We start from the raw sequence: 288,358 nt of genomic DNA, 5'->3' as shown, positions 1-288,358 counted from the left end.
GGTGTTGAACTACAGCTATCACGGCATGGAACTCACAAAAGATGGAAAAATGGATGCCTGCCTGCAGTTCCTGCTGGTCCACTGAGTGCTCAGCTAACTACATGGGAAATATTGTGCAAACAAACAACACATAAAGAAATACAATAATGTTAAAAGATGTACGTGTAACAAAGACAATATTGCCAAAGCATCAAGTAATAATGACACTAAAAAGAAAAATGTACAATTCATAAAATCAAAAGAATAGCAGAAAACAATGGACACTTGCTCTGTGTGTGTGTTTGTGAAAGACTGGGGAAGAGTGTGTTGAAGTTGTTAGCGTGTGTGTGTGTGTGTATGTGTATCAATACATGGACAGCGGAGGGTCTGGGTGGTTGTGTTGCTCCTACATTAGATCCTCCATCACCCAGCTAGTATCAGTATCAGTGGTTGCAAGGAATTATTCAAAATTATCAAATAAATAAAATCTTTACAGGATTATATTAACAAAGTTATGTATAGCAACATCTCATATATAACCAGGTTACGATCGCAAAATGTAATCATTAACTTATTTGCAAATCAAATGTACATATATTAGTCAGGTTTTAATAAACCAGATAAATTATAGGCCTACCAACCACGTTGACTGACATATACAAAAAATAAATAAATAATTAAAAATTGAACAGTTAAAGGAAGTCAATAAAGAGTTTTGTTTCTCAGGTTCCACTGGCTGTCCTCAGGTTATGGCTTGAGGTGATAAATTATGCTGCAGTCATCTCACATTTGCGCATTTCCCCAAGTAAATATGGGAGTTTCTCTATGTCTGTTATGTATTCAAATTCAGGGTGTATTTTTATTATATTGGGAAAATGTTCATTTCTCAGAGCCTGGTATTTGGGGCATGAGGTGAGGAAGTATAGTTCTGACTCTACCGCTTGTCTGTTACACTGGGAGCAGAGTCTCTCCTCCTCTGGCAGCCAGCTCCGTCTATGCCCTTCTCTATAGCTACGCTGTGCTCACTGAGTCTGTATTTAGTCAAGGCTTTTCTTAATTTATGATTTTTTAATGTGGTCCGATAATTTGCTAATGTGAGGTCTCATTTTAGGGTCAGATAACATTTTAATTTACTCTGTTTTAGTTGTTTCCTTCCAATATGTGATATAGTTTCTTTTTGTTGGTTGATAATTTAGTTTGGGCTGATTGGGTTGGTGATGTGGTCTGGTCTGTGTCTGGGGCATGTTAAGCTGTCTGGACCGAGCCTCAGGACCAGCTAGCTGAGGGGACTCTTTTCCTGCTTTAGCTCTTGGCAGGTTTGGACTGTGTGATGGTGATGATGTGTGATTAACACCAACATTGTTATGTTTCTTTTGTTGACAGTTTCAGCTAAGGGCAAATACAAAGACAGGAGAGTTCATTACTTACTCCACTGTGGCATGGATCCAAAAGCTTGGGCAAAAAGATACATGCAGTAAGTGTAATAAGTGTCCAATGGAGTATAATCTGAAACTGCATATGTGTAATTTCAGTGGTGGAAACTCAAACAATGGCATGACAAGAATGTCATAACACACAGATTTTCATTGTGGTGTGCAGGTGTACTGTTTGATTTTATACATGTAATGTAGATACCGTACAACAATCTGTCAAGGAATATGTATATTTATTCACCAACTCAAATATGTAAGCTGATGGTCATTAAATTAAAATTTAATTAAAATTTAATGTCAAGGAGAACTACAGAACGTACTCAACATTGTAGTGGAGGCTACAACAGTACAGTTGTGGCCTCCATTACAATGTTGAGTACGTTCAGTAGTTCTCCTTGACATTAAAATTTAATTTAATGACATTACATTTCTTGGTACTCTTAATACCACAGTCTAGTCTGGCACATCCAGAAATACTGAAAGCTAATGGTTTTGTTTTGAATAGAATTTCTGTCTGGTAAACAGACTATCCACACTATAGCTACATGTGTTCTGTTGCATTTGCAGCAGAAAGCCTGCACAATGATCTATGAGTGGAACAAAGGAATTTGCAATCACTTCTGGTACTGCTGCAAGATGGCTGATGACTATGACGCATTTTTTGTAAGTATTTTGTAACCGCTGTAAATGTGTACTGTAAATGTCAACAATAATATTTACAGATTTTAGTGCATATTGTAACTACTGTCCAAACTATGTGCTGTAACCAACATTGTTTTTAAGGTGCATTGCCTGTACAGACAAAGCAGACACCATAAGTTACTGTCATTTTTAAAAAGTGACTGCTCAATTACCATTATTTCCGTTATAGTGATGTATGTGGCCGATGAAGCTCATTCACCATTCAAAAATGGTTCTCTGGAAATGGGTAATATCCTTTATTGTGCTTTTTGTGATATTGCCTGTGTTGTGTGTTATCCTGAATTTTGGTTACTGTTTATCCTGCAGGATATTTGGACTGAAGTCTTGCACCATGTGGTGGTAGAACACAGCCCCTTGACAGTCAACAGAGACAAGCCCTGGATGCAGAAGTACTCCGTAGCTCATCTGAAACTGGCAGAAGTTCTCCCGAATGAACACTGGCTCAAGTCTGTCCACATGTACTTGACCTTCAGGTCAGTCTGTCTGTGTGGGTGCTATTATTTTGGTATCTACTGGTATATAATAACTTTAGCTACTGACTACATGGACACTGTAGTACCATGAAAAGAAATGGGTAAAAATATTTGACCGCCTGCATTTCAGAGTTACAGTTCAACTGCAGAGCAGGAGTCTATTCACAATTATATTCTGACGTATGCTGGCAAGCACTTTGGATTCTCCCCTTGTGTATGGAGCTTGGGTCCTGCTGGCTGCCCTGGACTACAACCACCGTCTTGGCAGATTACCCAAGTGAATGGATCATTTGAGTGAGTCCAAGATGAAGCCATCTTGTGCTTTAGACATGTAGTCAACATTCAGGTAGGAATTTAATAAGTCTGATCAATAATTAATAATAATTATTCATATTGTTTATCAAAACTAGAAAAATGTTTCTTAAGTTCAAATGCTTAAGCTAAATGTAAGGACCCTTACCATCCAATAAGGTACTGCAAGCTTTACAACATGAAATCAAGGAAGTGGACACTGCAGACATTGAAGGCAGTGAAGAACTACAGCTACATTCCAGCACTTCAAAGAGCTGTCCTGCAGAAAAGGCTGTCGTCCAGTGCAGGTATGCCATCAGTGAGGTAAAGGAGACCTGATGAACCCAGACTTCAAGCAGTTCTGTGTGGTATTCCAGCACTACCCACGGAAGAGTTGTTGCAGACATAAGCCATCAGAGAAATAGGTGAGTCATACAACCTACTTTAGGTAAAACTGAAGTGAAATGTGTAGTGGAATATTGCTGTTGGAATATTACTTGAAACTGGGAAAAATGACCTTTGACATGGAAAAGTGCAATGGAATTGTAATTCAAGTCAGAATTCCAAGTCGGAAACTCGGGCAAGATCTATTTAGCCCAGGTTCACTGACAGAAACACACCTGACATCACAGCAATATGGCAGCGCAGACAGTGAACCGTAAAGCAGAATTACCTTTTCATCAATTTTTACTTTATGTAGTGTTTGTGTTGTGGAATGTGCTGTAACAACTTTGTAGTTGCCATTTCCATTCAGTTGGTTTGTGTCTCTTTTAAAGTGTGCTAATCTGAAGGTCCTCAGTAGATGCTTGTGAAGTTCAGAGACTTGCCATACAAATATCATTGCTGTGGGCGTCCGTGTTTTCCCGAGCAGATACGCTGGATAAACTTATTGCCAAAGATAAATGACATTATTGAATAATTAGGTTTTACAAAAGTAAAAAAGATAATTAAAAACATGTACAACAATTTATTTAAGTCAAAGTAATTTGCTTTGCTGTCTATTTGGTTTGACAGACCTCTCCATTCATACCTTGTGTATGCTTGTCCAACAGAAGTCATTTGTCAGTGACCCTTGGCTTATTACATAACTCTTGTCAATCACAGCTGTGTGTCCCAGACTGACACATTAACTCTTAATCCCTCTCACTTGATCTGCTTTTCTCTTTTCACCAAAACACTTATCAGGAACCTGTCCTGCCAGGATAGATCCCAGGCCATTTTTGCTCTGTGCTGCACGCCTGATATGCAGCAGCGCTTCATTAACCCAGGAGATTTCAGACCTGATACTAACTTTCAGCCTCTCTGACGGATGAGTCACAGAGCCAGTGCTGGACACAGTGTCAGCCTAGTTATGTAGTGTCAAAATTAAGATCAACTGATGTGGGTTTTTGAGGTCAGATAAGAGTCTTCACATTTCATCATTTTCAAGCTATCAGCTGAGAAGACTTCAGTGTTTCCCCAGGCGCTTTTCTTCTTGTTAGAGTTGAGTATAGCTTCAGAATCCAGATGGCTTTGTGAGATGGTCACACTGTGAGAAACATTTCTCTCAGTATTATTAAATGCTCAAACTAATCACAACAAGTATTGAGGCACAGACATAATTTGTTGCTGCTGGAAAGCAATGTTACATAGCCTAGAACATAACAGTTATTTGTTATTTGTTATTTGTTCAATGGTTGATATCTAAGACGGATATTTACTGAGAATTTGTGGCTCTTTTTTGGGCACTAAACAGTCAAATTGATGACCCTCACTTTGCACATCCCAGCAGTTCCTAGAGAGCATCCCATATCGTTTCTCTTCAGCTGAGACACACTATGTTTGTGGACAAGTGTGCCAGTTCTACCTACCTAATTTTCATATGTAATCTAATCACAATGGCTGGGCTTCTTTACATCTATAGTTTTAGTAAATACCACTGTAAACTGAAAAATTGCAGTGATTCAAAATATTTTACAGAAGCCATGAATGGCCGTGCTTGCAATTATTTTTTTTAATGCCGTTATCTCAAGATCACAGGTTAATTAATATGTTATCTTGAGATAACAGAGCTCGTCTTCTTGTGTTAACAGGCCACAAAAGGCCATTTTCTCGAGAAAACGAGATAATGGAATTATGGAGAACTTGAAAATGAGTGTCTGGTTCATTTGATCACATCTGATTTCAGCCTTCAAGATCACTTTCATGTCAGGGGAGGATAACTGGACAGCAAGTCAAAGCATATGTGTAGTTTTGTTTGCTGCAGTTACATCATTAGAGCAGACAATCTTGTTTTATAGTAACTTAGCCAAAGATGAGAGCTTCACATAGCCTACAGACACCTGTTGACTGTGACCCCGGACTTTTATCAACAAATTTATGGCGTAGCTAATTTAGCAGGACGTCATGTGTAATCTGAAAATGGATCACACCCACACCCACTGAAGAGGTGAAAGATTAAGATTGATGATGTAAGTTATGACACCAAATCATTTCAGTACATTAACTTCTGCCAACATGTTAGCTAGCTGACCCTGAAACAGGAGGCTTTGGAAATCTTTAATTTTATAGTTAGTTGTTTTCTGTCAAAGCGTCCTCCTTCTCCCAACTTGTTGTCATTACAACATGGGCCTGTGCACAAGCTGCGGAGAAGTAGATTGATATGTAACCTAACAGGCAAAAATGAGTGGAATTTACTGACTGGCAGCAACTAACATTAGTTTGCTAATGTGTTTTCCACACAGTGTATATGTTTGGACAAGTTCTGGTTTGGTAACAGTAGTCTTGCCCTTGCAACAGCTCAGCCTCCTCTTAAATGCCACAGCTGTCGGTCTGCCGTTCACTCTAAGGGCAGCCTCTTTTTGTGTTTCATATTTGTGTTGTATTGGTGTTCACCAAGAAACACTGATGCTACCATTCGGTTTAAATTCATAACAAAATATATCTGATTCTTTTCACGAACTTTTTCCTGGCTGCTGGCTCATTTTGGTCAGTATGTCACAGCTGGTGCAAGCAGGGTAACAGGAATACAGGGGGAGGACCCAAACGCAGACGTCTTACAGGATGGTGAGGCAGGCAAGGGTCAAAACCAGAGAAGACAGTCCAAACAGGCAAACAAATCCAACAAGGAACAGGCAAGAATCAGAAGTCCAATAGACGGCAAGGTCCAAACAGACTGGTAACAGGTCTCAGGTACAACAGACACAGATACAGAGGCTAGAGAGCAAGATACAAAGCACATGACAACTAAACAACGTGGCAAAGAACAAAAGAAATGGGTTGATACAAGTAGTGAGTGTATGATGAGAGAATGAGTTGCAGGTGAGGAGTGGGCGGAGTAGGCCAGGTAACTGCAGGACTGATGAAAAGTGGGAATAGGTGTGCAGATGGGGAAAGGAGGGAAAGTCCGAGGGCATCTGGTGGACAGTTTGAGGATGGCAGGTCTGTGGAGTCAGAGAAAAGTGCATAGCCTGGGAGAAGTGAGCAGAGGGTACATCCATAGGGTGCATCCCAAGTCTCTTAAATTGCATCCACGTTTCCCTCACTTGTGTCTTTTCCTTGCGTCTTAGTCCCTCCTACCGGATGGATGCAAGGAGAGACGCAAGGAAACCAAGCGAGGAGAGAGAAAACGAGGAAATTTGTTTTAAGAGACATGAGACATCCTCTCCTCTGAAGCGTCATGTGAAGCAACGTCCGTTTCTGATGACGGCAACAGCTGATCACAGCTGGATCAGCTGTCAGTCGGCTTTAACAGCTGTAGAAACTTCTGATGGAGTTTGTGTCTGTACACATGTGCACTGTGCTGATACTAATAAAGGTGCACAGTTATCACCGCTAGAGCAGCTGTTTCCTTTCTGCAGCCTGTTACCTGTTTAACAAACACCTAAATAAAAACCTGCATTCTGCATTTATACTGTGCCCTGCTCAGAGGCACATGAACCATTTCTACTCGCAGAATGCATTTATACTATTTATTGATTATTTGCATCTGTATTTTTTGATAATCCTGATAGTGAATTCATCATTCAATAATCCAGAATATGATCATTTCTCCTGAACACTGGAAAATATGTATTTGGCTAAATGTTTCAGGGCAAATGGAAATTATGTAACTCATATCAAACCCGACGCTCAGGAATTTTCAGCCTCACATATGACTGAATGGAAATGACGATAAATGATGTAAAATATAAATGTGTTTAACTGTTATTATGGATAAAATTAAAGTCAGGAAGAGTCTATCTGTCAGCAAGAAACAGTTTAATGGAGGAAATAACATCATGAAAAAAAATCTTTCTAATAAATGAAGAAAGTCGTTTATGGTCCTTTTGTTGATCAGACCGACAATTAACAGATTTTTAACTATATGATGAATCAGAAAACAAATAAAGCATAAAACTTGGGAGTGATACATTTAAATTTAATCTGTAATCTGTCTCCACTTCGCTATGAAACTGCAGTGATGTTGTGATGTATCAGATCAGTCTGATCAGCTGCAGCATCCAATCAATAACTGATATCCAATAAGGGGGCGTGTCGGCCGGTAAAAGACTTTGGTGAAGGCTGCTCTTGTGTTTCCTCACTCCTCGCTCCTCAGAGATCCCTCCGCGCTCCTCGGAGCAGAATAAGAGACTTGGGACACCTGTCAAAATGGCGCATCAGGAACAACTTCCGGTTCAGGCGAGGAGCAAGGAGCGAGAAGACATAAATTAAAAGACTTGAGATGTACCCCTAGTCTCTTATTTGATATTTCCTAGCTCCTCCATCCTCGCTTGACCCGGAAGTTGTCCTGATCCGCCACTTTGAAGGCCATCCCAAGTCTCTTATTTCTGCTCTGAGGATTGAGGAGCGAGGAGCGATCTCTGAGGAGCTATGAGCGAGGATACACAAGAGCAGGCTTCACGGAAGTCTTTTACCGGCCGACACGCCTCCTTATTGGATATCAGTTATTGATTGGATGCTGCAGCTGATCAGACTGATCTGATACATCACAACATCACTGCAGTTTCATACCAGAGTGAAGTCAGATAACAGATTAAACTCAAATTTATCACTCCCAAGCTTCATATTTTATTTGTTTTCTGATTCATCAACTAGTTAAAACTCTGTTAATTCAGTCAGTCTGATCAACAAAAGAACCATAAACAACTTCAACTTCATTTATTAGAAAAATTTTTCTTTTCATGATCTGTTATTTCCCCCGTTAACTGTTATTATGGATAAAATTAAAGTCAAGAAGAGTCTGTCTGACAGCAAGAAACACAGAAACACATTTATATTTTACATCATTTATCATCATTTCCATTCAGTCACATGAGACTGAAAATTCCTGAGCTTTGGGTTTGATTTGTGTTACATAATTTCCATTTTCCCTGAAAAATTTAGCCTAATAAATAATTTTAAAAGACACTCTGATCATATTCTGAGTTATTAAATAATGAATTCACAATCAGAATATCAATATATACAAGACTCAAACAATTAATAAATGATATAAACACACTCTGCCAGTAGAAATGTTCCTGTGCCTCTGAGCAGGACACAGCACACAGTATAAATACTGAATGCAGGTTTTTATTCATGTGCAGGTGTTTGTTGAACAGGTAAGATGCTGCAGAGAGAAAACAGCTGCTCTGGCAGTGATAACTGTGCACCTTTATCAGTATTATCACGGTGCACGTGTGCAGACACAAACTCCATCAAAAGTCGCTACAGCTGTTAAAGCCAACTGACAGCTGATCCAGCTGTGATCAGCTGCTGCCGTCATCAGAAACAGACATTGCTTCACGTGATGCTTCAGAGGAAAGGACGTCTCATTTCTCTAAAAACACATTTCCTCGTTTCTTCTCCTCACTTGGTTTCCTTGTGTCTCTCCATGTATCCACAGTGGGAAGAACTAAGACGCAAGGAAAAGACGCAAGTGAGGGAAATGTGGATGCAATTTAAGACACTTGGGATGCACCCTGAGACAGAACAATGCAGAGGACTGGGGATGAGAGAGCACGGCTGCAGAGAGGGATGAGGAGAAGATTGTGACACAGTATGAAAATGAATACTAACTGGCACATTGCATATCATTCCTCCATGCACTGTCCATTATGTTGAACCAATGCTACAATAGTGCACTCATAATAGTTATCACAAAATTGCTGTCACAAAAGAGCACTCAAGGAAGAAGTTTCAAGAGATATGCACTCAGCGGTGGCACATCTCACTAACTACACTGTGCTATAGCCTGATCAACAAGGACCAGTTTCTCTCAGCCTTGAGAGAAAGGGGTGTTCCTGAGGAGAACTACACTGCACACACAAGACATAAAGCTAATAGCTTTTAGGCTAATGGTAATAGGAAAGGTAGGACATACCCTTGCTGTTAAAAAACGTAACAAACAAACAAAAAAAAAAAAAAACTCCAGCTTAGACCAGGTTGAGAGGTTTTATGATCTTAGTTGGTTTCAAGCTGGTTGAACTGGTGGGCCAACTGGTGTCCAGCTTAAACCAGCTAATAATAGTCATTCTGAAGGTTTGATGATGACCATCTTAAGGCAGGAAATTTGTCACCCTTGGGGTGGCTTTGTGTAGCTGACAAATGAAACACAGCTGGTTGAAAGTTAGATCCAGCTGACCAACCAGGTTAACCTGCTTAAACCAGTTAAGACCATCAACTCTCTTAAAGCACTATGCTGGCGTAATCTTGACATTTCACCATTATTTTAGACGGTTCCTATTTTTAGCAAAATTTATGAGCATAGTCGTGCACAATTAAGGCTTCTGGAGAAAATTAACTTATTTCCATGTCCAATTAATGTTGTTATTCATAACCTCGACACATTTTCTCAGGTAAATATTGCAATGTTTTAATGAATATGGTGAAAATATAAGCATGTATGAGACTGAATAAATAAAACAATTCAGGAAAATTGTCTAGACGTGGCAGATGTTGTGAATGAGTAATAACGTGTTGTTACACCGGTAGGAACCCTTTTGGAACTCTCTTTTCTGAGAGTGTAGTGACCAATGACATTATGATCATTATCATTAATGACATTATATTTGCCTTTGTGTTTTAGGTTGATCAAGATGTTGTAAGGCTCCTTGGAGAAGAGAAACTCTCAATTTATATTCCTTGACATGGAGACTGCACCTTTGCCAAGAACTGGAGGGACTTATCCTCAAATGAAATGGAGGATACAGAGCAAAGAAAAAACAAGTTAATAAATCGCCTAAGACAGAAGATGAAACTTCCATTCACAGCCTCAGCCACAGCAACCAGCAACAGCCACTCTAAAATTGAACTTGGCTGGATGAACTACCAAGACTATGTACAAACAATAAGACGGCCTATAGAAGGTGGAACAAAAGAGATAATTGTAAGGTAAAATGACATGGTAGCTTGAAAAAGGGAACAACTTTTTTCCCCCCACAGGAGATCAAAGAAAGGCAAATTATAGGACTTTGAGTTCATGCTTTGTGTTCTGGGTTCTGAGGATCCCCTTGAGGCCAATGTCACAATTGGAACTTTGTACGCGCAAACTAATCACAAGATCAAGAGATTGTAGTGATTTTGAGCTTAATGATGCAACAGATAAGCTCCTTTCACCTGACATATTCAACACACCTGAGTCAGCTACACATGCATCCTCATCCTCATCCAGCCTACATTCACCCAGCTCATCACTGGTCTCCTCCAGTCCTGTCAAAAGATCTTAGTCCAGCACTAGGTCTTTCACTTGGAGCAGCCCCACGACTACCTCAACACTCCAAGCTATTCTTGCTTCTCAAACATCAAGACAGCCTCAGTCAATAAATCTGTCCTTTGATGATGAAGTTGTCATATTTGGATATGACAAACATTCCTTTTTGATGATCTTGCTGACACACTGATTTACTCATCTCTACAAGTCAATGCTGATCCGCCAACAACGGTTGTGGTGACTACAGTGAATCCAGATTCACCCAAGCCAGTGACCGGTAACAGCCAACTGTCAGGCAGGGCAAACACAGAATTTGAAAATCAAACAGAGGCAGCAGTGGTAGCTGAGATGGAAGAACATCTTATTCCCATAATGGATTCTGACCATATTCCACCAGCACAATGGCAAGTGATTTCTTTGGAAATCCAGAGAATATAGTTGAGAAGCAAATCATTGTGATCCACCAAGTACACTGTGTTAATGACATGCTTGAAGCATTTACAGACAAGAACATACTGGATGCTAATATTTCATTCAAATTTCTGGAATATGTTTTATGCAACGAAGACCTGTGGAACAACCTACAAGATCCCCAGTTTGCACCACACATTCCAAGAGAGAAAGTGGCTCATATCTTGGCCTTTGGATGGCAGCAATTTCAGTACTTCCCAGTCCAGCTTGCCCCTCCATTCCTCACAGAGGCTCTATCACTCTGCTGTTCAGACAGCAGTCTAATGGAGGCTTTCTTCAACTACATCAGCGCAACTGAGAAGGATGTGCTTACCGAGGCAGTTAACAACTTCAAAGGGGCTGATATAGAAGAACTCGTCAGCATACTCAGCAGTCACAACTGCACTGTGCTCCCAACTGAAGAAAATCTGTCAAAACTGGTGGAGGAAATAGCCCACAAAGAGATGGTGCAAGAACCAGCATTTATTTATTTATTTTAAGTGTTGGAAGCCAATTCTTAGGTCTATTGGGGAATCCATGAGTGGCAACGGACTGAACGAGATTCTGGATGATCTGAAACCCAAGGCAAGAAACATTACCAAAATGCATTCACTTCCCAGGATCTATGTCAAATGTCAGACAATTACCTCCAATCAACTCTTGAGATTTGTAAGAGAAAGAGATGAGAAGGAGCTTGGCCTGCTCCTCAGGTACTGTACAGGGTCTAACTTGTTCTTATCTAACACCATTAAAATCACATTCACAGACCTCTCTGAGTTCACAAGACAGCCTTTGGCTCACACCTCTACTTATTCTTTGGAACTGGCGTGTAACTAAAACAGCTATGTAGAATTTAGATCAGAATTTGAGGAGTGGAGTGTGGGTGATGGATATGTCCTAAAATGGATTTGTTTGCTTGAACAGCAAATGAAAAATCATCTTATTTTATTCTGTTATCCAGTTTGTGTAATCCAGTGGATGATGTTAAATATTTGAGGACACATGCACCATAGTGGGAGATGATCTTTTGTCAATGTTTTGAAATTCAAATTAACAACTTAAGGTACTGTGTAAAAAAGTCACACACAAAAAGTCGCATTTTGTTCTTACAAGAGATAGAAGTGAAACACTCTGTATTCTTGGCAAACTTGTGCGTAAAAACTGGCTAACTATTTGTGTGTGGTTGCTGTTTTCATTGTTTAAATTCTAGTATTAGGAATTTCTAATCTTCAAGATCTTCAAGTTAAGGCTGATTTAAGGTAGGTCACTACACTTGATAAGTGTCACTTGACACTTTGCTTTCATGTCGCACACCTGGAGAATCTTGTTATGTTGCAGACAGTCATATTTTGTTGCGCAATGTGATTGGGTAGCGTTACTAACATCGCCATGGGGATTGTAGTTATCAGTGAACTTCCTTATTGATATTTTGGTCTATAACTTTAGATAACTTGTAACATCCTTTTTTAATTATTTTAATTAGTTTAGCTAGCTTGCCGAAGCATATATTGAAAATGTTGTGCGACTCTGTATGTTCTGTCGAAACATGCAACTTATAAAGTTGAGCAACCTTCGATAAATCAGCCTTTAACATTGCCTGGAGTTCAAAGAGCTCTAGATAACATTTTTTCTTACCACACTTGAAATATATGTATATATACATTTAAATTTTTATGCCAATTTTGAAAAAAATGTATTTGTTTTGCTTAATTTGATTTAGATCACTGAATGATTTCTTTGGCTTTTGAGTTTGTAATGTTTGAAACAGAAAACAAATGAGTTTCAACAATTAAAGGATTTAATTGCAACAATTAAAGGATTTAAGTGCAACAATTAAAGAATTTAAGTGCACATTACACTGAAATCATATATTATCTAAATAAACACTATTTCAACACAGCTTCAACTGATGTAAAGGCCTAGGATATTTGACATGGACATTGCGGTTCTGTTTATGAATCTATATGCTACATAGGACATACCTGATCAGGGTGTGGCAGGAGTGCTCTTATTGAAGGTCTGAGGTCTCTGTTAAATCTTATGGCCACCAGAGCGTTATGACACTGTGCTATATTGTTTTCCTTCATCACCAGCATACAAAACTCATAGAGGTCAAGGTCGCAGGGAATGGCTGTTTTCCACTGACAGACGTTCTCTTGCAGAATGATGTCCACTCTGTCACACCCTACTGAATGATAATCTTGTGCAAGATAGAGCTCAGGCACACTGTACATCAGAAATGGTTTTCCATGATACAAATCATGCCCGTTTCCACCTGTTGAATGCAATGGTTGTCCCATGAGCAAACATGAACATTTCAATGTAGCATTTCAAAACTTATAATAACTTTGAAAATGAGTGTTACTTTACGTGGGCATTTGATCAAAGCTACTGAGTCCCCAAAGGGTCACCATGGGGTTTTTAATACTTTTACCTTCCCCTTATTAATTCCATTTTTTTCTTGTTAATGCAACATGTCATGCTAAATATCATTATTTCTATCATAAATTGCCTGTATAAGGACTACATGCAAAACCAGTACAGAGTATGTCTAAAGAAATTATTACATACATATACCAATAAAGGCAAGCCCAATAACAACTGTTGCAAGCAATCATTTCAACAGCTGAATGATCACAGGGCACCAGGTGAGGTGATGTGAAGATATAAGGAATAGCACATTGAGACGATGTATTGCAATGTGTAGGCTATTAGAAATTATGATTGTTTTGTTGTTGTGTTGTTTTCAGAAACAGAAATTAAAGGAATGAAAACAGAATAGTGACTTAATTTTCATTTCAAAATCCACCAAAGGAAAGGCATTTTTCATTTTCCTGGTCAGAAATGGCAGATACAACATTTATAAAGGAATAGTAATGTATTAACTGTAGCACTCAGGAATATGAAGGTCTACTTGTTCCCACAGGAGGGAGGATTAGTAAAATGGTCTTTGAATATATTTTCTATCAGCAATTAATTGTACTGTTATTACTGAAATAAACACCGTCTCTCTCTTTGCTGCTCTCTACGCCTCTCTAGTGCTGAAGGAAGCACAGCAGTGGCTACTTCCCCCCAAAAGGACATTTTTCACATGCTATTCTTATTATTCATATTCTTAATAATAATAATAATAATGATGCATAAAAGCTAAATCATGTGGGGGAGACCAGGGACAGTTGTAACACTTTTTGTGATTTTCCCGATAAATCAAGAACTATTTACACTGGAATAGTCCATTCCATCCACTCCACTGTTACAACTGTCCCAGTGTACAGGGACAGTTGTAACATGTCTAAAATATACATAATTAATCAATCAAATACTCAAAATGAAAAAGATTATTTATCATTCACGTTACTGTGGCTATTCATTAATTTTTGAAATAATTCATACATTTTTTCACAGTACATGACAAAAAAGATTGGAAGCCATCAAATTTTAATGCAAGAAAGTTATTTAATTAGTAGAATGCACATCCTCAAAAAAGTTAATTCATGAAATCAAAATGGATTCGTTTGAGGACAACATTCCCAACAACAGAGAGGGGCAGCACTCGGGAGTCCACATTGATGGAATCACTCCCAGTCACAGTTATGGCAAGTGCAAAAGTCACTTCCATCTGTGCAGTCCTTGTGTGCCCAGGCTTTACAGGACCAGCACTGGAGCCAGACCTCCCTTGACCTAGAGTAGCTCTCCAGGCACACAATGCAGTATTCATCTTAATCAGATTTGTTTCCACTGACTATTAGCATGCAACTGATTATCATTGACTTAGCATGTAATTTAATAACATTTTACATTTGATCTATCTTTCTATCTATCTATCTATCTAATGTAGGCCTTTCGGTTTGTAAAATATAAATAAAACTTGGTTCAGGGATGGTTGTAACAAGGCGTTACAACCGTCTCATTATCACCAGCCATGTTTTCACTTTATGTGAACTAGCTTGACTGCTAGTTTGACACATTAGCCACTTCTGTTTTTAGCTTACAAATCACTGATTCTAATGATACTTGTTCGGATTCCTTGACATTTGATCTCAGGACAGTATCCAAAAAATTCATCTGATGGAAAAGTTCAATTTTTACCTAAAAAAACAACAACAACAAAAACCCAAAACACTTTTACTGGTAACTTTCTCTGGGAGTTTCAAATGTGGCTCCTTTTTTGTAAGCAAGAAGACAATCTAACTGAGCATGTGCAAAGTGAGTGATATCACTATAGCTTGTTTCTGATTGGAGGAATTCTAGGTGTTACAGCTGTCCGATGTTACAACTCTCCCTGGTCTCCCCTGCTTTATAAATGTTGTATCTCCTGTTTATGATCACCAAAACGAAAAATACCTTCTATTTATGTTTTTCTTTTTTTTCCAAGGTGCCCCCCAACAGGGCAAATTGGCCTGGTGCATCGGGGCAATCGCCGATGCCATATAAGGATAATCCGGCGCCAAGACTCCAAGTAGTCATTATAGTTGGATGTGAAGGGAAAGGAAAACAAGCTGCTGCGTGTGAACAGTCTAATCAGCACCACAGGGGCTTGGACAGCGCCACTTCAGGCTAACCAGGGTTGAAGGCCCCATGGAACAGGAGTCAGAGCGTCTTTAGCTTCTGTACTGTAATGTATTACCCAGTGAAACAGAATATTTGAGCAGTGTACAGTTACAAGAGGGATTTAAATCAAATCCTTTGCATTTGATTGGACCGCTAAAAAGTGGACGGGGCTTAGCGTGATACAGAGCTGCAGAGAGAAACAGAGCTACAGAGGACTGTTGGCTCCAAACACACCCAAATCTGTTGTTAGATCAGGAGGACAAGGAAGGGATGTATGAATTAGACCTCAGCCACATTGTTTTGGAAATGAAAACAAAGTTTTTACAGGTTACAGTGTCAAACATGTAAGGATAAGAAATGATACGAAAGACACGGACATCCCAATAGCCAGTTAGATGGGTGCTGGATCCAAAAATACTTTGTAGAATTGAACAGAGAGATCCGCGCACCAAATAGCTCCAAAGGACTTCTATTTATTGTTGTGACGTTTTGAGCACAAGGCTCTTTCTCAGACGGAGGAAGAAACATGTAGGTTAACTCAGAATACAGTTAGCCCTAGGTAAAAAAATATTAATTATTAATTATAATGAAAACACAATTTTTATGTGGTTGGATTAGTTATGCTGAACAGAATAGCCCTATTCCACAAAGACTGAATCTCTATTATATTGAAGTGGACGAGACTGCACAGGTGCCGGCTTTACAATACACATCATCACGCCATCGAGGAACAACAGTGGCAGGCCCAACATAATCTATGCAGCCTACTGCTGCAGCTCTAGTTTATATGATTGTAGGAGAATGCAAACCTTTTGTGCTTAAAAAGGTTTTTCCATGATCATGTAGGGGCTCAGAAATAGGTTATAAAAGGAAAGTCAAACATTTAATTAGTTTGGGGATCCTGTAATCATTTGCAGCATTTAAATTGATAAGAGAGGTAGGCCTACTGTCTGTTAATCAGGATTTCTTATAATTACTATTACTTTCTGTATGAGAGATTTTACGGTTAGAAATAATCCAATATATAGTCTATACCAGTCACATATATTTTTAAAACAACACAAAACACTAGCCCTGAGACATGGTAAGATAGGTTAGAAAATAAAAACCTGAAGATGTGGAGGACTTACTCAATAATTTTAAGAAAGCAGAATTGAATGAGACCCTTGTCTATAAAATCCCCACCGTAGTCCCCAGTTGCCTGGAACTCCTGGAACACATACCTTCAGTAGTCCATGTTCTGACTCCTGTAGATCCCCACCAGATCCTTTGGTTTGTTGTACTTTCTTAACACGTAACACACAAGATCCATGGACAGCATCAGTGTCATCCTCTCAGAGGAAGTGTTGCAGCCTGATCTAAGTATCTTTGGACATCCCCCAAGTTCAGTGACTGTGCTTATGAAGTAGGCTGTGGTGACTTTGGGGGATACTATTTGAAGAGTTTGCTTGCATCCAGATTATATGACGTGAAAACCTATCTATGCACCCATTTACTCCAATCCAAAAGTGGTGAGCTTATCATAAAAGTCCATATGCCACATATAATTGGGCCCTGGGACACTATAAGATCTTCTCCGAAGTCTTGCGCCTCTTTGTTGCTGTACGCCCTCTGGGTCATGATATGATTGAACCTCGTAAATCAAGTCTTGAGTAAGACGCAAGCCAACTAATCTGCACCTCTCGTGCATCATCAGACCTGGTCCTTTATCTGGTTACGAATGAAGTTAACAGTCTCAGAGGGATCACTGAAGTGCACTCGCCTGTGAGGTTGCAGCCATGAAAGTCTTCTCCTTAAATGATGAGGACTGATTTGAATGTTATCTCTAACAGAGAGACACAGTGCAATTACTGCCTGTGTAAGACCTTGATTGAAGTACAGTCTGATGCGTTGATCAATAATGGTTACTCCTTGATCTGACATTTTTCAGCGTAAATCAATTGTTACAGCTGTCAAGACACTATCTATGCACGCTGGCATGGCACTCCTGATCTCTGATGAACATAAGTAATAAGAGGAAACAACCTTTTGTTTTCTCGTGATAACGGTATTTCGTTATCTTGAGATAACGAAGCTTGTTTCTCGAGAAAAACCACATAAATCAACCCGTTGTCACAAGAAAACAAGCTTGGTTATCTTGCGATAACAAGATAATTAACTTGTGATCTTGAAATAATAGCATTAAAAAAGTAATTGCAAGCACAGCCATTCTCAGATTCCTTAATATTGTGGTGCTGACAGCAATTTATACTTGTTAAATAAATATCCCCCAAAAATTGTATATTCTGATCAACCAGTACAACCAATGAAGATGCTACTGTGTCTTTGCCAGTCTGTACATCATCTCCAATCATTTCAGAGGCTCATAATCATGTCATGTCTATTTTTGTCATTATGATAATAAAACAACATAATACAATATAGAGTCAAGACAAAAAATCTACGACTAAAATGTACATATAGAGAAGGTAGAGGTATCAGAAACAACAACTTATCTTTGGAACATAGAGAAGATCATGATGAAATTATGTTCAGAAAAACCTTCCAGTAACAGCAAAATGGACTGTTGTCTTAAAATCTGGAAACATCAGTCATTTATTGGAAAAACTGGATACCTTCTAAAAAGATCTCAAAAGGGGTTAGGAATCTATCCAAAGAGAAAGTTCATAAAAACATGGGACTGTAAGAGGCCTTCATATTTCATATCCACTGAAGATCCTACACCTAAAGTTTAAAAATCCTGCTGTATATCACCTCAAATGTCCTACATAGGCAAAACTGAATGCTGCAAGACTGAATGCTACATAAAAGGACCCAACAGTATTGTGTATGAACATTTAACAGCATGAAAAAATTCCAACATCGAACAGATATCATGAAACTTCCAGATAAATTGGACTTGATATCTGGAACAAATCTGTGGATGTCCTAGTTTCAAATCCACGTATGCATATATTCAGTTTAAAGCTGCCTTGTTAAGAACTAGAAAATTTCCAACCTTGGCGCCCCCTAGTGGCAGCATCAAAAATTGTGTTTTCTTGGGATGAATGTTCTGAAATCGACACAAGGCATTGCATATTTTCTCTAGAATTTAAGAAATGTTTCTACTACACTGACTTTGCTGTCAGAAAATTTTTAAAGATGCTACATAAATTTTACACACAGAGGCTTTAACATTAAATTGTTTTGCTCCTCTGATCTGCTGTCTCTATAAAATGTTTTAGAGCTGAGTACAACTGGGACACAGTTTTATATAGTAACTGTATATCTTTAACTCTCTTGGCAACAGATTTAAAGCCTTGAATCCTGACATAAAATAAATAAATCAGTCAGAGAATAACTTAAAACAATGCTAGAAAAATAAATCACTTGTGTCATTTTTTGCATCACATTTAATCAGATGAACAACATAGGAAGGAATGTCTGCTTTCCTGGCTGTCAGTATGGTCTTATTTCACAGTGAGATCCTTCTATTTAGCTTGGTTACTTGACAGCTATTGCATCTTGGCTATGGGTACAGTGTCTTATCAGTGTCAAAAACACTTTTTCATGCCAGCTCCAGTCAAAATTCTCATCATATTTCTCCTGAGCCCTTGTTAAAATCTTTTAGCCTCCATGCACGTTTCTGATTGCACCACATTCATATCAGCCTGTCCTCTGAGACAAATCAGTGCCATCTTCATTATGGTGATATTTTCAGAGCTTAAGAGGAGCTTAGCTGCTGATGAGTTGCCCTGTCACAATTCAACAAGGTGTCCCCTCCTTTCACAGCTCACTGTTACTGTCTTCACTTATCTCTTCCTGCAGTCTACGAATCTATCGCTTCATCACTCAAGTGTCTCCTTCAGTTGCCATCATTTGCTCACTTCTCTTTCTTAAGAATCCAGACAACCAACCATTACTTTTACTTAGATTTCAGCCTTTTCTTCCATTTACATAGCATTTTTTGTTTTCTCCTTTAAGCCCGGTCACAGCCTACACTATCAGACTCTTTTATCAATCTGACTTCTCTGTTGTCCTCTGCAACACAATATCTCATCCACCTTTTGTAATTCAGGGTGACTTACAACCTGACGTATTATCTTTCCTGAAAGCCGTCTGCTGCCACTTTATTTATTTCCAGGTGAGACATGGTGTCTTTGTGAGAAATGAGGACTGAGACACACTTCTTCACTGTCCTTGTTTGACAATGTGCAGACAGTGTCCGGAAATCTGGGAGTAATTAGGAACAGACACAATGAAAGACATATTCAGGAGGAGAGTTATTGAGCTTTAGTCTGGAGGTGGAGAGAAGCAGTCTCAGTTTCATTTGTATCGAATGGTTGCAATCAAATTATATCCAAAGACTCCTATTTAAAGGGGTATTTTAATGATTTTACACATCAGGATTAGTTTATTTGTCATGGTTAGTACTACTCAGCATGTGAAAACAGTTGCATAATGTCTTCTGTGGCTCTGGAGGAGCTTCATTAATTTTGAATATGTCATCATGGAGACTACAAATTTATACCAGAGAGGGAGGGTCTAAGAAAGATGTGATAAAGGTGCATTATGGGAAATGTAGGATCCAATGTTTTTGGAGCTTAACCCATACCCATACAGGCAGTACACACATTGCAGTTAACTACCAGCATGTAACAGTATCTCAAAATCATGTTATATCTGCCTTACCGACTTGTAGATCAACTTCACCTTTTCTGAATATTGGCCAGATGAATGTTGCTGGTAAATTCAAAGCATCTTTCAGCTGAACTTGTCAACAGTTTGTACAGATGATCTCAATGCTCTTTAAGAGTTTCAGAGGAAGGTTGGAGGTTTTCAATTGTTGTCACAACCACGTCATAATGTTTCCACAGTACAATGGCATTCCCCGAATCATTTGGGATTTTAAGAACCTTTTGTAAATGTTTGCTTTATTTCATCCATTACTAACTGCTAGCTTGCCAGACAAGTCATTGGCTATGCTCTGTACCTCTCCCTGATTGCAACACATGACACGCACTGATGCAGACTATTGGCAGAGTCAGTGAGAGAAAGAAAAAGAGAAAGAGAATTTCCTTTTTCAGCTGTGTTTGGAAATAATATACATAAATAGCCCGAAAAAAGCTCCGGGTCAGGTTGCTGAACCATATATCAGAGAATGAAACCCAGCATATCAGGATACAGGTTTTGAAACTGACTAACATAAGTGGAGTCACTCCAGTGTTAACACTTATCCTATATCTCCTCGTTTCTCTCAAAATGTTTGTAAAACACACTCCAAAGGCATTCTTATTCTCCACATAATAAGTTATCTATATTTGTGGTAGTGCTGACACATGTATATTGTTTTTTTGGAGTTTCATTCTCCCCACAGTGAGACAGTAATGACCTAAATTATGTGAGTTTAAAGAATTCAAATCAAATGCTTTCAGCACTGCAAGGCACTTTGGCATCTGGACTTTCCACAGCATCTTTGAAATATGCATCTTTTAACTGTCCTTGTTGGAACAGTAAAATATAGTAACAGCTGACTTCGCTGCACAACCATTTTATTGACAGTAAACATACTGAAATGATCACCTCGACAGTATCAGTGCTGAATTGCTGCCATAGGAGCTGGAGTATTAAAGCAGGACCTCCTTATACTTCGGGGCTTCCGTGACTTAATGTGCTGACGGCTGCTTTTCACTGCTGGGAGCAAGCAAAGTGTTGACTGCCACACAGCTAATGCTGCTAGCACAGAGAGGCAGCGATAGATCTGTCACATAAATAGCAATAACACCTAAACATGAAAGCATTGTCGAGTATCTCTCCACTCACTCCTCAGGGAAAATGTAAAGCAGAGAAGGATGCAAAAGTAGGAAACTGATGACCTGTGGAGGAAAGTAACTTACAAAGAATCAGCTTTCTATATTTCTGTGTGGCTCCTATCTGTCTATAAAGGCACAGTGGAGACAGGGTGGCAGCCTGGTTATCTCTGTCAAAGAGCCAGGGTCGAGTGAACTGATGGCCAGATTGGCAAGAACTTGACTGTGCACATACTCACATTACCCGAGGAGACCTATTTATTTTGACCTTATGACCTTTCCCTGTGACCTTTCCTCCAGTGCCATCATTTCAGTTCACACTTTTAGTTTTCAAATGAGCATTCCTCTTGGTCTGTACTCTTTCAGACAACACCACCAACGCACTCAGAGCAAACTTTATAGTAGTTTAGTTTCAGTTTTGTTTGTGTGTTGGGAGAATTGGGGGAGTTGGGGTGGGAGGGTGTTTGTGGGGGGATTTTGGTAAATACAGTACTCATATTTGCTTATTTTGTGAGAGTGAGATAAGAAGATCAATATCAATCTCATGTCGGTGTGTGAGGACCCGGAGGAGGTTGTGTTTAGCCTAGCTTAGCATAAAGGCATGGGGGAAAAGCACCAAAAAATGCCCCCAAAGCTCAGAAATTAACAGGTTTTGTGATTGTTTGAATCCACACATGAATAGAAATGTAAAACCAACTATTTGTGGTGTTTGGGGGAATTGCGTGATGGCATTATTTTTCTTGACAAACCACATTTTATCCCTCTGCCAAGTGCTTCTATGCAGCGTCTCTTTTTGTTTGCCTGATAGAGTCAATAATCAGTGGTTTTGGTTTAGGTCTCTGTACAGGCACCGTGATGGCACACCTGGCAACAGCACTGTGACAACAAGACTTAGGGATGCTGTGCACATCAACTACACCTGGCTGTTGTTCACCAAAAAGTAGTTACACCACGCGACTCCTTCTACAATGAGTTTGGGTACAAATTAAACAAATAAGATACAACTTGATAATTAGTGCACCTTAGAGCAGTTGATAGGTGTACTTCTTTAACTTTTGACAGAGCCAGGCTAGCTGTTTTCCCCTGCTTTCAGTCCTTATGCTAAGCTAGACTAATTTCTTCCTGACTCCAACTGAACAACCTGAACATAACATACAGACAAGAGTGGTATCAATCTAGGCAAGAAGCCGAATAAGCATATAGCCCTCAAATATCTAACTATTCCTTTAATGTGACAATGAGACAACTTTAGCCAGTGTATTATAATTTTTCTGTCATCTACCTTGGACAGTTCCGACTGTCAGTTTAACAGTGAGTCCCTTTGTCTGACACTTCCTAGAATAGGGGTTTAATTTCTGCTGAGAATACCTACGAAAATATATGTATTCATTAGTTTTTATGCTCTTTTTTCTGATTTGATTAATTTGATTTTCTTTTAGTTATTTCTGATTGTTCAAGAAATAATCTTTTACCCATCACTAAATAACTCAAAATATTCAGTAAAACATTATTAGTTGATTACCTAGCTGCATGGAAATATTCATCACCCTGCTCTAATGTCCTTTGAGGCTGATTGAATCTCGCTGAATTTCCACCCAGAACAATCACACAATGAAGCCAAGTGCTCCGCTTTCAAACAGAAATACCACTATTTGCAATTCCAATCGAGTTAAAGCATTCATTATTTTCATCCACTTCATACTCCCCAAAGGGGAAATGCAGCAGGCTCGGTTTAATTGAATTAGCCGAGCACCAACCAGCAGTAAGATTGATACAGCAGACCCCATGTTACTTGGTCATACATCTCAGGCCGGTGCCAAGGTCTAAGTGAACCGTAACTAAAAGCTTATTGACCCTCCACAGCTGCCATATTGGCTAATATCTCATCTGCTACATGAAGGCAACTAAAACTGTGAAGTATGAAGCATATAAAAGGGTCATGTGATCCACCCATAAAAGCAGCTATATAACACTGAGAAACACTACAGAACACACGGCAGCTATCATATTTGTCCCAGCTGCTGTTATATTCCCTCTGCAGCCCTTCAAAGGCCCCCAACACAAGTTAAACATTTCCTTATTTAGTCAGAACTTGACTTACTTACTTTACTGAATCTTGGAACTATGTCCCAAATGCAGCCAGCTATCCGAACCCAAGCCTACTAGCCACAGAGATTCCCTCTCTGAGGTTTCTGCCACAACATCTATACAATGGAAGTGAATAGAATTTTAAGTTTAAATTTAAAAAGCCTAACAGTGTCATCTCTTTCAAGAAACAATGTGCCTGTAACTCTGGATTAAATCAGGAGACCTCAAAGGATTCTGGAAAGATATGTTACTGTTGAATTTTAAATATCATGTGAGCGCTACAAACAAAATTCCAATAACCTCCATTGTATGAGGCTGATGGCAGATATCTCAAAATCTGATAAAAACTACCTGCATGGCTGGGTACCATGAGAGATAAGAGAGAACATGGTTTTTTGTAATTTGAGTGAACCGACCCTTTAAATTTCCAGTATTTTTGGCCTGAAGCCTATTACCCATATCATTTTTTGTGCTATTAGCCTGTCATGTCAAAAAGTTAGAGCTTCCTTGATCTAAATTAACAACCAAAGCTGTGCCGCTCTAATAGCCTGTGACACAATCATTTATTACATTGTCTGACATTTGACTCTCAATAACTTGACTGCCATTTCCATTAAGCAGCCTACCAGGTGTTCCAATCTCGTAAGAAATCCATCTGCTGAGACTGCGGATCACCATTTACATCCTATCAATATCCTCTCCAGTGGTAGGCTGTTATTTTGCAGATGTATATTTCTGGTAAAAACAGGGTCTCAGAGGCATAATCCCTGTCTGTTCCATCTGGCTTTGGCCTCGCTACCCTGTAACAGCCTGGCTTTGAATTTTCCTTCCAGCCCTATAACTGTCCTTGCTTTCCTGTTACACTCCTATCTGCTGTGTAATTTGCGAGTGTGCCCCGCCACCTGAGACCCCCTTTAACCTTCCAAAAAAACAAGAGAAGAGTGAAAGGAGGGGGATTAGATTCTTTCTCCACAAAATCAGCCTGTTGAAAAGTAGGCCACTGAGCTGCCTGGCACTTTTGTGATGGTGTCTGGAATGCCACACAACATTTATGTATATCACGTATTATATACTGCACTTTTTTAAATGAAGACTATGAATTTTAAAACAATCTAATGCCAAACAGCCATTCATTTACAATCCTGTCTCTTAGAAATTATGTTAGTATACTAATAATTTGCAACCGCAAGTAAGAGCAACACCTCTTAAATTATGTTTTTTTAATATAATGAAGAAATGTAATTTTTTCTTGGAGACATGCTGATTCAGAGTGGTGTGTATTAGCCAGCAAGGGAAGGACCCAAATGCAGACCATAGAGGCAGGCAGGGACAGTTGGGTGGGTGGCAAGTCCAAACAGCAGTAGTATTAAATCCACAGAGTTGCAGGGATGAAACAGGGAAGAGTCCAGACAGACAGGCAAAGGTCCAGGTAAGAGGAGACAGAAAAAAGAAGCTCAAAAGCACTGACAAAGAACAACATGACAACTATAAAGATCTGAGAAGGTACCAAAGGGGCCGGTATGTGAAATATGAGGTGCAGGTGGGGAAATGGGTGGGGAAGCTCAGGTGAGGGGAATAAGGTGATTGCAGTGATTGTAGGGCAGATGGGAGTGGCAAGATCTAGAAAGCAAGGACAAAAGTCTGAGGGCATCTGGTGGACTGGTGGAGTATGGCAACTGAGGGAACTGGGGAAGTGGGCATGTAGCTGGAGGAAGGGACATAGAGCCAGACTGCTGCTGGATCTTGATCTATACTACACAGAGGATTCAGCGAGCTGAGTGTACAGGATTAGGATGGACTGATATGTTGGGCTGCTGTTGACATTTAACTGAAAAATAACTGGAGGTCAGAATATATGATCTGCCTTATTTTATTACATATTGATCGACAATACTACACCGGTTTTCTTCTGGAAGACCACACACCAAAACCGCCTCCTAGACATTACTTTGTATATAAAAAATTTACAAGTGCAAATTTGTTTTCAGAGAAACATAATACCACCCGAATCATGTTTTTAGCAACATAATGTGGAAATGTTTTTGATACACTGCCATGTTGTTAAATTCTGATACAGGACACGTCTGCAAAATGTTCACTGTCTACATATTTCATGTGTACTCATATGAAAAATATGTCTAAGTGCTTCAAATGACTGTGGACTTTTTGTATTTTGCCAAGGCCATTGTTTTTCCCTAACCTTAACAAAGTGCTGAGAGTGCCTAAACATAACCCTAAAAAGTTTAATCACACTTTAATCTCTGCAAATGAAATGTTGTCAGTGAACATTTCACTGATATGATCAGTATCAACATTTTGTGACTTGCCAGATATGTCAATTAACAGCATTTCCTTATTATTATTATTATTATTATTATTATTATTATTATTATTATCATTATTATTATTATTATTTCTAACAGATACTTGGCATTACATTTCCTCCAAAACATATTTGCTGTTTCAAATTAGTACTATATAAACATAATTTCTAGGAGAGTAAGCCTAACCTTAACTCATGTGATAATAAAGGATGAATTCCTGTACACTGTCAGCACTGACTTTATCACAGCCAATAATGGTTTTCTATTAAACTTATAAAATATATTTTTTGTATTCCATGGATTTTGATATATATTGTTTATCTTATTTTAAAGATGTGCTGATACATATCAGAAAACCAATTACTCAGAGATTCAGCTACATCAGCGCATAAGATTTGTCCCAAATCATAGCATTTTGTAAAAAAAAAAAAAAAAAAAAGGCAATTTGGTAAAAAATCAACACAGCTGTTAAAAATCTTCATAATAAAACAATATACAGGTGACACCTCAAACCTCACTGCTCATTTAAGAAGGTGACATGCGATAAAATTACAGATAGAAGCAGTAAACACTAGGCACGTCATGTTAGCATTAGCAGCTAATGTCATTTCTAACAGGCCCCAACTCCTCCCAGTTACTGAGCTGTTGTATTTACACTGGCACGTCTATACAGAGTTATGAAAATGCCAAACTCAGAAGAATGACACTGATCCAGGAACTGAGGTAAACACCCAGTCAGCAGCATTTTAATGGAAAATAGTCTGTAGTGACTTGCAAAAAAGTTATTCTGTGTATCTTGACCTTTGTTTACTATTGTTTGTGTGGCAGAAGACATCACTTTCTGGGGTATCTCTGATTCAGGATTTGAAATTAAAACTGAGAGAATGATTGATTTATCTTACTTTCTCACTTTTATTTCTAAAAAAAAAGACACAAAACACAATCTCCACTGTCAGAGTTCTGTGCTTTGTAGGTGCTACATTGTCATGCGACAGAAGAAAATAGCATTTCCTTCACCTGAAAAAATGTAATATATGCAGAAATTGCATTTTCAGTCAAGTCATACAAACACAATTAATTACATTTTTGGCAAAACAAATGAGTAGAATAATAACATAATTTCTAATTACTTTTACTTTTTTTCCAGGCGTGAAGCCAGTAATGGGCCTGGGCGGCACTGGCCCACTCAGCCAAAATATATAAGGAAATTTATAATTAATATATTGTTGACTTGTTTTGTGTGTGTCTGTGTGTGTACGTGTATGTGTGAAGAAACCCCACTGCCTCCATCGTCTGAGTCCATAAGACTCATTAGCACACAAGTTTAGCCCAGCTGCTTCCTCCCTGGCGGTATAGCGCTTTCTCCCAGTCAGCCTGACCCAGGTTCATCCGCCAATTCATGTGCAATTTATGAACCACCTTCACAGCCAAATTTTTATGTATTTGTCAAGAATGTAAAATCAAGATACTTCTCATCAAAGTGGTATGGACAGTCTTCTTGATTGGAGAATGGAATGTAAGGACACATATTTCTGTAAAATGTGGTTGTGGTTGATTATTTGTGAGCTGACTGTGGTGCTGGAGCAACAATGACTGTAGGCTATAATGAATGCATGAGGAATATGTTACATGTGCGTTAATACCTTCTCTGCTGTCTGGGTTTATGTTTAGTTGACACTTTGTGCAATAAAATAGTTAATTAACAGTACCGTGCACTGTAGAGCCATATTTTATACTGTATTCTAGGCTTGGTAGGCTATAAAAGACCGCTCTTTTCTATACTGGTGTGTACTGCCTTTATAAACTGATGCTCTGTTGGTTGAGCATGTTGGATAGGCAGTGTTTGTTTACTGTTACTTGTGATGCAGGATGCTGCAAGGTAAAGTGGTTGCTGGTTTTTCAGTTTGTCTGTTTTTTCTTCTTTCTTCTTCTAACTTTTTTTAAGTCAGTTTTTCTGGGAAAAGATGGCCCACTCAAAATACAATTTCTGCCTATGCCACTGCTTTTTTCACATTATTCCTGTAAATATTTAAATTGTGGAGACTGGATATTAGTTTGCCCTAAAGGAACAATTATAGGTGTGATTTCTAAAGCCAATAAACTCATCAAACGGGTGCTGATTTTTTCACCCATACCCCAGCCCTCTGACAGCCTGCTGGAACAGTGAATACAGCATGTTTAGGATTGATTAATGATTTGTGTTGAACTGGAGCTATAAGAGCCTGAGCTGGGGCAAAAGAAGTAATGACTCCCACAAACTGGCTCAGAAGAAGACCGTAGCAAGCGTCTCCATTAGCCAGGGAGGTAACGAGTCAGTGATGCACTTTGAACATTATTGTCAGCCGTAAATCACATTTAAGGGGGATGAGTTTCTACCTCGGGTGAGATTAGTTTATTAGGAAGAGAAGGTCTGACATTCAGCAATGACAGAGTGAGAGACTGACACGCAGTGAGGGATGCTCCCCGTTACAAGTCGTACACTCATGTTGAGTACACTCATGTTGACATTTATTGAGCATAGACACACATACACACAAACACACTCGTACACGCTCATACCTCTGACACTCACAAACAAGCCTTCGCTGAAAATGCACTTCCTCAACCTTGAAAATGATTGTCCATTTCACCAAATGAGATGCATTAGAGCTGTGAGTCATTACTAGGTGCTCATAATCAGCCAGAGTGAGCGCACATCATCAGCCGTGGGAAACATGGAGGAGATGAGATAACGAGGGTCTGGAGGGAAGCGATGATAAAAGGACGGCCACAGCGGTAGTGGTCAACCTAAAAGTCGCATGGTAGAGAGCTGGATTTGATGAGTCCTCTTCAGTGAGCAGAGGTCTACTGTGTGTGTGTGTGTGTGTGTGTGTGTGTGCGTGTGGGGAACAGTAGGTTCATAGTATGTCAACAAACCAGATAATTGAGGCAGCAGGTTGGTGGAACACGCAGGTCAAAGAGTGGACTCTCTGAGTAGATTTAGTCATGAACTCTACTGTATGTTTTGTAAAAGAAGAAAGCAAATTAAACCTAAAGTCAAACAATAATTAAATAATGGAATAAATAACTTTTTTTGTCATGATATGCACTTTCATGACACTAACTGCTATTTTGTGGCATGAAATGTGTGGCATTTAAATTGAATTTTGAGTGTGTTTTACGTATGCTACGCTAGCTAAATATCACAACATTCAACTCAGATTTCACACAAGTGATATGTTAGAAATATGTATGCTAATTACATTGTAAATGTAATTATTGTAGCTTGAGTTTTTTCACTTTGTGATAATTATTCCTTTATGATCTTTATTTTGTGTGGGTAATACATATTGCATAGCATTAAAACTGACAATCCGCAAGCAATGATGCATTTTGTGCTCATACAGTAATGCATTTCATCCCTTATTAACATACTTCCATGACAAAATGCAGTTCATGCATTTCCTATGGAAAATCAACTGGAACAAAGGAATTTATGAATTGTTTAAGCCCTTATGTGCACAATCTTTCTCTGACTGTAGTGTTTTTCAAATTACTCATGTTTTTAGAATAATGAGACATTGCTTTTCTGTGTTGCCTCTAGCCAGCTCATTCCTCAGTATCCCAGGGTTTGGATCTAAAGTAGGGATGTATTGGTGTCCAGTGTTGTCTGCCACTGTGTTTTTATTCAACCACTAGCAATCACCAAAGTCAGAAATTTTCAAAACTTACACACAGCTCTGTCTTTTTTGAAAAAAAATATAAGAACAAATAAATCATTGGCCATAATTAGGGGCTTGATGGACCTGAACTGAGCCTTCTTCATAGTTCTTCCCACTCTGGACCTCCATTAAAATGTTCTACTAGTCAAATGCATTAGGTTACAGGTAGTTGCAGTTGAGCCAAAGTTAGGGTCTGCCTAGTATCCCTAATAATATTCATATTGAATAATTGCACAATGCCAGTGTTCAATGACAATTTCAGAAGTAATGGAGCCTTTATGTAGGAGGGAAGGGAAGGGTGATGAGGTTAAGGGTGGTGGACAGGTGTGTAGCATGATCATCATGCAGGAGACAGAAGTTCACATCCTGTCACACACATGCAATTAGTGATGCAGCCTACATGTTGCTTTTGGTGTGTTTTTTACTACCAGTAGTTGCTTAAGTCAGAAATCTTCTAATTCTACATATGAACGTTAAATTTATTTCTCTTTAATATAAGAATAAATGAGTAGTATTTAGCCATGAGTAAATGCCTGGACACACCAGTATTTTAACAGCAAGCTTAAAATGAGTTTGTGGGGGCATGGTAAATCTGCACCGATTTTTTGCGTCAAATTCAATTTTAATTTTAGTTTGAGCTATTGACCGACAGCAAGCAGTCTCGACAGTGCTGACCTTTGAGGAGACAGAGAATCACATTTTGTAGCTTATTAGTTATGTTGCACAACTGTCTTTTATTAAACCTCCTCTATTGCAGTAAAAACTGTTCCTCAAAAGAACAATGGACAGAAACAGGAGTCAAAAGTACAAATGTGACTTTGGAATAAACTGTGTGACGTTATTGCCCCGTTAGCGACCAAGCCAAGCTAACAAGTATGCTAACTGACTGTTAGCAAGCTTGTTAACTTGTAAAGCTTTACTTTTTCCTCCTCAATAACTTTTTAGTGAAAGAGATGGTGTGCAATGGTGAACAAAACGCTAGGGGGTAGTAAACAGAACAGTTGAGAGAAAGTAGAGAGAAGCTGTGGGAGTAGTTGTGAGCGCTAACGTGACCAGGCCAGCTAACGAGTTCATGGTTAGATGGTTAGCCAGATACAGCAGTTCACCAACTAGCCCTGCGAGTAGTCACTACTTCACAAAGTTTCTATACTCACCTATTTCACGTGGACCAGTGAATGTCACTTTGTTGTGCGACTGCTCCTTGAGGGCTTGAGTGTTTGTGTGCTGTGTGCGCATATATGTATTTAATATGTGAGTATATGGCCACTGTCAATGGCAAGAGAGTAATTATGTAAATGAATGCACTTGAGGAGGGAGGAGAATGAGTCAGCTGCCAGCATCTGTCACAGTGTGTCTGTTAGTTACAGCTCAGACTCAGACGCAGAGACATGAATCAACAGAGACAGAGAAGAAAGGGAGAGGAAGGAAGGACGGAAAGCGAGTGACTCACCTGTAAATTTGTTCGCTTGCGTATGCACTCAGAAGCACGTTTCACTGCCTGTGGAGGCCTGTCAGGCAGTTTTAATCAAACAAAAGCAACACAACACGTCTTTATAGTTATAGTAGAAATCAGATTTGCAAATCACACCACAGTATGCAAATACATGAATAATGAATCTAAAATTCAATCAGCCAAATGAACCTAAAGGTATTTCACTCACATAAACTGCGCATCTCTATTCAAATGAGCCTGTTAGATAATTGAAGGAAAATGTGTCCAGAATACTGCCGTGGCCCAAACTATAAAATGTTATTACTTTCACTGTTATTATCTTCATTATGTAAATCTGTCTCATTCAATTATTAAGTGTGTTAAAATTAGACACTCGGGCACTATAATAAAATTGGTCTGTAAAACTGCAATTAATCAAGAATAAAATGTAACTGTTCTCGTTATATAATAATTTACATTCCGCGTTTTAAAGAGCAAGGTTAGAGGTTGCAAGTTGGAGACCCCAATGAATCAATGTGTAGGAAAGTGATGTAGGAACTAAATGTTCATGACAATATACTTATATATACAATACAGTGACTTCTGGAATTGTTTTTGTGAGAGAATTTTACTTCCGCATTACTTCCGGAAGTGACGTAACAAAAGGGAGAGCAGTCAAGAAGAAGTGAGTGATAAGAAATGAATGGATCTCTAGTCTAGTTTTGACACTTAAGAGGTTGTAAATGTTTATTCATATGCATATGACGGACGACAGCCTTATAATTATGAGCCTGCTAGGCGTCCAAGAGACCAGGAACAGACTAGGGTTAGAAGGAATAACAGTCAGAGGAGAGAAATTGAGTTGTGTGAGGAGAACCAGTGGAAGACTGGGCAGGTGTCTTGGTGAGTGACCGGGGTTAGCTTATAGATATGTATATACACGTACATATCTTTAGCTAATGTTAGCTAACGATATCTACTGCTGTGTTCACATCACAACATTGTAAAGTTTCATGTCTGTCTGCTGTCATGTATCAGGCTTTAACAAAACTAGTATTAGTTGCCTAATACCGGCAGGAGTATTGATACTTACCCATAACAGAAACTAATGTGCAAGTATCAGCTTGTATCAGTCGTATCTTGCACTGCGTAACATCTCCACACTACGTTTTACAGTGTTCCACTGTTACATCAGGAGGGAGAGGCAGATAAAGAGAGAGATATGTTTCTAATTTAGACTTTTAATAGGACAACAGAGGACATTACAGAGGGTTTCAATGGCCTCATTTAGGTGACAATTAATGAAAATTATAACAATGACAACCAATTGTTTGGATGTATTAAAACGTTTTATGCTGTTAAGAGCAGCTTCATAATTATCAGATACTATCAGTTGGCATGCAGACATCAGCAGCCAATACTAATAAACCTATATAAATAAAACTATTAGTGCGTTCTAATATTCTCCAACTGCATTGAGTACAATAAAGCATATTATATAATACAAATGTAAACCAAGATTTAATCCCACCACCAAAATTCAGAACACTAACTTAAAAGTAACTATCACCATCAAACTGATCAATAAGTGTTTTTAACACATAGAGTAACAGTAGACAACCACTGACCTATAGATTGACAGATTGAAAGACTGGTATAAAATATATATATATATTTAACTAGAATCAGGTAAGACATGCACACAAAAATGCTGAACGTAAGTTTGTAAGTGATGTATCTCAGACATATATGGTCAAACTAATTTACCCTTTCAAAACAACTAGAAAGCACAGAGTAGATCTGCCAAAACTGCACAATGTTTAATTAGCTATTTCAAAATGTTTCAATCTGTGTCTGGCTCTACATCAGATACACTCACAGATAGACAATCATGAGACAGATTTTTTTATTTAATAACCATGAGTAAATGGTGAAAATGTTCAAAAATACCCGATCACTCAATCATTCATGATCTAAATTTTTTTTTTCTCAGGTTTCAAATATAAATAAATAAACAAAGCCTGTCTGAAACTGAAAATGTAGCCTCTTGGTAAATATGAGTATGAATTATAGAATTAATCTGACTTGTAATCATGTCAAACTGCAAACTGAGAACCACAACATTCGTGCTGCATTTCAACACTGAAGTTCTGTGTTAAACCGTCAAGGCTGTGCAGGTTTCAGGCTGACTTACTGGTGTTTGGTGATCTGTTGGCAGGATCTGGAGAGGGACCCCAGACCAGGGGAGGACAGAGAGGGAGTAGTCCTCCCTCAGGGCTGATGGAGTCTCTGGGGGAGATAAAAATATTTAGATCACATTCAGTGATATAATATTTAATATATGCACTGACCCAAATAATAAATTATATTATATGACTGACTGAATTTGCTAACTGGTTGATGATGGCTGGCCTCCACAGCTTCAGGTCCTCCACTCTCTCTTCTTCATGTCTGCACCCAAAGCCTCCCTGGACCTGTTTCAGAACAGAAACAATATGGTGAAAAGAAAATGTGAAAAACAGCCAACTTAAACCAGTCATTAATGCAGCATTTCCCAAAACCTTATATCACAACTACATTACATCACCTGAGAAGAAAAATTACAAATGTTTTAACTGAACAAACAAAGTGACCAACTTATGTAACTAGACACCAGGATCCTGCATTAGATAACCTAAGTTAATAATTAACGTCATAATGTTGTAGGTACCAGATTAGCTCGGCCTGCCAGATCAGTTCAGGGTCCTGCGTTTACAGACGACATCACACACATTAATGTACATTAATGAAAACAGTTAGCCATCTGTACACAAGATTTTTTACTTTTTTACCAGTCCTAACCATCACAGTACGGAACTTATGATTCAGTGCATACAGTCGTACGAAGAATACACTCGTGACCCAAACAATTAACTGTCAAAATAGTTTAATAATCCACTTGATATGTGGAACAATAATTTTAGAGCGCAAGTTCCACCCAGAATGTTTTGGCAGCCCACCACTTAGCTGTAGCATGTATGCTAGGACCCGCAAAATTAATTAATTCTCCAAAACAAGACATGCACTAACTCCACACAAACGAACATAACTCATGGCATTTTGTTAAGGACAATATTCTTAAATTAGATAAGTTAGCCAGTTAATGATAGCTATGTAGCTAACATTAGCTAACAAACGAAGACCACAAGGATGTCTGTCCTCATACAGCTAGGACCCCTAGCCAATCTGGTGTTAGCACTATCCCTCATCAGCTGGTGGTTTTACAGGTTAGTGACACTGCCTAACAACAATAAACATTCATCAGATGTTACTTCTCAATTCAGGCCAGCATGCTGACTGATTTGGAAGTTACAAACATTAGAAACAAGGATTTACCACAACAGTTCATGTCTTCGTGGAGTTGAATCTCTGATCTCCGGTTGGTGCAGTGCTGCTTCTGAAGCGGAGCTGATGAGGCAGCTGTGTTTACCGGAGGAAACTCACCAGCTATCAGCCTCACACAGTTCTGGCTTCGACATCCCATCCTGAACACAAATAACATAACCCTCCTGTCTACAGTGAGTCCCTCTCTTCATCTGCACTAAGACTAGCCGCTGCTTTTCCTGCAAGGAAAGTGGACTTCAGGTCCTGACAGACTGGAATTTGTGCTGTCTCACAAACACCATTATTCACGATGATGAAAAATGACAAATGCAGAACAAAACTAGCAAAAAAAAAAATACAAAGTCTCTAAATGATGACAGCTCAGACTCATTAGTAATTAGTACTGCACAGTGTACTGCAGCTGGGATGGGGAGAGGAACTCCCTACTGTGACGTAATATGACACATTGTTGAAAGGGCGCTGCTCAAAATGCTAACTTTTCCATCTTAATTTCTGCCTTTATATCTCGTTAAAGTAATAAAATCATACATTATCCTCTCACAGGATAATTTTCATGATACATAAACTGTAAATCCAGTAAAAAATTCAACCTGCAAGGTGCTCTTTAAAGACAGAACCTATGAAGTATAGGATCTGATGACACAGTCTAGCCTCAGACAGACCACAAATAAAAATGTATTTGGGAGCCCTTGGTCGGATCATAAAATCAAAAAGTTATAAGTGCATCATCAGGAAGTTGCTCATACATTGCCAAGATTTTTATGATACCCTGAGATTACAGTATGATCTGTGACATTTCATCTCCACACATTAGATAGAGATGATCAGAATGGGAATGAATGAATCTTTAATGCCAGGTCCTCAAGCTGAAGTTAGTATACTGGATTGTCACTATCACTGACTTAATTCATAGCTTTAAGCATCGGAGTTCTTCTCAGAGGTGAGGGAAGTGCCGTAGTCAGCTAAACTGTGATATACAATATGTTGCTTCCTGTTTAAAGCTGAAAGACCGAGAAGTCTGCATAAATAATCATGATGCAATAACTCTGTTGCAGAAAGGTGTCTGAGGTATTACCTTTATAAACTCTGCTTATATAGGCTCAGTCTTGTACTATGAATTAAATAGTTTCAAACTTGAAACAGACTGAACTCACATAAGCCCCATTCTGACTGACTGTAGCAAAAAACAAACAAACCCCCCCCAAAACCGCAGGGTTGTCTGATAAGATGTCATATGTCAAATTAGGCTTTTATAGAGTCATATATTCTTGCTCTGACTTGGCTGAGAGACATGATTGGTACCCAACCAATCATAGCCGCTGTCTTTCACAACCTGTGTGATGTCATTGCAGGGAGGTGCCAAGGAACAACTTCCAGGAACAAGATTGTAAACAAGCAATGGCGTCCAAAGTGGTGTATATGGTGTGTGTGTATAATGTGACTGTCTGGTTGCCTTAGTGCCACTAACTTCTCAGTTTCACAGGTCCATCTCACAGCATGAGCATCACCAACATCATTCCTCTTTCTCTTCAGCATGTTTACAGTTCTGCACAGAAGAGCGCTCTGTGCACCTATCGGTCAATGTCACGGAAGACGTTGTGGAAGTTGTCGTGCTTAGCAGAAGAAGGTAGAAAAATTCTGACATGCTAATCTTTTTGTCCGGACATCTTGAGGCGTCCCAGATGTGGCGTCGGTTGTCATCCACTATGACACGCTACACAGGATAAAACAATATATTGTCACACCAGATGCCCATTTTCTGTCCCGATGGACTACATCTGTCAGGTCTGGTTCTTATGGGGCTGATATTGTGTTTGCATTCCTCAAACTGGACTTGCTAGATCGTATTTCATCATCTATCCGGCACTTGAAACCAGGGCTGCAACTAAGTTATTTTCATTAGTGATTTATCTGTCGGTTATTTTCATGATTCATCTGTTAATCATTTGGTTTATAAAATGTCAGAAAATAGTTTTTTAAAAAATCATCATCCACCTAATGCCCAGTGTGACGTTTTTAAATGTCTTGTTTTGTTTGACAAACAGTCCAAAACCCAAAAATTACTTTTACTTTTTTTACTATTACATAAGAAAGCTGAACTCAGAAATGTTTTGACCTTTTTGCTTGCTTCAAAAGATTAATTGATTATCAAATGGCTGATTGACTAAATGATTAATTGACTAATTGATTAATCAACTAATTTCAGTTCTAATTGAAAAAACATGTCTTTTATTGCATGTTGTTAACACAGGAATGTCGTTCTAAACATCCACTTAGAATCAGACTGAACTGCAGACAGAAACAGCACCGTAACATCATCTCATTCTGAATGCTGATGCAATCGCTTACTGTAAAAAATAGGAAAACAACCTGACTGCACAACATAGCCAGTGGGTATGAATCTTAGAATGAACTGAAGGGAATGATTTGAACCAGGTGTGATTAATAGTGTACATTGTGTAGGTAAATATATCTGTATAACTTCTATTCATCTGAGTAACAACACATGCAGGCTGCTCGCAGGAATGAACGGTGGAGTTTATACCTGCTTCCATTATTTCCATGGTGTAGTGGCTTTTCTATTAGTCTAGTTCAAGCACATAGTAATGTAGTACACACTAGTGACTGATGACCACCTGAACACAAATTTGACATGGTGTGTGTGCTTTTTCCCAACTTAACGAGTTGAGGAGGATCACCTGAATGCTCCATTAAACAACTGACCTGCATGCAGGCTGTGATTTATGGGATATACCATATGAGTGCTGCAGAGAAGTCAGGCGGGAAAAAAGGATGTATCTCTCCTTGTCTAATTTTTTCCCTTTACACAGTTAAAGGACAGGTTCACAATTTTTCAAGGGTGTCTTAAAACAACAGCCAGGTGTCCAAATGAAATGAAACGTTTTTCTTGCTGTACTCATTGCTCCTGTTCGTACAGACCATTAGAAGATGCCTTCATAATGCACTTACAATGGAAGTGATGGGGGACAAAATCCACAGTCTTCTTCCTGTGCAAAAATGTATTTAAAAGTTTATCTGAAGCTAATATTAATCTTTTCAGTGCCAAAGTCCCTCTTTTTGTTACTATACTTCCACTGCAGCTCAACAGGGAAACACTGTCTGAGGAAACACAAAGAGAGAATTTGCTAAAACTAAAGACTAAAGACTGTAAATGTGGCAGATATCCATTGGATATGACTAACTCAGACTACTGAAGCCTCATATAAGCTTCAAAATGACTGTGTGGACACACTGTGGATTTTGGCCTCCATCATTTACATTGAAAGAACATTTGAAGGGGATCTTTTCAATAGCCAGCATGAACAGGAGGAATGATTACAGTGAGGAAAACCTCTTTCACTGTTCATATGGACACCTGAAAACTGTGAACCTGCCCTTTAAGCCCTCAGCTCCCTGCTATACCTCAAACTATTTCTTTTCAACAATGTCAAAATGTCAAAAATTTTGAAAGTTGCTGTTTTTCTCATTTTTTTTCACTAAGAAGTTTATAGAGTCAGCAGAGACTCCAGGTTTGCAATGGTGTCACATTTTTTCATTACCGGTATCCAGGTTGCTACTGATAACATATGATGTTGTGTTTTCCTGTTTGGCTTCATGGAGACATTGTTGTCTCACTGTAAAAAAAATAATCATTTGATTTTGTCATCTTTAAATGATGCAATATTATATTAATATGCAGCTCAATCTGTGAGGTATGTAAGAAAAAGTTTAAAGCATCCATGCATTTAAGCTTTAAAATGGAACAGGGCTCATCAGTCCGTTATGATTTTCAGTATTCGGCCAAGAAATGTGAACTTTAGAGGATCCAGCCCCTGAAATGTGACACAGCTTCAAATGTAAATGTGTTTCATGTAAAGCATGGTGTTGCTGGGAAATAACACAGCACTCTGTCAACTTCCCATTGATACATACAAATTTAAATGTATACAGATAAATCAAATATTAAAATGAGGAGACATGGAGCTTCTTTGCCCTCACGCAGGAGCAGCACCCTTTACTCCAACAGTCCATCATCTGAGCTGACTATGCAAACCACCGCTGCAGTATTTATCTCTGCGCCTCTATTGCTCACATATCCTCACATATTGATAAAAAAACAGCCAGCACACAAGACACCTGAGATCTTTTATCAGGCTCCCACAAGGTCATCACATGTGATGAGAATATATCACACCGCTCGTCCTTGGGAGTTTTTCTTCTCCTGGCTTCGGGGCAGAGAATGAGTCAAGCAGCGGCACTGGCCCTTGGCGAGATATTCCAGTCAAAGTGAGTCCAACCCCCCCCTCCCAACCACCCCCCTCTACAGCTACCGTATAGATCAACCTGAAGGTGACAGAGAGCCTGCCTCGAATCAGGATAACAGGCCTGGGGATGCTGGCTCAAACAGTGTATGTCAGATCCATGCAACCCACTATTGATTATCTCTCGTGCCCCATGGGAGTTGTATGCGCACGCACACACACACACACACACACACACACACACAGTGAGGATATGTTGGGTGTGACGGGAAGCAGAGGCAGTGCATACATCACTGATATTAATTATGATGATTACAGTTCGACGCCGGGAAGAGTGTGAAGGGGGTTGAAATTGAACGGCTGTATTGTATCGCTTCTGTGGGTACAGCAGCGTGAAACTGCTGCTGTGTGTGTGTGTGTGTGTGTAATGGGGTAGTGTAGGTCAGAAGAAAGGAGGGGGGGGGCAATGAGGAAAGAATGATGACTTTTAATCTCACGGGACAAGCGTTTGCAGTTCCTCGACAGCCTCCTTTTAACACACATTCCCCATGTCACACACACACACACACACACACACAGTTTTTCCCACTGTTATTCATATCTACAACACGTAAGACAGAGGAAATTACTGACTGACACCACGTTGTGCTGAATATCTGCAGACGAGCACATATACACACTCGTAAAAACCTGTCAGAGATATTAGGGACTCGGGACAAACCGGAGATATTGGCAGCTGGGTTTCACACCTCCAACTGTTTAACCAACCACCTTCATAGATTTCTCTGTGTCTCCTCTCCTGATTGAGAGCGGTCCTGCCCACACTGACCCAGCTCCAGCAGAGCTATTCCCCCGTTGGCAATTACGTGGCGGTGGTATCTGTCTGTTCGTAGAGTGATAAACTTTAGCTGTCAGCGGTTATTTTTTCTCTCCTTTCAAGGAGGGATCTGCTAGAGGTCCCAGATGTTCTGGCCCAAAAAAAAATGAAACATGTATTTATGCAGGATTTGCAGCTGCTCCACTGTTCGGGTTAAAGGGTTCACATTTCAAAAGAAAAAAAACAGTAGAGAGAGAGAGATTTTTAAATATACATTATATAACATTTTTTTTCATTGTTCTTTTGTTATTCAGGATGAGATTCTTTGTCATTCAAAAATCCCAAAATGTATCACATCATGCACCAGTGGTCCTCGCAGGTAGCCCCCAGGCAAAAATAAGCTCTTTGACCCCCTGTTTCACTCATTCTTTGAACATCATATATATTAGTTCATAATTACCAATATGTCTGTGTTGTCCTGATTAAACACAATTTTATTTATTAAATAAGAACATTGTACCTCAGTGTCCATCTACAGAGAGGGGCCTCCAGACTAGTTATAATAAAACTGTCACCTCAAGGCCCTTGACATTTCAGTTTATATTGCACATTTGTAGTGCATAAAGTATTAACAAACACATTTGCAATTCATTAAAATAACCACAAACTAATTGCCACACAGTGACCTTGAGCCAGCTACCTGCTTTGAAATTCAGCTTCTTACAATTTATGATATTTTGCAAATATTTGATACAGTCGATTACTTATACTCAACCAACTCTTCCATTTCTCAAACATGTCACCAGTAGAGGTCAGTTTTCAATATGATATTATTGTTATTTTTTAAGCCATAACCTATATACCTCTTTGACATTGTGAATACTGTTGTATATTATTTTGGCAAAGATGATGAACAAGTCGTTAAGGGGTTTTCTCCTCTCCTGTGCATTACTTTCCATTATCATTCCTGTGTAATTTTCTTGATTTTAACTGTTCAAATAAATGAAGTTTAAACATATACTGTACAGCGCCTATAGAAATAATGCAGTGCCTTTAAAGTCCTCTTATAACTGGTTGCACCAGTGATGATTTAGGTGTCATAATAAGGTTTGTGAAACGCCATCGTTTTTTTGTGCTTTATCTGTATTTTATTAAGATACATTTTGTTGTAAAACATAAAGGTCAATTTTACACATAAAAGCCAGTTTCCATAAGGAGTACAACTGTATCATGTCTTCCATGGCTCTGGAGGAGCTTTGTTGTTTGTCTGTTAATAAAAATTAGTCATTTGTGGGGGAAAAAAAGAGTCCAGTATGGATTTTGCATTTTTAAGAGGTTTGTCTGGAGGAGAATTGTCCAGTCTGATGATGTATCAGTGATGCCATCAGGTTAATCTCAGTTTGAACTGAGATTAAAGATGTGTAACATAACGTCTGTGTTACAAATTTAGGGCGTGAAAGATGTTTGAAAAATGTGAGTATTGACCAGGCAGACGGGGTCTTTAACAAAAAGAGGCCATTGGTCGCATTATGGGAAATGTAGGAACCAGTGTTTTGTGTGTGTCACAAAACACTGGTTCACACACAATGTGTCAAGAAATCAGCCTCTGCTGCTTCAAACTCTAATCTGAAACCTCAGAGAAGTGCTATACGAAATTGCTTGAATGGCCCTTTAAAAAGCCTAAATGTGGTTGAATACTTTTTTACAGGCGCTTTAAACGTGCTGGAGTGATAACATGATAACGAATCATGTCATATGTTCTATGGCAAAATATATACTTGAGCAAATTGCTCATATGACTGTTAAACAAGTTTTATTTAAATATTGCCAGTGGGATGCCACCTGTTTTCAGTACAGCCTGTTTCAGCGTATTAATTGCTTTGACGCACGTGAGATGCATCATCCTGCTTCGTGTCTAGATACCAAGGCAATAAAATTCCTGAAATATGTGCAGCAGCATATGAAATAAGTGGATTTACAGAGAGAAAAGCATCATTAAATTCTATGAAATGGTTTGTTGTACATGTGATGATTTTTAGGGAGAGAAATTCCATCAAGGACCCATGGAGGACCGTGTGTGTGTGTGTGTGTGTGTGTGTGTGTGTGTGTGTGTGTGTGTGTGCGTGCGTGCGTGCGTGCGTGTGTGTGTGTGCGTGTGTGTTTGTGTGTGTGTGTGTGTGTGTGTATCAGGTGGGTATGGGGGCAGCCTACAAAATGAGAGAGTGAGCTGCGCTGGAGGAGCAGATGTGAGAGCGCACGGTTGGGGCCAGGCGCGCCACGATAATTAGCCGCGGATATATTAAGGGGAATAACCGGATTATGAGGATTTGAAGAGAAATCGCCAGAATCCGGTGTCATACAAGGCGAGGGATTAAATTACGCGCCTTCACTTCTCCGGTCGCCGTTATGGGGATAGACCGGCGGCGGAGAGCGTCGCTGGCTCTCACCTTGAACTTCCTCGCCTTGTTCCTCGCCGTGTCGGCTCTCACCACCAGCTACTGGTGCGAGGGGACGCGGAAAGTGGTGAAGCCGTTCTGCACCGGCCCGGTTACCACCAAACAGTCGTTCTGCATCAGGTTCAACAGCTCCAACCTCAACGACACGCGGCTGGTGCAGTACATCTGGGAGACCGGGGAGGATAAGTACGTGATGAGGAAGTTTCACACCGGCATCTGGTTCTCCTGCGAGCAGAACATCAACATGACCGGTAAGTTTTTGAAAGAGGAGGCGCCGGGTTGATGCTGGGAGCGCGGGCGGTGCGCGCGGAGAGGCGCGTCGATCCAGCAAAAACCTGAAATGAAGCAAAGTCGTGCGTTCAATAGGATTTTCCTTCAGCACGTTTAAACCTACTCTAACACAGGCTACATTTAGTAATTAATCTCAGAAATTCATTTTAAACTTAAATGATAAATATCACAAAAAGAGTATTATCTCAAATCTTAACACCTCTAAACACACCTGAATATGAGCCGCCTTTTTGTGATCATCTAAAGGATATTAATGCAAGGTTTTAGTGAACTGAGGATCTTTTTTTCTTTAAAAGGCTTCAGATAATGACTATTTTAATTACTGATTCATCTGTTGATTGTTGTCTCCATTAATCTTGGCCCATTAAAATGGCAGAAAATATTCATCACTAGTTTACATATTCAAATTGCTTGTTTTGTCTGATCAAAAGTCTGAAAACCAAAGAGCATAAAATATTCTTAGTTGAAATCAGAGATGGTTTGACATTTCTTACTTAAAAATGGCTTAAACAATAATGTAGCACATACATTTTGACAGAACATGTATGTGCTACATTATTGTTCAAGTATTACTACACTATCAAGTATTCGTTGCAGCTATTTTTCAATGCCTCTGAAAAACATGGAGAAAAGCCAGATTAAAGGCTTAGTATATCCAATTCATAGCTGATGTTTTATTCTCTTACCTACAGTACAGCACTTACTGTTGTCTGTGGAAGCTGCTCAACTGATTCATGGGTCACGTCCAGATAAGCCATCTGAGAGCTGCATGGTCCTTCAACTGTGGATCTAGGAATACATGGCTATGTGTGTCTAGAACGTCATACAAGCATTTGTTCTGTAGACAGTGAAATCCCACACACTTGTGGCCAGAACACAGCTACAGGGTAGATCAGAGATTTTGAAATACTGGGGGAGGTGGCAGAGCTTGTTATTGCACAAACACAAAAAGGAAATCCCTTCATAGATTGGATCAAACGGTGATTGAAAATCACAGCTTTATCTATGTCACACAAAGTGAAACAGCCTGAATGTGACTCTCTGTAAATCTGGAAAATTGATGGAATACAGATGAAGCCCCTTGTCTCACTCATCAGCCTGTTGCAGTAGTGCTATTCTGTCAGTGAGTGTCAATGACGTGTCTCATTTGCAATCTTTTACAGGTGAAAATTGCAGAAGTTTCCTTTATGTTGCACCTTCCAATGAAAGAGGTAAGCATACAAGTTTATTAAATATTGTTGCATGAAACAAATGTAACAGTATCCATGTTTGTCCATCCATTGATTCAGTTTCATATGGACAGGTCATGCCATCTCACCGGTGAAAAAGGAACATGGGATGATTTGTCATTTTTGCAGAGATTAAATGTCAAGATGTTTGTAAAATATAGCAGTAAAGCAGCAAGACATCCTCCAGTTAATGAAAAAGTTTATTTTGCTGCTTTCATGGGTTTAAGAGAAGTTAAAAGACACAAACCTTCTTTTTCAGGTTTCAAATCGTCTTGCTGTATGAAATCTCATGATTTTGGCTGTTTCCTGATTGATCTGAGTAAGCTGCTTAGCTCTGTGGTGACCATTTTTGACTGAAGTGGACCTTTTTTGAAAAGAAATAGAAATTCCTTTGTTGTTGTGATGAAACGATGTCAAAGCCTTTCTCCCAATTGATTCCCTTTACCAAGCAGACAGTTGGTAGATCATAATTGGCCACCAAGAGCCACATGTATGCTGCTGTTCATCTTAAAAGTCTACACTGAATTTGAAGTCACCATCAGAAGACTTAATGCTGGTTTCTTGCAATTAACGGATGTCTATCATGGCACATTGAGGCAAACAGATAAATCTTACTTTTTCTGCATCTTCTGTGATGAAGTCAACAACAAGGCTGAATCATCAGTATTTTAGCAAAATCAATAGTTCCTGGAGGAGTGACACCACAGAAGTGTGGTTTAACTAATATGTTGCACTGTTAGGTAATAAGGAAAGTGTTTTTCTAGCAAATCAATCACTTCCATAGAGTCTCATCCCTTCTAATCAGTTCCCTCAGCCCTCCCCCTGTGCTGAAACCTGCCGGTCAGTGCATCTGCAATGTTTAGCCTGATAATCAGATTGAATTGCCTTTTTCTTTTCACGTCATTATTCACTCTGTTTTCTTTGTGAAAGGTTGTTTTGCCCTGGTCAGACACTAGCGAGTGACGCATCCATCCTGCTATCGTCATTTTCAATTGACATGGAAGCTGCAGTAGCGGCTGCCAGAAGCACTTAATTTTGTTATGTTTTATTATGTATGTTACATTAAAGAAATATAACCATTTTAAGAAATTGTTTGAAATTTTGGGAAAAAAAGTGAAGCTAAGCAGAAAAATAACAAGTCTTAAAAGTTAATTTTCACATTTTGGTAAAAATGCTCAGGGGTTAAAGTGGGATTTGGCAGGTGGGGGACCCTAAAATCGGGTGTAACGGTGCAGCAGGGATAAATGACTCGCCTCAAAATAACTCCCAAATTGATTTGCACTGTGAGCTCTGGTGGACTTGTTTTCTTTGTGGACAGGCTATGTGATCAGCTGACCCTCTCTTTAGCACCCATTTCTTGCTGTGGCTCTGGGCTGTGCAGCATTTGAATTAACCAGATAACTTCAACAACTCATCATAGACATATCCACTGTCTGATTAAAAAAAAAATCTAAAATGAATGACATTACCTATCCAAGCTTTAAATTTTATCATTATCACACATTAACATTAATAATGTACTTTCTAATTGGGAAATACTCATCCCAATTTGAGGACACTTTATGCTCATCATACAAGAAGCAGGACCAGTGTGGCGGAGCTAAAATCAACCCCCACCCCACCCGCGCTGACAGTGAGCTCAGACAGACCAGGGCCCTTGTAGGGGATTCCTGACATTGCCAGCACCGCTGGTCGGGGTGTAAGTGTGCCTGCCTATCTCCCTGGCCAGCGCTGCTTGCGATGTCAGTCAAGAACCCCCGTAGCAGCTTAGCTCAGCTTAGCTTAACAGCTTGTGTGTTTGGGGATATTTGTTGAGTTTGTTGAGTAAGTTTGAAACGTTGCATTTGAAATTACCTACCACTTCAGAAAAAAACAACTTTAGAATGGCTCCCCTTCTGTAGCTAGCTAGATGCTGCAGCCACAAGTTTTATCAGCATTTGCATGTATGAACCCACTGAGGGGAAGTGATGGAAAAGAAGGACGTGTGCTGAATGTAGGGCGGGGCCGTGGGATGACATTACTTTCTGATTTGTTGAGTGAGTGTCTCAATGGCATCAGCTGGAAGGAACACCAGGATGCAGCACACGAAAAATGAACTTGCTTTACATTATTTTGTATGAAACTGCCAATCCAATTTATTTTTGAAAATGCTAGAACGCTGTTCAGGCCCACTTTAATGCCTGAAAACGCTTATTCCCTGTCATGGTGATAGTCAGATGAGAAGATCGATACCACTCTCATGTTTGTGCACTAAGTACAGAGCTGGAGCCAAGAGGTGATTAGCTTAGCTTAGCATAAAGACCAGGAACAGCAGTAACAGCTAGCTTGGCTCTCTTGTATCACAATCATTTGGTCCGTAGAAAAATAGAAATGTAAAAATGACAATTTATGTTTTTAGGAGGAGTTATGTGCTGTAACTATCCGTTTATCCATCCGCTAAAACAGTACAGATACAATTGTGAACACAGGTTTGTTGTTCATCAGAAAAAGCTAAAACATATAATCCTGTAAAACCACAAAATGTTGTTTTAAAATTTGTGTTTTTTATACAGATTAAACAAATTAGATAAAACATGTTAATTAATCAGCTTTAGAGGTGCTTGAAGGTGTATTTTTTAACTTCGGACAGATCCAGGCTAGCTGTTTCGCCATGCTTCCAGTTTACTTGATAAGCTAAGCTAATTGTCTTCTATTGGACATGGAAGCTGCAGTACCTGTACTTCATGCGCAGACATGAGAGTGGTATTTCTCTTATCTACTGTAACTCTCAGCATGAAAGTAAATAAGCACATTTCCCAAAATGTCAAACTTAACACCATTTTCTGGAGTCAATTAACAGTGTAGTTTCATCAGTCTCATCCTAACTTGTTGCCATTTTTCTGCCTGTCTAGCACAGGAAAATTATGTTTTCCCATTCTTAATCCTGCCTAAAAAGCTGTGATGTGCTTGGCTGTTTTTCTAACTTTGTAAACAGCCATGAATGAACACAACACCAGAAAAATAGGATGATGTGGGCAGCGATTCAGAGGTCTGGCGCCAGACTGCTCTATGTTTGCCTCTCCTTAAAAAAGACCAGACACTGACCCTGAAACAAAGAGTACACTGAAACAGCAGCTTAGATGCTAGTGCATTTAGACATGATGGAGCTCTGTTATCACACAGCTCATTGGCTTTACATATATCCACATGAGAGCTTCAGTCTCTTTTGCTGAAATTTCAGCTGCTGATGCTGCTATGCTACATGCTGGTATCATATGATTAAAATATTAGATATATCAAAGCAAAACGAAAGCTCTGATGAAATGCATTTAATTGCAGCCACTTTTAGGGCTTTGAATGTCTTCTAATAACATTTTCCTTAATCCTCCCCACCCTGCTACTATAAATGTAAGTGGAGAAATCTTTTACTTTGGTGTGGAATTTAATTTAGAGCAGGTTAAAAGGTCTCTTTTAGCTGAAGGATTTAACTCTATTCATCATTCATACAGGGATATTTTGGGTAACAGGCATATTACTTTAGTCCACCTTGTGATTAATTAACCACACAACAACTACCTGCCCTTTGGTGTTATATGCAATTACACCACAGCTTAAATTTGCAGGTTTTTAAATCCGTTGATATTTCATCCTACCACGCACACTGACCTGAGCTCAGGATGTTGCGCGTCTCTTGGTAGATCATATATCCTTTCTCTGACTGTGAAGGTTAATGATATGGGTGACAGGGTCACTTGTCCACCTTTCCTGACTCATTCTCCTCCCCTTCCTTCTACTTCTTTTTTCCTCCCTGTATCTTCCTTTGCCCTTGCTTACCCATACTCTTTCTCAATTCCCCAACCCCCCATTTCTCATCTCTTTTCCTACACCTACACCCCCTCCATCATTCACTCAACCATGTCTACCCCCACCCCCACAACATGAATATCTATTTTTCTCTTCCTTTTTGCTATTCCTTTGCTATCACTCCAACTCTCTCCGCAGGAGTGCTGTGGCTGTGCATTGTTGCAGAGTGCCTGTATATCCTCCTGCTGTCCACTGGAGGCATCCTCATGTCAATAGAGGTGTGTCATTTTGGCAATGTCATCGACGGCCTCAAGCTCAACGCCTTCGCTGCCATATTCACTGTGCTCTCAGGTGAGTCACATCATGATTTCTTGCCATCAAACTGAGAATCAGATATATCTAATCAAATTATTGGGAGTGGATGGTTGCAGCTGTCAAACTCATCTCTAAATATCTGCTTCATGCTCCGAAACGCTGTCAGCTTCTGTGGTGCATTACTGACTGGCCTGTAACACCAATAAATGTTGATACAACAATTGTTACAATAATCCAACTTTTCATTGCCATAGACAAATATTGCACCAATCAAATTACAGTGCCAAGACTGTCTGTCAGAACTTATCACTGCAAGAAAATATATAAAATGTCAATTTCAATTTTGAACAACTAAGTACACAAGTCAAAAACATTAACAATACTGATTTATTGTTTAGTCCTTCTTTGTTTCCATGCTGGCATTTGTCCCACAACATATTCAGGCCAGTTGCAGCTACTCAGCCCCTGAGAAGATTTCCAGCCAGTTTGCAGTCTGCCTCCCTCTCTCGGCGGAGGAATTAACAATGACCTTCTCTCTAATCCACTCTGTGAAAATGAGCCTGACCACCACATCCTGGGCAGTGAATCAGCAGTGAAAGATACTCTGCTCAGTAGCAGTGACTTGCAGCGTTTTAGTCACTTGACAGGTCAGATTGAGAAAATGTCTAAAAGAGCCATAGGCTGAGGAATTGTACCCCCTGTACACCCTGGGTCCACACTTTGAACATGGTCACAGATATTTAACATTTGTAACATACAGTATATATTGTATCTATTTGGTCAGAAACACCTTGCTAGTACAAGTGAAGATGCCTTTTGACTCTAGAATAGCTTGACTTCTTGAGGGCCTAGATTCAATGAGATGCTGGAAAGAGAATAAAGGAATCTCAGTGTATTTGCCAACTTTGCGCCATAAAACTGAAGCCTCAACAGACAAAAACCAGGCTAGATAGGGGGATAATGTATGGAGCCTTGTGTTTATAGCAATCAAATTGTAACAACAAAGATTTTGATATGGACTGTATCTTGTTAAACTGAAGACACTTCTCAAGTTAAAATATTAGCCAAATTTAATTGTGTCCAAGACTAGCCATTCTTAACCCTCAGAGTGCCATCTAGTGGGCCGCCGAGGCAGTGGTATTGCCAAATGGTTAGCTTAAAATTGAGAAATTATTTTTTTTTTGGTAATTTATCTAAATGTGCTCAAAAATTCACATAAATGAAAAACGGCAGAAAACGCATAATTTCAATGACCAGTTACGTTTGAATATCACCACGCCAATCAGGACACATCATCAAGCATAAACGTTTTTGCCACTGTTAGCTAGCTAAAGTACCCTCGGATGCAGTGACACAAAATGGATTGTTTTTTGAAATGAGAAAGTAATGTGGGAGACAACCCTGCACCAGTAACAGCTCCAAAGCATGTGGGGAGGAAATATGACCCTGAATACATTAAATTTGGATTCACAATGGCAGGCAGTGATGCTGAGCCAAAAACACAGTGTGTTGAATGTGGTGAAATCCTGTCAAATGAGGCGCTAAAACCATCGAAGCTCCAGAGGCACTTAAACTCAAAGCACCCGGGATGTGTTGGGAAGCCAATAGAATATTTCCCAAGGAAAAGGGACGGGCTTCAGGCACAACAGAAAGTCATCACCACATTAAAAACCTAGTCAAAAGACACTTTGAGAGCTAGCTTTATGGTTGCTGCTTGTGTAGCTCCTAGAGCACTTGACTAGTGCTGTGGATATGTGCCGAGGGTTACTAGGGGAGGCAGCTGCAACCAAAATGCAGTCAGTACCACTCTCCAATGACACCATGAGTAGAGGAATTGTTGACATGAGTGATGACATCGAATGCTAACTTGTTGAAGGATAAAGGCAAGCCCATACTTTGCTATACAGCTGGACAAGTTGACTGACATTAGCAATGTCACTTTATTGTTAGTTTTTGTAAGATACTGCTGGGACTGTATCACGAGGATCTACTGTTTGTGAGCTTCCCACAAGAACAATGGCAGATAATGTACTGCGCTGCCTTGATGATTACTTTACCAGAAAAGATCTTGATTGGAAATACAGGTGTTTGCACTGCATCAAAGACAGGAATACGTTGTGGTGTTGTCAAACAGATCCAAGAGAGGGCGCCAGACGTCGAGTGGACGCACTGTTTCTTACATAGGGAAAGTCTACAACAAAGTGGATATCACCAGAACTGCATGAAATCATGAACGTGGCTGTGAAAACTGTTTACTATATTCAGAAAAATGCACTCAACTCAAGGTGTTTTGCTGCTCTGTATGAAAGACTTTATACTGATCATTTGCAGCTCTTGTACCACAGTGAAGTAAGGTGGCTTTAGAGAGGACATGTGCTTAATCACTTTTTTGAACTGAGAAAAGAAGTGCACCCATTGGTGGAAGAGCAGCACTTCTCTCTTGCTGCGTATTACACTGATGGTAACTTTTGTGGAAAACTGGTCTACTTATCAGATATATTTGACCAGTTAAATCAGCTCAATATATAAATGAAAGGCAGAAACAACAGTGTTTTTGGTTTCAGACAAAATTGAGGACTTCAAGAAAAAAGATGGGATGATTTGAGATGTTTTCACTCCTAAGTGAAACTTTGGAAGCCTCTCCTCATGTCAACATATCCAGTGCTATAACCCAGCATTTGACTCATTTGTCACAAAAGTTTGCAGACTACTTCCCAGAGGACCCACAACATGGAAACCTTAAGATTTTGGACCCTTTCTCTATGGATACTGAAGACAGAAGACATGGCTCTGTCCTTTTTGTTAGAAAATTAACTAATGGAACTATCAGCAGGCAGCAGCCTGAAGCTTCAACTCACACAAGTTGACCTTGCTTCATTCTGGATACTGGCTGCCAGTCAATATCCCTCTCTGTCAAAACAGGCAATAAATTCCTGTTGCCTTTCACCACCTCCTATTTATGTGAGTCAGGGTTTGCCATTGTGACTGTCACAAAATCAAAGGCAAGGAACAAACTGAAAGCAATTTGAATGCTACTCTGTATGTCAGCCTCTCACCCATCCCACCACGACTTGATCTCATTATTTCCCAGAAGCAAGCTCAAGTGTCTCACTGAGGGTAAGCAGAATATTTATTTTGGTCTTTACAGCTGACAGGGGCATAACACTGTCAGTTTAAGATCAAAAAGTATATGCCCTTGATCAGCAACAAAGTTGAGATAATCTTGTGTGCAACACTTCTGACTTCAATGACAAAGGTCTGAAGAAACTCTCCTCAGGAATGCGGGATATTTAGACCTCGCTGAGCCAAAGGCTGCATATTGATGGGCTTAGAATTTGAGATAGGATTCTCCTAGTCTGACTAATGCTTTGATTTTAGACAAAGTACAGAGTCTGGTAAGTCCTCTTTGATCTTGTTGGCATGTGAAGCAATGAAGAGGCTGTACCCTCACTGGTTGAATATCCCTCAAACTTTGTGTCACTTGCTTGGTGTCTCATTAGTGTCATTTGATGCTCATCTGTTCCTACAAATAACTGGGAAGGATATTTTTACTTCAGGAAACTCCATGGTAACACTTTACAGTATTGTACAGTACACAACATCCTTTTCAACAAATCTCATGAAAACACCAAAACCAACAATTAATTGCTACTAACAAATATTGTGCGTGGGTGTGTGTGTGTATCCAAGGCCCGATATATCTTATGCCTCAGTGATATAGACCTCCATTGTTGTCCTAAAACTATACAAAACACATCAATGACCCACACCGTTAAATTGGCTGGTGTGTTCCTTCACACACAATGTTATTAATTATTTTGTGTCAATTCCACATTCACCTTCCGACTGCTGGAAATACTCATAAGTTTACTAAATGTGTATTCATCCGCAGCTGAAAATAGTCCCCAGCAACTGTGCTATTTCCTCCTATTTGAGTAACATTTGCTAAAAACTACAGTGCCCAGCTGTATATAGTTGAAAAAAAAACAACTGTATACTTTATAAACTATTATACCAGTTTGTGACTATTTACATCTAAAACATTAACAAAAGCCTATTTTCCATCAGTAATTCATATTCATTTACTGTCTGATGTTGAAGTGTCCTTGAGGAAGACCCTGCTCCAGATGAGCAGCTCCGCAACCAACAGGGTATGAGTGTGTGTGCGTGGGTTATTTGTTCTGCAAAATGTTCCATATAAGCACAGTCCATTTACCATGTGTCATTTAGCAGCTGATTCAGAGTTAATCAGGAATGATTCATTTAGAAATTGTTCAGTATGCAGATTCACTGGTATCTAGTGTCATGGCTTTCAGTCAATCCTAATGAATACCTATAGGGACGGACTTCATTTCAACATGCTTCCATAATATGCGCAATATATACTGTAATCACTCACTTGCTGAGTTGGGTTGATTGAAGGTCTGGGTTTTGGTCAGGTTGCAGCAGGGCAAATGAGTGAATGAATAAGTGGGAGTGCATGGAAGTGTGCAGTGCATTATGCTTGCATAGTGCGCATAGTGGATCCAAAGTACTCAAAATAATTTTGTTCATGATCAAAAACTAAAGTGAAAACAAATGTAATATTTAAATGTATAGCTTGCTTGTAAGTGGTTGAAAAACAGTTTCTTCTCAGCATCCTCATGTCACACACCTGTGTCTTTTTCTGTTGAATGACAGACGTGCAGTGATTGCGTCATTTTAACTCAAACTGTGATGTCCTGTAGTTCTTTAACAAAACAAACAAAATGGCTCCTACATCTGGTACTGCCATTCTCAATCAGTGGGTCACAGCCCACAGGTGGGCCTCAGAGCGCCATCTAATGGGCCACCGAGGCAGTGGTACTGCCAAATGGGGATGTGGGGGTTGGAATTTACAAAGCTAGTTCTTTTTATATCTAAACTAGTGCAGTGCCCATTCAAAAGATGCTGAATGGGCCGACTACTCAATACTTAGAGAGAGTTGTGCCCGTCCCTTAAACGCCTCTCATGCAGTCTATCAGTAGATGCTACAATTTACAAATGCTCCCTAAACGCCTGTGATGCAGGCTATCGGTAGACACTACAAATATATAAACTTTTTTAATTCATTCTCTATGGTAGTTCTTATCACTACAGGTGTTATCCCACCTCCGACCACAATGTGGGTTGCAATGTCAAAGTGGCGCTGTCTGTATTTCCACTCATTCACTCATCCATGTGCAAAAGAAGAAGCAGAAGCAATATTGATACATCCAGCGCTAAGTCTTGAACATACATGCCAAGTTTCGTTCACAGCACACAGTTCAATAGTAGAGCTTAAGTCTCTTAAACTTTTTCAAGTCATTATCACTACAGATGTAATCCCACCTCTGACCACAATGTGGGTTGCAATGGCAGAGTGGTGCTCTCTGTATGTCCGCTCATTAACTTCACAGTCAGAGGAAGAAGCAAATCAACATTGTCGAAGCAACGTTGTTTATGAGGTATTTTTATATATTTCTGAGCATGCTTGAGACATTGAGTACTAAGTCTTGTACGTACATGCTGAGTTTCGTTCACAGTAACGTTACACAGTTCAATAGTAGAGCTTAAGTCTCTTAAACGTTTTCAAGTCATTAACACTGTGGATGTAATCCTACCTCCGACCACATTGTAGGTTGCAATGGCAGAGTGGTGCTGTCCATATCTCTGTTCGTTGACTTCACAGGCAGAAGAAGAAGCAAATCAACATTGTTTATGAGGTATTTTTTATATATTTCTCGAGAACTGCTAAACCAAACAACTTCATACATCGACATTGCACTTCCTTGTTTCCCCAGCAATCCACCTGCCAGGTATGAGGTAGATTAGATCAATGGTTCTCGAGATATGCGAGGGACAAACTTACATACATACAGACAGATAGACAGACAGACAGAGATTCCTTGCTTTATAGAGAGAGATGTGCTCAAGAATTCACATAAATAAAAAAGTCAAATTAAAATGGACAATTTCAATGACCAGTTACATTTCAATATCACCAATCATGACACATCATCACGTAGAGACAAACGTGTTTTGCCACTGTTGGCTAGCTGGCTAGTTTTCTCTGGGGATCCTGCTTCAGAAGACATGGCTCTGTCCACTGTGTTGGAAAATGAACTGATGGAACTATCAGCAGACAGCAGTCTGAAGCTTCAGCTCACACAAGTTGACCTTGCTTCACTCTGGATACTGGCTGCCAGTCAGTATCCCCCTCTGTCATAACGGGCAAATTTCTGTTACCTTTCACCACCTCCTATTTATGTGAGTCAGGGTTTTTCATTGTGACTGTCACAAAATCAAAGGCAAGGAACAAACTGAAAGCAACTTTGAATGCTACTCTGCATGTCAGCCTCTAACCCATCCCACGTCTTGATCTCATTATTTCCCAAAAGCAAGCTCAAGTGTCTCACTGAGGGTAAGCAGAATATTTATTTTGGTCATTACAGCTGACAGTGGCATAACACATATTTACAGCCCAGTTTATTTTTTTCTCATTTATATGGGAAGGTGACCTCTGAGGTTGTTTTTTTTTAACAATCAGAGGTGGGCCTTAAGTTACAAATGGTTTAGAACCCCTGATATAGTCTTCATTAGACACTGGTTCATAGACTTAGTACCAGTCTGTATTGAAGTGAGTTGCCATTATCTACTGTATAGTCTTTGATTTAGAGTCATTCCTAACGAGTGGATTTTAGCAACATTAGCATTCATCTGGACTCGTGTTTCTGGCAACTTGGTGAAGATAAGTTCAATATTCTCCTGTTTTTTAGCTCCACCCAAACAAAGATGGTAACATGGTGAAATGTATCCTAACTAGCTCCCACTTGACTCTGCCTTGGCAAACAATTCCTGGAAATCTTACAAGGTCTTATATCAACTTAATACAAAATCATAGCAGAAATCACCACTGGCTCCTCTTCCCAAACAGGTGAGACATGAAAGATTGATGGGAAATATTTGGGTTTAGGTACATTTGACACCAGGCAGGAAAAATCGATGACTTACGGACTTTACATATTCTGTATAAATATATCACAACAGAGAGAAATTGTTGACCATCTTTCAGTCATCCAGTCGTGGTGTCCTAATCTTTTCATTTTTGCTGACAGGAGTTGAACCCAGGATGCTCTCCCACTGCTGAAGCCTCTCAAACTCAAGCTTCACTGAGTTATGTTTTCATGACCTTGCCCTGGCATTTTGCCCATTCTAACTTTCAGTTGAACAGTAGCTGAACCTCTCAACCCCCGTCTGCATGTGCAATGTTTTATTTATGAGTGACTCGCTGTCTGGAGAAGTGTGCTGTTTGCATAAAAGGGGAGGTGAACCTTGTAAACTTCATATTGAGTGTAACCTTCTTGAAAAAAAAAGACGCTTTTTTGCAGCATAAGTCCCAGCATGCTGGCTTTTTAACAACCTCCCAAGCTTATCACAAAGTGTTTCGTCTGCTTGTAAAATTTCTGAATTAAGAAAGGCATTTAAAAGTTGTTTGTTTTTAATGGGGTGAATAGATTGAGGTTATGGTAATGAGGTCCAGAGGATAGAAGGGAGCAGATTAACCTTTATTATAGAGAGTATGAAGAGGTAGTGTGAGAGTATGTGACAGAAAAAAGGAGAGTGTGGAAGAAAGACTAAGAGATCCTTTTTTTGCTGTAGGAAATGAACTTACGGTGTGGGTGATTAACTTTACCGTCTCTGCAAAAACAGCAGTTTGTTCAGTTAAACTGATTGTGCTGCACATATGCAAAAGAAACACAGACTACTGTTTATAACCAACCAAACCATGTAAGAATGTAGGATTGACAATGTAGAGTAAGTAATGTAGATTCACTTGTATAGTCTACATTTTTCTTATTTCAACAAATCTCATGAAAAGAATAAAACCAACAATGTGTTGTCATCTCTCAATACTGACATCCCTACCCTGTCTGTAGTACTCAGCCCCAAGCCCATTGTTTCCTACTAAAGACATACATCTTTAAACACAGATCATAAATATATAACTTCAGTTTTTTAAAAAGATTAACCACAGCCACAGATTAACAGCAGCAGAGCAGTGTCTCTAAATTACAGTGTTCATGGTAATGAAGGATGTCATCCAGTGCAATGCTGTGACTCATTGTGTTTCAACAGTTTTTGGACAACAATGGAGCTCTATGGTACAAAGGAATATCAGGCTTTGACTTCACTAGCAACACTTGTTAGTAGGATCAGTTCATTGTTGGTTTTGGTATTTGGATTTGTTGATAATAACAGAAATATAGAATATCTCCAGATTTATTGTTAAGGTGCCTATACAGTATTTGATTCTGGGTGCTGATGAAAGTTGACAATCACAAAAGAAACATGATGAAATCTTTAGTCTGTCCAACATGGTGGTCCTAGATTGCACTGCAAGAACTACCACCAAAAGCTCATTTATAGCTTTGGTGACCCTAACGTCTCTGTTTGTTGCTTCTACCTTCATCTACAAACCAGCCAATCAGAATACAGCATAAAGTGATGCAGAAAACACCTGCCGACATGACATTGTTTGCTTCATTTCCAAAACATGAAAGCAGTGCAGATGTTTAATGTGAGCTGATGACATTTCTCAACTTGCATATATATTTTAATTTTTTTTTTTCTTTATTTTATAGTATGACAGTACAAAGAAACAGGAAACACAGGGAGAAAGGGGTGATGACATGCAATAAATATTAAGGTTATACGGTACGCGTCTTAACCACTCATACACCAGGATGCAGACTTGCATATAGCACAGTATGTTTTTTCTGACTGCATCGTAGCACGATGATTCACTGAGCATTCACAGCACATACTGACATGCCTAAGAATTTATTCTGTACAGTGTGACACAGATTGTCACAGTGTCACATGCAATGAACCGCTGAAAGATCACTGTTCTCGCAGTCTCTACATGTGACCCCTTGTCACTGGTTGCATGTTTAATAGTCGTGACTAATTCAGTGATTCTTTTTCTGATTTTAATATTTTTAAAGGGAAAAACTCCAATCATAATTTATGTAACATACATACATTTTTTCTGCTTTTTTAAAATCTTGTGAATCATTTCACTACAATTCAAGTTCATCTTGCAACCCTAGGTGGGGTTTAACCACCTTTTATACACATAGTTTATGTTCCAAATTATATTTTTTGTTCCAAAAATGAACCAAAATAAAATTAGGTTTTTCCAAACACCATAATAATGAGGACATAATATTTAAAACTTTCATTTAGGCTTGTACACAACATGTTTTTATGAGGGGATTTTGTGGCATGTCCTAATTAAGATGCAACATAAAAAAACTCATAAATCCATTAAGAACCTTCCTCTTACTTGTTTATTTATTCATTCATTCTTTGTTAAACTTGTTGCCCCCTAGTGGCAGTTGAAGGGTAAAGCCATGTTTACTAATGACACTGAATCAGGATCATTTACTCACTTTCTCTCTGTAATCAGAGGCGTCACATCCATGATGCTGCGTATCCTTGTTAAGTGCTTTGGTGCTAAATATAAACGACCTGGATTGACATTTATTGACTTCACACGGAGGAACCTGACCTTGAATGAGAAGAACACGCATAATTTCCACATCACAGAACGTGCCAAGACTTGGATCTCAGATTTGTTCTGCTCATCCTGACACAAAGCTGTCTCTGATCTGCATAGAATTATGATAATACTGCGGGTGTAAGATATCTTTAGGAATATACATGAGCATTGATAGGGATGAGATGGGAATTTAGGTGTTTGGTGCTGAATCTGGTGCGCTGTTGTTCAGTCCAGGGATTTGGGGGGGCTTATGTGGTAATCGGATTGGTCGGCTACACATGCTGGGGTTTTTTTTTTTTTTATTATTCCTGCTCTATTTTATAGGCAATGAGAAGTCCAGTGTGTGAGGAGGGCCTGCGCTTCATCTGACAAAATCTGGCACATAAAATGAGAGGGGAAAAAACCCAGACACAAAGGGAAAAAACAAAAAGAACGGGAACAGAGGAAAACAGAAGCTAGAGGAGAAGAAGAGAAGAGAGAAAAGAGACAATAAGAGGAGTGGAAGTATAAATGCACAGACAGAAGCAGTTGCAGCATTCTTAAATTAGCTAATCTGCACTTCTCTTACCAATTGACTCTCTTTCTCTTTATCTCACAAACAAAAACATGCAGTATATAGTACAACATCTTGTGGTTATTTGGCTGCACATAGTTTTGACACTTTGAATTTCTGTCCAGGCTTAGATATCAGGTTTTCACCCAATCAAGACATGTTGGCATTCTGCATGTGCATTGATATAGACATCTGATCATGGTCAGGTGATGTAATCAGTCCCAAACAGGCAGCCAAAAAAATACCAGCATCAGGTATGACTAACTATGAGCCTCAAAATCACCTGAATATTAGTATATAGAGAGATTCATTTGGACTCTTTGTTTTTGGACTGTATATAGGAGGAATTTATCTATGTGACACATTTCATTTGTTGATTAGTTTACTCATTCGTGCAGGTTTACATATACCGTTACAATGACTCCTCAGCCTCATACTATGTAATATTGCCACCAAGTGGTGATTGAAGAGAAGTGCATTCTTCCCTCAGATGAGGACGTCCGTATCATCTCTTGTTCTCTTGTGTGGCAGGTCTGTTGGGGATGGTAGCACACATGATGTTCACCACAGCCTTCCAGCTGACTGTCAGTCTGGGCCCGGAGGACTGGAAACCTCAGACATGGGACTACAGCTGGTCATACATGTGAGTTGGGGGTCTTGTAACAAGATAATTTTAATAACCTCTGTTTCTTTCAATAACTCTGGGTGGAGATTATGACTATCAAGATTTACTTCAGACCCCATGAATGATATCTGGGTTTTTTTCCTGTAAAATCTGAAGTTGACAGCTATATAGTTTATTTGTGTAATGCCTTAGTTTGTTTAAGAAGAGCTTTGATTTGCATGCAATGAATAATATAAAGTGATGCATGGAAGATAACGTACAGAAATAAATACATACTGTACACATATATGAACATATCACATTGCAACCAAAGAACGCAATCTCCCTCCAGCTTCAAAAAAGGTACTAAAAGGAGCAAACAACCCTACTAGACAAGTCAATGTTTATAATCATCCCATCAGAATAAGTCATCAAAGATGAAGGACATTATACTAAAAAGTGTAGCCCTTAAATCACCACAGAATAAGCAATAAAACATTAAACTGATTTCTTTTTTAGTCTCACCTAAATCACATAACAAACCAAACCTTTACTCTTCAGTTAGACCTTTAAACCGACTCATTTCTATAGTTAATAGTAATGTACTTGAACGCAACACATCTTTAACATTTGGTTGAATTCTTCTTTACATAGGGCTTTCTACACTGTAGTTATTTTATTTCAGACAATATGTTCATAATTTTTAACATATTTTGAACATTTTTCTATATAGATAAGAAACAATTTGCACTGAGCATCACTAATATTACTCTTTAACCTGTTTTGGAAAATAAAAAAATGAATGAATCACACAAAGTAAAAATTTTACCTCACTAGTCCAGGAATGTCCATGCAAAATGGCCCTTGTAAATAACCATATCTTATGTACAATAAGCATAAACAATATCTTTGTCACATTTAAGTCTGAAGTTTGAAGTTTCCCATCTTATATCACTACTGATGGCCAAAACTGGTGTAAACTCATGAACTCCCAGAAATGATTTCATAGCTCTGTAATGAACTGTGTTACAATTTTAATGTTCCTCAAACCAGAAAAACCAGATCAACAGGATACTGGTTGTGATCTGTATTTTGGAGAATCCTGGTTATATTCTGTACATGTAAACACCAGTTTTGACAAACCGGCACGTTAGCTGGGGTACTTTGATATAAACCAGGAGACTGTGGCATGTAAACGTAAGATTTTGTGGTTGGGTGGTAAACCTGCAATGACACAGACAATACAAACCCTGGATACTGCATAACTGTGTATACAGGGTGATGAATAACTAGATTCTCATATAAATGACCAGGTTAAGACTCCAATGTGAATATTAATGTGCTCATTTGTATGTTGTAGCATTAAATTTTCCTCTGGAACTATCTACAATGACAAACAGCCTCAGACCAAAACTACACTAATTATTTATGGTGTTTTTATGATTTAAATCAGTGTAATTTGGAATGTCGTCAAAAACAATCATGGAATTAATTTTTTAGGTTTTGTTTTGTCTCTCACTAATCATAATAAGTTTTGTTTCCCTGTCACATAATAATTAACAAAAATGGCTTTGACAGCTTGTTTTGTTGAGATGGAGTAATTGTTATGTCGGGATCATGAAATAATAAACTGTTTCTCTTTATTTGTGACATTAAGGAAACAGGCTTGTTTTGTCAAAATCATAAATAATTTTCAAATTTGTTTCCTTTTTCCTTCTTTTTCTTGCCCTTTTTCTTGGGAGATTTTATTACCTCTTGAACAATTAGACTCACACTTTTTATGTCTCTTTCCTTTAGTTTGGCGTGGAGCTCCTTCACAGCCTGTATGGCATCCTCAGTCACCACCATCAACCGCTACACCAAAACCATCCTGGAGTTCAAGCACAAGCGCAGAAACATTGAGAAGAACCTGAAGATCAAGCAGAAGCTGTTGGAGCTGGACTCTCCAGAGCAGGTGTGGGACATGTACATCAGTTCTGTGCCAAGCACTGCCGAGGAGCTGCTGGACCTGTCATCCAACGGCCGCAAACTCTCCAACACCTCCATCTTCCTGGACCTCAATGACCTGCCTGACCCACAGGGAGAAGAATACTGCTAGAGGAGCAACATGTAGCATTTTGAAACATCAGCATGCCATTGTCGTGTTTAATGTCATACAGTACTTACTGTAAACAAAATCAGACCATGGTTGAGAGCTCTAAGCTGCATTAATTTTTATTTATTTATTTATTTATTTTGGCCACTTATGAGCGACAAGAAATTCTTTCAAAGTTGACATGGCTAACATGTTAGCAAACAGCTGCCTATTTAACCAACCAGCAGACACAGCAACATCCACCCGAGTCATGATTCTGGACACCTGAAGGAATGTAAGTTAAATATTCACTCTCCATCTAGCTCTGTTTTGGTCTCCTCCTGAGGAATATAATTGTGTTTAGCCTCCTAAATGCGCCATTATAGTCACAAGCTCATTGCTAACTTTTTCTGTCAGCCATTTGATGCTGGGCAGGTAGTGTACAATGGATACATTTAATTAATAAAAGAAAATTAAAAGCGTGCAATATACTTCACTATCAACGTTGTCCTCTAAACAATCTCCAAAGGTCTTTGAAACTGTTGGGGGTTTTTTTGTTGTTTTTTTTACTCATGTTAGCTAGCTAGTTTAGGAACACTCACGTGCAGATAGACCATGGATGTATTATAAGAGCTGGATAGGGCTCCACCGCTCAGCCTTGCAGTCAAGTTTTCCCAGTGGTCACTCGCAGTATTGCAGTAAAAAATCCCCCTGCGGCCCAAAAAGCTTTTTCCCCATAGACCACCATTGTAAAAGAGACATCTGTAAAACTGCTGACAGGACACCTCGAACTCCAAACAAGGTCAATTATGACTCTTTTTACTATGAAATTTCGATCCATAGAGGTTTTATATTTGTAAAACTTTCCTTGAGCCGAGAAATGCGATTTAAAAATCCATGACGTCATCACAATGCAAATATGGGCTGAGTGGGAACTCATGGGTGGGGCAGCAGGGGAAACACTACTGCGCATATTCAGTGGGCCACACAAGGCGGAAGCAAACCCGGGAGCTAGAAATTTTTTTTGGTGTATGCGCCAGCTGAGCAGTTCTTATTGGACTGAATGGGTGCCATTTTTGGTTTGGTATCCAGCTCTTATAATACATCCACCAGATAGACTTGCTAAGGGAGTGATGACGTACCTTTGTGGAAAATTAGCATCCTGTTGTTGTTGGGCTGAGTGATGGGGAAAGACGTAGCACATATAGACAGTGCCAAAATTCAAGGTAATTACTGCAAAAATATCCATAAGGTATGAAAACAATGAGTTTTCAGCTTTTTTTTCTGAATCACATTGTTTCCTCGCAGCCCATCAGCTAATGTTTTGTGGCCAAGTATCATCATTAGCCAGGAGATTGGGAACTACTGTTTGGGGCATACTTTCTTTGCAAGCATGCATTTTTGTAGCATTTACATAAAAATAAGACTCAATAGTGGTCTTGTTTGTTTACAGTAACAATACTAATGTCTCAGAATTGATGTGGTAATGATGTATTGATGCTAAAATGCTACATGTAGCTCCTTTAAGGACCTGTGCTGAACCAAACAGCAAGTCTTTTAACCACTGAGCCCATCACATCAACCCTACAGTTGTGTTAGTAGGTGTAAACAGATACCTCTACTCAAGCAATACTGCTAAGAAAAACCCTGTGAGTTAAAGGGAGTTTGAAGCTGAGGACAGGACAAGAGTCTTCACTACCAAACCCACAGCCAGCTCAAGAGAAAACTCTGTGGAGAGGACAGTGGTCTGATCCAAGCCTTCTGATTGACGATATGCCTCAGCCAACTAGGGCTGTGACGGTATGGATTTTTTCTTACCGTGGGGAAAAAGCAACATGTCCCCTGCGGTTTGCCCTCCCTCCCCTCGCTTACGTACACTTGTTTTTGCTAATATAAACACACAGGCCACAGCCTCGGGTTTTACCTGACAATGAAGAAATCCTGTCCAACTGGAGAGCTTTTAGCCCGACTAGCTGGATAGCGAAGTCGGGGAGACTGTTATGCAGCCACATCTCAGTGAAGATGAGGGCACAGCAGTTTGTCATTTCTCTCCAGGAGGTCAAAAGCAGTCTTGTTTTATTGTCGATGGAGTGGATGTTGACGAGGAAGACTGATGGGAGAGCTGGTCGACTGGGGTCAGCCTTTAGCCTAGCCTAGATGCAAGCTTGCCGCACTTCCACTTCCTCGCACACTGCTTTCAGTGTCCCCTGGGCGGTTGTTCTTATGGGGCGATGCAGAGGTCTTGCGGCCTGGTGCCTGGAGCAAGCTGAGGCAACACAGATTCTCCAACATGTCACGTAGCCTCCTATGTCTCCACTGTATTACCGTATATCACACAGTATATACACAAGCACATTAGACTGCTGTATATGACAGTTGTGGTTGACATTTTTTTTTAAAAGTGCAGTGATGACAGTAATGAGCTTGACCCCGCGGTAGGCATCACATGACTGAGGTATTGCGGTAATGCAGTTATCGTCACAGCCCTACAGCCAACTCTCCTCCATCTAAAACTAGCACACTCTAATGACTCTCAAGCCTTTTGGCTTGTTGACTGTTGGATTTTATTCATTGTGGAAAATGTACAAAGTTGCTAAAGCTGTGTGTCCATGACTCACTCAGATGTAGATACACATTGCTGGACAGCCCATAAGGAGAGCAAGTTGCTCCACCTGCTGATTCTTGTACACATACTGTATATTGGAGTGATGGTACACTGCCTCCCACCCAACAACTGAACCAAATAGCATGAAGTAGTTTAAGGGTGTTTTCAAACCTGTGTTGCTTAGTCTGGTTGGATCTTGCTCTGGTTCATTTTCCTGGTACGATTCATTTGGGCAGATCTGAGACAAAGAATTTGTTTGTGACCAGAAGAAGTAGCCTCCTTCTGGTCACAAACAAATTCTGAAATGGTTCATTTATGTTGGAAATGTGATTTGACCTCGATCTGACCCAACTACAAGGCATACTCTGTGAGTTTGAGCAAAATGGCTCCAGTAGCTGGGTGCACTTTTGCATGCTGGGATGAGGATGAGTGACATCAACAGTTGCTAGCACATGGCCAGAGAATGAATCGACGTCTGACCTGTACTAGCAACAAAGTACACTGTCCTCTTGATATTTCTGCAGCTAGGACCTCTTCTTTTGTTTATGTCCTTGCTCCCACTCCAGACACATTTGACCAATCAGTGGAGTGATTGTTCTCATGTGGCATTCAGTGATGCATTTTGGTTAGTTTGAATTTATTTATGTGTGAAAAGAAACCAAACCAAAGGGAGAACGCAACAAGTTTACCAGCTCATCCACTGATTTGGACCAGAGAAAACAAATTACAGGTTTGAAAATGCCCTAAGACACACATCATCAGGTGTTATTCCTCATACTGAAATGCAGTTGCAGTATTCACCGAGTATTTGTGTCTCACCATGGAAGAAGTGTTTAGCAGAATTGCTGTCAGTGGACCAAGATGAGGAATTGTAGTAACAGAGGGTAACAGAGGGCCTGAGGATTATTGCTTCACCCATAGAGGAATACAAGTGTAACGTGTAAAGGATGCGAGGACTACATGGGTGAAGGAAGCCTACAGGCCATGCTGAGTGCCTTTACTTACAGCAGCATGCCTCTGATCAAACAGCATGCTCCGTGCTCACAACATTTTAATGGGGTCAATGCTGTTTCTCTGACTAATACTGCTTTAGAGGAAACGTGTAGCTGTCTGTGCAAACTGCCAAAACTCATCAGCGAGAGGAGCACGCCTCTTTTGAAGCTCTCTATGTAATATTTACTTGATAAATTGAGTACTTTTCTTATGTATCTGGCTGTTGAGTTAATTCAGAATTGTACTGTTTGAGAAACACTGACCAGGATTGTTGTTATTTAAGTGCATTTGAAAATGTATATTATATATTTGTGTACTTAATTCATTTGTTCAATTCAAAGTGAAATGTAATGTAGACAACTTTCAGATTTATTCTGGTTCTGTTTTAAATTCTATTTCTATTTCATCACCCTTGGTTGCAGTAAATACTGAAGCATGAATTGTGTCTTTTCGTGTGTGTCAGACTTATTTACAGTGGCACTTTTTGTGTAGTGTTCTTTAGTTATATTTTTGTGGAGAATTATTTGCAATCTAATATATTGATATTAATAAAGCTATACATTTCTATGAGAATACATAATTTAAAGGTAAATGAGGCGGGCACGTCATAATAAAGAAGCAGCTTGTTTTTACCATGTTTGCAGATGGAGTTTTTCACATTACTCAGAAAGGCGTCCTTCATTGTCCACAAGATGGCAGTGTGGTCTTACTCTGACAATAGCAGTGTTGTTGAATGTATTTTCTCTTAATCATCACATTTGAATTTGCTCATTCATTCAGTCATATATATTAAAACATAGGGACACATAGGATTGCAAATATCAGAATATGTTATTGTAATTTAATTACCATTTTAAACTAGAATCATCCATACAATCCAACAGAATAACTAAACTCAGAAATGTCATTAAATCAATTCCATTCACATTACGGCAGGGACTCCCAGAACCTTGGCAGCTCATCAAAATAAGGCTCTTAAGCGACAGTTTGTAGCCTTTGCATCTCTGATGTAAACAGATTTACATTTGCAAAGCAATTGCACTAATGTCTGCACTCACATTAAACATAAATCCAGCCCTTACAGGCTCAATGGGACCTTATAACAACAGCAGTTTGAGGAAAACAATGAGTGAAAAGGAAGAAATGTGAGAAAAATTAGCACCACAAATTGAAATGCAAGTTCTTTGCTTAAAATAGTTTTATTTTTTTATGCTTTCAAACTAGTGCAAATACATGCAAACTGAAAACAGACAACCCTGTAAGCAGGCCTTCTCACATTAACAAAGCCTGAAAGCTTCATACATCACATCCAAAGAAATGGCCGTTTATACACTAGGTCGAACTTCTCACATTGATTTGACCCGGTCTTGTTTTGGTTGTCCTCCAGTGGTCCCTTTACTTTACTCAAGGTACAGTAGGGTGGTTTTGCAGTCAGATGCTAACCTAAGCCTAGCACAGAAATGTGCCAATAGGCGAAGAGGCAAGTGATCCACACCAGTTCCCCTACATCCATTTATCCACATTCATTATTCAAGAATACAAAACCACTCAGTCAAATCTGAGCTCATATAAAGATTCTCTCGCTCACCCCTCTGCTGCTCGCCACATAAAAGATTCATCCCCCCCTTTTCGGGAACAATGCTTGGAGGACAATACTCAACATGTATGCATTGATTGCCCTTAAATTCTTAACCAGTGAGACTGAAGAACAAACAGGTAGTAAAAAAAGAAAGTTATGGAAATTCAGGAATGTTGAAATGCATCTGTTCTGGATTCACTGTGCCACTACAGCCTACCAACTAGAGCGTCAGGATTAAACTGCAGACCGGAGACACTAAAAGCTACACTGTGTATTTTACCACTCAACTAATACAGCCGTAACCTATAGCAACCACAGTTTCATGACTAAGTTTGCACACAAATGCTTTATTTAACCACCTTTGGTAGGAGTAAGTAGCCTACCAAACAAGAGAGGTGAGAGGGGACACCTTTGTTATGTACCACAAACTGCACCTTTTTTACTGAACATCTATGATATATAAAATGATGCTGTAGTCTTTCAAACACTTGAACAAGATGATTGATTGATAGAGGTGAATGTATTGACACTGGGTTTTTATTTTGTCTCTGAGATACCCTTCTGCTGGTCAGAGACAGATAATTGGCTCTGCTCTCTGGATCTTTTGTACTTTGAGTTTTTATATCTGTCTCAGTCAGTCGGCAGATTTGCACAGCCTTCTACCCAAAGCAGTTTAATGCTAAGAAAAGCCACTGGTTTCATTTAATCAGAAGGGTCACTGCCATCCAAAGTCCTGGCCCACCATCTGATAGAAGCGCTGGTTATGCGGCTTGTAGAAATCCCTCAGTTTCTGCATCACCTCCGGGTCGATGGAGGCGTGCGTCCTCCCTTTCGTCTTCCCCAGGCAATGTGGTTTACTGCTGCCCTCTGGCTTCTTCAGGCAGGGGAAGCCTTTTGTTTTGTTGAAGTAGAAGTGTTTGTCCGTGACAATTCTCTGGAGGCCCAGAAAGTCCTGGACTTTCCCCAGTTCTCCAGCCGGGTCAGAGATGAGCCTCTCACCACTGACCAGATGGATCTGATTCCTGGGGAACCAGGCCAGCCATCGCTCCAGGTGCTGGGCATAGAGGCCAATCCACAGCGGGCTCCACAGAGAGTCAATCTGACCTGGAGACAAAAGTGAGATACAGTACTCAAAATCATCATAGCTATTGGCATTTCAAACCTGCCTCTCTACTGGAGAGACAAACATGTATAAGAACTTAAAGAGAATGCAAAGGCCAAGCATTCAGTCAATTTCTCGTCCAGGGAACCTTGAAGATGGAAAAACAGGTTAGAAAGGAATGGAAACATTCTTTGGGCACTCATATGCAGAGAGGAGAGAAAGGAAAGTAGGTATTTGTATTATCTACCATCATAAATAACCTGTGAGGTTAAAATCAGTTGGCACTTCATTAAATATACTGTAGGCTTTTAATATACCATACCTTCTTCTTCCTCTGCTGAAGAGGGCTTGAAGAAGGCTCTTTTCCTTTGACCCTGACCAAGTAGAAGAACGTTTCTATCCCTTCTACCTCTCTGCTGATAATGAGTTGCCTCATACTGCTTTTTAAGCTGGATTTATAGTTCTGCTTAAAGGGTTGATGGCATGGCTACATAGCCTATGCACATGCCACATAAGCTCTGTAGCTGACATGCACCTCCTCAAAAATTACCTGTTGGTCAACAAGTTGTGGCTACAGCGGCTACGGAGATACCATGTGGAGACTGCAAGAACTGTGATTAATTGATTACTGTAAAGACAACATTGAAGAAGTTGAAGGAAAAGCAAAGCTAAGGCTAGCAAAGACTACCTGAACAAACTCAAACCCCAGAATTGTACCTGTGGTTCGGTTCTTGAAGGCGAGGCTCTCAAAGGGAGGGATGTCGGGGGTCTTGGAGATGATCTGTGTGTAGTCAGATATGGCTCTGGTCACGGGGTCACGGACAACTACAATCAGCTTCACATCCTGCGACATAGCGTGGACTCTTGCTGGCGTTTCCACGGTAACAAAGTAGCGAGGTGTCTTTTCCATTACAATCTGGCCATCCAGGGCTTTAGGCATCATACTTCTGGAAGTACAAAAGAAATATGTTAAGTACTAGGAGCAAATTACTGGCAAAATACCAATAGAGGAGCAGACCAATAACACTTGATTTGTCTATATCAGATAACATTTCTCTCTCGTCAGCCCTACAATCCTGGCTGGTCCTTTAGAACTGCTGACCATTTTAAGATTAGGACCTTTTTTGGTCAAGATCCCAAGGTTGTCCAATATTTCATATGTCCATATGTTATGGTGAATTATAAATAAATTGTCATAAAATGAAGGACAATGTGTCTAGAATATTTACATTTGAGTTACAACCAAGGTTTTCATGGGAAAACTATTCCATCAAATGAAAACATTCTTGATAAATTGTGTTTCAGTTGGCTGCTATGTAACATTGTAACACAGTATATGAAAAAAAGCTGATATTAAAGGAATAATGCAACATTTTCCAAAAATATGCTATTTTGCTTCCTAAATGAGAGTTAGATGAGATGATCTATAGCACTCTCATATCTGTCCATTGAATATGAAACCAGAATACAATAGCTTAGTGAGTGTTTTTACATAACTGTTTGTGTACAAATTAAACAAAATAATATGTGTTTGTTACATCCACTGACTTTCCTCTGGCCTCTTTTTGGAAGAGAGCTGTCTCTCTCACTGTGTTTCAGATCTGCCACACCCCTTTCTGAGTGCTTGGATCACCCACACGTGAACTTCATTTGGACTTCAGTGGAGCTGTATATCAACCCCCAGAACCAGTGCTCCTCGCCATTTGGCCACTGAGCTGTTGGACTGAAGCTGCTGTTGTTGAGCTTGCTGCTAATCGTTGAAACTCTGTTGTTTTTTCTTTTTATAGCACCTTGATGCAGCTCTATTTAGCTTATCTGTTGTCTCTGCTGACTAGTTGGTAGAAGTGCCTTGTTGAGCTAGTCTTGGTAACTTTAAGGAAGCCTTGTAGGGGTTTTCTGACATTTATTTTGTTTCCCCTGTTTTCTCCTTTTTGTTGTTAATTAGGGAGCTTAGTATTTTTCTGTAGACCAATTGAGCTTTTTATTTTCTAGTTAGTGTGGGTTTTTTTGCTTATTATTTTGGCCTTGGAGACCCTGATGCCTTTGATTGCTTCCATTTCTGCAATTTTGGCTGGTCTATATCTGTTATCATTTTCTGTAAATAAATGTTATTCATTGTTACACTTAAAGTGTTTGGACAGCCTTTTCTTACCATTTTGGTTCCATTTTTGCAAAGGTTTTGGGTAAACCTGTTATGTTACTCCCTGTGTTCCCCTTGAGGGGGCTTTTTTTTCAATGTCTAGTCTATGCTTAGCTAAGCTAACTGTTTCCTTGCTCTCAGCAATATATACAAAAAAGCATGAGTTGTATCAACCACACTCAGCAAGAAAGTGGATAAATGTTTTTCTCAAAATGTTGAACCTTTGTTAAATCTCTACAACTAATTACGTTGGGATTTAAAGGCAAATTGGTTTCAGAAGTGAAGCACGCAATCAAATGTTTGCTTGAAAGGTAAGTATGCTGTATTCAAGTGAGGTAACCCTTCATGATGCCATTGCATTGTATTTGGTGATCAAATCACATACCACTACAAAACACTCAAACCTCTATAAATCCCTCTGATGCACATCATATTCTGACAGACTGAACAGTGTGCATACAGTAGATCTCCAGACGCACAGGCAAGTGACAGCAGGCTACATAAACACAGGAGTCTTTCCTTGAATGTGCCTCACTCTGCTCACCTCTACACTAGGAGCCCAGCAGATGGGACTCATTTAGAGATAAATGACTCCAGAGGCCCCACAGGACCGGCTGGGGACTTGGGGACATCTGCCAACACACCTGCCACACACCTGACTGACCAAACACACAGCCTCAGCGGCATGGTCATACACAGCTCTGAATCAGCAACCCTTGTTTAAATAGAGCTTCAAGAGTCATACTAGTGTGTTTTATCTATTTAACTACACATAATGAGCATTTTTGAATACATGCCATACAGATTTTTGGATGTATTTTCCCCAACATTGTAGACACCCATTGGTTACCATACATTTATAATAAAATCAATAAGAAGGCTCTTGAAACTTTGAAATCCATCACAGTGACTATTAAGTGTGCATTTTTGTCAAAGTGACATTATCACTGTATAAAGGCAGTTTACATACAGACTGATTTGCATTTGAAGTCTGCACTGCATTATCTCAAAACAAAAATGTAATTGACAAAAACTAATGTAGATTTGATGTTCACATATATGGATTACATAACATGCAGGTTTCTAGAGTTTGCTAATGGAAACCAGTGGCTTCCATTGGCTTACTGGGATGTAACTTGTACAGGATTTGGAGTAACTGGACAAAAACAGGCAAAACCACTGATATGGTATTCTCTGGTTCTCTGATACAGGTTTATTCATCAGATTTGAATCCCCAAAACCTTTACTATTTCTATTATACTGTACCAAACTAAAGCTGGGGGTTCTTTTTGGCCACTTGGGGGGCGGCACTATTAGCTGTAAATAAAACACTGACATTATGGCAAACGTTAGCAAACAATTGCCAATTTACACATCCAGCAGACATGAAGTAACATTAATATTCATTTAGAGTTTATGTTTTGGACTCCACCAACTCCTGAGGGGAATATCTGGCTCTTTAGCTGCTAAATGCTTCACTATGTTCACAAGCTAGTTGCTAATTTTGTCTGTCTGTGTGGCGCAGGGCTGGTAATGTAGAATACAGCTGCCTGCTGTGGCTAGAGTCAGGATTGATGAGAGCTGTGAGACTGAACAAAAACAGTAAAATTGCGGGCTATAAAACCAAAACACTCCTTAGAGCTTAGGGGAGCAGAGTATGGTGATAATTCTCTCCTTGTTTGTCACTACAAACAACACCTTTCACATTATACATTGATATATATATTGTTAATATAAAATTATTTATTAATGCTGCTTTAAGTTGTTCACTGTTGCTACCACCATCTTAAATGAGGTTTCATAGTGCAATAATTTGTGTTTTTTGTTATTGCATTTTTAATTTGTTGTCCCTTTCTCATTATGAGAAAACTCATGAGTGACTGCTGAGGTGTCTTGTTTTTTCATGTATTTTCCTATCTTAGGGATGTATCACAAAGAGAGAGTCAATACATTTGTTCCCAAGGAGTTATACAGTAAATGAGACGTGAATGAAAGAAGGACGAACAGAAAGAGACCAGAGGGGACACAGGGCTGATACAGTGAGGACAGGATGCTCTGCCTGTCCTCTGGTATCGGCTAAGGTTTCAGATGCACCTGCAACACGACCTCCTGTCAATACATCCATCCCCCCAAAATGGCTTCACTTTTATGAATCTGACAAACACACACACACACACACACACAGAGTGATTTCATTTGATCTGATCGGTGTGAGGCAGTGCTTATCACCACTTAGCCTGAAGACTTCCCTTTTAACTCCAATACCCTGAACAGGAGGAGCCGCACAGTCTGTTAAACACACACACACACTCGCAGAAGGCACATGGATGCACATGCACATGGGCACATACACACACAGTACAAACACAAACACACACTGATTATTCAGTCGTTAGTCAAGCATTTGCTACCAAGCTTCTGGCCTCCCAAAGGACCCATTTCTCACAGTCTAACACACACACACAGATATATATACAAAGACACATTTTTTTAAAATCCAAAATTACACACACACACACTCTCTCTGAAGACATAAAGGGTGGGTGTGGTGGATTTTTACCAGACCTTTTACAGATTGATCCATCTGTGTGTGTATGTGTGTGTGTGTGTATCTCAGGGCATTTGCTAGAGTGTTTTAAATGAAAGGGCTGGGTGACTGATGAAGGAATGATGGGAGTGGATACAAACGCGCCTCCATTAGCAATCTGTCTGTGAATAGCCTTAGAGCCAAGAGCCCCATACCATTACCTAAGCACAAAGAGCTAATTACTGCCCCTAAGAGCACCATCAAAAGAGAAGATCTATTATAAATATGCTTCTGCTATGAGCTTTGCACAGACACACTAATTGACAGACAAAATAGCTGTTAGCTTTTCTAATAACTTATTATGGCCTTGTTCTAGTTCTGGCTTAGAAAACTTTGTGATCCTGAGGTGACATCTGTAACTTTATTTTCATTTTTATCACTTAATAAATGCTAGCCGCAAAAAATATAAAATAATTTAGGTTGCAATGACACATGATAAATTAATTCAGAAATTGAGGAACCCTCAAGCAAATGATTTAGCAATTATTAGAAATAATGTTTTTGTTTTTTACTTAAACAGGATATACTGTATAAACATACAGGATCCAGAATAAAATACATCTCTAAGGCTTAAAAGGACAATTGCTCTGTGGGTTAGTCAGCTGGTTTAGCCTGCTCATGAATACCAACGTTATGACGAATGAATGAACGCATGAACGCATTTTTTAAAATCTATAATAGAAAACTAATACATATACAATTATTATATAAATTATAAAGTATTATATGTCTTTATATATACTTTTTTGTCAGATCAATGTAAATCAAGATTCTGAGACATCTGAGTAAATTAAAATTCAAATTTATAAATTTCCTCCCATCTAGATTTTCGATTAGTTAATTTTAATTTTTAATTTTTCGATTTGATTAAAAATTTACTGATAAATTGTATTCTCTTGTCTTTTCATGCTGTGGGTGGACGGAGACAGTGTTAGAACAGACAACAGTGCTGCGTTTGCCCTCATTCATTTCAATGTGACCACCGTTGCCAACATGATGCAACTCAATGCAGCTTCATCTAGCGTGGCACTACTTTATCCAATCATATATGTGCAAGCGCACATTTCTTTGTATGCCTTTGTAACATGAATGCTGTTGTTCTACTGTGTACCTGACAATTGTTGCAACACGAGATAATATGATTTCCACTGCGATAACTTTCTGGAGTTGTAAAGACTTGCCTCATAAAACAGTAAACAGTGTACTACAGTGACAACAGTGCATCTGATAAAGTCAGTACCTTTCATTGCACACACTGCATTGTGCTTAACACTTACCATGCAAGTCAGACAAGAAAGAAAAAGGAAAAGGAAAACATCACTTTAATGGTTAAAGAAAGCAATGTTGACTGTTGGTTGGAGGTGGAACATGAACCACAGTCTCACAACCATGCTTTGTTGACCCAACCATGCACCCAAATCTCCTCACTAAGAGCAACTTCTACCTACTGTTACTCTGAATTACTCCATGCAAAGCATGAGCACAGGTCATCTTATGTGATTAAACAAAAGATTAGTGCTTCTGGTGAGAAGTGTGTCAGCAGATGTAGGGGTAAAGTTGCACATTTCCCCCTGGTGGGGTACAGATTCTGGCTGGAGTACTTCCGGCTTGATTGTGATTTCCAACAAACACAGTTGGCTGTGTTTATGAGTGAGGGTTCTTCGCCTTACTGCTGCAAAAGTGGTAGGTGTGGGTGCTTGCACAGTAGGGGAGGAGTATTAACTTCACAAAGCGTTAGAGCTCTTCACTGGCAGGTGAATAGAACCGGCTGGTGACACCATGTGTTACAGAGGAAATCCCTCCAAAAAAAAAAAAAAAAAAAAAAAATAGCTGCATTAATTGGCAGTTTAAAAACCCTGTTTTAGCAACATCCTTACACTGCTCATTTACTACTGAGTGTGAGATCAAACATCCAGTATGATGAACACAGGGATTATCCAGCAGCTTATCATAAGCCTCTGTTTGCCTTTGAGGAACCTCTCTTTTGTCGTCCATTTCCCAATATTTCAGCCGGCCTCCCTGGTGAATTAGCCCGGACCAGCCAAGGCCACTGGCTATTGATCCTGTGGGGGCTTAGGATAACTACCCGTAGGAAGGCGTGGATGGTGTGCAGCCAGGAAAAGTAGGCAGGAGTGTGTATTGGGATGACAGGGGTGTATGAAGCGAGGAGGTGTTGGTGTAAATGTAAGGGGACAGACTGAGAATAGTAATGCAGTACTGGGCCTCAGCTGGGACCAAGAGTGGCAGGTGGAGACTGGGGGAGCCAGGACCCTCTGGAGCCCCATCAGTAGCATGCTGTGTCATGTAGTGTGTGTATGTGTGTGTGTGTGTGTGTGTGTGTGTGTGTGTTAACAAATGTGAAGCAATTGCAATGTTCGTCAGATGTACAGCAGGAAATATGCAGAAAGGATTTGGCGATTGGAGGGTGTGCTAGATCAAATATATAAAATCTGGTCTGTTTATCTTTGATGTTTGATCCAAGGAGGAAACAATAACCAATCAAAGAACAGAGTATCGGCTGTGTTCATTATACACACCTGACCGGTTATTTACAAGTCAGATACCAGATTTGAGTGTGTATCTATATGTCTACATGCATGCATGAGTGTGTTATTGTGTGTGTTATTGGGGGACCGCTCATCCATTTCCCCTGTATGGGGGACCATTAAGGGGTCGGTCCATTGTCGCTGTGCCCTGTCCACTTCCAGGAGACATCCATCATCCATCATAGAGGGGCCCCGGACCCCCCCATCTTTGCTTTCCAAACCCCAGGGGAGGGCCTTAATGAGAGCCAGATCGCCCCACCCGTCTGGGCCTTATGGTGATCACCTCCAGTACAGTACAGGAACAGGACAGACCACACCTGAACCCCAGCTACTCACACAACAAACAAAACCACAGCATGACATCCAAATAAAATCTATCTGTTCTTATAGATTTAATTACTTCACACATCAGCACGATGGTTTGCAGTAAAAAACATGCTAAAATTACTAAAAAAAAATATAAAATATTCGATACCAATCACTTTCCCCTCCTGCAGATCAACAAATCCAATGCATCACAAAATCTGCCTTTCGTGTTTTGTCGTTAATTCCCGCCCCCTGAATCCTGCTGAACATCAAATGTTTTGGCAGCCATTCTTCTGTGATTTGCATGGCAATTATATTCCATTGTACAAACACAAAAACACAAGTAGCACCATGTGCTGTGTCATGGCAGGACAAAGGCGCCAATGTATGGGTATGAATTGAAAAGCCTCCCTTAACGAGTTCAATATGAATTGCAAATGAGTCCGTGCCATCGGAGCAGCTGACTCTGAAAAGACGGAGTAATTTAGGCCCTCCCCTCCTGTCAGTGGATGTCCTGAGAGGCATGGTGTCTAAAAAAATTCACCTGGACAAACTGAGGCCTCAGACATAGAATACAGAAAAGATTTTTCATTCCTTTGAAAAAGTTACTATTTCATAAAACCCACAAACTTCCAAAAATATTTCGAACTTGGAGACATCCACCTACACTTCTGCCAACTACTGCTGCCACAACAACTGCTGCCACAACTGCTGGCAACTACATTAAATGTCTCTTGAAATTGATCAAACTTGACAGATTTTTTTTCAAAGGAAAACAAAGAGTTGGGCTGTGTTGAAAGACAAAGTCATAAAAACCTCAAAAACAATAACAGCAAATAAAAAAACTACATCAGCCATAAGACTTCTCCAGCTAATCTCTGCCCCTTGGCTAACCCTAACCTTTAAAATGAAGGGGAGGGTGAAATGAATATCGACCATACCAATGGAAATCAAACATTTTTGAGTAGACAATAAACAATTCCATTAAGGAAGTGATAAATGTCACCAGAGAGAGACTGAAGGAAGCAGAAGAACATGTAACAAGCACTAAGGATTGGCTCCAATCAGTTGAGCATATTGCTAACGAACAAACAAGTCTTCAAAATGGAAGCATTACAACCCTCAACAGTGTCTCAAACTCACTCTGTACTATGTGACAAAGTGTAGCCTTCTTTAAGCAGTGTGCTCAGTGGCTTATCATAGCTACATGCCATCTCTGATGAGATTGTTCAGTACTACAAACCCGTATACTTGACTCAGCTGCTGCTGCTGATACCAGCTCTCATACAAACTCACTGCCGTCAACACTTCCTGTACATGCTGAACTGCTGCATGTATGTCACTTAATGTCACATGTTTAGAGGTTCAGACCCAACCTAACACTCAGGACATCATGACAGATTTTTAAAATTTTGATGGATTTTACAGTTTGCTGAGGACTGGTTTAAAGAGTTGTTGGAGACGTTATGAAAAAATTGTTGTCTGCTTCGCTTGAAAAGTGTTTTTTTTTTTTTCTAAAAAATGCTTCTTCACAGAAATGTGAGCAACAAACACTGAGTGCAATCTCTGGCTGAAGCTCTGCCAGTAACTCAGAGTCAATAATATATCGATAAATCTCGCTGTACCTCAAGAACAAAACACAACCAGCCCTGCTGTCTGGAGGACAGAGCGGTCTCTAGACTGTGGCAGAACCTGAAGAGGTCAGCCAAGCTCAGCCCAGCTCTGATGACAGTCTGAATGACAGTTGAAGCAAAGGTCAGCAGGGATGTGTGAGGTTGCGGTAACACTGTTCACCCTTTAACCTCCAGCTCACCCCAGCCTTATCTCTTCTCCCACTGTTTTGTCTCCCCCCCTCTCTTCCACCATTCATCCGTCTTCCCATCTTTCAGTGAGAAAGCATCATGAGTGAGATGTGAATTTTTCACCTAAATAATTTTAATGGATTCCTTCAGAGCTACAGAGAGAGAAAAGCTGCGTGTAACTTGACCCCTGTGTGCCTACGAGGGGGGATTATGCCAATGTAGGATAAAGCTTCCTGCTAATTGTAACAGAAGCCGAGCTGACCAACGTGAACCGCTCTAATGCTGGAGTCAACCCAAGGTCAGAGCGAGGAGATAGAGCTATCGATCCCAGACAGCACAGTAAGGAGGAAACTTCCAGTCCATCTCTGGGCTCATCGCAGCGCTGTTCCAGATCCAATCTCCGCTCCAAACGCCATTAGAGGATCTTTGTCAGGGACTCTGATCTCAATTGCCCTCATGAAGTGAAATGTTATTTTACTCTCAGAGAGCGGAGGAGTGATTCTGAGGAAGATGTAGTATATCTCATCATCCATTTGATTCCCCTTGATGGGGTTTGAGAGGAAAAAAACATCTGTACAGAAACGTAATGTCAAAACAGAAGGCACTACAGCTGACCCTCTGTTTGCTTTAGTGATATGAATGTGTACTGTTGGCCTGCACTGAAAGGATCCTTCTTGTTTATTACAACTTGAGTGTTATTTTTGAAGCTTTGGCCATCATTCTTAGCTGTATGACATTAAACTGGCATAAACACAGCAACATCACTAAAAAGAGGTCAGATGGGGGAATAAACATAAGCCGTCAGACGATCAGGTTTTAAACAAACCACCAAGTCAGCTCAACTTATTTGGAAGAAAAAACGAAGGTGAACTGTAAGAGTATTACCCAAACTGTGCTGTAACATCCATCACAGTTCCAACAAGTCCTTGAAATTTAACAACAAAATATCGTACATCCATGTCCATGTTCTCCAGAATGACACATTTAAATGTTTTCTCATCTGATGCGCCTTTTAGCAGGACAACCGTTCCAAAAATAAAACCATATTTTGAGTTTACACCAGTATGCTTAAGGTTTGGTAAGGTTTAGGCACAATTAAGGAAGGTTTAATGTTGAAATACTTGGTTAAAGTTAAGGAAACATCATGGTTTGGGTTCAAATTGCTACTTCCTTAAGACGAGGGGACCTTCAACGTCATGGTGGCAATAATACACTTAGTTAAAGTTAGGAAACGATCATGGTCACCATCCATCCACCACGACCTCCTCCCTCTGTCACTCTATAATACCGTCACACTACTTCCTCATTTGCTGCTGACGGACAAGAGTCATGGTTTTGAAAGACGTTCATTAAATAAAGACAAGCCAACCTATCACCAAAATATGACTGTATACCCTTCATGAATATTAATGCAAACATAACTTCTAGTTAGTAAGATTTTTTTAATATATGTAAAGATTACTCTGATATAAGTTACTTTCCAATTTCTGTATCACAGAATTTTCCCTTAGATATGATAGGTAACACTTAACAAAAAAATACAACAAATGTCACAAAAACGCTACTGAATTGTACCCATTATAACATCTTCAAAACATCAAAACCCACAGTCAGTGTAGAAGATAACATTGTAATAATGCTTCACACAGCCATTCAATTTTGACCTTTTCTCCTTTCCATACTTGTGTGCACAAAGTTTTCCTGTCCAATGACAGATTATTATTAACATTTTTGGTGCGCTCATGTTTGGCTTTTAGGTGGTTTATATAATCTGGCTGATCACTGATTTTTTGCTCCATCTGACTTTGTTGATTTTGCTCTGTTCACAGATCTCAACAGTAACTCTAGAGAGTATAATTGAATCATAACTGATAGAAGGGATGGATATGTACACAAAAATAAGACCCAAGCTGTAATAAACTGGAATTATCCTTTAAGAAACAAGTAAGAATTCAGAATTGTTTAAACACAAGCAATTTTTTTTGCATTTTTCTGTGTGAACAACCAAAAAAGAGTCTCACTTCCTTTATCTGTGTATGTATTCTGGGTGTGTGCTGTGTGTTATGAAGTGGTGTGAACACATCATTAACTCCCAGCGTAAAGTGACCTGGAGTCAGAGGTCAATTGACAGAGCCGACAGTGATGTCAAGTGGCTCGACATGCAACGAGCCCCATCTGGCCCGAGGGGAAGACGTGACAATCTGGTGTCACACTCACATCACCTGGTGTGACGAACACACACACACACACACAGCTGGCAGACCGGAGAGGCTACAGTGTCTCTTCCAGTGCTTCTATATTTTCTGAATTTTCCAGCTCTGTTTCCATCCCACAGCTTTGACACTGTGTTTCTGTGCATGTGTACGGTCACATCAACGTAAACTCCATCAAAGAAGCAGAGATTCATCCTCTCACTTTATCTCTGTTATAGGTTAAATAGTTGCTGATGTGCCAAAGAGGCACTGAGCCAATGCCACTACTGAGCCCCAGTAATATACTGTAAGCTGGTTAATGCTTTGCCACACAGTCCAGATTTGGATGCATTTTTAATCTGTCATATTTAGAGCATGTTTGTGGGTCTATAGGTGCATCTACTTACAGTAAGCACAGTTTTTAAAAAAACAGAATGCAGCCCTGACAACTGAAATCCTGGATCTGCTGAAAACTATTTTCCTGCCAGTTGAGAAAATATTTCCCGAAATGAAGATCAACTAGTTTTTGAGTGACTTGACTCTGGTCCCTTTGAACCTCATTCATGTGTATGTGTGTGTGTGTGTTCTGAGTATTTCCAAGTTTGCATGGAACAGGCTGAGAACAGAGCCACATGACAACAGTAACATCTGGCTCCGGCTCCAGAGATGATTACTCTGCAGCTCTGTGAGGACTCATCCTGCGAGGCCTCTCTCTCTCTCTCTCTCTCTCTACTGTACACACACAGACACACACGTACACAAGCACACATGCACAAACACACGGCAGGCACACACATGCACACATGCACAGATTGGCATAGCCAGATGGCAGAGTCTCTTTGTCACCTAAACCTCGGCGGAATAGCTGTGGATATGTTTGGGTATGCAAACAACACAAAGAGATTCAATTCTTCCAGTGGAAGCTGGAGGATCCTAATTGGCTCTCCGACTTATTTTTCAATGATATAAAACCTTTCTACTTGCACAAACAAACACAAAAAGCGGGACTCGAGTGAAAGTCCTTCATTTAAATAACAAAGAGAGTCAATCACTAAGTTTTAGTCGACTACTGGGTGCCAAATGGATGAGAAATGTTCTAAACAAAAATAAATTATGTAAAGTTAAAGTGTAGAAATTAAACTTAAAGAAAGTCAAGATAATGCCGAAATAAAGTGCAACTACTGCATACATACACTACTCAATAGTAGTTTCAGTAACTTTGCTGAGATGGATTCCCTGCGTAATGTGTGCGTACCTGTACCAGTCCAGTCCCCGTGCGTAATGCCGGTCAAAGAAGTGCGGCTCCGACCCAAGGGCGCGGATGTCCGGATGGAGCCGCAGAAACTCCAGCAGAGCCCTGGTGCCTCCCTTTTTAACCCCTATGATCAGAGCCTGGGGTAACCTCCGGGTGGCTGTCCATTCTTTCCCCGAGCTGTTCGCCTCCAGCGAACCGGTGACAGCGCCTTCGCCATCCGCGGTAGCACCGACTTTGGTACCGTTTCTCTCGTACGGCCATCCTGACACGAGGAACTCGCGAGTGAGTGGCTTGATCTCAGAGTTCTCCGTCAGCTCCGACTCGCAGCATCCAGTGAGGAGATAGACCAAGGAGAAGCAGAGGATGCTCAGAGAGGACGCGATGGTGAGCCGGTGGAAGAGCCGCCGCAGGTCCGCGCTCGGGTGGTGGTGATGATGATGGTGGTGGTGGTGAAAAGCTGCCATCCCTCAGAGATCCATGTGAGATAAGGGGCCATTCTACCGCAAGTTCAGCTCACATCCCGTCATACTCTATCTCTGTTAACACACCGCTTAAACTCTTGGAGAGTCTCTCTCAGTGCGCTCCGCTGCCCTCCTCCTCCTGCATGGTGCGCGTCCGCTGCGCATTGAGCCGCTCGCCCCCCCCAAAGGCAGCCAACCCGTCAGCCTCACTAAATCAGTGCAACCTGCTTGTTTTGCGTGACATCCAGGAAATGCGCCCACTTACTCAGCCACCCTGGCACCGTGGGGAGAAGAATAAAGCTTTAATATCCGAGCCGGGATGCGGGGATGTTCCTCACTTTCTACTCCGCGGGATTACTCTGGTCGCTCCAACACGGCTCATCTCACGGGGATTCTCTCTCTCTCTCTCTCTCTCTCTCTCTCTCTCTCTCTCTCTCTCTCTCTCTCTCTCTCTCTCTCTGTCTCTCTCACCCCCACCCCTCCCTACCCCCTCTCTCTAGATACCTTAGATTGGAGGGTCATGGCCTGAGGCGTTTAATTCCAGTATTATTTATTATAGGAACCTGGGATGAGATGGATCCAGTGCGCTGATAATGTCCCATACCTCATATGTACCATTATCACTCTCATCTAATATAATTGATTGATAGTGTGTTGTATTTTATCCAACTTTCTGTCATATAATAGTTTATCTGAGAATATATAATCAGTCACACAAACAAACTGACGTAGTCAGAGCGATTTATCAGTAAACAAGTGTGGGTCATTTGGAACTGGGTTTATCACTCTGCACTCTAAGACCGATCACATAATTGGCTTAGCAGTCAGACAGTATTAGACTATATGGTGCAGCTGCCAATAGTCAGCTGATCCTGACCCCGGAGGACAGTCTGTGTGGACCCATTTTCAGGTCTCATACAGAAATGTTTTAGAGTTTTAAGTTCAACTCGATTCCCTGATCAGAGTTTTCCCCAAAAACACCATAAGGTGGAAATAACTCTTTAAAAAAATGGCAAATGCTACTCAAGAAACGCACTGCTGATTTACTATTTTTGATCCATGTAGAGATTTGCACATCATAAGTGGATGTTTTATCACTTGCATTAGCAGAGGCGTGTGTTGTGTTGCAGTGGCCGGTTAGGGAGCTCTGCAATGTTGGCTTTTATTATTGCAGAGTGCGGAGCTAAGGTACGGATAATAGCTCATAGGAGACTCATTAGTTCCCCCCCTCCAACCACACGCGCGCACATATCCGCTCGCACACATATACTCACACGCACAAGTACGCACATACTTCATGTTCCATTTGGCTTACCCCTGTCATTATCCCATAGCAGATGTGACCCGTGCCGTAAAACCCCTGCATTGTCCTGCAGTGACAGACTGAAAAGATCTACCATCCATTTTCAACAAGATGGAACTTTGTGTTATTGGACTTTTCTGTCTTCCACTTGTTTCAGAGAGAAGAAATACTACAATCACCACATATGATAGGATTATACCTGTTAAAACAACATAGCAGGTATATTAAGATTATATATTCTATTTTATGACAGGAAATTCAGTTGCATGCCATTACTTTGTACTTTGCACTTTACATCTATAGGCTAAATGAAAAGGAAGGTAAAATCTAGTCTGATAAAAATGAACTACTATTAGTCCCTCTAAAACTAAGGTGTTTCCTGTCTCATTAACATTTTGATTGATCAGTTGACATCAGACTGGACAAATTAATTTTCTGAGAAAACTATGAGAGTAAAATCAAATTGTGTGAATGTCAAAAAACAGAAGTGCAGTAGAGGTCTCCACTTCTTTTTTCTTTCATTAAAACCATCATCATAATGGTCCTCTCAATTGTTTGGTAGAGCACATTCAAATAAGTCAACTCAGTCTGGATGAGCCTTCTTCAGAACTCATTTTAAGTATGTTATGCACCCAAAAGCCCTCAAGATTCACTGTGGATTTCAGTTCCCAAACATTTCCGGTGGCTTCCTACCAGAAAGTTACAGCAGCAGCAGAAAAAAATGCTCTTGACGTGTCAAGTTTTCACAGATAATCATATATTTTTTTATTTAGATTAGTTTCAAAGACTTTACTGAAGAGAAAGATGTGATTGAATATGTCACAAAAAAGTCTGATAAAATTGTAAAACAAAATTAAGTGAAAGATCTTCAAGACTTTTTGACCTAGAATTAGATTTTCCCTCATTGATAAACGTCCAAAATTCATCATTCTACAGTATCAGTGCAGTGAAAACTCTATGCAGTGCTCAACTGACCCTGAAGTAAGAAAATCATTAACTGCCCCAATTATTCAAGAACACTTAAAGCAAAATCACCCTAAACTATCCCTTTATTCCACCTTGACATTTATGAAGAGGTGCGGAACCAAATGTATACACTCCCATTACAAAAAGTGCTAAATTCATAACTCTTTCTTCTTATTTCATGTTTATTTTATCCTCCAACCTCTCTTCATGGATCATGAGGCAAGGTCATCAGGTGAGGTTGTGTGTCTTTTGTCTGCAGTCACCCAGCAGATTGTTCTGTGATGAAGTGGTCATCTATAAAAGCGTGACCTCGGGGTCAGGGCCGGAGCAGCAGCAGTGATTCATTATCCGATGCAGGGACGCAGCAACCTGATTAATGCAGCTCTCTGCATCCCAATGTATGAAATGAAGAGGTTTTAGAAGTGTTTTATTTTTAAAATGTGTACACGAGTCACTGTGTAATTCAATTGCTGTCAGTTCTGATGATGTTTTGGGTGTGTTTAACGTCACATTTCCAGTCTGTGTCATTATTCTTCAATTTTCATGTGTTTCTGATTTTCCGATCTTCCATAAAATCAACATATTTGTCATCAACTCTGCATATGCAATTCCCTTACATCCGTCATTCCCCCCCCTGAGTGACAATCTAATTAGAGTTAAAGTAATGGTGTATGTAATCAAGGCTAAATTACAGCCATAAGTCACTCAGCGGAGGGCCTTTACCTGCAAGCCAATCAAAGTCGCAAACTAATGAACCGCACTCACTGACCGCTGACCTCATCATCCATTTCCAACATAAGGACCCAGTATTAACTTCTCTCAGCATGACAGGCCATGCTGAAGTGGGGTTTTTGTGGTGTTCTTAAAGGGTCAGTTGAACCGAATTAGGAAAAAACATATTTTCCCACTTATCCCTATGTGGCATCGAGCCATGCAAGTAGATTGAGAGGAAATGTGGGGGTGTTTTTTGTGATTTGGGTGAACTGACCCTTTAAAACTGATTCTGCCACTAGTGCCATGTGTCAATCCAGTTTGCAATGACCTACTTTAAAATGCTGCTAATCTGTCTGTGAAACCAATAGAGTAGAAATTAGCAAAACAAACAAAAAAAGAAAAGACTAAGTAAAGAACCGTACAATCACATATTCTATTTATTCCACTTTAAAAATGGTGTCATGTCTTTTATTCTAATTTGTCACATCAACTTGTTTTATTCATTTTAGACAGTCAGTCTGTTGCTCATTTGGTTGGTCCAGACGGAAACATTTTAACAGCTATTGAATGATTTGCGATCAAATTATGTTCAGACATCAATGTTCCCCAGAGAATGAATCCTAATGACTGTGATACTCTGACTTTTCTTCACCACCATGAAGCACCACCATGAGGCTGACATTTTTTTAGTGATCTATTTTAACAACTATGGGATAGGTTAGCATGAAATTTGGTACAAATATCTTTTTGTCCAATTTGTCCAATACTTAGACCAAATATCTGCAAAAATAATGACATTCCCATCAGCCTCAGCTGTTCTTTCTGTTTAGTGCTAATCAAGCCCCCAGGAACAGTGCCGGGCTGTGAAGCCAATTTGACAAACTGTGTGATGACAACATCACATGACGCTATTTGGCCCAAAAAGACTTTTTCCTGTAGACTTACATTGTGAAAGAGACGTCTATAAATCAGCGGATAGTCTTTTTGGAGCATCACAACCCCTGAACCTCTGACTCATCTCACTATCAGAATTTGATCTGTCAGGTCTGATCACAATTCGAAAGTCTAGAAGAGCCACACGATTGAATCGTTTTATCCCCATTCAAGTTAGCCGGCGGGCTAAACCGGAAGTAGCTAACTCAGCAGGTGAAAATCACTAGTGTGCTTGCTCTGTTGGGCCCCAAAGATGCGGAAGAAGTTAAACTTTTTTGGCTTCATGTGCCACTGAGCAACTTTCACAGGAATGAACAGGGCCCGCCTGTATCCAGTTCTCTTTATACATCTATTAGCAAATGTTAGTATGCTAACACACTAAACAAAGATGGTGAGCATGGTAAACATACCTGCTAAACATCAGCATGTTAGCATTGTCACAGTGAGCATGTTAGCATGTTACCATTTAGCTCAAAACATTAACAATAGCATGACTGTTGATTGGAGTAGTAGTCTTTTTTGACAGACAGACAGCAAAGAGTTTTAGTGAATGATAGCAACAAAGAATCAACTGTGACACTTTAGCAAGTGAAATCTCATCATTGCCTTACAATTCTTCACAGTTCATTTTTTATGCTTTTGTGCTTTATGTGTTTTATAGATATTCCACATATTTTTAAGCGTATAGTTTTTGATTGTTTTTAAACTTTATCATTAAAATTGTTTTCTGTTACCTTCATTCTCCTGTTTATATTGATTTGTGGACCTTACAGAGATAGTTTATTATGAATTGAATTGAATTGAACAGAGGGGTTATGTAAAATATGTAAGAAAGATTATTTCTGTTTTCTTTGTTTCATTCACCCTTGAGCTAGTCATGCAATAATATTTCTAAGCTGCATCATAGCAACATATTCTGAAAGTGTTAGCCAGTATTGTTTGAAAATGGAAGATTTTAACACAGTTGTTCAGGGTGTTAAAGAGATAGTGAGGTCTTTTTATATGTAACTTCACTTACATTTCTGTTCAACTGGATCTAAAATGAATATGTGATGTAGTAGTGGCCTAATTACTGTCTGCAGTTCCCTTGAAGTCCTGCTTGTGTCCCTGGATCGGAGGCCTGTAGGGTCACTGAGTCTTGCCAAAGCCACACCCAGATCAGAGGCCTGCACCTCCTGCTCCCCCAGCACCTTCTCCACCTGTCATTGATCCACACACCGGCCAAGAAACCATGCAGTGCCCTGATGAAGAGTGAGTGTGTGTGTGCGTTTGACCCATAGGGTGAACAGGGATGAGAGGTTGGTGCCAGATCAGATCAGAGCACTCCAAGAAGGGATAAGCTCTACTTATGCTGCTTTGGGGAGGGTTTTTTGTATGAGTGTGCGCGTCTGTGTTTGTGTGAGTGTGTGTTTTTTGTGTGTCAGTGTATGTGTGTGTTTGTTTGAGCAATCCCTTTGTGTGAGCCCTCAGGCCTTTTTATGTGTATATGGTTTTGGCTTTAATGAGCAAAGGTGCTTCTTTGACCCCTCCATGTCGTGGCTGCAGTGAGGTTATTGTGTAGTTGTAAAATACAGGTCATGGTCCACTGATCCACTGAGCCATTTCAATTAAGTAAGTCTGTAGGCTATGGCCAGGTTTTATTTGTGAGCTTTTACAACCTATAGTGAATTATGACTTTCTCCCTCAGAATATTGAAAGTATATATGCTGCAAACATGGTAATTACTCAAATTTCGCCTTTTTATTGAATATCAGATTTCGGTCCATCAGTCCATCTCTGCAAAAGGTTCCTCTGACCACAGATAGGTCTGTTCTTACTCATTATTCCCATTTCTAATATTTGGGCTGTAATAATCCAATCACAGTAAAGTAGGCACGTGCAAATTCAAATCAGGGAAAAAAGCCCTCCTGTAATCAAAGGGATTGACATTCAAAGTCTAATTTTTTTTCTGATAATAACTAAAAATTTAAACTTTAGCATATTGTTGCCAAGTAGGAGGATTACAAAAGTACAGCTGTTCATTTACTGCACAGACAATATCGGTGACTGGCAGTTGGAGCATTTCTTAAAACGGCTTGAAACTCTGGTGGTTGAGTATAAAAAATGAGCAACTGTAAGTATGTGATTCTTTGGTTTAAAAAGAAAAAGTCAAAGGTACAAGCCTGTGGACATAAAAAGTCAAGGAGAGAAGTCAGAACTGTAACTCAAAGAGCATTTTAGTGAGAAACATCAAACACTGAGCTTAAAACTGTGTTGTGTATGCTGCTAACAGCTAGCTTAAGTTAGTAGAATGTGTTTTGTAGAAAACTGATGGAAACAATTAGCAGTTTAAATCATTTTTTATATTTGAATCAATGTTAAGGTGTTTTCAGACTGCATATGAAACAAATTTTCACCGTGCACAAATTTGACTTCTGGATTGTTTTTGCAGTTAGTGTTTATTCGCCCAAACAACCAATGTACCCGCTGTACAGACGTCAGCTTCAAGCTAGTTTGAAATGTACCAATGTGTGGACATTTGTCATGTTGACAGCTCAGACCTCTGACAGCTTTCAGAACTCACCAGGACTTCCAGTTCCTTCTGTTATCTGCCTGTTACTTTCCTTTTTTTTTCTTGTTGTCTCCATTAGTCTTCTTCTCAAGGTAACACATTTTCAACACCATAATTTTCACCCTGCAGGAAGAATTGCCTTTCACATTGACTGCATCTTGGCATTGACTTCATATGCAGGTGCACCAGCTCTAAAATTCACTGTGTTCAGTCTGAAAGCACCTTCAGATGACTGAGATGAGATGATTCACTATAGTGCTGATTTATTTTTTCCCCATTTTTTGAATTTGCTACATCTCTAATTTGTACCTTTAATTAGTTTTTAGTTTCTTTGTCTGAGGCTCATAGGTGTCTTAGCATTTAGAGCTATTTGCCATACCAAACTGACAGAAAAACAAAGATGAAATTATTAAAATATATAGTATTGTTAAATTATCCAGGAGAGTCTTGTTTTTCTATAATGAGGAGCACTGAGAAACATTCAAATAGAAATTTACAGTAGCAAAAATACTTCCAGAACAGCAACTCCTCCTACATTTTAACCTTATACATGAATTCCAGTAAACATGAATTACAACATAATTCCAGTACACCGGGATTTATGGAGGTTGGATCCAAGCTTGCTGATTTGTACCCTGACTTTGAATGAAGCTCAAAGAGTTCAGCAGGTGTCAGGTTTTCAGTTGCTGTCTTTACAGTCTTTACACTTCACCAAAGACCTATATTCTTTCACTCCAGTATTTCCTTTCAACCTGAAGGACTCAGTACGCTTCAAACCAAGTGCTTGTTGGATCATCTAACAGCTTCTTGAACCCCCTTTCCAATGGCAGAATCGGGGGAGGCTGTGTCTGTCAATTTTTTTTAACTTTCTAAAACAGACTATTGGACAATCATACCCACTTTACACAGCAACTGGCCAAGTGTTCAGAGGTCTGAAAGGAGAACTTCTCTCTCAGTCTCTCTTTTTACATTCTTCACACAACTTCTCCCATCTCAAAGGACACAGATTCTTGGAGACAGATCATGGAAGCAGTGGGATGTCACCACGACAAAGCTATGACAGCAGACTTTTTGATTTGTCTTCAAAATGTGGCTGGATGACACACTGTATCACCTTTTGATTGAAGCACACCAAGACCTTTAGATTGCCTTGTTTACCTTTCCAATGCCCTGATCAAGGGCACCTGGTTGACCTTTGTCCTGCTTGCTCTTGAGCTCTAGAGGAGACAAGGGGGTTTAATGGACTTCCTAGGCCGACCCTAATCTGCCCTAATGCCCTGCTGATGGTGCCAACGCCCCTATCAGTATGGCTACATCTCTACAGTGCAGCAGAGATGGGCTAATCAGCTGAGCCACACCCTCTAACCCCTTTAAATTACAAGATTAACACAGTTGAAGGGATAAAGGCTTTTCCATGGAAGGACAGACAATGTTTACAGTTTGCTGGAACAAGCCTGCAGGTGCTGCACGACTCGTTGTATCGACAGAACTGTTTCTCTATGGATCCTAATGGAATAATAATGAATTGTAATTGCAAAAAGCTTCTCCCCGGGTCTCAATGCATTTTTGGTATTGACCCGTCTGCAGTCAGCTGAAGCATGAACACCTTACATTCCATATTGATTTGGCTTTCACAAGAAGAATCAGCAGCATGATCTATTTTTCCGAATAGTTTTCTGCCATTAAAATGTATTATTACGCTCTGACAAGGGCGATCGTATACACATGCATGAGCGCTAACCAACACACACACACAGCTGATAGCAACCAACCTCACCGATGCTCACCACTGGGCTCTAATCACTAGAGACAACAGGTTAATGTCCCGGCACTCAGAAGCAGAGAGTGCAGAGAAAGACAAAGTGTGTGAGAGTGTGTCTGCGTAGGAGGGAGACAGATCAGGAAAAAAAGAGATTAAGACTACCTGCTGGAAAGCCTGCCCTCATTTCCGCAGGCTTCCGGACACATCTGCTAGCATTGTTTAACATCCCCGTCGTAAAGAGAGACGGATTATTGCTCCCCTTGGCCTCTGAGAGGAGGGGAGACTATGTAACAACATGGACGTTATCCCAGATAAATCTGTTATCCAGGGTCTGTACAGGGATACTCTGCAAGGGGATTAAAGACAGAAAGAGAGTATAGCAATATGGGAATAATCCCATCCAGTTTCCAGTTTCACCTTTTATAAAACCCAACTGTCATGAAAATAATGACTTCTCACAAAAGTGTGTGTTTGTGAAATTTACAGGCTCATTTAAAGGTTTATAGACATTCTCCACACCTACTGGATGTATCAGTGGAGCAAGTCCTGTTTAGTTTTCTCATTCCACGGCTTACAAAAAAGAAAAAATAATCCAAAGCACAGCTCCGATTCAAGATTCAAGATTTAGTTTGTCATTTTCTTGTGTATTTGCATACAAAAAAAAACGAAATGCTGTTCCTCCCAGCCCACAGCAGTGCAACAACGACAGAAAGGATAAAGATATATATCAAAAAATTCCCTTAAAAATGATAAAAACATATAAATCTCAGGAGAAAAAAACAAACAATAAAAGAACAGTTAGCAGTTAGTTAGAGAAAGTGCATGTTTCAGTTCAATGTTGACAACTGGTGCTTGTCAACAAGTGACCAGCACTGATGGGGGGGTCATATAATCCATTTTGCTGTCCAGAGAACAAACATTAGCCAGCATGATTGTTGGAACCGCTGGTTTGTATGGGTTAGCAGTTAGCCTATCTTGCACTCCTTCGCGCTTGCCCCGCTTCCGCTTTCAATGTTTCCTCTTTGGTGCAGCTCCGGGGAAGGCCGTGGTCTCCTTTGGGCCCACTGGGTGTAGCAGACCAAGCTCGCTCAGCTGATTTAGCTCCCAGCCAGTAATTCTTGTAGCAAAAGTCTTTGTTATGAATGTTGGAGTAATTATGCACTCTATCTACAGGCTTTCATTTGATTACAATGAAAAAGGACTTTGTTATGGATATAAAGTGATTTAACATGTTGGACTCAATATCTAAAACCCAGTCTTCACAGTGCCATTTCACACTGTTCAGATTTTCACAAATTTAAACAATAGGACTTTTGTTTGTGCTCATTATCATTCATGAATTTGTTTCAAGTGACCCGTTAGCTTCCCATCTGACAGTGTTTTTCTAACAAGAGAATAGAACACAATGCAAAACATACTGTATTTATTAGCTCATATTTACATGTCAGATCACGTAAGTGGGGTATGTTTAACCAAAATGTATCATGCATGGCTGAACTAGGGATTAAATTTTCCCTCTTGCATCTCCTGCCACTAGATTAGCGCCCCCTTTGACCTCTAATCTCACGCAGGATTATATCCCTAATGTATTTTCCTAGCTTTCATCAAATTTGGGCACCAGGAGCCTTCCTGCAAGTGCTGATGGAGTCTTTTTCCTCACGGAAACTTTGAAATCCACTCATATGAGGATATTAATTTAGTTTCAGGGCAAAGCAGGATTTCTGATTGTTCCCTAAATTTGGCTCAGATCTGGATCATTTTCTCTCCACTAGTTCTCATCAGTATCCTTAAATCAGCTTCCTGAGGTTATTGCTCTAGAGCTCCAATTTTATTAATAGCTCCAGGCGTTACTCAATACTCAATAGGCTTTGTATGCATTCAATGTCATCCCCTTGTCCACAGTTCAACCCAAATAATGTCCACAACCCCCAAATCACCATCCGGTCCCCCTGTTTTTCCCCCTGACTCTGGACCTGACAGCAGCAAGTAGCCGGAGACTGATGACCGTGTTAATTTAGCCAGTCCCTGGGGGCCTTCATCTCATTGGCCCTTAATGGGACACACACATATGGAGTCACAGAAATACACACGAGTGAACACACGGTGACACATTTGGACCCTATGGAGGTGTCTCTTATTCAGTAGTAATATTTAAAACACGGCATGGCTGTTTGTTCACTCTGAAGTAATGCTGTCAAATTCTACTGCTGTGTTTGGTTTTGAGTTCTTTATTGAGTTTTATTAAAGCCTTGTTGCACCAGCATATAAAGCAGCAACATTTGCTTCCAGTTGATTTACTGTGATCAGTAGATTGGCCATGGCACAAAGTGAATCCATTGAATTTTTCAGCTCAACTTTGACAAGTCGTCCTGACAGTGCTGACCTTTGAGGGAAAGAAGGGTCCAAACTGGAGCAAGCTATCGTAGCTTATTAGCTGTGTTACACCACACAGTTTTATTTAACTCCCCTCTGCTGCAGTATAGACTGCTCCACAAAAGAGGAGTGGGTTGCAGACAGTTATGAAACTCAATGTACAAATCAAGTCATTGAAATATGTCTTTTGAATAAACAGAGTGAAGTTATTGTCCCAAGCTACCAAGCTTGCTAACTGTAACTCACTAGCCTGAGGACCTTGTTTTCCCCATTCAATAACTCTTGAATGAACTGATTGAAGTGGTGTACAAAACACGAGAACAAAATGCCAGGGGGAAGTAAACAGGCCAGTACACAGAAAAAAGAAGGAAACTCAGAGCTGGCTAGCATATTAGCAGTTATCCTGCCAGCTATAGTAGTTCCCCATCTAGCCCTGCAAGTAGCCACTATGTCATCCAGAGCCAAGTTGAAGCAAATATTTTGCAAATGAATTTCACTGTGCCACTTTCTGGTGTAAACTTCCCCTTTAATGTAACAAATGTCTCTTATTTACAGCTGAATGAATGAAGCAAAAAAAGAACATTTTCTATAATCACTATTCATCAAAGTCTGTGTAAAGGAAAATGAGAGATTTCTTTTTAACACATTATACATGTTACAAAATACGTACTCATAGTTACTATTTTTATACTGGGTAGTTTTACAAACTTTCACCGGAGACAAGTAGGATTCAATGGGATAATCTGCTGTCACTGGTGAATGGGGCCATTTTCAGTCAATGTTAGGGCTCAAGTAGTTATTTTAAACCCAGCTGAAGTGTCTGTTGACGGGTGGCACCGCCAGCGGCTTTGGCTTCATCACCGGCTCTGCAGCTGGGAGGTCCACGGCCAGAGGGAGAGCGTTTGCCAGGCGGCACTTCACCAAAAAGCACAGCGTGAGAGCTTCAAGGGTGACAGCCACAATGAAGCCACCAAGGACTTTTCAGAAGAGAAGTTAGTAACTTTAAGTGCACTGAGCTCCATAACAACATAACATAATGATTATTGTGATGGTTTGCTTGTTAACTGGTCATTTAAGTTACATTTTTACTGAAACAAGTCCACATTTACAAAATATGTGCCAAATTATACAGTGGCTCCTAATATTACTTTATTTTTCAAAATATCATCCATGTTGCTTGCCTTATGACTACAAACAAGGCCACTTTTAAATTGTGTATTTTTATACATAATTATTTTAATAGTTTGGTACAAGCGTTGTTGACTCAGAGGCTGTTCAGTTGGGCTGTGCGTTCAGCACCTTCAGCAGACACACCTCCAACATTTCAGAGCAGAGAATTCTGCTTATTTTTCCACAATTTTGAAACCTAACTTTATATACTTGGCGACTTTTTTAATCATTCAAATTTGGCTGGGTGGTTAATTACACATTTGTCTGTGGTGTGACAAACTCAGAGCACGTCTTTATTACTGCTATACACAGACTTTAAAGTGCTTAGTCAGAGTTAAGTTGGCACTATTTGAACAGCACAAGACAACTCAAGAAAGTCCCTTGAACTATTTTTGTTGTTGCCAATGGCCCCAATTCCACCCAACACCCTACAACTCCTAATTATACAGTGAAAATAATCCTGTCTTGTAAAGAGGTTAAGCATGAAGGACAGCTTTAGACATCCTCTTCTTGTAGTTTCCATGTGTGGGTTTGTGTGTGTGTGTGTGTGTGTGTGTGTGTGTGTGTTCCCCTGTGGGGGCCAGCTGTAGGCATGTATTCCCAGTGAGACAGACGCCCATCTGACTGAGCTGTGACATATGCTACTCTGCTCTCACCTAATGGGCAAACACATACAGACACTGCTCACTTGTATCTACACAATAAACACATACACACACACACACATGCAGACTGGTAATCGGTCTTGGGACTATTTGCTCTTTCTATTGTCTTTATGAAGCGCCCTTTCCAATCAATGGCAGAAGGTTATTAAGGGCACCACAGTGAGTATGACTTCATTGTGTGAAACTACATTGTAGAAACAGAGACAAAGATTGCTTGTCACAGGTTAATCTCAATTCTTGGTCTTCCAAGTCCCAAATCCAAAAGTTTGGGTTTCGGGTTCCTAACAAATCATCATGGGTTGTTCATCAAATTTATTGCCGTTTCAACATGTTACCACACACAGTGTAATGACTGGTGGTATATAAAATATCAACATGAGGAATTCATGCTTTATAAAATGTACACATAAACTTCAGCAGCCTTGACAAAGTTAATACACCTTTCAGACAGTTTGACTTACAACAGGCATAGTAATGCACAAGTGCCTCCAATCACATAAACCATGGGTCTGTTCAGTTTATGTGTAGCAAGTCAGTCAGCCAGCATGTGCAGCAACGGGGCTCAACTAGAACACATGATATGCAGCCATAATCAATTATATTATTTACACCGGTGTTTCATAATTCAACACATTGGTATACATCAAACACCTACATAACCTGTAGTGCATGAAATTGGATGTAGATGTGAGGAGCAGCAGTGAACAGAGATTTATTATTTCAGGAGTGGCATGAAAGTCTCTGAAGGACCAGTGTGTAACTTTTAGTGGGATCTATTAGCAGAAATAAACTATAATATTCATAAGTATGTTTTAATTAGTGTATAATCATCTGAAAATAAGAAATGTTGTGTTTTCGTTACCTTAGAATGAGCCCTTTATATCTACATAGGGAGCGGGTCCTCTTCCACAGAGGTCGCCATGTTTCTACAGTAGCCCAGAACAGACAAACCAAACACTGACTCTAGAGAGGACCTTTCATGTTTTTTGTGAGTTTCATGGCCCCCGTAGGTTCTCCTACATGCTTGGAAGGGGTGTTTGAGTGGTTATCAGTTGGTTGCAATCTGCAACCTCACCGCTAGATGCCACTAAATCCTACACACTGGTCCTTTATTGGGCCTTTATCACAGCAGACATTTTGACTTGTCACAGCAGGAAAAGCGCAGGTGTTACTAATAACATTAACAATGGCTCTGTTCAATTCAAGTGTCCCAGTAAGTCATGACTTGCTCTTGTCATGAATCATGTGCAATACCAGGAGCCTGAACCTGAAGCAGCTAAAGGGAATTCAGCCATCATTCATTTTATCATTTACATCTGATACTGTTGCTGCTGTTTCATGTCAAAATGTCTGAGGTGAAAAAGGCCTGTGGACTAAGATGGAGACAGAGGCAGATGAGGTTCAGTTTGTTTATAATTCCCAGTATTATTGAGTGAACTGAAGCAGAACTCCCTTTCCATGGACAACACCAGAACTGTTGCTTCCTCTGTGATTTGCCAGTTAAGAACTAAATGGATGGGGCCAAAAACATTGCTCTTCTCTATTAGGGTCCAAATGCACATAATTACCAGTGTCTGACTTCTGACTTGTAAATGTCAACATCCAAGTTGTAATTATGACTAGGAAACAGTGATTTCTCTAAAAGCCGATATATCCAACTTATTAATGCAGAAATGCCTGAAAATGAAATAAATATGGATGCCTCATGTCAGCCAATGTCTAGTGTGATTGAACCTACATTTAAAGGATATCGTGATGTATTGTCAAACTGCAGTTTGTTGAATTGTCTGATGAGGTGAGCGATGGTAAGCCTTAAACACGGATATCTTGGGTCAATAAATGTAGATATGTCAGTATTTGCTATCTTGTGTTTTTTCCTGGGTGAGGTCCCTCCACCTTCCAAGGATGATCAGATCAAATCTGAAGATCAGCTGTATTCAGAGCATCTTGCAGCCACTTCACATTTCCTGTGGAAAACTGAGGAAAGCACACTACATGTGAACTCAGCTCAAAGCAGCTTGGTCCCAGAGAAATGTTTGTAGAGCTGAAATCCCAGTCTGCCAATATTTACCCCCATCCCTGTCGAGTAGAGGAGTAAATAGTATCATGGGATTCTTATCAAAACAATTTCTAATACATAATATGTGCAAAAGTTTATAAACTAATTGTATTATTGCATATTAAATACCCACATGTTAGATTCTTGTAGGAATATCAATGTTATAATATGTTTTTGTATAATTTTGTATAAAATATGGTCTCCATGATCTCTGTTTCTCTGTTTAAGGCACATCTAAGCTGCTCAAATCCAGCCTTGCCATTATCTACATACTCTAATACTCCCACAGAGACTAGAGTGGTTTGCCATTATTTCAGCTTAGCAGAGGAGATCACAGCCAGCAGTCCCTCCATCGATCCCTGAGTCCCCTGAGCCCAGCACAGCTTCTCCCAGCGTCCCTGTGGTGACCACTATAGCCAAGCCTCCATCAGGGCTGATAACAATCCCAAATTCATCAAATGGCAATGGGCTGATACAGTAACAAAATATTTCACACGTCATATGATGCCCTAGAAAGCCAACACATTAATTATATGTAACTACAAAATTAAGTTAGAGCTTTATCAAGGGAAAGCTAGCTGGTGAGATAACTACAGCTAGCCTTAGCTGAAGCTAAAACTTAATGTACTTATTGATTTTTACCTAGCTGTTATTTCTAATGGAAAAATACCAATTCTAATGAACTCACATCTTGGCAAATGTATTTGTTATTCCACACAACTAAATGAAGCAGTAGCTAAATCCAATTATAATGGAGAATAAAAACATATGAACTCCTGTTAAGTGTAATTAGCAGAATAGCAGTAACTGCAATTCATGTAATTCTGTGTGGTTAAGCTGTCTTTAAATGACAGGTTCACATTTTTTCAAATCTGTCTTAAAATAACAGTCAGGGGCCCAAATGAACATTGAAACATGTTTGTTTTTTTTGTTTTCTCGCTGTAATGATTCCTCCTGTTCATACTGACCATTAGAAGATCCCTTCATAATGTACTTACAATATAAGCGATGGAGGACAAAATCCGCAGTCCTCCTTCTGTGCAAAAATGTATTTAAAAGTTTATCTGAATCTAATATGAAGTTTCCATCCAAATGAATCAAATCAAGTAGATATCTTTCAACGTTACAGTCTTTTTAGTGCCAAAGTCTCTTTTTGTTACTATACTTCCACCGCAGCTCAACAGGGAAACACTGTCCGAGGAAACACAAAGAGGGAATTTGATGCTACAGAGACTGTGAATGTGGCAGATATCTATTTGACATGACTAACTCAGACTGCTGAAGCCTCATATAAGCTTCACTCAACTTTTAAATGTATTTTTGCACAAAATGACCCATGAATGTGAACGCACTGTGGATTTTGTCCTTGATCACTTACACCGAAAGCACATTTGAAGGGGATCTTTTAATAGCCAGTATGAACAGGACGAATGATTACAGTGAGGAAAACCTCTTTCACTGTTCATATGGACACCTGACTGTTGTTTTAAGACACACTTGAAAAACTGTGAACCCGTCCTTTAAATCCATCATTTAAATATATTTAAGTCTAACTGAAATCACATTTAGTCATCCCTCTGCAGTCAAAAATAATTTTAACATCTTTTTCAAATGTAATAAAATTTAATTAATAGTTTTGTATTAGAATGAAGAAAAAATATCAGAAATGCTTCTTGTTGTCTCAGGGCTGGAGGGGCGTGTCGGAGGCTTGTTTGATTTATGTCAGCTGGCAGGTTATCAGTGTTATGCTGTAAGAAACAAGAGACAAAGTAAACAAACTGCTGTAGCTACAAGTCATGGACAGACAGTTTGTCGATTTTGAAGAGCAATGACCAAAGCAGCATTTAATGGGACCAAAGTGACATTTGCAACTGATGTTAGCAGTGCAGGTTTATCTGGTGGCTCATTCAACAAGCTAAGGCTCAGAACAAGACGTGTATTCATGTTCATAAGTTAGATAAGAAGGAGACTTTAGCAGGAAAGCTAATGTGGGTTGTTTTTCAGAGTCTGTGGCTCTTGTGTTATGTAGCAGGATGCAAAACTAGGGGGGGACAATTTAAAATATAAATTTCTCAATTTTGGTATTTGAGATTTTTCTCCAAGGAGAACACAGGACAAGTGATTTATAGAACACATACTGTTTGTAGCTGTAGTAGACAAAAAATGCAGTTTAATTTCAGCTGGACTATTAGTTCCTTATATTGATTTCAATATTGATATTCATAATAGATGTACAGACACCTAGCAATACAGATTTTTATTCAATCCCTAGGAACTATTGGTTGTAAATAAAAATCAAAATAAAGTATTTGGTATTATGTAGGTTCTGTGTTTCTGGGGGCAAAACAATCAGCCTAAAAGGACATTTAATTAAAACATTTGTATCTGTTACGCAATTAGCCTGAACTTTCTACCTTTTTTTCTCAACTTCACTGCTTCTGTAGTTACTGCTCTCTGCCTTTGTTGGGCAGTTTATATTTCCATGCTTTGTAAACTGATATATGCCATTTGTCATAAACATAAGTCTGTAAAGTTTTTGATAATTGTTTTAATGTCTGTATTCATTGAAACTTACAAGATCATACTGCCCATGAACAAGAGTGGCTTGTCAATATTTAATCTTTATTGAAAACCCATGATCCATTGGTTTTCCCCTGGTTTATATAATTGCTACATAGTGTGAAAAACATATTAAATGTCTCTTTAAAATCCTTTAAACTTCTTCTCATACCACAAAGAAATCTGCTGAATAACAGCTTGGTAAATAGGAACACATGTACATAACAGAGGCCACGTTCTTTGGTCCATTATATTGTTGGGTCCCAGTAACTCTTCACAAAGATTACCCAACAGCCCACATGGCCTCCATTCACAAATCCAAAATAAACCTTCCTGCCTGCAGCGGCAACACAACTCCAGCCAGCCAATCAAAGGGCAGAGTTCCATCGGCAGAAACACAACGGTTACCAGCCGCTCTTTTCATAACCAGTGATCCGAGACCTGTTAGTGGTGGCCATGTAAAAGACACACACACACGCACACACACACACTGGACCTTTTAGCGAGTATATAAAGAAACATGCTGTCAGCCCTGTGCAAGAGAACAAAAGTCTTCCTAACAGACAATTAGGATTCCTGCTTCTGTCCTTGTCTACATCCATGCATGCCTTCCGTCTGTCTCCCATACTTTCCCATTCCCACCCTGATCCCCCTCTTCCATCCATGTCCCTCTCTGCATCGCCTGAACTGAGCCTCCTTCAGGACTATTTACAGCTCATACTAGGACCGAAGAGACAAGACACCAAAACAGTTTTAACACGGGCCACTTGGGAAATGTGAATGGGTGTGACAAAAGGCAACATTTAAGGCTAAAAATCTGCCTAAAAATCTATATATTAAGCAGTCTACAGTGGGTCGTTTCTGTTTGACAGGCAATTTTGTCGCCACAAAACCCATTGTACCTTCTGTTTTGATGAGGTGTACTAGTGAGGACATGTTTTACTGATGCAATTTTGCCTTAATGTTTCCCCTGGTGGCACTGATTTTATGTGTTTTACTCCACAAGGCACAAGGAGGACTATGGGTATTGACAGATTCTGACACTTATGTGTATTATATGCTTGGAAACAGTTTCTTGGGTCATTTTTGTTATTCTAGTATACAGTACATTAAAGTTAAACTAAAATTTTATCAAGTAAATGTACTACATTGGATAGTAATGTCACTGTCTGTTTGTCGGTCAGTCGGTTGGTCCAGACTAAAATATCTCAACAGCTAGAGGATGGATTGGCACATTTAGTACAGACTTTCATGGTTTCCAGATGATGAACCCTGATGACATTGCTGTTTCCTTGACTTTTCCTTCACTACCATCAGCAGGTTGACATTTGTGGTTTTCAGCTATTGGATGGATTACCATGAAATTTGAAACACACATTCTTGTCCCTTCAGGGATGTGTTGCAATCATTTCTGTGATCCTCTGACTTTTTAACTTGCGCCATCATCAGGGAAAATTTTCCACTTGTCACATAGATTTTAGGTTAAAATACCTGTAAAATGTATATTCCCATCAGCCTCAGTTGTGCTTTGTGTTTGGTGCCAATTAGCAAATGTTAGCATGCTAACATGCTAAACTAAGATAGTGAACATAATAAACATTATACCTACTTAATCATACATAATTATACATACTTCATCAGCATATAAGCATTGTCATTGTGAACATGTTAGCGTGCTGAAATTAGTAATTAGCACCACTGTGCCTAAGTCATCAGTTATTCATCTCTTCAGTAGAGGGAAAGCTTGAGTGAAAAATAGCTTGCTTGCTTTATATACGTCTTAATTTATTTGCTGAGTTTGTTGCCACTTCACTTTGTCACATTTTGCTTTTACCGATACACCAAACCTTTCCACCAAGCGCAAAAACCTTTCTTTTTTTTGAAATATCCAACTTTTTTGACTCAACTCACTCACTCAATTCCCCCCAAAAAATTATATACAGTATGTACCCCTTTAATTTTGTGTGTGTTGGTGCTGACATGCATCGGAAATGAGTCTAATGTTCAAAATGATCAAAACCAAGAGAGTATTAATTCATTTTTTCAATGTTGTTATGGAAACAGTGTCCCCCCCCCCCCCCCCCCCCCAGTGACTCAAGGGGATCAAAGCAGATCCATAGAATATGACTGAACACAACATATTTAAATTTAAGTGAGCATGTGTGTGCACAAGTGTGTTTTCTCCTCTAACACAGCTTATGTAAGGTTATTCTAGGCCATCCAAGGGTCACTCAGGCGTGATCCTCTAGAAGTTGATAGCTATGCTGACGCACACACGCAAGCTTCTTCGTCATTGTGAGGCAGGGCACTGAGAGGCACAGTGGGTTTTTTTCCCTTTCACAGAAAAATCCAATCAAGTCCTTTGAAAAGCTCCTGCCACTCCTCGAGCCTCCCTGGGTCAGAATATGGCAGCCCAAGGAGGCCAAGAAGGTGAGGAGCTGAGCTGGGGTCAAGGCATCCAGTGAAGGCAGGCTTTAGAAATCCCTATTCGCCTGGTGCCCCTTCTGTTTCATTAGCTACCCCCTCCTCCCATTATCACCCCCCTCTAATTTAGATGAGGAGAAGGGAGAGGGTGTGTGTTTGTGTGTATGGGGGTGGGGGGGTTTGAGGTGGGTAGATGAAGGCAGGATTGAGACTGTGTGTGTGTTCAAGTTTATTGGCTTGTGTGTGTTTTCTCCATCTCATAGCTAGGCAGGACTCCAGTGATGCAACTCCTGCTTTTCTTTCTCTAAAATAGCAGCAGACCTAATGACCCCACTCTAATTGCACAGTGTCAATATTGTTGCATTTAGATTCCCATAGCTCTCATATAATATGCACAAAGAGGGATGGCTCATCAGAACTCAATACGCTGGAGGTTTGCAACTAGGCCAGGGCACATAAACACTCATATCAGGTTGCAAACTGTCACCGTCTGTATTATTCTGCAATTTTCTTTAGATCTGTGCACGTGCAAAGTGTCACATTAAATTTCTTTCTTGGAGCATCTCTGCTTTTGTAGTTACTGCTTTGGTGTTTTTGTCCGTTATTTCTGTGATGTGTGCAATAGCCTCCATTTTTTTATGTAAATTAAATTATATTAATTAAATTAAAAGCTTTCTTTTAGCTAGTGATCGCAGAAAGAGATTACAGATTAGTACGATAAAATAAACCACAATGATTTGTGATAGCACACTTAAGTATATGATTAAGGATCTGTTATTATCCGTAGATTTTAGACATAAAGGTCAGTTTACTTGTCATACGGAGAACTACTCAACCTGAGAGAACAGTTGTGTAATGTCTTCTGTTAATCCTGTTTTGCTAATATGTCTTGAAAGAAATGCAATTGTTGTGTGGACTATGATCAATGTTTTTCCAGTCCACAAAGTGCTACCTCGGTCTTGTATAGAAGTCATTAGCAGGCAGTCTAAGAGGGTGGTGAGACAACAAAGCACAGGACTTTGAGGCCAGAAACCAGACACTTAAATTCAGGAAAGATTATTTTCTAAAAAGTGTAGAAAATATCCTGTTTGCTGTCACCATTCAATGTTTTCCATATTTAACCAAGACTAACTTTAACCAAGAGCTTTGAGTTGCTTAAACATAACCATAAAAAGGGTAATCATGATTTAATTGTGATGAGTGTAGCAAAACAAAAAAGACTTTGTCAGTGAATATTTTGCACATACGATCAGTGTGAACATTTTATGGAGTTAAGTTTCTTTCAAAACATATTTGTGGATGGAAATAAGTCACAAATAAATCAATATCAAAGTAATATTGTGTTCTGAGACAGGAAACCTTAGAAAAACACTCACATTTATAACAGAAAGCCTGTATTACAAACATGGACGCTGTTGGACCCTTTAAACAACATGAGCAGTGCTTTTTGCTTCTTGCTTCATCAAGCTCATGAAATGATAATGTGTTCCCAGGGCTCATGTTAGAGAGCACATCACCTCATGCACCAAGTAATGATGGAGCATAACATTTAAAACAGGACATACATCATCAATCTAACTTTATATAAGGAAACAATCAGCATGCTGAAGCAATACACAAAAAAATACAAGAAGAGTATAAATTAATTTAAAAAGAGGGGGAGGACAATCAATACTTTTTCAAAAAAAAGTTGAATAAAAATGCTCAGGTAACGTGACGACAACTGAGCCATCTTCATGACGACTGAAATGCAGTTGAAAGCTCAGGAAAAGGCGAGCAGACCTCGGGTTAATTTGTTATAGTCAAATGAAATGAAAATTGGATGTCGGTTATTAGCCTCCATATTCATTCGATCTGCGAGCTCACACGCTACATATCCACACAACTAACAATGGATCCTCAATAAACAAAAGTTCTCAGTGTGTCATTGTTACAGGCCCATATTATCAATTTCTTTTTCAGTGAATAGTGAAATAACACATCGAGTTCTTTGTTTGTGTGCCGGAGAACAAGTCTTGTATTACGTTATTTACAAGGATAGCAATAAAACCAAAACATCAGCCCAGCGCCTGACACTGAACATTGAGTTAACCCCCGATACATTGATAATAGGCAGACAATCAATAGAGAACTCGAACTTTATTAACATCTCCAGTTAGACCCAGTCAGATCAATAAGGGCTCTGACACCCTGACATTCTAACAAAGAGCTATTACTAATGGTCAAAATTAAACGAGAAACTATTAGCTCTGCGTTTATCAGATGAATCTAAATGTATTTTCAGTACAAAGACTCAGGCTTCGTGCTTCGCTTTGGCTTTTTGTTGCATTTGCACAGAGAGGATTTTGTCTGGCCAACTGTAATGCTTATTCCCTAAAGTTTGCACTGATTTAAATCTCTCTTCGACATCCGCTTGGTAACATAATTATATCTGTGGTCCCTCTTGATTTGAGGGTCATGAGAAACCTATAATGCTTTTCTGTCCAAAAGCAAGAAAATTGAAGGATTATCATAACCAACATTAAAAGTCTCTAATCTGTGACTGGCAGTGCAGTCTTATTCTTTGGAGACTGTTGTGTGTCTGTGAGAAACAGTTTCTAAAGTGAAGGGATATGAGAAGCAGAGCACGCTGGGATTTATAAGAGATTAAGGCAAACTTTCCCTTTAAGATTAAATATGTGTAATCTTTAAACTAAACAAGACTGAGGGATTAGAAAGACTTCACTGACAAAAAAAAGAAAAATCCCTTCTCAAGATGACATGTGATGCTAAGATTATACCTTGAAAGAATAGTTTAATCCGGTGTAGTGTGCTGGGTTGACAGGTTGGGTCTGCCCTAACACTTCTACTTCAATGTGCACACAGTTTCAGGCTTTGTGGAGATGGGATATTCAAGAATAACTGCACATACTGGATGTGATGCAGAAGACAGCAGCCAGTGTTGGACGACATAGCTGACTGTCTTCTTTAGTCAGCATTATAAAAGCAGCAGCAATTAAGTTTTTTGGCCACTTTGGGGCAGTGAAACACAACAGTAACATATAATAAATAGTTGTTGTAGCAAGCATGTTAGTTGCATATTTACAGAACCAGCAGACACAGAACAACATAAGCTTTCATTTAGAGTTGTGTTTCTGGCTACTGATTGAATGTAAGTCTAATATTCACTCTGCCATTATCTCTTTTTGGTTTCCATAAACTCCTGAAAATAATATCTGGTTCTTTAGCTGCTAAATTTTCCACCATGTTCACCAGCTACTTGCTAACTTTGGGTTGATGACAGTTGAGTGAGTCTGAAGTTGCAGGTTGTAAAACCAAAACAGAGAGCTAAAGGAAGCTAAAATGCTCCGGGAACTACAGTCTGGTCTGGTGATAATTCTCTGTGGGTGCATCACTAGGAGTGAATTATATGAAGTCATTTGATCCATTATTAATATCAAATGATTGATTAGTGCAGCTTTAAAACAACAATGAATCCTCTCAGCCAATAATTTGGGTGAGCTGCAAACAAATATACTGTACACATTGTTCCTCTGTGGTATTTCTGACAGAGTAGCGATGTCAAATCCAACAAAACATGAAACTGCAACTGTATTATTAAAACCAGTATTGGAGATTATAACTAACCTGTGTTTTTTTTTGTTTGTTTGTTTGTTTTGTAAATCAATTGGTTTACAAATTGAAAATGATTTTTGCAATGAGAAACTGTGTAGAACAACAAATTAAAAACATCAGCAAAATGACTCAGCACAGCACTGAATGAAATAAAATGAAATGAAAAAAAAACACATTGAGAACTATACACAGTAATAATAAAATAACTAAAATAAAATATTAAAGTCATTCATTTTCTCTGTTTTCAGCTCACTTGATGTTTTGGGGGATAAACTAACCATTTATTTCTCTTATGCCTCAGGCCAGCTATGTTTACAAGAACAATTTATTTGCTAAAAAATAAAGAAAATGATTATACGACATAGCATTTGATGTAATTTTTAAGCTATTTCTGGTGTAGTGGTGGTCAAGCAGGGAACCTCCATCATGTCAGTGGACATTGTGACTGTTCTCCATACAATATTTAGAATAATACAAGCCCAATATGGTCCAAACATACCCTAGGAGATACTTCAACAGTCTGCATCCTTACTGCTTGAGTCATTTTCGGACACACTTATGTCTATATGTCTCTTTACAGTCACCCCACAGGGCAGGATACAAATATCCAGTGCAACAACAGATGGACAAAGAGAACCCTACTGTGCCGACATTACCGTAATACTCATTGGAGCAATAACGTCTGCTATCAACCAATATTTTAAAGTAAGAGCTGGCCCCTCTGGTGCTGTATGTGAACGCTTAGGGAATCATTACCATGGCCTCTGCATAACCTCCATAAGTCAGGTTAGTGTCAATAACCCGGGCTTTAAAAATTGATAAGGGTGATCACCTCGCTCATGGAAAGACCATTTCTGAGCAGTAGACGTCCCTGCGAGGTGATTCTCATATATAAGTCATGCCTCGCATTCAGGATGCTTCACTCTGAATATCGCTTCAGGACAATCATCTTCACCATGTTTGGGCCTTATCAACATATTGCTCACCAGAGAGCTGGGACAGATGATTGAGAGAAACTATTAGGCTTAGGTCATTCAAAGATATGACTGCACACCTCAATGCATTTCTGTTTGATTTACCTTTAAGCAGAAATAAATCTGACAATTTTAATACAATGTGCTCATGATTTCCCCGGAAACTCTCTTGTTAAATAATTATTCATATGTGGGCTGACCTCCCTCGCATGCAATGAAACATACATGATCTGGCAGTTCTGTGTGACATATGTAAATGTGTCAGATCAAAATGCCAATTTGGAGAGTCCAGCTGAGTGCTCTAAAGAAATCCTTCCTGTTTGACACGTGGAAATGTCATAGAGCTGCATTTATTCATGTGAACATTAGAGGCACATTCCTGTCCGGCGGCCCTGGAGACAAAAGATGTTGAACTAGCCAGAGGAGAGTGACCTGGAGGACAGACTCACGCATACCAGCTGGACTTGACGCCATCATACATACACACACACACACACACACAAATACACACAATACTTGGTCCAGCCTCTTTCAATTTATTCCTCATTTACATCACAGTTCTTCTGTGACGTCCTGTGACATTTTATTTCTGATATAATTTAACATGAATCTTCTACAATGTGTCATTTTATACATTAAGTAATCGCCAAATAGAGTTTACGTCATATAGAAAAACACATGGACGAGCATCAATCCCACTGATCTAATCCTTGCAGCAGGATAATACCAGGCAGCAGCTCCTGAAGTGATGAGTACAATAAATCTATGAGTGACATGTAATGGGACTGGTATTGCATCTGTGTAAACGTCATAGCTGCCTGAGGTCTTTGGCAGACTGCGAACATACAGAATTTGTTGCAGTGAAACACTTTTTTATTCAAGAACTAAATCCAAAGATTATTTTTTTAATTGTTTTTTATTTCTTATTGCAAAGCAAAAGCAATTATTGCAACATCAGAGGAAAAGTGCCATTGTGAAACAAGTAAAACACAAAAGTTCAGAAAAAATGGGTCAAAGTTGATCATTTAATGTCTATTCATCAGTCATTTCATAGTCAACAAAATAGAGGAGATCATTAATATTCGGACAGAGTAAACACTGGAACATTTGACCCCAAATAAACAATGGACTAAAGGACGAGGTTGATCTCAGCAGCGTAAGCCACACGGCATCATTAATACTGGTAACTATGTGTTGCTGCCACCTAGAGGGCACACTGAGAAAGACATTCACAGATGAAATCATTATATGGCTTTAAAAATAGAATACTGGTCAGTGTGTTCAGTCAAACCTTTGCCCTCTGATGATATGGAAAATAAAAATGGATAAACAATTTCTGTAGTTCATTTTGTTCTCTGCATCTTGTACATTTTAGTAGAGGTGGGAGTAGCAATGTGATTCTTTGTTTGTTAAAGGTAAAAGTAGTAATAGCACAATGAAAGAAATACAAATAAAAGTCCCGATTTGACACAAATAAAAGTACAGACATCATCATGTATTATTACTGCTGTAATAACAAGTAAAGTAATGTTGTAGCTGGATGAGATGGAGCTAAATTAACTATTCTACATATTGTATATTCTATAGACTGATTACATGTAAAACTATTGCTGTCAGAACAGTGTATTGGCGTGAAAGGTACAAGTTGTGAATTTTTTTTCTCTAGATCTGTTCAAGTGAATAATTAACAATGCACACATGGTAACGTTAGTTTGGTTTGTTTGTTTGTTCTGTAATTATCCCCAGCATTTAATTCCCCTGTTCTTAATCAGAGTATATTCTTCTCTTGCTGTAATAACTCACATTCTCCACAGGCATCTTTACAGTTTCACCAATCTAGCCTGTTCTAATATACAAAACATAATTAAACTCAAGTGCAATAAGAAGGTAGACAACAAGTTTGATTCTTTTTACATCAAATAGTGAAACAGCAGAGTCAAATAATTATGATTAAAGGTTTTCAATATCAGTAAAATGTGTCCCCTACTCTCCTATTCTCTAGTCATTGTGTTTGTGTTAGTTACTAATAACTCATTTGTTTGTGGTAATTTGATGAAACACAAGTTTTGATGGTTATATAAACCACAGAAGCACAAGAGTAACATTTTATTTTACAGGTCCCTAATTTCTGAATAATTTCTGACATTTCCTGGAAAGAACCTTATGATTAAACCATGTCTACAGGCAAGAATACAGTACAACATTCATGGAGAATACAATTTCCAATAAAGTGTAACATATATTTGGATTTAAATGGAATGAAATTCCATAAAACTTCCTTGGAAATTATTTGGAGATTAAGTAATAATATAGGTTTTGAATCATGGCCCCTATCATTTCAGTTTATAATGTGCTTGGTGGTAATAAATTAACAATCATTGTCCAGTATTAAAAACTTTTTTGATTATTAAAGTCCCCCTCCACTCAAAAATGTGTTTTGCTTATTGTCTTCTCTTCTCTTGCATGTTTTAGCTTCACTGTGCAGTTTGACACTACAAAGCTGTTCTCTGTGCTATAATCTGAATTTGATGTGTGAACTTACAAACATGATTTGTGACAATACACTTTACACGTGTGATGTGGAAACTTCCTGCACAAACACTGAGAATAAACTTTTCAGTGAAGTAGGAGACACCTTGTGTCCAGCAGTTAAACCATTGAAATGAAAAATATTTGCATATTCAAATGAATATTTACCTAGATAATTAAACTTTTTTGTTAAAAAAAACAGTCATAACATCAGTCAGATTACTATTCCAAGCAAAGTATGTTTATATGTCATATTGTCTATACTATGATCACAGATTAATTGCTGTATGGTAAACCTGAAGCCTTTGGGAACCCTGAGAGCTTGGGGCCACAAGGCAGTTACCCATTTTACCCAGTTGGTGATCCAGCTTTATATCAAGCACATACCCTTAAATATCAGACATTTCCAAACATGCTTCATTTACATCTCTTTCTCTCTCTAACTCTTAGCATTTCTGTCTTTCTCCTATTGCATCTGTTCAGCCAAGGCTGAGTCCTTCACTCCAGCGGCCAGCACAGCAAAGAGGAAGGGGGGGAAGAGGGAGCGGAGGTAGAGGGCCACCCTGGGGATGGGGTGGGCCAGCACAACCTCCTTCCTCTTCCTGTTCACTGTTTGCATTATTTCATTGGCCAGGACTGACGGGCGCACGCCATGGTTCAACTGGCTGGTAATAACTGTGGAGGAACAAATAGATTTGTTACTGCAAATCTTACTGCAAGAAAAGGGACATTCCAAACATTTGAAAATAGTTATGTACTATATTTGCTCTGTTGCAAAAAGCAAACAACCCATCAGCTAAGAAACACGCATAATATGAAACACCTTTGTGATGTTTTGTCATATATCATTAACTATTCAATCACTTCCACACAGCATACCAGTTCTTTTACTCACATGCAGCCAGGCTGTTTTGTTTAGGGGCCGGTTGTTCAGCTGACAGCGTGTTGGAGGCATTTATGAAGGTATGACTGATTGTGCTGACAGCTATCCCATACTCCTCCACCTCAGCGCGCAGACAGTCGAAGAAGGCCTGTGCTGCATGCTTAGACGCCGCATCTAACAGGTGACGACACAAACACACTCATTCTAGTGCGCAAATACAACAGAGGTGTGTCTCATTCCACACATTGCAGAGGATTTACTATGTCTAATTGTTTTCTGTGTTGTCACAAGAAGCATTCCTGTCTGTGACACCATGACGTGGGAACAGATACCTGTTTGAAACCTTAGTGTTAGTATTTCATTTCTAGTCTAAGTGCCAGAGGGAACAATGAGCATGATTTTCACATACAACACATCATAAAGGTTCAGTTCACCCAAATCATAAAAGAAAATATATTTTATTCACCTACCTCTATGGTACACTATCTAGTCATGCAGTGTTTTGCCCTTACGCAACACAATGGAGATGAATGTAATTTCAAGGGTGGTGGTCACAGCTTTGAAAAACTACATTTAAATTAGACTAAGCTACTACTACATAGCAGCTCTATAAGGCTGCACTTTGACCTAAATGCTGACATCAACATGCTAACATGCTGATTTAGCAAGTATAATGTTTACTATGATCACCATCTTAATTTAGCGTGTTAGCATGGTAATGTGCTACAGCTGAGGCTCATGGGAATGTGATTAGTTTTACAGGTATTAGGCCATAAACCAAAGTATAGGACAATTTCAAATTTTGACTTGATTAAGGCGCTAGATGGAAAGTTAAGTGATCACCAGAGTTATAACAATTCATCCTGAGGGGGGAGATGAATGTGGCTACTGAATTTTTATAGCAATCGATTCAATAGTTGTTGAGACATTTTAACTCAAAACTATAAATATCACCTACCAACCGGTTCTGGGTTTGCCATCCAAAGAGCTACACCGCTAGCATGGCTAAAAAGAATAAAATGGTTAAGAATGGTGCAAAACAGTAGAATAAACAAATGAGAAAAAACAATAAAAGCCAGCAAGCAAAAGCACACTGAATAAAAACAGTAAAACAAACAAGCAAATAAGGAAGGAATAAACATAGGGTTTGATAATTGATAATTGATAAACTGTGTTGGATACACCTTGTTATCTCCATCTCTAATCAGGACAGGGATTTTCGATATACACATGATTGGAATATTCAATATCATATGAACTTTAAGCTTTAAATTTATACAAAATGTGCTGCATAGAAACTGAGCGCTTCTTCTCCATGTTTAGTTTTGACTCTGGGGACAGACCTGTCCCAGTCGATCTGAGAGCTTTAAACCATTCAGTGTTTTGGATGAACCAACCCTTTAAATTTGAATGGTACTATTGTGACAACTCACAGGAACTTCTGAAGGGGACAGCCAGTCTGCCCTGGATGCTGTTGACCAATACGATGTGCCCAGATCTTCTTGAGATCATTGTTGGAAGAACACCTGCAACATTAATTGGACATATTGGTAATTAGAAGAGAAAGATCAATAAGTACAGACTACTGTTGGTACCCTATTTGGTGATAGTTTTATCAGGAATGTCCAGCCTACCTTTGGCCAAAGTGCTGGGACCAAAGTAGTTAATGTCCATGATGTTTCTGTCGAGTTCCAGGGAGACGCTCTGCACCGGAGCCTTCAGCTTCGAGCTGCTGTTGAAGATCAGCACGTCCACACAGCCGTAACACTCCACCACCTCAGTCACCACCTCCTCCATGCTGTCCATGTCACTAAAGTCCAGGATCACCAGTTTTGGGGCAAACGTCTTGGGAGACACAGGATTTTATTACTTTACCATGTGTGGACAATATCTAGAGTTCATCAAGCATCAATCTGGCTGGTTTGGCAGTGTATTGCTACCAGCATGACAAAAAATTTTTGCTCAGTTTGTTGTTATAATGAGAGCATTTTCTCATTATTACAGTGTTGTTTTCAGGTAGTACCAAGATATTTTCACTTTATAATAACATATTTTTCTAATTATTACCACAGTACATACAAAATTAAACATTTTTAAAACATTTTGGTGAATGGTCTTTCTTGCCAAGAGTTAGATGAGAAGATCGATATCACAGTCAAACTGGAGAGTGGTATCGATCTTCTCATCTAACATCAAACTTTTCCTTTAACAGGAAACAAATTCTTTCTCTTTTTTTTCTTCTTTTCCAGTTGTAACATGATACATTGGTAAATAAAAAAGTTCCACAATTTATGATTTCCCTGGTGTTGTGGACTCACTTGGCACTTGACCCCATTTATGCTTTCTCCATTTTATGGTTTAATGTGTGGCTACATAGCTACATTAGCTACAGCTACAGCGGCAAATTTCCATTTTTTCAATGATTTTTTCATCAATACTAAAAAACTGTGATACAACTACTTATTTTTTCCAGCAACAGCACATGACATGATAAATCAGTAACAAAGTAAGGTTTTGGTTATCATTAATATGCTTTTGTCCAATTTAAAAACTATATGTAACACTATAAATAATGGAAATTAACTTAATCAAGAGCACCCAATGTCCATATTATCAACATATTTTATGTGTTTGTTTAGATTTTGATAGAGCCTTCACATTTTGACTTTAATGGTACTTTCACAATGTCTCATCCTAAGAATAAAATAAAACTTTATCAATCATTAGAGGTCATGACAATGACAAAGATGTCATCGTAAATTTGTGTGGCCAATGTGGGCTATATTGTCTCATAGGCATTGGAGCTTTTTTTGTTATAACAACATATGAAAGTACTACCAACGTATTGTGTTATAATGTTAGAAAAGTTTCTTTTTTTTGGCCCCGACCATGAACCCCAACATTCCCAGTTCATGTCTGGCAGGGGACCTTTGTTGCATTCCCTGTATCCCTCTGTCCTCATTTCCTGTCATCTCTCTACTGTCAACTTTCTAATAACAAAACCATATTGTTTTTGTTTCTTGTCGTAACAAGATACATGGGTATTGTATAATTACATGAAAGTTTTTTTGTATTACAAGATAAAGTGATACGTTATAAAAACAAAGATTTCTTGTCAAATATAAATCATTTGGTATGTAGCAATAACAAGACATATACAGTAGATGCAGCAGTGGACAACAAAGGTAAGTCAGCTATGACCTCCAGTCAGTGACGTCCGGTCAGAGAAAACAACCTCAGTGGTGAGCAGAACTTGATTTGATTTGTGTCATCAACAGCTATAACATCAATGGCAACATATAACGTTATACAGTATAATAACATCAATATTGTATTTATATCTATACCTATTTGCTTTCCCCCATATGGACACATCTGCTCTAGCCTGTGTATAGAAGATACACAGAGGACAGTGTGCTGTCACAGAGGATATCCTGCTATTGTGTTGAACAGAGAAGGAAGTGGGGATCTGGGAGGTGGTGACAGAACAGAGGATTATGATAAAATGAAGGACACAACCTGCTTTACTCCTAATTTAAAAACCACTATATCATGTCAGTGTCATGTGATAATTCCTAATGGCTGTTTGAGGGATTTTTCTGGTACAGTAATGGCTTTGCTCTCTGATATCCTTATTGAGAACTGTCACTGTACTCCCAAAGTTTCCAGTGGATATGAATAGATATGAGATAGTAGTGTTTACTGTAGCAGCCATAGTGAATGATTTGTTTCTCAGCTGGGTAGTTTGCCAAAAAGATGACTCAGCTCCACAAATAAGAGTTATGGGGTTTTTTTAAGGGTTGACTCAAAGTTTGGCGTGTTTATGATTAAATTTCAATGAAAACTAATGCCAACATTATGATTTATTTCATTTCCTCACCTCTCTAGGGTTAGCGTCATTAGTCAAAGAGTCATACAGGGACTCCAGTTTATCCCAGCTAGTCCCACACAGGATCAGTCTGGCACCGCCCTTATGGAAGAGATGGGCACATTCTGAACAGATGAACAGAGGAGAGAAAACATGTAGAATAACTTTGTCCTGTCATATGAAGAAATAGTTTGACAGTTTGAGAAATGTGCTTATGTTTTGTTGCTGAGAGTTACCAATATATCCTTCTGTTGAATATGAGGCTACAGCCAGCAGCTGATAAGCATAGCTTAGCACAGACTTAAAGTAGAGAAACAACTAGCAGCAGCTGGCTCTGTCCAAAGGTTAGGAAAAGTCTGCCTACCAGCACCTCTAAAGCTCACTAATTAACACGTTATGTGGCCTATGTACTGGACAATTTCTTTTCCAGGAATAATGACGTCCTGGAGTCTTCCAGTCATGAAGTTGCTAGGAAATCAGCTGAGACTCCAAGAAGTTAATACTCCCAGCCAAAAAGTAAACCAGCACATAACTCACTGTAAAACTTTTCTTTTTTTCTTCAGTTTTTGTTTTTGCATTTTTTGGGGGGATGAAAAAGCAAAGAGTTAGATGAGAAGACTGATACGACTTTTATGTGTGTATGCTAAATACAAACCTGGAGCCAACAGGCATTTAGCTTAGTTTAGGAAACAGCTAGCCTGGTTTTGGCTTAAGAAATCAGCCTTTCTACCCCTGTAAAGCTAACTCATTAACATGTTATATCTTGTTTAATTTGTGAATGATGCATTATTTAATGAACAGGTATGATCTTCTCATCTAACTCCTCACAAGAAAGCGAATACACTTATGTCCCAAAGTGTCAAACTATTTCCTTATACATGCATTGCAAAACAACATTCTTTTAGACTTTTGTGTCTGTCTCCATTCATTTTAGTCATGGCCACAATACAATAATCATCCAATGGCACAAATTCCAGATCTGGATCACCACATAAATCAATTGTTCCTTGTTGTCAAAGGCTTACAAGCCTGGTAAATTTCATGCACTGTGGCTTTCAGACAGTCATAGAAACTAAGAAATAAAGGTGAAAACAAAACCTCCATGGCAATGAAAGCAAGGTTAAATTGAAAAAGAAAACAAGAAGTTGGATCATTTACCAGTTCCCACCCCTGACACAGCATCAGTGATCACCACCACTTTGTTTCGCACTAAGGACTTGGACATGAACCGCATGACCTCATTGTAGATGTAATACACCCCCGCTGCCACGACTATCAGCAGGGGCAACACAATCGCAGAGGACAGGGACATGATCTGTAGAGGAGAGAGCAGAGGATCAGTTTGGGGAACCACAGACCTACTGACCTGCATTATAAGAGCCAGCAGACGGTGCTGTCAGGACAGTTTGGGTCAGATTTAGCTCTTGCAAGGTGTGGCTTGTTTTTGGTATAAACTAATACAGAGTCAATGACAAAAAATACACCAACTGAAAAGTAAATGTAGAACATATCTCAGTTATCTGAAAGCTGAAATCTCTTCTCTAAATTCTATTCTTTATCTATACCTCTTCCTTTGTGTTTGGTATTGATTCAATCATGGAAACCAACAATGGGTGATGGGTTTTATCAAGAGTCACCTTATCACTGTATTTCAGGGAAACAGTAAGTGTCCTTACTGTTTTGTAAATTCAGTGAATATCAGCATGATCTGTCAGAAGCAGTCACGTGTGAGACAATAACCTTCCTGGATGTGTTTCTGCAACAGTGAAGGAGTAAACCTCAGGCTATTTACAATATAACAATGCAGTTCTCTGTATCATGTTTCTCTTCCTGTATGCACTGGAAGGGATGAAATCAGAGGAACATATACTGTAGGTCAAATTTCAACCTATAGACGTACTGAATTTGTGTTTTAAAGCAATAGTTCCATACTTTAGGAAACATGCTTATTCCCTTTCTTGCTGAGGGTTAGATGAGAAGATTGATACCACTCTTAATTTTGTACAGCAAATATGAAGCTAGAGCCAGCAACCAGTTAGCTTAGCTTAGCAAAAGAGTGGACACAGCTAGCCTGACTCTGTCCAACAGTAACAAAATCTGCCCATCAGCACCTCTAAAGCTCACTAATTAGTAATTAGTTATTTCTCATTTGTTTGCTCCGTAGGACAAAACAAATTGTAAAAACGACAATTCCCTGTTTTTATGGGGGCTCTGTTCCAGACTATTTCTTGGCCAGGACTGCTAACTTCATGGAGTCCCAGCTGGTTGCCTGGTAACTGGTCTCATCCAAGAAATAGTGTGACATATAAACCCCCATACAAGCACAACGTGTCATTTTTTCACTTACTTTGCTTTTTCATATAAAAAAAAGCAGACTACTATGTGTTAATTAGTGAGCTTTAAAGATGATGGTAGGTGTAGCTATTTTGTTACCTATGTACAGAGCCAGGCTAGCTGTTTACCCCTGCTTTCAGTCTTTGTGCTAAGCTAAGCTAACCAGCTGCTGACTCATCTTCATGTTTACTTTGCAAACATGAGGGGTATCAATCTCCTCATCTAAGTCTCAGCAAGACTGAAGAATGATTGCTTTAAAGCCTGATAAGTGTAAATTAATTCCTATCATGGAGTCATTTGTCGGTTACTGTCAATATATCTAAAGATACTTGCAGAGAAATAAACAGATCTATATGTGTACCATGTATTTTCTTTGGTTGTGACAAACAGTGGTTTTCTGCTCCAAATGTGTGAAGCACTTAGTGGTCTTGCTAGCACAGTTACCATTTAAAGTGATTTTGAGGAGAACAGCTAAATATATTCTGGCCATGCTGCCGCCACAGAATGCCTTGCACTATGTCACCTCCAGGATATTGTCACTGGATACCCCAAGGGGAGCAACCAGGGTGGCTCACATTTATAAGCAATGGGTGACCTTACTTGTCCTGCTTTACTTGGGAAAACACATTGAGATAATCCCTAATCCACATTAAAACTATAGTATCCATGATGACTCCAGAGACCCACTTCCAAACTCAGCCCTATATTTGGGCTGACACATGATTGGATCCCAGTGGGTTAGTCAGCTTGTGAGTGCACATCTATAGCAACCAAACAACAAACACACAGAGAGACACACACACACACCTGTAATCTGTGTTATTCTTGGTTCACTTACAGCACGGACAAGGAGCTAATCCTTCAGCAGAACTGGCTGTTGTTTTTCCGGGTTTAGTTAGATAACACAGGCCCTTCCTCTCCCTCTGTGTCCCTCGACCATACACACAGCTCTGTTCGTCTGTCTGTCTGTCTGTCTGTCTGGCCTGCTGCTGTCCACCGGAACCTGCTTCTTATAATAGCCTCTGCTTGAGTCAGCCATTCATACACATATGTGGAGCCCAGCATCCGAGGCATGTTCTCTTGTTGCCAGCATGAAGGGATGGATGACAAGTGAGGGTCTCAGTTCCACATTGTATTAAGCGCGAGTGATTGCATTGTACTGCTGGTTTAAAGTCAGTCAGTTAGTAGTGTTTTCCAGCTATTATTTTAAATTAATTATTAAATTATTATAACTCTTATGAATAACCTTGAATACAGACACACATTGATAAAGAGAGACAGTGGGATTGCCCTACACTTCCCTAGGTAAGGATACAGTTTAAAGTCCCCTTCCACTCAAAAAGTTTTTCTTCTTGTTCCCACAGTGTGATGTTTGAGCTTCACTGTACAGAATGATGTTTGTGCAGAGTTTGTTTTCACATTCATCTGCTGAAAGTGGAAAGTTTCTCTGTGCTCATTAAAAATCTAATTTTAAGGTGGCAGGCCTACGAGCATGATTTGTGACATCACAACTAGTTTGGAGCCAAAAAAGTCTGATATAAAAACTTGAAGCCTCCAGTGTACAAGAATGGACTTTACAGTGAAGTAGGAGACATCTTGTGTGCAGCAGTTGACTTTTGAAATGAAATATATTTGCATAATTATAGACTCTGTAATTTTTAATGAAGGAGAGGTAGTAGATGTAATTTTAAGGATTTTAACAAGATAATTTCACGTTTTTGATATATCAGACACAAATTCTTATCCAAAGTAGACTTAAATCAGGTCTGTAGGGGATCTTTAAAAACTGCAAAAAATTTTTTTACCTCACCCTGATACATTACCATATTAAAATTGCATCAGTAATAAGAAAACATAATATAATAGACATCATATGTTGTTGGTAGGCTGAATGTGAAATGGATTTCACCTTTTCTCTGCTACTCTGATTCTATTTATTCGATTTATTTATTCCCATGAATCTGACATAGTGTGTCAAAATATGTTTTAATTAGCGACTAATTATAACAAGGTTATCTACTCTTTTATTTTAAACTTTATTTACACAATGGAACTTACAACAGGTGCATGGATCATAATACATCAGTAAAGAAATAAAAAGAAAAAGCAAACATGAACAAAACTGAATAAAATAAATTACAAATCAAATTCATTACTTAAGGCTCTAGTTTTCAAGGCTTCACAGTTTGTGCAGTATTTTAGTGTGTCCAGGTAGGATTTTAAGTAGAACATGAAGACAGTAAGGTTGGGTTTCTGTTTTGCAAATTTGCTGGCATGTATATGGAGTTTTGCAAACAAAGAAATAAGATTAATAACATACATTTTCCTGACAGGCATTTCATCAGCAAAAAACAAATAAGATAAATTCAATGTTGATTTTGAGCTGAGTATCTAATTTTCTGTTTAAAAAAAGATTTAGTTTGGTTATCCACAGTAGTTATAGTGATAATGTGCTGTATTAAACAGCTCAGTAACTGTGTTCTCTCTCTGGGCGGCGACGTTGAGCAGTTATCGCGAGACCCGGTGGTATTCCAGGCTGTTGTGTGAGCTCGCTCTTCTCCCCCCTCTCTCGCTCCGCTGGGAAAGAAGAAAATAAACCTCTTGCTGCTAACCAAGCTAGTTATGGAACCAAACCTTTAAACACTCATTTTGCCACCAGTGACTGGCCGGGAGGTGCTCTCTCTCCCTGGGAGAAAGGCACATGAACAGTTCGGGTTTCGGACCGTCTCTTCTTCTGTAAAAGTCAAGTTGAAGACGGCAGGAGAGGATTTCATTAGCGAGCCTATCTGCGAGCTAACTGGGCTAACCGGAGCTGAGCAGGGGAGCACTGGATGAACTTCGCCTGGACTGACTGCTGCGACTGGGATAATAGCTGGCTGTCTGGCTGCAAGCTTTCTTTTCTGGCTGGTTCCTTCACATGGGAGTCTGATGTTACTTAATGGACTCTATCGCCTCGGAGCTTGAAGGCGATACCTGTGTGCAAATGTTGTTTTGGGGGGCTTACGCCATCACGTTATTGATTTGGAAGCCCACTGGCAAGCTAACAGGATATTAGCCACCTCTCTCACTCCGCTTTGTGGTTGCAGGCCACGGACAGAAAAGCATTCATCACTGACTGAGTGATGGGAAGGCTGGCTTGATGGCAGCTAATTATTTATTGGGAAGCAATAATTGGATACGACTAAACAGACAAAGGGAGCGTTTGATTTGATTTGATTTTGTCCTCAAGTAATTCAACCCCCCGTTTTTTTTTACATTTGAAAATGTGTCGGAGTGTTGGAGCTTTTTCGAAGTTGGGATAGAAGAGACGCACAAGAGAACAGCGGGATTACAACTCCACTGTTGACAAAAGTCCTCCAGAAAAGAGTTTAAACAGAGGTGAAAGACCATGTCTGCCGCAAAAGAAAACTCCTGTAGGAAATTCCAGGCTAACTTCTTCAATAAAAGTAAATGTCAGAACTGCTTCAAGCCAAGGGAGCTGCATCTCCTGACGGATCAGGATTTGACCCAGGTACGCAAAATGTTACATGTAACAGTCATGGTAATAATATGAATAACATTTAGATTCTCCAGTGCCATTTTAATAGTTTAACGTTAATTGACTGCCAGCTAAGATAACCCTCTCAAGAGCTGACCTTTCTGCCAAACTATGGAAAAGTGAAAAATAATTATTTTCTGCAGCAGCTCATGGGAATGTTGGCTGACAGCTACGCGCTTGTAGCTGGAAAACGCCTCGTTTCCTTTGATATCTATTATGTATAAGTTTTGTAAGTTAAAAGCAGCTCCCCTAATGGGTTAGATATCACAGTTGAGTTGTATTATCCAACAGGATGTCCATTAGAGAGACAGACATATCTGTATGCGGTTGAATCATTCAGTGCAGTTTTATCTGTGGTGAAGAGAAAGTTGAGATGGAGTGATTATTTTGACTGAAACACAAGACATCTCTGTTTCTTCACTTCTTCCATTCTCTTTCCATGTGACAGCCACTGTGGTGCAAGTGAATTCCTGTGGATTTCTCCTAAGTATGGCTACATTTGCCTGCCAGTTTGGTGTCTGTGATTGATTGTGTTATAACCTTCAGCTGTTGTTTATTTGAAGTTGTTTGTCTTTAGTGTGTACCCGAGGCGGACTAGTGATCATTAAGTGGGAGCTAATGGGCGACCGAAGATGAGTGGAGCAAAGATAAAGTGAAGCTCCAGTCAGCTGCAGCGATCGCATTATAGGCATGTTTTCTGAGTCGCTCTTTCTCTCTCAGATCATTAGTTTAGTCTCTGTTGTATCCTGTAATTGATCCCAGACGATGAGGCCCAGATGGGCCCTTGAACATGGCTTAAGAGCCAAACAGCAACGTCAGCATCCTCTTCACCTCTGCGAGTGTGTGGGGGCACACTTGCTTTCTTTTCAAAAGTGTGTCTCGCTTGCTGCGCTGACTTTATTGCAGGTTAACCCTTCATATGCAAGACTCCTGAGTCAGGATATGCAGCTTAGGGTTACATCACTTCCTTTTAATCTTCCCCCTATGACCTGGCTCACACTCTCTCCAGCAGCCTGTATGACGACACCCGGCCACAGAACCAGAGAGGCTTACAGCCCCTGGTCCTCGCTCATCACTGTTGTCCCAGTCACCCACAGCCTTTTGAGAATGTCTCCAGTCTGTCAGCTATCCAAAGAGTTAGCAGGGAGCTTAGTTGCACAAGCAGGTTTTGTAAGGATTCTATCTGGACAGTCCTCAAACCATTTAGTGCTACGCACCAGGCCATTACTGGCCTAAAGCTGCATTATGTAATGCCATATAAACAGTGTTAAACTTCTGAGCCTTGTTCAACAGGCCCAAGGTGAGGGTTAGGCTTTGTAAACTGTTCCCAGTGTTCAGAAATGGATACGGCCTGACTTAGAGGAGATAAACTCAATAACCTAGTGAAAAGAAAGCTCCAGCAGGGCTGTGTAATGCTGTTAAAACACCATGAATAGATGATTTAGCTAAGTGAATTTGAACCCTAAATTAAATGCAAGTTGATCAGAACTTAAAGAGAGCTGGAGAATGCTACTTTGAAACAGATAGCCCACATGGAAAAGTTATGCAATGGGAAGAGAGCTGAACGTCGGAAGGACAGTATCCAATATAAACAATCTCTTTGTTCAACACAGCTAGAATAAAAGGTGGGCTGGGGGAGGGGCTGCTGCTGGAGCCCGAGTGCATTCTTTTATTTCAGTCAATGTAGTCCAAAAGGAGTTTTTTTATTTCCCCACAATTCCAACTCTGTTGTCACGGTTCTCACTCTATCACATGAACTGTTTTTCATGTCCCTCCTCGTGTACTGTCGGACTTAAGTGATCACACTGTCCGGTTGAGGCGGTGGGAGGCAGGACAGTGATGGAGGATGCAGGCAGGCTAAGGTTTACATGTACGTGGGAGGGACGGAGAAAGACAGGCAGGGATGCGATGGGACTTAAGGAGTGGGAGCATGAGTCACAGGGAGAGAAAGGAAGTGCTGGATTGGGAAACGAGAGCAGAGGTTCCCAGAGTCGGCTGTTCGCCATCCCACCACGCGAGGTTATAAGCAGCAGATACAGAGCGGAGTCAAACTTTACAGAGCCTATAGCTTTAACACATACCAAATGTTTCAAGGCAGTTACTGACTGCAGGCTGTTCTCAAAGTTCATCACAGAAGGATAGACGCTACACTGCGTGCCAGATAGACTATAGCTCATATCTATAGCTCTGTTCCAGCTAGATACAGTGTTTATGCGAGGGCCTTTTGTATTTAGGATCACTGCTGTGATAATGGGATGACTTTCACATGGGTCCCCTGGTGTCACACCCAGCTGTGTTTGTTTTTGTCACCCACCAGCCTGGTCAGTGACAACAGCCCCCCTGCTAGAATGAACCTGCTCTTCTGAGTTGCAGTTAGAACCACGATCATGTTCGCGTTAATGTGGACACATTTAAAGACACATCCTTTTCTCTCTTTGTTTTGGCCTTTGATCCACACAAAGCTGGTGTTTTCCTCCTCTCGCAAACAGCTTTAAAACCGCGCTTCTCAGTGGATTTGAGAACACTGGTCTTACATTGTGTTGAGCGGAAAAAGCTTTTTAAAGACACTGATGTGGGAATGCTAGCCTTCAAAGACATCGTTGAGTACTTCCGTGTAGCAGCAAAGCCAACTTTCTGTCATCTGTGTCCATGATTGCGTATTTAATTTGTCTGTTTACTGTAACTTATCAAACAATACTATGTCGTCATTGATAAAATTATTATTTATGCTGTCAAGTCCCAGAACAACTGTAGAGTTGATTGAACATTTGCCCAGCCAGGAAGTACTTTTAGCCTTTTGTTAGACTGCATTTATGAGCTCAATTAATAGTTTTGCAGTGATGTGGCAACAGAAAGATATGTCAGTGAGAATACTTGTGTTATGTGTATGCTTAGTTGTATTAAAAGTTTTGATTTATGGGTCAGTGTGGGTTTCTCCAGGCGATATCACCACTGCAACACTAGACGGATGTATTATACGTGATCAGGCTATATATAGTGCTTTATTTATATTCCTCACAGTGACTATGTTTAGATGATTTCATTCACTTTGCGGCACGATCGACGGTGGGAAAGTCTGCTTTGTTCCATTACTGAATATGAGGCTATTCCACACAGTCGCAGCATTTACGTTGTTTTCGTTCAATATGACTGAGTGGTGGTTGCAGTGAGCAGAGGGTTTGCAGTGGAGATATTTTGTGAGGGCATTTCTTTTGCTTCCTTAGTGTTGTTTTCACTATCAACAATCTCAAATGGCATCAGAAGTTTGTAGGAGAAAACAAAAGGAAGCCCAAACTGATAAATCACAGTTCTCGCCACGTCCTCGTGGTATCTCCGTAGCCTCTATAACCCTGACACGTCACCTACGACGTAACAATGGCAGTCACATGTGAAGGCTACATGCTTAGGTAATCTATTAACGCACAGCTATAAATCAACCTGTATGCTTTCCATATCTATGTGGCCATGAGGATCTGCATGACTAATAAATTTCATCATCTACTCATGAAAGTGTGAACTATGTGTGAAGGTGTCCGCGTATCACGCTGACAACAGCACCGTATCAGAAACACACCCTCTTCATTCATTTCAGTTCGACTACTGCAGGTGTGCCAGCGCAGAGAGCAGTGTACCGTGCAGTGTACAAATCCTACTGGTTACCTTGCAGTTGTCAAGACAGATGAGAGAGTAAATGGTGCTGTGATTACTTTTATAATTTTCCACATTAGTTTGGATGTGGCCTTAAGTTGACAGGTTCTCTGAAGATAGCAGTGTAGGTTGGAGGGGTTCAGTGGAGAAGACGTAAGGTCCATAGTGTTATTGTAAGTGTGAGCATGAGCAGGGATGTGTTATTGCTCCTCCTAAAAAGTTTCTGTAACAGCTGCTCCCTTTTTTTTCTTCTTTTCCCACAGTGGTTGTTTCATCAGTTGGTACCTTTCTCAGGCTGTCTGTCTCTGTGCAGGACACGAGTGAAATTGTTTGTCATTCTTAGCCTAATTACCAGACTGATGTGATTTACCCGGGGTGCAACACACACACACGATGCACCACCAAAATTACCCTTTTTAATGGTTTCAGCTCATTAAAACTGCCTTCATAGGCGCGTCCATACAGGTTCAAACAAGGCATGTATAGATTTATGGCAGGCATGCAGTGACAAGGAGCGGTAACAAGGCCAGTATCAGAGTAGTCGGCTAATAATCAGATCCTTTTACCTTCCAGTAGAGACAGAGGTCAAGTCTGTGGAAGAGCTCGGGGAGTATGACGGCTGCTCGCTAATGGTTAACGCTTAAAGCAGAGAGACCGTGTGGTGACGGAGAGCAAAGAGCAACCGTTTCTGTGTTTATATGTTTCCACATCTTCTGAACTCTTCGGTGTCCATTGGACCGAGGTAGTTTTTGGTCAAACCAGTCCAATAGGTGAATCATGAGTGTGCGTGTGTGTGTGTGTTTAGATTTATTATTGTTTGTTTTGAGTATGCCACCATTGAGTCAGTCAGTCAGTCCGTCCGAGTTCGTCATACTGGTCTCATCTGCTTTGGGGAAACAGGAGATAAAGTCACTCAAGCATGTCATCAAACAAGACCCCAAAAGGCTCACTAACTGGTTTTGTGTGGCTGCGAAATGTACTGTGAGAACAGAGGCAACATCTGGACCCCAAAAGGCTTCTCTCTCCCTCTCTCTCTCTCTCTCATATTTACACCATCTCTCCCTCTCTATTTCTCCCATCCCCCTCAGCTCACACTCTCTCCCAGTTTTAATGATTACCTAAATTGCTCTTTTTCTCCGCCCTCTCTCTCTTTTACAGGCTAAACCTATTTATGGCGGATGGCTGTGCTTGGCCCCTGAGGGAACTGACTTTGACAATCCTATGCAGAGATCCCGGGTAAGAGCATGCATATGGGCCTGCATGTTTGTTCATGAAAGAGATATACAACCACAGTACTCTACATATGCATGTATTGGCTTTTCTTTCCCCTTAATTCATGGAATACTTCACAAGCTCCATGAAAAGTGAGGTGAAACCTCTCAGCCTTAATCTATTCTCAAATAAGTCAAACTTTTCATTGGTTGTATTCAAAGAACACTTTTAAACGCACCCTCTCTGGCCTGCTTTTACACTGTATTTTTCTTCTGACAGAAATGGCAACGGAGATTCTTTGTGCTGTACGAACATGGCTGTCTACGCTTTGCCTTGGACGAATCGGTAAGTACTGCACCTCTCGTTTCCATAGCAGCGAGGTTGTGAAACCGAGCCTAAAGGGATATGCTCTGTGGCTTTCAGGGCGGTTGTAGCAACAATTCTGTTCATTTTCAAAACTGGATCAAGTTGGCACAAGTTTTGGTCGGTCAGGGTGGATGGTTGATGTGTCCCTTGATGAGCCTGTAGTGAGGAGGTTACACACTTCAATATTTTGTGTTCTAATGCAGCTGTGATCATTCTGACTGTTTCAAAAGTGTTTCCTTTTTCTTCCTTATAAAACATTTGTAAAACCAAATTTTGAACCCTGCAGTGTAGGGATGCCACGGTGTGAAGTTTTTCCCACTGGTTAATAAACTCTTGACAACATTTTACAAGATAAGATATGCATCTGATGTCATCCATAGAACTCTTACTTTGATTGTTAACGTTAGCGTTTAATAAAAACGTTAATCTTACTTAAGAGTTAGTGATAGCGGGCTTCAGGCTGCTGTGCAGCTGGTCTGCGGTGCACACAGATGCAGGGATGAGCCAGAGGACGACCGCCGCTTAGAACCAGAACCAGAGCTACCTGCCTGCCATCTGGAGAGAGACACACAGAGCAGGCTGAGCTGGCAGAGAGCAGCAGAGTTTCAGTCAAAAACAAGCACAGAGACATGAGAGCAGCTGCTCGCTAACAGCTAGCGTTACGTTTGTTTGCAGCAGAGGGCAGACCGAGGACAGACGTCTCAGTCCGCTACTTTTTGCTGCGACTCCGCCGCTGCTGCAGACTCACAGAGCAGACACTAGTTTATAATTGTAGCGTCTGTCGTCCGACTAAGTATTGATAACACACTTAATACTTTACAAAATAGAGTTTTTTTTATTTGATGACCGTGGGCGCTGATACGTGAAAATGAACTAAATACGTTTTATTTATGTAAAAATAAGCAAAACGACAGTATGAGTGGACGGCAAGTAATTTAATCGGTTTATTCCCCAAAACTGTGTAACGTTGGTCCCACCTACTACCGCGGCAAGCCCACTGCAGTGTTTGCATCCACGATTACTAGCTGGCAGTCGTCTTCTTCCCTCCATTTTGTTGCCACATTGTTCTGTTTTTTCACACATTCTTGCCATTTACTGTTGATCAGTGGAATAGCCTGAACGCACACACTGCATCTGTGTGTGGGTGCACAAGATACTAATGAATCAGAGACACACCCCGGTACAAGCATATGGTGGTGTTGGTGGTCAAAAACTCTTCAGGGTATCTTTACTACTAGTAGTCAGATTTTGCCTCTTCCTACCATGAGAAGATGTGATCTTGACATCTCTGGTGTCATCGGGGTGTTTTGGAGACATGGTTAGATTATTGCCATGTGTCCCGCATGCATCAGTGGTCAATAACACTCAATAACAGCCATTTACAGTCTGTCATTGTCTGTATACTGCGGGTACCAGTGACATAGTTTAGAAAGTAGTTTTATGTTAAAAGTCTTAATGTTACTTCTGGTTACATCCAGTGTTACTGATCTCTCAGCCACAGCTTCAGCCACATCTTTTTATCTTCCTCTGGTGCTTAGTGTGCACAGCACAAGCTGCTGCTTGGTCTTCTTCTTGGTTTGTTTGTACTTAGGTACTCAAAACATGTGTTGTGGGCTTAATGAAACCCTTGTTATGTGTGATGTCCCCCAGATTTTGGAAAATCCGTCACAGCGTGTCTCCAGCTTTAAACCTCGTTGTTATGTCTGACCATTAAATGAAATCTGACAAGTGTGTTTGCTTCTGCAGGGCAAGATGGAAAATAATAAGTGTCATTTTATCAAACGTGTCATCTGTCTCTGCTGCTGCTCAGGTGTGTAGTGTGTCCTCATGTCTGCCTGGGAATGTGATGAGGATACTGCAGGCTTATCTGGAGGGGGGGCGGGGTGGGGGGGGTTGACAAAAACGTAAGGCTACAAAGTCAGCAGTGTTGAAAATGTGCTACATCACCAGAAACCTTCCCACTGGAAGGTCATAGCAGTGGTTCATAGAGGGGTAAATGGAGCAATAGAGATAAGCAGGGCTTTCCTTAAAGAAAGGAACAATGGTGCTGCAGAATTATACTTTTCTGTAGTGCCAATATTTCATATACAATTTGCAAAATATGCTGGTTGTACACATTTGAAACAGATAGCACCATGGTAGACATGTGTTTGTGCTTAGATTCCTGAATAAGCGTTGGGAAGTGCAGTGAAAAGAGTCTGAGAGAAAAGAGAGGCTGGGAAGTCACCTCTCGGTGCCCACTGTAAGCCTGTGTTTGTGGTGGTTGTGTGTCGCCAGGGGAATGTGACACGGGTGACCAAACCCATACCGGCTGATCAGGCTGGAGATTAGACTGCTTGTGTGTAAACACTGGGGGCCACACACTACCAGCTAGCCCGTCAGAAACACACAGACATTTACTTTCACATGCGTCGTAGAGATGAAACGCAGGTTTCTTACATTTCTGGAGTCAAGTTCTTCCAAACCAGCTCAACTCCAGGTTAGCAACAGTTTTCAAATACTAGGTTCACTTGACTTTATGTTTTTGCCAGTTTTTGAGAGACAGCAGGTGTGTCCCTATAAGTTAGTAGGACAGTCAGGAGAAAGGAGATGATCCCACTTTGTAATAGGCCAACTGTCCCTCTGTGTGTAAGCCAGACGTTTGAAGTCACATTCGGTGGATCTCTTTGTGTTGTCAGTGATGATAATGGGAGGAAACGTGGTGCGTTCGCATGAGTGCGTGTGCGCGTTTCCACTGTGTAATGTGTTTCCAGTGACACCCAGGCTGGTGTGCAGTTGTGTTTTCCTCTCATTGTAACAGTGATTCCAAAACTGTCTGCCTCATTGTCCTTTAGTCTTTTCATCTGCTCCACAAGACAGGAAAACTGGGTCAGGGAAATGGCCGCTTTGTGCTCAGGACCCCGAGGATAGCAACCCTCCAAACCCTCGGAGCTGATAACAACACGTTTAATGGTCTCCATCACATCATGCTCATCAGTGTTTACCCAATGGCTCAAGCCACAAGTGGAAGGCAGATATGATTGGTTTGAAGCAGTTCATATTCCCCGTTCCTCTCATGTGGCTGTTATAGACACCACACCCGCCCACTCTTTGTCTTATTACTCTTTTGATCACATTATCACTTTTCTGCTTTTTATCACTGTTCATTAACAGACCAGCATTCTCACACCAAAGCTGTTCATGCTTCACAGTTCATGCATGCACACATGTCGTTACTTCCAGCTCCACGTTTAATAGCGGCTATCTCAAGACACTTCAGCAGGGTTCGTGCTTACTTTGATGGGCTCTTGAAGTCATGTCTCCACCTACGTGTTTTGTGCTTACGCAAGAGTAAAACAATTCTTGAGACTTTGATTGTAGTCCGCAACCCTCTAACATATTCAAGATGTGATTAGAGAAGCATCTAGTGCAGTGAAATGTGTTTTTTTTCTTCAAGATAAGTATTTGTGATGACAAGATTGTACTTTTTTTTTTGGACATTTTCATTACTTTAGCACATTTTTCATGACTTTTAGCAGTTGAACATTTGTTCACATGGATAGCTGTTGCAGAGGTATCAGAGGAGAGATCAGCATATTTTCATTGTAGTTGATTCTCCATCCACTTAAATTGATGAGGGGAAAAAAAAACTGGACATTTTTTTAAACATTCTTATCTCACTTGACATGTTGTGTGTCAAGAAGAGATCTGGTTTTGTCCTTTTTGTTTCTCTAAAGTGTCTTTTAAACATGATCTTCCCTCGTTGAAACTAAACAGTTGCTTGAGCTTGATTCAATAATTCCTAATGAAAACAAATGCAATATCCAAATGTTCCTTCCGTGGGAGAAATGATCAGAGATTGAAGGGTACATTAAAGGACAGGTTCACATATTTTCAGGTCTGTCTTAAAACAACAGTCAGGTGCCAGATTTTGCTGGCTGTGATCATTCCTCCTGTTTATACTGACCCAAAAGAGATCTCTTTATAAAGCAATTTCACCATAAGAGATGGCAAACATAATTCACCGTCCTCCCTTCTGTGCAAACATATATCTTAAGCTGAAGCAAATACGAGGCTTCAGCAGTTTGATTTACACAGATCAAGTGGATATCTTCCAAAATTATAGTCTTTTTAGTACAAAATTCCCTTTTTGTTACTATCCTCCTACCACAGCTCAGCACAACACGCTGTTTAAAGACACTAAAAGAGGACATTTAGTTCTAAAAACACTGGAACTTTGGATAATACTCAGATGATTTATCAAATTCAAACTGTTGAAGCCTCATAATAACTTCAAATACACTTTGAAATATATTTTAACACAAAATGAAGACTGGATTTTGTCCCTCAGCACTTCCATTGGAATCAAGTATGGAAGAGATCTTTTAATGGCCAGTATAAACAGGAGGAATGATGACAGCAAGCTTAACCTGTTTCTATGTACATTTAAGCATCGAATTATTTAAAATTGTGAACATGTGTGTATCTTGTGTCTTTGTTAAGGTTTCCAGTATGTTTGATCTGAGATTGTAGATGTCCTTGACTGGACTGGAATAACTTTTATCAGCTTGTTATTGGGGTCATTGATAATAAGGTTATGTTATTCTCATTTTAGCATTAATTTCTTTTCTTATTTGTATGTTTTTTAGTCTAGTATCAGGGTATGTTTGCTTATGTATATGATTATGATAATGATACTGATTCAAAGGTCAGAGGACCACCATATTACTGGATCACATGAAGCTGAACAGTAAAATCACATTTCTACTAAATCAGTGAGAGGATCGGCTTGTTTTCTCATATGGATGCTCTAAACATCTGAACCATCCTGAAGAACGAGGTCTAGGGAGCGATGACATCGTCTGCTATTTTTCACTCACTAGACAGCAGGGTGCTATCTGCAGCAGTGCCCTCTTAAAGCAGAACTATTTTCACCACGAATAGAGGGAAAGATGCTCTCCCGTCGAAAGCAGCATTCCTCCTCCAATGCCCTTATTTGGTGAACTGCAGTGAGCTTGCAGCCCCGGGACCACAGAGAGCCAGAGAAAGGGAGCTCAAGCCCCTAAAAACCACAGAGAAAAACGTCAGATATGCCCCAGACCCAGACATTCCACACACAGCCTGCCACAGCAAGCACTGGTGGTGCAAATGTATCAGATAGTTGAAAAGTTAGAGGAATAGTTTAGTCAGTAGATCACTTTTACATACGTGGCCAGTCAAAATGAGATTGTAAACGGACAGACAGTGGCGGAGGAACAGATTTTTCCAGAAGTATGGAAAAGGGGGGGGGGGGGGGCCCACCCTGAAAGCTTAAAGGTTAAAAGGTCAATGACCATGAGAACATGCTGAAGGAGAGGTCGGGAGGGGGATCACTTTACTCCAGGGCTCCTTCTGTTCTACATCATATTTTAGAAAATGTAAAGCGGCTCTGTCATTCATGTGTTCGGTCAAAAGAAGCCGCATCTCTGGTTTGAATCCAGCATGGACAGCCTTATGAGAAGCTACACTGGCATTTGTCTGTGAGGAGTTTTGATGGAGCTGCACTGTGTGAAGGCACCATATAAAACAGCAGTCCTCCCTCCAGAGCCCGCTGTGGCTGGCTGTGATGGGACTTGCCTTTGGCTCGGCCTGTAAAAGCTTCCTGGTGGATTCATCATTTATGGAGTGGGTGTACTCCACTTAATTCTAAAGCTGGCTCCATTGTTTTTTCATGCCGTTTTTTTTATAGTTTTTCGGAAAGTTTACATTTGGGCCTGAGCTGCAATAAAAAATAAAGATTTTAGCATGGGGTAATTAACTTATAGACACTTCCCTCTATTTAGTATGAAGTATTTTACTCGTTAGTGTCTTGTGGGTTGTGTTGTCTCTGTTTAGTTCTGTCTCTTGGTGTGTTTTATAGCCTCTTGTGTCATGTCAGCCGGAGCGGCTGAGATTTCAAGAGGAGTCTGTGAGAAAGTCGTTAGTTTTAATAATATCCCATTGCAAAGCTAAAAATAGTCAGCCCCATGGAAGGCAGACACAATTGGAGGATATGAAATTGGACCAGTTGTGTAGAAATTAAATCCACGACAATTCATCTGTGTTTGAATGGTAACCTTGGCAGATACATCTCCTTTGTTTTGGTGCCAGTAGCAGAGGGCAGTTTCTAAGCAACAAGTTGCTTTATACTCTCAGGATCAGCTGGACTTTAGAAATCAAGGCTCCACCTAAAAGTAACAACTAAACCAGATTTCATTTACTGTTGTAATGCAGTTTTAATCATTTTTAATTCCTGAAAGGTCTCCTCGCTGCACACATGAAAAAGATTTACACTGTTGAGGTCTTTGAATGATAAAACTTCGAAGGATGCAGCTGGCGATTGTGAACAAATGTTATTGTGCAGAGCCAAACCAACAATGAAACTGATCCTGCTTACTTACGCCTCTGTGTCGTACACATCCATTGTTGCCCAAAAACAATTAAAAACATCAATGAGCCACACATTGCACTGGGTGACACGTTCCTTCACCCTGTAGAGTATGAGTACGGTAGTTGTTTTTTTTTGTACTACATTGTACATTCAGTACAATGTCAAGAGGTTGTGTTATTTAGCACAACAAGCTAGTGAAGCTCTGTAAACAGAGCCGCGTTCCTGCTCATGTCTACTGGCCTTAAAGTGGAACTACTCTCTGGAGGGTGAAAATGTATTCGCTGTTATTAGTCTTTGGAGCCGTTTCTTAAAGGGATGGTATTATGGAAAACAAGAAGAATGAGCTTTGAGATGGATTAGGGTGATGACAGTGCCTCCTGTGCTGGAACTCCTAACTAGGAGTCACTAGTTAGAAACAGCACTTATGATGATCATCTAATGAGTCCATCAGTGATGCAGTCTATTAAAGAAACAGAAAACATCTTCCTTGGTATCATAATATTATAATTCCAGACAGTTCATCCTCTTGCTCACCAGGAACATGTTGCTACAATTGTGGTCAGACCATTATGAGATTACATTTTATGTGAATGAAGCCATAACCATCATTTCTCATGACATTTGCCATAAAACCATTATTTCAACAGACTGATGAAGCTGAATGTTGCGTACTCCCTGTCTGAAAAGGGCTTAAGTGGTACTACCAGAATACCCGACCGCTTTCTGAACACCTTCTCAACTTTCTGCACGTTAATCTCAGCAGATATCGCTTCAGTGTCGATGCGGACCGCTGCAGATTTTTACCACGCTGCAGGGCTCCGCTCAGGCTCCGCACAGTTTTCAGCCACTGCCCCTTCTTCTCAAACTCGATCGTTTCTCTCAAGTGGGGGAAATTCTTCCACAGCGTCTGAGTTCTAAAGTGCGACGCAGTGTAATTGCCATATTTGGCAGCCCCCGGGGGTTTTCAGGCAGATCTTAATAAAGCTGGATCTGTGTTCAGTGGCCTTAAAAGGAGCTGAAAAGAGAACCAGCACCTGTTTTACATCTGTAGCAGCCATAGCCCAGCACAGCCTGATAACAGAGCCGCAGGATTCAGAGCAGACACACAGAAGGTTTGAGAGGAAGTTTAGGGGGTTTCTGTGCTCTGATGTTAACGAGACAATAAGTTATCAGCTTCAAATGACACGCGTCTATTATCTCGTCACACACGACATAGAGGAAACCTACATCGGTATTGTGTCTTTGCTTGTTGAATATAGTTGCGTGTGAAATTAGTTAAAGTCCCTCCGTGTCAACACAGTTTGTGGTCTTCTCTGATCACACACTCTCACAGACATTCACACACACAAAGCGGCTTTATCCCGGCATCCCATTGCTGTCATCTCCCCTTTTCACCCAGTGTGTGTGCTACAGCTGAAAGGATTTGCCTAGTTACCATGGTGAGCCTTCGATTACAGCGGCGTCCATACAGTACAGGCCCAATTCCTCATCTGCCTCTGAAAAAGAGAGGCAGATGAGGAATGAGGGATTGAAAGAGACTTGCAGTGAAACATTGCGCGGCGCTGAGGCATGTTTTCCCTCAGATCTTCTCTGAGTTTTGAACTATTTGAAACGTGATAGCAATGATATCAGTGTTTAGTCGGGCAGTCACCCATCCGATTTGGAAAGTAACCAGCGGATGGACATGGATGGAAACAAACCAGTGACTCAAGCATTCGTTTAAATATTTTCCACATTTGTCCGTTTTTTTTCCGCTGCTAATATTTTACCCTCGGTGTATATCTGTTCCTGGTGCTGTAATAGTTCATTGAATTACGTGTGTGTTACTCCTCAACCGTGCTATTATTTCCTTTGCTGCAGCATACCAGCTTTCATTCAACCCATGTGTGAAATTATATATGAAAATATAAAGGCTGTTCAAATTAATGTGTCATGTTCTCTCTCCTCTAGCCAAGCACGCTGCCTCAGGGCACGGTGAACATGAACCTCTGTACGGACGTCATAGACGCCGAGCCCAAGACGGGCCAGAAGAACTCCTTATGCATCATCACCCCAGAGCAGGAGTACTTCATCAGAGGAGAGAATAAAGAGATCATTAACGGGTATGTTGTCTCCATGTCTCTGTTGATGGTTCGGATAGAGTAGGATGTGCACACACACGTGTCTCAAACACCCTCGTCTGCCTGTCTTCAGGTGGAGCGAACAGCTGGTGGTGTATCCCCGAACCAACAAGCAGAACCAGAAGAAGAAACGCAAAGTGGAGCCTACAACCTCCCAGGTAATCCTCCGCACTCCCATACAGAAAGGCTACCTTGCACAGTTTGAGCAGTACTGATTCTCCTGTCAGATGGTTTCATTTTTCTCATTAATCACTTTTTTTTCCCATGCGTGTGTGCAGGAGCCAGGTCCAGCCAAGGTAGCAGTGACCGGCTCTGGTATCCCCGAGGCGGAGAAGGTTCCAGACTCCAGCTCCATCATCTGGCAGGAGGAGCTGAACCAGAGAGAAGCTGAGGGGGCTGCAGTCTGGACCGCTGCAGAGCTGCCCCCAGGATCACCGCTGCCACCCACAGGCAAGGAGGAATAACACCTTCCTTTTGAAGAACTATAGTGTTTATAAAGTGCTTGGAAAATTAAATTAGTGCGAATATCATACACATGAACACACACAAATAAAATGACAGTAGAGATGATAACAGACGTCATAGAAATAAAAGTAAGTAAAGGTGATCCTCTGTTACTGTTGTCTAGGAGACTGTGCGTCTGTGGGCCAGGGTTCTGACGCGGGCTCAGTGAACGGCGATGAGGTGGACCGCAGCAGCCTGCCGCTGCACGGCTCCGTGCCCCAGCCCCCCAGTGACCTGCTCTCCCCGACGGGCTCCTGCTCCAGCCTGGGGGGAGTCCCTCGCTGCCTCTCCCCAGCCCCCAGCGACCCCTTCCCCTCGGGCAGCTCCCTGCTCTCCAACGGCTCTCACATCAGCGGCTCAGTCAGCTCTCTGGACTCGGACGCCAGCGGCAGCACAGTGACCAGCACCGACAGCCACCCGGCCACCCACAGGGGCAGCCACGGGTACAGCCACCACGACACGCCGAGATCCCGACGGCTGGAGGCCGAGGCCAGAAAGGCGGAGAAGAGGAGCCGGTTCAGGAGCCCTGACAGGCAGGAGAGGGAGGCCGTCCTCAGCCCAGAGAGGAGGTCAGTGTCTGCTTCTTGTCCATCCACAACTGTGACCCCTCCTAATCAGTTTTATCATCAGTGTTTCCCAACATTGAACAGTCTGGTTGGCCCGGCAACCAACATATCAGTATAAATAGGAGGATACATTCCTTTTCACTGATTTAGATCTGATTTGACTGATTAACACTGATTTTTTTAAACTGGAGCAATGGAAACAAGGACTATGTATTATTTACATTAACACGCAGGTCAGATTGTAGAGGAAGTGATATATTTGGCCTTAGAACACCTTGCTGTCCTCGCTGACAGGTGAAGTATTTAAGCAGCCTCTTGATTCAGCCTGATGAAGCAGGTTAGTAGACTGCTTTCTTGGAATGCCAGCTCGGAGCTCACAGACACCGTAGTCTGGAAAAAGTTTAGCCAGGCTTATCCTTTTAAAGGCATGTAAACACACACACACAATCCTATGACGCACAAAGCTTTTGATTTGCACACATACACTCTCACATCTGTTGTGGTTTCAACGGAGGGGAGGAGAAAAGACTGTATTTGGCGAAACGAAGACATACAGGAATTTGTGATATCCTTTGAATATCCCTGGTGTGTGTTTTTAGAAAGTCTTGTCACTTCGTAATCTCCCCTGCCTGCCACCGTTTAGTTTTGCTTTTTATCAGCGGTCATACTCAGTGTAAGCATTGACCGTATAAACACACAGCATCTGTACTTTCCACTCAGTAATCTGCCTACTGGCCACTGTGCTGCACACACACACACACACACACACACACACCAAAGACGGCAGCATTTGAAACACAACCAAGTGGGTGAGTGGAGGTCATCTTTTTCCTCCCAGAGCCAACTTCCTGCTCCGTCCAGCCCCCTCCATCCACGCCATGCCTGAGAGGAAAAGGAGGAGAGGGAAAATAGGAGGAGTGCCCACATTCTACCCCACAAACATGTTACTTGTCCACTCGTGCCAGTTTAGCATTGAAGTGAAGCAGACGTCTCCCTCTGTAAAGACATGCCCATACAGTAGCCAGGGATCTTCATCTCTTCTCATTAGCTGTCATCTCTGTACTGTCAGCTATCTAATAAAACAACCAGGTCTCCCTCCTTATGTTTTCATTCATGCACAATTGATGATCAATATCCAGGAAAATGCTTTACATATGTAAGCCTGTGAGTCCTGTCATTTCATGTGTGCACTGATAAAAAAGGTGTTAGAATTTGCTAATTAATAAAAGAATTAATAAGAACTTAGGCCTACTAGTGGATTCACAGTGAGAAGAGGGAGCACACTCGAGATAGTCATTAATTAAGCTCCAATTGCAGTGTAAGTTTGTGATTATTTTGATCATCGATTAATCAGTCTATTATTTTCTCGATTTAATTGATTTGTCATGACGCAACTTAAAATGTTGTGTTTTGTCCCGACCAACAGTCCACAAGCCAAACTTCAAATCCATCACGATGCAGCTTGTTCTTGATATTATTACTCACTGCTGTTCTCCAGTGGTGACTCCGCTCCTTCTTGCACATCGCTTGACCGTTGTGGCTCTTACTGTAGAGGTCAAATCATAAATAAAGCTGTGAGGACATTTCTGTGTCATGTAGTGGATACATATTTCTGTATGACAAAAAGTGACTTTAACAGATAGATGAAGACAGCAATGTTAGGAATTTAACGTCTGAAAAGGTCTTCAGTGTCCCTCAGGACAAACCTCCGCCATAAAGTCTTCATCTGAGGCCAACTTGATTTATCCCTCCACCCCTGACTTGTACTCACACTGGAAGAACACGATGCAGTTTGTTTGCTATAGATGTTTACACAGATGCTCGTTAAAATAAAGTATGATATGAATCTCCAAAGCTTTTTCATATTTGCTTTCTAGAAACAAGGAATGGGAGGTTTGTTGTTAAAAAATTCATTGGGGTTACTTGATAAACTAAAAGCCATAGTGATCAAAACTATGTAACACTCTGCTAGCAGACACATGAGTAGGACTCTCGTTGATCAGGGATAGTTGGAGCCGACCCTGTCACAGCAACATCTTGATAATGAGGCTCTACTAAATGCACAGTCTTCATCTGTGACATGACTTCAGACAGAAAATCACACAGTGGGTGTTTGGCCATACACTGTCCCTGTCCTCCTCCACTTTCCTTCATTACCTTTTAAGGATTGCAGCTTTGGCTGAAGAGTCCCCAAATAAGGGTAGCATTTAGGCAAAAGAGAAATATAATATTTCCCTCTGCCTCTCTCGCCCTCTTCCTCCCTGTAACGCAGATTCCTCTGCCTTTTAACAAATGGCCTGTGTGGGAAAGTGTCATAACTGGCGGTGTACTGTGTCACAGTCGAGGAAGGTTCCGGATGGACACCAATGAGCGGAGGCTGATTTTTGGATCTGTGGTGCAATGCTTATTTTACCCTCAAGATCTTCCTAACAAACAGTTTTTTCATAAAGGGGCTGTGATTTAGCTGTCAACCACTTCATGAACAGTGACTCAACTCTTTTTCTATATTCCATAATATTGTCACCCTACATTCACATTATAGACATTCAGCTGATGCAGTCTTCTAAAGAAACATGACTGCACAAGTAGAACAAGCTTCAGGGTGTTCTATCTAATGTTAAAGCCCTTTACAGCTGACATTTTAATTGAACTACATTCATGCAGTAGCACTGACTGCATCTCTACACTGAGTAAATTTAGAGAGCAGAGTTTGAATCATGCAAATGAACTATGTGGTTAAACAAATTGATGAAGCGGTAGCGAAAGTAGCATTTGTTTTATTTCCTCATGGCTTATTGCTTTGTTTGCATAAAGTGAACTATGAAAGCAAACAGCAGATTTCTTAGATCATCACATAATGTTATTCATGTCCACCCACCCTGAAAACTACTGTTTCAGAGTTCACACTAAATGTTGACTTATTATGTTAAAGTTTGCTGAGCTGAAAGTCTGTGATTGGTCAGACGCCGACCCCCACAGCAACTACAACTTGTATACATCTTTGTTCACAAAATATGGAAGTCCTGGGCGCCACAAGTATTAATATTAAGAGGAGGGGTCGGGGGGGAGGCATTTATTGGAATGTTTAACTTTAAAAACAAAGTTATGTTGCCAGCTTCCTGACGAGGCTAAAAAAAGACCTGAATAAAAAGCGTGCGTGTGTGTATGAATGAGCTAACGAGAGAGAGAGAGAGAGAGAGAGAGAGGTGGAGATGATTGAATGAGAGGACAAAGCAAGTAAACGAGAAGTAAAACTTCATTTGCTAATACAATCATCGCAGTCATTTTCAAAACAGAAATAAGTAACTGTAAAATGTTCAGCAGATCATATCATGTAGAAACATTCTTTTTTTCCACTTCTGCATGTCTCATTTTTATCTGATTATTACATCCGTTCAACCATCAGTCACGCCAGAGTAAATCCAAAGAACAACACAACGACTGCGTTGTTGCTTCAAGATACTCTGAATGGATTGTTATTGTCTTTTTTAACTTAATGTGCGTGGGTTTATTTACAGTCGCTCCGGTGTAATTGAGAAGTTGGAGGCCTTGGAGCTGGAGAATCCGGAGAAAATGGAGGTGGAGGAGTCGGGGAGGAGCGGAGCCAGACAAGGCAGAAGCGAGCACAGACGTTTCCACAGAGAGGTAACACTAATTTGTGTGTGTGTGTGTGTGTGTGTGTGTGTGTGTGTGTGTGTGTGTGTGTGAGTTCACAGTGCCAGTATTGTACAGCGGTTTACAATAGATACGGTGAGACTTGTAAACAGTGTCTTTAAACAACATCACATGGCAGGACAGATGTGAGCTCGGCAGCAGATCTACCAGCGTGGGCTTTGCTTTTTTTTTTTTTTATTCAGTTCCAGCACCTCCCCCCACTCCTCCTCCTCTATCTTTTCCCTTCACCCTCACCCTCTTCCCTCCATCTCTCCCTCTCTCTGTCCTGTCTTTGTTTTGGTTGTGGGTCAGAGGTCAGCAGCGTGTGCTGTATTCATTTCCAGTTTCCATTCTGTGGTGGGATTCCCCTGGTGATTATGCTTCCCTTTCCCACCCTGGCCCTTTCTGCTCGACTAGAACAGCTCAAACCCAACTCACTGATACAGACTCAATGTCAGACTCTGTTAAGCAGTCTGTTTTTTGTTTTGCCCCTAGATGTTTGTCAGTCATGCACGGATGAAGATATCACGTACACACACACACACACACACACAGATGAAGATGCTAAGGCTGCTTCTATGCCTCGTACCGCACGCACACATTAGCGTTCAGCTGTTCTTCCTGCTGCTTTCAAACAATACTCACACAGATTTAGAGCTGGCAAGTTAAGCCTCACGCCATCAGTGTGTTTTCATTCTCTTTGGTTCAGTGCAGCGCTCTGCAGAGTTGATCCTCACAAGACATGTGGGTTCAACAAAGAAGGAGCAGTTGTCATGCTATTTGTCCACAGCACATTAATTTCTATCTAAACACAGACCAAATCATATACTGTACTATGTATTGATCTGTGACTTAACAAATTTCATATGTTCACATGTTATTGCAACCTAGTAATAAAATACATTTGCCTTTACATTTATTTCCTCTCTCATAGTTAATTTTTTATTTTATTTTATATGTTTGAGAATGAGTTAATGTGCCTTACATGGGTGTAAAAACAACCTTGAGAAACCTAGGTTTGTTTATGTGTGTGATCTTTAGGAGCAGAGGCATGACGTGGGTCAGGGTCTGGATTTCCCCTCCACCCTGCCGCCTCTGAGGAGAGCCAAGTCCCTGGACCGAAGAACCACTGAGTCAGTCATGACAGTGAGTGTTTGGCCATACCAAGGTCTAGTCTTCATCTTTACAGCATCTTTTGTAACCGGTTCACAAGTTACTATGAACATAAACACATGAATGACGTGCACAGTTGTCATCCAGTGGGGTTTTTTCTATTGGCAAATTTGGTTGCGCTGAGTCAAACCATGCCATGTTGATTTGTCTTTCCATTACCAGTTTAAATGCATTGAATTGTACTGAGTCGTGCCCAAGATTGACCATGTCCAGAATAGGGCCAAAGCGCGCCCAACCCGCCTCCAAGCTGGTTGATGCAATGTCTCGCCAACCACAGCCAACTCGTGGCGACCCCCCCTTCACCCGCTTCTCCCCCTCAAACAAGCGTGTGTTGCACAGCGAGACTGAACTCATGTCTGTACTGGAGACCGCAGAGAAAGATGTTTTTAAAGTCTCTGTGTGTTCAGCCCTCGGTGCTTTTGTAGCTTCTAGCTGAATCTCTGCGGCTTGAAGTTTACTTTCTCTCCTGCGTTTCTGCTTGTACTTTCAGATATCTGCTTTATTTTACCGTTTCCTGATCGCTTTCAGCCATATCGGAGCCGTGTAAAGTTACCGCTGATGAAAACATTTCCTGCTGCTGCTGCTTCATATTAAAAGCTTGATAAATAACAAAATAAGAGGGGATTTTTTCTGTGAAGAATTTATAGGAAATGAAATGTGTTTATCCACCGTTTTTACATCTGCAACTTTGACCACTAGTCACAGCCGTGATGTATACAGCCCGCTGCTTTTCGACTCAAGACAAGCGTGTCTTCAATTAAAGACGCACTGTCGAGCAGGTCGCCCTGTTGTAATGGAGATGTGAATCCCTGTCACGCTGGGCTGACGCTCAGAGTCAAATGGAGTCAAGCTAAGCCAGCACATGTATATGGAAAAGGCCTACAAGTGTCTTGTAGAGGAAATGACTTCTCAAGGTCCGGTCACACCAGCATTTAAAACGGTCATATTTTTCAGCAAAATCAAAAATCATTTCAATGGAGTCTCTGTGATCGGTGGATTTGTTCACATGTAATAAATACACACAAGTTTTTTGTGTGGAGTTCAACTCTGGTGAAATCTGACACACAAACTTGTGCAGCGGACCAAAAGCGATTCATCTGAGCAACCAAGCTAACTATCTGGCTAACTGGCAGCTTTCCAAATTTTAATTAAATTAAATTTTGCATAATCCAGAGAACAAAATGCCAGGGGTGAGTTAACTGCTTAGAACAGAGAACATGGGAAGACATTCAGAGAGCTACTGTGAGCGACCAGCGCTATTGTGTTCCCATCTTTCTAGCCGCTAGCTCACTACCTACTAATTCATCAACTAGGCCTGAAAGTAGTATCTACATCACCAAGCCTGTAGCACCACATATATTGTGAAGACACAGACAACTTTTGCTGCACCACTTTCTGGTGTGACTTGGCCTTATTTGTGTCCAAGGTGAAGCTGCTGTGGGCAAGGTAAACTTGTAACACAGCATAGTTAATAATAGAGAGAAAAGCCAGAAATAGCCACTGTTGTTTACCCAAGGTCTTCGTCTCCAGAGGACCTCATATGTTAAGCTATATTCAACATTTTTTGGGCACTAGAGGACAGAAAATCATCAAAACAAGTTTACAGATACATAGTAACCAACATATCACCAGCTTAAACAGTTAGGGTTAAAATGAGATAACATTTGCAACTTATGTGTCAGTGGTTTTGTTAATGTTTAGGTAGCGTACAGGCGGTTTATCAGAGTTTGCCTGTACAGCTTTGTTGTATCAGAAAATGTAATGTACACATTAGGCTGCTGTGAAAGCCTGCATATTGTACTAAAAACAACCTAGTACGCCAGTAGAAGACATTGATCTCCCAAGATATAGTGAAAGTGACAGAGAGAGATAATTGGTTCTATCAGCTAATAAATGAATGAACAGGTTTGAACTCATATCATACTTTTGACACAAACTAAAACCTGAACGTGGATTTGATTCTGAAAACCAGTGTGTTTGAGCGCGTTTGTGGTTTGTAGACAAAGCCTCTCCTGTTCTGCTAAGCTGTAGGATCCTGGGTCAGCATCAGTGCCAGGTCCTCAGCTCTGTGGAGAGAGGTCGCCGGGTTGTTGTTGGGGCTGAGAGGCTAGATTCAGTTAGGTAACAGAGTTAGGAGAATTAAAAATTGAAAAAAAAAGGTTTCTGTGAACGTCCCCCAACTATATTCAAAGCTAAGCTGGACAGAATGCCACGCAGGTTTCATGGCAGCTCGGAAAACCATTTTTTCCTGGTTGTATTGGAGAAACGCCCAAATATTTATTGCCCATTTCCCCATAACATGCAATTAAGTGTCACACTCATTATATGACTGTATGACTGTTAATCATCATGTGGTATATTATGGGAGAGGACGTGATGTTAGTGTATGATTTATATCGTAGTTTATTGCTTCTCTCCTCAAGACTAATGTTTCTCTGGTGTGGTGGTGTGAGGGTGTGGATGCTGTTGGCCGAACCTCAGTGCTGCAGGGGGCAGCGCAGTCCCCTCTTCTCTCTCTCCTCTCCAGGTTACGCTCCTCATCCTGCTCCCCTCTGTGTGCAGATTTTTGCCCGCTGCGTGTAAACAATGCACCCATTCTGTGCCATGTGTGTTATAATCTGTCTGTTTGTTGGAGAAGTGAGCCAGGTGTGTGTGTGTGTCTGTGTGTTAGGGTGTATATCACAACTCAGCACTGCTTCCTGAGGTCACGGTTCACGTGTGTGTGTGTGTGTGTGTGTTTGTGTGTGTGTCTCCCACTGTGTGGAATCACAGCAGATTACAACAATATTGAGCACCAGCTTCTGCTCCATCAGCTAGAAAAGCACAGAACGACAATAAAGCAGGCAGAAGTTGCCCCTGGCCGGTGGTTCCCATTCAGACTGTATAATCTCCTCTCCTTGTAATCTGTCCGGTCCATTGGTAGGGTCAACTTCTACCCCCTCTGACACCTGATTTGACTGAGCATGTGTTTTTGCTGCTCTTCATTTTCTGACATTTTTGACATATTGATGTAGAAAATCTATGCTTTAAGAATTGTTTCTGACTACATTTTTAGGGCAAATTTGCTTTATTTTATCTTTTCAGCACGAGGTAAGTGGTAATGATCTGTTAATGAAACACTTTCACAAAATAAAAATGAAATGGTTTGTACTTATATTTGACTGCTTTTGATGTCATCTTGCATGTTGCTCAAATCAAACATTCTGATGTGCAAAGTTGTTTTTTTTTCAGTACCATTTCAGATGATTTCTCAATATCTGTTCTTTTGTCTTTTTATTTGTAGCCGGATTTACTGAACTTCAAGAAAGGTTGGATGGTGAAGCTGGATGAGCAAGGCCAGGTACTGTATGTATGAATGAAGTAAAAACTGTTGAAGATCGAAAAGATCAAACTTTGAACCGTTCAGACAGAGTAAATATATGATGACATTTATTTTTTAAAAAGTTGCATTTTCACACGAAACCTTACGATGAGGTCATCAAAAAGGGAGTCAAAACAGGTTCAAACAGCGTCTGAACTGTCCACTTAAAGCACTCTTGAATGTCTGTAGCACTCTATGGCCTTTAAAGAGGTGTGGTCAGACTTTGATGTTGCATCTTCAATGGAGAACACTTAAAAGTCGAGGGTGGAGCCCGAAGGCTTTAAAACACATCTTTATACGGCGTACGGAGAGATAAACTCTGCGGCACCAGAACAGGTTTTATTGATTGACTAGAAGTTCAATATGTGACTCTCTATCTCTCTGTAACTCATCACATTAACATGATGTGTAGCTGTGAGTGTCTGCTTTACAAAACTCTCTCTTTGAACTTTGTGAAGGTCAAATTTCTTTTTTTTCTTTTCCATGTCGTAGTGGAAGAAATACTGGTTTGTGTTGACGGATCACAGCCTGCGATACTACAAGGATTCAATAGCAGAAGAGGTGAGCCTTTACATCAATACTTTCTCCATACGTTTCTGTTGCTGCATTAGTTCTATTCTTCATGTATCTCATCTTTGTGTTACCTCAGGCCTCTGACCTGGATGGTGAGATTGACTTGTGTACGTGCTACAATGTCACTGAATACCAGGCTCAACGCAACTATGGGTTCCAAATACACGTAAGAGACTTTGTCTTACTCATAAGTGACAAATGTGTTCACTATAAATTTGTTTTATTTGGTCGTTTGTTTTTCCATCCCCCCCCCCCCCCCCACATAAAGCTTTTAACTAAAGGAAAAAACCTCTTTAAATTCCATCCTTTTAATTTATTTGATTGAACTCTACGGTAAGATTACGAGAAGCCATTACATTAAAAACCCTTTTCAATATAATGCAGGACAACATCACCACAAACTACAGACACAACTAAAGTAGTAGTCTAAATTGGGATAAGTGATATGAATAAAATTCTCTATAACTGTATGTTTACATATATATATATATTTATATATATATGTTTTTGGCCAATCCAGAGAATTACATAGCTGACAAACAAGGTATTACAAGTATATATTCAATATTGCCATAAAGCAGTGCTGCTCATTGATGTGCAGCATTACCGGCAATGGCCTAATGCACCCCAGAGATATGAAAGGGATAGATTCAGTATAGCATTTTTTCTGTTTTTTGGATGACTTGCTGTTATATTTATTAGAGCTTTGAAATGTTTAGACCCAGGAGGGAGTCCACACTCTGTCGGCTATGACAGCAGGTATTAGGCGGAACTGGATCCAGGCAGTCATGAAGAACGTCCGACCCTCCACTGCTCCTGATGTGGCAAGGTAGGTACAATCACACTATTGCACACATTTATTAACTATGATGATGTAGAGTGATTTAAACTGGAAAGATTTGGAATAACATCATCCCAAGAGCATCATTAGGGTCATGGACTCTGGGCAATTTAGATGAATTGCAATTAAAATCTTTGCCCTTTTCGCTGTTTTTCAGTTCAACAGAGGATCACGGTTCCTTCTCTCCTCTGGAGGGTCTGGTCAGGCCAGACGTAACCCAAGACTCTCCCTCCTCTGAAGCCTCGTCTGTGGAGAGAGAATCCATGCAGGGGGTCATAAAGAGCCGGGCGCGTGAGCGTAGACGAGAAGGCCGCTCGAAGACCTTTGACTGGGCCGAGTTCAGACCCATCGCTCAGGCTCTGGCTCAGCAGCGAGCGCAGGAAGCCGAGAGCCTCCAGGCAGACCTGGGAGAGCTGGAGCGCAGTCGGAGAAGGGAGGAGAGGCGGAAGAGGTATGAGTCTGTGACATCGGTGGAACAAACATCTGTTAAAGAAGGAGGGAGAACAGACTTTGAGAGTGGAGAGGGAGTCGGACACACAGGGCCTGAGTTATTAGCCCCTTCATCTGTGGAAAGGCAGCAGAGGGTGGAGGAGGTAATTGAACAACACTGGCGACAGGTGGAGAAGACACCGGCACGGGAGGAGAGGAGGGTGCCTCTGCCTTCTACACTACAATCCAGAGACACTGCAGAGCTGGAGCAGCTGTTGGACAATTACAAGCAAGGGGTACGTATACCTGTTGTACTGTATATGTTGGAGAATATTTTCAGAAGGGGCTTTCTTCTTGACTCTTACTATCAAATTTAGTGACTGCAAACACAACAAGCTGCAGGCCACAGCCTGCTTATAAACTTTAAGTTGGTGTACGGAAGTATTAGCTATTTATCTATTCAGAAAAGAGTGATTATAACATTAGCACCAATATATACATATATTACATCAATTTGATTCCTGAGGGATCCAATTTCTTGGCTTTTGATAGCTTTTATATAAGGTATTATCTCATACACAATTAAAAAAAAATTTTTAATATAAATTTCCAAAAATGAATAGTATCATAGTGTCATATTTTTTGCTATATGTCCTTCATCTGGGCAGTAAAAACGTCAGTGATTAAGTTGAATAATTGGTCATGTGAAATTCCCCCATTGAAAATCCATAAAAATTTAATTACCTTTTAAGCACATCTTTTAAAAACATCAACTAATCAAATGTTTTCCCTGCTGCTCCGCAGATAGAAGACCTGAAGTCACAGTTGGAGAGCTGTCACCAGCAGCTTCTTGACTCCAACAAGCACAAGCAGGAGCTGGAGCTCCAGCTGAGAACAGCTCTGGAAAGAGAGCAAGACATCCGGACGGGTTACATCTCTCCGGTGAGTCATTGGTCTCCATGTCCTCAGCGTGCAGCTGCAGCGTTGCGCTGTACGTTATTCTGCTATGATGGGAAGTCCTGTTGTAGATTACATGTGCATATTCTCAATTGAGCAGTATTTTCCCCTCCATTTGTAACATCCTTTGCATGTTGTATTTTATTATAAGAAAACATCCAACAAACTGACATTGAAGCAACAAAATGGCTACAGATATGTGCCTTTGCATGAGTTCATTGCATGTGGAAAAAACATTGATATCTTATTACTTCATTGGCTTCTACTAGTTAATCTCTTCTGTCCGTTTCATAGGTCTGTACTACCGTATATCAGAAGTTACAGTATCAGAGTATTGTTTTGATTATTGACCAAAGAACTCGTTTTGTGGTTGCTGATGTGACTTATAGAGGAATATTTCACTCAAAATAAAAAAGAGAAGATTGTAAATTAATTATTTTACTCTGTTACTATGGATAATCAGGCCTCATTTAGATGTTAAAATAAAAAAAAAAAGAAAAATTAATTTAAAACTATTTGACAAACTGATGTGATGAAATGGGAAATATACTAGATAACAGAAAAGTACACAATACAAATGAACAAAATAATTAACAAAAAGAAAATAAAAAGTATCTTGTTTTTAATTTTCCTTCCTCCCTTTTCTGTTGCTATGTTTCCACCCGCCATTATCGTTTCCTAAGTGATGTGATGGTCATGTCTCCTCAATTACATGCAGTTCAAAGTATGAAAATAGCAGATTTAAAAGTGCAGATGGAATGTGGAGGAAGAAAAATAAAACATTTGAAAAGGAGAAGAAAAAAGTATTTTGCATTTTAGCTGAAGGCAATTTTAAACATTTCTACAAATATTTCTTTTATTGTCCATTTTCTATTTTTGGTCTTTGGTTTTTGGTTTTGTTTTTTTATTTTTGAAATCAAATTTTCTTTTTCCATTTTTATTTTCATGCGCATATTTAAGGGGTACCCCAGCAATGTAGTATTGCACTGCAGAATTTTAAAAAAGAATGGTAAAAATTGGTGCAGCAGAAACCGAGATATCCTGATTTTTTTGTCATATGAGTCAAGCTTCAAAAACACTGGATCCCATATTTCCTGTAATGCGACTCGTAGCATCGTTCATTAGATCTCCCCTGCCTGTTAAATACCCTCATCTTTCAAACTCCATATCCCCTTAGAACCATTGATTATACAACTGTTTTCACTGGCTGAGTGCTGCACTCTTCATGACGAGTAAACCTAAGTTTTTTTTGTAAAATCGATGGACTTCCTCTTTAATAATAGTCTGATTGTTTCTAGCAGTTGACTGAACTAGTTAATTACGTTTACCTTAAATTTGAATTTAGAACGATGTTATCCTGCATAGTCACTGATGTAATAGCTTTAGTTGTTGAAATGTTTGGCTCAACGTGTATGAATAATAACCTCTTGGCTTGTTTTCTAATTATTTGCATGGACATCAGATTCTCATCCTCTATTAACTAATATAAAGACCATCAATTTGTTATTCTTTTTAACAAATATTGTCAGCTATGTAATGGCTTAAATGTATGATGCTGAATGAATTCCTATATTTGTGTGTTGATGTATGGATGGATTTGCCAGAGTGAGACTGAATGAATCCTTTTATAGATAATTTAGTTTGTTCGTGGTTGCAGTCAGGAACTGTTTTGATTATTAGAATATAGTGTATGCAAGTTTTGTGTTGCTCTTTGTCTTATGGAGAAAGTTTGAAAATATGTTTCAGCATTAGACTTTAGTTGGATAATGTGATTCACTGTCTCCACTCAGAAAAGCTTTGTTTTGGTGCAAGACATGAGTTTGGACCAGAGAACTTCAGAAATGTGTTTGTAGGATCTGGTATGCCTTCCATCCTTTAGTAAACCATCCAGCTGCAACTAATATTGCATTACTTACCACATAAAGTAACTTTTAACCATTTAATGTGCATGCTCTGTTGTGATTGACTAACCCCGGCCATTAAATCTCTTTTCTTTGCTTTTAATTTACACCATTAAAACCTAAGGGAATTTTATAATGTTTTTAATCAGTGTTTACATTTACATAATTTGAGATTATTATGTGGGAATTCTAATTGTAATGTCACTTTTTAATAGAAATTAGAGGGAAATGATTGATAGATAACGCTGAGAATTATTAGCAAGCTTTGTGTCTCCCCTGCTGTGTGTTAACCAACTGTCTGGTCCCCTTTTCTAAGCTGGAGCACCCTTTGGGTCTGGAGGCTGATGTGACGCCCCAGACGAAGAGGCCAGAACTGGTTAGTTCTCAAGCACAGAGTTTAACAAAGAAGTACCAGGAGACCAAAGAGCTCCTGAAGCAGCAAGAGTTGAAAAAGCGCAATATGCAGGCACAGCTTGGCCTCTCGCTTTCTCACCACTCCATCAAGGAACCTTACTTTTCTGAACCCCAAAAAACATCCATTGTTGAAGACCCTCCCCCAGAACCTGTCCAAAAAACGGTTAGCTTCTTGTTCCAGGACAGCACAGAGGCAATTCAAGAACTGGAGGACTTGACAACTGGTAAAACTATGACTCTGAAGGAACTGGCGAAATTGTTGAAATCCTATAGCTGTAATCAAGAGACAGCAGAGAGACCTCAATTTCAGAAGCTCTTGGAGACCTGGAAATGCCAACAGGAGTTAGAAAATGAAATGATAAAAAAGAGTTTAGCCAGGGCAGGAGAAAGTATCCGCGAATACGAAGCCCGTCTTCTAACCATGGAGGATTTGGTGGGGAAGGTTCAGAAGCAAACTTATGAAAGCCTAAAAAGCCCTTATGGTCCCCTTTCAAAAATTGAAAACCATTCAGAGACAAATGAGATGACTATAGGAATGCTCTCTCAGAGGGTTGAACTTTTAACAAGTGAAAACGGGGCATTGAAACAACGATGTCAGGAGATAGTGAACCAGCTGACTGAGGCTGACAGAGAAATAGACAGACTGAAAGCTGAACTGATTAGCCAGCAGGGTGGCAAACAACATCATCTTATCATGGAAGAAATGAAAAGATTGAAGGCTGAACTGGCTGAAAACCAGGCTAATGCCATAGACAGGGAGTATTATGAAAGGGAGCTTAATGAGAAATCTCTGAGGCTCCATGAAGCTCTGGTTACATTGGAAGAGCTTGGCAACACCCTAAAAGACACCGAGAAGAAGCTGCAGTTGAAAGAGGCCACGCTGAAAGGTCTGGGATTCCAGTCAGATTTTGAGGACGAGGGGCTACACCTGGAGAAAGATCAACTCAAAGAGCTACTAGAAGCATCACAAGCAAGGTTATTTGAGACAGAGGCAAATCGTCAGTCTACAGAGCAGCGCTGTATTGAACTTGAAGCCAGGAACAGTGAACTAATCGCACTACAACAGGAATCAGAGAAAGTCAGTAGAGAGAAGCTAAGAGAAGCAGAAAACGAAATAAGGATGCTACGAGAGAAGTTAGAAATGACAAGTAGAGTTGAAAAGACAGTGCAAGTTAGTGAGTGTGTTGAGTCTGGAGAGAAGCAGGTTGATGATAAAGGTCTTATAAAGCAAGTAGTAGAAGAGATTGAGATGAAGTCTGAGGCGACTAATCAGGTTTTAGGGATGTTAGAAAAGGTAGATGTTAACGTAGAGAAAATGCTCAGTGATTTAAAAAGCACTTTATTTGTCAGAGAGCACCTTGGTTCTTCGAAAGAAGAGCCATTCTGTGTGAGTCCAAAAGACATGAGGTTTGTATTAGAAGGAGAGTTCTGGAGTCAGTTGTTGGGTAGCATTGAAATAAAACCAGAGGAAAACAAACACAGCTGTGAAAGAGGTGTGGCAGAACAGATGATGGCACAGAAGCGCTTGATGCTCTTGATTAGCACGATTTGTCCTAAAGCAAAAGTTGAGAGCGAGATACTGGCAGAGCCAGATTTTGTATCTATGTACAGCTGGCTTGATAATGACACAAATGCCCTAATTCTTAAAGAGTTAACAGAGAACTTGGAGGCAAAGTCCTACTTTTTGACACAGATTGCATCCAAGGTGAAGCTGGCCAAAGATGACAAGCTCCTGTCTTTGGCTCTTGCAAGCTTTGATTCTGGTCAAGAACAGAAACAGTCCTCTAAATATCTGCTTGATGCCCTTAAAGAAGCTTACATGTCGTATTTGATTATTAGACTCAAAGTCCAGCATGAGAAAGAGCTCAAGGAAAAGCAAAGAGAAGTTCAGATTGGGGACTTGGACTGTCCAAACTGTCCTAAATTGAGAGAGGTTGCCAGAGATCTCCAGTCAAAACTGGCAGATCTTCATAGTCAACTATCTGAGGCATCTTTGAAAGCCACCTCAGGATCACAAACTTTGATCCAGATTGAAGGAGAGCCCATAGACTCAGTGGATAAAACCATTGAGCTTCAGGACATGATAGCCAGGCATAGGAAGGAGCTTCGAGAGGTCAAAGACAGCTACGAGCAGGAAGCTGAAAAGTTGAGGCAGGAAATTGCAAAGGCCAGTGAGACACTGCGCCTCCGCTCAGAAGAAAATGTCAAAGAGATCGACTCACTGACAAACTGCATGGAGAACCTGAAGAAGAAGCATGAGGTGGAGCGGACCAACCTCATGGAGAGGTTTGACCAGGAAATGGAGGAGTTGAAGAGCATGATGAGTCCACCAAACCCAGACAAGATCTCGACAGATGAGGATAGACCATCACATCCCCAGACATCTAACCTCAAGGAGCGCATTCAGGAGCTGGTGACCCAAGTCTCAGTCATGACCGAAGAGATGAGACGGCGCGAAGAGCAGGGCGACATAACCACTCTGCGGCTGAAATACGAGAAAGACCTGGAAAACCTGAAGGTGGAAGCGCTCCTTGTCCTTGCCGTCCGCCATCTGTGATGCCTTGTGTTCCTTTGTGGCATTCCCAGATCCCCTTCCTTCCCCAACCCTTACTTGCCTTCCTAACCTCGCTTACCCTACTGTCGCTCTTTGTTCTGTAAACACGTTTTCTTCTGTGTTGCATGAATTCTAACCTCCTCTTCAGTTTTTTATTTTTATTTTTTATCATTGACGCTGCAGTAGTTGTATACTGAGGAACCCATTTTTTGTATCACCATCACGTGGAGAACTTTGAGTAACATAAGCATTAGATTAGCAAAGAAAGAATTCAACAGAAGCTATCAGATTCTTTCACACTACCACATTATATCAGACTATTCTCCTTTGAAATGAGTTCCTCTGTTGGTAGTTCAATGTGCTCGTGAAGCTAACCCTTTGACTCAGCTATGGCACAAGTTTTAAGGGCAAAGAGTTGACCCTTTTTACCATTTTTAAACTTTTGAATATTTAGAATCAAAATAATTAGCAATTATGTTTATGGGTCTAATCTCTTTTCCTTTTGGCTGTTTCTACTAACAGTTTCATTTTAATCCTTTTTTTCCTCTCATTAACATTGGATGACATAGCATTTTAATATAACATTAAAGGATATATAACTGCCTCTCATGTTAAAGGGTCAGTTCACCCAACTAACAAAAATGCATATTTTCTTTCTTAGCCATAATGGTATTTGACCAAGAGGTAGATAATGTATTTCTGCTTCCAACCACAAACAATGGAGGTGAATGGAATTTTTTTTTGTAGTGCTCAAAGCACAAAAAATTGACATTTAATTGAAAGTCAACAAAAATGTCTCTTCCCGAAAACAATATCTCAGTCACTCCAGAAAAATCTTTAGATGTGGCTGTGGACAGTTTATAGTATTTTCTACATAGTTGCTACCTAAACTTAGTTGCGTGTGTGTGCATGGCTGGACACCACTTTAGTTATTTGAGTGAAACGCCTCTTTAAACTGTGGTCAGATTTAACTTTGAATTGAATAGTGTATATTACAGTAAACGTTGTATTTAAAAGATATGTTTTATGTTATTCTATATTTCTCTTATTAACAAATCCCATGAAAAGACCAAAACCAACAATGCGTAGGTTGTGTCTCAATACTTTCTTACTTCCCTACCCTGCCTGTGGCACTGAACCCTAAACCCATTGGTTCCTACTGAACTACTTTCATTTTTTAAAAGGCTTAACAATTTCATTAAACTGCTGGGCACTGTAGTTTTTAGCCAACATTACTCAAACTGGAGTAAATAGTGGATTTGCTGGGGACTATTTTCAGTGGCGGATTAATACACATTTCATGGGCTAGTGAGTATTTCCTGCAGCAAGCAGGATTGAGTCTAAATAAATAACACTTATTGATCTGTTTTTATTAGGTTTTGGACAACAATGGAGCTCTATGACACAGGAATATAATTTATCAGTCTTTGGATACATAAACAAAACTTGATAGTATCACTGTAGGTTTTAGTCTTCATGGGATTGGTTAATAATATGAAAAATAAGGAATATCACCAGCCTTATTTTCCAAAAAAGTTTATTTTTAATTTTACAGGTTAGGTGAACTTCTTTGAATTTAAATATGGAAGTTAGATGTTTAATGGGACATAAAAATATTTATGAATACCAGGTTGGAAGGTATCCAGGATACTAAAGATTTGATCACAGAAACATTTGTAAGCAATGCATTGTACAATCATAGTGAGTATTCACAGAGAGGTTTAGTAAGGGTTGGTCTAAAACTTATTTAAAAGTAACAGTATTTTTAAAAATGACAACAAATTTAAGGTGGTTGGGCTAATTATCAGTTGTCATTTTGATGTGAGTGTTAACTTGCTTTTTTAAAGTGAGGTTTACTTGTGGCAGTGGAGTTTTAACAGTGTGTTGGATGTTCAGATATTTGGCTTATGTCTAGCTAACTACATACTTTGGGGTGTCTGAGCAGCGAGTTCATGCCCCCGCCATGACCTGGATATATTTACACACAAGATACATAGCTTGACATGCTTCTAAATAAAGCCTGCGCTTGGTCTGATGTCAGAGCAGGAAGTTTACATTTGCTCTGTGGGGGAGACTTTTCAGCCTCTCACAGTAGGTTCCTGGGTCTGAGCTCTCAGGGGGTTTTATCCCTATGAAAACAGACTAGACCTCCATTTCCCCTGTGTGGCTGAAGCAGAGAGAGGGGACGCAGGCCCAGGCACGGCCGTCGACTGAGCACTCAGATTAGTGGCAGTGAATAGAGAACGGAAGCAGGGCTAGGTTTTGAGTCGGGCTAGTGGAAAGGCCATTGAAATCCCTTCTTGTGGAAACTTGCACTGTAGTTATAATAGCATTGTAATGGCTCTTTCTAAAAGTGTGTTGAAGAGGATTATTCTCCATAACACCCGAAGGTGCTAGCTTGGCAAGCTTAACTCATTTTGTAAAATGCTCTTTGCTTGAGATAGTTTGAAATGCAGTGTAGCTCCCAGACGCCCAGCTATTCATGATTGTATTAGGATATCACCTTAACCCTACATTCCATCAAAGATTTGCCCATAGGCAGATTAGGAATTATTAGCTGCAGACTGCAGCTCAACAACATGAGCTCAGTTTGGAATAAGCAGAGTTAGATGTTTATATCTGTCAGCAGGTGTTCTACCGTGGATAGGAAATGGCAGCATACACTTTCTTACCCTCCTCGCTCATTGTCTTTGCATTTCTTCAGTGTATCGTGTATCCTGTCATTCCTCTTAACCCTTTTTGTACTCACACAGGCTCAACTCGCTCATGGCTAACAGGCAGTAGCTTGCAAGTGATTTGCTGGATAATGAATGGATGATCTGCACTGGCTTACATTTTAGGGCCCAGGGTTTCTCCTGCTCAGCTTCATGGTCAGGAGAACCTTGTGGTCCTTGTCCTGATGAGCCGTAAACTCACAGTTGCCCCATATTGTCCTGTGTCACAGGCCACCTGTGAGAGGGGCTTTGCTGCCATGGAGGAGTCCCATCAGAAGGTGATAGATGAGCTGCAGAGGAAACACCAGAGAGAGCTGGAGAACCTGCAGGAGGAGAAAGAAAGACTGCTGGCAGAGGAGACAGCAGCCACCATTGCTGGTAAATATCACAAGATCTTATGATCTTTCTGGCATATTTTTAGCTCACCCCATTTTAGGGATAATACAGGTTTAGAACACAAAGCATAGATGTTGTACTCTAGCTAATAAAGCTTGTCGTGTCTGTTATCTTAGCAATTGAAGCGATGAAAAACGCCCACCGGTCAGAGCTGGAGAAGGAGCTGGACAAGGCTCGCAAAGCCAACAGCAACGCAGAGAACGCAGACATGGAGGAGATCCGCAGACAGCATGAGTAAGTTTTCTTCACTCACACAGTGCAGCTGCTGTAATGCTTTTAGGAACCGACTCATGTTGCCTTCGATTATGCATTTTGTCTTAGTCTGTTGATGAAAATGACTTGAGCAGTAGTTTCAGAGACCAGGATAAGGACAAGCAGGACCATTAGCAGAAGGGCTGAAACATTTTCAAAAAAGTATACACAGCCTGACCCTAAACTACATTGTAGAATTAGTGTTGTTCCACTTCATTGTAGTGCTTCCACTGCCTTGCTTGAGTGACAAGCTAACAGGTGACTCGCTAGATTTGTTGTTGTGGTAGTGTAAAGCAGTTTTAAAAGGTCAGTTACCTTATTTTTTTCTTAACAAACTTTTCAGTTTGTCAAAAAGGCAGTGAGTTTGTTGGAGAACAACAGTAAGAACAATCTGTCTTCAAAAATACATAATTAAAATATAACAGAACAAAGAAAAAAGCAAGAAGGGTTTACACAACTAACTAAAAATGTTAGTTATGATAATGTTTCTATGTAGATTTTGAGATTTCTTTGACAGACGACTAAATACATTACATGTGAGGACATTCTTTGTTCTCACAAATTTCATTTTGTGAATATAGAATTGACCTAATGTTATCAAACAGCCTTACATTGATCTATAATTTTGCCATCTGCAAGGTAGAACTCAAAATAAAATCTCCACTCATGTACTTGTCAGGTACTTTGGTGTCATGATCTGACATTTAGCACAGCTCGCTAGTTTGCTCCAGTTTGTTATCAAAAGTTCAGTGACTGATAACAGGGCGTGGAATGGAACAAGGCAAACTAATTCAAACAATATGTTGCACTTATAGAGTATTTGAATTGGAACAAAACATTACAGATGAAATATGATTTAAAAGAAATGTTTTAATGTTTGACAGATGGTTTGAATGTTGAGTATAAAGTGACAGCTCTAATCAGCAGCCATCAGTTTATCACCGGTAGCGTTTTAGTGCCCAGGTGCAGATGTTATTACTGTTACATACCTGTAAAAGTTGTTACAAAACCACTTCACCAAAATGGTAGAACTAAACTGTGCTGGGTGTGGTAATGGTTGGTTTATGGTTTGATTCTCTGTATTGCAAAACAGTTGAGTTGTGCTGAAACAGTCCTCTCAGATTGTCGTTCTTTATGTTGTGAATTTTCTGGCTGTTTTGTTTATGCTCGATCAAACAGTTTCATCTACTGATAAGCTGCTGAGGTATCAGATCTTGCGTGTGTCACTCATGACTTGCTGGAACATGTGTCGGGAGTACTCGGTGCTGAACGCTCACCTGCCTGTCTTCAGCATGCTCTAACACTTCACTTGACCACATGTGTTTAACTGCAGGTGTTACACTAATTAATCCAGTGTTTTTATATCTGTCACTGTCTATCTGATCCTCACTACACCTTGACAAACGTTATTTTAGCTGCAGATGTGTCCGGACGGTAAAGACGAACTAACTGAACCAGAGTGTGAACATCCAGCTGTATCTGAACCCTCTCACTCTGCTGGTGTTTATTTCTCTCTCACTGTGGTATTGTGTTGTGTTTCAGGGAGGAGCTGTGTTCGTTCCAGCGGGAGATCGAGGTGTTGTCGGAGCAGTATTCCCAGAAGTGCCTGGAAAACGCCCACCTGGCTCAGGCGCTGGAGGCCGAGAGGCAGGCCCTCAGGCAGTGTCAGAGAGAGAACCAGGAGCTGAACGCACACAACCAGGTGCAGACACACACGAGAACACACAATCATGTCACTCACTGGTATACACACACACACACACCTGTCTACAAATATTTACTCTGGGACAGTGATGTTGACTGTTTTATGACACACAACCTGCTGTTCTGTCTGGCATTTTCAGGAGCTAAACAACCGTCTAGCAGCAGAGATCACTAAGATGCGCTCTATGGCATCTGAGGATGGAGTAGGAGACACAAACACTACAATACAGGGAAAAGAGCTCTATGAGTTGGAGGTAAGGTTCAATCAGAAATCACATTTAAACAAAGCAATAAAATATACAAATCCTGCATATGAAACATACCATAAAAGCAAGTCTGTACTGGTCAGTTTTAATAAGCAGCTGATCAACAGGCAGGAAGCCTTCAGTAAAGCATCTTTTCATCTTTTTTTTCTCTTTTCATCCTCCCTTGTTTCCCAGGTGATGCTGAGGGTAAAAGAGTCTGAGGTCCAGTACCTGAAGCAGGAAATCAATTCCTTAAAAGATGAACTCCAAGCTGCCCAAAGAGTAAGTTTTTTTTTCTCCTGTTAGGGTAACGTTTCCACTCGAAGTCCTCTAATCTGGTTGCATCCATGAATTCCTAGCTGAGAGAAGCACAGAGGAATGCTTACCCTTTGTCTGAACTTCCAAACAATGTGTTTTCAGGACAAGAAATATGCAACAGATAAGTACAAGGACATCTACACCGAGCTGAGCATCGTCAGGGCCAAAGCAGAGCGGGATCTGGGCCGGCTCAGAGACCAGCTGCAGCTGGCTCACGAGGCTCTCGGGGAGCCGTCGCTGGAGGAGGTGGAGAGAGGAGGATACGGTACAAGAACAAACACTCAGAAACACACGCAGGAACATTGTGTTAATTTTATCCTAAACCTTTCTTCCTTTTTTTTCTGTAAGGGTTGCTCATACTAGTGATCCTAGTCAGATTTAGCAAACTCTTAACTTCCCAACAATGTTAACCAAGCTATCAGCAGTGGTGTTAGAGGACCTGAAACTTGAACAAATATTAATATTAGTTCCCAGTTCCTACTAGTTCCTTTCTCTGTTTCTCCTTTTTCTGTTTCTCCTCTTTATTTGAACTCTTGACACGTTTTTCCCTCCCAGATATCATGAAGTCCAAAAGCAACCCTGACATCCTCAAGATGGCAGCTGCTGCAGCCAAACGCTCAGAGCGCACCATGAGATCAAAGGTGGGTCTCCTGTTAATAGAAGAATCATCCCATCATCCCACGCTTGTGTTAATTCTGGATTTCTCATGAAACTGTATCATCCATTGTGTCATGTTGTATAAACAGCAACAGATTAAGAACTGACAGAGAGTCCTGTTTTGACAGTAAAGGTCTCCCACCACAGTAAAGGCTGAAAAGCAGTTTCAAGTGACTTCCTGCCATCTACAGGTCACATGCGGAGTTGCATGCAGCATTGCATGCCCCACAGTTGCATCATTACTGGCAGTATTCCTGCTGAGCTGCATTTTGTTTACTCATTTTGTGACTCCATCAAAACGGCACTGTTGGGATTGTGATGCAAAGTAAACACGGTAGTAGTCTAACACACAGTTGCTGGTGTGTTTTCCCCCCTTCTGTCTTCAGTCTGTGAATCGTGACATGCCCTGGGACAGTTAGGGCTGCAGAGGGACGTGTAGGCCTCCTTCCCCTCTCCTTTTAGGTACGACACACCCACGGGTGTTTGAGCACATCCTCTTGTCCTCCACCTCTAAAGCACTCAATAAAATATGAGTCACTACTTCACATTAGCATGCACGAATATTCCCCCCCCCCTTCCACAGACGCATGATGGTGAAGAACGAATGACGTCAGGTCTGGCAGAGTGACAGTGTGTCTGAGCGATCACAGCGTTTGATAATAACTAATGGGTGTGTCTTCTTACAGTTGTTTATTTAGACTCAGTGCCACACTGTGGAGCCCCAAAACTAACAAAAGGCAGCAGCTGATTATCCCATGAGTCAAATATATGACTGAATACATCAATAAATAATAATGTTAGTAGCGTAAAAAGAAACATAAAGCTTCATCCTGTCCCTTTAGCCTCCAATCAGTCAGTTAAAAAAAGAGAAAAAAAACCTTTTCCTCTTTACTTTAAAAAATAAAACTTCAATTATTTTACTTTCTATCTTTAAGTAATTAATTTAATTTAATCATTTATCTACAGTAGCTACACAGGCATTGTTTGCTATTTTAAATGTTCCTCATGCTTAAATAGCAGTGAGATGGGATTGTCTATGTATGTCTAGGGTTGGAATGGGAGTGTGTGTGTGTTTGTGTGTGTGTGTGTGTGTTTGTGTGGTGAATACAGACTGGACCAATGTGACTAACTTCATTGAAAACACTGGTAGTTAATACACAGAGTGCCATACTTTCAGCTAGCAGCTAGCTTTTGTTATAAAACCACAGTGTAGTTACTGTTAATCATCCATATACTATGTACTGCTAAAATAACACTATCAACCCCCATAACAGTAGCTAAAGCATTTTAACCAGCAAGCTAATGCTAACAAGGCTAGCTGGCTAACACTACTTAAAAGTTTTAGTTACATTCTGTGACAAAATGTAGCTGCAGCTGAAAGTCTGGTGCTCAGCATGTTTAGCTTCCAGTGTTTTCAGGTAAGCTAGCTAGTTTAAGCAAAACTGGAAAAGGGACAAAGTGAATCAATAAATTATTAATTTGTGTGAACACCAAAATGGGAAAACTAAAGACCTGAAAACTAAAATGAACTAGTTAAAGATAAATTGAGAATGTATTTTATTAACTGATTTGAGGTTAAAGGAAACTCCTTATACACCTCATTTTAACTAATAGTAGTGTGCGTTGGTGTATTCAGTTATAGTTTTGACTCATCTGAACCTTTAACTAACTTCTGTCTGTTTTGGGGCTCCATACAACACGGGGTGTTCAAGGGTTTTCCAGTCAAATGTCATGTGGTGTGTGGGCTCTCGTGATTCCATTTTTAGTATTAACTCACTGGGTGACAGAGGGAAACGCTGAAATTAACTGCCTGCACATCCTGTCTGGACAACATGCTCAGTATTAACAGCTGCTTTTCTCTCTCAACTCCTGCAGAGTCTAAAGGAAGGGCTGACGGCTGAGCAGAGACTCCACCTGTTTGAAAATAAAGACACTAAGGAGTTCTGACAGTGACGCATCGTGTCTACCTACCTTGCTGCATGTTTAGAAGCCCACTATATTTTAGCTCTGTAATGACTTATTTAGTAACACTACACACTGGTCACAAAACACAGATCATATATTATTAAAAGAAACATGGTATGAAGTTTGAATTTCATGTCTAGAGTTTGCATTCCATGCACTTCAGTTAACTGTGACATTTTTTGTATTGTTTATTTTTTGCTGCCATGTCTTACTGTAAATACTGTTTTTAATTGAGCATCTGTCCTGCATACACTAAAACTATGACTGTGTAAGCTACTGTTTTAACTCCCTAGACTGTTGCTAGCCAAAAGGCATAAATGTGATGTTTAACGGCTAAACACAGCTACATTTTGATGAGTGAGTAATACTTGCATAACGAAACCATAGGAACAAGTCTGGCGTTCAGGTCTGCACGTTAAAACGCTCCACCCCTCCTTTATCATTCCAGCACAGATGGAAGTGTTGCTCAGTAAACAAGCTATGGAACAAAAAAAAAAGTGCTCGTCTGCATTATCAAAACAAGTATCTACCATGTTGCTTCATCGCCTGACTTTAAATTAACATCATAGATGTTCTCTGCAATCCTTCGATCAACCTGAGATAGATGAAAAGGCGACAGCTGAATGCATATGGATTGGATTCTTTGACTATAATTTAAATATATATATATATGAAAATTTATATAGAGTTTTTTTTTTTCTCTCACTGCAATCATTGGTCCAGCTGTATAGGAGTTGTTGGAGTTGGTTATGTTTGTAGTCTTGTTCAGTGGCAGTCCCTTTGTATTTATTTAAATGGTTGGGATTTTTCTTTCACATTCCCATTCCTCTGTACTCTATTATTGTAAATATAAAGCAAATATACACCAACTGACTACAGGTTTATTAGCAATAAATATTTTTGCACCCTTTGTGACTGTTTTGTGTTGTTTACAGTTCTTTCATATGTTTACTGTTGTCCAGACATTATGCTGGATACAAGTAAAATGATGCCTCCTCACACACAGCACAGATATCAGGAACATAACAGTGCATGGGGCTCATTGTAAATGCTGGACACACCACTTCCTCCCTACAGTGACCAATCATTTAGTAGCTTTTGCACATACAGTGCTGACATCTATATGGACTGAAGCCTTTTTGTAACTATTACATTCATACTGACTTCAGTTTGATTCCATTTTTGAAATTCAGAAAGCTGCAAATCAACATACACAGTACAGGAAAGTGAAAGTGGAACAAAACCAAATATTACATAATGACTAACCTCATTTTTATAGAAATCAATCAACCTGACTTAATGATGACCACTGGTTGTCCTTCACTGACCTTTTTTCCACAGTAGTTAGTTCACCATGTCATGGCAGTAAAGCCCAGGTGTAATTATTAACAGTAATAATAGCGGTGTTACATTCAGGTGTGCCAGTTCCAGTGTCCAGATATCGTACATGTTTGCTCACTGGGACATTTCAATGGAACGGAGCCATCGTTAAATGTTATCAGTTCCATCTGTACCTTTCCTGCTATGAGAAGTTGAAATGTCTCAACCTGAAAAAGGGCCACTTCCTGTCTCAGTGTGCAAAGTGGTAAGAGTGTTGCAATCAACCACAGGTGTGTTTATAACCTCGAGTGAGACGCAGCGATGTGGCCACCGGCGAAAATTCCCAACAGTAAATAACACAGAGGCCTTTTGAAACATCACTCTGTACTGTTAATGTCTGTCACAGCTTGTCTTCAGATGACAGCTTTAATTTTGCTCTCTGCTTTACAAAAGGTGTTAACATTAAAAAATATTGCTGTTGAGTGTCTGTAAGAATGAAGGAAAGAGCTCAAATATGTGCACATTTGAGTTTTTTCAGAGTAGAAATATGTTCTGAGTGTTAGATTGTCAAAATCTTTCAAGATTTGGCTTTGAATGTGTCTTGAAACAGGCACAAACTTTTGTGAATATCATTCTGGATGAAACAACCCCAACTCAAGCTCCACTTACAAGCTTTTTCCAGGGTTTTCAGCCATTTCACATAGTCTTCATCAGCAAATGGAGCTTGCTCAGTTGTGATGTAGATGGAATTATTGATATGTGAGCGAAGAAGCTGTTATGACTTCATCCCCTCCTGCACTTAAATTATAGGCATGAGAGTGGATTCTTGACCTTGAAGCTCTCAACCGCATGACACGGACTTCAGACAGCTTTGCATGTCAACAGAACCGTTTCCATGACAACTGAAGAAAATCCGCTGATGAAGCGTGATGACTATGATAGAATTGAAAGCTCTGGAAAAAGCAAGTAAGTGGAACCAGGAGTTAAGTCTTTTGTCGAACTGCTGTTCCCAAGATCAAGAATGAACTTTTATGTTTAACATTTGTAAATATCCACTCTAATGTAATGTTATTCCCCATATTTAAAAAGTATATGTATTTGGTTCTCAATAGGGCATATACACACTTTTTATTCTACTGTGGTATGAATCTTTTAAATATGTCTCTTCCAAATGCCCCAACTTTGCAGAAGTGCCATAATTAAGTGCTGGAACCTTTATAGTATTTTTCTGAAATTTCACTCTAGTGTTTTTATCTTTTTTTAATGATTTTTTTATGAATCACCAACTATCTAATCAAAGAAAGACAGTCAGAAGGCACTTGCATCATGTGAAACATCTCTTCAGAGCAACAGATGTTTACAAATCATTTGAAAATGTGCCATGTTAAAGTTATTTTATATTAAAATGACAGCAGATGTTCTCTGAGGGTCAGTAGGTTGGATGGAAACAGGTCCCACCACTGTGTTCCCATGATGCCTCTCTGCTCTACAGCTGGGTGACAACTGCTCCACTGCTGCTCAGCTTACTTGTCAAGCCACCCGGAGTTACAACACAGCTGATAGCAATGCCAAATAATTATGTCACTTCAAGAAAATAATTAAAAGAAGAAAAAAAAAAAAAGACAGAGGTCATCATGACCCAGGTTGTCTGTCTGGTTTGCGTTCAACATTTGAACTTTCTGGAGTTTTGCCATCTTTCATGCAACAGCTGATCAAATGATTCCCACTGAACTGGACAATGAGCTGCCTGTCTGCTCACATTTGGATCAATTGCGCATTTGCTAATTTACATTATTTTAATGTGTTGTTTAATTTTATTGATGTTGTTTCAAATTTTTAAAAAAAGAAAACCACTAAAACGTAGAACTAATAGTTTTATTGTGACGGGGGTCTCCGGAAGTTTGAGATTATATAGTAAACAACTTGACGCTGCTGCTGTCAGAGTAGTGTGTTCCTGGAAAGTGTGTGGATGTTCATTTAATTTGGGTCTTTCTCTCCTTGTTGTTTTGTTAGGCTTCGTCAGAATAGATGGGCTCCTGAAAGAGATGCAGGGTGGAGCGGCTTCTTAACTGGACGTTTAAAGACGCTTCGGTCCCTCCTGCCCCGGTAAGTTCAGACCAGCAGCTCAGTCTTTGTCTCATCCAGCCGGGCCTTGTCCCGACCTACCGCTCTGTTAACGGAGAGAACGTGCAGCCAAACTCCATGAAAAGTCCTCTTAAATTTAATAATACTACGCTTATCTTTGAATTTATGCATCTAGTGGAAAGTAAAGCATACACTTTTAAATCAGTAAGACCCTCTCTTCAATTCGGAATCCATGTAATACAGCAAATGACACCGTTTGAAATAAGATTAGACATTTTAAAATCGGTTTAGTCGTTGTTCTTACAACAAAGTTACTCAAAGCCGTAGTGGGCAGTAACGAACAGTGTGAGCCACCGAGCCATAAAAGTTGGTATTATATCGAAATAAGCAGCTTCTTGAAGAAGTACACCTCGCCGAAAAGAAGAGTGATCGCTACCGATCAGTTGAATTTGTAAAACTATGTTCTGTGGTACATGACTTTCCGTCACAAATGAAAACCACTTAATGCTCCCAGATATGAAACGAGCTAACGTTAGCTGTGGCTAAGCTAAGCTAACTGTCGTTAGCAAATCTGACCTGTCAGCGTTGGTGGTGAATACTCAGCCGGTTCTCTGGAAACAGACAGTCCATTTAATCTAAGTACACGGTATCTTTAACATTCAATAATATTAAGATAACTTGGTAAAGTTATCTTTCCTGTCGTCTTCGATAACGTTAATGAAATTCAAGACCACGCCAGTTTCCTAGCTAATGCCAACGTTATGACTTATTGCGGGTTTTAAGTGTTTGTGGTTTAACTTTATGCTTAATTTGTAAGTATATCGTTGAAAAGCAAAGAAAACTTAAATAACACGGCAGCAAAGTGATGACTTAAAGAGTAGTTTTGGGCTTTGGGTAAGAGTAGTTAAACTATGACCTCGAGTTTCTTAGTTTAGCTTATTAACTTGATTTATATCAGGGACCATGTACAAAATACATCCTCTCAAAAGGAAAAGATGCTTTGTACCAGATTTAGTTACTAGCTAATTTCCATCTTCAGTCTCTGGGCAGGTGAACAGAAACAAATCAGAAAGAAAGACTAAGAGTATTTGTGCTGACCCTCAGAAATGATCATTTCAGAAATGTTTTATTCTAACAGCCTTCCTCAACAGACCCCACATTCATAACTTACATCAGTTTCTTTTCTCCTCTCTGTACATTGCAGTTGTTATGGAGCAGCCACCTGGGAGCTTAGATGATCTACAGCCTGAAGACCTCTCCAGCGTCCCCACAGTGATCGACCTGACCAGGAAAGGTGAGGAATGTGTCCTCAACGCCACGTCCCTGGATGCCCTGCGGGTGGTCAAGAGCCCCGGCTGGTACCCAAACTCTGGGACCAGCAACCCTGGATTACCCTCCTCAGAGACCGGCTCCCCGGACGTCACTCTCCAATCAGGGGATCAAATTCAACCAGACAATGCCTTCTCCCACACTACAGTCACCCTCTCCTACGTGAGCAGGTCTCACGTCTTCTCCGCTCATGACTCCCTGTCTCAACATTCTCCTCTGTACAGTGTACCACCCATCAGCAAGTTCTCCCTTCAGCCTCCTTGTGAGTCTGAGAAAGGGCTTGGGGTGACTGGCTATGCACTGAACCAGCATTACGAGGAGGATGTTGACAGGCCCGTGGACCTCGCCACCCAGACAGAACTTTTTGAGTCATTGTCTCAGGCTCAGGTGGCGCCAGAGAACAATGGTGGCATACTTTTAACGCAGCAGCCTCATGAGGTCAATGGTGGAGTCATTTCCAGTGATGGGGAGGTGGATAAGCCCCTGCAAGGCGAAGAGGAGCAGAGCCTTTCTCAGAAAACAGAAGACAGTGTGGGGTTGGAGAACGGTCAAGGTGACAGCTCGTCAACTTCAGGGGTGTGTGCTGAATCCTCACCGGAGACTCTCACCCCTGCTACAGGGGAGGATGAGGGGGGCTCTGAGGTGCTCTTTCTCATGTCTAAGAAACAGGACCCAGTGGTGGTCCCTAACAACAACGTGGGTGCTAGAGACCTGTGTTCATTGAGCAGGGAGTACATCAGTGCTCTGGAGGACCCCGTCTCCCCCTCCGCTACCTCACTGGACGATGTAGAGGATGTGTTCGTCCTGCCTCAGGCCTCCAGCTCGCCCAGCGGCGACAACTTGTTGCTGGAGACGGCCGATGAGGTTGTGTGGGATGGCTCGAGTACAGAAGGGGCCATTCAGCTGAACTCTGGCATCAGCGATACTACCACAAAGTTAGATGCAAGCAATGAAAATAAGCAGCCTTTTCATAGACGAAAGGCAGTGTTGGATCCTTTGATCGATTTGACAGATGATGTTTGTTTGTCAGATGTTTCAGAAGAAAAACCCAAGACTGTCATTCCACACATGAACGGGAATGCAAAGGCACTACAGAGGACTTTAAAAGAAAAGAAACTGCCAATGCGTTCCGGGAGAGGGACGCGGTTAGAGGCTATAGTCATGAATATAAATTCCAGCAGGTATAAAGTGTCAGGATGCATACGCACCAATAAGAATGCCAAGGCTTCCCAAACAACAGTTAGCGATTCAAACTTAGCTAGTCCTAAGAAGATGGCCACCCTGTCAGCAGGAAAGAAGAAAAGCAGAGCGAAGGCGTCTCTCTCAGTGAAAACAAAAAAAGCAGTAACCCCAGTGAAACGGGGTAAAAATAATAGCATTAACACTGACAGTTGCAAAGACTCTACCTCTGATTCTGAAATCATCAATAAGTCTAAAAAGTCACATAGCAGCACACCTCCAAAAAGCCCTCAGTTTGTTTCACACAAGAGGTCAAGGAAAGAGCCAGAGGATGTTTCACACCCCGGACACTCACCACACACTAGCCCTGTGAGGTCAAAGAGGAAACCCTCGGCAGTGTTAAGTCCTCAGTTTGCTGTGCACAAAAACTCAAAGAAGGAGCCAGAGCTTGTTTGTCACCCAGACCCCTCACTGGAAATTCACCCGGCAAGATTTTCCCCACCACCACCACCAACACCACCAACAACAAAATCTCCAAAGAAAAGCCAAGGCGCAGCCAAAGGCAAGGCTACAGGTAGGAAATCTTCCACTGCCAAGACGAAAGCTGCTCGCACTCCCAAGAGGAGACGAAAGAAACACACAGGGAGCCAGTCTTCCTCCATGTTTTCCCCCAAGGAGCCTGAGATCAAGTTGAAGTATGTCAACTACAAGGAGGAGAAAAGGGACTTGAGGATGGACAGTTTTTCTCCGTTCGTCCGTGTGGAGCGTCAACAGTCAACGCCGTCACTGTGTACTGTAATCAACTACCCCGAGGAGGTAAGGACACAACACAAGAAGGGCCAGCAGCAACAGGGTCACCCCAGTGGCTTCATTTCTGCAGTTGTACCCAGCACTTCCTGTCTCCAGCTGGGCCGGGCGTCCACACACAGCCAGCACCAGCGCTCTCTTGTCTGCTGCCTGTGTGGGCAGTCAGCCAATGCCATGGACTTGGGAGATCTCCATGGCCCCTACTACCCTGAGGGGTACCAGCCAAGCACCAAAAGACCAGCCAGCACGTCGGGCCTCAAAGAGGATGAGGACTACAGCGATTCAGACTCTTCGTCCTGCAGTATCAGGGGCAGGGGGAGGAAGCGTGCCATTCCACCCACTCCGTGGGCCCTCCGGCCAGGGGCTCAGCTAAAGCAGAAGGGCCTCCTGGGGAGCCACCGGTGGACCGGTGACAACACCAGTAGCCCTGCAGCTAAGCGGGCTAAGTCAGACGCCGGCTCTGCAGATGTGGAGGACTGGTACAGCCCCCCTGTGCTGCCTCTGGAGCCCTGCGAGTACTGGCTCCATGAAGACTGCGGCATCTGGTCCGCAGGCGTGTTCCTGGTGAAGGGCAAAGTCTACGGATTGGAGGAGGCTGTCAAGGTGGCCCAGGAGACGGTAAAGCTGCACTTTAAGCCTGTGATGTGAATGCATTATTACACAATGCCACGTGGAGATGTAGCTGATATAATGGAGCAAATGACAGAACATTAAGGATGATAATGCAGTAATAATCTGCCTGTTTATTTACTTGTTTTCTTGGCCTCTAGGATACTAATAGTTTTCTGATGTTATCAAATCATTAAAGCATGAGTAAGGATGAATAATTGACAATTATGTCAGCTAGAAACCGAAACTTGTTGTTGCAGACAGGCAACACTGAGACTTGTAATTTGCACAATATGACAAATCTTGCAGTGCTTTGAGGGTTTGGCTCATGCTGCATTACAAGTGAACATTACAAATGTTTGCAATTAACCTTCCCCACCATTGGTCCATAGTGGACAGAAAAAGCTCAGTCCACTCTCTGCCTGTCGCTTTCAGACCAGCGCAGTCCACTGTAAATCCCTCTCCATCTCGTACCCCCCCCCATTAAGACTAAGATGTCGTCTTTCCACACACGATATCTGACCTGTTAGACTTGTTACCCCCCCACGCCCTGTTCACAGCTATGCATGGAAGCCGCCGACCACTAATCTGTCAGCCAGTAAGTAATTCTACTGGAGCAGTTAAGGTGGGACAAGTTCTGCTCTTTCACTTCAAACATTCAGATTTCAAACAATTTTGTACATTTTGCAGATTTCCTAACTTGTTAATTATCTCATCACTCCTTTACTCTTTACCTTTTTATCTTGCAATCCCCTTGTGGGGGTCCTGACTTTCAGGTTGGGAACTAATGATCTAGTGTAACAGGAAAAATGCTATGACATGTGCTACATCCACGCTCCCACAGGGACAACATTGTGAAGAATAATGAATACGTCAGGCTACATAGCCATACGTGTCACTTTGACATGTCACAGCAGGAAAAAGCACAGGTGTAAGTCATAAAATAAATGATGGCTAAATGCCATTTAGCTGCTTCAGTTTCAGGGTGCTGGTATCACACATGCTGGCTCACCTGTCATGACTTACTGGGACACTTAAGTAGAACGGAACCATTGTTAATGTGATTAGTAACACCTGTGAAAGAGTCAAAGTGCCTCCGGTGTAAATTCTCAGTTTCCTTTTGTGAGGTTGAAGGTAAGAACGTTTCTCTGCAATATTAATAAATGAAGACCTGAATAAATAAGATGCTAATTGGGTGTCTGCAGGTCTTCAGATTCTTAAAACATCTTGAGTTTTATAACCCGACATCAAGGCCACGAAAGACTCTTCTGGTAATTACAGCCTTTAGGTTCAAAATTCCTTTTGAAAGGTCTTGAAGGAGTGTCTCTGGTGCGCTGCTTTTCTCAGCATCGATGGTGAGTCAGGGGTTCCGTCTTAATGTCACGTGGTTTGTAAGCACTGCCAGCATTATATAGGTGAAAACACATCAATACTGTTTCCATTCTTTCATTCCATTCTGTTATACGTTGGAAACATCATGGCTATCTTTTGATGCAAGCATCCTGTTGCAGACACGCACATGTTGTCATCATTGTGAATTTGCTCAAAGTTGCAGACATCCTGGTTATGACTGAAATAGTATGTGTTGTGTGTGTTTTTTTGTTTGTTTTTTTAGATGTGCTCAGCCTGCTGTGACCCAGGTGCTACGCTGGGCTGCTTCTTCAAAGGCTGTCCCAATAAATACCACTACAGGTGTGCTCTGGAGTCAGGTAAGTACTGCCTTCTGCCCTTCACCTCCACTCAGCACATAGTGCAGTCACTTATCCTGTCCAATCCTTTCCTCTGTGTTTGTACAGATATTGTGCATGTTTTGTTTTGTTTTTTTAAATAGGTTTTGTCTCATTTTAAAGGGTCAGTTCACCAACATTTTATCTAACCATACAGATAGTTACATTTTTATTTGTTCGATGTTGCAGCTTAACACTGTAACTGTTAAAATTTAACGCTAAAATGTAGGGCTGGGCAATATGATAAATGATATGGCAGAAGTGTTGTCTTTTCATGGTTTGAAGGCTGCATTTTCTGAACTTGCCAGACTTCGTGATATATGATTTTGCCCTAAATACACCCACTAGTAGAGTTTTGTGTTGAGTGTCTGGGTGTTAAGTTGATCTGTGTGTGTGTGTGTGTGCAACGGTCTGTCTGTAAATAGCTCTTTTGTGAAGTGCTGTTGGCTGTTATTGCTTCCGTGAAGCCTGAACTTGCATGTGTGGGTGGAAGGACCTTTTTGGATGAATCAGTGGTGGCATCTTTAACTCATGTTCTGTTCTTGTTCTAGCAGACTGTGTACTCATTGAAGAAAACTTCTCCATGAAGTGTAAAAAGCACAAGGTGAGCAGGAATAACCTTGAGCCAGTGGGGGGAAAAAAAAAGATCTTTACAGAATCTAGTGTGTCTGTACTTGTATAGAAGACTCGCTGTAGCTGTCTGCTGTTTTAAAAGGTGTCACGGGAAATGGTATAATGTGAAGTAAATATGAACTCTTTGATTTTTTCACTCCTCCCCCTAGAACAAGACATTCAAAGCCCCCCCAGGGAGCCGCTGGGACGACAGGTGACACAGTTAGCGGTAATCTCTTGTGGTAAGTAAATACCTGCTCTGCTTTGCTAAGAAACGACATGTTGCTCTGCAGTTTCAAATGTATGAAAATTCATATTGTGACACTAATATGACTAACATGAGAACTGATGCATCATTTAAAGAGACAGTTCTCTGATTTTACACGTCAGAATCAATTTTCATTTTCCATTTTTGCAGCCTGTAAAAAAAACAAAAAAAAACTGTTGTATAATATCTTCTGAGTTTTAAAAATTGCATTATGGGAAATGAGGTATCTAGGGTTTTTGGAGCTTGACCCATACAAGGGACTAAAAGTCAGGATATCTCAGCCCCTGCTGCTTGAATTTTAGACATTTTTTTTGTATCCCAGCTATATGTAACTCCAATAGTAAGTCATTGGTGTAGACTATAGTTGTTTATCACTGGTTCCAGCCTCTAAACTGTGAGGATTTGCTGTTTTTTTTATTTATTTATTTATTTTTTTTGCTCAGTTTTGTATTCAGTTCATTTCCTTTTAGGTTTTGGACTGGTTTTAATTAAAAAACAAAACAAAACACATAGTGAAGTAATGTTGCTATGGGCTTTGGGAACTTAGGATGGGCACAATTGGTGCTTTTTTATTCTTTTTCTTTTTTTTTTTTTTTTGACATTTTATAGATGTTTAAACTTTTTGGGGAGGTCCCTAGTGAGCAGTAGGCAGTCAATTTAGGTCCATGGCTTCTTTTGCTAGTAGGGCAAGTTTCTACATTAATAAAAATAAAAAAATAAAAAAATTGAGGCCTGTTGCAGCAGCTGAATCTTAATTTGAATTCTTAATTTCAAGTGTAAAGTCAACACTGACTGCTATGCTGTAACTACATGGTTTCACACTGAACTCTCCACGGCTACACCACAGTATAATGAATGTACTGTGGCTAAAAAGGGAATTTCATACTAAACAGACTGTAACTTTGGAATATACCAATTCAGTTTAGCTAACTCTGTCTGCCGAAACCTAAAATATTAACTTCAGCTGAACTTTACGGTGCATTTTTGTACAGAATAAGGACTGTGGATTTCACCCCTCATGTCTTACAGTTAAATCACTTTTGTGGGGAATAGCTTCAAGGCTAGAGTGAGAAATGTTACAGCAATCAAGCAAATTTCCATGTACATATTGGCACATCAGAAATGTAAGACAGACTTAAAAAACAAAACAAACAGAACCTGTCCTTTTAACGACATGTTTTTTTTCTCAAGGAAATACAGCAAATAAATCACACTCCTGTCTGTTCCAAAACAGAAACTATGTAGCACAATTCTGAGTGTGCATGTCAGTGTCATAAATGTCAGTTTGTCAGAATTGGTTTATACCTGCTCTGGGAAGGTGTAAAATTTCAGTTTTATCTAGTTCAGTTCCGTCTTAACTCTGTAACTGACTTATGTGGTGCAACCTGTTTTCACTGAGTTAGTTTGCTTCTCACACAATGCTGAGCTACTTTCACATCTACACACATGCAACAGGTGGCTAGTGTTCAGGAGCCTGTTGTACCTGCTGTTCGTTATAACGCAAGATCCTGTTAATCCCATCTGTCACAATTGTGACGTTTTTTAAATTTTTTTATTTATTTATTTTTTTCTGGAAGCCCTAAAAGTGTTGTTGGCTTTTGGCAAGAAATTCAACTTTCAAATGAAAATGTTGTCTTGATTAAAATTTATCAATGTCATGTGACTAGTTTGAAAGGTCACATGACCAGATCAGTTTACTTCCTGCTTGCACCTCTGGAAGATGATGTTTTCCTCAGACTTCTACAAAAAGAAGTAAAACATGTTAATTCAGTGCTTCTCAAAGTGGAGTCCAGGGACCCCCAGATGGTCCCCAGCAAAATGGGGAATAATTATTCAATTATTTTCAATATAATTCCATACATAAGTAACACAGTGACAGACTGTGTGACTGGTTTGGTCATGGGTTTCATACAGTTTCTGTAATAAAAGCAAAAATGTTACCAGATGTGGCACCCTGGGACAAAATCTTATCAAATGGGGTTCTGTGGTCAGTTTAGGCGTCCTTACTGCCTTAATTAACAGATAGAACTATCATATTTTGTACATATACTCTTTTGTCCACTACTGATACATTTTGAGAATTATACTCCTGCATATATATTTTGCTCATAATAGGTGTAAATTTGTTAACCGATAATATAACAGTGTTTCAATTGAAAACACAGGTTTTGGCTGTTAATCCTAGTTATCATTTGTTTTGTGTTTTTACACAGTTTAAGACGTACGTTACCCTCCAAGTGCTACGTGCACGTCATTCCTACACTTGAAAAAGAGGCAATTGAAAGTGACTGTGATGATGATGGCTCAGATAGGGAGTAGCAGGGTGAAACGATTTGCCAAGTAAACTATTGAATGATGATGCAGAGGGGAATTATCTGGAGGATGAGGTGGATGTTCATAAGAACCAATTGGTGTGCCCCTCCTCCTCCACCTCCCACTCCTGCTGCAGTCAGTGTTGAAGCAAACTTACCACCACTGCCATATCTTGGCGAGTCTCCGACAGCGCCCAGCTGAAAAAGGAGATGCCCTGAGGAAAACGAAACCCCACGACGCCACAAAAAACAGAAAACATCTCTTCAAAATATGCAAAACAGGGACACGGCTTTTAAAAGATCAAAACAGCCGACCGCGTCAAAGATTCCAGATTTCGTGACTATGGCCCAACTGCAGCAGAAAGCATGAGCAAACTAAACCTGATCAAGTCAATTTGTTTCTGTTACTGTACCCTCCTATTGTGAGGGAGCTCACTGTTGAGATGCCAAACACTTCTTCAATGTAAACCAAAGGGAAGATACTTGATCTGAACATGGATGAGTTGCTGGCTTTCTATGGGGTTCCTCTCACATCTGGCTATAGTTCTGTGCTGTGGCGGCACATGTTTTGGTCATATGACCCTGGTGTATACAATGAAACCGTCTCAAATGCAATGAGAATGAATTGCTTTGATGAGATAATGGCCTCAATCCATCTGGTGGATAACTCAAAGGCCACAAACGACCCTTTCTACAAAGTACAGCCCATCTTCAGTGCACTGAATGAGTCTTACAAAATGATATCATATCCAAAACAGTTATCGGTTGACGAAAGAATAATGCCTTATTATGGCAGGCATGGTTGCAAGCAGTTCATCAGGGGTAAACCTATCTGGTTTGGGTATAAATTATGGAGCCTTGGCCACACCTACAGGGTACATATATCATATGGAGCCCTGTTGCACACACATCTCCCTGAAACTGGCCTTGGACAGGGCCCAGGTGTAGTCTTCAGTCTAGTTCCTCCAGGGTGTAACTTTGTACATGACAACCTTTTCACCTCACTAAGCCTCCCTCCTTCATGAAATGACAAAACAAGTTTATGGATGTCTTAGCACTCTGACACAGTGCCGCCTGCATGATGCCCCTTTCACAGATGTGAAGAATTTCCAAAAAATTACCTCACGGAAGCTCTGAGGTTCTTACACAGGGAGAAAAGGTACTGGTGTGGTGGAAGGATAACAGTGTTGCAACCAATGCTGCTGAGAAGTATTCTGGGGTTGTTGTAAACAGGTGGAACAAAGAGGAAAAAAGCCCACGACAAAGTTCTACAGCCCATTTGTAGACTCACATACAACTAAAACATGGGATTTGCGGATCTGCATGATCTTCAGTTGTCAAGACGCAGGGCTACAATAAGGTCAAAGAAGTGGTCAACCTTTTCTTCGTCCCTTCACAGTGCGGTGGTGAATAGCTGGTTGTTCTTCAGAGATGTTGGTGGTAGTGAATATGACCTCCTGGCCTTTCAGTGATCTGTGTCCCTGGGTCTCCTAAAAAGATGGAAAAATACCTCTTGGCCACAGCAGAAGATCTTCGATTGCAACAGCTGTCACTCAGGATTCTGCAAGAGGTGATGGAAAATCTCACTGGCCTGTGAACACAAGGAACCGTTCCCACAGATGGTGTGACAAGCGCACAGTATATGCATGTGAGAAGTGTGATACATCTCTCCACACTGAACGCTTCAAGCGTTTTCATGGAGAGTGAAGTCTAGCCGTTGAGCTGTGGTCTACTGTTTACTCTAATTTGTTGAAACGGTTTTATGAGAGTGTGAAATAAGTACATTGTAGTCACTGATAGTATTCTACAGTATGCACTGCCCGAGTACGTTTTGCACTGTGTTTTAAGACAGTTTATATCTGCCTGCTCTGATATGTTGTATGTTTTTGAAATGTGAATTAGCAGGATGATATAGCTGACTCAGCTTCTATTAATGATGTTAGTCACTGTTAAATCAATCTAACTCAGTTATTGCTCCAAGATGTTTTTGTAAATGACGAGAGACTTTTTATTTTAAAAGGAAAATATTGTTAAATGTTAACCTATTGACAATACAGTGGAATGTATGAAGCCATTTTGAGACAAAATGTCTGCTATGTAATGTTGATATTTTATAAGCTATGACTTAACCACCAGATGGATTAAAAGAAAAACAGGGTTCACTTTTATACTGTTACAATGTATCCTTATTATATTATATTATATTTAATTTTACTTAATGTTATTTTTATTGTTTCAATGTCCTGGCTTCTGTTTGTCAGTTCAAACATTGTGTTAAATGAACACCAGTAATAAAGTTATGAAGTAAATTTTAAACATACATCATTCTTTTATGTTGCAGATGTTACTGTTGTTTTAAGATTTTCAATGTGTAAATGGGTCTAATTGAAGAATTTGTATGAATTCTGACTGTGCTGTTTCCCATCAAGTATAAAACCTAATATTTCACCTGTGTAACCAACATACAATCAAAAAGGGTGTAAAGTTTGTGTGTGCGGGAGGTCAAATTACAAGGAAAAATGTAGGATTAAACGGATTCATGGAGATTTAAACATCATTAAACTAAGAACAGGTTGCACCACACTAGTTTGTACATAGAGATGGGTTGTTATTCAGTAATTACACCTAGCAACTGCCAGGTGGAACTGTTGCGTAAGCATAAAATGTATGAGAGTGTGTTGTTGTTTTTTTTTTAAATCATCAAATATTGCAATATTTTCTCCAAGACAAAAATAACTGTTCAGATGAATCCCTCATTTTGAATGACATTTTTCTTTGTTTTCATCCAGACATTCACCTGCAAAATTCCTGCAGGGACTCTCCTTCTCCTTCTGCTGGTAACCATGGCGACTGTGGACCAGGGTTCTTCTGACTGACAGCTAGCACCCGTAAACCTTAACTTCACCCTCTGCTCTTCAACTGCACTGTTAACCCCCGACACTGTGACTGCAGGAGCCCAGTCACCGATCCTCCCTCAGTCCAGTCTGACGGTACTCATCAGACGATGAGGAAACCTCCTCTCACTTCCCTTAAAGTAACATGCTGAATTTGTCATTTGTGTTATCACTTTGTAGTTATTTATATGGATTTTTTTCCTGGATTAAATATGAATAACAATCAAAGATATTTAATTTTTTAAAGATTTTGTAAGTATTTGATTATATTTGGTTTATTTATTCCTGGAGTTTCTTATTGGCTTCTTGAGCAGTTGTCAAAGAGGTTTGATTGTGTGTTTTTTAAGTTATTGGTAAAGTAGTAGTTGTTGAAATATCAAGCCAGTCAAGTAGATGCTGGTTTTATTAAAGAAAGGAGAGAAAAAGGGCTGGTCGGTCGAGAAATGACCCTCAGTTAATCCTCACAGAACAAGGTACCTGATTCTTAAATGTTATTGGATGCTGTCAACACACCAGGGTCTGTATTCAATATAACACCTTTTTGGATAATCACATAAGGCCTTCTGTTTTGTTTCACAAAACGTGGGGCTATAGGCAAGTCTCAAATTCACCCAAACGACACTTGCACTAAAACGTCGGACCCAGTTGATGTTATGGAGGGAACTGAACAGTGTGTGTTTGAATGTATTCTCCCCAATACGAGGGGTTTTTGCAGGAAGCACTTTGGAGTGGCACTGAACACGTCTGGTCCTCTGCTCTGGCTGCAGTATTACCGTCTTCAGCTGACTGCCCCGCCCCCCCCCCCCCCCCTCCCTGTCGTATCGTTTGCTTCTGGCTCTCTCATGTGGTTCTTTGAGGTTCACAGGTCATTAAAAAGAACCACATCTTAACTGTCATGTGATTTTTTTTTTTTTTTTATTTGGCTTCAAGCACTTTGGCCTCCCACATCAGGCTGGGAGCGTTTAAATGCGCCCGTGTTGTGTTCGTCTTCACGGCCCAGAATAAGTTAGTATCTTAATGGAATTTGAATGAAATAGATTGTGAGCCCTGCTGGAGGAAAATAAATTGAAGCAGGCTCAGTTTTTTTGTTGTTGTTTTTTTTTCCTGGAAATAACACACAAGTCATCTATTGTTTACTGGGATTCTCCTCTGTCGGAGCGGCAATATCTTCTTTCTAATCAGTTTCATTTTCTGAACTTTGTGGCACAATATTCACGTCAGCTCGCCTGTGCTGCTGTTGATCGAACCTCAACAGACATTATTCTACTTTTTTAAAACTACAGGACCGTTCAGCTGCTGAATCACTCACTTTCGACTAAGGTTAAAGAAGGATGCATGTTTGCAGATGTAGCTGACATGGGAAATCTTTGGTTTACATCAATCCATCAATCTACTTCGATAGGAATGGCCGTTCTAGTATTAAGATTCCTGTTCTGATGTATTTTTTAGTTCTTAACTTGGGCCTAAATGGTGTATTTCCTCCAGAACCTCTCTGAAAAAGCCTTATCTGATGTACAAGAGGTATACACAGTTTTTCCTACTCACTAGCTTGCGGTGCAACGACAAATCAGTGGATGTACATGGCCTTCCTTTGGACATCCCAATGACTGAAGGCAGCTTGCATGCACTTTTCTGCTGCAGACTTTGTTGTTGTTGTTAATACCAGGGGCCTGAACCCTCCTACCACACAGGTACACTCTTACTCTCTGGGACTTGTGTAAACCATGTACTGACTTTAGTTCCCAGTGTATTAGTACCTGTTGAATCAGGTGTGGAGGTCAGGGCTTTGGCCTGTCAGCCTGCCTGTTTGTTTTAGAGAAAAGTCTATGTGATCAGTGTTGGTGTGACGTCTCCGTGTACTTTTGCATAGCACCATTAGGGGCAGCGTTGTGCTGTCTGAGACCAGTGTGTGAGCTCCATTTAAGCCACTGCTCACTATCCACACAGATGGAGCTGAAGGCTTCGGCTGCTTTGTGTCTCACCAGCAGATGCAGGACACAACACACACTCTCACACACATACACACATATACCCAAATTTCTTGATCCTGAAACACCACGTCTCTTTCAGTTGTGCCATTTTTGTTTTTTGTGTATTTTATACTTTGTTGCAGTGAAATTGAGTGTTTTTTTCTTTTTTTACAAGCAGCAACACAAACATTTTTACCGTATTTTGGTTTTTGTTTAAAAGCAGTTGTTTGCATTGTACCAAATACAGCTTTTGGAATATGTTTTATTCTTACAAAGTGTTTGGATTTTTCTAATATTTTGTCCGTGTGTTAATCTCAGGGCTGAATCTCAGATATTCTAATGATTTGAATTTTATTTTGTGATTTTTGTTCATTTGGGCTCATTATGTTAACCCCACATTGACTGGAGCAATGATACATGTAGCAGGATGTGGTTATCTCCTCAGATGCAAAGCCTTCTGTCCTGGTACACACACCCCATCACATTCCAACACCTCGTCCACGTGTCTCTGTCAGTGCTGTGGTGTTTTTAGGTTTAACATGGGACTAGGACTGCCAACTCGTGTCACTTTTTCCATTGTCTTTCTTTTGTGGCAACTTTTTGTACCATCTTGCCCACCTCTTGGAGCACCAGAGGTCATGTAATTGTCAAAAATAAATATTTTGTTCAACGTTGTGGTTTTCTGGGAGAGATTTGTGTTCTTTTGGTTACGAGCAGAAAAGGTTTTCATTTAGAAAAAGGGAAATAATAGATTTTATATTGTCTGATATATATGGCGCTCAGAAATGGCCAATATTGAACAAAATGTTATAAAATAAATGCAAAATATGAAGACTAATATAAATATATGTATCAGTTAATTGTGAAATAATTCAATAGCTTATTATTGTGAGATATTTCACTCATTTTTGTAATCATTTCTTGTAATTATATATTAATTAAAGCCAGGACACTGACAGTGAGCTGTGCACAATGCTTTTCCTGACCAAATCCAACTCTGCAGTTCCCAACAGTTCTAAAGAGCATTTTAGTGTCTTTCAGCACATTGTTTAGTTTTGGTTAATTGTTCATAGCTTCATGGTGTTTGGTTCAGTCTCACCAGTTTCAGCAGCGGGCAGCTGTTTAAGCAAAAGCTTTACGCTACCTGCCTAGCAGCTAACAGCAAAGCTAGCAACTAGCTGCTGAACAAAGTGGAGCATGTTGGTTGGAAATTAAGAGTTAAAAGGAGAGTGAATATTGGACTTTAACATTTGTCATGTTAATATTTGTGTCTCTATGTGTGATAGATGTATAAACAGGCAGCTGTTTGCTAACAAATTGGTCATATCAACTCCATAAAGTGATAATGTGTCAGTGTTGTGTTTATAGCTTGTTCTGCTGCCACCACATGGCCAACAAAAACACCTGGAGCTTTAATTATAGCTGTTGCCCCTTTTCAAGCCTTTTCATTTCATGTCACTTCCCCCACTGGCTTGTTAATTCAACACTAATCCAGGGCAACATGGCCAGTCGAACAGGAGCTAGCTGGCTACATTTTGTAGCAGCTGTTGAGCTTGCTAAAATAGGCAGGAAGCATTTGATTGGCTGAGGAGTGAAAGGGGCGGGGCTTGGTGACAACACCGATTCAAAATGCCTTTTAAGAAATAAAAAAACAGCAAAATAACTCTTAAATATAAATTTCTAAAATTAAAATAAGAAAATGACATTTCATGATGAGAGCTTTTATAACTTTTTAAATTATTTCACAATTTATTGGTTTATTGATATGTTTTGCTTAAAGTATTCATATTCTAATTTAATAATGTCTTATTTAATATTCACCATTTCAAAGTTTGATCAAATAAAATCTTGTTTTCTTGTATTATTTTTCTTTGATATAAAATTTACAGTCCAAACTCTATAAGGCTCTGATGTGAACATTGATTAAATTCCCTAGCTCCTGGGATGAGACCAGCTGTTGCATACTGCACTGTACATACAAACTAAACAATTAACTCCACCAGCATCTCCTGCTTTGTTATAAAGCATCACAGAGGACTCACAGGAAATAAAAGACAAAAAAGGTTCCAAGATCACTCCAACAAGAATTCTCATTTTATTGACTAAATCTCAGCTTACAGGAAGACAGTTGTATTGCAAAGACAGAACCGGATACGAGTTCTAGTGCTGTGGTCATCTACTCACTAAAACCCCACTAAAATCATGATGCTTTGAAATATGTCACTGGACAGAAAGACACTGGAACTCCATTACAACACGTCACGTTATGGATGAGTTGAGGAGGCAGCAATGACTGACTCAGGCATTGGGAGGAAGAAAAGGGAAGGTGGTTTGTGGCAAAAGCAGCTTGGTGTGACTCATCCTTCCTCCCAGCTCATCCTCAGCTGCAGCGGATATTGGACCAGAACCTAAAGAGGGTATTCATGTTGTGTTTGTGTTTCATCCTAAAACACCACCAAAAGTATCAATCTTAACATGTCATTTAATCTCTTGAAAATTGTATTCTTGCATCACAATGAAAAAATCTGCTAGGATGAAGTTATATCAAGATTACACTGAAAATCATCTTGTTTCTTTTAAGTATCTTTTTTTTTAAAATATATATATCAATCCAACATTTTCTGCCTTGTTTTAACATATTGGTGATTGTGTTTCAGGAATCTCTGAAAGAAATGAATCTGCATTGCAACAGTGCTGTTATCTCATCCAGATTTTATTGGCAGAGCAGAACAATTTTCATATGGGTGACCACCAAATTTAATTTACTTAATGGGCTGTAATACACAATCCAATGGGAGTTATGAGATGTTTGCTTACTTCCAAAATTTGGCTATACTATCTGGAATGAGACCCAGTCTGTTGGGCAGATATCCCTCTTTCAAAGAAAATAGCAAAGAACTTCAAGTAAAGCATGTGGTGGTGTTAATTTTAGAACACACTAAAATACTGCTGGTGTTGTAGATGGACAAAAACCTTGCATTGCCACTAGTTTAGTTACTGGCTGGACTGGTTCCACGCAAGAAAAAAAAAGTGAGTGACCCAAACGGTGACTCTCCTCCTGGCCAGGCTATAATGACTATTAGCGCTAACACTTATAATTCCAAATTTGAACTCCCACTTGAACGTTGGAAAAACGTAACCATTCAACCTGTAATGCTCTGACTGAATTCAAAATTCACTGTAACTAAGTGTGGAATGTGTGAAAACATTTAGTTTTAGAAATTGCAGATGGAAAAATCGTCAATAAAGGTAAGTAAAGTGGTTAGCTTCCAACCGTTAGCTTGTTGATCAGTGAGGCAATGGTGGCAACGTGAAAGAACGAACAAAGTCAATTTTGCAGCTGATTTTCTGCTTAAACTACATGGATTGGATTCAAATAATTCAAACAAATTACATGTTGGCTTAACTTTGTTGAACTTTTTTTTTTACAGTTAAGTCTGGCCAACCCTTGGCTCTACTACTGCCAGACTTGCAAAATGTATCACTTGAATTAAATTATGAGACATATTGGCTTGTTAGGATTGACTTTTGGTGCATTGTAGATTCTTCTGGGATGTGCTGAGGGGAAGTAGAAGGGTGGCTTTTGGGTGAATACTTCAGCGAGAGGGTGACATGATGAGGTAATGTACATGCCTGTGTAATCTCTTCTTCATATGGTCGTGTGAAACACCAGCCTGCACAGTAAACGCTGCAGAGCCAGTGCTGCTCGCAGCTGGCTGATGGAAAGCGACCGGTTGAGGAAAACAGCACGGCTATAGTGTCTGTATCAGGACTGTCCTTTGTTCTGAGTCAGAAGGCTGCTGATGAGGTCAGAGATTGTCACAAGATGTAGTAATTTGCATACTCGCCCGCTGATCTGGGAGCAGCTTTGATGAACATGATCCAAACGGTTTATGTAAGGGCTGAACAGAGTTAAGCTGATCCTCAGTCAGGCAGATCCAAGCTGAGGCTACTGACTCTCACAAGATAAAGAAACATGTTGTTTGCAGCTATACTACATCTACAGAGTACTACAGCTTGTGACAGGAGAAACACTGAGCAGGTTTTCACAACAGAGCTTTAGCACATACACATTCATGCAGATTTATGTCTGGAAAGCAACACACAAAAAGCCCATTCCTATGCATGATCCAGTGCTCGTTGCTTTTTTCTTCAAATTATTTAGGTAATATTCATGATAGGTCAAAGAAAGGAATGGACTACTTTTTTGCTGTTATTTTTAACTTGATAAAAAAAGACATCAACGCCACTCTACTTCACTAAAAGTGGCAATTTAGAAGCAAAAATATTTCCACCATTTAATTCCATACCTGTGATTTAAATTCAAACCTCTCGCTCTATGTCTTCATGCTTTGCTTTTTTTTTCTGTTCCCGAAGGTGGTGAGATGAGTACACAACATTAATAGCAATACAAATACAACACACTGAATAGAAACTAATTATTGTTCTGATTTTTAGCCCTAGAATGTCTCAAGAGGTCATAACCATAATATTCACTCCAGGACATGATGCAAGAAATTGTGCTACGGCAAAAATTCCACATCACAACATTTTCTTTTTAGCTTTTTTTTTTTTTGGTTCGTATTTTTTGAAAAGCCGGTTCAAATTTTCATAAAGGTAAGTTTGAGCTACTCGTCATGCATTTTGTAAAATGTGACTCTTTTACATCTTCAGGGATTTTTTTTTTCTCAGATTGAACTGAAAATGCTAAATGATCATTTTTCTCTTTTCAGACAATACTTTTAGCTTAGAGTTTCGAAGAAAACAAGCTATACAAACAGAATCTAAAGAGTGAGTAGAAAATAGTCTTTCAACAGTGAAGTAGATATGTTTGACAAGAAGAGCAGAGACATCATAAGCCTTCTCTCAGTCTAGTCTGACGCTCAGGGACACATCAGCCAATAGTGGGAAAACATTCCCACTGATCAAAATGAATACATAATGTAAACTATTGATACCAATATGTACAGCAGCCAATCAAGTAAAACGGAAAACAAAGAAAGCTACTTTACCAAAAAAAAAAAAAATAGAAAAAATAGTGTCTTTTTAAATTCTCAAATTAATAAATTAATAAATTCTCAAAGCAAAATAAACACACTTCTTTTGGATTCTTACATACGGAACGCACAGGGATACACACACAGACACGCTCGCACATTCACATTTTTGTTACACATGAAACATTTAAAACCACTTCTCACTCGTTTTTATCTTCCAAGATATGTCTTTGAACTCTGTGGTAGTCTTCTTCAAAAATACAAATCAGTAGAAGTTCTCTTTGTCCCTTGGCTTCGTCAAAAATGACATCTGGTCACGTCCTGAAGAGATCACACAACATTCTGCCGCTTTCTGTCTCTTTTCTTTTTTGCTGGAAGTATTGCTTTAGGAAATACATTTTGGTCTTCTTCTCAGATGGTTTTAGTGACAGAATCTCTAATGGAAGCAACTTTGTTTTTTGCCTCTGGGTTTCCCTACACTGCATTTGCACATGTCATTGAAATCAATGTTTAAATGGGGATTCTTCTGGGGTCTTTTGAGGAAATTTGACCAAAAACTCTACTTCATGAGGAATGTATGCACTCAACAAAGACTTCTCCTTAACGGTCTTCTGTTCGTGTGCTCTTCCTTTCCCAAGATGTTTAAAACAAGATACTTCGTTAGTTATTTAGTACTCATTGTTTCTTTTTCCATGCATGCACATCTACGTGGTTGGATGAGAGGTATAAAAGAGTGTACCGGTGAGTCTGTGACAACATTAACTTAGAAATGTTTGTTCTGACACGCTCAGACACAGATCTCTATGGGTGTAGCCACCAGCATGCGGCCACCCGGCGAACTGTTTTCTCTCGGCATTCGTTCGTAACTGTTGGTGGACGACACGGAGCTGTTGGTGGAGACCGACACGAAATGGTGGCCTGCGCCCGGTTCCATCATCCCGCCTTTGGCCCCGCCACCGCTCCCTCTATCCACCGCCACCGGAGACATGGGAGAGAGGGGCGACAGCGGGGAGAGAGGAGACAGAGTCTGCTGCTTCATCCTCTCCACCAGGAGCTCCTCGTCCTCCTCCCCGGATGAAGATGACGAAATAGTTCCATCCACCTCTCCTCGCACGCCCCCTCCTCCTCCCCCTCCTCCTCCTCCTCCTCCTCCTCCCCCGCCAACCCTCTCTCCAGCACTTCCACCTCCTACGTTGCCGTTGTTGTTGTTGTTTTCCCCGTCCAGCATCCAAGAGTGGCTGAAGTAGCCGAACACCTCTTTGACGGAGCAGCGGCGGTCCTGCTCCACCGAGAGCAGCCGGCGGAACATGCGGAGGGCCTGCTCGGTGAAGCGCCTCCACTGGGACGGCACTGTGTTCGTCCTCCTCCTCTGCCAGCGGATGAACTCCTGATAGAAGGAGTCAGAGGGCAGCGCCTTCTCCCAGGGGAAGTTACCTGTCAGCATACAGAAGAGCAGCACGCCGAAGGCCCAGACGTCAGTGCTGTAGTCCACGCAGAAACCCTCGTGGCGCGACACGTCGCATAGTTCAGGGGCTGTGTAGGGGATGGTGCCACTCACCTGGTAGGGAAACTCAACAGGTCACCACCATGGTTCAAAAAAATGAGAATAAGAAGCCACAGACAGACACAAATGTTACTCACTCGTTTCACCGGTGAGCCAGCCCGGCGGGTCATGCCGAAGTCGGACAGCTTGACTTTGCGGCACTCTCGGTCAAAAATGAGTATGTTTTCAGGCTTGATGTCCCTGTGGACCAGCTTCTTACAGTGCAGGTAGTCCAGTGCAATGGCTACTTGGTGCACACAGCGCTTTGCCACTGCCTCAGGAAGACCAACCTGAGGAACAGAGGCAGAGGGAGATGAGGGTGGAACACTCAACAGTACATACACTTATAAAACATGTATCACTGTACCGGCGGTTATTTAAGATCATGCTTTAGATGTTCCACATGTTCAAACTGGAAGCATAGAGCTAGAGCTCTATTAGTTCATTAGTTGACTGGCATCAGTTGCTTCATTCATGTTTCATAATCACTGGCTCATTCATCAGCTGTTTGGCCACCAGCTGACTAGTGACATCCAACCATATATAGTAAATATAGATGTAGAGCACAATCGTAATAGCCTGACACCTCTAACTATTACAGTACTGTACCATTATGCCAACAACTATTGGTATTGCCACTCCTTCCACCACCCCAACCTCCTCCCCATGTGCTTTATTTTTGGTGCCGTTGATTTAAGAAAAAAATCCAGATTTTTATGTGATTATGGTATCTTTAAAATGATTCTGATGGCAATATTTTTGTTTGTAGAAAGATGAGACAATCCTGATTAAAATGGGTGCAGTCTATTTGTTACTTTTAACCCATTGAGTAGGAAGGGGTATTAGGTTCAGGGTCTGTTTGATACTACTTCTAGGAGGTGCCAAGGTGGGAAATTTTTTAATTCTTCACTGTTAACTTTAAAGTGATATATTCTGTCAGTGAAGTAACATAATTCCTACTGTTTCCAGTGCAACTCAAAATCTTTCTGCCAGTTCTTGTGGAATGAGGCAGATTGCTCCAGTTGAATCACCACAACAAGACCTTCACTACAACTGGTTCAACAGAAGTACTAGAAGAGCTGATTGAGTGAAAACAACTCCACTGACCGACTGGCACTGAACGGTGTTTTTACTCCTTCAGAACTAGTCGAGATGGATATTTTTGCACCAATCCATGACAGGAGGCTAATCATGACTTGAAAGTTTGATGATAAGCAATAATCAGAACAATGGATAAGATGGAGCACCTGTGGAGGGATGATATCAAAGAGGTCTCCTGCCAGAGCGTACTCCTGCGCGAACACATAGTACTCGTCTGTCTCGAAGGCGATGCCGAACATGTTGATGATGAAAGGGCAGGGAGACAGGTAGAGCGAGATGCTGTACTCCCGCAGAAACGACTTCAGCTTGGTCGTCTTCTTCTTCAAGAACTTCAGTGCCATTTTTGTACCTTTTGAAGGGAAACAGAATATTGCTTTTTAATGATTAGGGTTCTTTTTTCTTTACAGCATCATGCCACTCATGTGAATAAGTGTGTAAGTGGTCCCTCACCTCTGATCTTGTGGATGACCAGGTCCACCTTTCCGTAGGTGCCCTTGCCAAGCTCCCTGATCACCTCATAGTACTTGTTGACCTCCAGCCTCTCTAGGTTCTGGGCTGCGATCAGCTGCAGCTCATCCAGGATGTCCATGTTGGCTCGTGACACCAGCGGAGAGGAACTCATGCTGGTGACTGATTCAGGGGACGGACTAGGGTGACAAAGTTGGGGACTGATGCTCAGGCAGGACAAGCGCAACAGCAGCTAACAGCTGGCGTCACTGCACAGAAAAAGAGAGAAGACACAAAACATTTGACTGATTTAAAATTGTGATATTATTTGAAACAGTTAATGGAATTTTTGCCTTTATTTGATTGTATGACAATGTAGACAGAAAGGGGACTTTGAGACTTTGACCACTCAACCACCTGGACTTCCATCATAAATCAGTGAGCCCATGTTAGCTTACGTAATAAGAAATTGCAGTAAAGAAATACCAAAGATACGCTGAGGTAGTTAAGAAACAGTGTTACCATTATGTGGTTTGTCCACAAAAGATCATTGACAATCAATTTATTTATAGCCATGCTAGCTGCATGGCTCGAGGGATGGGAATGGTCAGTTGGTCCACCACTTTGGTCCAGACTGAAATATCTTATCAACTACTGAATGGATTGCCATGGAATTTGGTTCAGACATTCATGGTGCCCAGAGGATGAATCCTACTGACTTTGGTGATCCACTGACTTTTCCTCTAGCACCATTATGACTCTAACATTTGTTGTTTAAAGAGAAATGTCTATTGGGTGGATTGCAATGAAATTTGTTTCAGACAAATACCTGCAAAATGAATGACATTCCCCTCAGCTTCAGCTGTACTCTGTGTTAGTATGCTGACACGCTAAACTAAGATGGTGAACATGGTAAATGTTATACCTGCTAAATATCTGCATGTTAGTGTTGTCACCGTGAGCAGGTTAGCATGTTAGCATGTTAGCATTAAGTACAGCTTCACAGAGCTGCTAGCATGGCTGTAAACTATTAGTCTTGTCATCAGTATAGTGATGTAACAACACAACAAATGGCTTTTTCTGTATAGCTTAGTGGCACTCTGCATTACTCTGCAATTGCCAACAGTTTAAGTGCAAAAATGGTTCTTACTAAAAACAAACATTCATCAGCAAATGAATGTTGTTTGTTCTGACATGTTTTTAATGCTTTTGACAAAGACATCATATTGTACTTATGCATAGATATTCCCTTTTCATTTATAGTTAAAAGAAGTCAACTGTAAAGGTATAAAGGGTGGTCAGACACATGGAACAATATAAAAGATGCACAACATACATGTGTACTGTCATGGGATGTGAGAAGGAGAGTGTGTTTGTAATATTTATGTTAGTTTTCAAGGTCAGCAGTGGACATCAAGCCATCGATGCTCTGATCTGCAGTGTGATAGTCACTGAAAATGCTAATTATCTGCAGTGAAGGCTTAAGTAATTCTAAATGCTACTCGCCAAGGGGGATGCCAGAGCTGAGCTGTGAGCTGAGTCACACACACACACATATGCAGGCGCACACACACACACAGCCAATAACAGTCCTTTCTAGCGAATCCATTCCCTGCTGCAGTGTGATTATTCTTAGTGATTGCTTTCTTTTTTTCCCCTTCCCAAGCAGCAAGACCTGCCAAGTTCTTACCCTCCCTCTATAGATCCATGCACATGTGGAAGAAATATGGGAGCTTGCACATACACACATACACACACACATACACACACACATATTACATAACCTGAAGTGCTGGAAAGCAGCCTCTCTTCATCCCTGAGCAGACGTTCAACACTTGGCCTGCCGCCATATTTACAGCACCTGCTTTATTGTCAACACATATCCCTGTCAGTCTATACACAAATTACATTTATCTGACATTCTACCCCAAATCCTGTCCACCATCTAGTTTCAGGATGCAGGAAATAACATTCTGATACGGACTAAGCAACCTGCTTTATCACATGGTAAGTCACCAACTATGTGACACACACACACCTCAGTGTAAATACCTTGTCATCCCCTCCACAGACCTCTGTGTTCCACTGCAGGAGTGTAATCTTTTTTGTGTGAGACGGACAAGAAGAGTTGACACCAGCAGGTGAGGAGGGATGAGTCAGTTTGGGTGATAAATAGCAGTGAAGAGAGGATGTAGCTCTCTCTCTCTCTTTCTCTCCCTTAAATAAAAGCTCTCGGACACATGCAATAAACACACATACGTGGGAGAGAGGGCAGGGAGTTGTAAACAGAGATGGCCATTTGTTTCTGTCCGGAATCAGAAGTGCTTACTGTAGCACTGCAGGCTACATGCAGCGCCGTGTGTGTGTGTGTGTGTGTATGTGTGTGCGTGTGTGTGTGTGTGCGTGTGTGTGTGTGTGTGTGTGTGTGTGTGTGTGTGTGTGTGTGTTTGTCTGTTGATGTTACACGCTGCATGGGTCATTTTTAAAGCAGCAGGAATTATTTTTGCTACATATTCACTACATCACCATACAAAGATTTGACTTGACATGACAAATATGTCAGCAAACAGAAGCTTTTTTACACATTCAGCAGACACGGAGCAACACTAGCATGAATGTGTAGTTGTGTTTCTGACCACTTAAAGCTCCACTCCGGCCAAGTGTTACTGTTTAACGGTTAATGGTCTTTCTCAAACAGAGAATGGGGGTGTAGTTAATAGTCAACTGTAATCCATTACCATGGCAACCAAATTGCCATTCTAGGACACTGATGATGTGTCAGAATGGTAGTGATATTATAGCCTAACCTGTCAACTTACTACAGCATTAGCTATACAGACTAGGTTACATGTCAGTAACAGAGATATGTGAAATCCAAAGGTTGAAATCAGACAATGGCTTCTATTTTGATGGATAATCTTAAACTGTGACATTTTTCTATATTTTATAGTAAAAATCCTTAAATTTTCCTCCTCAGGCAAAAGCATGCATTGCACCCTCAGTTTAATATTTTGCACCCTCACTTCAAATTTGAATAGTAAATGTCAAGCACAGCGTGGTAGGTCTTAGGCACATGGACTGTGTGGACGTCTCCATGCACACCTGCTAAAAGGGCTGAGTGAAGGTGACTATAGATCAGCAGGTGTGGTGATTATTAAATACTCTCTCAGCCAGTCACTGCTCTCATAGCTCTGAAACAGTTGTGCCAGTCACAGTTAAACGTGACAACAACAGCTCAACAAACTGAAAGTTTTTCTTCAGGAAATGTCTGGATGGTTCAGAGCGTCACGACATGAACACGACACCACAAAACTGCAGCCAAAGACAGATGCAGACTGATTTACTGATTCTCCTGCTTTAACCACATTAAACCTTATTTTATGTGCTGTTATGTTCTGATGGTTGGAGAGTGTTTAATTGAAATTAATTATTTATATTTTAAGCATTAATCCTGTTGTTGCAGCACGTCTGCAGCAGGTATTTAGTTTGAAACACAGGTGTCTGATACTGTATCAGTAGCCTATGTGACGCTCACAAAAACAAAGGGATTTTATGAGGATGATGTATGACTGCAGTGTTTTTTATGGTCATACTTCATCGCTCCATTTTAGCAGCAGCTCAAATTTTTTATCTATGAGTGCAAAATTATTTGTTAAAATATATTTGGCGAACAGTCTGGCTAATCAACATTGTCAGGAAATGACTCAGAAAAATATGAAATAACTTAAAAATGCCAAAATAAACTGGAGGGAGGCTTCTGAATGTACGTACAATATTTGCTTCCACATTTGCTAGTTGCTACTTTGTCTGCTGTTTAGTGCTGGGCAGGTGGCATGGAGTGGGTTTATCAGAGCTTTTTGGCTAAAAACAGGTGCCCAACGAGGCCAAAAACAAGGCTGATGAGAGCTGTGATACTGAATCCATCATTGATACAGAAATATTGATCAGTGCAGCTTTAAATAAACACTAAGTCTCACTGAAACAATGACGTCTTAGTTCAGAGGTGAGCTCAGAAAGCTGAAGAAATACATCTGCTTGTAATTATAGCACATCTGGCAAGGCCATCTGAATGAGAGAATGTAACTTTGTGTCTCTGGAGAATATAATTCAAGCACAATATAGCCTGATGATGTAGGACACATCCATTTAATGTTGAAATCAAAATACTAAAATATAAATTAATTCCTACATCAGAAGCTGTCTACACAGTTATATTTGAATTAGCTTTCATTATTTTATAGTCACATATGAATGTGATGTTAAAATGTTACAAACAGCAGCTACAGTTCTGATAATTAGACCTGATGCTTTAACAAAATGATTCGACTGCACTTTGCAGCTTATGTAAACATGTCAACTAGTTTCAACCAGAGTGGGCGTTCAGAATGAAAAGTCTATGGCGACTTATAAAAACTGCAATCACAATATTTAGGAGATTAATAAGAATCTATTAACTGTCAGCCCTGATGCTTGTGTGTGTGTGTGTCTGGAGCAGACGTCACACACCCTCCTCACCTCTGACTGCCTTTATCAAATATCTGCTCTCAGCTGTGTGTTGACAGCTGATGGATATCGATGTGTGTGTCTGCCTGTGTGTGTGTCTGCCTGTGTGTGTGTGTGTGTGTGTGTGTGTGTTTGTGTTTACCACAAAGAGAGCTTCATCTGTATTTATATAGAAGCAGCATTAGACTCATAGCTGAATGAGTCATCAGGTCAGGACAAATGTCGGCTCTTCATGTGGAGAGGAAGTCTGCAATCCCACTGTGTGTGTGTGTGTGTGTGTGTGTGTGTGTGTGTGTGTGTGTGTTCTGCGTCACAAGCTTGGTGTTAACAATAGAAGTAACTCAATGCACAATTAGTTATATTTCACATCCTTGGTAGAAACAACTGCAGAGCTAATGATTCGACAGTACCTTGGCAACACTGTAATCTGATTGAACAGAAAAAATGTAATGTACACAATATCCTAAACAATATATTTGTATTTTTGTATGTATTTTTTCCCCTTCTTAAATGAGAGCTAGCTGGTACCTTCAATTTCACACTGGTCTTATTGTTAGTACTGTTTCTGTTTAGGAATGATAATCATAAAATCTTATTTATATTGCATCTTTTATACATATATTAATGTAATACGGCTTTGCAACAGATGAAAAACATGAAAAAAACTCAAATGCAAAAGTAGAGACATTAAAACAATACAGAAAAAAGATATGATATACATGACAAATAAAGAAGGTATTTTAAAAAAAAAAAGTGACTAAATATAAAGACCTACTATCAGTGAAAGATATAATTAAACATTCTCAGATAAAGCAAGTTGGAACAGCCATCTTTTCTGTAGTCTTTGTTGCTATGGTCGCTCTATGTGTTGTTTTTGTTGTCCACTCTCATATTTCAGATTGGATTTCGGAAGAACAAGAACAAGATGTGAAATCCTACTATTACTGTTTGATTACATAGCCTCTGGAGCGGCTGGAAGTCTGCAGAGGGGCAGCTTCTGGAAGCTAACCAATCAGAACAGAGTGGGCTCATCGGGAGGGGGGCCTTAAAGAGACAGGAGCTAAGACTGCCTGTTTCAGACTGAGGCTGAACTGAGGGGCTGCATTAAGAGCCAATATAAGATAAACGAGGAATTTTTAACTGTAAATAATACAAAGATATTCAAGTAAAGCCACAGAATATAAATATATACCTGCAAACGTGCATAATACGTCCTCTTTAAAGCGACATAGCAGATTTCCATCAAGCCCCCAGGAACAGGTGGCTACACTTGGTAGTGCAGGTCATGTGACACACACATCACTGATCCAGAGGTTTTCCCATACACATTAACTGCAAATGGAACAGCTGTAAAACACTGTATGAGTCTTTCTAAGCGTCACAAACCATCTGAGTCTGATTCTTTATATCATCAGAATTTGGTCTGTTCTGTTCAAATAAAATTTGACATTTCTCTTTCATGTGTGCAGGAAGTCAGCCAGCTCAACTTACATTGGAATGAATGGGACCATCTAGAAACATCCTATGCAGTTCTCTTAATACGTCCCTGATTTCACTCTATATAAAAAGGTAGATTGTTTGATTTATATAATTGTAAATTGGATCTTTGGATTTTGGACTGTTGGTTTGAAAAAGATTAATGTTGTAATCACTTGTGTTTGTCAAAATGGTTGCGACTTTAAAGCAGCCTTTGCATAACAATCTTCCTTCCTCCTCAAGACTGCACCTGTACTCTCTCACAGGCTTTAAAATGCAACATCCTGGAAACAAAAACAAAATACACCATGTTCCTTTCAACTGATCACAAATCCAGCCCACCCCCCTGCCTCCTCCAGCCTCCCCTTCCAGCACTGACACTGTGCCACCAGGTTTAACCCTCTGCAGAAACAGAGCAGTGACCAGGGGCCGCAGCTGACTAAATCCCAGACTGCTTATGCAACCAGCGGGCAGAGATGACCAGCAGAGCAGATTCAGAGAGCCAAGACGATGATCACACCCCCGCATGGCTCCGATCTTCCAACGTTCAGAGCAACGCCATCTTCAGCTGGAGCCTCTTACAGCCTTTTTCCATTTCAGTGACCTTTAAGTTTTCCCGATACATGAGCTGTACACATTCCTGTTTCCCATGTGAGAAACAACAGCAACACACACATTAAGCCATTACATTTTCTGCCCACGTAGGATTTGCCTTCTGTTTTTCACAGAGCTGGCATGATCGGAAGTGACCGACTGCTTTACACACATACATACACACACACACACACACACACACACACACACACACACACACACACAATCAGAGTCCGGCAGTGTGTTTGTGAGTGTGACCGTGCATTGACAGGGGGTGGTATATGGGAGAGAAAATAATGAGAGAGGAAAGAGAGGGAGCGCAGCACACAATGACAAGGAACATTGAGTAGCAAAGTACCAGGGAGTGTAAGAGTGTGTGTGTGTGTGTGTGTGTGTGTGTGTGTAAAGATAAAGAATAAAGTGTGGTAGCCAATATCTCTGCACCAACAGTCAACAGCACCCATCGACAAAATAACAACTCAAATCTCCAGTGTAGCTGCTTTCTGACCACATCTACAGCTTGGATAAAAGGTCAGTGATATAATTATTCACTCCTCTTCTTTCTGTAACGGACCTTTAAACTCTGACCTTGCGGTCAAAGATCTCATTCTGCTGATTTTACACATGAAAACTGTTGTTTTAATGTTTTCTGTGGCTCTGGGGAAGCTTTGTCAAGCCTGAAAAAATAACCCTGATGACGTCATCAGGGTTATCTCATCTGTAACAGGAAACTAGTGTTACAAACTGAGGGGGTAGAGTCTGAGAGACCTGGGTGTTTACCAGGCAAGGAGGGTCTAACAAAAGATTATATTGAGTTGCAATATAGGAAATGTAGGATCAAGTGTTTTTTAAGCTTGACCCATACTAGGGACTCATTCACATCATATAATTTCATCCATATTTACAAGCAACCAAGTCAAAAAAAACATTCAGCCCTCTATCAGTATCTATAGATATCAAGAATTTCTGAGCGACTATAGTTGGTGAAAATAACTTCAGAAGTGTCAACAGACATTTGGGAAAATTGCTGCTAATCCTCCTTCGCTGGCAGTTACATCTAAATAAAATCCAATATTCACACTATTAGATTAAATTCAGCAAATTTAAAAAGAGCTTTCCACTGTTTCTGTATCACTTTCACTTGTTAACGATCTGCTCCAAGTATGAAGCTAATTTAGGTTATTTACATAAATGCTGTGACTAGCTAACAGCTAGCAGTGTGAGTAACAATTTTCAGTTCCCAACTTTACAGAAGCACAGTTGTTAATCACTGGAACCCTTTTAAACTATTAAATTATTTACCATACAGATTAAACTATATTTCTAATTTGTGTAAGTAAAAGAAGAGATCCAGCATTGCCAGTTGATATCTAGTAACAACAGATATTCACTTTACAAACTATACATTTTCACCTGAGTAACAACAGACAGCTAAAGGAATAGTTTTTGGGAAACATGCTTATTTGCTTTCTTGCAGAGAGATAGATGAGAGTTGTATCCATCTTCTCATCTTTTCTCAGTAAAAAAGCAAATAAGCGTTTCCCCAGATGTCAAACTCTTCCTTTGAGAGTAGAGCTGGTGGATAATTAAACTTCAGCAACACATTTCTGTCCAATGAATGACCCTGAGCAAGCTGTAATTACAAACTAACATAATGAGTTTTTGGGGGTTTTCTTTTACACACATGAAGAGCTTGGCATCATGTAATGCTTAATGTGAACACAGTGCATCGCTCTGAACATCAGTTTTCTCTGTGATTTTTGCCATGTTTGCCATAGATAGGCTTTGTTCTTCTTCTTTCATGTCACCCAGCCCTTCTGAACAGCAGTATGTTACTCAGACAGTGGAGGCTGCACCTACATAAAACATTGTGTCTGCATACAAGAGCACAAGCATCATCTTCCTACCAAAGCTGTATTTTGGCATGATAAGAACAATACCAAACACAGCAACCGCTGCCGGCGAGACGCCCGTTGGCGGCGGATTGTTGAGCAACGGAGTGTTTTTGTGACCTATATTGTGATCTGTGACTCATCATGCTGGAGTGTTTTCTTGCGTGTGTCTGCTTTTACGTTCTATGAAGTACTGTAGCTTAAGCCCACTTTGATCAGCTGAGTCTCAGTCTGTGCCTGTGGGCTTAACACACACACACACACACACACACACACACACACACACACAAATCACTTCAGAGGACATTACATTACATTATATTCATTTCCTTGAAAAGCTTAACCATAACCACCACATACCTAATCCTAATTAAGCTTAATGTAACCCTAAACTAACCTTAACTTTAAACCAAATCCTCACCCTAAAATGAATGATTTATATTAAAGGGATTTGCTTTTTGTCCCATAAGGGAGGCGAGTCCCCACAACATGACTGTGTAAACAGAGTCCCCACAACGTGAGGAATACCTGGACTACACACACACACACACACACACACACACACACACACACACAGCCTCCCACAACGCCTCTATATAATAAAAAGAAACAAAAGAATAGAGGATTACTCTAAAAGAATAATCAAATTCATTGCTTCTGTAAAATAATAAGTAATTAAGTTTTCTGTATAACAACAGTGCAGCAGTTTATTACAGCTCTTTAATTTCTATAAGGAGCCACAAAAATGTCCGCACTTTATAGAAACCAGCGTGTGAAACCAGGACCCAGGATGTAAACATTATGCTCTCTTATTATTCTCCAGACAGACTCAGCCTCGGCATTCTGTGGGGCTATACGTCATGTTGGATCCCACCTGCAGTGTGTCCTCAGACTGCACTGACTCTGAGGACAATTACTGTCGCTTATTGTAACAAAGCTCAGAGAGAGAAACACACAAACACACACACACACACACACACACACACACACACACACACACACACACACGCATTAGATACCTGACTGCCCCCAAAAATACAAGGTGCATGATGCTGATGATGGTGGTGATGATGGTGAGGGAGGGGTGCAAGAGGTTGTGTTGTGATCAACAACACAAAATCCACTGGATCTAAATATATTGTTAACAATTCGAAATGGTGTTGTTGTTTGCTGGAGATAAATGGGAGAACACACACACATCATAAAGGAGCAATCACAGCATTGTTTTCAGTGTCTGTGCTGCTGCTGCTGCTGCACAGAATGGGCCCAATCGATCCTGCATTGAATACAGGCAAACACAGTGTAATACATCCCAGTTGTTATAGTAACTGCTGTATAATTAAGTGAGCTAGATGCGGGTGAGTGAGGGTGCAGGTGAGGACAGATCAAACCAGGTTTATTCCGTTACTCACCATTCAGTTGGTTGCCATATGCTGGCTGTGGAGTCCGCCCTGTGAGCCCAGGCAGCTGGTAAACACACAGGATGATAAGAGCGCATACTAAGGCCAGGTGAGCCGGGAGAAACGCCAGTCCGAGCGGATCTCTGTGTCTTCTGAGAAGCCTCTGAGCAGCCGTGTGTCTGTGGATGAAGCGCCGAGCATCCTGCAGCCTCCTCCGGCTCTGCGTCCTATTGTCTCCGCATCGCTCTGTCCTCTAGGATGGAAGGAGAGGAGAGGAGAGGGGAGGCAGGAGAGAGAGGAGAGGAGCTCCAGTAGCCCTCCCTCTCCTCTCTGCTCTGGCCAATCGCAGCGCTGCTCCGCCGGGAGCCGCCGCTGCTCGCTGTCTCCGTACAGACTATGCTGCTTTCAGGAGCAGTCGGGAATATCGAGCTCCTATGGATGCTAACAAAGTAAAGAGGCCGTCTGGTCGTCAAATGTTGTGTTATCAACCAAACCTATGTAACATTCAGTGACTGTGACGTGATTTCTGGGACCAAAGGGAAAACAACGACTGATGTTCACCAGATTGTTTAAGAACATCCATGTCTATGATTCTTAATAACATCATTGCTCTCAACAACCACAAAATCATGTTCAGATTCACTTTAAAGCAGCTATGATCAATATTTTATATTAACAAAAGATCACATGACAATGCAAAGGGTCCTTCATGGTGATAAAATAATAAACCCACAGAGAATTATCAATGAACTCTGCACTTCCTCTCAGCTCTATGTAGCATTTTAGTGTCTTTCAGCTCATTGTTTTGGTTCAGTCTCACGGCTCTCATCAGTGTAGTTTCCAGCAGCAGCCGGCTATTTTCAGTGAAAACGCACTAAACCTCTCCTGTACACTGCCTGCCCACCAACCAGCAGGAAAATTAGCATCTAACAGCTACATATGTTAAAATGTCATAAATATTGTCAGTACTCATTTTTATATTTTTTTTTACACCACCATTAAATGCCCAAACACCAGTTGCAAAAAACTACTCACAATAGAGGTTTAATTTTGCTGTCATCTCAGACATAAATGACTTCCTAAATCATATTATCTCAGACTAAAGAATTGTGAATCTGGAGTTTACAAGCAGGACTTGAAGGCTGCATGAGTCCGATACAGAGATGGCATCAATGCAGTGCAAGAGTCCCAATTCTAATATAAGAATGGTGTTTGTGGAAAAAAAAACAAATATCACCTGGTAGTCATCTCTGTTCTGTCTTATGACTGTGGTCCAATATCAGTCTCTCACAAAACACTGGGACAAGATTCCTGTTGGCACCTTGCTGTGTGATGCACTGCAGCCAAATGACAGCAACCTTATATTATGTATGTAATATGTTTATTCTCATATACTTTACTATTCCTCTAAAATAAATTGTAAGATCTTACATTGCATTTAAATATATGGTTTAAAATAAGCTCATGTAGAATTATACTATACATCTTTACATTAAATGGCCGCTTCTGTCAGCCAATCAGAGACATGCTGCTATTGGTTCATTTAGTATAATTACCCATGACTGATCCTCTGTAGAAAACAGCCCTCTGGTTACTGAGAGGTTGCATCACAGGATGAAAATAGGGAGGTACTGTCCCCAGAGGCTGTTTCTGATCTCTCCACCAACAACACTCATCACATGGGTAATAAGTGTTCTGTTTTGCAAGGATTACCATCATACAGCAACCACACAGACTTTGGTTTTCAAAGTGCGGTTCAGGGGACCATCAGGGACTCTTTAGCGGGGGCACCACTGGGTGGTGAATAAGGAAATTAAATATTTTTCAAGCAATATGTCGAAAAACATTACTACATTCTCTGCATGTTAACTACTCCACACTTTTTTTTCCCTCTAAAATATTTCAGAACGTGCTGGCTGCTGCTGCAGTTTTCTGATTCAGGGCTGAACTGGGCAGCATGTCAAGTGGCTTTTTTTCTTTCTGGAGAGTAATAACTGTATGAGAAAGAGTTTTGTAAGTGGTTAAAAATGAGTGGAGAAGCTCTGTGATGAGATGTTCATAGAGATGTTCTGTGTGCCCGCGCTATCGGAGTACAGCTCGTTCCCTGTGACAGTGTAATTACCAGGAATGATGGGAGCCTGTGAGGGACCTGTCCATTCAGCTCCGCTTCCACTTGATTTAACTTAACCCTCAGCTGTAATCACTTCATCTGTCTGTGGGGTCGAGGTGACAGAATCTCTCATTACTGCTAGAACCCAATGAAGGCTTATTTAAGAGATAAAAACAAGCTACTATGCAGTACTTGTATCATCACATTGTCCACTACACAAACTCATTTACATACACTTAGTTGACGGAAAAAGGATTTTATTTAAAAGGAATGCTTAAGTAAAGGTGAGGTAGGGTGAATACAAAGGGTTAAAAACATTCAGTATGTCCACAGACAACTTTAAAATTGTACAGATACTAGAAAATCACGGCTAAAATGAAAAACAAATGTGCAAATTTTCTCAGGCAAAAGAACCCATACAGTAGGAAGTATTCATAAGCACGTTAAAAAAAAAATAAAATCAGTGCAGTTTGATTTAACTAAAAAGGCATACAAAACATTTTCAGTGGATATAGTGCAAATATCTCAACAAACTTGAAAATGACTTATACAAACAGATAGAGAGCCACATCTTTGGTGTGGAGATGCTGCGCCAGGTTCCGAATACGACACAAGCGAACGTTCTGAGCATCTCCTGCGCTGTACACTCGGAATATGTGGTAACGCTCTCTCTCTTTCAGTGCAAAGTGCAGCTCGTTGGCCGAGAGGTGGATGAACGACTTCTCTTTTTTTATAGTGGACTTCACTTCCACGTACACCACCCCCGCTGCTCCGACGCCACCGTGCTCTTCTCCCGCTGGTCCGAAAGTGAGCTTGAAGTCGTATGGCTGGCCGCTCTCTCCGCTCTGGTTGCACCACAGGACCTGCGTGGGACGCTCGGGGTCGCCGCTGTCTCTCCAGTGGCACAGGAAGGAGTTGACCAGCTGTTCTCCCCACTCGCCGATCGCTGCCACATCCCCCAGTTCGTCAGATAAGACCACCTACACAAGAACAAACGCGATTTAGAAAAGCTTGATAACACTCAACCGCTGGGAAACCATCAGGTGTACTGAGTTTACTGACTGTGGTGGGTCTCTGGCAGGTGAGCTCCATGTCCTCTAGCGTGGTCTGTGAGGGCTGGACTTTGTTCCAGGAGGGGAAGTCCAGGTTTAGAGGAGGACGCTGATTCTCAGCAGCGGCTGTCGTCCCCTGAAATGTGCTGGGAAGCACCACGGCGTCAGGGACGGAGCTGCAGGAGAGACAAACAGAGGATGAGTTTACAGTGGAAATAGGGTGGGGGGGGAATTGGGATTATGTATTGAGTAAGAGTGAAAAATCAACATTAGTTTTCTACATCAATATTTCATATTTTTTAGGAAGGAAGAGAAGAAGCCTACAGGCTGTTTGGAGCGGGTTGGTCGCTGGTTGTCTCAGCATGCTGTGCAGATGGAAGACTCTGTGTTGCTCTGGGAGCCTTGAGGCTTTCCTCTCCACCCTCTGCTCTGTCAGACTCAGTGGTCTCACTCTGTTGACTGCGCTCTGTTAGACAGACAGCACCAAATGGAAAGTGTTTGTATTTACAGGATGAACTGTGCATGTGGAATTTGTGAATAAAGCCACTATATTTGGGTGATTACGGCATGTTTTTTTATGCCGGCGTCTTTTTTTAAACACTCACAGATGTCGAAAAATTCTACACATAGTAGCTTTAAATAAGCAAAGTAACAAATTTGAATAACACACTCAAAAATCTATTTTTAATGAGAGATATTGTTTTGGTTCAATGAATTTGCATTATATTTTCATTATTTTTTTAAATCCAATATTCCTGTTTGCAGTAATTCTTTATACAGAATCTTTTTAGAGGGTTTTTCTTTGTGACCTTTAAACCAGTATGAACACAATCGATGGCAGTGAGAGACAGAAGTTTATCAATGTGTAACCTGGAGGTAGTGGGGTGTTGGTGGTGACAGCAGCAGCAGTGTTAGGCTGGCCTGGATGGCTGACTGCTCTCTGAAGGTCGGGCTGGTCTGAAGGTCGGCTGCTGGTGCTCTTGAATGGCTGGTTCCCTTCAAAGATGCTGCTGCTGCTGCTGCTGGGACTCTGGGGGACGACATGGCTGCTTCCTCTGGGGGGGAAATCTTTGTCTGGGTCTCTGTCTTTAGGCGGAGCAGGAGGCGGCCACATCTTCATGACGGCTTCTACTACGCCCCCGTCAGACTGGCCTGTTGGCACACAGAAATAGTAGGATATGGGAAAATGTAAAGTAGAACCCCACTGTGCTGAAACAACCGTCTCTTTCTCATCCCTTCGCCCTGTTCAATGTACCTGTGCGACTGCCTCCTGTGTTGTAGAGAGACGCTCGTGGAGGCCAGCAAGCCAGCGTCTGCTCTCCGTCCTCTTGTGCTGGGCGAGGTGGCTCCTCCGGGGAGCCGACGGAGGAATAACATCTTGATGGCACTGCAAAACAGAATTTATGAGAGTTCAAACCAAAGGAGAAGGAAGGATCGGATAAAAGCTGTAAAACACCAATAAGAGCTCAGCCTGTTTCAGTGCTGTTATGCCATAAAAACATATTTTGTGATGAAAAACTCTTTTGATCATATTAATCCTTGAAGTATGTGCATGTATGTGTGTGTGGGCAAGTGTGTGTGTGTGTGTGTGTGTGCTCTTTGCTGCAGTGAGGGATCTGCTCCTCTCGCTCTTTGAGCCCTGGCAACAGCTGCTCTTTTATGTTGCAACACACAACAGTGAACAAACCTGAATTAGCATATGTGAGAAATACACCAGTTATCTATCTATATATGTGTGTGTGTGTGTGTGTGTGTGCACGATTGAGGAAAAAAACACATTGAATATTATGAAATGATAATGGAAATCGGGGCGAGTGTCATAGAGAGAATTGGAGAAAATGCAGATGTAAGATGTCATTTACACACAGACTCAGAGAAAGCAGCGCTCTGTTGTTACAATTCATCTCATGCTCCAGTTATAACACTGAGTTACATGCTGCTGCTCTGCATCAAACTGTGAGTCTCTCAAACGTTAACCCTCGGCTGCACATATGTGATCTCCAGTCTAGTGTTCTGACTTATACTTTCACAACGTTGTGAACATGTTACTCTTAACAAAGTTGGAGCAACTCCACTCCATGGATGTTTCTGACTCCTCTTTGAGGCTCCAGTCACATTTATACATGTGCATTAATTATGGCAATAGTCATTATTCTTGTTTAAGTCAACAAATACTATAAAAAGACCATAGACCATAAAGACCTATAGCCCCTTTCACACATGCACTGCAACCCTGACATATTCTGGACATCACCAGGAGGAGCTGGATGTGTGAACGCAAATGACAGAATCAGACTTTACCCCACCAGCTCCCCGGTACAAATATGTAATGTCTGATTGAGCCCGTCTGTTAATACAGCAGTGAATTCGCAGTGAGTGAGTGGGTGTGTTGATGACATTTCTATCATGTGACTGGCGCTGGATAAACGCAGCAGGCCTGAAGGCTCCGCTGTGAAACTAGCGCTGATGGGAGAGAGGACTTCCTGTTATTTCTCGTAAAATAAAAGCTGTTGTGTTTCTGGTGAAAAGCTTCAAAATGCTGAATTACAACCACAGCATACTTTTTGAGGCACGTCCTGCCTCCTGCATGCTCTACCCAGGCGCCACCCCTCACCTAAACCAGTATTTCCAGAAGGTGAGAACGCGTCTCCTGCTGTGTGCTACATGTGTGACTCTGGACAATGTCAGACCTGATTCTCTGGACACTCTCCAGACTTCATATGTGAAAACGTCTTATGTGTTCTCTGTACCTCTCTCCAGGTGGATCTCTGGTCTGGGAGGCTCTGGGACCTCCCACTGCTCCTCCTCACTGGGCAGCTCTCTGATGTCCTCCTTGTGCAAGAACCTCTTCAGAGCTCCTGAGTCCTACAAGTTGTTAGAGTTCATAAATGAGATGACAATTTGGATTACATTTGTTTTATGTTACGAGATTTGCCAACAGCTCTCCACATTGATTGAAAACACTGCTGCTACATTACCGGGCTGATTGATTCAAGATTTTGTCAGAAGTCCTTATTTACAAACTAGTGAATGAAACCAGAGCCCAGTAGATTTTAGGTTTTCTCTTTTCTGTGTCTCTTGCCAAGAGAGGCAGTGGCAGACGTTCTGAAATGTTGTTGACCTACTTAACATGTACTGCCACTAACTATTTGATCAGTTTCCTGGAATAATATAAGTTAAAGTAATATGCGGATGTAATAAGTCGAGTCGAGCCTCTCATGTCTGCATCTGTCTGCCTCCAGTGTATTAAATGGGTGTTACAGTCACATCAATAACGTTTTTAATCAAATAGTCAAAATTCCATTTTATTTACTTTGGCAACTTCAGACATAGAGCTTAATTAGTTAAATCAAACATTCAGCTGTGTCTTATTCAGATTTCAAAATCATTTCATTATAATGCAACCCAATTCTGCTGCATGTCCCAAAGCAGCTGCTACACTAAGAAAACCACACAAGCTAGGATATTTACTAGAGAAGGATCAGTGTTTTGAACCTGGTTAACCTTTAAACTCTGACTTTACAGAGTCTCTGCTGCTGCACTGCTCCACACATCACACAAGAGGATGAGAGCAAGTTGCCATGTAATGTAAACGTGACCCCCTCCGGGGAAATAGCCTATTAGTTCTAGCTACGGTCAGCTCTGTGGTGGTGGCTGTGTGTGTGTGTGTGTGTGTGTGGTAGAAAAGATAGAGAATGACAGCATGAAAGACCATGAGCAAGCAAAGGCCTTTTTCACTGGATATGGATTAGTGATCAATGCTTGAAGAGGTCATGTATCACTTACATTGAGTGAGGTTATCAGGCCGCTCAGGAAATGCATCAGCTCTTTCCTGTGGCTGCTCTCTGTGCAGAACAGTTTCACCAGCTCCCTGAAGCACACACACACACACACACACACACACATAGTAACAGTATTACAAGGTATTGCAAGATAACTTGAAAGACAGACACACATATAGCAAAATACATACAGGAATGAATAACAGATGGATTTTATAACGAGGAATCCTTTGTTTGTTGCTGTATAATATTCAAGTTCCTGTTGATAGAACCATGTATGCCATGTAAAGTGTTTATGCAATTGTTTCCTACATGATGCTGATTAAATATAGCATCTTAAACTCTGGTCCTTTATGTATAAACTATCTAAGAACCTCTGTCAGCTACCAGAAAAAGAGAAACATTAAAACAAGAACAGTCAAAATCAAAGCAGCAGAGGTTGAGATATCCTCAACTTTAGTATGGTTCCCAGAATCCTACACTTCCCATGATGCAACTTTATAGCATCTTTACATTAGACTTGTAAATGCCCGCATCCTTTAAACTCTGCACACTGGGTTTGTTATTCAACATTTCTGTTCAAACTTTGTAGTCTCCAAGCCGAAGCTGAGATAACCTTGATGACATCATCAGGGTTATTGATGTGTAAAATTGGTGAGGTGCCCCTTTAAGAGAGTAAACCTTAAAAGTGCTGTTGGTGTTCCATTGTCACATTACTTCAGAAAATGTTGGATTCTGTCACAAGGTAGTTAAGATCAAATAATTTCTCTTATATAATAACTGAGGCTAGTGTTGAAAAACTCTGATCCTGTATGAATAATAACTTGTACTTTATCTTGTAAGTGTGACTGTTTAGAATTGTGAGATGCTAGTTTGTTGCAACGAAGCTAAAGAAGATTTTGATGATGATTTATTACGTAACAATTGTATGATTGTGACAACAGAAGTGAGTTATTGGGACCATCACACACAAACCTGCAGATGTCCAGCTTGGCTGAGAGGTGATCTTTCTGGATGAAGAACTCCTTCTTGTCCTTCAGCAGACAGATGACATCCTGCATCTCCAGCACAGGATCCTCACCGTCAGCCACATCCAGCTCGTAGCGAATGTACAGTTTACCCACCTGTAAACAAAGCAGAAGTACTTACATCATACAGATGTTTGTAGACTAAATTATGTTTGTGCTTTTCTCCTCCCTGTGATCATGGTCAGAAATTCTGTGGTCTTCTGACCTGTGCGAAATTAAGTCGCTTGATTTTCTCTCCTATGTTGTCGTCAATCAGCTCTGAATAGACGTCAGCCAGCTCATCGTGGTGGTAGAGGAACCTCTGGATGTAGGGCATCACAGAGCGCACCATGGCCTGCATGGGTGGACAGGGCCTCAGGTTCTCAGTCAGGGGCTCCGTCTTGACACACTTAGACAGCTGGCGGATACCACAGATCTCCATAAAGGAAGATCGGTCCCTCTCGTTGAAGGTAGGCATGGAGTTAGCTTGTTCTCCTAGCAGGCAATCAAACAACCGTTATACTTGTGTATTTTTGAGCATCCCTATTTAGTAAAATCAAAAGTAATCGAGAACAACGATATGTAGATAAATGTATCAGCAGCATACCGAGGTTTCCAGTCTTGCCCCTGTGTGGGGTCTTCTTCTCTGGTGGAGGCAGGTTGAGCAGGCAGACCCGCTTGTCAGGTTTAAAGATCTTCTCCAGCTCTTTGTTGTCAGCAATCATGGGTTTACGTGCCAGACTCACCCAGCTGTTATCCTTGGTGGGGAAGACCCTCTTATCAGACACCATACCTAAACGCAAGGCAGAGAGGAGTCAGCTGAAGGTCTAATTTTGGTGTAGGTCCCTTAGCTGCAAATTAGAACCCAACTGATACGTCGGCATTGGCTGAGGTCATTTAGATTTATGTGATTTAGTGATTACATAGTCAAAAGTCTAGACACACTTTGAGAAAGTGTGTCCAAACGTTTGACTGGTATTGTATTTCTTGGCTTTAAGAGCCAAATGCAAGGTTGTCAACAAAAATGTTTAGGTTGTGTTAAAGTCGAAAGATAAAATTATTATGTGAAAAAAGTCTCCAGAGGAAGCTGTGTGAAATCTGATAAACTGCCTCAAGTGATGTCACTTGAGTCAGTGCTGGTTGTGGCTGAAGACTACAGGCTTGAAAATGAATTAAAAAACTGGGGATGTGGAGCTAGAAAGAAGTGAGGGTACCAAACATCTGCAGTCGGCTCCTCTTCTCCGCTTGAGGCTAGCAGCTCCAGGCTACATTTGCCGCTACTAGCATAATACACCTAAATCTTCGGTCAAACTGTTGGTCGTCAAGTTGTATTGTGGGTAATATAGTTTCCAGGTTTTGACGAGGAAGAAGAATGCGTGGAATAAAAAAGATGATATCTCTCTTTTTTAAACTTATCCAGCATTTTATTAGAGTGCAACATGTGATATCACAGCAGTAACTCTGGGCAATAAAGGACTTTGTCATAAGGAATAGATTACACTATCTATGTGTCATGTAGAGAGCAGCTGGTCATCCCATGTACTTCTGTAGAGTTTCTTACTTAGGCACAGACCCCTCGCGGACTACTATTTGTGAGACACACCTTCACATGGTTTTTCCTAAAATCCCTGATTAAATTAGCATTATGGTTCCCTCCGCTGCTACCACGCCTCCAAACACTTGTACTACAGACAGTATAGTTACCTATCTAACTGCTTTCAGTCTCCAGTGTAAAGTAATTCCAGACTGAAGCAATAAATTCTTCCAAGCTGCTTTCAAAACACGCACCACACTGACAGGTGGTGGATGATGTTCTTTTGTGGTAAATACTTTAAAGTGCAGTCAGTCTGACAGTCATTCAAACATACACAGACTGAGGAGGTGATGAAAGGTGGGCTTTGTTTGTAACATGCATGTGTTCACTTCACTCACCTTTCAAAGTGGAGCAGTAACTGGGATTGAGCCTGGGCTGAGGCATGTTTTCCAGATCTCCAGATACTTGAACTTTACACTTGTGAGCTGTCAGAGATACAGAGAAGTATTATATTATATTATATTATATTATATTATATTATATTATATTATATTATATTATATTATATTATATTATATTATATTATATTATAATGTAGAGTCATGGAACAGAGGGAGACATAACAGTTGTTCAGCAGAGAGATAATGAGCTGTAGACAGATGGGATAGAAAGAGTAAGGAAACATGTGAGTCACTGAATACAGGAAACTCTTTGAAACAAAAGACTGGCAAGTGTCCTCACCAAGTCTGGCATAGAGCACCGACACATCCTGTAGCACTTCAGCAGTCGGGATGGGAGACGATGAACAGATCAGTTCCAACAATCCAACATACTGCTTCATGTTGGGGCTGTGATCCACATTCAGCAGCTGAACAGAAAATATACAATCACACACACACGTGACTGGTGTATATTGGTAATGGTGAAGTTTGGTCTTCAAACTACGTAAACATAGTAAGTGTCAGTTCATCAAAACTTAAGACAGCAAAGTGCCAACAAAGTAAAATCATTTGTTTAATTTCATCTCATTTCCAAAAAGCTGCAACTATCGTCTTGATATTTGAACATAAATGACAGATGACTGATGAGATACTATTTCATCAACATTATTAGATGTAATTAAGTGACTATTCACTAATCCTCCCCTCTGAAGAGCAATTGTCCAATCATAGCTTAGCAACCATATCCAGGCATATCAGGCCCGTCAAGCTGATTTCTCGACTTGTTGAAGTGGTGTGCATGGGGCTGTAGTAAAAAAGATTTTCTGCATTTTAGGATTTCAGACAGTTGTGTCTTTTTTTAAGTCTTCCTAAAACCAAAAACACAAGAGCAAAAGTGTAAAGAATGAAATAAATTGTGTTTATCTGCTTTAAGATCCAAACGTTAGTTCACCTAACTAGCCACTACCAACAGTAGTAACCTAACCGAGTGTTACTTCAAAGGCCAAGAGGCACATTATTAACTAATTTCATTAGGTTGTGGTTAAAGGTGACTTTATAAAGCCCCTTTCACCACCAGCACATCCACTGTGCAGTATTTCCCCAAATGCGTGGAAGTCCATTAGAGTTCAGGGTTACGTTAACGGTTCTTTCCTGCTTTTATTAGGATTCGGGGAAGTTCACGCTTCATTAACCCCTGCCAACGTTACCTGAGATAGCATTACACTACATCTGTTAGTCCTCACGCTATTGTTGTAAAGTCAGAACTTACCATTTGAAAACAAACAAGTATAGATATGTAAGCTAAGCAGTTAAACGGGGTGTTAACATGTTGGAACAAAATAATAACTCACTCTATACTGCAATAAAAAATACTGTTTCTTTATTTCTATGTCTTCTACTTAGATCATCACCTGGTGAGGATGCTGACGTTTTGTCTGGCAGCTTTAGCCTCGATGTTTTAGCATGATATTACTGTATATATGTAGTGATCAAGTGCATATTTAAGATTCTTTTACAGGGTTCTCCTTTTAAAAAGAGACAGAAACACTAAAAAGTCAGCTGGAGACAGAGTTTTAAATTAACTCATGAAGCTAACATTTACTTAATTAGCTAGCTAGCTACAGCTGATAAAATCTGCTAACGACAGTTGTCATTTCAGCTATCAAGAGTTTTGAGTGGTATTTCTGCAACCGTTATCATTGCAAACTACTTATGTGCCATGCACGAACTGGCGTTTGACAGGCGTAGTAACATTAACTAAGGGGGGCGGGGGCGGGGCTTAGCAAACAACCAAATTAAACAGTTTAATGAGTCTAAGAAACATGGAGACAGATTTCTGGGAAAACAATAATAGAGCAGCGTACTCTGATGAAGAAGTCTTTCATTCCTTCCAGTGGAATGTAGAAAGGCGCCAGGACTTTGGGGTCCTGGACGGGGCTGTCTGGTCCATGGGTCAGCTGTCTGTAGCGCTGGAACATTGACGTTGGGTCACTCCAACACACCTCCTTCAGGTGGTAGAAGCGTCCTGAACACCAGTCATCTTTACGCCTGAGGAGATAAAGTACAACTTTAGGCCTCAGGTGTTTAAGAGACTAACCTGAAATATTATGCTGATAAAGCTGATGACATACTTGTACTCTATGAATACAGCGGGAGTATGCTGGAACAGCTCCTTCAGGCTGCTCTGGGGACAGTTTGTATGCAGATAGGTGTAGACGTTGTGAATGTGCTGAACTGTGGAGGAGAAATTCACCCCCTCTGACTCATTCTCATCTAGTCTCTCCTCCGGGTTATCTGCTTCTGGTTTGGTGCACCACTCCTTCAGGTAGTTAATCAGAGCATCCACTGAGATACTTTCTCTCATTCCTAAAAGACAGCAAAGACAGTGACAGACAAACTGTCTATTTTGTAACTGATTTAAAATAACCTGCAGCAAATATAGGATAATCAATAGCCACAAGTATTGTATGGACAACAGAGACCCACATCATAGAAGACACATTCTTACCTAGGGCTCTACTGAACTCGCTGGGGTCCATGTCCACATAACAGACATGTGTTCCCAGCAGGCTGGTGACCTCAGGTGAGGTCAGGTAGACTGAGTTTGGACAGAGGTACTTTCTCTCTCTCTTTTCTCCTTCCGTTGGGCGATAGGCCGGCACCCATTCAAGACGACACAAGAAGTGGTAGAAGGAGGACCTGGTACCTTTGGTAGATCGTCCATCACTGTCAATCACCTGGGCTGTGAGGTACTGAGAATAGCGATGTCTGGAAGGATGGGAAAGGTTATGGTGAGTACTGGTTTTTAATTATTAACCATTATCTTCAGCGGGATGCTGCTACACAACGACCACAAGATACATTTGATATAGCATCAGATAACTTATAGATCATGTGATTACAATGCATGGATGACAGCCTCTTCAACTGTAGCTCAGTGATCTTGATGCCACTTGTGACGGCTCAACAACGTGGAAGAACTGTGTGACCTACATTCCTCTATATAGTAGTCAAGAGCGTTGCACGTGCTTAATGGTCAGAGTTAAATGCAGTGAGAAATTCTCATCTACACTGTAAAGAAAAATCATCCCATGTCAAACTGACCAGCGCAATAGATGACAGTTATGCTCCATGTGTGCCTATAGAGCTTTATTTTTATTTTTTTTAAAGTAAATTTAGCTTCTGTCTGTCCTATGATAGACACGCAGCCTGTTGAAATGTTTCCCTGCCTATTGTCTAATGCATGCTGTGATAAACTCTAGCCTGCTTATCCTCTTAGTAAATACAGATATAACAATTATGTCTGGATGGCTTTTCTTTGTTACAATGTATTTTTTTAAAAGTACTCAAAAGCTTTTAAATTCTACATAATTTCTCCACTTCAGGCTGTGTCTATGTCCCTTAACTTTACTTAACTCTATTTTACATCATGTTAATTGCCTAGAGGGTATCCACTAAGCACTTGAGGGCAGAATCCTTAAGCTAAAACATCTCTTTATTGTGGTTTTATGAAGTTGATATGGCTCACGTGTTAGTTAACAGTTGCCTTTTTACACATCCAGTAAACATAGAGCAACATTAGCATTCATTTGGAGCCATGTTTCCACCCACTTGATGAACTGAAGACCAATATTCACTCTCCTTCAACCTATCTTAAGGTATTCACCGATATCTGAGACAACTGGTGTTTAGCTGCTACATGCCCCACTCTGTTTACCAGCTAGTCACTGTCTTTGGTGCTGGGCAGGTAGCGCACAGTGGGTTTATCTGAGACTCTTTTGTCTTTGTTGGCTGCAGCTGAAAACAATGTTGATGAGAGCTGTGAGAGCTTTAAAGTACTGCACTAGCATTGAGATTACTGCCAAACAATTTCTAAAGCATACTGACAGTGTTTACTTTCAGGCAGAAAAAGGTTTCCATACATAACAAGCACCACGACTGATTGGGCTGTTTGTCTGGATTTTTCCCAGCTTGTAACAGCTCAGAAAGGTTTCTTACATTGTGGTGTTCTGCTCTGATGAAATACTGCATGGTGAACATACAATGTGATTGATCAAACAATCACCTGCTGAGCTGAATCAGACAGATCCTGACACATCTCATCTTGTTATCTATGACAGTTTCAACAATCGTCTCACTCATTAAATACATGCTCTTTGGTGTGTGATGTAGCACAACTGCTCATTTTCCCTGAAGCTTAATAAGCCTATATTTCATAAAAACGCAGTGATCTCTTCTGCCATTATTTCAGGTGAAGCTGATGCAGTGGAGACTGCCAACTGATTTGAAAAGTCTGCCACTGCGGTGCATTGGAGTAGCTGCTGGAGAGCAACACCATCTGTCACTTGAAAGTCTGCGTCTCATCAGAACTGCATTCTTAAACTACGCTGTCGAAAATTCTGATCCGAGAAGACACACAAAAAGCTTGGACATTGTGAAAAGCACAATGAGAACAGCTGCAATATAAAACTCGACGGCCTGCTTTGGGAAATGGTCGACAGTCATGATAAATGAGCTAAAACGTGCAAAAATGACAGTGTGATCCTTTAATTATTCATCCAACTGTGATATAGAGGAGTGGTTGGTAGGAAGTTGCACACAGGATGTAATTTAAGCTTTAACTCCTGTACTTCACTGACTGTGTGTGCTGTTCACCAGTATGAGCTTGTGAGCTTTAGATGACCTCCTTACCTGAATTGCTGTCATCTACTATAACAGTAACTCACGAGATGAAGCAGAGATAAGAGCAACTAAATCCAGACTCATTAATCCCCACACTGATCTCTCAGGCGACATCAAACCCAAACAAAAGGCTGATGTGTCACCGCATTTCGCTTACTTTTAACTGTCGGAAAATGCCCCGACTGTACCCCAGTAATAACTTAATGGCCGCAGTAAAAAGGATGGGAATTGCTACCTGACCCTGACTAACCCCAAATCCATTATCTTCTTTAACCAAGCCATTATTTTTGGCCATTAGGTTTCCAAAATATGGCACCCACTGAATGCACCTGCTTGTCAAATGGGACAACATTCAGCGGACAGGACATGACACAGGAGGATAAATATGTAGGTGTGTGTGTTACCCAGTATCCCAGTTGGTCGCCAGCAGCTCCAGCAAGGCCATTCTCTGTTCCAAGAGGACGGGGGCAGACAGCTGAGCTGTGGCCAGAGCATGAAACTCCTCACAGGGGTAGTCATCAAGCACATAGTCCTCCCCTGAATTTTGGCGCCACATTGTACTTTCCACTGACCAGGGGCTGGAGGTCTGGAGTAGGAGTGGTGAAAACAATGTAGAACAGTATGGCTTAAACAAAACACATATGGTAACTGAACTGGTCAGGACATACCATTGAAGTACTGCTTTACAATTTTCCAAGTCTGTCATAAAACAACAGTCAGGTGCCCAGATGAACATTGAAATACATTTTTCTTTCTGTAATTATCCTTCCTGTTCATTCTGACCATTAGAAGATCTCTTCATAATGCACTTACAATGTAAGTGATGGGGGACAAAATCCACAGTCCTCCTTATGTGCAAAATGTGTTTATCGCTATATGAGTTTATGAAGCTAATATGAAGCTTCAGTGTCCAAATGAGTCAAATCCATTGACTGTATATAATATTTATATACAATGGTCAATTCAAGTAGATATCTTTCAATGTTACAGTTTTAGTGCCAAAGTCCCTCTTTTTGTTACTATACTTCCACTGCAGCTCAACAGGGAAACACTGTCTGAGGAAACACAAAGAGGGAATTTGATGCTAAAAAGACTGTAAATGTGTCAGATATCCACTTCATATGACTAACTCAGACTGCTGAAGCCTCATATAAGCTTCACATCAACTTTTAAATACATTTTTTCACAAAATGACCCATGAATGTGGACATACTGTGGATTTTGGCCTCCATCACTTACATTGAAAGCACATTTGAAGGGGATCTTTTAATAGCCAGTATGAACAGGAGGAATGATTACAGTGAGGAAAACCTCTTTCACTGTTCATATGGACACCTGACTGCTGTTTTAAGACACACTCGAAAAATTGTGAACCTGCCCTTTAAGCTGCATCAAACATTATAACTGTGTGAATGACTTGACAGTTAATATCTCCAATGGCAGCCCATTTCTAAAGTGCTACATGGGCTGGTTACCTTCTTTTTGATGATCCATTTTTCAGACCTTATTTCACCGTATATACCAGTGACTTATCCATCCCCATCCATCCATTTGTTTTAATCATGTCTCTGCACTTTTGGTTTTAAATATAATGTTTCTATTGTTTAATCATTGATATAATAATTAAAATGGTTGTCAATTTTATAATGTATTTTTTAAATTACTTATTCCATGCTCTCATCTTCTCCTCATGATCTACTAATTCTGCTTTAGTACTGTGAACTTCCATTTATGGCTGCAACTACTCTCATTGTATATTAATCTGACTATTATATTTACAATTAGTATAGAAGACCATTTTCCCCAAAAGAAAAATACTCTGCTGAGGCCAAAAATGAACTTTGTACTTCAGATTAATCAATGGATTATTTCAGCGTAATTTCCACTATTTTCATGATATTTTGCTCCTGATCAGAGGAGGACAGTAATGTCAACCACAAATCAGAACCTACTTAGAAGTTGTGCCCTGCCATACCAAATGACTAACATGATTAAACTTCATTCTGCTTGTTTATTTGAAACAAATATGTAGTTTTACGTGCGTGATGGCAGTATCAGTCACACAACGACTGATGGTATCATAACAAATCCACACACTATCCCTTTTAGCTGCAGCCCAGGCTAAAACAGGCATCAGGAATGTCTGACCTGTGCAGCCTCAGCTCGATCTGTGACACGTCCCATCAGTCACCTGCTTTTTCTGCTTATCTTCAAAGCAGCTATTGATCTCTCTAGTCTTTCTGTGACTCATAATGGTTAGTATCTTCATCCTTTAATCACTACCTTATTCAACCTGATGAGTCACATTAAGTTTCTAATGCAGAGGAAGATTCTGTTTTGCTTCTGGTGTCCATGCAACCAGTAAATATTGTGTCCTTATGTAACACATTCATAGCCCTTTATCTTCTGTTCTCACAGGTACGGCTGTCGTGACCTTGGTCTGGTCTTTTTGTGCTAATATAGTAGCGTCTTTGCAGCATGAGTTGAATGTGATCTCTGAGGTAACAGTTAAGCAATGTCCTCCTCACCAGTTCTTTCGCAGTGAGTGTTCGTCTCTCTTTGCGGATGATGAGGCCGTCTCTGACTCCCAGTCTGCTGAACAGCTCTCTCCATCCTGCTACATCGCCGTCTGTCTCCACGTAGCAGGGACTCAGCAAAACCCAATCACAGCCTGGGGAATGGGTGAGGAGATAAGACAGGTAGCAGGGTAAGAGTTTATAAGAGGAAGAATCTGGTGAACAAACATGAGTAAATGATGAGGAGGCCATTACTTTTTGACACCAATGAATATTTAAAACAATGTGAAACATTTGTATAATTAATCAAGTCTCACAGGCACTCTGCTGCAGTGATTTGTAGTTGCTGCAATGTGCTTAAGACCTATGGGTGGAAAATCACTTGCAGTAACTTTTTTGCTCCACAGAAAATCCAGACAGAAAGATACAAAAAAAATAGCATTATGTTCTCTGAGACAAGAATCAATCAGATTAATCAGAAAGATGTTTTTCTTCTGGAAAATCACTTGCAGTAACAACAGCAGCGATGTTACAATGACACTCGTCTTTGCCATGAACTCATTTGTTAATGTTGCCTGAAGGCAATCAAAGGATTGATATCAGAGCTGATCAATATTTTACATTAACTCTTTACTTTCCCCTTTTGTGCTCCATCTAAGTTAAGTGTCATGACTGTATGTCATAAACTGACATTAAACATGTAGGTACATGTTTGCAGTTATTTTACACAGGAAATTATTTCAAATTGAAAAATAAAAGATATTCCTGGAATGTCAGAGTTTTCCAGCAGGTAATTTAAAAAGATTATGATGATGCATCAATTTAAAGTGAGAGTATAAAGTGTGTACTGTATTTATGTATTACATATAGTATTAGTAGTGGTAATTGTAGTATTAATATAACAAAGGTATAAAAGATTAATTTTACAATTCATGGATGAATTCAATTTAGATGCTTCAGCTTCTTTAATATTCTTTAACTGTGAAATGTGCAGTTGTATTAAACTGAAAATGTAAGTATTGGATGACAATAGTTATCAGCACATATGCAACATTAAATGCCTCCAATCATGAACCAGGGGAACAAAAACATTATCAGGGTGTCCCTAGTTGATTATAATAATACTGCTAGAGGACAACTGCAATGTATCCACAATGTAAAAGTACAGATGTTTAAAAATGATGTCTTTAAATGGGCAGAAGAAGTAGTTTGTGAATGTAGCCCCTCTGTAGGCCACTTACATAACACACACTCACAAACTCACTCTACCAACCCCGTTCAATACTCCCAGGCATTACATGCTTTCTTTAACCCTAACAATGGAAGCAAAACCTCACATAACACCACAAACCACACACACACACACACACACACACACATAGACACACAGTTGATGTCCTAAATGTCCCCAGGAGTAAAGCTAGCTGTGGACTGCCAGAAACATGCCTTGGTGATTGTTTTGGATATTTTATCATTCTTTCTAGGGCCATCATGGATACTGAACAATAGCTGGAGAAGTACAAGGATTCATGTTCAATTGCATCAACCTTTGTACAGGTGTAGTATGTGTGTGTGTGTGTGTGTGTCACTACTAAGAACTCGTACCAGGCAGTCTCTTTGGTAGGTTGATGTTGCCGTACTCCTCAGTGAAGTGCACCCTGTCCAGCTCTGGGCACAGCAGACCCCTGTTGGTGAGGACGGGTATTGCAGTGTCTGAGTAGTCCCGGCTGGAGGAGGAATGCTGCTTGATGAAAACCAAGTAACTCACAACCACTGCTTCAGGCTTCGACTGGTGGTGAAATCAGTGGGGGGATGAGGTCATAGGAGCAAGAGGAGGACAATGAGAGAAAGACATTCAAGTCAAATATAATGGACTTGTTTTTGAGCATTAAATTTGCTTTAATACAATTATTTCCATTTTACACAAAACACCACAAACAATTTCACTTCAAATGTGCATGAAATGGTCTTGGTATTACTTTTGACACAGATGGAAACACAGTGGATGCAGTGTATATACAGTATGCTACTGTACCTTCCATTTGTTGTTCCGTATTGAAGGATAGATGTGCTGTTCCAGCAGCTCTTGAGGCTCCAGTTCATGAACACCGAGTCTTCTCAGCAGCTCTCGCACCTGCTGACTCTCCAGAGGCTCCACACAGCTCAGCAGAGAGGGGTGAACTACGTTCACATCCTTGTACAATGCAGACAAAGGTCCTGTATGCAGAAAAAGATGACATATGGGAGGAAATATGGATTAAAACCACAACTCCAGCCTAAAAAATTAGCACTTCTGACCGAGTGTCACATAAATTCAACATTTTCACTTTGTACCAGTAGTTTTTGTTGCAGTGCTGTTGTATTGGATAGATTGTGGGTGATATTATTTCCACCACTCAAATGTATTGAACATTTTAGTATCTATATAAAGCTTGTAAGCCTTCCAGCACTACTAAAATGTTTCCATTCATTTCATAATGTATGCCTTAAAGAACATTTTGCAACACATTCAGAGAGAAGCAGACGACTGCTGCAGTAGCAATCAGTTTTCAAGTAGACATTCATTTTTCTAATGTCAAGTCTCACTTTGACCTGGATTTAAGGAATATAAGATTCTTTGTGAATCTGAATAAAATTTACTGTAAATTTACAGTTTCTTGGAATTTTAACATGCAAATAAATGATAATACGATGTATATTGTGTATATGTACAGTATATATGTGTATATATAATGACATACAGAAACACACCTAAATATGTGTTGCCAAAAGCCTCCGGTGACCTATTTTTCTACAGACTGGCATCTGAAAGAGCATTTCCCCACTGATCTCTGTACTGCTCAATATTTCAGAGGAACACCATGTTTAACCCAGCTGTCTCTCTGAAGCTATCGCACACAGCTCTGTACACTTGACTTCACCTTTAAGCAGAGCTTGAGGTTTGCACTGCACAGTGAAACTCAAACTACATTCAATGACCTGAAAAGCAGCCCAAGTCAAGAATTCATTGCTATTACAGTCTATCATTTCCTGTCTACTTTCACATCATTATTTGTTCATTTTGTATTTTCAGTGACAGAAGAGTCACATATACTTGAAAGGGGAAGTTTTCAGGCCTGAGAATGCCACCCGAACAGCGATTTTGTGATACTTTACTATTCTCCACCATGCATAACTGCTACTACATACTTATTTTAAGATGTATACCAGTGATTTAGTGTTGAACCTATAAAGTTAGGGCACTCACAACAAATTAAAAAAGAATGACCAAAATGGAAGCAGCAGAGCTTGAGGTGTCCTGACTTTTAGTCTCTTGTATGGGTCATGCTCCAAAAACTCTGAATCCTACATTTCCCAGCTTACATCTTTCATCAGACGCTCCCGGCCTGGTAAATGCTGCATGCCACAAAGTTTGCTACAGTATGCAGGTTTTCTATGAAAAATCTGTAGTCTGTGAGTCCAAGCAAAGATAAACCTGATGACATGATCAGGGTTATTTCTTATTATAAAAGCAAAAAGACATTATGAAACTGTTTTCGATAGCTGAGTTGTCCCCACATTGAGTAAACTAGTGTTAAAGAGTTCTCCTTAAAATGTTAATTTAGTGATGAAACAATTAGTCCATTGTGGTTGTAATTTATGGACAAATTTTATATTCAATGAGTTGTTTAAATCATTTGTCAAACAACAAAACTAAGACTCTACAGACATGCTAGCAGCCATATAAGACTGTACTCACAGCAGTGCTTTAAGCTAAATGCTAACGTCAGCATATTAACAAGCTCACAATTAACATTTTCATTTAGCAGATGAGAGCATCTGAGAGCTGATACAACACAATGACAATGTTAACATACTGTTTAATAGGTTTAATTTTTACCACTTTTACCATCTTATTTTAGCGTGTTAGCATGCTAACATTTACTTATTAGCACTAAACACAAAGTACAACTGAGGCTGATGGTAATGTTATAGTTTTACTGGACAAAAAACAAAAAAGTGGACAAATTAAAACTTTAACCTGATCAAAAAGTCACTAATAGTAAAAAAGAAAAGTCAGGGGATATGAAGAGTTGTTACAATTTATTCTGAGGGGATCATGAATATCTGAACCAAATTTCAAGGCGATCCATCTAGTAGTTGTTCAAATATTTCAGTCTGGACCAACCAAACTACACTGTCATCCCTAGAATCATGCCGTTAACGTGGCTAAAACATTTATAAATACAATAATAATAATTAATAATAAAGAAACTGCTTAAGCTATTAAAGTGTGAGGATTTGTTGGTTTTCTGTTTTATATCATTGTAAACTGAATATATTTGTGGTTTAAGCTGTTGGTCAGACAAAAGAAACATTCTGAAGACGAGACTTTAGTCTGAGAAATTATGATCACCATTCTTCCCTCATTTATAATAATAATCCATTGATTTAATACAATACAGACAAAAAAATGTGATAGACAACTACCACTGAATATACACTGACATTAGAGTAAGTTAATAATTATTATTTACTACTAATTACTGTATTTGCCTGATCAGTTACTTGACCAGAGTTTTCTGCCTCCAAGATATTTGTGATGCTCTTGTGAAGCACTGGAGCGAGATGCTAAACGAGGTAAAACACTAAAGAAGAGCCAATTCTGAGTCAAACATAAGTATTCTGTGTGTAAGACACCGAAACCACTTACACTACATGACTATTAAAGCCAGCAAACTGCAGTGGTGAGATGCTTACATCAGAGTGTAAAAATCAATTATTCATGCTTGCCATTCTTAACCTCTTCTTTGGCTACTGTTTTTGAACGCAATGACGCGCAACATCGGTGTCTTCAGTGTGTGCATGTTCTGATGTGTTTTACTTATTCTTAGAGAGAGGTGAAGCCTGTCATACACCTACGTCACTGCCCTGAGCGTCTGTGAATGTGCTGACTTCTAAAAGAACAGAAACAGCTGTTGACGCAGGTCCTTAAAGAGGGTTCACAGTCTCTTGACGAATAACACAGGCTCTGCTTCTACAACAGAAAGTTTTAATCCGTCCTACAGCCTGAGTTACAATGTCAGAGTCTCTTCGGTCCAAATGTACCATGTAATTCAAAATGCTATTTTTATTGTTATTATTTTATTGTTATTCTTGTGAAGTATCACCATCATTCTCAGCCTCGGGAAGTATTTCACTGCTGAGCTTTATGAGCACAGATGGAGAGCTGTACATGTGCACCTCTCACCATCACTAAGGTGATATATATATTTATCTGTTTTTGTTTTCCTACATCAGTTTATCACATTTTGGGAAACTGGAAACCTGTGAAATGCACACACTGCTGTCTCATTTCTTATTCTTCCTTTTATTCTGTATGCACTTGACAACATTTTATCCACTAATGGGCTTCCTCAGGTGAAGGTGAGAGTGTGAGTACAGCTGCATGTTGGACCTATTTTTAGCGATGTTGTAGTGTTCTAGGAACAAGACAGCAGTGTGCAGCTATTTTTTCATCTTTTTGATTTAGTCTCATGACTATTTAAAATCATACAGTGTTTTAATGCAAAAACCAAAAATATCTGTAAATATTTGTGGGGCAAAATTATTTGACACTCGAAAACAACTAAATTTGCAATAAAATGACCAAGCACATGTCACACATCTAAACGTCCATTGTCATGGTAGCATCTGAGGTGTGTGATATCTGAGATATTGCTACTACTACTAAAAATAATGATATATTCTCACAATCAATAAGTTGAATAAATGTACAATTACCAGTCTGCGCTTGAGCTTTCTTTTTCTTGGTATTGGTTTCTTCCATTGGAAAGAACACTCCCTCCCCGTTTAGTGCCACCAAACGTCCGTCGGCCAGAGGGATTATGGGTAGATCCCTAAGACTCTGCAAGATGGAGTCTACCTCTCCGTAGCCATGCTCCAGAGCTCGGAAGTTGCAAACCAGCAGCCTGGCCAGCTGACGCAGGCCACCCTCTAGAGGAAAGATAAAGGCTTAGTGTCAATGACTACTGTACATTATACTACATGAAAATGAGTCACGTCTTAAATATTGCAACATTAAGAGCCATGAGTGGCTGTGTCAGGGTGAGGCTCCAGACTTTCAGTGCATAAAAAAACATAGTGTTGCTTAGCAAAAGCACTGAACTGATCAAGATCCATATTGCTTTGATGAGCAATTTTAGCAATTATCATTTGAGGCAATTGAGCCACCTGGTGTCCCATCATGATGTTTCAAACTGAAACAACAATGTTAATGAGGCCAATAATAAAGCAAATTATAGTAGCAAGGAAATATTTCAGCGTCACTTTACTGCGCTCATGTATACATGATCCTCACTGAGAAATGATATTATACAGCAAAGTGCCCCAAAATCTATCCAGATCCAACTACATCTGACAATATCACACTCCATGTGTGAAATGCATGTTGTTACTACCTTTCATTTTCCTTGTTTTTTGTGCTCTACAACCCCACAGACACCCCTATAGCAATATATGCACCAAAATAAAAAATCCAAAGTCTATCACTGTATAAAAGCTTCTGTGTTTTTACAGTGAACACATAGCACAGTGCTGTTATGCCCCCTAATGCACACACCTGAATGGATGCCTCCTGCTCTCATCAGCTCCCTGGCCATGGCTGTGGTTACCGTAGTAACATCAGACCCCCTCAGGTTTCGAACTCCCAGGTGAGAGAGCAGGGAGTTAGGTGGGGCGGGACTTAGCCCGGGATGAAGATAGGACAGAGACAGATGCTTTTCGAGCTCGTCTCCACCGATCACGTCGCGGATCACGGCGTCCTGACAGACGGCCACTTGGGACGGCAGCTTGTACACAACCTTTCCATCTGGGAGAGAAAGCACGGACTTCGATAACGTGGCTGATATGGACACAGTTTTCACATGTTGGCAGGTAATAAGAGAGAAACACAAACTACAGACTAACACATTTACTTGAGGGTTACATACAGCGTTTTCAAGTCACTGAGTAGATGCAAAGAGGAAAAACAAACAAAAAAAGTTTTTAATGAACAGGGCTCAATGTTTTGGTGTCTTTAGGTGTCTCTTGGTGTATTTACTTTCTAGTTCAATGTATTAAACCTTTAATTGTTTTGAACTTTAAATACCTGAGCTGAGTGTAGGCAGGAAGGCCTTGCCCTTGAGCAGCTGAATAATCTGCCCGGCAACAGGCTTGAAGAAGTCCAACACCTCGTCAGGCAGGGGGATAAACTGCAGGAACTGGCAGAGACCCTTCATCCCCCTGAACTCTGGATGATCCTGGAACAAAGAGAAAGCATGACATTAGTTTAAAGAAAAACAATAGTCAAGGATTAGTCCATATTACTTTATCATGTTGATTCATGAGCCTTGGTTTACTTTAACTGCAAGAGAATGAGGCCTTTATTTGAAATAGGCTTACATAAGAGATAAGTCTGTATTTATCAGTATATTTGATCATATTTCAGTAAAATATCTTGCTGTTTTATGATCTGCTCCTGTTTTAACTTGCTGTTATTGCTGATAACGTCCACTTCCACAACACTATCAGTACTTCAACAGATGTCATTCTCACTTATCTGCTGTTGTAAGACTGTTGTCTCTGCCAGGAACATGTTTTCATTCATTCATTATTCCCTGTTGCTTCCATTTTGTCAATATTTGATCACTACCGAACCATTTAAGTGGTTCAAAAGGTATAATCCCTCCCATTCCTGGCAGAGATTTTAACTTCAAACAGCTGCAGGAAGTATTGAGTTTCATTGATGGGAACTTAAATATTACTGAGAAAAAAAACAGTAGGATAGAAACCATCAGAATTAATTAGTGAATGAAAACTGTTTAATCTCAAAGCAGCAGATTGGTAAGTATGACATAACTGTGAAATGTACATTACACTGAATTTACCACAAGACCTATGACAGTAGTCCTCAATGTTTTCCACTTTTATACTTTTCATATATTATACTTTTTCAGACTACGCCCAAGTCAATTAAATTATATATATCACCTGTTTGCTTCTCTTTATTTTTGCTGTATCTAATGGTATTTTTTTAATAATCTGAATTCCTTGCAGGAATCATTAAAAGGTGCATCTCATCTGTTCTCTCTGCTAAATTGTTCTTAAAACACTGCCGATCTTGTCTTACAGTGAAGACTTCCATTGCCTGGAGGAAGAGTTGTGGTATCTCAGATCGAAGCCACTGGTTCCATGAGCTGTCTCTGTCCACATCTTCCCGAGAAGACGGGATATCAAAGTCGCCTGGTGAAGAAAGGAGTTTAAGTGAGAGTGCAGACAGATTTCTTCTTCAGAAAACAAGGTGTGTGTCCATAATTAGGATGCTCTAATGTTTTAAGCACAATTTCACCTTGGACGATGAAGCGGAAGCCAAAACTGCGAAGGGGCAGGTAGGCGAAGACGGGTTGTTTCTGAGGCTGGCATACGACGTCACTTCCTGTGTCGTTATCGCCAAGCTGGAAAGCCAGGGCCAGCTCGGTCGACTCAACATCCTCTTTAATCTACAGGAGGAAAATGATAAGTATCGACGCAGAGACACAGCAACTCTTAGAAAATCTGACTTCTTACACTGTGGCTGTTGGAGAACAGATCAAATATGAACTAGGGCACGGCCTCAGTTCTTCTCTTACATAACCTAACTGCAGGTAACATACAGCTGCTGCTGGCAAGTAGGAGAAGAGAGATATCTGGAGAAGAAAGATTAGCAGGGATCACACTGCAGTTTCAGCCTGACAGATGATTAGAATCTGTTTTGTGGTGTTTATGTGCTCGTGTGTGTATCTCTGGATCTTTTTTGTCATATTTTCTTGCTTGAGGTTTGAACCAAATCCCTGCCTAACGAGTGAGTTTTCACAAAGTCTGGCGAGAAGCGGAGTGTGACAGGCTTTTGAGGAGGAACAATCATGAAGCGCAAACACCGGGAGCATGTCAGAGAAATGCTAGAGTAAATTTTATTCATTCCCCAGGAGTGATGGAATGAGGAAACAGATGTCAACTTCTTGTTCTGAAATCTAGATATGATAAGTGAGCGTGAAAGTGAAAGAAGAGGAGATTTGCATTACCTTCTTGGGCTGCAGAGTGGTTTTAACAACTAGCCAGCGTTCGATGCCCTCTGTGTGCTCCACCTCTAACACATTGTGACTCAGGTCTTTACGAGTCATTGTCACATGACGCTTCTCACTCTGCATGGAGACAGAAGCACCAGATGAGGAAGGATTAAAAACAGCTGATTCTTAATGACTTTTGTTTGTTTATGTTTGCACCTTGTATTGAGTGGAAAAATGCATATATGCATGAGTGTTTGTTTCTTTGCACATGCAAGAAGGATTTCGACAATCTGTGTTTGTATACATGAAAGCGTATGAGTGCAGGAGCTACCTGGTTGTAGATGGTGATGGAGCGCAGGCGGTGCAGGAACAGTAGCAGGGAGGGGTGCACGTCATGAAACAGGTTTCGGGTCTGATGGCTCTCGGAACGCAGAGGAAGGCAGATCTTAGTGGTCCAGCTGATGAGAGAAGCATGAGAGAACAAATGTGATGTGGTTCTAACATGACAAACAAACGTGTAACGAAGTTAACGTTGCTATAAAAATAGATAAATCAGTGGGTTTATTCTTCTTCTGCTCTCCCAAGCCATCTCCAGAGGCTGTTATGGAATACTAACTATTAACAAAGTGTAAATATATTGCATGAGTCATCGCTGTACAAAATGGTAGCAAACAGCTCTGAGAGTCATATATTTAACAAAATCTGCTACCATTTATTCCTTGAGACACTCAGCATGTATTAATATTGCTGTTATGGAAGAGACACATTTTCAAGTGTATACAATTATCCACTGTATTTGCTAAAAAAGCCGATCAATAATTTTCTGGCCATGTAGTGTATATTTGAGATACACTACTAACTTAATTAATTGTTTGAGTTGTTTGAGTTAGAGATTAGAAATAAATTATGATGTATGATGTGTGATCTAACCTGTGCTGATTTACGTCCTTCAGCTGTGCGTCCAGAGGCCTCTCATCTTCAGTCCAGTGGGGGAGGATGTATCCCATGGGGCCGCAGGTCTTGTCGAAGAACAAATGGAAGCCATTGGAGTGAATCTCGGGACAGTCTGTGACTTTAAACACTGACTTGAAACCGATGCCCTTTTGTCCTGCAAGGGGAAATCAGTATCATTAATAAACCATGATATTCTTTCATTAGTGACTAACAGTAATAAGATGTTTTTATAAAAACCCTTTGCAAAGTGACGTAACAGTCAAACAAATTTTAACACTATTCAGGACATCATGTACATACTCACCTATGTATCCGTATTTGTGTTTGCCCTTGGTGCTGCGCCCCACATCACAGATGGCCCTGATGTTTTTCTCCTGGAAACCGGTCTCATTGTTGAGAACGGAGATGCAGTCTCTCTCCACCACAAACGCCAGCGCTGGAATGACACCAGTCTCTGATGGGTAACTGTTGTCATCAGCGTTCTAAAACGGGAAAGGATGAGATTAGACTTAGTTATAGTTAGAGATATTTCAAATAAAACTGTAATACTTGAAACTTTTATTCTAGCCACAGAATCACACAAAAAATTATCTTTTACAGAGTAGTGAGTATCCAAAAGAGCTAAGCTTAACCCTTTTCATGCATTTTCTGCATTATGTACCATGATTCCATCTTTACTACAGCTGGTTTCTTAATAATGGAATATTAGTGGTGACCCTTCACAAATATTTCACTTGTTTAATAATTGAAAAAGAATCCAGATTTATCTTCATAAATATGGGTAAATACATGCAGCAGAGATGAAAAGAGGTGTTGACATGGTGTAAATGTTATAGTAGAAGTCACCTGAATGAGCTCCAGGACAAAGTGTGTGTCTTTGCTGTAGAGTTCAGTGGAGAGGCGGTCCAAGCTCCGGCCCAGCCTGTCCTGGTGGACCTGCATCAGCTTCTGGCCTTCAGCAGTCAATTCCACACCGATACCAAACTCATTTTTCCTGTGATGATCAGAAAACGAGAAGAAACACAAGAAAAAACAAAGATTAGCTTTACTTCTAGGAGTGACATAGTGCATGACAGAACTAAATTATTATAACGGATGTAGCCATCTTAACTGTGATGGGTGACATTATGGTGAATGAGCACAAACCTGATCTCCTCGATTAAGGCTCTATGGAGATCTGATGTGGTCTCTGACTGGCAGCTCGCAGTCTCGTTTTCTTTAGAATCAGACGGTTCTGACTGTTCCTCGCCCTGGCCGCCTTCAGCTTCACTGCTGACATCTGATGTCACTTCGTTAGGCGGTGAGGCAAACTCATAAAGCTCCTCTTCATCCTCTTCCTCCTCAGCCTCTTCTTCTTGCTCACCGTTGACTACAAGAAAATATTTAGCCATGTAAGAAAGAAGGAAGCAGATGCTGTCCTTTATTCACAAAAGCATAAAGACAGAGACAGTTTGTGTTTTGCTGAACTACTTTCAATCACCTTGCTGTGGGCTGTGGTTGAGCTGGGAGGAGGCAAAGCTGGTGTCCATGATGTTATCCTCAAGATACTCATCCTCACTCATGTTCAGAGCTGACAGACTGCTGCTCTCAGAATCTACCAAATTGGACTGAAGTCATAAAAATAAAAGACAATTAGAAGCCAAGTTTGCCAGAACCAGAAAAGAAACAAGACAGAGGAACATGACAGTGAATATACAGCAATAAAACATGGCTACACATTATACCATAAATTCTCCAATCGTATATTATGTTAAGCTTTCATGAGTAATTCCTCCAGAATTCTCACATTAAACCTTTTGCAGTGTTCCCTTTATAGGTAGGCTTTTAATGTGAAAAACATCAGGAAACGTTGACTTAGCTGAACATCGATCAGGAGTACGGCAAAGAGGAAACGACTGCAATCGAGTATGAAAACATTATTTTTTTTAAAGAGAAACTCAGAACATGATTCTGTTGTACTGATGGGATTAGTGCAGGTGAAATAGACGTTATACCAGATTAACAATGTGAGTTGTTGTAGTAGGCTACAGGTGATTCTACCCCCCTCAGTTGTTGTTTGCCCGCCCTTTATTAATGACCTGCCTTTATTTGAATATCAGCTTTTAATATGAGAATTTATTTCCATACTTTTCCATACTGTCAATGTCTTTTTTTAGTGTTTTATGACCATATATGACACTAAGTATTTTTTCGTATTTTTCTAGAAGTTTCACTTTGCTATAACCCTGAAAAATACATTTGAACAGTATGACCTAACTGCTTTTGGTGGTTGTAAGTTCAGTATGGTCATGGCAGTAGTGTTCTGGCATTGCACTACCCAGAGATTACTTGTCAGTTGCACTGGGGCCAATTCTTAGATTAAGGTTAATTTTCTGTAGGTGGTGCTATGTTATTATTACTCTTTGTTTAGCCACAGTGGTTGGTTGAAGATAGACAGTCAACACAGGGTGTTTAGAACAGTATAATATTTAAGCACTGTTGTTGATATTTGTCAGTTTCGAAATATGACTCTCTGATCTCTGAGTACTGCTTTTATATTTGTTCTGACTGGTATTCTGACCTTGGCCTGGTCCACAGGTGCTGTGGGCACACTGATGTTTTGGATCTGTGGTGGGGTCAGCTTTTTCTGATAGTCTTTGATCCAGTCGGTGATGCCCATGAGGATGCCGAGTCGGTGCAGACAGTTTATGTGTCTCGGGTCAGACTGGGCCACAGCTATCAGAACCTGTTTAGACTTGGCCTGGCCCAACACACGAGAGAAAGGCTCCAAAAACACCTGGAGGTCACATTCAAGAACATACACACCATTTCTTAATCAGAGTTATGACAGAAATACACTTCATTTTGTAATCATGCCTTTTGAAATTTTGATTATCCAATCTATGTTGTAATAATCGCAGCAAAAACCAACAAGTAAAAATGGAGTTACAGTGATCCTGTGCCTTCTGTAAATGGTTTTAACACAAACTGTAGTGCCAACAATCCAGGAAGCTGCTGCATCTATGTGACCAGACTGGTTTGCTGGGAAAATCTGTGGTTGGCATGACAACTGCAAGACTTATATCGACCACTTCCTCAGCAATTTAGGTGAGCAGATTAAACTCACAGGCTAAATCTGCCCGCTGCTTGGTCAAGGCGACACTGAAATGTTGTTTTCTTTTTGTTTGTTTGTTTGTTAAAAGCTGTGCACCATCTGTTTGTCGGGGAAGAATGTTTCCTAATTATACAGTCTGAGTACTGACACTTCAAAAAAAAAAAAAAAATGCAAATACATTATTATCTATAGTGTCCAAACATAAATAGTTTGGTTTTTGAATAGCTGAGCATAACAGCTAACGATGCTATCCGCCTACTGGTTTAGAGCTAAACCTAAATGCACAGATTATTAAAAGCACCAATTAGATTCCAAGTAGATGAGGGTGGCTTTGAGATATCAGAGCTAGAATGACTATTTCCTGTTGAGCCTTTTAAAGAGCCACAGGAGGAATTTAACAACATCCACTTGGACTATCTGCTCTCACTGTCAACTTCTCACCAAAAATAACACAAGGGATATGATTTCATCCTGTAATTTACACAGGCAAGGCAGTACAACTGACCTGCTGCAAAAGAGCCTGGCACGTTCTGGTGGGGATTCGCGTCAAACAAGCCAAAAGGAATTTGGCCACTGTGCTGTAACATGACACATCCTCTTCAGCCCGGGACAAATCTAAAGAAGACAACTCTTATTTTAGCAATGGTGACAAACACGCTGCATTTGAACTGCAATGCATTACTTCAGTTTTAAATATTTGAAAGGACACTGAGGAATTTAAGTGAACTGTTATCTCAAAGATCTGTTGCATTGCTACCTTCTGTAGCCACAGCTGCTGCCAGGGAGCTCTGCATGTGATTGGCTAGGAGGGCTGTGGGAGCGTTGACGATCCCATCAGCTACCACCATGGATACAAGTTGGCCAGCTGTGCCGATGGGGTCGAGGGTCGAGGCGGCGCTGGAGAAATGTTTGTCTCCTGTGTGTGTGGTGATCCTGAGCAGCATACCTGGTGTCACCTCCAGTGCCGCCAAGCCTGTGTTAGCTGTGTTGTGAGGAAACAAAGAGTTAACAATACTGTAATTCACATGGAAGTTGTACCGCTGTATCATACTGGAGAAACACTGAGCAAAACCACATTTCACTGATCATAAATAGCTGTAGTACACAAAACTACAATAGAAACTCGTTCTACCTGCATTTCTCTCGATGAAATCTTTGAGGGCGCCATGAAGGGGTTTAAAGATGAGCTCCCATTGGCTCCACTCACTCAAATCTTCCAGCAGGGGGCAGGAGAGTAAGCTGGCCAGGGCCTGGGCCTTGGACATCTCACCCAGGCACCCCACTGCCTCAAACCCACCTTCAGCACTGTTCATGGGAGGAACGTGGGAGACAAGAAGACAGAGGTGAGGACGGAGGTGGAATAGAGTCAGGAAAATCATGGAGGGTTAGTCCTAACTCTCGGAGAGAAAAAGCTTGTATAAAAAGAAACATTTCTGGTGGATGTGCATTTTCCCAGTTACATGCTAGATACATTTCACATCCCTTCAAAAACTACTGAAACATGACTCAAGTCCTAAGAGAACTTTATTGTCAACCCATCCATGTATACTGTAAGTACACAGTATGGAAGAAATTTAATTTCTCTAGGGCCAATGGTGCTACATTTGACATTTAACCTGTGCAAACAAGGCAGGCAACATAAAGTGCAAAGACAAGATAGAACAGTGCAGAAACAAGACAAAACAGTTAAAAAACAGTCAGTACAAGGGTGTAGGGTGTAAACATGACTGTACTGATAAACATTGACCAGGGTGGCTATGGTAAACTGGATGTTCTGTGAGTTAAATATGTTTATATGTATTGGAATATTGACCAGTCCATTGGGAAGGTGTCAGTCATTGCTCAGATGTTGCAATGGTTTGGGGCAGGGGCGTCCAATTGCACTGCTAACCTTAACTTGCCGTGTTTGGCAAACAGGGCTGACTCATAGTAGACCGGGCTCAGTCCTCCTCCAGCCAGATCTCTCTGGAGTTGCACAAGTTTGGCCAGCGTCTGCAGAGTACCATAACCCAGGTCACGACTGTCTCGGACCTTGTAGTGGGAACGTAGCGCCAACTCAATGTGGGAGAGCTGGGAAAAGGAAGATGGATGTTACCAATGTTCCTCTACAACATTTATATGATAGAGTAACAGAGAGACAATCTTTACACTTTGTTTTAGTACTTAAAAGTATACGTTTTGTACTCACTTCATCTGGATCGGTGGAGGTTATGTCGCCACACTGTTTGATGAACTCAAACACATCTTGTCTGGTGGGTCTGAAACCACTTCCCGCAAGTTCCATGCTGCCACTGCTCAGAATCAAAGTAGAACCCAGTGCGTCCTGCAGCAGCTGCACACAAGCCGGCAGAAAAGAGGAGAGAACTGGTGTGAATTTCATCTTTTTAAGGACTGTGATACCCTTAGATATACACTTCACACTAAAACAGACACTCGGATAGTTAACAGCATAATAAAAACTTTTAGAGACAAAAAACCCCCAACTTGTACCTGAATGTGTTTAACCAGGAACTCCAAGAAGTTGCCTTGCTCTAGAGAGAGGAAATCTTTGACCTGGAAGTGTTTCGTCAACTTCTTTTCCAGAGAGGAAATGTGGGCCAAAGTGATGACTGAGTTCTGAGAGGACAGGCTGTCTTTCAGGTACTGCTTCACCTTGGCTGAGAGACACAGATACATTATTAGAAGGCATTAGATAAGACGATATGTTTTCCAACGATACTGTACGTCCTGCACTGATACCTTCACTGGGAAGTGATGCGGCGGGTTTGTCCTCTTTTTTAGATTGTTCGGTGGTTTTGGGTGCCTTATCTTTGGGCACCAGGTCCTGCGGGACAGCCAGAGAGCCACCACAGATAGCCAGCTGAAACAAAGCCCTTGCCAACCGGTCACCCGACACCTGAACCAGGAAGTTCTGCACGTGCTGGATTGGAAATGAAATAAACGGATGTGTCAGAGACGTGGTTAATCATTGATATGACATTTCATTGAAGTATTGAGTTCTGACAAAAAATGAAAAGACTGTGTTTTATGTCACCTCTAGCCGAGACATCATATTTAATTGTTAATGTGCAAACATATTCAAAATAACATTCAAGTTTTTTGCTTTAAACAACCAAATATGTTTCTTCCTTGCTTACTGACACAAACAAACCCTTGAAAACCAACATAAGACTTTAGTAAAAGCTTAGTTGTTCTGATAAATCCAACAAGTACTGAACCTGAAACCTGTTTCAAAAATACAATATATTAGTTTTCATTGCCTTAGGCTACATACTTAAGTTACAAAACAAACAACATGGAACCTTCAGCACAAGTTGCTTCTCAGACAAAAAAAAAAGTTTCATAAATGGGTAATCCCTACAAAGGAAAATAAAAATCCAGATTGAAAATAGATAATCCAGTAATATCTGTCACAGTCACAAGAGTTTACTAAAACATTCTACAAGATTTACATACAGGAGCATTTATTCCTCTTTCACTTGATCATCTGCCAGGTACTGCACATACTTAATAAAAGCAATAAATTGTCCCTAAACCTTGTCAAACATATCCTGTTTCCTGTTTAATATATAAGTGATAGCATCTGCCTGGCACACTGTTTAATATTTTGGTCTGCTAGTCTTTTTCCAGACCAGAGTCAGTACAATCAGTCTTTTGGTGTGCAAAAAACAAAGATCACCATTATTCATTCCGCTTTAATATAATTGTGTTCTTCTGGATACAACCTTAATATTAAAAACTTAGGATCCACTGGAATACATTTAGAAATAATCATCTGCACTGTATCATTTATCTTCCTTAAAGAGTTTTAACTTTACTGCATTACCAAATATAGTGGAACAATGAGCCCTTTGCTTCAGTACATTTTGTGCATAAATCTGGAATGTTACTATAATAAGGATTTAATTTTATAGGATTGACATATGTTCACATTACCCAGTTATACTGTAATAATCTGAGTCTAGTACTTAATGACTGACTATGTGCATCAGCACACACTGATTTCCAGTCTTCCACTATTACATCGGTTTCTAAATCTTCCATCCAAGTGTTTGTCCATTTACTGTCAAAGTCCTCTGGAAAACTTATTTTGCAATTTTTGCCCTTTTTCTGCCAATTTGGAATGACCAGTTACTCACATATTGCTGCGTTTGTGGCTACTAACTCCCTCTGTTGGCCTGGGAAAGACTTGGAACCCGCAAGCATTTTTTATTTCCACAACCCTGGTGTGCATTTTTGCTGAATAAAATGTTAACTTTGGCACATACTTTTGTATATTTGATCCTTTTTCTTAATTCAAGTTTAATATATACAAACATATGTTTTTTTAATTTATAGTAATTTATAATCATTAAATTCCCAGTGAAGTTTACTATTTCAGTGCACTGATGTCATTCTATACAATAAAGTTTATTGTTAAACTGTAAAATATCAGGCCTCCATTACATATTTTTGTCACAAGTGTTTGATAATAATGTTTGAGGGATCAAAAAATGTGTTTATGTATATATTCTGTATATACAAGATTATCGGCCAATATATAAATATTGGAATTTTTTTGCTCCCTAATTTCCGTACCAGCCCCAAAAATCCACTATGAGTCTGTCCTGCTTTAATAATGATGGAAAATGCCCATAATATCACACAGAGTGTAAAGATAATCCCAGAGCATGTACAAGTAGGCAGCTGTCAAGACGAGTTTAGCCACAAATTTAATGTCTAGCCAGTGTTCATCAGTTAAAACTAACTTTTTTCTTGTGCCTTCATTAAGGATTAAGAGATTATGAAGGGTGACATTTTGTTAATGAGTTCAGAGCTGGAGAGCAGCTGCATAAGTCCCTGTTCATACTCTGTTATCCCCCTGCTGGCTCATGGTTGGGAGGCTTAGTGGAATTAACAGCCAGCAGTCCAAAGCAGCAAATTAAGGACACAAGACTTGAGTGTCATTCCAAGAGCATAATCGTTGAGGTCCCCCACACTGAGCCAGCTCTTTTGATGTATCTGAGGAAGCATCAGATTAATTAATAGAATACGCTATCCGGCACCCACCTTGGCCATCTTGGGATTGAACACCCCTTCTGCGTTTGAGAAGACTGCCAGCGCCACCTCGGCTGATGACATGGAAGCATACTTTTTCCTGAGGTCCAAGCTGCCTGTGGAGGAGAGGGAACCGGCGCCTTGCACCGGCTCCAGCACACCCTTCTTTATCTTTCTCAGCCGCTCGTAGGTCTCCTCCTCCAGCTCTCTCTGGATGGCCTCCCTGGCTTGCTCCAAGAGGGCATGCTCATTGCGACTCACCTTTATAAGAGTCTGGAGGGGAAGGAGAATTAGTGTTAAAAAGCACAGAGACTTTTGGTCATGTTTTGGTGTCACAACTATTTTTATTTTGAAGAACTAGAAGCTTCACAGCCAAAAACGACTCCCTAAAAAAACTGAAATAAGTGCAGAATAAAAACAAAATTGATCTAACTCTCTCTAATAACTGATAGGAGGTCATGACTCTTACCGATATGGGCAGCCCAACACTGTGTATCCTGATACCCAGCTCGAAGGGAGATTCACAGTTGTAGTGGTCTGCCAGATACTTCATAAACTCAGCCAGGTCTACTTTGGGTTTGCTCTGCTTCTTCCTAAAAATGCGAAGTTGCTAAACAAAGAAAATACAGCAAACACATTTAGGTGAAAACATTAGACTACACTTATATGCATAAAGGACATGACACACACACACACCTCGTTTTGCGGTTTTATGTTAAATTAGCTTGCAGTATCTATGATGAGCACAAACTAACTTTCCTGTTAGTTTCTTTTTGAAGGCAAAGCTGCTCTGTACTATTATAGTTCAGGTTCAAACAGGTTCGTTCAAACATGAAGTCTGTGGATCAAGACTTGTCATAGCAACCTAATACTGTGTGGTGCCTGGAGGGTATTTGCATTATTTTACATGGCCTTCCTGATTGCATTTGAATCTAATAGCAACACTGTCCTGCCATCTGAACTGGATAAACTGCAGCAGTTTTAAGTAGTTTGAGCCTTTGTGTAACTTAAAATGTTTTGTATTGTACATTACAAATTTGGAAAAAATGCAGTTCTATAACACGTTTCTAGTTTTTTTTAAACAAATGTAACAAATGCTCTTTTTGGTTGAACAAAAAAAGTGTTACCTATTATGTAATATACAGCTTTTGTTATATGTTTGGTAACAATTGAATTAACTAAATCCCTTTTATTTGCCACTTGAGTCGTACCTTTAAGATGTCTGCTGTCTCGATCTGGTGAATATCATCATCCTTGGTGTTGCTGTCGATCTTGAACATGCGGTGGATGAGTGGCAGTTTGCAGAGGGGCCCCAGGTTCAGCTCTTCATAGCGCTTCTTGTCCTTCAGGCCAGCCAGTGATTGGCCCAGCTCATACAGGGTACAGATGGATGTCACTGCTTCAGTAGCCTGATAGAGAGGGGGAACAGACCTCAATAGCAACCAAGCTTCCAGATGAAAAAAACAAGCTATTAGCAAATGCCAACCTCTATGAACATGTTGATCTCTCTAATGACGTATTGAAGGTCTTTTAGAGCCTGAATCTTCCAGTGTTTTATCCTTGCTGCTTCCATAGAAGAAATCTGCATCAGCTGGCACACCCTGGACATCACCTGAGAGGTGTGGAGGGCAGAGAGAGGACAATGAGGAAATGACATACAGTGCAGATTCACAAATAGCAACACATATAACAGATATAAGGTCAAATCTACACTTGGATTCTCTTCCACTAAAAGACGCCATGTAACTGCAAGTCTTTTTATTGGATCCACCTTCCTCAACTATCTTGTCAACCACTACCTGTCCAGCATTTCTCATAAGCAGGTCACTTACTGAAAGTACAACATGTCATATTGTTACACAACCTAATGGTCAACTGAGGCTACTGTTGACTTATATATTTATAGCTTTGCCTCCTGTAGAAAGGACAGCCTGTATGACATTTGACTGTTGGTGATGAATGGTTATGTTCAGAATATTATAGCAACTTCAACAGCAAATAGGTAAATAGGATGTCTGTGAAAGAGTGTTTAGTAGCTGACAGGACTTGAACTTGCTAGTTCATATTGTTTTTATTCTAAAAGCCTTGTGCAGCATACTCAGAGATATCGATGGGCTTGTGGTCTATTAGACATTTTAATCATGGAATATTCATTAGCAAAATGAAATGGGGCTAATATAGATACCATTTAGGCTTGGAAAAGTTATATAAGCATGGTGCAAGACTGCATTCTCTAGATGAATTATTATTATTTTCTCTTTTTAATTTAAATGTTGCATATTAATATTTTATATATTTTTATGTATACTTTATGTATTTATAATTATGTGTATTGTGTATATATATATTAGATATTTCTCTTTCCTGACTGGGGGTGGGAAGAAGGTTGGGATCAGTAGGGGAAAAAGTTTTCTGTGTATGCTTATATATACTGTATGTAAATGTACAGGTACATACTTTCACATAAATGCTTCTTTTTCTTATTAAAATTGGGGAAAAAAACAAAAAAAAAACCCACAAAATTTTAGTTTGTATGAAGTCACTGCACCTGACCAAGAAATATCTAACACCAAACTCTCTGTAAAACCAAAACTTATCATAATATTGGTATAAATAAACAAGATATAATGTGTTAATTAGTCAAATTCAGAGGTGCTGGTCGATTTTTTTTTTTTTTTTTTACATTAGACGGAGCCATGTTAGCTATTTATCCCTGCTAAGCTAACCCGCTGGCTCAAGCTTCATATTTAGGAAGATATTCATCTTTTCATGTAACTCTTGGCAAGAAATCAAATGAGCATATTTCCCAAAGCTGTCAAACTACTCCTTTAAGATGCAAAGGTTGTTCTCTTTACTCCTCACCTTCTCTTTGGTGACCAGCTCTCCCTCTGCGGCGATGTCTCGTATCACATCCTCCATCAGACTGTTGATCGCTTCATGATCCAGGACCCTGTTCCTCCTCCTCCCTGTGAGTTCCTCGTCGTCCTCCTCCATGGCCTCCACTGCTCGCACGTTAGCTCCATGGACCTCTCTCAGCTGGGCGTAATAAGATTCCCTAAAGACAGAGGCACCGCCCTCTTTCTGGGTTGCATCTCTCGTTTTGCTCTTCTGGTCTTTGGTCACATTCACATCTGCCCCCAGTGCTGGAAAGTCAGAGCTACAGAGGAAGTTGGACGCAATGGGCTGTTGCTGCTGCTGTTGCTGCTGTTGCTGCTGCTGCTGCTGCTGCTGTTGCTGCTGCTGTTGCTGCTGCTGTTGCTGCTGCTGTTGCTCTTTTTCAGGGTCTCTCATAAGATTCTGTGTTGCTGTGGAAGGATATGTCAACACATTTGTTTCATAAATATGGATAGGATATGATGACAATCTTTATCAAGTTTTATTGTATGGAAGTGAATGTTTTTATTTCAGCTACCTGCAGTTGACTGCAATGGAGCAGTCGTGGGATCTGCTGTTGGTTCAGACTGAGTGGGCAGTTTCTTAGGACAAGTTGCTTCCCAGCTGTCATACAGAGACATGTACTGCGCAAGGGGAAGCTCTTCACCAAAGTGCCGAAAATAGCAAGTTTTCAGCTGGTCCATGGATGGAGAAGTCAGCTGGTACTTCCTCATCACCTGGAACACATCCAGCAACTTTATTGACCAGGTAGTTTATATACAATACAAAGGTAGAGAGTGGTAATTACTTTGTGACTGTACAGTTCAAAGCGCAATTTTTTTTATAAGATTAGATTATCAAGGCATAATATAAACTATAACTGGATACTATATAACTGTAAATTATAACTGGATAACTACATCCATTTATTAGCTTGATATGTTCAGTCACTTTTGAAAGTTTGTTTTCATCAGTAATACCTATAAACTAAAGTAAAAGCCTTTAGTGCCTTAATTTTTGAACTGTAATTAGTTGAGAAATACACAAAATACCTTATAATGATTTACGAACTCAACCTCTTCAATTATTTTTTTGAATAAAAAAAATGTCAAAATGACAGGATCAAAAAATGGATTGGTCCTGTAGACTTATGTAGATCATAATAGGTAATAAATAATATGTCATAAAGTCAGCCTACTGTAAATGGTTTGCAAATGCAAACATGGACACGCCTTTAAAAGCACAAACATTACATAAACTTTCCACAACACAAAGTCAACGACAGGCTATGCCAACTAGCAATGTCTGACATGGGTGGAAATTTTGTAACACTGTAATGTAATGTGAGGCAACAAACTGTTGCCTCAAAGGGTTTCAAAATGTGTCTAAGCGATGGGCTGAGCACCAACACTGCTTCTCTCTGCATTGGAAAAACAGTGACAAAGCTTAAGGTGACTGCATTACTCACAAATGGTTCATCTACTTACATTTCTCCATAGCTAGATTAACCTACTGGTGGGGGTGGGGGGGTATGTAGTTTGATCCTTACATGTCAAAGTGTTCTGAGTGTTGTTGCTATCCATGTTAACATTTGGATCATGATTGTGCCTTGATAACGGAGCAGCTGTGGCTCAGGAGGTAGAGTGGGTCGTCCACTAATCGGAAGATTGGCGGTTGTGCCATCGGTGTGTGAGTGTGTATGAATGTTAAGAAACTCTTCTTGATAAGCAGGCACCTTGCATAGCAGCCTCTGCCATCAGCGTAAGAATATGTGTGTGAATGGGTGAATGTTAGCATGCAGTGTAAAGTGCTTTGAGTGATTGGAAGACTAGAAAGGCGTTATATAAACGCAGCCTATCTACCATTCAACATGTTAGAGCAGCACTGCGAGCTTGGCTAGCCTATGTGAAATGTCTACATTCCTCCTGTCAAGGTGCGTTGGTTTACGTTGAGTTTTGTGTCAAGGTAATAAACATCATGCCTGTATAAAAGATACACTGTCCATGTCCCTACTAGCAATAAGTTAAATTAGAATTGTTGCTTCACTGCCAAATGTACTCAGTTGTATATTAGAAACAAATGCAAACAGAGAAAACAACCAAAACAAAAATGATTCTGTAGTCTACGTATTCGTCTATGTAACTGACCTCTAAGACGTTCTGGTACAGCTGCTGTTGGGTCAATTTCTCAGCTGGCTTGGGTCCAGTAAGGAGAGGGTTACCAGGAAGATATGGGGTAGAGAACAAAGAGGCAGTGGAAACGAAAGGAGATCCAAAAAGGTTCATTCCTGCTAGAGGGGGAGGCACACAGCCAGAGCTGGTATCACCATGTGGCACAGTAACACTAGGGGTAGTGCTACTCTTCTCAGTGAGTGGTTCAGTTCTCTGTGGTGTTGCAGGCCTGCTGCTCTCTTTAGGTTTTGCTGATGTTTCAGCTCCACACTGATTTCGAGGCTGATGAATCTTATGAAACACCAGTTCCCCCTCCACAACCAGATCCCCTTTCAAGGATTCTACCAGGCAGGAAATCGTTTTGAAGCCCAAAGAGGCTAAGGCCAGGTTGTGGTGGTATTTCTGGCTGTAGGCTATAGCCACCTTCTTCAGAAGAATCCCATCTGGATGTTCTTTCATCATGGCCACTATTTTTTCCTGAACATTCTTGATCTTCTTGCCATCTTCTGTAGCTTTTGCTGATGCCCCAGCTCTAGCTTGACTTTCACTGTCCTTGTGGTCCTTGCAAAACACCAATTCTCCCTTCACGACCAGATCCCTGTCAAGAGAGGCTACTAGATCAGGCATGGATTCAAAGCCCAGGAAGGATAAAGTCAGGTTCTTGCGGTATGTCTGGCTATACAACACAGCCAGCTTTTTCATGGGGATCCCCTCTGGGTGCTGCTTCACCATGGCCACTATGTTTTCTAGAGTTTCACGGTGGTAGTCCAAGTGAAACACCAGCTCCCCCTTCATAACCAGATCCCTATCCAGAGAGGCTACCAGGCTAGCCATGGAGTCGAAGCCCAAGGAGGATAAAGTCAGGTTCTTGCGGTATGTCTGGCTGTACAACACTGCCAGCTTTTTCAGGGGGACCCCAGCTGGGTACTGCTGCACCATGGCCACTATGTTCTCCACAACCGTCTCCATCTTCAGTAATGCTATCAGAGGAAGAAGACACCAGCATTAATTGACAAACACAAGAAGTTTCTTGGTAGTCTATGCTCTCACTAATAAGATATATACAAGCTTATGTACTGTGCTTCAAAACACACTATTCATAGATAACACAGGGCAATACAATTGTCCTGTATATACTAAGCGCCATACAATTAGCAATATGAGGGCTGCCATACATAAATGTTCCTATGTAAGACTTGGTCTCAACTACAGCAGTGACACACTTTTTAATATTTTGTAAATGTATGATAAGTTAATAAAATACATGGTCTGTCCCAATTCCTACACTCCACACAAAATTTAAAAATCATGACGTGATGGATTCAGCATGAATAAATTAAATGTGATTCTTTCTAATTTTCACATTAACCACATCAATATTCATTACAAAATGTGCACATATTCCACATTTTTGATATTATATTAGCTGAACAGTGAAATACAAGAATTCTGTGTCTGAAAGAGAATAAAAAATATAGAAATGGCGAGTGAAAATTAAAAATTCTATACAGAATATAAACTTGGCAGCAAACTTTTTATGCTTTCTATATCTTCTTTAACTCATTTAAGATTTTTGTGAATAATATCCCAAACAGCATATACCGATACTGTCAACCTAACTGTAAAAGGAAAATAAATATGAAATCTCATATTAGCTCTCTTCTTGCATGTTTCAACATATTGAGGCGGCAGCTATTGGCTTTGGATTCAGCTTGCCTGAGGTCTATTTGGGTCGACATAATCATTTCACAACACACACTAATCACTGCAGTCAGCATTTAAGACTCACACCTACATTTTGCTAAAACGTTTCCTTATACAAAGCTTGTAAGTCCTACTTAGATTTTTTTCACCTAAAATCAAAATTCTTAAGACCATTTCTTAGAAACTGTATAATGGCTACTCTGATCACCACAGCTTTCACCTTTAACCGCACTAACCAACAGGGATTGTTTTCCCTTCAGAAACAGAAAATTAGTGTTTGTTTACAACTATGCATAAAAATGATCTGAAAACAGTTAAAATCATACATATATCAATCATCATCTTGTTGAAAATTAAATCCGTATCATTTTTATTCTGTTAAACCATAATCATAACTGAAGTTGCTTTACCAAAACAACTTAACAACAATGCTGCTTATTTAGCCTTCACCTAACATTCTTAACATGCAGGAACAGGTAACAGGAAGCAGAGATTGGGTCAATCTTACCTTTTTTCCCCCCCAATGTCTAGATCTGTTGTTCATCAACCTCATAAGTTGAACTACTGTATATGAACCAGGAACCTTCCTGTTTTAGCTTATAAACACCACTCCCTCCCTCCCTCCTATTTTTACTGTGTTTCATTCTAAGCAAACACAGAGAGAAACGAAACTGAAAGTAATCAGCATTCTCAGTCAAATCTATGGCTGATTGTGAACAGCAACACTCTCATGTTACTGGAAATGGTTACACCACACCACACATGCAAACACAAGCAGCCGGGTGCGGTCAAACAGCATACTAACCTGTCTGTCATGAACTATTTGTCTTATCTCTCTTATCTTATTCAGTTTGGTTTTTTTTGGCTTAAATGATATCTGCAGAGACACAAAATTAATGATACAGGAAGCAAAACTGGTCTGTAAGGGGACATCGATGATGAAACAAAAGGGAAAACAAAAATGGAGCCGACTGAGGGGTTATGTCCCTGAGGAGGGGAGGGGAAAGAAACACTAGCTTTGAGTTTCTCTTTCCCAGCCTGCACTCTGAGTCACCTCAACTGCTGAGTAATAAATCACATGACCCAACACTGTCCGGTCTGTGTCTCAACTTGTGATGATAAACCTGTACCTAAGGAAATGAAACAGAGGTTATGAAGGAAACTTAGCGACAGTGAAATCCCAGATAACTGCACGGATACTTTTGTCAGCAAAGTCACTTGTAATCACATAAGCCACCACACCTCTTCTGGTTATTATCTTGCTCCTGGTTCTTAACTTGCTGTACCGGAATGATTGGCTGCCATTAAGGAGTTTTTAGCTCATTAGTTATTTCTGTACATTCTGTTCAGTTTCGTTTTCTTCTGTCTACCAGTGCTACGCCGCCCTAATGCTAATTAGATCACTTGAAAGGGTACAGAGCAGCACCCATGATGCTGCTGCATAAACCTTTGAGTAGCAATGCCCTAAACTGACAGCAGCCAAAGTTTGTACAGTTTGTTCATCTAAGACAAGTGACATAACTGAACTGCACCTTTTCATCTACATGACAGTTTCTTTTTGCATTGCTTAGCTGCTGCCATAATGAATCAAATGTACAATGCAGATTTGATCTGAATGAAAGACGCAATGCTTTAATGTACTGTATGTGACTCTGTCCCTCAGCCGCTGAAGACAGATTATGGTCAATGAGGTTAACTGCCTCTATTTCAAGAAAAACACCACAAGGTTCACAGGAACTCAGTGAGTGCACTTATAACAGATGTGTGCGTTGAAGGAGAAAAAAAAAAGTGGTAAAAACAAGCCACCAACAACATACCATGCATTTGTCAGTGGGTCATATTTCTCTCCCCTCATAATCAGGGCTGTAGCTTACAGCATGGCGAAGGCACTGCAGATGACGATGAGGATAAGAACACAGTAGTGCACGGTGATGAGGACATATGTAGGTGACAGCAGAGGACAGACAGGCCACATTTATCGGAGCAAAGTCAAAATGTAGGTGACAGGGATCTGTAACCTGTTGAGCCCAAGTGAGTCTTGTGCTAGTGCTATTGTTCATTGTACTATTGTTGTTTCCTTTGTGCTGTTGAAATGTCACGTGTTGAATGTGGCTCAGCTTTGAACACATGTAAAATAATAATAATTAAAAAATTATGTAGACAGACTTCAGCATTCCGTATATGCAACAATGCAAGATTATGTTTACTCAAATATAAATGTATAAATAAAAATATTTTGCTAGTTACAATTCTGTTCTAACTGCCATGACAGCGTAACTGTTAATGGGAATAATGGGTATTCCCGACTTATTACATTATGTTAATATATTGTAAAAAGGAGGGAAAGAGTTATTACAATGTGACTCTTGACTTGACTGCCAGAAAAGATGAGGAAAAACATATGACAGCCAAAGGAGCACTGCAACAAATCTAATTTAGTTTCAAAACACCTAAAGCAGCTACAGACGTTACCCAGTCTGGACAAAGTACTGTTAGACCAACTACGTGCTGGCAATATTGAAACCCTCAGAAGCAACACTAACTAAAATAGTTGGTAACATAAGGTTGACTGACTCTCCGGCTACCTGTTATTGTACCAGACTTTTCCCTTTCGTTGCAGTTGACGAGTCTGCGTCTTCATTAAACATCCTCAGTCTCTGTGATGAAATAACCATGGCAATAACGTTAGTGAACCAATGGAGCCGCTTACTTTAGCTAGCCGACCTGCTAACTATTATGATACAACTTTACGTAAATCATATTACTCTATCAATAACTGGTGTTGAAATACCCGTGTCACATTATTGATATTTCAGAATCTAATACTGTAACACTTAAGTTCCATGTGGTGTGAGAGTACAAGGCGAAACTCATTCAATGTTTATATTATTTGGCACTGACTAGCTGGCTACCTAGCTAACTTCTTCTTCTTCTTGAGTTTTAATGGCGGTGGCATTAGCGCCACCTACTGGACCGGCGTGGCAACAGATTAGCAGGAAAAAAACGACTGAATTCTCTGCATTATTCCGCGTTATTTTTAAGGGGAAAATGTCCCTTATGCTGCAGGAAACAGCAGTATGCACCAGGTAGCTTTCGTGTCTGGTGAGGTTGACAACACCCTAGGTAGCGTCTTGCACCAGGACTCATTTATATTTGGTGGCTGGATTGTCTCTTTGTGATCCTGAGAGCTGGCCCTTGCACCTGGCAAGGCTGGCGATGCCAGATGCCATGCCCTGGTGTCCGGTGGAGTTGACGACGCCCTTTTCCACCAGGGTCCATTTACATCTGGTGGCTGTAGTCATTTTGGTGCCCCAGGCAAGATTAGGATTTGGTCTCCCCCAAACCACCAGTACTCACTCATCACCACCTGTTCATTCTACAGTAAAAATATGGACATCAAACATCAGACACCACAATGGTTTCGAAGCAAAAATATATATTTTTATATTAAAATTACATCTCAAACAAACAAATCACATGTAATTGGTAATATTTAACAATTTATTCATTCTTTTATCTTTACCTGTTAGTAACATCCAATACACCGGCACTTGGTTACTTATAGATTACACTCGATAGATTACTCCATCCATGATGTCATGTGCCCAGAATGTTCTGGACTCTTCTCATGGGTTTTGAGTATTTCACTGCAAATTTTCTGGCCATTAAATCCATAACTGATTAGTTTGTAGTTCTTTTTTGGTGGGAACATACCACCCAGTTCTTGGAACATACCACCCAGTTCCTCTTGATTTTCTCTCCATTCATTAGTTTCCTGTAAAAGTAGTGGTGATGGAAACTTCTCCCATCCTCTCATTTTGGAAATGTAGTATTATTTTACCTGATATGGCCTCTGCTGACTAACTCCGTCTTCACCATATCAGACAGGGCTGCCAGTCAGGATATGTTCCAGTTGTTGGTGTCTGCAGGCTGCAGAGTAGTAGCAGTGTATGTTGTGCTTGTTGTTCCTTCACCTGCAGGCAAATTTAAACATATATGTAAATATAGTTATTAATCCTTCAGTAAGGACACACAGAGATTCATAAATTACAACATATAAGGCAATAAACACATCTGAAGTGTAAATTATAGATAACGGTTGACCAGAACTATTCAATTACATAAGTGAAAAAAGGTCAAGAATCCAGGTTTAAATTATTTTTGGTGGGAATAAGTTATTCTAGCTTTAATGTGTCCTGTACACAACTTGAGTAAATATAGATGGATGCAGTCTGATATTGATTAGTATTTAAGTTGGTTACGTTCTCATTCTTAACATAGAAATTATATTTATGATTCAATATATTTTATTATCAAGCAAACTTAAGGAGCTCCTCGCTGAAAAGGACAAACAGATCAGCAGGGCCACTGAAAAAAGACGAGCTCGAACCAACGCTCACATCGACACCTTGGCCCTGCTGAACGAGACACAGTCAGCTCTGAAACAAACTGTCATGTGACAGAAAGGAGCTCTCTACAGTATGTGAGAGTTGGGAGAGGAGAGCACAGCAGGGGAAGAAGGAAAAGAGAGAGCTGGAGGAGACACTGCTAGTCAAAGAGAAGATGTGGATCCACAAGGTGTCAGTGTGGAAAGAGGAGATATAGCGTCTGACAGAGGAAACCCTCCAGCTTCAGGTACGCTGCCTCAGCTCATCTTTTTCATTCTCACAACTTATTTAAGACAAATTGAGAGCTTTGGAAGTGAAATCAAAACATGCTGTCTCTTTCTTTTCAGTTCTTGCTGGCCTGTTTTTCTCTCCATACCTGCCCTGCATTTGGACTCATCAGTGCTGCCCTGCTCCCTGTGTTTCCCCAGCCAATCAGCTCCCTGTCTGCTCACTCCCCTCTCCTGAGTTCTCCACCCATCTCCCCACCTGCACCTCATCTCCTCCTTAGTTCAGTTACTTTTTAAGTCCTGGTTCTCTGTTCAGTCTTTTTTGGATCATTTGTTCTGTCTTGCCCTGTTCTGTCCTTGACCACTTCAGGAATAAAAAAGATTTTCATCAACTCTGCATGCTGGTTTCTGCATTTGAGTCCATTCCTGCTACCCCACACGACACTTAAAAGTGTCCACCTTTTTCATTGCGGTTTGGTCGCAGCAGTCTCATAAAAGCTCATAAAAGTCAACATGGATTTTATGAGGCTCAAACATTAAATTGTAGGGAGGCAATGTAGGTCTGTCAGTCAGTCAGTAGGTTCACCACTTTCTTCCAGACTCAAATATCTCAACAAAATTTCATTGATTGCCATGAAATTTTGACATTCATTGACCCAAGAGGCTGAATGCACCACAGTGAGGTTGACATTTTGGTGTTTAGTAAAATATATCAACAACTACTGGAGGGATTGCTATGACATTTGGTACAGATATCCATCTCCCTTTTCATCTAGCACCACCAACAGGTCAAAGTTTTCACTTATGATGTGCTTTATTTTAACATCTACTTGATATATTGGCACAAAATTTGACATTCATGGCTCCTAAACGATGTATTCTATTGACTTTGGTGATCCTCTGACTTTTCCTCTGGCACCATCCTCTGGCCAAAATTTCATTTTCTTCAATGCTATGGTGAGTAGGACTAAATACCTGCAAATTAGTGACATTCCTATCAGCCTCAGATAGTGCTAACGTAATTGCTGGATTGAACAGTTGTTGAGTGGTAATTCCTGGAGGGAGCAGTTGCAGTTTTTGTGACATCAGAGGAAGGTGACGTGTGGTTGTTGTGTTGTTGTAATGTTGTGTTTAGATAAGAGTTTAAGTTTGTAAGTTTTTGTAATCAGAAGAGTATCTTTGAGGCCCATACACCTCTGACGCCACACCAATTAGCAAATGTTTGCATGCTAAAATGGTTAACAAAACAGTGAGCATAGTAAACATTATACCTAAACATCAACATACTAGCATTATAATTATGAGCATTTATCTCAAGCTAGCTGTAGACTCTTAGTCTTGTTTTAAACACATTTAAAAATTAATAATCTACTACACTAAGAATCACAATCCCAGCCTCTCAGTGCAAAGGTGTAGCATTTATTTATAAATTGGTGAATTTATATTTGACGTACATATTACAGTTTGAGTTTTAAATGTCCTTTAAGAAGTTTTCTGGCACACATTTTACATAATGATTGGCAGCATTTTCCCACTTATGAGGATTGTAAATAAAAAATACTTCAAATGCAAGTCTCTTTACATTTCTTGGAAAGGCAAATTATTAAAAAAACAAAATATGTTTAAAATATGAACTTCTAAGCCAAGACCAATTAATGTGTTCTGGTTTGACAACTGACTGTAGGTTTCAATAATAGATAAAAAGTCACAAACCAAACTGAACCAAAAATAATTATCCCCGTATTTATCAGCTTTGTTTTGTGTATGAACCTGATTGGCCAAATCAATTCAAATTTTAATTCTTGAACAAATCTCAAATGAACATTGGTGATATTATTTAAGGAAGTAACCAATGAAATCAAAACAAGGCAAAACAGTCTGTCTATGAGAAAGATACACAGTAAAAGCTAATAAGTCAAGAGACTTGAGAAAGTTGGCAGCATTCTGCATTTCTCCTGAACCAAACTGAACATTTTAGTGAACTGCAGTGACCGACAGAACCTCTACAGTTTTATTCATCACAATATGGTGGAAAATGTTTTGTTCACATTTATTTCAATCCCATACAAATTTGTATTTGACATCTTTCATTTTGTCTTTGTAAACGGCATCAAAGTGCTCCACTTCTGCCCCTGTTAGTTGGTTTTTCCAGTCTCCAGCGATTCCTGAAACACAACATGAAAGAAAAATCAGTTAATTTAAAGAAATGGTACATACGTGAAATTGTGACTCGTATACTAAATGACGGTTTTGCTCACTAGAAATACAGAATGTAATTTGCTACAATGTGTTAAGTGTGTGTACAGTAGTATTGTATAGGTGTTCACAGTTAATTTCATTTAAGTTAGTGTGGTTGGCTCTATAGATCACATCCAGTCATAGTAGAATTGAAAGTGTACTGTCAGTTATCAATACACAGTAAAATGTGCCAAAACTTGGGTGAGCATTCCTATGGTAGCCCTGCAGTGGCTATCAGGCTGTGCTGTTACATATCTACTGAGCTCCATGACAGGTAACACCATTCTCTAGCCTTGACCTATCGTACCATGAAGCTTCCTTTCAGCCCTACTTTCACCCAAGCAAAGAGCAGCTACCTAGCTAGCAGCTAGCTTGGCCTTATATCTATATTGTATCTACACAGGCTAAACTATGATGGCTGACCCAACTAGTTTAATAGACAACTTCATCTGAATGCCATAGCCTGCTTAGTTGTCCAACCACCATCACTGTATAATTGGTTCCACTAGTTTTATCAATAGCCACTAATTAGCAATTAGCAAGAATTGTCCAACTCTGATACTGTGTATGTATTATTTATTGAAACACACCTTTTCTGAGAAATTCAGACTTTGTCTGGTCCATGAGTCCACGAGGAGCTGTAGAGTAGTTTGACATTTTGTTCTTTTTCATGTTCTTGAACACACATCGGTCTGCTATCTTCTCTATCACCTCAGTGTCCAGAGATTTCTCCAAGAACTGAGCGATTCTGCCCACAGAATCCTTCAGGTCCTGCAGCACAGAGAAACACAGCTCATCTCATGTGTATTCTTGTGAAGTTGGGAATGTTTGTTTTGAAGAGTTTTAAGTTGGCAGTTTTGAGAAGTATTGTTGAACCTCACCATTATCATCTCTTCATAGGAGATGTACATTATTCGCTCTTTATCTTCAGCATTCAGCCAGCCCTTCACATGATCAAACCATGAGCCAAACATAACTAGAAGGGAAAGAAAATCACAAGTATTCCATTACTATATTCCTATTATGTTTAATAAGATCCAGTTCAGTGCACTGTGTTGTTAATAAATACTGAACATTGCATAGGAATAACACTGAGCACAACCTTTTCCATCAAGGAACTTGTGGAGGAACTCGCTCTGTGAGCCTGGGTTGGCCGCAAAGGAGATGATCCCATAATAATGGAAGGAGGATGTAAACACATCTTTGGGGTTCCTCATGACATAGATGACCTGCAGTGATGATACTGACATCCATTAATCAATTAATCATTTCTATTGCACCACAAGTGAAATGTGCCCTCATGGAAAAATATCTTTAACAAGACTTCATGATGCTCACAATGAAATATTTTAGAGATGCAACCAATAGTTTTTGAGTTTCATCTCAAGTTTTGGGATGTGTCCGAGGGCTGTGTGTGTGTTTGTGTGTGTGTTCTTGGTTATTCTGCCCAACTGCAATATAACATATCAATCTGCTCCGCGTTAATTTTCTGTGCACATACTATTTATGTGTAATAAGCTGTTGTCTTTTCATAGCATGACAACACAGATCAAGCTGATAAGTTCTAATGAAACCAGTCTACTTTCATTCACATAAGTAGGGTCCTATAACTGGTATACCAATGTCATTAATTACATCTGTATGTGTATTTTACATTGTGACATTATCAATGGCTGCCATGGCTCGAACCTCCAAAGTGTCTCCAAGGAACTTATTTACTGCCACTTCAAGGGCCTTCATGATCCATGACACATACAATATAATTTACCTTTGGCTTAACTTCAAAGAAGGATGGTGGCATCATGTTGTACTGGTAGTGTGTAGCAAACATGCGTGGAGACGGCCTACTTTCAAGTCTAAGGAAACGGGTCTGATGTACTTCCAGCCAGGGAACACGGTCCCAGTTAGGAAGAGTCTCAACAGAGGCCGGATCTCCTCCACTCATGATCAGAGGGACGATCTCCTGCATCCAAGTCGTACCTGAACAAAGGACACAAGAGGTTTTTTGAAATCTGTAGTTACACTAATGACTTATGCAGAACACACATTTGATTCATTTATCTTCTCAGCCCTTGTAAAATGAATCATTCTGTCTCTTGTGTTTTAGTCTAATCACTAAAACACATTTGTCTAGGATGCTGTTCATGAATTATGCACATTGTGAAAATCAGACAGCAGAGAAGATATCATATATAAAAACCAACAAGTAGGGTGTTTGAGGCCACTTATTCTTGTCTTGTGTCCATGTAGAGTTGCATGCACATACACATATACCATTCACCAGATTTTGTAGCTATTGATGCCAATCTGAAAAAAATCTAACTGAATTTTCGTCAAACTGTCTCTACCCCAATACAAATGGAGTGAATTGAATTTCTTTTGCATTGCTCACAGCATAAAAACAATGCAATACCACCTCTTTTTAGAATGACTGCCTATTACAATGGAGGCAAAAATAAATAAAGCATAAATCGCAGAGAACAGTATCTCAAAACCTTACCTGGACGAATAAAATAACTTGCAGCAAAGTAGCACCATTTTAAAGCAGAGGCGACTGCCTTGCCTGACTAACCCCGGGATTCCACCGAGCGCGAGTGCGCCGCGTTCTGGCTCCGACGCGGTTTTGCTCCGTTATTTACACAGCGCCCTATTCCACCGGGAGCGTACAGAAGCGGTCCTTGATTTTTGTGCTTCTACTATTGTTAAGTAGGCTACGTAGTTAAAATGGTTCCTTTATTCGTCTGTTTTAATTGCGTTTATTGTTAATATACGACCAGGAGTCTGCACGGGGTGTTTTATTTTTAAATTTGACCGCCTGAAAAACAGTACCTCTGCAACCCCACATTCTATAGGTAACAGTGAATACTCACCTGACTTGGGATACGTGACAATGACAATATCATCTGGGCGAAAAGTGAACTCCTCGTAGTATTTCAGGCTCTTTGGAGGGTGCAGGCTTGAAGGCAAATAGACCCCCTTGTATTCTATGTAGTACTCTGCCTCAGTCATGTTTAAAGCAGAGCAATTGTAAGGATCTCAGCTGCGAGACACAAGCAGCTTCCCATTAACTGGTGGACTTTGTTTTCTTTCTCTTAACCTTGGCCGCCCCACTTTTTAAACATATCGTAATGCAGTTGGTGGTTTAAATATTAACTCGCGAGCTCAGTTTGTTTGATGTGTTTCTGGTTTGACGGTACGATCTATGGGAATGACAGAAAATGCCATTTTATGGGATTGTTCTAGGTTTGAAGAAGAGCAAAAAGGTTATCATGGTTTACACTGTCTTGAGTGATGAATATGCGTTATTAAATTAATTCAGTGCTTGAGAATGTGATAATACATGACCTCTGGTAAATCTATTGGTTATTGGTAATAAAATTAATAAGATAGGTCATAATAAGATAAGATTTTTTTTTTTTTAATGTGGCTCTTCAGTTGAATTCCTCCTCTCAAGCTATGTTCCTAAATAATCTATTATTACTACTATTATAATCTAATCAATTTTGTTGACTTTGCTGAACTGCTGTCTATAATCTGTGTTGACTTTGACTGTGTAGTTATTGTTGGTGATTTTAACATCCATGTTGACAACGCTCAGGATAAAGGGACTAAAGAACTGTGTTGTGGTCTTGATAAGGAGTTACTGATCTCCAAGGCTCTGAACATGTCAGATTGCGGTGATCGATGTTGCTCTCTCTGATCATTCCTGTGTTTTCTTTGGGAGAACTATCTCAAAACAGTATCTCACTGAAAATAAGTGAAGAGAAACAGTGAAATATTAGGTGCAGACTTTCTCTTCCACTCCCATCCTCTCTTGGGTCTCAGACAATGAGCTTGTAGATCATTTCAATTCTAAAATTGCAAATGTTATTGATGACGTTGCACCCACTAAGGTGAAGGTTGTCTCTGGTAAGAAGAGATCTCCACCCAGACATCGCATTTATAATTTGGAACTGAGAAATGCAAGGCGGTCCTTCTTCTCTGACATCATCGCCAACAACAATAATAATGTATGTGCCTTGTTTGCTGCTGTCGACAGGCTAACAAACCGTCCTGTGTCAGCAGCCTCCGAACTTCTATCCACCAGGGGCTGCAATGAGTTTGCCTTCTTCTTCACTGACAAAATTCAGATCCCATAAACCATAAGAACCTGGAGGACATTATATAACATCTGAAATCCTCCTCTTGCTGCCTTGATATTCTGTTTTCAAAAATGTTTCAAATTGAATGGCCTCAGATCTTGTGCAAATTGTAAACACGTCTCTTCTCTCAGGTGTCTTCTCACAGGCCCATAATCATCAGTCACGTCTTAATCTAGACACTTCACTAATGAACAATTATAGGCCCATATCAAACCTCCCGTTTTTAATTAAAATCATTGAAAAACTTTTTCAACAGCTGAACAACTTCTTGGCACTAACTGCTTTGATGTCTTCAAGTTAGGATTTCAACCTCACCACAGCACTGAGACTGCTCTTGATTAGATCTTCAATGACATCCACTTAAACACTGACAGCGGCAGAATTTCAGTCTTCGTTTTACTGGATTGCAGTGCTGCATTCAACATGGTCAATCACAACATATTACTAGACTGGAAAACTGGGTGGGAATTCTGGCACAGTACTAAATTGGTTTGAATCTTACTTAAAGGACAGGGACTACTTTGTGTCTATGGGTAAATATACATCTGAGCAGATGAAAATGACATACCTTTGATTAAATCAAATTAATTCTATTTTAGCTTATTTCTATTTTCTATTCTCTTAACTCTTTAATAACTATTTTTCATTGTATTTAAATGTCCTTTTATAATATGTTTCTTTTGCATGTTGTCTTAATGCTTTTAATGTCTTACGTAACGCACTTTTAATTGCCTTGTTGTTGAAATGTGCCGCGCGAATAAACTGGCCTTGCCTTGCCTTGCCTAAGATAAGTATGACCATAATGCAAACCAATAAAAACACTTTATTTCCGTCAAAGCATTTAGTGTTATCTTGACAGATTAGGAATTCTGCTCATCTAAGAGTATAGTACATATTAAGAAATGATAAAACAGTCAATGCTAATAAAAGAACTTGAGAGAAAGTTGTTATATCTTATTTCAAGTTAATTGGCAGTATTTTGTTTATTTTAATCCCATAAAAAATTATATTTGACATCTTTCATTTTGTCTTTGTAAAAAGTATGAAAGTACTGCGCTTCTGCCACTGTTAGTTGGATTTTCCAGTTTCCACCAATTCCTGAAACACAGCATACAACAAAGGGAAGTAAATTTCATTTGAAGAAACAGTATGTGGAATTGTGTCTTTATTTTGAATATGGCTTTCCACATTAGAAATATGAATTTGCTGATTTGTTATAAGGCCTGTATACAGTGTATACTGTAGTATTAGGTAATCATTCCTAGTAATTTAATTTCCTTGGTTAATGTTTTAAGCTGGTATATAATATTTGCTCTAGTACTTGTCAATACAATAATGACATAATGCACGACAGTAAGCAACCAACATTTTTGTAACATAGTAGACATAACTAATATCACCAGCTCACCTGCAAAATGTGAGGATCATGTTTAAGGGTGATAATATTGTCCTGTACCTGACTCTCCCTATGCGTTCATGCTGTCCACAGAGCAGTGGCCAGTCATTAAATGCTTTTAATTCAGCAGACTGGTCGAAAGTTTTCAACTAAATTTGCCTTCAACTGCTAAGAGGCTAACGTTAGCTTGGCATTTTCTGCAAAAATGTAGCTAGCAAGCTAACATCAGCTATTTAGCTTGTTAACTTTCATACTTAACATTAGATTTTGTTTTCCCTTAAGTGATAACAAATATAGTGGCTTAGCTACAGAGCAACCAATAAGTATTTTGTATTTAATTAAACTGTAAAACGTCAATAACTTTAATTCTTAACAATGAAGCAAGCTCCGGATGATTGGTCGGGAGCTGGATTTGTGGTGAAAGTGAAAACAGCACATCACTGGCTGAAGCCTTGTATGGTGGAGGCTGCCTTCCCATGATCGAACAGATGTGCCAGAGAATGTGCAAAGACAACATTTATGTCAATAAGAGACAGTTCCCAGGGAAAATAGAAAGAAGGATAATTAGTAATGTAACATGGGATGTGCCAGTGAATATTGTGGTGGAGACAGATGTCTCCAACAATCAGTTATGCCAGTAACTGTGTAACATGTTAGTAACTGTGCAAAGATAACATTTATGTCAATAAGTGACAGTTACTAGGGAAGTTAAAAAGAAGGCCGATCAGTAATGTAACATTTTTGTTCTCTGTATGAGGGGATTGAAGGCTGCTAGGCCCATTTTTATTTTGAGAAATGTGGAAAATGCTGAGACAGTATTATTTCTAAGCCAGGAGGAACTGATACATTTCAGAGAAGTCTGAGACTCCATTGTTTCTGAGATGAAAAATACTTGGATTATTACCAAAGTGCCAAGATCACTAGTGAACTCAGCAATAATGGCAGAATAGTTTTGAATATGGTTAAAAGTGAGTTGGAGCCTAGAAAATAAGCTCCACATGAGGAGGGGTTGTGAGTATGTAATATGATGTTTTATGATTTTGCATTAGGTTCTTTATCTGGGGATCAAGGCCTCAGTTTGCTTTGTGTTGCTCTTTATGCACAGTAAACCTATTCACATTGAACTCTACCAGCTAGTACATGTCTTTGAGTCTTTCTCTCATAAGTTTTGAGTTTAATGCTAAGTTGTGGGTGACCTGAAGATTCACCAGCCCTTCTGAAGATTTCCCACGACACACTCTATTGACTGCTGGAGGAAAAGGGGTTGGATCTCTGTTAGAACAGCTTTCTGGCAAAAACCCCCTCAAGGCAGACGTCTCCCATATGCACTGGAGTCTCCCATGAGTTGGAATCACCATGCAGGTAAGACAACTTTTTAATTCCTTAAAATCCCCAAGAGCTTTCTCGGTATAAAAATGAATCTAACTTTTTGAGTTTAAAGGTGAAGTTAAAACCAGGCCTGTTGAAATCAAACAGATTGGGTGAAAACAGACTTTTATTCGACAATTTCTCTGTGTAAAATGGTTATTTGTTGGATAGAATGTGTTGAATATCCCAGGACAGTTGTGGAATGTATTAACAGTAATGGTTTGAAAACATTGTTTATTTTAGAAAAAAGATGGTGACTGGGCCAAAATTCTTATAATATCAAAATGATGTTGACATCACTACATCAGGATGTACAAGTGTAAACAAATCAGAGCCTGTTCTTCTATGTGAAACTCTGAGCTTGTATTGAATCATATTTAGTTTGATTACATTTTTAGATATTCCTCAAGTGTCCCAACAGATAAATGGAAGAAAAACTGAACCTGACTATTTTTGGATTTACAAATAGAACTGTTGTGTTCAGTCATCACACAGATTGTGCTTGGCATGCTGGTATTTTCATACGTCCCATGATATGCAATTTATAAACTGTGAGACTAACAGTGTTGGGTGTTGGGTTACTGTAATCATACTACATTTGTCTGTAACACAGTAATGTAACACGTTACTGTTCCTACATTCAGTAATCACATTAGAGTTACTAATTAAAAAATTCTGTCGTTACTTGCGTTACACAGGTTCTTCAATTATCTGCATTAAAAAATAATCAAAGGTGCATTTCATGCACGCTTGCGCAACAATCACCTGACCTCTCATGACATGACTTTGGCTTGAGTTCTGACACACACGTACACACGTGTGGGACAACTTTTGAGGGTCACAAACAACTATCCACTGCGTAACGTTAACAAAATGAATGAGATGAATAGGCTTGTAGCATCGTACATAATAGTGGAATATCCATCTTTCAGAAACATATTCAAAATACCGATAACAGGGATTGGACGGCCAGCATCATCAGACAGGAAAACTTTTTCTTTTGTATGTCCTCCTCATTAAGATAGGGATTTGCTCTGATATGTGGGCATATGTAAGGTTTAACGTTACATTGGTAACTGGCAATTACATGACAATGCATCTCAGGCGTTGTTGCGGAGTAATGCAAAAGTAATGTAACGAGTAGTGTAATTAATTACCTTTCACAGAGAGTAATTAAGTAAAGTAATGCATTACTTTTTAAAAAAGTAATGAGTAATGTGTAATACATTACATTTTTTGAGTAATGACCCCAACACTGGAGACTAACCAGTTTTAAACGACATGTGTTGTCTGCACAGAAGCACAGACTTTTGTGTGATTATTATTGAGAAGGCCTGTTGTTAGCTGGGAATGTTGGAGTTATGGTTCAGCGTTCATAATGACGCATGCAGTTCAGTGCACATCGAACTCAGTTTTTTTTTACACATCTTATTGTATTCATTCTGAAAACTGGCATTAACAGTTAAGCCTTTACAATGTTCTGTTGGTGCTAAAGAGCAAAATACCTTGGGACATGGCTCTGTGGACCGCTAAATCTGAATCAGAGCCAAAAAACATGGTAAGAGCCATGCGTAAAAGCACGCAGCGGACAGCAAGCTCCTCCTCTCCTCATCCAGCAATTGTGAAGTGTTATTCATGTGCAACTTTTTCTTTAGAAAATATTGTGAGCCCTATACTATTGAGGGCATCTTTTATTATTTTATTCCAGTTATATGTTTTCTGTTCCGAACTTCTGGAGGTGTCTGGATGTGCACAACCTTGTTTTTTTATTACATAATTTTGGACTAAGGCTGTAGCCTCACGCAGAACATTATTTTCAACATTTGCTCACATTTTCCACCCTGAAGTACTAGACAATGATGAAGCTCCCAATCTCCCAATCTACATCCCTCCTGACGAGGAACAGGAAGGTGAGGTTGAGGTTGTTAACATGGATGTAGATGAAGGTGCGGGTGTTCCTCCACTCTTCTCTGAGGAAGGTGGCCATCAATAAATGGAGAGGAATGATTAGGAGAGGATGACGACACTGATGAGGACTCTGGTGATGATTCTGGATATGACAGCATGTTGGGGGATGAAGAGGACTTTGATGACTACATCAAAGTCCTCTTCATCCCCCAACTCCTTCCATCCTTCCATCCAGTAGTCTCCACCAGGAAACATTTGGCAGGGTTGGCAACAAGTGTGTCCTCCTGTTCCCACTGGTGTTCCTGTCGCTGTTCCCCAACAACTGAATTTCAGACACCTACAGGGACCTGCTCACCATCAGGAGCTGCCTGAGCACCAACTAGACCAACTTGAAGGTCTACTGGGAGAGTTCTCTCTTAGAAACAGTTGTTCTTTCTAGGAACCTCTTCCCTCAACTTCAGGCCTAAGCTTCTCCACAAAGAGGAGCAGGGACGAAGTGAGTTGGTAAGTGCTAAAAGGCAAAGGCCGAGTTGCGAGGAAAGTCTTGAGGAGTCAGCTCCAAAGACCTCAGGCCTCAGCTCCTCCGAAAAGAGGCGCAGGGACAAGAGTTACGCTGAGCTGGTAAGTGCCAAGAGACCGAAGTGGAACAGTGAGGAAAACCCTGAGGAGGGGATGCAGTTTTCTTTGAACCAGGAAAGATCACACGTCAGTTTCAGTCGTACTATACGTACGTACTCAGTGCCTCCCTGCAGAGTGATTCTGGACACTTATGGCAATAACAGAATCGTGTGGTAGACCCAGAATACACCGGATGGATTACTTATCCCATCCTTTATAACACTGACAAACGTCCCCTGCAAGTTTTAATTTCACTTATTTAATAGATTTATTTTACTCACTCTGTTATACTTGTATTTTTCTCTATAAACTGTACAGTAGATGATTATACCAGACAACGGTGAGTTAATCATCAATGACATTGTTCACAAGAGTCTTCTGCAAGTCTGAATATCACTTGCTATCTGCAACTCTTATCACTTATTTAATAATAAATGAATCGATTATTTATCTTATACACTCTTGTAATTTATTTCAATTTTCTTTACTAGATGGCTAGTAGAGACAAGAGTAAAGGTGATAATTAATAACATTTTATGATCTTATGATCACTTATTTAATAATTCAGTGATTATTTATCTCACTCACTGTGTTGTACTGTTGTTTTTTCACAGATGTGTAGATGGATGTACCACACAAAGGTAAGTTAATATTCAACATTAACAAAAGTCTCCACCTTGCAAGTGTCAGTATCACTTACCCAAAATCTCAAGACTATTTATCTCACTTGCTCTGTTGTATTTTTTGATGAGGAATAGATGGCTGTATCAGACGGAGAACAGATAATACCAACAGAAAACCACTGACTTCATGAACCGAGAGCAATGGTATCATCTGGTAACTCTGTGTTTTGTAGTTAATGGGGTAAAACATGTACAAATCATCCATAGTCAAATGAAGGCAGGCAGTTTGGAAAGAAGAGATCCAATGTCTGACGGAGGAAAACCTCCAGCTTCAAGTACACTGCCTCAGCTCATATATTTCATTCTAACAACTTATTTCAGACAAATTGAGAGCTTTTTGAAATCAAAACATGCTCTCTTTATCTTTTCAGGAGCTCCTGGTGGAAAAGAAGCAGAAGTGGAGCCTCTGGAACTGGAGTCGCAATAAGTAACAGCAGCAGCGACAACCTCTTCTTCCCTAAACCCCCTCCCCCTCCTCACCCCTCTACCCTTCCTATCCCCAATGTTACCCTTACCCCTTCCTCCTACTCCCTAACCTCTACCCCCTATCTCTACCCTTTCTTTCATTAAAATTCACTAACTGTGACTGTCATTAATTACTGTTTTTGAATGTAACTGTGATGTTTCTCTTTCACATGCTGTCACACATCAAGTAAACTAAGCTGCTTGGTGAGTAGGACTAAATACCTGCAAATTAGTGACATTAGCACTACCTGCCTCGGGTAGTGCTAATTAGCAAATGTTTGCATGCTAAAATTGTTAACCAACACAGTGAACATAGTTAACATTATACCTGAACATCAATATGCTAGCATTATAACTGTGCACATTTATCTCAAGTACAGCCTCACAGAGCTGCTAGCTGTAGACTCTTAGTCTTGTGTTAAACACATTTATAAAATAATCTATTACACTAAGAATCACAATCACAGCCTCTCAGTGCAAAGGTGTAGCATTTATTTATAAATTGGTGAATTTATATTTGACATACATATTGCAATTTGAGTTTTAAATGTCCTTTAAGAAGTTTGTGGCACACATTTTACATAATGACTGGCAGCATTTTCCCACTTATGAGGACTGAGAATAAAAAAAATACTTTAAACGCAAGTCTCTTTAAGTTTCATGGAAAGGCAGACGATTAAAAAAAACAAAAATCAGAAAGCAAAATAGAAAAATCATTAAATCTATTTTGACAACATACTGTAATTAGTAGTTGATTAAAATATGAACTTCTAAGCCAAGATTAATTAGTGTGTTCTGGTTTGACAAATAATGTCAACTGACTGTAGGTTTCAGTAATAGATAAAAAGTCACAAACCAAACTGAACCAAAAATAATTATCCCCGTATTTATCAGCTTTGTTTTGTGTATGAACCTGATTGGCCAAATCAATTCAAATTTTAATTCTTGAACAAATCTCAAATGAACATTGGTGATATTATTTAAGGAAGTAACCGATGAAATCAAAACAAGGCAAAACAGTCTGTCTATGAGAAAGATACACAGTAAAAGCTAATAAGTCAAGAGACTTGAGAAAGTTGGCAGCATTCTGCATTTCTCCTGAACCAAACTGAACATTTTAGTGAACTGCAGTGACCGACAGAACCTCAACAGTTTTATTCATCACAATATGGTGGAAAATGTTTTGTTCACATTTATTTCAATCCCATACAAATTTGTGTTTGACATCTTTCATTTTGTCTTTATAAACGGCATCAAAGTGCTCCACTTCTGCCCCTGTTAGTTGGTTTTTCCAGTCTCCAGCGATTCCTGAAACACAACATGAAAGAAAAGGAAGTGTATTTCATTTGAAGAAACAGAATGTGCAATTGTGTCTTTATTTTGAATATGGCTTTCCATTTTAGAAATATGTAATTTGCTAATTTGCAATAACGCCTATATACAGTGCGTACAGCAGTATTAGGTAATCATTCCTAGTTAATTTAATTTCCTTAGTTAAGCTGGTATATAATATTTGCTCTACAGATCACATACAGTAACGATGGAATTGAAAGTAATAAACTATAAATGCATTTTCCATTTTTCTGAGCACTTTAAGGATATCTCTTCCATATCTCCTTATGTTGAGCATCAAAGTTCATGCTTGACCTTGGAAACAGATGTTGAGAAAAAAATCTTAGTTTATGATCCAATTAGTAGCTGTTCTGGTTCTGATAGTTTGCCCAGTGGTCATAGAATTGTAAATGTTCAATTTTCTGTTTTTTTCTGAGCACATCAAGGACATCTCATCCATGTTGTCATGGACAACATATTTCCAAGGTCAAGAATTAAGTGAGACTTAGCTGTATACAAAATGTATTATTCAATAAAACACACCTTTTCTGAGAAATTCAGACTTTGACTGGTCCATGAATTCACGAGGAACTGCAGAGTAGTTTGACATTTTGTTCTTTTTCATGTTCTTGAACACACATCGGTCTGCTATCTTCTCTATCACCTCAGTGTCCAGAGATTTCTCCAAGAACTGAGCGATTCTGCCCACAGAATCCTTCAGGTCCTGCAGCACAGAGAAACACAGCTCATCTCATGTGTATTCTTGTGAAGTTGGGAATGTTTGTAAAATGTTTTGAAGAGTTTTAAGTTGGCAGTTTTTAAGGTTTTAATATTGTTGAACCTCACCATTATCATCTCTTCATAGGAGATGTACATTACTCGCTCTTTATCTTCAGCATTCAGCCAGCCCTTCACATGATCAAACCATGAGCCAAACATAACTAGAAGAGAAAGAAAATCACAAGTATTCCATTATTATGGTAAATTATAAGGTTTTCCATCAATTATTGATGCTAATTCCTGTTTGTTTTTCATTGTCTTTGAACATTGCTCATGTAAAATCTTGTTACCAGGTGTTTGACCACAGCTGTTTCATTAACAGTTTCGTTGAAGGTTACTGTGGCTTACTGTTAAAAATAAATAAATTACATATGAATAACACTGAGCACAACCTTTTCCATCAAGGAACTTGTGGAGGAACTCGCTCTGTGAGCCTGGGTTGACCAAAAAGGAGGTCATCCCATAATAATGGAAGGAAGATGTAAACACGTCTTTGGGGTTCCTCATGACATAGATGACCTGAAATGATGTTGACACATTCATTATTAATTTAGCCATTTGTATGACAGCAGCGGTAAAATGTATCCCAATGTGAAAAAAACAAAACAAAACAAAGAATGATCATAATGATCTATGACACAAACAATATGGCAGATTTACCTTTGGCTTAACTTCAAAGAAGGATGGTGGCATCATGTTGTAGTGGTAGTGTGTAGCAAACATGCGTGGAGACGGCCTCTCATCAAGTTTAAGGGCACAGGCACGATGTTCCTCCAACCAGGGAACACGGTCCCAGTTAGGAAGACTCTCAACAGAGGCCGGATCTCCTCCACTCATGATCAGAGGGACGATCTCCTGCATCCAAGTCGTACCTGAGCAAAGTACACAAGAGCTTTTTTCAGCCTTTCTAAAACTCTTATCTTTCCACTCCGTATAAATCAGTCTCTGTGGTGATAAAAAATCTAATCTAATCTAATAAATTAATAATTACTTTTAAAAAATGGTTTACAGTGCTGCTGCTCATGTCATTTGTGATTGCACAATTAAGCAATATTAGACAAGAGGATGTGCTCTACCGTTATTGTTAGCATGACAGAGATATGGTCAGTTACGCTATCATTCAAACAATGACACTCTTGTGTAATATTGCTTAATTCTGATCCATAACACAATACGATCAGGGAGTCATTTGATTAAACCCAACTGTATACTGCAGTATGACAACATCCCCAAACACACAACCAGAGTCATAAAGAACCATAACATCTGAACGACATGGTACAGCCCCCACGGAGCTCTGACAGACAGAAGCAGATGAGACGTCTAAATCCACAGAACTGTGGCAACTTCCCCAAGATGCAGGAACAATTTGCCAAGTACCTGAAAAAAATGTGTGCAGATGTACTAAGAAACCGCAGAAATGCTGCTGTTTTAAAGGCAAAGTTGCTCACAGCAAATATCGATTTCATTTAGGTTTCTGCTGTTTACTGAACTTTGTATGAAGTTAATTGATAAATACAAACTATCGATGGCATTATTCTTGAAAGCATCCTGACTTCACAGCCTTTTTCACAAGTACCTAAAATGTTTGCGCAATACTTTACATACAAATAAATAATTTCAAGTTCTGTGCCATTTAACATTAAATGAGGAACCAATTGATACTTAATCATTAACACACAGTGTCAGCAGTCTTTCATGAGTAACTTATCAGCATCCAGTGTGAAGGCCATGCAAGTAAATTAATGTAAGAGATTAAAGTCCTGTACAATTTTAGATAACCTATAGTTTATCATATCAATATAATACTTATGACGGTGACTTATGAGTATCTTTACCTTCAATATGTAAGCACATTTTGCCCACTTGATAAAATTTTGAATGCAGGACATTTTACTGAATGCAGTATTCTCTCGTTAATTATGCTCAAGTAAAGGATCTGAATACTTTTTCCACCACTGTCATTATCTGATATTGAGTAGTTATTCAGAAACTAATTGTACAGTTACTGGCTTGTCTTGTTACTGAAAGTATTGAAAATCCTACTGACAGCTAAATTTGAAATATTGACTGCTGCAAATTCTGTAGAAAATCTCCGTTTGGCTGTTAAGTTCTAGGTGTTGATACTCTGTGTTGACATATATACGCTCTGACATTTTTGTTAGCCTCAAGACAATGAAGACATGATACAGCCGGTATAGAGGTGTTTAAAACAGGGTGGTGCCTCAAAAACAAAATACGTCATTTAAATATATCTAGAAATAAATCGAATTTGGGCGGCCTTCATCTGTGTCCTGGTGTTACTTCGGACATAGTGGCCTTCATCTACAGCAGCCTACACACGGGTAACAGACAGAAAGGTAGTCGGACATAAAGGTACACAGATAAATTAGTGTCGAGTGTGTTGTTATGTAACTTCACAGGTACATGGACTATTGAGTAACGAACTTCATACATTTTCACACGTAACATTTAAAATACTGAATGGTTAAACACGGAGAGAAAGGTGAGCAAGCTGCGGCAGGAAGCAGCGACTTGTGACTCATGAAAGGTGGGTATATTTAGACGCAGGGTGTGCTTGAATTTCTATTATATTCTTTTTTTATTTGATGTAGTCGTGGCACTTCACTGTTTAAAACTCTCTCTGACAAGACAGTCTTACATAAGTCATCAATACGATTAAGTTAGTGACATTAAGATTAAGTTAACACCGGACACGTGGCAATAACCCGTAATTAATATTTACTACTACCGTATTCTGCTAGTAACCATGAATACTCACCTGACTTGGGATAGGTAACAATGACAGTATCATCTGGACGGAAAGTGAACTCCTCGTAGTATTTTAGGCTCTGTGGTGGATGCAGACATGTAGGCACATAAACCCCCTTATACACCGCATATAACTCTGCTTCAGTCATGGTTAAACGCAGACGTAAGCCGGCAGTTGACTCTGAACATAACCAGCTGTGGGACTTTGTATCAACTTCGCTGCTGTGCAATTTCCTCTCTCTCTCTCTCTCTCTCTCTCTCTCTCTCTCTCTCTCTCTCTCTCTCTCTCTCTGTCAAATCAATTCAGTTTTTTTGGGGCATACAATACAACATTGCCAAAGCATTTTTAGATGGGAGCTGCAAACAGCTCTAACATATTCCATTGATTTTATACAAAACACAAGTTTTTTAAAGCATTAAAATTTATAATGGAAAGTCAATGGGAGCAATGTTTGAAGGCTCATATCTCAAAAACTAAAAGAGCTAAAGTCTTCAAACTTGATTGACAGGTGGCCCATGTGGAAATGCTTAACATATTTTAAAATGGGACCTATAGCGCCACCATGTCAGTTATTACGTGTTTTACGTTTTGGCTTATAACTCATGAATCGTGAGGCCTATCCAAACAATTTTTGCAGTGTATTCCTTGGATGCTACCAAGTAGACTGATAAAGGCCACGAATTTTTTCAAAAGTACATTTTTTGCTTCTCTTGGCTTAGTTTTCATCCAATCTTCACCAAACTTGGTACATACCATATTTAGATGATCCCAAACAGAGCTTTTATCTCCATTTTTTTGGTATCACTTACCGCTTGTCTGTAATTGGTTACCAAACTTTTAAGGCGTGGCCTGATGCATTTAATGAGCCATAACTCTTCTACCAACAGGGGGCGCTACTGTAATATTATAACATGATATTTCTACAGTTCTGCTGTCTTCAGTGAAATGAAACTTGGTACACTACACAAGTTCTCCATGTCAATGTGTATGACATAGTGAAACATGGTGCCAATAGCTACACCTTGTGGCCATTAGTGAAACACTACCATACTACTTAAGTTAAATATCTTTTAAATTCAACAATCCATGGTGACCAAATTCAGCAAAATTATACAAATGGGGATGTTTAAGAAGTGTGTGGTATTTGATACAATTTCACCTGTAGGTGGCGCTAAAAAATTTTGAATAATAACTGCTGAAGCAGAAATTTGCAGCAACAGTAGCAATAACAGGAGTGGCAGCACCTGGCAGTGGCAGCTGCAAACATAAATAAATAAAATAAACCATAACAATACAAGAGAGGCCATGAAAGCTAGGTAAGAGTATATAAATATACAAAAAATTAATTATATCATTCTAAATTATCAGCAATGTGGGACAGGGAGCTCACACAGCTGTGGAGCTCCTGGTAGGCAGCTGCATACCTTGCCAACACTTTACAGCTGTCCTTCATACCCCATTAGGACTGGGAGTGTCTCTGAGTGTCAGAGGAATTCTGGGAATATTTTTATTACTTTTGCAAAATATTCTCTGTCTCTACTGATGCTAGGTCACAGTAAGAACACAACCTCTCCTCTCTGGGCAGCCAGGTCTGTCTTGTGCCTCTCTCTCTCTCTGACCTGCTGTCCCTGCAGGAACAGATTCTGTAATAGAAATAAATGTGAGGAAATGCTTCCTTACAAAATAAGTATATTTAGGACAATCAATTATCCTCCTTCAGGACTCCTTCCCACCTGAAACATTCCTGAATGACTTTTTTATAAGTGATCTGGAGTGTAGATCCTATTGGACTCTAACAATGTATCACAGTCATAAAACAAAGAATATGAGTTTATTTTGCATTCAGAATCTTTTATCATTCACACTGTGTTATGGTGTCTATATACCACTATTCTATGTATGCCTTTAAACCAGTGTCCATAAGTTTTTTCTGATGATTTCAAACCCCAAAATAAGTTAAACTAGATTTTGAGGAGATGTGAGGATAATGATGGTCAAGACATCCAGAATATTTGATTTTGATGGAATTACAATCATTAAATGGAGTTTAATATTTCACTCAATGTCAACATCATATAGCTGCAATCAAGAGTTGGAAAAAGCTGATACAGAATATGAAAATGTCACATAGTGTAGAATTAGGATGAATAAGATGAAACTTGCCTGAAAAGCAATGAGCTGTGATTTATTTGCATCAAGCCAAAGATACAGACCACCGGATTATTACCCACATCTCTGATTTGTTCAGTGATTTAAATATAATCACTTATCAGATAGTCAATCAAATAATCAAATTAAATAAATAAGTAATTTAGTTTATACAGCTGACACAAAATTGTTTGTCTGTGAGCTAGTAGAGAGCAGCACATGGTCTATGAGCACTGCATGTGTTTGGTTTTTCTGTTTTTCAACTTCTTCCAAAATGACTCATTCGTCCTCTCATTCACCCTCATCCATAGACACAGGGGGATAAATTTGAGTCTGATCATGATAGTTTGTGTTATGTTCTGTGTTACAGCCAGTAGGTGGCGTGGGAGACCAGGGTCAGGAGTAAAGGAAAGTCAGTGGAGTGAAAGCCTTGCTGGCAGAATAAAAGTAAAAAACTGAGTTACTTCTCTTAAGCAGTGATCATTTTAACATTTGAGACTATTGCATGTCCAAATATAAATGCAACAGGTATAAGTTCTAGAGTAAATACAGAGATGTGAATGTAAACACCCTGAGTTAAAGGTACCCTGTGGAGTATTTTAACTTTTGTAGCACTGTGGAGCAGTTCTTTAATAAGTGGTTCCCTGTTTTATTTTGTAATACATGCACGTGCATGACGGGTGCAGGGGTACACCGTCCTGCCAATGGTTTCACACTATTCCAATGATCTCCAGGTGGCTGTAATGTTCCAAAATATGTAGCAAAATTCCAGCAAAGGCAGGGAAGAAGACTGCAAACTAGTAAATATTAATGTAAACAATGCAGGATTTTACTTTTGTTAGAGCTTAAGGATACACACAATGCATTTTGGTGAGTAACATTGAATGTAAACAGAAATTTTGTTTGTTTACAGGAAATCTCCACAGGGCACCTTTAAAGCCAAGAATCAGCACTTTAAACTCAGTCATTGTCTCATGGTTTTAAAGGATCAGATCACTTATATCACTAAAAAACAATGGAACCATAATAGTACCGAATCATACAGATAGTTCTGGGTTATTTGCCATAGTTTTGACATATTCAACTCTGCAATAGAAGGCCCTGCCCTTATACAAATAAGGTGACTGCAAACCTCTCAAAGGAACCTCAAGGTGTCTCTGCTGACACAGTTTTCTGGTTATGTAGGATAAGAAAAGCAAAACATCTATCCCATCTTATTTCACATAGCATAATATGGTTTTCTAAGCTCAGCTGATGTGCTCTGTTTTGACTAATAATTCCACAATCGTAGGTACAGTATTTGAAGTGAAAAGTGAGTTTTGTCAAAGTTGCATCTAATTCATTGCATAATTCTTTGGCCTAATCTCTCACCTTTCAGAGCTTTTGGTTCTGCCCACCAAGCACCCTCAGTGTTTTCCTGCCTTAGTCATCACTTCATCATTGTATACCTGCCCACAAACCATAGTCTTCTGCCAGATTGTCTTTTGTAGCCTTTCTGCTGAGTGTTCAAACCATTTTTCCTGCCTGTTAACCAGTCTGCCAGGTTAGTTTTTACACAAGAGCTTGTTTTTGGGCCTCCATTCAATACTGTTTGCCTGATTTGCAGTGACCTTTTTAAGTTATGTTCCTACTGTAAGCCAGACATTACTGACATTACTGAAGTCTGCTTGCCTGGATCCACTCATACTGAGTCTGCTTTTGGGTTCATGTCTGAGTGTGTCACAGTGGTTGTTTTGTACTTTACCAACTGAACCAAATCACTTAGGCGTCAGCAGCTGGGATGACTTGCCTTGTTTCTTTTATTAATTTGGTGGCCAATTTAGTTCAAATTCTAACTGCTGAAATAAGTGAATTAAAAATTCTCCACTGGTCATATCTTACAGTGGAACTGTCTATCAGGCACTCTGAGACTGACAGGTATGCAGTGCACACGAGGGTAAAAAAACATGTGGTAGAAAGAAATATAAACATCATAAGTGGATGCCAGTGCGAAAGGGAGCCACTGGAGCATTCTGAAATCTGCAAAACAAACCTGTAGCGACCCACCTATAAATGGTCGCTCTTCAGGTCTGGACCCATAGTTTAAGAAACTATAGCCTTTATCATAACTGGTGTTTCTAGTCAAAATAGATGCATTGCTGCAGTGTGACTGATTAGAAATGACACCAGTAGAGGATTCAAATGTTTTTATTGCTGAAACACAACAGGCAGGAGCTAATATTGAACATCTTTACTGTAATTTGTGAAAGAAAAAATAAAATGATAAAATTAGAACCCCAGCCTAAAGGAGAAATAAATGAGTGGACTCACTTTCTGTGACTGTGGTCCAAAACAGAAAATAAGATCATGGTCAATGAAGAAACATTGAAAAAATGTAACATGTTTTTATGGTTTAATTATAATTCAGACCAACACTTATCAACACAGTAACACTTTCACATATCCAATTATTTTATAGATGATGAATAATAAAAACTAAATTGAAGAATGGCAATTATATTACACTTAAGTTAGTGCTTATTGTTTTTCTGTCCACAGCAGTAGTTTGACAAATGATATAAGACCAGCTTTACAACGGTGTTTGTCCATCCAATTTTAGACTTTCATGTACGCTGCTCTTATATTTCCTTTTTGAAACTTCTTGTTGGAAACTTCAACAATCAAATTTGATTAGAAGTGTAGAAGCTGGCTTTTGGGACAGGAAATGCTGGTAATACGGTCCAGGCTCTCAAATGCCAAGTTCTCCTGACCTCCTGTGGTCCTTCTAGTCATGTATTTGCATGGAAGACTTTTGGATTGGAAACAGTCTTTGGACAAGTATCTTCTGCCCCTGTCTTAAGAGTTTAAATACACTACTTAAAATGAGGGCTGGACTAAGAATTTGAATAGTAGCATGGCAGCAGCGATTTTTGAAGCCAACCCCTACCCATCCATACCAAACAAATTTACAATGTTTGAAGCAAACTTCTGAAATCAAAATGCGTCATTCATTAGAACACTGTATCAAACATACACATCAATAATTACCATCATGCTATTACAATGTAAATTAAAGCTACAAAACATTTAGCAGCTAAAACCTGGCACTAAATTCAACCAGGACCATAGCTCATTTTATAGTGCATTTTTGTCTTTTCAACCACCACATACTTACATCACAGCCCACATCCTGAACCTGAATGTTCAACAGGCTTTTACACTCTTCTCTAAGTGCACTTGTGATGCCATAACAGTCTCTAGGTTAACAAACGTATTGAGAAATGCTGTCAGCATTCACTCATTATAACCTTGGCCATCCAGTCAGACCTGGCCACCAGTAACCTCAGTCTGTCACCTGATGATTGGATCAGCTCCTTTCCACTGAGAAAGACAAAGAGTTGGAAGAGATATTAAAGAAAATAGAGTTTTAGATATGAGTTGTTGTCTTTTTTACTCAGATTTGGACTGTTTACCTTTGGTAGTCCAGTCCAAGCAGACTGACTCCATTAACAGCCAGGATCCTGTCTCCTGGTGCCAGCTTCTCACTCCGGGCTGCAGGAGAGTCTGGGACCACTGCACGGATGAAGATGCCTTTCACTTTCAATAAAGTGTCCTAGAACATGAGGTCAAAATGTCAAGGATACACGACACACAAGGTTTTGTAGTCAACTACCACACTACCACCTTTAAGTTAAAAAAAAAAATCATTCCTTTTTCTCACCATCCATGTGTGCTTAAGCCGTGTTCATGTCAGAGGTATCGTGATTAAGAGATTCTGACTTGTAAATAGCATTCACATAAACATCCAAGTCATAATTACAACCTGTGACCTCCCCTAAAAGTACACTTTTATATCACTGTAGGACGGTGAGAAGTTCAATCATTGAAGGTCAGCAAAAATAAAGATGTACATCTGGTGTCAGGTTGATTTAACTATGAATTATGAGGTCTAGATCTCTTCCACTCACCCTTGTGTCAACCAGAGCAAGACCAAGTCCTCTTTCACCTCGCTCCAGCTCCAAACTAAAGACCTCATCGTTATTGTCATCATAATGGTCGTCCGCCTCTTCCTCCTCCTGCTCCTCTTCTTCCTCTTTTAGTTCAACAATTATGTTCATACTGTTGCAATCTGATTTCAAACGGTCTACTTTCAGTGCAGCCAGGCATTCAAACACTAAACCACCTGAAGAGAAAACAAAGGACATTTTATTTTCATTTTCCGAAAAACAAGCAGAAGAAAACCATGAATGGTAATGTCTTTCTGTACCTTCATCATGTGTATCTACACCAGAGGACCAGGGGAGTGTCTCACTGTCAACCTTCATCCATTTATCTTGGTCTGCCTTCACCAAATGAACAGGATCTATAATGTGGGGGGTGTTGGGTGGGGTGAGGAGACAGGAGGGGTCCAGTGCCGACCTCCTCATCTCAGAGGTGTCCGTCTCTCTTGTCTGCAGCTCCAGATTCCTTAGCTTCTGGGACAAAAGGAGGGCACCGCAGGAGCTGAACTCATCGAGGTACTGGGTGGAAGAGGGAGACGATGGTGATGGGGGTGATGGAGGTAAGGCAGTAGAGGCATTAGAGGGTGGGTGGTTCTGGACAGTAGCCTGAGATAAGACCATCTCAACTGGTGATGTATCCAAGGTTTCCAGACTGGCTTTTGGAAGAATATCTATCTTAGTCGGTTTATCCTCCATGGGAGTGGTACCACCCTGGACGACAAATAGCATTAGAACAATAGGGATAAACTGGAAAACCATTTTTCAAAATTGGAATAATGTAAAGCAATAGTTTGACATTTTTGAGAAATATGCTTATTTTCTTGCGTGCTGAGACTAAGATGAGAAGATAAATACCACACTCATATCTGTACACTAAATATGAAGGTAGAGCCAGCAGGCAGTTCGCTTAGCTTAGCATAAAGACATGTAACTTGTTTAATAATGACCTTTCTTACCTCTTTACCATTTGACAGAGTCAGAACTTCTCATTTAAATCTCAGCAAGAAAGGGAATAAGCATTTCCTACAGTGTCTGACTACTGCTTTAGAGAGACAGTGTCCTAGCTAACCATCTCCTAGTTACAGCTAGCATAGAGGGCACAAAGACTGGGAGCAGAGGGAAACAGCTAGCCTGACTCTTTCATAAGTTACCAGCACGTCTTAAACTCACAAATGAACACTTATTTTGTTTATTTAATCTGTATGAAAACCAAAGTCTTAAAACAATAAGTTGTGGTTTTACATAATTATTATAGGACTATTTCTTGGCTAGGACCAGTGACCTCTGAATCAAAAAGAGCACAATGGAAAAATATCAAAACTGGAGCTTTTGACAGTTTTTGACTTGCTTAGTGGCTGTATTACAGCATAAAGCAAGGCATACAGAGGCAGTGACTGAATGATTACTGGAAATGTCTGAATACAGTGCGTGCTATTTACTAGAAAAGATAATTAGCCCTTCACGGTCAACTACAAACAGGCATCAGAGCAGTGAATTGAATGGGTCATTGATATTGCTGCATTTTCTAGGAAAAAACGAGTTCAAGCTCAAAAACACTGCAGGGGATTGTAGAGACTGTGAAATTCAACAATTTTCAGTTAATAAAAAATGTGCACATATTCATTATAAAACGTGTCAGCCCAGCATTCAAAGCACACAGTATTAATTTAATTTAATATTAATTGATTTGTCACCACTTGGGGGCAGTGCAGCAAGATGTTAACACAACATTGATACACTGTATTATCACTTTATAAAATTAGAATGGCAAACATGTTAGCAAACAGTTGCCTATTGACATACCCAGCAGATATGGAGCAACATTAGCATTTATTTGGAGTCTTGTTTCTTCTTGTTGTTTTGGTCTCCACTAACTCCTGAGGGAAATACAATATCTGGCTTTTTAGCTACCAAATGCTCCAACATGGTCATCAGCTGGTTGCCAACTTTGTCTGTATGCTGATGGTGCTAGTAGATAGATTTAAGAGAGCTTTTTTTGCTGAAAACAGCTGATTGCTGTGTATGGACATAAGGGTGTTGAGAATTGTGAGACTGAACCAAAAATTAGTTGTTAATACAAAAATATTGACTATAGCATTTTTAAAGCACTATGTGTGGTGGCCTCCAGTGGTAGCGGTAGTTGACTCCTCTGTCCAACAACACATAGCAATACACCAATGCTAGGCTTTAAAAAGAGGAAGTAGAAGCAGGTCCTGCGGCATAATTTTTTTATTCTGAAAAAGTTTCCATAAACCTTTATGATGCCTACTTTGCCTCTACAGGCAAGTATAAAAACTTCCATTACTCATATTTCCCAGTAGGGATGGGAATTGATACCAATGCCATTATCAATTCTGCTTATCGGTCCAATTCTTTATCGATTCCCTTATCAATTCCTGATCAAATTTTTGTGTGGAAAAAAGTAGGCCTACACAGGTTTTCAGTGTCATTGCAACTATTTTATTACCGCCATTGTTTATCAATGGCCTTGCATGCTGATGAATATATGAAACATAACTGGTAGAAAAGATAAATGGTCCGCAGCCAAAAGTTAACTGCATTAATTAATTAATTAATTGATTTGAAAGCATCTTACAGTCTCTTGTCTCTATGAGAATAACAAAATGAGCAAGAGGAGTGCTCCGCTGTGTTATTAACGTCATAAGTGGACAGCAGCCTCTCTGCTGCACTGTCAGCTCTGGGGAAAGTCATCGTTGTCTAAGAAGCTGAGCGGGTGCAGGGTTTTTGAGGTGGAACAGACTGAGCACTGAGTCATTTTTTTCACCTCAGAGTTGGTTTAAGTTGTTTAATGCTTCAGTGTGTGTTAGTCAGCCGGTCCACTAACATTAGTCTATGAGTGACAGCATAGAAAGTTCACAGTATACTTCACATTCGTAACAAAGGTAATTATTTACTCAAACTTAAATCAAAACATGTTTGCAACCGCTGACTTTTTTGAAGATGAATTACAAGACAGCTGAAGATAACTTTAGCGTGTATGCGTTGTAAACAGTCCAGAGGCTGCACTGCCCTCGCAGTCGAGTTCCGCCTTTTTCGTTCTGTCAACATCACATGCTTGGGCATCAATAAGAGAAATTGAAAAGCTTGGAGGTATACAATTCCAATGGATCGGACAATTTGGAACCCATTCTCAACTGGAACCAGTTCTGAATTCCCATCTCTATTTCCCAGCCTATTGAAGTATTATTATTGTTCAGCATACCTATTTCAAATATCATGTTAAAACCAAAAGACATGAATGACATTTTCGGTACCTGGTGGTCCCCAGTAGCTGTGACTTCATTGGACTGTGAGTCACAGAGGTTGGAAATGAACTCTTGAAGCATGTCCAGCTGTTCTCTCAAGGCTGAATCTGTTACTGCCCTTCTCAGTTGGAACTGGTAACCCCCATCTGGCAGCACTAGAGGATGGTGGGTGTCAAAAGTCTCCAAGATCTCAGCTGAAGATGGAAGGGGTATATTGAATTAAAATAAAATTACAAGAAATTAAAGATAAAAATTGTATATGGGAGTTTGTGGATTATATTCATATCCAAAGCTGGTATTGTGAATTGCAGCAGGAACAATAGGCCAACAGTATGTTAACCTCTCACCAGTTCTATGAGCTGCTGCTTGGTCATGTACAGATGGAGCCCAGGTGTGTCTGCAGGGAGATGCTGGGCTGTAAAGACTCAGCAGGTGGTTCAACTGGGCTGGCCTCAGGGCAGGGTGGTCAGATCGCAAGGACACCCAAGATGTCTGCACGCACACACACACACACACCATTAGAATCAAATATTCAAAGCAAAACAATCAAAACACTGAAAGTGAATTATGTATTCAGATCCTCTCTCTCGCTGCTCTCCTCAGATGCAGACAAGTCGCAGATTTTCAAAGGCAGCATCCTCGGAAAATACCACAAAGTAGAGGCTTTCCTGGGGGAGGGCGGATTTGGCTTTGTAAGCAAATGCTGCAATACCAAGACCAACAGAGCAAAGGCCATCAATGTGAATAAGAATCACCCAGAAATTGTATGGCAAGCAATAGAGGAAATTGCCATTCTCAAGCGCCTGCAGTGTCTGGATACTGACACATGTAACATCGTCAGGTGGAATGGCTTTCTCTTTAATAGGGACCATATCTGCCTGAACTTTGAGCTCCTGGATCTCAGAGAGGAAAAAAAAGCAGTCTTTCCAAAGAGCTGAATCCAGGTATTTATCTGTTGACCACAGTTCTGTCCCATTTGAGGTCCATGGGAATCATTCACGCTGACCTCAAACCAGACAACATTATGGTGGTGGACTGCCAGCAGCGGCCACTGAAAGTTTAACTGAAAGACTTTGGCCTGGCCCTTCATGTCTCTGCTGCTGTGCCAAGTGGTCTGTGTGCAGACCACCTGGTACCACACACCAGAGGTCATGCTACATATTCCTTTCAACAAGGCCATTGACATGTGGTCTCTGAGCTTTGTAGCAGCAGAGCTGGCGGCTGGTTACCCACTGTACCCCGGGGACACGGACTACAACATCTTGAGATATATCATCGAGACTCAGGGTCACCCAGCAGACTATATCTTGGATCAAGGACAGGAAACTGCCTACTACTTTCATGAACAGAGCAACAGCCAGCAGCTGTGGAAATTCAAGACTCCTCGGGAGTTCACCAACAGGACTGACTACCACGCATGAGAGACGAGATACATCAGGCTCAAGTGTCTTGATTACCTTGAGAAGCTGATGATGAAGGAGTGGGGACATCAGGGAAGCTTTTGTTAGCGAACCTGATAAAGAGGATGCTACAGCTGGACACTGAGCTACAAATTCAACCCCTGGAGTTAAAAACACAGCCCTCTCATTCATTTGAATCAGGGCGGTGTGTTGATGCAGCTGGGGTGCCATCTCAGAGGGCTCGGTAAAAGAACGCAGAGGTCATCCGGCAAAAAAAGTGAACCGGGCTCAACTCTTGCTGCAACGCAACATCATCCGGCAAGGCACTGCGTTGGCCAATCACATACATGTAAGCACTCATTCCCGGTGGATTACTCTGTAACATGAACGCCATATTCAACTGTTTACCTCACAATGAAAGATACAACAGTTGCTGTGGTCATAACTTTCCAGAGTTGTAAAATCCTGTCTGTGAGTATTACAAACCACCTTGCTGTGTTTTGGTGTCTGATAAGCCTTTAAATTAATTAATCTGTAGCAATTAATGTAATTTGACTTCCTGGATTGTATTTCATTGTCTCACTGGTAACTTAAACAACACGCACCCACCAACACAGCCCCTTGCACTGTTTTAACGCAGGGCTGATTTCTGTCTGAACGCTGCCAAAGAAACACGGCTGGTTGAGGCATTTCTTCAGAGGAATTGCAGGTGCTCTCCACCTTTTCTTCTCTGTTGATGGAGAGGAAAGGTACTGAGCCCAGGAGGGGCTATGGAGAAAAAAAAACTAATTTGTGCTCTGGATTTCATAATTTGTGCTCTCAATTTAATAATCTGTGCTCTCGATTTAACGGAATCCACCCTCATGCCATTCTCTCATCCGGTGTACACCCTCACAATGGATCGCTTGGACTTTAAAAAGGTTATATTTTGATCTTGAACTAAGATATGAGGATTCACTTTAAGCGCAACACTGTTACCTCTGAGATCCCTTATAATATAGAAAAAGTCTGTTATCCTGTAGAATATGTTCCACAGGATAACAGACCATAAACACTGTCATGCTACTGCGGATGTCATCCAGTTCATAAAAAGTCAGCTTCAGAGTTCTGGAGTGCCTCATAGATGAAGGTGGATGCGCAACAAGCGCAAAGAACATGGCCTTTTTGTGAGAAAGGAGGACATACAACTAATCCTGGCTGCCTTGGATCCAGCTTGGATCAGTAATGTGACATTACAGTTTGTTACAAGAAGACAAAGTCTGTGTCGCTTTCTTCAAACTTCAGGCTGACTGAATGTGTCTGGTGGCCTCTACAAGAGTGGAACAAGCAAAATAGTTAAATCGAGAATATGAATTAATAATTTGAGAGCACAATTTTTTTTCTCCATGGCCCATACAGGGCTCTGTAGAAAAGCAACAGACAGCAGTTTGAACGTTTTCAGTCAACCCTTTTCACAGCAGACATTTTGACTTATCAAAACAGGAAAAGTAAAGGTGGAATTAAACAGGTTGGTAGATGGTAAAATCACACGTGGTCAAAATCATTTCTGTACGATGTAAACATGAATGCCTTCCTGTGTTCTTTTCATCAGGTTGTGTAGTAATACTTTTCGTGTATTTGGGATTTTGTAAAGCAATGTAGTCAGAATGCTACAGCTAAGGCAGTGTGAGCTAGCTTCGCACAACGTACATGCTGCAGGTCATCATGTTTTAATTTAAAGTTCCTAGTTAATGTTGTGTCTTTGGTTAAATCTCCTGTTATTTTATTAGTTTTGGTTCTTATTTTGGGTAAATATGAGTTCCGAAAGACCATTTTGTGTACATATCTTTGCCGTTTTCCGTTAGCATTATGCTAAGTGAGGATTAGTATCCTGTCAGCCAGCCCACCAGGAAATCTATTTGAAAATAGTAGTGCATTTATTAAAGCTGTCAGCAGCAGAACAAAATGCATTTAGTGAATATTTTTTCAACTCCCTTGCAGAAATCACCATGTTAAATCCTCAGCCTGTTATGTCTGTGGTGAATATTTATAGTTGGATAAACCTAACTCTGCAGAGTGTGTGGAGTGTATGTGTTTTTTACCTGCAGTAAATTCTTTCTAGGCGTAGCCAGCAGATTGATAGCCGACGAGAGCGTGTGTGTGTGCTCCAAAGCCAGTTCCCCCAGTCCAGCTGCATGGGCCCAGTCCAGGAGCAGATCAAGATTGGCCCGCATACGCACGCCTCTGGACCACTGGTAGAAACCTGGCTCTGAGCCTGTGTACACATCAAGAGAGAGTCATCTTTGAAATATGTTATTAGATTATCAGCTCAGGTTACTCAAGCGTTAGGTCTAAAATATTTGAATACTGGAAGTTGTGATGATTCTGAGAAGAGTTACGAGTTCCCCATTACTCCAAGACACACATTCATTATTCTTTGTATCAAACAAAGCAAATACAGATTTGACAACTGCACAAGCGTCTGTAACTTATAGCACTCCAGAGAGAATGAAAAACAATAAGGCTGGTGATGTTTTATATTTTCCTTTCATGGCCCAGGTTTAAGACACCCACTATGAAATGACTATGCTACTAGTTTGATTCTTGTAGTGGATGTTGGTTGCATCCATCCATTGTAATCCACCACTCATTTCCTGTCAGCTCTTTACTGTTTCCTATCTAATGAAGACAAATACCCTCCAAAAGTACTACACAATAAACATCAGTGAGTCTCACTGTTGCACTGGGTGACATGTTCCTTCATTACTATGAACATGCAGGCACTGTATTTTATTTTGAGTCAATCCCATATCCATCCATTCAGCCACCAAGCCACGCACTGAAGCCTTAATTAATGACCAGCACAAGGGAAGCTAGCCACCGCTTCTCACAGTGAATCCACCAATGCATTTTCACATCAATCTCATTATTTAACATTATTAGAGAGCAAAATCTGCTCTCTGTTTAATAAACTCCTTTTTGCTTGCATGGTGTATGTCAAACCTCTCGTTGGATATTAATTTATTCAACAATTGGCATGACTGAAAATTTAAAATATAGAAAGGATGTGCTGGTCTGATTATTAATGTGGTTGTAATAGTTTTTTTTTAACTTCTGCTCCAGTTGCATCGTGAGGGAAAGACTGATCTGATATGAGACGATCAATCTCCTCAAAACTTTAAAATGGGCTCTTTCACAATGTTTCCTAGTTTATAAAACTGATTTCAGTGTCTTTGTACGTGAGAGATGATGATTGTAATAATTGTCTTACAACCAGAAAAAATGCACATTTCTTCCTCTCTCTACATTTTTTAACTTGTGCTGCTGCAGCCTTTAAATTAATCTGGCAGCATTAAACTCACACTTGTGTTACAAAAATGTTATTAGGTTGAACCTGGAAAGATTGCTTTTGTGACATCTACGGCAAAGTGACCATGGTGCTATTGCATACATAAGAGAGACACATTAACTGCCATCACTTTAACGGACAGGGGTGCATGTCTGAGAGGGGTTTTATATGCAGCCACTGTTATATGCAGGCTAGTGTTTATGTATGTATTGTATGCACTGGTACCTCTCTCCATGAGTGAGTTGAAAAGTGATGCATTGATGAAGTAGAAGAGGTAGGCGATGAGCTGTGAGGAAATCTCTGGGTGGAGCTGACAGTCCGAGAGTAGTCTCCGAGTCTCGGTCAGGACCTCCACAACCTGCTCGATCTCACTAGGGACCTGCAGCCCACTGCTACCCAGGACCCGGGTACCCTCACCAATCACCTGCAGGTCAGGGCTCTCCCTGAATGGGTTGCAGTCCAGAAGTGCCGGCAGGATGGGGTACAGGACCTGATAAGACAGAATCACTTGAATAAAGGGAACTGAGCAGCTCAGTATAAGAGCGACTCAATCATCCATGTAGAGCTGGAGATTGTTGACAATTCCTGTGGGTCAGTTTGAGGTCAGAAAAGTTAATTTTGCGCGGTAAATGTTCTGATCACTGGAAAAAGACTAAAACATGTAACCCGCTAACCCAGATTTCAGACCACCCATGTTGCCTCTGCATGTCTGCGCCTTTCTGTTTCTCTCACTACAGCATAGCTGATGTAAGATTAGACATGAAAACCAGAAGAAAGAGCAGAAAAAAGGGAGACAGAGTTCGTAACATTTCCTCCCTTTAAGCCAAAGGTCCTCGCTGCTCTTCAGAGCGAGCCCAGACAACGATAGCATTGTTCGGGGCTAATTGTACACAGACATCCCCCTTCCCCTCCAATCTCGCTCTTACACCCACCAAGCTTCCGAGGCCAGCGCCAGCCGTAGATCCACATTCCTAAAAAGCTGAATATGGCTCATGTGGGCTTGGCATGGTGCTGCAACAGGACTGCTGAGTGAAGAGTTCTGAAGGAATCCACCCTGAGCAGATCGTTTTACATTTACTGTAAGGCCCCAGGCAGCCAGGGCAGGCTGAACATGAACAGTAGAACACAGCCACGGCTCCCATCACACATGAGACAATGGAAATGGGTGAACATTAAACCAAATAATCTTGCAGAGTCTCTGGTTGGAAAATGTCGCTCAGCGGAGCCAACCAAAGAGGCTTCATTCATTCAACAAGGCAGGATTCTGGGTTTACCACATGCATCCGTGGCACGTATTGTCCCAAAGTCAAAAAATAAAGTATGTACTCTGTGTTGTCTACTTATTTGTGCATTCATTGTGATGGACAAGTAAACATACAGTCTGCCCACAACCCTGGATAAGTGCATCTGTATTCATCACAACATGTCTTCAGTTGGAATAGCTGGTCACCAGTGGCGCCTTTTGTTTTCCGTCCCACAGCAATTACCCTTATGTTGGATGGACGAGCATGAAATACCCCAAATGTAAACTGAGATTTAAGAAAATGTTGATGCTTCTGATCCAATTTAGATCTGAATTGTGAATTGTGAAGATGGCAGAGTTGGATGGAAGGTGAAACAGCAAGGTGAGCTAGACAAAAAAAAAAAAAAAAAAAAAAAAAATCTGCTCAGTCTTTATTTCTCCTGCCTGCCTTGTTTTTACGCCCTGGAACATTAAAACCCCCTCCTTGCACAAACTGAATCCAGAGTCAGACTGGCTTCACAGTAGGCATTGACATAAATCACTATATCAACTTTGTGCTCTAGTAGGGGGGAAGAATAGATGCTAGGGTAAATCATCCAGCCTTAGCCAGGTTAGTCCTCAGCTTGACACTGGTGACTTCACCACATTCCTCATAAAAGTCCAAGATAGAAGTGAATCAGAGCCTGCTGTGAAGTGACAGGCAAGATGGATGACACAACTCGCCTGAATTAACTGGCCAGACCAAAAAACAAAAAAACAACCAAAAACAAGACTGTCCGCACTAAGCCAGCTAAATCTGAAATTGTGTGTGCATGTGAAAATGTCCAAACTAGTGTTTTCGTTACAACCTCCATACTAAAATGCCCAAACAATAGGAAAAAAGTCAAATCTCTTCTTTTCCCTGCTCATTTGGTAAGAAAATTGTGCATGACAACCAGCATTAGGCAGTAACGCATGACTTTCGAATCATGAATCACGCTAATGTGATTTCTTTGTTCAGTAAGGATCAGTATAAGGTACAGAGCCCAGGAGGGGCCATGGAGGGGGGAAAAACAAATTCATGCTCTAGATTTAGTAATTTGTGCTCTCAATTTAGTAATTTGTGCTATCAGCTTAACGGAATTCACCCTTATGCTATTCTCTTGTCTGGTGCGCACCCTCACTGTGGATCGCTTGGATTTAATGAGGTTTTATTTTGATGATTTCTAAGATATGTGAATATTTATTAAGTACAACACTGTGCGGATGTCATCCAGTTCTCAGCTTCAGTTATGTGGACATGGATGTATTATATATATATATATGTGTGTGTGTGTGTGTGTGTGTGTGTGTGTGTTTGTTATGTATTATATTCTCTTCGTACATCCATGGTTGTGGAGCACTTCCTGGCTGCCTTGGGTCTAGCTTGGAACAGTAACTGACTTCACAGAGGAAACATTTTCGTCGCTTTCTTCAAACGCCTGGCTGACTGGCAAAATAGTTAAATCAAGAGCATAAATTACAAATTCAAGAGCACAAATTAGTTTTTTAATTACATTACTTACAATTATTACATTACAGTTACTTATTCCAGTAACACTGCATTACTTCTATATTTTGGGAGTTAGCTTGTTTGCTGTCTTACTAGAAGTTAAATTGGACAGCTAATGTCAATTTTGTTTCTCTGACTTTAGTGGAAAGAAACATCTGGGACATATTAGCTTAGTAAAATGTTTGGTTATTTACATGTTGTTTCTTATTAGCTGGCTAGCTAAGCTAACGTTTATTAAAAGAGTAAGTAACTAAATTTGTCTGCTGTATAGAAGTTAGTAATTGTTAATTAATTAACTTAGCTCAGTACTGATCACAGCCAACATTTGTTCTGAAGTGAAAGTGTTAGCTTGGTTATTCTGCTGAGTCTTAGCTGGTTAAACCTCCTTTTACGGTTAGGAAATTGTGCATCACAACCATTAGGCAGTAATGTATGACTTTTGAATCATGAATCATGGACAGAAACATCCAGAACACATTAGCTTAGAAAAGTGTTTGGTTATATGTTGTTTCTTGTTAGCTTATTTCTTGTTAGCTGGATAGCTAGGCTAACGTAAATTACGAGTAAAGAGTAATGTTACTAAGTTTATCTGCTGTATTGTAATTAGTAAAGTAATGTAATTATTTTCTCAAAGAGTAATAAGTAATTGATCACATTTGCCAAATAACTTAGTTCAACACTGATCACAGCCAACATCGGTTCAGAAGTGGGACCGTTAGCTTGGTTTTTCTGCTGAGTCTTAGCTAGTTAAACCTCCTTTTTTGACCCCTTCTCTTCATGATCACCAATGTTGTGTTTTAACACAGCCAAACTCACAATTTAATATTCCTGATTTAAAGATTTTTCTATTTCTGTTGTCAGACAGTGAACAAGTATAAACAGTGACTTAATCACCACTCATGAATGTTAACTGCTAACAGTAACTTCGTGTCTGATCTGGCTCACGCATCATGTTCCAAAAACTCTATTTTTCTCATCCACATTAAAGCACGTGGCTGGAGTTTTCAGATACACATTGGAGAGAGTTTTTGAAAAGCTCAATTTTTGGGTTGTAAAAAAATGCCAGCTTATTGTGTAAGGCGGTCAAAAAGGAGAGATTTTTTTTTTTTTGGCATTTTCAGATTTAGCCAGCTTAGTGTGGATATACTCTGAAAGAACACCACAAAAGCATAAATTGCCATGGTAGGGGTATTTAAAATATATTGAAAAACGTCAGCATGACATTAAATTTGCATGAGATTACTGACAAGCCACATCTGGAAGTCATTTCATCAGAAATGAAGGCTGTCTAAAAGGCAGGTAGTTAGATAACCACATCCTCCAGCACTGAGCAAAAAAGTGTGTTGTCTAAAACTTGTAGAACAGCAAGTATTCAGAAATTTCTATAGTTTCCTCTTAAGAGATACATATCACGTCATATCACCAACTTCCTTCCTGCATGGGAAACTGATGTAGAAGATGCCTCAAATGTGGTACATCTGACTTCCAATTGGCAGGACATGTGAGACCTTGGCTGCCGCTAATGACCTGTCAGACCAGCGCTGTGCTAATGCTGTGTGACCCAGTACTTGACATAGTTTCCTTTTTCTTTGGCGCTGTGCTCGTCACTTGGCAGTTGCTGGTTAGGAGCATTCAGGTTGCTGGTAGAGCAATGCAAAAAAGAATTGGAGTGGACATATAATGTCTTGTTCAGCTACTGATAGAGTAGGGAGAACTGTTCAAAAAAGGAATTTGTTACATGAGATTGTCTGAACTTAAATAGGCCAATCTCAATAGTATTTTTTGGACAGTGTTTTGACCCACACCCACACAGCTCAACTGGAAATTTGTCTGAAACGTTCCCGGCACAATTCCATGTCATGGGTGGGGTGCGTCAGTGAAACTGCACACAAGTGGATACTGCGGCTACCATGAAATACCTCTTTCTCTTTCTCTCAGTAACACTGTGAGCATACAGTCTCATTCAAACTTCACAAAATCACATACAGTTTTTTAAAACTACTGCTACTTCACTTTCACAGATAGGCAGTCTTTACTGGCAAGATGAGGAAAGTTTGGTGAACTTAATTACCCAGATATCCTGTGGTGTCAGTGAAATTCTCTTTAGACCAAAACTTATTTTTCTTATTAGCTGAGGCGATGAGGTAATACAGGAATGCCGAAATTAATTCATTCAACACTTCTTATCAGCTGAGAATAATTACAGTATGTGACCATACCCCAAAATAACTGCAGCAAATGTTGTATTCTACAATGTCTCAGTTATTTGAAGTTTTACATTAAAGTTGCATTAGTTGATTTTCTCTTAGCCACTTCAGTGCAGCAGAACAACCTTAACTAAGTGCAATATTCACTGTCCTTTTAGCTCTGTTTTGGCCTCCACCAACTCCTAGAGTTGGTGCTGGGCAGGTAGTGTACAGTAACTAAAAACAGCTGACTTCTGTGGCCAGAAACGAGGTCGATAAGTACAATAAGGATGACTCAAATCAGTAAAGTTGTGAGCTGGAAATCCAAAACAATGAGCTGAAAGATGGAAAAAAGCAACTTATAGCTGAGGGGAACTGCAGAGTGGGGTGATAATTCTCTGTGGGCTCATCACTAAGACACCTTTCACATTACACAAAAACATTTGATCTGTTGTTGATAGAGAAATATTGATTAGTGCAGCTTTAAGATCTCTCCTTGTGTGGTCTGTCAGAACTTCACATGGGGAACACGTTCCTTTGTGTAACAGTTTTAAAAGAAAAACATGTCTAGTACTTCTTTTGTGTACCTAACATCTTGTCACAGCTAATCAACTGAAATATTAGAAGCTGCAATGCAAAGATCCCTTGGCAACACTTAGACACCCCTGGATTGACTCCTTTATCCTCCCCCAACACACACACACACACATACACACAAAGGCCCTCGGTGTCCTGTCTCTTTCCCATGTCATAATGCCCTCAGTGTGGTCTGGCTGTGTGGCTGGTCGCTCTATTAGAAAGCTGTCAGTGCGGCTAACTGGGCTCTTTATTCTCAGCCTGTCTCTGATTATTTTCTTAAACTACACATCATAACCATCAGTGAGAGTACCAGATGGAGCCACAACACAGGCCTGGCTTGACTCTTCTTGGTGGCTAAAGTTAGGTAGAGATTTTGCTTCCCATGTAAGACACAGGACTACATATAAAGTCATTATTTAATAAAGCATGCTATTGTAATACTGCCTTCTCCACCAAGGTGTATTGTGACAAATATTCCAGTTAAGTATAATCACACATGTCTACTTAGATGTAGCCTCTCACCTTGGTGATGTAGTACACACACTGCTGGAAGGCGAGCATGATGACCTCCTCCAGGACAGCCATTGTCTCCTCACTGGCTGAACGGACACAGGACAGACGTAGCTCCAACAAGGCTGAAAAGCACACAAACACATTAATCATATACATATATATCTGTACATGATAGGTGCAGTTTTGAATAATCAATGTATCTTAAAGTTGCACCAGACACTTTTTGCACTTTTTGGCAGTGAGATAGAAAAATAAATGGCTTTATTACCCAGAAATATTCAAACACATCATCAGTAAACTCTCTTATTTTGGTGAATCAAAGAGGTGAACATGAAAAAAAAAATGTTTCAGTGGAAAGTCTGCTGAGTAGTAAAAGTTTTGTGTTTAGCTCTTCTTGCTGACAAATATTTCACATCTGCGACCAACCGTCGAAAAGCAAATCTGTGTTGTCATGGTCATGATTTAAGCTGATAAATTGTAGCAACGGTGCAGCTTTAATTGTTCACACGCTCACATAATCAATGTATTACATAAGAAGGTCAACGGGTGACTAACCCAAGTTCTCCACCTCCTCGCTCTCTGCTTCTTCCCTTTCTTCTTCATCCTCCTGTCCCTGCTCTTTTCTGGTTCTCCACTCCAGAATAAGAGGCAGCTGGTACTGGATGAACTGCAGCAGCTCCAGACTGTTAGACATCCATACCACCAGGGGGCGCAGTCCTGAGATCACCTCCTCAAGGCTGAGAAGCTGCAGATCTTCTGGGTTTGAGCCTTCACCATTGAGACTGCAAAACAGGAAAATACATCTGTAGATATATCTGCAGTGTAATCAGTCACATGAATGATGGCTGAAGAAAGAAATGAATGTGTGCTTACACTTCAGGTTGAACCGCAGCTAGGTCCTTAGTGTACTCCTGCGTGACAACAAAAAACAACTTTACCATGCATGCATAACAATATAGTGGTCACAATTAATTAAAACATCATTAATGTACATAAAAATACATCTATTGTGAGAGATTTGGCAGGCTTAAATCCTCAGGAGCTTTAGAGAAAACACCTCTTGTTTATAATCTATACAAGCCTTCAGGTTGCGGTCAGGCTCAAATTGAGTTTAAAAAGTTTCTTTACCTCAAAAGCAATCAATAACCCTTCAAATAGCTACATTTTCAAATCAGGTACATAGCAGACTACACATGGCAGCTCATTACATTTTGCCCAGAGCCTCAGAAACCCTCACGTACTCATATTCTGGAATATTAACTTCCACTGATTTGCTGTCTGTCAGTTTGTGATAATTTGATTAAACATAAATTCATGTGGGAATATATAGCATGTAAGGGTAATATTAGCTCATATAAAAAAGGGATTTAAATCTAGATGACATGTGGCCTCTGCAGAAGACAGCACCTCAAGATTGTGTGAAAATGCTGGTCGTAAACCTGCATTCAAACACAACATTGACAAATTATCACCTTATGAGGTTGTTATGGAAAATATGTTAGCAGCTATTTACACATCCTCATAACTCCTATGTTATGTTACATATATCTGAGAAATATGTGGCTCTTAGCTGCTAAGTGCTCCACTATGTTCAGCAGCTGGTTGCCATTTCATGCCGTAGAGGTAGCTTACAATGTGTTTATCAGAGTGCTGTGGCTAAAAAAAAAAAAAAAAGCCTGCCTGCTGCATTTGGAAACAATGCTGATAAGACTGAACCAAAACAGTAATGTTGAGCGCTGTAAAACCAAAACAATGAGCTTAAAGATGCTAAAGGGCTGCAGGGTTGGGTGATAACTCTGGGGTTTTGTCACAAAGACTGACTCCTTTCACATTGCACATTTGATCCTTTGTTAATATAAAGATATTGATTATATCAGCTAGCAGATCTTCAATCACCACTTTTATTACAACTCACCCACATGACACTCTGAACTCCGCTTGCAATAAGCAGCAGAAGCCTGCGCAGGTCTGAGGTATGAAGACATGTGGATGAATACTGAACACACATGCACAGCAACAATGCAACAGTCAGCACTGGTTTGTCTTGGACTCTGCTACTTTCCATAGCAATAATTGTTTTGACAATGTGATGTTCGTGCACCGTCTCATAGTTCAAAGTCAAGCTGTGGCCCTCGGGTGATTTTAGAAAGGGGGGGCCTCTGTTCGGGCTCTGTTTGCTGCTCGGGCTCTGGAGGTCAGTGCAGGTTGAGATGCAGGTGTTGCAGAATATCATTTCTCTGGTATGGCTTGTTGTAGTGGCAGAAGTGGTGTGACCCAGCAGGCTGGGGATCGTAGACAAGCTGGGCTCAGATGCAGTGCTGTTAACTTCCTTCATTTCCAGGAGAGAAACAAGAAATATGAAGTATTATCTACATGTTAGTTATATGCACTCAGTCAGTCAGACAAATGAAGATCTTACCTGATACTATACAATATATGTAAGACAATATAAATACGGTTGCTATTTTATATGTACAGTTTTCTTATGATCAACAACTGGTATCTCCTGTATCTTCATATTACCTTGTGCGTCAAAGCTAAGGGATCCTTGAAGAGAAACAGGTAGTGCTGTCCCAGTCCAATAACGTCACCAGGGCTAAGCTGTACTTCATTCCTCAGTACCTCACCATTTCTCATAACGATGGCATCTTGACAAGGGGAGAGCATGGTGGGGCCGCCAGTGCTATGGCGATGGAAATAGCAGTGTTTTGGAAATATGTCAGGGGCAAAGAGGAGGATGTCAGGCTTTGATACATCATGGTCACTTTGTCGACCCATTACAATGTTTGGGCTCGCAAGTAGGTAGATGATGAAGTCCTGAGTGGGGAGATAAATAGAAAGATGAATGTTATACATTAACAAACAATGTATAAATATTGATTGGAAATTCTCCTTTTTTTGGATTTTGTCTCCAACTCTGATGCTGTTAAGATCACTCACTGTGTGATGTTTATTCACTTTTCAGAGAGGGTACTAGTACCTTACTGTATGGAAGCTAACGTTAGATAATGTTTGATAAATATTGCTGTGTAACTGACATTACTGGGTGCTTATTTTATGACTATTCTACTTGTGCTACTGCTACACTATGTTTTAGCATTTACCATTATCCCTTAACTGTCACTTGATGCCACAAAAGTTGCTGTTCAGCACAAGTTACAGTCTTGCCGTAAGTCAAGTCCAAGTCATTTGACTCAAGTTCACGTCTCTGTCCAGCATTGTGACTTGTTTTACTTTGGATTCTCTAGGTGGTGCTCTTTGTTTGTTTCACTGACTTCCCAGCACTCCTCTCTACGTTCTGCTATTCTAATGAACCACAGTTGAGATGTACTTACTGCATGCCTTTGGTCTTCAAACACATAAAGAGAAAATGCAAAAATTTTAACCTAGCCAAAGGCTTACCCACTACTTTGCTTTATTATTTGGTGACAGAGTTAGTAATTAAAGATTTAATATGGCACTGATATTTATTTCTTTCACTACTGGCTACGTAACAACAGTCTCTCTCAGTGAAAGCTTAACAGACTGATCATGTGGAGGTATTACAGTCTTGATCCAAGCCTGATTAGACAAACAATGTTTTATTAATCACAGTGAGTGGCAAGCACAATGTGAAGGGATTATTATGTTTGACATTGCCCTTGTGACGCCTGTCTTTTCCAACAAGACAGATTTAAACCAGCTGAATTACTTCACAAATAAACTCCCTAAACCATGTTCATAATAGTATTTCTTGTGGTAGATGATAATATGCTTATATGAAGGGTCCTTTGGGGAAACAAATAACTCTGACGCAGAGTCAGAATCAGTGTGTGGGATTTAGCCTCTGCGTGTGTGCCTGCATGTGGCAGTTGCCCACTGTTGAAAACCACTGGTAATCAGTCAGGAAGCAGTGCTAAAGTTGTTTTTTTTCTGTTTCCTGATCAGTGTTTTGACACACAAAGTTTTTCTTTGCACAGTTGGCTGACTTCACACAGTGATTCACCCCTCTTTCTCTCTGTTTACACTGGGAAAGCATGATTTAAGACCAGCTGTGATGTTTTATTTTACAATGAGTAAAGCCCATACTACAGTAGTTATTCCATTAATCTGTTGGAATGGCATATATGCAGTTGACAATGATAAGACGCAGAAATATTGTACCTCTTGAAAATTGTCATTTTTTAAAACAATGCGTCCTTAATTTCCAGACAAAAGTATTCAAAAGCAGCTTTTCATTTCTAGCCAGCAACTGTAGATTTTGCCGTCGGAAATGACAACCGTCGCCAGAAAATACATCAGCTGTAGCTAGCTAGCTGATTAAGGTAACGTTGAAAGAGAGAGCTAATTTTGTTTTATTATAATAACTTTTAGAAGCCTACAGAAATAAAATACAGTAATTCATAGTAAATGCAGTAAAAATTGGAGGAACACCAATTAAGTTGATTAATCTATCGACCCCTTGTAGGGCTCCCTTTTACAACCACTGTTGTGAAAGACTGAGGCTAAAGCTGGATGTCTCCTTGCTAACTGATTAGCAAAGTAGAAAATGTGGAATAAAGAAACATCATTGTTCTTGTTTTGCAGTGTAGAGCTAGTTAGTCCTAAAAGCATGACAAGGAAAATGTGAGATCACTGTTTTTTCATTATTATTATTGTTATTATTTATTATTATGTCCCTGTTTGGTTGCTATAAATCCAATACAGAGCAAGACAGTTTCTAACATTAGCCTAAACTATGATAGCATTCAAGACTGACTTCCTCACTATTGGGAAATAATGTACAGTGGATATGCAGGTCGTGAACAGGTTGTTTTTTTAACATAACCTGTAACCCTACAAACTAATATATAGTTATTTAATGATATGCTCTAGCCATGCTTGGTTACTATTGAGATAGTTATCTGGACATGCTAACGGTTGTAGCTTAGGGCAGATAAACACACTGTTTAATCCCTTCCTTACACTCTTGCTCTTGTGTATTTGGTTTTGGAAAGACTAAAAATAGACAGCACCTTCAAACCTTCCAATATTATGGTATTGGTCTAACTACAGCTCCGTGTACACCACTTTAACATGTGAGGGAATCAAAGCTTGTTAGGCCTACCATACCTGGTTATAATTACTAAGCTCTGATTGGGGAGGAGCTGAACGAAACGTCAATTGCTGAATGTGTGTTTGAATGAGATACCTGTGCGAGGCTGCAGCCCTGCAGCAGCAGCAGGTATGGACAGTCAAGAGGAGGGTGAATGGAGTACTGTGTGGTGTTATCGTCGCTGCTCTCCGTCTCCTCCCTCTCAGACTCCTCTCCTTCCCGCTCGCTTCTCGACCTCGACGGACAGAGGGTCTCTGTTTTGGACTGCGACCTGCTGTCCCGCTCTGAGTGAACTGCGATGTGAATGTGATTCTGTTCTGCGCTTCTTTTTTTTGAGCGCTCCAGGCTCTGCACTGAAGTTTGATTCAGCTTCTTGCTTTGATCACTGAGACATTTATCATGATCTGTGTCCTGCGTGGTCTCTGTATCAGAATCTAAGAGGTCCATCTCACTTTTGCTCCTCCACAGTTTATGGCTTCGCCCTGAAGTCCTCTCTATGAGTGTGGAGTTCACTCTGGAGCGGCTTTTCTGCAGCTTACGAGCCTGGGCATTGATACCTAACAGGGAGACGAATAAACAAATAAAATGGTTGAGAATCAGATTGAGCACTGCTGTTCAAACTATGTGCAAATTGAGCTGCTATATAAATACATTAAGCACAGAGGTAATGGAATTCGGTGATAGGGCAACACCCGTTTTTTTCCTGAAGTAAGGTGAGGTGTGTGAGAGCCTGTGTGCATTCAGTCATTTGTACATCGTGTATTTATGCCAGAGTCAACATAGAGAAGCCACATACAGGAAACAGGCCTCAGTGGAAAGAAAGACAGAGCTCATGGAAATAAAAAAAAAAAACCCACACAGCAGGCATCCACAAGCTGACACTGATAGAATGCTATCACAGGCTGTGCCATTCATAAAAGCCAAACACAAAACAGGACGCACTCTTACACCATGACCACAGCTGTGTCAACCACAGCCAGAGCTTCCAGTAGAAATGATAGTGGAAATGACAGAAAGTGGTACACCCTGCACGTTTACGATGCCATGTAGTGTTGGTGTCACGCATCTGCGGAAAGTTCTGGGTATTTTTCTGTTGTATCATGCTTTGTAAATATCAGTTGATTATATATTTTTTTTCCATGTAAAGCTTTTATAGCATTATGTGAAAACAGTAATGTGTAACAGAGTGGGTGTGCCATTGAAAGAGGTTTAATTAAATAACAGGGTGTCTGCCATGTTCATTAAATTTAAAGTTCCTCGACCGTTTTAATGGCGGTAAGAATTAAATATAAGTCCAAATTGTAACAGAAATTGAAAAGAAAGGAAAAAAGACATTGTAGACCTATTAAAATATAGTTTGGTCTGTGTGGCTTGGCTGATTTTCACTGGAAAAACAGTGTGCCAACAAACCACATTTTTACTGTGAGAACTCTAAAACTGAATTTAATACTGACAATGCTTTATTGAAAGTATAGACTCTTATTCTAGGACATGCAGTCACCCTGAATTAGGATGTGGTATTCTATGAAATGATCAGTCTCTAGAGCACCCTGAGGCTGGAGTGAGGCACTGTACCAGCAGTGATAGTATCTTTGTCTTTGGATGTCTCCTCCTCTACCAAGCTTCTCCTCTGGATTTCAAACCGTCTTGCCAGACCCTCTCTAGGTTTCCATAGCGATTGCAGGAGGAGGGGCTTCTCGTTGTCGCCCACCACTCGGAACCCTTCTGTCCTCCACTGATGTCCGCCAATGGAGCCAATGGAGTCGCAGAGAACGTAGGATACCGCCTCTTCCTTGCCCAGGCCATACCTGGATGACATGGTGAGGTTAAAAACACTTGGGTAAAATGAATTTATCTCTCAAAATGTGGTAGTGCACTTTTAGAAACTTCTTGTTTCTTGCATTCACAATGGATAATAGTAACTACTCTACTTTAAGCCTCTATGCATAAAGTACTAAGTTTGCTGCTAAAGCCTTACTTGATCTGGTATGACCAGTAGCTTATGAGGGCTAATTTTAGATATTATTGCAAAACTGACATTTCTGAGTCTGTTTGCTGACTTAATGACTCTTCTCTAACCCATAAGAACCCATGGTGACACAGGTGTCACCAACCCTGTCAATATTCTGGAAAATTCCTTATTCAGCCATATCCTTGACTTTAACTCATGAAGTCCCTAAGTGACATCTACTGAACATCCTGGTACAGTCCTGTGACAATGTGTGAATCTGTGTACCCATGACATCACTTCCAAAATGGCAGTGTGCCCGGTCAGCAAATGGCAGAGGTAGCTAATTTTAAAAAGCTTGTTTTTTGTTACTAACGGTAAGTTTCAACCCATTTAACAATTCTGATGCTTTAATAAGATGTCCTGTATTACATTTAACCTGTTCTGACCACAATTCTTGAACAAGTTGATATAAAATGAGTTAGGGAAATATTGTTGTGACATATATGTGACATTACAGATCTTTGACACTAGGGGTTAGAATTTTTAAAAAAAATTCAGAAATGTGTTCCTTGTGGTCCATTTGGTCTGTTTTATATTCCCCATAATTTTCCTTTAAGGAGAACTGGGTCCGGGTTCTTATGGGCTAATTACTGCTATTGTTATCCTACATGCTAGCATTAACATTATTGCGCAATTGTTACTGACTGCTGTTCAGCAAAGTTAAATAGGCTCACTTCAAACCTGCTTTCATTGTTTATTTTTGGCATTTGAGAACAGAACAATAAGCTGTAAACACAGTATTTAATGACATATTATCACCTTATAATGCTTATACAGCAAATGTACATGTTAGCAAAGAGTTGCTTATTTACATATCCAGCAGACATGGGGCAACATTAGCATTCATTTGGAATCATATTGCTGGCCACCAAACAAATTTAAGTCCAATATTCACTCTCATTTTACATCTGGTTGATCTCCACCAACTCCTGAGAAAAATATCTGGCTCTTTAGCTGCTAAATGCTCCATTGTGTTCACCAGTTAGCAGCTAACTTTATCTGTCTGTCTGTTTGGTGCTGGGCAGGAAGTGTACAGTGGGTTTATCAGAGCATTTTCACTGAAGACGGATGCCTGCTATATCTAAAAACAGGGAATATTTTGATATACAAATATTGATTAGAGCAGCTTTAGCAGCTCAAGATAAAATCTTTCCATTGACATTCCATTAAAACCACATGTAGTAGAGATTAACTAATTAACTTATCAAGAATCACAAGTTGCCATGTGTCTAATGTATTTGCTAACCCATTACCAAATGTGTGATCGTGCAATGATACGGCTAAATGTCACTGCTACAGTGTAAAACTTTCACTGAGGGAAGAGGGAAATGCTTTAGTCTTTCCTCTACACACTGAATACCACTTGTATTAATCATTCCATTATGTTTTTGGCTGAAACATAAGCAAAGACTGACAGACACTCACTCTCCAGAGAGGCCGCCCCAACGCTCTTGCCGACACTGGCTGTCTTTCACGCAAGTCTGTGGTTTGCTCTAGACCTTCTCAGAACAACTAAATGAACTATTTGGCACACATACACTGTGTGCACTGTACTGCAAATACAATAAACAGAACAACGGGTCAAGTCGACTTCGTTCATCAAAATTTATACTAATCACAACAACATGAACGTGCTAACCTTTCATCAGTCGCCAAATTCAAAGCATCAAAGACTGCTCTGACTGCTATTATTTACAAAAATGTAGCACAAAGGTATATTACAGAGGAGGAAACATGTGGATGGACAAAGAACTCCCCACCCTGAGAAGACACACAAGGATACACATATGGCAAGCAGACACACATGTGCACAGATAACACATTGCCTTACCGTTCAAGGGCCTCTTTGACTAGCTCTTTTGCACTGGAGTGTGTGGTGGCCAGGACACTCTTATAGTGAGCTCCTTTACAGATTTCACTCCCGAAGATCTTCAGGATTCCTGGAGCAGTTATCTGATTGGACAGCTCAGATGGGTCCTCTGCGAGAGCATTTGTCAAGTTCACTGCATAGCAAGACATGATGACAAAACAGATGAGAGGTTTAACACTGGCTTGTAATTTTGTAGTTCATGAGCATTGATGCCAGACCACATTTACCATATGCCTTGTTGCAAAAACAAACGATGTATCTCAAATATACTAACACAACATTTACACTGTTTGTCTATCTGCACAGTGCACTGTTTTGGCAGTTTATATACAATATATCAATAGTGTGTACTAACAGGAAATGTTGTAAGGCATGCGTTGACAGCATTGGTTCCTCCATTTCTGTTTCATAATAGTGCTATTCAAAACCACATTGAAAAATCAAGCATTTTACGTATGCATGTTGGCATTTGTATGTATAATTTTGTATGTAAAATTTGTTTTGTCAACTATCCATGGTGCGAGTCAAACTACAATGAGAATGACTGTACAGTATTCATCAGGGACACAGATAATGTTGCCTCTCCCTTAACATAATATTAAATGCAGGGTAAAGGCCATAGATGCTGCCAGTTATCTCAGTGGTGGTTTGTTAGTTCACCCTAATTAAAGACCCCCCTCAGCAATTTAGTGTATCACTTCCATAAAGTTTGGGTTCTCACAAGACACAGATTTAAAAAAGAATGGTCAAAATCCATGCAGCTGAGACCAAGATATCTTAGCTTTCAGTCTCTAGTACATTTCAAACTCTGAAATGCTGGATCCTACATTTCTCATAATGCAACACAGCATTTTTTCACAATCAGATCTTCTCTACCTGATAAAACCCAATGTCTTTCAAACTCCATGCCTTCAGTCTGTAAAGCAGAATTTCTGTTATAATTTATTTGTTTCCAGTTGAAGGCATTTAAAATAATGTCTCAAAATAAATGCAGTAATGATTCATTAATGTTACAGCACCCTTCATATCTATGTCAACTAATGACAACAAAATCCCAGAACAAACACGCAGAAAGAAAAGTAAAGTCAGCGTGACGTACTGCTGCCCTTCCGTGATGACCTGAGGCTTGAGGTCAGGGCCATAGAGCTTGAGCTGGAGGCCGGGCGACGGAAGACACCTGAGAGGCGGTTGGTATGGCGATGGATGCGGCTCTTGCTGGGCTGTCTGACGGCCACACCCTCAGCTGACCTGCCGGTGGATGAACTGCCAGTGGATGTACCTGATCTGATGAGTGACGGAGATAGACGGAGAGAGTCCTTGATCAAGACCTATCTTGCTGAAGTGTTCGAAAGCAAGGCACTAAAATCCCTACCAGCTTGTCTGCCCCTTCATTTCAGACTCTGACTTCTCTGTGGAAAGGCAGGGAGAGAGGGAGGAAAGAGACTGCGGAGGAGAGATAAATGGCTCAAAAAGGAGAGAAGATGAAAATGTTGGATGATTTAAAAGAGGGAGGAACAGAAGACTAGAAATGTGAACTACAGTCGATGAACAGTACGTGATAATGTAAAATAACATGAGAAGCCAAGGGAAAACAGTGTAAAAAGCACAGTAGAAGACAAAACTAGCAGTTATACCATAAAACGTGCATCAAATATACAGCATATAAATAATAATACATACATGTCTGTCCCCAGCACTATTCCGTCCAGCCTCTTTCACCATGCCTCCCTCAGCTCTCTCAGAACATGAATGAAATAATGAAGTGTTGTTTTCTGCCGACCAAGCCTGTAAGCTTCTTATCACTATGGTTCAAAGGTTCTCTGCAGTTGCGCCACCACTTGGATATGAACTTTTCTGATAATTTCTGATAAATCATATTAGTGAAACTGGTTGAAGTCTGATGAAAATGCCATGATGGAGTGATGGCACAAGACTGTCAGTGGTTTAATTATTTTAAAGCAAGGCGCTGTAATGAGTACTTCATTTCTGCTGTGAAGTCTTGTTGAAAAAATGTGTATTTAAAGAAAAAATACTTTTATTCCATCAAATAATTGTACTTTGTGTATGTCTTCCCCTTAAACCAATTAAAGTGCTGCAACTCTTTTTCAGAAAGAAACTAGAATTCATTTTTAAGAGCAAGAGAAAAGAATAACACATTCTTAAACAAAGAAAAGCAAAAACCTGCCAAATGACTGTTTCATTTATACAAAAGCTGTGTTTGTTGCAGTTGTTGATACTCACTGCTGAGATCCATCACTTGTCTTCCTTCCCAGCTTGACAAAGCGTCTCTTTGGAGAAGCTGAAGATAAATTCGGTGGTCTTGGAGGGAGAGAGCGCAACTCCTCAGAGGAAGTGTCCATCTGATTCATTCCTTTCTGATCGACTGTTTCAGCTCTAGTAAACCGTTGCGGGTTGTTTTAAATGAACAGAGAGGGTTCTTATCATGTCCCACCAGAGCGCAGTCTCTGATGCACACAGATGCTTCATTCCTAGGATGTTTCATGCAGGACGAGCGGCGCAAAGCCACTCAGCTGCTGCTTCATTTTACGCACTCCGGAACAGGCGCTGCAGATGTTTCCAGCTCTCATCCAGCTGTTGGAGTTGCTGTAGCCTGGCTGTTCAGCCCACAACCCGACGTCTCGAGTTACAGCTTCACTTCACGCTGTTCAAATCAAGACACATGAAAGCGGGGGGAAAATACTGCTGAACGCCAACAACTGAGAATGCAGACAAAAAATGAGACGCCGTCTCTCATCCACAATCTATTACGCTTTGTTTCAAATTCATAACGAACGCGCTCTCCAGATGTGCGTCCACAGCGCAACTGCTTGGAGATGCCAAGTGCACACATACCCGCCCACCCACACCAACACTTTCAAAACAAAATGCCAACTGATGAAGACGTTGCAGTGTTTTACTTTAAAGTCAAATCAATAACATTTCCGCTATGTTCTCGTTACTGCTGGGAGGAGGAAGACTGTTGGATAAGATCTTTGTACAGCTCACGTTGTATAGGGTCTCAAACAATACTAATACTAATACTAATACTAATACTAATACTTATACTTATACTAATAATAACAATAATAATAATACAAAACTTTATTTATATAGCACTTTCCATACAAAAAGATGCAATACAATGTGCTTCACTAAACATGAGACAAAAACATACAAGGACAGCTGCAAGAAATACCAACATTAAAAACATAACAGAAAGGATTAAAGAGAGACATGGATATTTAAAAACGAATCAAATGTAAGTAAATAAAGTGACAATTAATACTTCCGGTTTAAATATAGTAAAAATTTTCTACACATTATGAAACCATGTGACTGAGCTGGTGGCAGAGGAGCAGAGTCTTTCTTTGCACCATGAACCGAGTGAACCAGAGCAGCAAACATTACTGTGTCCACTGCTCCATCTTCTGGTTGCGCGTGGGACTGCTATGACGTAAGAGCCTTATAAGCTGTATTACATGCGCGTGATGGTGTTATGTGTTCATGGCATGATCTGACCACGTGTGTTCAACATTTAAAAAAAAAAAAAGTTTCTACCAACACAGCTGCAACATTACAGCTCTTCTGATATTAATAATACTAACAATTAACAACTAACCCCACAAATTATAATACAATAATGTCAATTATTTTTGTTCTGCTACATTTATCTGGGTGCTGTGGTTAGTTGGAGTTATTTACATGTGATTTAATTGTGATTTATATGCAAAAGATATAATAAGCTTTAAAAATGACACAACAGAATTGAGCAGTTAGTACAGCTTGGACCTCATGAATCTTAAACTACTTTTTACAGGTTTTTACAGGTCCTACATGTTCATCCATCAATGATATAACACTGTGAAGTAGCCTGAAGGAGTAGCCTACTGATACTGTTGAAAGGCAGG

General features: G+C 40.2%; 11 protein-coding genes and 3 long non-coding RNA genes across 35 annotated transcripts in view; 5 read left to right on the top strand and 9 right to left on the bottom strand.

Annotated features, from left to right (window-relative positions):
* LOC121887583 overlaps positions 1-17,542 on the bottom strand; it is a 21,002-nt gene extending 3,460 nt beyond the window's left edge. For 4 of the 5 annotated variants that reach the window (XR_006092998.1, XR_006092997.1, XR_006092999.1 and 1 more), the window contains exons 1-3: positions 16,775-17,542; positions 12,983-13,275; positions 37-97 (exon numbers count right to left, since the gene is read on the bottom strand). Coding sequence is in view for 1 of the 5 variants with exons in the window: in XM_042398483.1 (XP_042254417.1) it covers positions 12,983-13,300 (318 nt within the window). In the remaining 4 variants the exon portion in view is untranslated. Of the gene's footprint in view, positions 1-36; positions 98-12,982; positions 13,760-16,774 lie in introns of those variants that run through there. The other variant, XM_042398483.1, reaches the window with a different exon arrangement.
* LOC121887584 lies at positions 513-12,989 on the top strand. 2 transcript variants are annotated; one of them, XR_006093002.1, is made up of 6 exons: positions 513-1,453; positions 1,980-2,075; positions 2,284-2,587; positions 2,718-2,933; positions 3,059-3,303; positions 9,927-12,989. It is a non-coding gene; the product is annotated as an uncharacterized LOC121887584 (long non-coding RNA). The 2 variants fall into 2 exon arrangements; XR_006093001.1 differs by having other exon boundaries at positions 1,980-2,587.
* A 14,384-nt stretch (positions 17,543-31,926) lies between the features above and the next one.
* LOC121887237 lies at positions 31,927-34,673 on the bottom strand. Of its 2 annotated transcripts, XR_006092945.1 has the most exons (4): positions 34,261-34,673; positions 33,267-33,359; positions 33,080-33,174; positions 31,927-32,068 (listed from the first exon to the last, which is right to left on the bottom strand). It is a non-coding gene; the product is annotated as an uncharacterized LOC121887237 (long non-coding RNA). The 2 variants fall into 2 exon arrangements; XR_006092944.1 differs by lacking the exon at positions 31,927-32,068 and having other exon boundaries at positions 32,083-33,174; positions 34,261-34,672.
* Positions 34,674-41,544: 6,871 nt separating this feature from the next.
* On the top strand, positions 41,545-68,569 carry LOC121887236 (germ cell-specific gene 1-like protein). Of its 2 annotated transcripts, XR_006092943.1 has the most exons (6): positions 41,545-42,055; positions 43,259-43,306; positions 47,306-47,458; positions 58,069-58,180; positions 59,939-60,510; positions 68,067-68,569. XR_006092943.1 is itself a non-coding variant. In XM_042397907.1 (5 exons), the coding sequence occupies exons 1-5, from the start codon at positions 41,755-41,757 to the stop codon at positions 60,237-60,239; spliced, it is 915 nt and encodes a 304-aa protein (XP_042253841.1). In that variant the 5' UTR covers positions 41,545-41,754; the 3' UTR covers positions 60,240-60,853. The 2 variants fall into 2 exon arrangements, 1 of the variants encoding a protein (XP_042253841.1); XM_042397907.1 differs by lacking the exon at positions 68,067-68,569 and having other exon boundaries at positions 59,939-60,853.
* hs3st3l (heparan sulfate (glucosamine) 3-O-sulfotransferase 3-like) lies at positions 64,834-80,131 on the bottom strand. Its single transcript, XM_042397906.1, has 3 exons — positions 79,323-80,131; positions 67,212-67,441; positions 64,834-66,496 (listed from the first exon to the last, which is right to left on the bottom strand). The coding sequence occupies exons 1-3, from the start codon at positions 79,784-79,786 to the stop codon at positions 66,108-66,110; spliced, it is 1,083 nt and encodes a 360-aa protein (XP_042253840.1). The 5' UTR covers positions 79,787-80,131; the 3' UTR covers positions 64,834-66,107.
* Positions 80,132-106,514: 26,383 nt separating this feature from the next.
* On the bottom strand, positions 106,515-114,422 carry dhrs7cb (dehydrogenase/reductase (SDR family) member 7Cb). Of its 2 annotated transcripts, none has more exons than XM_042397684.1 (7): positions 114,273-114,422; positions 112,290-112,446; positions 111,144-111,256; positions 108,898-109,108; positions 108,697-108,789; positions 107,276-107,437; positions 106,515-107,055 (listed from the first exon to the last, which is right to left on the bottom strand). In XM_042397684.1, exons 2-7 carry the CDS (start codon positions 112,441-112,443, stop codon positions 106,847-106,849), a joined length of 942 nt encoding a protein of 313 aa, XP_042253618.1. In that variant the 5' UTR covers positions 112,444-112,446; positions 114,273-114,422; the 3' UTR covers positions 106,515-106,846. The 2 variants fall into 2 exon arrangements, with proteins under 2 accessions (XP_042253618.1, XP_042253617.1); XM_042397683.1 differs by having other exon boundaries at positions 114,304-114,422.
* A 1,561-nt stretch (positions 114,423-115,983) lies between these two features.
* LOC121887111 (myosin phosphatase Rho interacting protein) lies at positions 115,984-156,830 on the top strand. Of its 2 annotated transcripts, XM_042397677.1 has the most exons (24): positions 115,984-116,976; positions 121,810-121,887; positions 122,143-122,208; positions 130,568-130,719; positions 130,811-130,895; positions 131,016-131,187; positions 131,366-131,810; positions 135,326-135,452; positions 136,503-136,607; positions 139,918-139,974; positions 140,488-140,556; positions 140,645-140,734; positions 141,288-141,397; positions 141,567-142,134; positions 142,643-142,780; positions 145,013-145,072; positions 150,609-150,756; positions 150,891-151,008; positions 152,569-152,728; positions 152,871-152,984; positions 153,171-153,257; positions 153,396-153,558; positions 153,849-153,934; positions 155,826-156,830. In XM_042397677.1, exons 1-24 carry the CDS (start codon positions 116,854-116,856, stop codon positions 155,895-155,897), a joined length of 3,393 nt encoding a protein of 1,130 aa, XP_042253611.1. In that variant the 5' UTR covers positions 115,984-116,853; the 3' UTR covers positions 155,898-156,830. The 2 variants fall into 2 exon arrangements, with proteins under 2 accessions (XP_042253611.1, XP_042253612.1); XM_042397678.1 differs by lacking the exon at positions 145,013-145,072 and having other exon boundaries at positions 115,985-116,976.
* A 2,275-nt stretch (positions 156,831-159,105) lies between these two features.
* Positions 159,106-173,701, top strand: si:dkey-94l16.4 (transcription factor 20). 3 transcript variants are annotated; one of them, XM_042397680.1, is made up of 6 exons: positions 159,106-159,341; positions 160,525-163,253; positions 164,860-164,953; positions 165,523-165,575; positions 165,754-165,825; positions 169,563-170,336. In XM_042397680.1, the coding sequence occupies exons 2-5, from the start codon at positions 160,530-160,532 to the stop codon at positions 165,799-165,801; spliced, it is 2,919 nt and encodes a 972-aa protein (XP_042253614.1). In that variant the 5' UTR covers positions 159,106-159,341; positions 160,525-160,529; the 3' UTR covers positions 165,802-165,825; positions 169,563-170,336. The 3 variants fall into 3 exon arrangements, with proteins under 3 accessions (XP_042253614.1, XP_042253613.1, XP_042253616.1); XM_042397679.1 differs by lacking the exon at positions 169,563-170,336 and adding an exon at positions 170,953-173,701 and having other exon boundaries at positions 159,107-159,341; XM_042397682.1 differs by lacking the exon at positions 169,563-170,336 and adding an exon at positions 170,953-173,701 and having other exon boundaries at positions 159,110-159,341; positions 165,526-165,575.
* A 1,398-nt stretch (positions 173,702-175,099) lies between these two features.
* On the bottom strand, positions 175,100-192,241 carry bsk146 (brain specific kinase 146). The gene is made up of 6 exons (XM_042396292.1): positions 192,218-192,241; positions 190,993-191,421; positions 181,119-181,384; positions 180,815-181,017; positions 179,666-179,857; positions 175,100-179,582 (listed from the first exon to the last, which is right to left on the bottom strand). The coding sequence occupies exons 3-6, from the start codon at positions 181,288-181,290 to the stop codon at positions 178,812-178,814; spliced, it is 1,338 nt and encodes a 445-aa protein (XP_042252226.1). The 5' UTR covers positions 181,291-181,384; positions 190,993-191,421; positions 192,218-192,241; the 3' UTR covers positions 175,100-178,811.
* A 1,089-nt stretch (positions 192,242-193,330) lies between these two features.
* On the bottom strand, positions 193,331-235,947 carry wu:fj29h11 (protein NO VEIN). Of its 7 annotated transcripts, none has more exons than XM_042397017.1 (49): positions 235,916-235,947; positions 235,589-235,660; positions 234,821-234,892; positions 231,276-232,279; positions 229,667-229,865; positions 229,117-229,559; positions 227,741-227,866; positions 227,466-227,663; positions 226,724-226,864; positions 226,267-226,527; positions 223,957-224,137; positions 223,708-223,874; positions 223,406-223,549; positions 223,109-223,287; positions 222,350-222,522; positions 221,975-222,199; positions 221,723-221,832; positions 220,684-220,899; positions 219,604-219,730; positions 219,270-219,492; positions 218,970-219,117; positions 218,428-218,605; positions 218,100-218,277; positions 217,501-217,627; positions 217,185-217,304; positions 216,473-216,623; positions 216,254-216,366; positions 215,234-215,384; positions 214,706-214,954; positions 213,868-214,080; positions 210,140-210,321; positions 209,710-209,893; positions 208,117-208,259; positions 205,993-206,174; positions 203,415-203,674; positions 203,038-203,272; positions 202,771-202,954; positions 201,207-201,333; positions 200,864-200,950; positions 199,539-199,724; positions 199,158-199,426; positions 198,900-199,048; positions 197,929-198,013; positions 196,893-197,007; positions 195,398-195,529; positions 195,013-195,294; positions 194,467-194,608; positions 194,153-194,318; positions 193,331-194,070 (listed from the first exon to the last, which is right to left on the bottom strand). In XM_042397017.1, exons 3-49 carry the CDS (start codon positions 234,825-234,827, stop codon positions 193,636-193,638), a joined length of 9,297 nt encoding a protein of 3,098 aa, XP_042252951.1. In that variant the 5' UTR covers positions 234,828-234,892; positions 235,589-235,660; positions 235,916-235,947; the 3' UTR covers positions 193,331-193,635. The 7 variants fall into 7 exon arrangements, with proteins under 7 accessions (XP_042252951.1, XP_042252952.1, XP_042252954.1 ...); XM_042397018.1 differs by lacking the exon at positions 235,916-235,947 and adding an exon at positions 235,769-235,908; XM_042397020.1 differs by lacking the exon at positions 234,821-234,892 and having other exon boundaries at positions 235,916-235,943.
* A 3,070-nt stretch (positions 235,948-239,017) lies between these two features.
* Positions 239,018-243,242, bottom strand: LOC121886440 (sulfotransferase 2B1-like). Of its 2 annotated transcripts, none has more exons than XM_042396415.1 (6): positions 242,727-243,242; positions 241,625-241,836; positions 240,959-241,085; positions 240,738-240,832; positions 240,447-240,627; positions 239,018-239,783 (listed from the first exon to the last, which is right to left on the bottom strand). In XM_042396415.1, exons 1-6 carry the CDS (start codon positions 242,863-242,865, stop codon positions 239,674-239,676), a joined length of 864 nt encoding a protein of 287 aa, XP_042252349.1. In that variant the 5' UTR covers positions 242,866-243,242; the 3' UTR covers positions 239,018-239,673. The 2 variants fall into 2 exon arrangements, with proteins under 2 accessions (XP_042252349.1, XP_042252350.1); XM_042396416.1 differs by lacking the exon at positions 242,727-243,242 and adding an exon at positions 242,357-242,586.
* Positions 243,243-246,346: 3,104 nt separating this feature from the next.
* LOC121886441 lies at positions 246,347-250,818 on the top strand. The gene is made up of 3 exons (XR_006092731.1): positions 246,347-246,756; positions 249,903-249,929; positions 250,047-250,818. It is a non-coding gene; the product is annotated as an uncharacterized LOC121886441 (long non-coding RNA).
* An 89-nt stretch (positions 250,819-250,907) lies between these two features.
* Positions 250,908-256,117, bottom strand: sult2st2 (sulfotransferase family 2, cytosolic sulfotransferase 2). Of its 2 annotated transcripts, none has more exons than XM_042396413.1 (6): positions 256,075-256,117; positions 253,209-253,420; positions 252,941-253,067; positions 252,615-252,709; positions 252,312-252,492; positions 250,908-251,744 (listed from the first exon to the last, which is right to left on the bottom strand). In XM_042396413.1, the coding sequence occupies exons 2-6, from the start codon at positions 253,407-253,409 to the stop codon at positions 251,635-251,637; spliced, it is 714 nt and encodes a 237-aa protein (XP_042252347.1). In that variant the 5' UTR covers positions 253,410-253,420; positions 256,075-256,117; the 3' UTR covers positions 250,908-251,634. The 2 variants fall into 2 exon arrangements, with proteins under 2 accessions (XP_042252347.1, XP_042252346.1); XM_042396412.1 differs by lacking the exon at positions 256,075-256,117 and adding an exon at positions 255,331-255,565.
* A 3,523-nt stretch (positions 256,118-259,640) lies between these two features.
* Positions 259,641-287,291, bottom strand: si:ch211-176g6.2 (ras-associating and dilute domain-containing protein). Of its 3 annotated transcripts, none has more exons than XM_042396409.1 (18): positions 286,692-287,291; positions 285,550-285,734; positions 284,412-284,583; positions 282,145-282,377; positions 280,666-281,126; positions 278,019-278,312; positions 277,411-277,824; positions 276,369-276,406; positions 276,051-276,277; positions 275,505-275,617; positions 269,669-269,933; positions 268,197-268,369; positions 265,063-265,207; positions 264,725-264,909; positions 261,716-262,160; positions 261,417-261,631; positions 260,922-261,061; positions 259,641-260,829 (listed from the first exon to the last, which is right to left on the bottom strand). In XM_042396409.1, exons 1-18 carry the CDS (start codon positions 286,817-286,819, stop codon positions 260,736-260,738), a joined length of 3,927 nt encoding a protein of 1,308 aa, XP_042252343.1. In that variant the 5' UTR covers positions 286,820-287,291; the 3' UTR covers positions 259,641-260,735. The 3 variants fall into 3 exon arrangements, with proteins under 3 accessions (XP_042252343.1, XP_042252344.1, XP_042252345.1); XM_042396410.1 differs by having other exon boundaries at positions 261,716-261,968; XM_042396411.1 differs by lacking the exons at positions 285,550-285,734; positions 286,692-287,291 and adding an exon at positions 284,806-285,480.
* Positions 287,292-288,358: the final 1,067 nt, after the last annotated feature.

The sequence above is a fragment of the Thunnus maccoyii genome, chromosome 20 (genome assembly GCF_910596095.1).
Source record: "Thunnus maccoyii chromosome 20, fThuMac1.1, whole genome shotgun sequence".
NCBI lineage: Eukaryota > Metazoa > Chordata > Actinopteri > Scombriformes > Scombridae > Thunnus > Thunnus maccoyii.
The sequence above is the reverse complement of the archived record's forward strand: the minus strand, read 5'-3'. Positions and strand labels throughout refer to the sequence as shown.

Bases quoted from the DNA above. Each gene is read 5' to 3' on its own strand.
- LOC121887111 (XM_042397677.1), top strand. From the start codon at position 116,854: ATGTCTGCCGCAAAAGAAAACTCCTGTAGGAAATTCCAGGCTAACTTC. The intron at 142,781-145,012 runs GTGAGTCATTGG...CCCTTTTCTAAG, and splicing joins GGACGGGTTACATCTCTCCG to CTGGAGCACCCTTTGGGTCT. The intron at 152,985-153,170 runs GTAAGGTTCAAT...CTTGTTTCCCAG, and splicing joins AAGAGCTCTATGAGTTGGAG to GTGATGCTGAGGGTAAAAGA.
- hs3st3l (XM_042397906.1), bottom strand. From the start codon at position 79,786: ATGGCAGCTTTTCACCACCACCACCATCATCATCACCACCACCCGAGC. The intron at 67,442-79,322 runs GTACGCACACAT...TTGTACTTCCAG, and splicing joins CGGGGACTGGACTGGTACAG to AAGTATGATGCCTAAAGCCC. The intron at 66,497-67,211 runs GTACAATTCTGG...TTTTGTCTCCAG, and splicing joins CTTCAAGAACCGAACCACAG to GTCAGATTGACTCTCTGTGG.
- sult2st2 (XM_042396412.1), bottom strand. From the start codon at position 255,469: ATGACTGAAGCAGAGTTATATGCGGTGTATAAGGGGGTTTATGTGCCT. The intron at 253,421-255,330 runs GTGAGTATTCAT...TACTTTGCTCAG, and splicing joins TGTTACCTATCCCAAGTCAG to GTACGACTTGGATGCAGGAG. The intron at 252,710-252,940 runs GTTGTGCTCAGT...TTTCTCTTCTAG, and splicing joins CAAGTTCCTTGATGGAAAAG to TTATGTTTGGCTCATGGTTT.
- si:dkey-94l16.4 (XM_042397679.1), top strand. From the start codon at position 160,530: ATGGAGCAGCCACCTGGGAGCTTAGATGATCTACAGCCTGAAGACCTC. The intron at 163,254-164,859 runs GTAAAGCTGCAC...TTGTTTTTTTAG, and splicing joins TCAAGGTGGCCCAGGAGACG to ATGTGCTCAGCCTGCTGTGA. The intron at 164,954-165,522 runs GTAAGTACTGCC...TTCTTGTTCTAG, and splicing joins CAGGTGTGCTCTGGAGTCAG to CAGACTGTGTACTCATTGAA.
- dhrs7cb (XM_042397684.1), bottom strand. From the start codon at position 112,443: ATGTCCCTGTCCTCTGCGATTGTGTTGCCCCTGCTGATAGTCGTGGCA. The intron at 107,438-108,696 runs GTGAGTTGTCAC...GTCACCTGTTAG, and splicing joins TGTCCCCTTCAGAAGTTCCT to ATGCGGCGTCTAAGCATGCA. The intron at 107,056-107,275 runs GTGAGTAAAAGA...GTTCCTCCACAG, and splicing joins ACAAAACAGCCTGGCTGCAT to TTATTACCAGCCAGTTGAAC.
- wu:fj29h11 (XM_042397017.1), bottom strand. The intron at 199,049-199,157 runs GTCAGAAGACCA...CTTTGTTTACAG, and splicing joins AGCGACTTAATTTCGCACAG to GTGGGTAAACTGTACATTCG. The intron at 194,609-195,012 runs GTTACACATTGA...TCTGTCTAACAG, and splicing joins CAACACCCCACTACCTCCAG to AGCGCAGTCAACAGAGTGAG.
- LOC121887236 (XM_042397907.1), top strand. From the start codon at position 41,755: ATGGGGATAGACCGGCGGCGGAGAGCGTCGCTGGCTCTCACCTTGAAC. The intron at 47,459-58,068 runs GTGAGTCACATC...CTTGTGTGGCAG, and splicing joins CATATTCACTGTGCTCTCAG to GTCTGTTGGGGATGGTAGCA. The intron at 58,181-59,938 runs GTGAGTTGGGGG...TCTTTCCTTTAG, and splicing joins GACTACAGCTGGTCATACAT to TTTGGCGTGGAGCTCCTTCA.
- bsk146 (XM_042396292.1), bottom strand. From the start codon at position 181,290: ATGAGTTCCTCTCCGCTGGTGTCACGAGCCAACATGGACATCCTGGAT. The intron at 181,018-181,118 runs GTGAGGGACCAC...TCCCTTCAAAAG, and splicing joins GGTCATCCACAAGATCAGAG to GTACAAAAATGGCACTGAAG. The intron at 179,858-180,814 runs GTGCTCCATCTT...TCTGTTCCTCAG, and splicing joins TTGATATCATCCCTCCACAG to GTTGGTCTTCCTGAGGCAGT.
- LOC121886440 (XM_042396415.1), bottom strand. From the start codon at position 242,865: ATGACTGAGGCAGAGTACTACATAGAATACAAGGGGGTCTATTTGCCT. The intron at 240,833-240,958 runs GTTGTGCTCAGT...TTTCCCTTCTAG, and splicing joins CAAGTTCCTTGATGGAAAAG to TTATGTTTGGCTCATGGTTT. The intron at 239,784-240,446 runs GTGTGTTTCAAT...GTTGTGTTTCAG, and splicing joins GTCTGAATTTCTCAGAAAAG to GAATCGCTGGAGACTGGAAA.
- si:ch211-176g6.2 (XM_042396409.1), bottom strand. From the start codon at position 286,819: ATGAATCAGATGGACACTTCCTCTGAGGAGTTGCGCTCTCTCCCTCCA. The intron at 264,910-265,062 runs GTGAGAGGTTAA...TTCCATCTTCAG, and splicing joins AGCAGCAGCTCATAGAACTG to CTGAGATCTTGGAGACTTTT. The intron at 261,632-261,715 runs GTACAGAAAGAC...TTTTCTCTTCAG, and splicing joins TGTAGATACACATGATGAAG to GTGGTTTAGTGTTTGAATGC.